Genomic DNA, 242,869 nt, shown 5'->3' with positions numbered 1-242,869 from the left:
CAGTGCCACAGGTATAATATTGCGTTGCTTACGTTAACGGGCCGTTTTAGTGTGTTTTTGGCCGAATGCCACTATTCCCTAGCGCAAGTCTACTCAACTATTATTAGCAAAGGTCCTGTTGCTAAAGATTAAAACTTGCTTAGGCCCGTTATAACTCTCATGAAATTTTCTTTTGTCGTACAGAGACAGTAGATACATTCATACCTAACACCAACCGTAAAAAGCTGACGAGCATGCACCCTAACCAACAACCAGTCACGAACATATATACGAAACAATTTTCTATTCTGTAAAAAAAAACGCAACTCTCACGAAGCAACGAAAAAAAGCAACTCGCATATCAAAAACACAACAGAGTACAGTACCGACATCACGTTATATTATAAGTACGAAGAGTAGAGGTGTGATCATGGCTATAAAAATAAATAACAGACTTCGCCTTATACACGGCATTGCGCGATGGTCGGACTTTGAAGTGTAGCGCGAACACGGGGAATGAAATGAAGAGCTGCGATGATGGTACCAGACTAGACAATTAGAAATTTTTAGCTTTTCAAAATCAGATTAAAATTAGAACTACAGCTACACAGTTTGCTCCAAATTTGACTAGAATTATAGCTACACAGTAATTTTTGCAAATATGACTAGAATTACTGAATTCGCGAAAACTAGGACACTGAATGAAGTTCGGTTCGTATCAAATTCTAATATGCACGAGAATGGGAAATGTCTGTACAGCGAGCTTGGCTCGTTTCCCACTGTACTGCACTGTACTAGAGGTCTTCAAAAATGACCTTTTTTCTCAAATCGTACTGGCTGCTTCATAAAATTGTTAGGTTACCTAATTTAAGCCTACACACCAAATTTGGTTCAATTCCAACCAGGAGCCGCATTGCTACAGGAGAAGAAAGTGTCTATTTATTTTATAAAAATAAATAACTAAAACATTTAAAAATTTTCTGTTCACCCCATGAAAGTGTTAGGTTGTCTATAAAAATGATGCTCACCAAATTTGGCTCAATTCCAACCAGTGGAAGCGGAGTTATGGCCGTCGAAAAATTTGGATTTGAATAAAATAGTATCTACGGTGAGCACAATTGAAATAAATAAACGAAGAATCGGTCACCGTAAATACTATTTTATTCAAATTCCAAATTTTTCGACGGCAATAACTCCGCTTCCACTGGTTGGAATTGAACCAAATTTGGTGAGCATCGTTTCTATAAACAGCCTAACACTTTCATAGGGTGAACAGAAAATTTTAAATTTTTTTATTATTTATTTTCAATTGAATAGTATCTTCATATAGAAATGAACCCGAATATTTTCGGCTGACACTCGTCAGGGGTAATCGTCAGCAACTAGTAGAGAATTCAAAAGAACAGCGTATATCAACAATCGTAACACAAAATATGACGTCACCAGCACGGAATGTCGAATACGAGAGCGTTTAATGTACTATTTTTAGATGATACACGAACTCTTTTTGTTGACACAGCCTTGGCTGGTGTATTTTAATAAAAACTCGTATTCGACATTCCTTGCTGGTGACGTCATATTTTGTGTTACGATTGTTGATATACGCTGTTCTTTTGAATTCTCTACTACTTGCTGACGATTACCCCTGACGAGTGTCAGCCGAAAATATTCGGGTTCATTTCAATACGAATATACTATTCAATTGTATATTGAAGTTCTGTACCTCCAAGAAGCTGTTCAAATATTTATTTTTATATAATAAATAGAAACTTTCTTCTCATGTAGCAAAGCGGTTACTGGCTGGAATTGAATCAAATTTTGTGTGTAGGCTTAAATCAGGTAACCTAACAATTTTATCAAGTAGCCAGTACGATTTGAGAAAAAAAAGTCATTTTTGAAGAGCCCTACTGCACAGTGAACACTGTACAGTTTTCAAGTAGCGTTTACAGGAAAACCAGTCGCATCGCAGAATACGAAACATGTATAGTACAAAGCCACGTGTGCTGTCGTAAATTACATATCTGTGTAGTCGTGACCAAAGTGCAACGAAACAGGCATGGCTGAAATAATACAGAATTATCTTTATTGTGACGTAGAACGGGCACTATATCCTTTGTGGTAGCAAGAACATTTCACTTGCGACAAATCGAACAGTGCGAAACGGTTTATCCGTCGTAACATAACGACACACAGAAATAGAATCCGAATTCAAAACAGATAACCGCGCTGTACGTGCTCTGAGCAGAGGCAAGTTACCGTGGTCGGACTCGGACAACTAGAAATCAAAATGAAAGCATAGAAACATTTCACGAATTATATTAGAAATAGATGACCCGCATTACGTTGTAATCAGTCTAATTTGACAGCTACAATTATCTAATCGTCCAAGTCTATCTGTGGTACTCAGTTTTGAGCGTATTCCCTCCGCGTTATAACTCACAACGCGATACGATTAGCCGTTGGACTATACGTAATATAACCGCCAGCCCCGCGTTTTTAGATTTGCTAACACAGTGGTGGACCGCGAATAGGGAATATACGGCGACGTCACGGAATGTCAAAGATTGAGATCCGTTATATAAATTTATATATAGATTTGCACAAATAGACTGCGATTCATCATCACGGCTCAATATCATCGTATTCACGATCGTCTCCAACCAAGATTCGCGCACTTTAGATATGAAACCAATCACCAATCTAAGCTCGACACCTAGAACATATTAGAATCATAGCTACAAAGTCGTTTGCAAAGTGTATTGGAATCAGAACTACTAAATTCGCAAAAACTGGATTCCGAATCGGAAAGAAGTACAACAACATCAAGTCCGGTCCATATCAAGTCAGAGATCATCCTCATAACAGAAGTGAAAATGTAGACCACATTAATCAGATTACTAGAATTATCCCTCGCAAGTGAACAAGGTTTGATGACACGGACGAAATGATATAGAAAAAAGTCTTCAACGGTACACAGGTAACGAGTAAAAGCCTCAAACGAGATATATTATGAACTTGACTGAACAGTGGCTACAGAATAGTTTCTCGTGAAGTATAGCGGTGGCAACAGCGCGTATCAGAGCAATAGTGACTGACGACGCACTTGCTCTACAGAATAAAAAGTAACAAAACTTCAAAGTCAAACCGGGGGGGCGGTCGTTCCTTTCTGTAGTGCATAGTTGGTGTAGTAAAATTGTCCTAAAACGCGATCACAAGTTCCACGGCATCCGCACGATGCACTGGTTGAAGAACCACAGGTTTCGGGAGCGATCTATAAAATCTTGCATTCTCTGAGACGGCTTGCCGACGTCCACGGTGATGTTGATGTATAGGGGATTGGATTTGAAAGAAAGGACTTTATACCTGAAGAGAAGATTACATGCGTTTTCTCTTTGAGGGACTGGTCATAGTTTAGAACGGCGCTCTCTAACGTGGGGTACACCAGTACGAAAAGGTGGCCTGTACACGGGTGCATCGCGAACCTGCCGCACTAAAGCATTGATTATAACGTGGGCGTCGAGTTTGACCATTTTCTGGGGGGCTTCGAAGGTGCGGACTTATTTGTCGGAAAGGAAAGGACGTGACGTATTTTTGTCCTTGATGGTTTTCCGGCATATACACCGACTCATGATTAGGGCGATTTTTTTTTGACTTGCCAAAAAAGTCAAAATTGTTTACAAAGTCAAATTTTTTTTGCAACCTGCATTTCGTTTGTATCGTAAATGTTTGCACTGTCGGGAACTTATCATTTGACATTTTACAGCTTTTAGCCTACATTATACGACTACCGTTCCAGACGGCCCATTCTCTGCTCATTGTTAATCATAAACATGCAAACGAAACAAATAGGTTGACTTGGTGTTTTGCTCAACGTAGCTAGCGCAATATCCTAAGTGAAGCAAGACTGCGTGGGCATTGCATGGTTCTTATATCAAGAAGCGCATGCTGAAAAATAGTGATGTAGACACCATTGTCACAATGGGGCAACACGGTGTGTCACCAGCAGTGTACGCAGAGCAACTTCAGTGTTGTCAGCCAACAAATGCTGCTGTTGTACATTCTTCCCGAGAATGTAGGAAGTATCTTTCGTTGTACTACAGCAAATTTTAATTATTTCTACCATAATACGTGATACAACTACTGGAATTCTTCATTGGGTCAGATTTCGTTAAAATATAGCTTTTTTATGTAAAAATTTGGCAGTTTTTGAGTCAAAAAAGTTTTTCAAGCCAAACTACTTCGAAAGGACAGACAGTTCCAACCAGAAAGGAAAATAAGTAGTACAATTCTAAAATTATGTGGGAAAACACCTAATTTGCATACGTTAAGTCAAAGTTCGGTCAAAATTAAGTTTTTTAGGTCAAAAACTTCCGTGTTTAGATCTAAAAAAATCGCTCCGATCTGTTCATAAGCAGGTGCATGATGTGCATATGCCGCTGGACAAGGAAGCTACAGATATAGCCGTATAAGGCTTTAAGTCTTGCACCACCAATCCATTAATTCAAGGGCGGGCAACATACGGCCCGCGAAGGGATTTTGTCCGGCCCGTGGACTGTGTTCCGTCTTACATGATAATGTGGCCCGCCGGCCCCAGTCTGCCGAGATTCCCCACAACTTGCTTTCTAGGTCCAATTTTAGTGACTGTATGTTATTATATACGTGTATGCGCAGCGTGCGAGAGTGGAGCTTACGCGGAAGTTCGTCGAAGCGAGAAGACTTTCATTATCGGCATTTACGATGTACCCAACCCTAATGTCGTTTGTGGTAATCATGGTGTTAGTAGACTACAATGGTTATTTACACCAGGCTGATATTTCTTATTTTTGATTCCGTAACTGCCGACATGTAGCACGGCACACTTCCAGGCTTTTGTGAGACACCGCTTATGCCACTGGTTGCCAACTCGAAAGTGGTCGCGGGCCACCATTAAAATTTCGTAGAAGACGCAGGCCGCATACATTCAATTACGCCACACAGTGGAACATTTCAGTATGAAGATTAGGGCCCTATTAGGGCATTTTTGAAGAGCCCTAATATTCATACTGAAATGAACCAGAATATTTTAGGCTGACACTTGTCAGGGGTAATCGTCAGCAACTAGTAGAGAATGGAAAAGAACATTTCGAATACGTTTCGTTTGTGTGCCTTCGAGTCGACTTTTATCAAAATACACCAGCCAAGGATGTGCCAACAAAAAGAGTTCATGTACCATCTAAAATAGTACGTTGAACGCTCTCGTATTCGACATTTCATGCTGGTGACGTCATATTTTGTGATATGATTGTTGGTGTACGATGTTCTTTCCATTCTCGACTAGTTGTTGGCGATTAGCCCTGACGAGTGTCAGCCGAAAATATTCGGGTTCATTTCAATATGAATATGCTATTCAACTACCAATATATTATTCGTGGTTGCATAAAACGTGCATATATTTTCACTTTCGACATCCGCATTGTTGTGGCGTCATAATTAGACAACTGGAATTATATCATTGTACACTAGGTCTGACTGTTTAACTGGTGCATGACTCGAACCAAGTCATGTGTCTCGAGACCAGGACGGCCAAGACCAACATTTCATTGTAACTTCGAAGGATAGTAAAGTCACCACGATATTGGTATTTCGTCAATCAGTCCTGATACTTGGAAAATCGGGCCAGAAACTGTTAGGACTGAGGAAAATCACGATATCATGAATGCGAGCCATTCTATATCAGTCGGGCAGAGTTCAAAACGTGGGTTGAACCGAATCGAACTCAAAACTGAACAGTGAACATAACGGCTTGGACTCAAGTCACAACACCATGACTCGAACTCGAGCCCTTACTCACTGATTTGACTCGGACTTGACTCAGTGGTGAATTGAAAATGATTCGACTTGACTCGAGTCAAAACTATGAAAGTGAGATTGACTTGTGACTCGGAACCTTGTGACTTGGACACAACCCTGGGTTTCAGCGAAGGAGCTGACAATTTTTTAAAGAAATTGTTACTGATAGGGTTATCAATTATACACATGTTCTTTCGTGAGTGAACAACTGAACATATTACTGTTTTGGAAACGTTGATTGCATGCTTTAGGGTGCACCAGTTGGTCATAAAAAAACTTTATAAGGTCACCCATGGCCTACTAGTAGGCCACGGGTCACCACACCAAAAAAGGTTGAACAGCAGTGTTTTAACAGACAGTCGTAGCTTAGAATTTGAATGCGTTATGCCAGCGGCTCAGTTTAATATCTTGACACCAGCACGCTGTATAATAATTAGTCGTCCGCCTCCTTTGTGCAAAGCGCTAAGCAATATAGCTGACAAGTGTTTTGGTTCCAAATCAACCGTGATTGGATGAAAGCCGCGCCGTTTGAAAGGGTGCATTCCAACCGGTTTCTAGTGTGAAGTGCCTCCTTGCGCGCAGACGTGTTCCAAACACGCCACGTGTATATAATAACCTCTAACATTTCGAAACCACAACACTTCATCAACACAGCGAACACGAATCTGTCGTTACATGCTTTGAATGGGGCTGTCAATGAGTTAGAATTACCGAAGTATGGCGGGTTGCGCATAAGCTCTGTACACGGGTCGCCTATCATGCTGTAGTTTGTTAAAATTGAAATATATATCCAGTATTTTACAGTGGCGCCTCGCGCTGGAAAATTACTTAAACATCACGCGGTACTGCACTTAAAAATTCAAGTACTCATGATCATACTATCGGACCAGGCCAACCAAAGCGAGGTTTAGATTTGAGATTGGAAAGCATGAAAAGGCATTGACAATGGACTAAATAATCACGATACCGCGGCGACTAACGTAGTTGTCAACGTACGACGATATCAATATTTTGAGCCTGATATATTTTTGCCAATAAAGTTGATATTCTATGCATCAACATGTGACATATTTCAACTGCAACTTGTAATTGGTGGCGAAAACTTGAAAAAATACACCCATACAGAATTTCCAGTGCGACAGACGTATATAGCAGGACGGCATCTCAGATTTGCACCACGGAACTGTTATGGGCCTAGTAAATCAATTCAACAGTACCGATGATCCTGTGGATTTGAATCGGCCCAGCTAGAGCCACTGCCAAGGATATATTTCAATTTGAGTCTCAATCGCAAAATGCAAGAGATTGAAGCCTTCTCCTAGAGAAATGAAACATCAAATTCAGAAACATATCCCGCGTCATAATGTTACAAAAACCTGTTTAAAAGTAGCGCACAGCCCGTTCCAGACCAGTAACATACGGAAGTCAGGAAGACTTTTTAAACCAAATTCGACAGAACCGATGCGGGCAGTACAATTCGCTAATTACATGCCAGGCTAGGCGAGAACAAAAGCTGAACAAGCAAGGGTTCTTAAAGAAACAGCGTCACGCTCGGTTGGTGGCACGTGACACGAACACGCCCGCGGTTCAGCAGAGATCAGAGGCAGCGTCGCGGCCTGGATCGTGTTGCGGACATGAAAGATCTAAAACAGTGGTTCCCAACGATTTTTGGTGGCGGGGCCGAAGTTCAAGAATCAGAGTATGTACAACACTCACACTCAAATAATGATAACCAATGCAACCAATGACGGCCAACAAATACTATGTATGAGCTGAGTGTGTGTCTAACCTCTAGGGAACTCGTGATACTAGCTCAGGAAACTCACAATGGTTAACAACCACGGTTCTATAGATTCTATTTCGGTTATTTTAGCATTGATAGACGCGGATTGTCGAGTGTTATTCATTGAAACAAACTACAACTGTCTATTATATTTTTGCGGGCTTTTCAATGTCAATAAGAGTCGCAAGGGAGCTGATGTTAAGTATTTCACAGGGCTCGCAACGGTTCTTGACCGCAGAAACGGTCGCGTATCGACTATTGAAAGATTTCACTGAAGATTGGAGACCGCCAGCCGTTGACTTCATTCATTTATTGATATTTCCATCGATTCAACAACATAGCGAGATCGCGATACAATGAAAATGCTTACAATTAAACAGTATATTCATATTGAAATATACCCGAATATTTTCGGCTGACGCTCGTCAAGGGTGATCGTCAGCAGCTAGGCGAGGATTGAGAAGAACTTCTGAATGGTATATTCATATTGAAGTAGACCCGAAAAAATATTATATTACTAAATAAAACCTCTGAGTTACACTTCAGCAAGCAAGCTTTTGGCTCTCGGGCGGGCTTGACTCATCATGAAGCATTAGTAGGGTTACCATATTTCGAGAACAGGAAAAGAGGAAAGTTTTACAACTCACAAAATTTATAGTATCGGACGAGAAAACGGGTAATTTTAAAATCTATACAGGAAATATTTGAAGAGCTTCTTGGAGGTACAGAACTTCAATATACAATTGAATAGTACATATATATTGAAATGATCCCGAATATTCTCAGCTGGCACTCGAAAGGGGTGATCGTCAGCTTCTAGTGAAGAATTGGAAAGAACATTGTTTACCAACAATCGTATCACAAACTATGACGTCACCAGCATGAAATGAGATCTCAGTTAAGAGAGCGCTTGAATGTACTATTTTAAGATGGTACACGAACTCCTTTCATAGACAAGGCTTGGGCTGCTTACCGTTTAAAGGCCATAAATTCTGCCATTGGCAAACATCTGTTGGATAATCCCGCTTGAGAGAAAAATTATCAAGACGACAGATTTCGCGTCACCGGGAGGGGCCGCTCACAATTTCACCTGTTTGCCTTACGAGTCGACCTTTCAAGGGTTCGCCAGGTTAATAAAGGTTAAGAGCCACTGCGCTGGACAGTGGACACACAGCGCATTTGCAACGCAGTGACATTTTCTTCCTAATTGATCAATCCCACGCGTCTCAAGCGCCGCTGTATGCGCTGACATTTACAGTAAATACGGCCGTCCATGACTCATAAACGCCGCCGAATAGCTTGCACGCCTCGCTGACTTGCGATGATTTAAAATCAGCGAATTCTCACGCCAAGCGAACGAACGGACACGCCACGGCTCATCCGCATGAGGTTGGATAACTAGGAAATTTTCAGGGTTTCCGAATTCGATTAGAATTAGAATTATAGCTACAGTTTCTCCAAAGTCGATTAGACTTAGAATTATAGCTACACAGTTTTCTCCACATTAGATTAGACTTAGAATTATAGCTACACAGTTTTTCCAAATTAGATTGGACTTGGAATTTTAGTATACATTTCTTCCAAATTTGATTAGAATTATAGCTACACAGTTATTCCAAATTAGATTAGAATTAGAATTATAGATACACAGTTTTCTCCACATTAGATTAGAATTATAGACACACAGTTTTTACCCAATTTGATTAGAATTATAGCTACACAGTTTTTCCAAATTAGATTGCAATTATAGCTACACAGTTTTTCCAAATTAGATTAGACTTAGAATTTTAGCTATACATTTCTTCCAAATTTGATTAGAATTATGGCTACACAGTTATTCCAAATTAGATTAGAATTAGAATTATAGCTACACAGTTTTCTCCACATTAGATTAGAATTATAGACACACAGTTTTTACCCAATTTGATTAGAATTATAGCTACACAGTTTTTCCAAATTAGATTGCAATTATAGCTACACAGTTTTTCCAAATTAGATTAGACTTAGAATTTTAGCTATACATTTCTTCCAAATTTGATTAGAATTATAGCTACACAGTTATTCCAAATTAGATTAGAATTAGAATTATAGCTACACAGTTTTCTCCACATTAGATTAGAATTATAGACACACAGTTTTTACCCAATTTGATTAGAATTATAGCTACCCAGTTTTATTCCAAATTTAGATTAGGATTACTGAATTCGCCAGAACATGAAAATTGAATCGAGTTCGGTTCGCATCGAATCACAGGTCATTCATAACGGCAAATGTCTGTACATCACGCTTGGGTCGTTTCGCACTGCACAGTTCTGCTGCAGCATTTTCAGGAAAACCAGGAACTAGAGTAGAATTAAAATTAGAGCATAAACATTTCACAAATTAGATTGCAATTAGATTACCGGCATTTCTCTCTGATTAGACAACTAGAATTAGGTAATTGTCCAAGTCTGCACTGGCGTAACTCGACATGCATTCTACGATAATTATAGACGTGATACAAAGGCTTGATGGAGATCGTACTTGGTGGTTGTTTAATCAGGTGGGCTAACATAGGGCGTGATTGAATTGAAACAATTATGACACAATGATTCCAGCATCAATCGTAACGATCAGAGTCGAGCAGTAAGCGCCGATCTTATTGAGAAACGAATGTACAGGATCTTGGCGGCAAAGCTTTTGTCAGCGAGAAACCTAGCTTCGACAAGTTCATTCCGACGTGGCAGCCTTGAAGACTCGATTGACCGTATCATAGCTATAGGCCTGGTTCTGAATAGAGTATCAAGCATCCGGGTCGAGTGTTCTAGTAGCGTTCATTATGAAGTCAATAGAGCATGAATGATAAGCGAAGCTAAAATATGTACCTTTAAACGACCACTAACAAATTCATTCCAGTACTAACATCACATCGAATGTAATCATTAGGGCGATTTTTTTTGACATGTCAAAAAAAGTCAAAATTAGGTCAAAATTGTAGCGTTAGGTCAAAAAATGTCAAAATTGTTTAAAAAGTTGAAACTTTTTTGCAACCTACATTTCGTTTGTATCGTAGATTTTGCACTGTCGGTGAACTTATTATTTGACATTTTACAGCTTGTAGCCTATTTTATAGGCCTACCGTTGTAGACGGCCCATTGTCTGCTCATTGTGAATCATAAACATTCAAATGAAACAAATAGGCTGATGTGGTGTTTGGTCAATGTGCCTCAATATCCTAACTGAAGCAAGACTGCGTGGGCATTGCATGGTTCTTATATCAAGAAGCGCATAACGAAAATTTGTGATGTAGATAACATTTTCAAAATGAAGCAACACGGTGTGTCACCAGAAGTGTACGCACAACTTCAATGCTGTCAGCCAAAAAGGCAACAACTGCTGCTGTTGAACGTTCTTTCTCCATTCTTGGCAAGCTATACTTAGTACGGACAGACACTTTCTACCCGTGAATGTAGGAAAGTATCTTTCGTTGTACTACAACAAATTTTAATTATTTCTACCATAATTCGTGATGTAACTACTGGAATTCTTCATAGGGCCAGATTTCGTAGAAATACTAGTTTTTTTCATGTAAAAATTTGTCAGTTTTCAAGCCAAAAAAGTGTTTTCAGGCCAAAATACTTCATAAGGACAGACAGTTCCAACCAGAAATGAAGATAAGTAGTACAATTTTCACATTAGGTGCGAAAACGCCTAATTTGCATACGTGAGGTCAAGATTTGGTCAAAATTCAGTTTTTTTAGGTCAAAAAAAGTCAAAATTTTGATTTGTTAGGTCAAAATCTTCCGTTTTTTAGGTAAAAAAAAATCGCCCTAGTAATCATAATTTGGTATATTTTCGACCGATTTCATTGCACTTTTTACATTCGCGACCCCAAATTTTGATTTGAAAATGTTTCGCGACCCCACTTCTCAATCTGGCGTGCCGATGACTAACGGTCGCCCGACACAGGAGCATGCCGCACAATGAAAAACGACTAATCAACACGTGACACTTCAGCATGCGTCATGTGGTTTCACAACGCCAAAACTTGACCTAACCCTCTCATATATACATCCTAACCCTAAACCTAACCCCAACCTACTCCCCGATCCCAACCGTATTGTATCAGCTCAACTGTCGCATGATATATGTCCAGTGTCCACGGACCGATCACTACGTGATTATTACGTGTGTCCCGTGTATGTTTTACATTGTTAACGCACAGCACTGCCGGTCGCTTGTAATTTTCCTGGAAGGAAATATAACCGTCCTATTGGTTTCTATGCTACCGAAACTTTGTTTGTTTGTTTGAGGCATTCGTGGTGTTTGTCGACTGCTATGGACATTTACGACATGCCGATTTTCTTGAGAATGAGTGAGATGGCGAGGAGAGGCCTAGTTAAACCTGCGACACTTCTCCATACTAATGACCAGACACCAATCTTGCGTTACAGTAGGTGGCGCTTTAAATGACGCTTTGACCGATCTGATGTCTTGTTTGCCGGGTTCGCATTAGTTTTTACTTCTATTTTGAAAATTTTAAATTTTCGTCTCCGCGACCTCAGGGAATAGGCAAACGACCCCTAGTTTGGGAACCCCTGTACCACATGTTTCGTATACATGCTGTGATCAATGTTCCCTCTAAGCTACGCGCGTGCGCAATCGAGCTGGTCTGACACGGTCTCTGCGCACAGAAAATTTAAGCTGCGCGCAAAAAATCCGAAGTATGCCTTTTTTTTAAGTCGTTACGCACTGTTCTCCAAGGGACCGCGCGGCAGGTTGGTGAGTACGCGCAGACTCGTGAGAAATGAGAGGGGACATTGGCTGTGATACCACCGATTTAGGTTTCAAGGCTTTCACGGTGCGAAATACTATCTAATCATTAAAACTGATGCGGGGATTCCGATTCATGTACTTTAATCATTGCGCCAAGCCTTAGATATCTATAACGATGGCGGCACCGAAAATCTTTTGCACGGTATATTTGCACGATAGCAACTCTTTTAGACTTTTAGAGATGAGGAATTAAGAAGGCTACACTTTGTGACTGCGCAAACACCTGAGGATAAACAAACATTTGGTTGTATCAAGTATTTGGTTGTATTAAGGTGCCGGTCATAAACAAACATCTATGTTGACCTTAGTGTATTAAAGATATGAAAGGATGAATAGCATCTGAAGAGAGACTAACACGGTTTTCTAATGGGAACTGTTCAGTTTACAGTACGAGCTATAACTCTAACATTTCCGCAGGCTTGTGTGTGCGGGCGTACTAAGTAATCGCACGTTATTTGCGTCGATACAATATTATGACACACGTTAAAAGCCAGACTTATCACTAACCTGACGTTGCTTAAACCGTCCTTGTCTTGACGAGATTTAGAATGGTACACCAACGATTCTTTCGCTCTGGTCGGAGCGTTCGTCTTCTCGTGAGGATGTTGCAACAGTGTGTAAGAGCAATGGCGACTGTAAGGGTTCACCGGTTCGTACCCTGGATACATGTAAAAATGGATCTGCGTGAATATAGGCAACAATCTTGTGGTCGAGCATTATTCGTTATGAAGTATTCGTATGATGCGGGATGTTGAATAATGTGCCTTGTACACGATCGCACAGGAAAACTGATGCCCGTTCCACACCACATACACAAGATGATTTAGCGTTTCTTCGATCAAACCTATTTTCGGCACTTCAATGGCGTGCCAAAATACGCCAACCTAGTTTGTGCCACAAAAAGAGTTCGTGTACCACCTTTGAATACTGAATAGGACGTTGAGCTCAAGCGATCTCTTCGTCCGGCTTCTTGATCGGTAGATCGTGGATTCAATCCCCCATACCAAAGACCTGATTACTCTAGGGCAGTGGTTCCCAAACGGTGGGGAATTCCCCACTGGTGGGGAATTCAATGGTTTCTGGTGGGGAATAGACGTATTTGTTCAAAATTATATAGAGGTCAGTCTACATATTCACAGAGACTTTTGCGCAATTACCGTTACCAGTTAACTGCTCTGGAATACATGTATCGAAAATTATATTGCGTGTTGTTCACAAAACCTCATTTTTAACGCTGGATGGCCAATCATGGCGTCACAAACGCGTCCGGAACGACTATAGTTTGACGTGAAATAACGCTTTCGCAAAATTTTGAGCGTTACTGGTATCGGTTAACAATACGTTTTATTTTGCAGTTATTCGCGATTGTCTTGCGTGCTGGCATGGCTGTGTGTCTTGTGTAGTTAAACCAGCAAATAGCTGCTCTGTGATGACAAAAGTGCTGGGTAGTGGGGAACAGGACCGTAACTGCCGCACCCCCCCCCCCGCTATTTGTTATTGCCGAATATCTGATTATTGGGTACATTTCCCCACGAAAATACGTATAATTTATAGAAATGGCGACTTCGCCGTCGGCCATTACTGCACCACGACGCGCCAAGGCATATGAAGTTATACGCCATGTAACATGCAACTCCGAGAAGTGTGCCGAAACGATCAGCAGCGAGAAGACCGAGGCCGAGAAGGAATGCCCTTGTGGTGACCCAAAACTTCGATGTATATGCAATATACATATAGGTTTTAATTGGCTAAATTGCTGACGCCAAATGTTCCTGTCCTGGCGACCTGAACCCCACACGACAAATGCCATCCCGCAGGGAAAAATTTACCAGTAAAGCGATACCAATTTGAAATCGTGTATGCCTTTTGGTTTTGGCGATTTCCACATCTTTTGACATAGCATATATAGGAGATCACGAAATAGCACACTGTAACGAAGTCAATGTACCAAACCAACGGGTCTTCCCGAAGATGTTCAATTGTTATTTAGGGTCCTACTTTTTCCAACACACCTCACTCAACTCTTCCGGCAAATCTGATTACGTGAGCAGAGCGGGGATAAAAAATTGAGACCAAAATAAATGCAATTCCCGATCATATTGGCTGATTCAAACACGAATTATATAAATTTTTCGCGCTTCGCGCGTTCAGTCGAAATATGGTGACGCACTAAACAGTAGACCCCATGTAGCTGATAAGTTGCAGGAAAAAGCGTACAGGCTCAGCGGGGCTGAGGTGGTTCTGGGGGCCCAAGACCAACGTTTTTTGGTGGGGATGACAAAGTGCTGTTATGGTCCTGGTGGGGAATGAAGGCTCGGAATAAATCTGAAGTGGGGAATGAAGACAAAAAGGTTGGGAACCACTGCTCTAGGGCAAGTTTTTGCAACTTTTGCAACTTTTTGTACAGCTTCCGACAGCTTCCTAAATACTCGGAAATTATGTAGTATGGTGTTTTAAGCTGTTTGAAGGAATCCTATAGTGCAACTTTTCTACATTTTTTCAGACTGTTTTTTTTTCAACTTTATCGATATTTCATGCAACTTTTTCCGATTTTTCATGTAAATTTTTGCCTGATTTTTTTTGATTTTTCATGCATATGACTTTTTACTGGATATATTTGACACTACATGTAAATAGATCGCTTGATTATTTCACTGTCGCTTAAATTTGAGGTCCTTTCCGATTTGACGTATATTCCGGCTAGACCGCCGAAAATTATATTTCGGGGTCATTAGCTGGGTCAATCTTTTCAGGCTATCGATTTTGTTGAAGTCGCAAACACTGAGTTTTGCTACAGTGCCTTGGATACGGATAGATTTCATGTATCTCATACCCTCATATTATCCAGGAACTTGTCCATAAATGCAACTTTGTAGTGTAACTTTTGTGAAAAACAAATGCAACTTTCGTTGGATTTGACTACAACAAAAACTTGGCCTACTGATTAGTAATATTGGTATTCATGACTTCCCCGCTTTAAAAGCTATATCTGCAGCTTCCTGGTCCAGCGGCATGCGCACATCATACACTCATATGCATATGCACAGATCGTGTGTACGTTTGTCATGAGTCGGTGTGCATGCCGTAAAAATACGTAATGTTCTTTCCGCCTATTATTCGAAATTTGGAGACGTGATATTTGGCGGCACGATTGTTGATGTACAATTTCCTTTCCAATTCTCTACTAGTCCCTGACGAACGTCGGCCGAACATATCCCGGTTTATTTCAATATGAATATAACATTCAATTGTATATTGAAGGTCTGTACCTCCACGAAGCTTCTCAAAAGCAGTATTACTACTACATGGGTTACCATAATTTGGGATCCGAAAAGAGGACACATATTACAAATCACAAAACTGATAAAATCAGACAAGCATACAAAATTTGGCCAAATTACACTCGGTAGGAGCTAAGTTATTGATGTTGAAAATTTTGGATTTGAAATAATAATATTTACGGTGGGTAGTTCTATAATAAAAAGTTTTGTGACCGTGATTTTCAAATCCATAATTTAGTGTTCCCATAACTTCGCTTCTACTGGTTGGAATTGAGCCAAATTTGTTGACAATCGTATTTTTAGACAACTCAACAAGTTCATGGGGTCGGAAGTGAAATTTGAGAAAAGAAATCATTTTTTAGTCATGTGGCTTCGCTGTTACAAGTTGGAATTGAGCAGATTTTTGGTATGCAGCGCGTTTTGTAGTTAACCTAACAATTTTACCGAGTTAAGTTTCAGCAACCATACTGATACTGAATGTAGCACACTAGAACTCACCTTTATTTCTTAATCTGTTATACATATCGTCGTCTTCGCCGCCCCAGCCCCAATAATAATTTGAAAAGCCGTTCACCCTTCGAAACTGTTCTTCGGTAAACATAGTCACCCCGCCGAACAGCTTGATCTGGCTGAAGAGTTCTGGCAATGATGCAGTGCAAATATTGACTATCTCGAAGAGCCGAGCGGTTATACAGCTGAATAGGGAACGCAAACGTCGTGCTGACTAGGCTGGCGCACTTGGGTAGGATCATACAGATTCGGGCAACTGTATAATTACCTGATTATAGGGAAATGCATGCAATCTTATTCTTATCTTATTTGTGAAATGTTGCTTTGCTCCAATTCTAATTCTAATCTAATACGTGAAAAATTTCTATGCTAAAAATTTCAATTCCAACCTAATTTGTGGTTTTCCGGAAAATGCTACAGGAAAACTGTATAGTGCGAAACTAGCAAGATTTAACTCAGATTTGATACGAACCGAACTCGATTTCCGTTATTTCTTTTGCGAATTCAGTAAATCCAGTTAAGATCCAAAAAACCGTGTGGCTATAATTCTAATGGTAACGTATAACGCGGAAAAAACTTTGTTGCTAAAATTTCTGGTCATTACTGAAAACGCCACAGGAGCGCTGTATGTATATAGCGCGGAGCGAGCCAAGCTTTGGGTACATTCGCAATTCTATTTTATATTCTAATATGATATGAATTGAACTTGATTTTTGTTGAATTTCTGGCTAATTCGAATCTAATTTGAAAAAATGTGTAGTTACAATACTAATTTGGAAAATCAGCAATATTTGCCCAACTCTGTCTGACATCAATTTCGCACACGTACAGATGTTACTTCATTTTTATCGCTTGTCTGTTACTTCTAATTCAATGAATTAGACGCGTCTATATACGTGGCCAAGGTGGGTGTTTCATTGAAATATTGCTTCAACTGTCATTTCATTCATCGGAATCTTACGATAAACCGATTTGAGCTCGTACATTGGAAGCCAGCTCACCTCCCGGGCGCCGGCACGCAGAAAAATACCAAACTTCACGATAATTGAAGACATCCGCGTACGCGCACAAATGCCGCGGGTTCTGTTGATCGCACCAGTACAAACAACGGTCGTCCTCGAGCAGAGCGTCCACGTCGTGAAATACGAAGCAGTCATACCGACCGTCTGCAATAGGGAATATGATCAAGCCCGTGTAATTGGATGACGGTGGTATTAAGCAGGAAGCAATCATTTAATAACGAGACAGTCTGAAAACAAAGGGTACTCAACTACTTTTAACAAAGGTCAAGTTACAAAAGTTTAAAATCTGCGTAGGACCGTTATAACTCTCATTACAGCCGTACAAATGTAATAACTATAAACCAATTCGGGTAAAGCGGTATTATCCATTAAGCGAAATGTATTTATCGTTCTAAAGAGCTCTCGGAGGTGCAGGACTTCAATATACAATTGAATAATAAATTCATAATGAAATAAGCCCGAATATTTTCGGCTGACACTCGTCAGGGGTAATCGTCATGAACCCAGTAGAGAATTGGAAAGAACACTGTGTACGAATATTGATACACAATGTCCTTTCAAATCCCGAGTTACGGACGAGTGTCTGCCGAAAATATTCCGGTTTATTTCAATATGAATATATTATTCAATTTATTGTTCTGTTAGTTGGATACTTAGCTAGTGCGTGAATTGACATTTTGATGGTTATTTCCGTCTTGGTTCTAAGAAGGTGTTGCGAGCGAGTCGGTGGGAGTGGCGAATGTTCTCACTTGTCGTACAGACGCGAAATCTATTCTCTCCAAAGTTCGTGAATCGAAAACGCTGACTCGCAGCTGTAAGCAGGCCATTCTTTTAGCACATCAACGATATTAGATTTGGTTACATTAAAAAAAACTCAGCATATGCTAAGACGGATAAGGTCCGGATTCTGCGTTGGAAATATTCGCATTTGTACCGCGGTCGAACGCTGAGTAGCCTTGGTTTAACTTAACTCCTGTACTGTGGACAGGGACGCATTACGAAAAGAATGAATACCTTTCAAAAATCATCGACGGAGACAAGAGAGAGGTCACTTTCCATGTTTGCCGATAGTGCGTCAGCATCATTAATAATACAACCGACGAAACATGTGAACGGCCGCCAGTCTGTTACAACTAGAATTCAACTTCTCTAATTAAAGCAAAATTGCCCGCGACCAAGATCGAATCTAATTTGTGAAATTTTTCTATGCTTCAATTTTACTTCTAATCGAATTTATGGTTTTCCGCCAACCGTACGGCGCGAAACGTCCAAGTTTTTTGCGAATTCAACAAGTCTAATTCTAGTCAAATTTGGAAAAAAGCTGTGCAGCTATAACACTAATTATAATCTAATCTTGAAAAGCTGGAAATTTTTCAGTTGTTGAATCTGCTTTTGGGAATGAGCTCTGTTTGTTGTATTTATTTTCGACTAGGAATTTAATTGAATTCCCAAGTTTTGCGAATTCGATATTTGGATTATTAAGAATATTTTGGACAATACTGTGTAGCTATAAATCTAAATGATACAATTTGGAACAGCTGAGAACTTTCGGTCGTCCACAGCATGACACAATCACGCGCTGTGTGACGTAATAGACACCGGTATAGCGATCTGTCGTCGATGACTGTACCAATACAGAATAACGTAGTTTCGTACACGATCTAGCTTCTTTGAAACCGGCGTTCATCAGCTTTGCTTTATTGAAAGTACGCGTTCCCGCTTGGGTGATCGTGAACACAGTGTAGCTCAGCTCTTGCCGCTGCCAAATCGGGTGCATATGAGCCAGCATATGACGGAGGTTTTTTTCACGCCCGCGTATAGGCACTATAATAGCCACGCGACAGCGCGATTTACAGTCTCCGGGCTCGTAAGAACCGTCCGTCACTTCATTATTAACAAGCTCGGTTATTCTCATATCAGGCGGGTCTTTAGCGTGAGACACTTTCCCGACCAGTCGCTTGGGCACATCGGCGCAAGTCTCGGGGTTTAGCGACTCGAGCAGTCGCTTTCTAGAGGCGCCGTGCGCAATTCCATCGCGTCCCTCGGTAGGGCTATCCAGTATGAAATCTTGCGCGCTGTGTATATTGTTCAGGTAAGACAAGACCTCGTCAAATATTCCGGACGACAGCAGAAACTTACAAACTAACGCAACGCAAGCTAGACGCTTTAGAGCGATGCGCACTTTTCTTCTAAGCATGCCTGAATCGAAATAATTGAGGTAGACGTGTCATGAAATGTTTGATGTCCAAATTTTCGTTTCAGTAATTCTAATTCTAATCTAATTTTTACAAAACTGAGCAGCTATAACTCTAATTCTAGTCTAATTTCGAAAAAAATACCTGTGAAGCAATAATTCAAAGTCTAATTCAACTACCGCTCGACTTATCTAAGAGAGAACTTTCTGCATGTCTTACAAATCTACCTTGACGCCGACATATTTCACACTAAGTGCTGACGCTTTTACGAGGTCGACGTTAAATTCAACATGCTAACATCTATACCCGGTCGGCGCATTTCAATCACGCCTTGAACCTCGATATCACGAGCCGAGCCTTGCAGACTACACAAGAATCCATCTTGCTCGCCGATGTATTGTGTACCGAACACTCTGCCTTCAACGAAAGCTCTTCAAATCTTGAGATACCTATTGTTACTCATTCACTCCACTACACCAAGGCACAATGGCCGGCGATTGGTGATGCCAACGGTCGCTATTTGTTCCCAGCGTAACAAATCCATTCCAAATTAACATATTCACAAAGCATCGAAATCCGATCGAAGCCGGCTGAGCATCACGTCTCGCAGTTCGCTTCCGACTGTGCACACTGCACAGTCTCAATACGGCATAACTACGTAGACCTGAACGGATGCGCTGTTTTTAAAAGATCAACGAAAACACAAGGTATTGCTGAAGAGCGCCGTCTCGACGTAGTCACCAGCACGCCTATTCGAAGGCTTGAAGACTGGCCGTACCTTCGAATACCCAGCGCCCGGAAATATGCTCAATTGATTCCGCGACACTTACTACTCGACACGCTATGTATAATCATAGTGTCATAGCTGTTTAGGACGCAGTCTTTATGCGTAAATCGCTGCACAAATCAGAAGCATATCCCAAGCGCTCGTGTACCCAATATCGCAGCTGTTGTCGAAATATCATGTTTCATAACCCTGGGGATGTTTCCTGTTGGGAAAACCATTATGATTCCTATCACGGCATATGCTCATTGAGTAAGTTCCGATATATGGAAGGGTCGATGCAGTTTCCACAGCGAGGAAACGCGTCTACAGAGTCGTGCCGCCACTCCATTAGTGCTACAACCGTAGTACACTGTAGACTTGGAGAGCTAGATCATGCCTAATTGCTGGTAATGTTTCTATAGTCTAATTTCAATTCTAATCTGATTTGCGGTTTCTCTCAAAATGCTACAGGGAACTGTGTACTGCGAAACGAGCCAAGCTTGGTGTACAGACTTTTGCCTTTCTAGTGCTTACGAGAACGAACTTTTCTTTATAATAACCAAGGTAATTACGTTGGAAAGACATGTACGCAGGTCGCCGAATACAACGACAAAGCAGCTGGCAAAAGTTATTTGACCCTTGTACGTCGTAAGCCGCTCCCGGTGGGGTAGCAGTCGGTGTTCTCAGCGTGCGGAAATTTTGGCTTTGATAGAATTTTAAACTGGACGCGGGCGACATCGCGCGGTGACTTGAACAGACTTGACAACTAGACGATGATTCCAGATACTTTTTGTTGTGATATCGAAGACCAATGAGAAAGAAATGCCGGTAATCTGTTGCGAATCTAATATGCGAATTGTTTCTATGCTCCAATTTTAATTTCAATCGAATTTGAGGTTTACCCGAATATGCTATGGCAGAACTGTGTACAATACGTACGACGTAGGGCTGTTCAAAAAATAAATTTTTCTTCATATTTCACTGGCTATGTGATAAAATTGTTAGGTTGGTGAAACAACGCTGCACGCCAATTTGGCGCAATTCCAACCAGTAGAAGCGGGATTATTGCAGTAGAAAGTTTTGAATTTATCATTAAAAATAAAAAATAAAATTTCAAAATTTTTCTGTCTACCCCATAAAATTGTTAGGCTGTCAGTAGAGATGATGCATACCAAATTTGGTTCAATTCCAACCACTAGAAGCGAAGTTATTGCAGTAGAAAAATTTCTAATTCCATGATTTTATAATAAATAATTAAATAGTTAGTCCCCGTGAATACTATTTTCTTCAAATCCAAATTTTTCCACCGCAATAACTTCGCTTCTAGTGGTTGGAATTGAGCAAAATTTGGCGCGCATCATCTCTACTGACAGCCTAACAATTTTACGGGGTTGACAGAAAAATTTGGAAATTTTTTATTTTCATTTTTTAATAATAAAGTCAAAATTTTCTACTGCAAGAATCTCGCTTCTACATGTTGGAATTGAGCCAGAGATCGTGCGCAGCGATTGTTTTAACCAACCTAACAATTTTATCACACAGCCAGAGAAATATGAAGAAAAAGCTATCTTTTTGAACAGCCCTATTGTACAGGTACACCGAACTTGGCTCGTTTTGCACTGCACAGTTTTGCCATAGCATTTTCAGGTAAACCAGAAATGCGATTGAAATTAAAATTATAGCATACAACTGTCTGCGTTTGCCCTTCTCGTGCTCGTCAGAATAACCTTTGATTTGAGATGAAATGAACTTGATTTTTGTAGTATTTCAGTTTAATTTGGATTTTAATAAAATTTCGAAGTTGTTGTTAGGACAATATAGCTAAAACGGGGCCTACGATATGAAAATTAAAGTGAATGAAAATTATAATAATAATCGAATTTGGATAAGGTGAACTATACCCAGGACCGTTAACCGTAATCACGTTATGCAACCAGCACGATGTTATCGAAACATCGTGTATCGCCATGGAAAATGTCGCACAGCAAACGCGTCGAACACAACTTAAAAATCTACTCACACTTCGACGCTTCCTTAAACCCAGCGTTCATGATCTTTGCTTTGTTAAACTGTCCACCGAAGATTTGTGTCGTCACAAAAACGGTATACTCGATACCTTGCCTCTGCCAGATTGGGTGCATATGTGCGAGTAACTTTCGGAGGTTTGCCTCCCGACCCCGCAGCGGAACGATTACGGCCACGCTATAACGCGGTTTACATCCAGGCGGGCTGTAAGTGCCGCTGATTAAGTTCGTACCGGCTGAGTTGCGGGTATCTGGCGGTATTTTCACAGTGTCATACGTCGGCACGCATTCCTTAGTGTGCTTTGTTGAACTTTTGTTGTCGCGTATCACTAACTTGGGCGGGGGCGTTTTAAAATCAGGCTCCGCTGTTCGAGCGTCCATCTCGTCGAGATCAAAGTCTTGGAAGCAAAATTTTGCGTTATTCCGCCTCGCCAGAGTGTTCGTCGGCTCCTCGAACAGCTTCAATACCAATAGAGCAAGTGTAGCCAATAGCAAACACTTGCGTATGTTGGATCTAAGTATCGTGGTTGTCCATATCTTTTTAAATATAGAGCATAATTTATAACTCATCTGAAAAATAACGAGAATACTTTATTCATATTGTTCAGCAGCACTGATGTCGTGATCGAAGCCAGGGTTCTTGTAACCAAGTCACAAGGCTCCGAGTCACAAGTCAATCTCACTTTTTTAGATTTGACTCGAGTCAAGTCGAGTCAATTTCAATTCACCACCGAGTCAAGCCCGAGTCCAAGTTTGCGAGCAGAGGGTCGAGTCCGAGTCATGGTATTATGACTCGAGTCCGAGTCAAAGTCATTGCGTTGACTGCTCAGTTTCCAGTCAAAGTATTGTTTAACCCAGTTTTTGTAAATGTTTGGTGATATCGAAAAGTTCGCATTTATAATATACTAATTTTTCTCACTTTTAACAGTTTCTGGTAGCATTTTCAAGTGACGCTACGAATAGATGAAATAGCAATGTGTGGTTACTTTACTATTCTTCGAAATTGTAGTGAAATGTCTGTCTTGGCGGAGTCTCGAGTCATGCGCAATGACTCGAGTCCAAGTCGAGTCATTATCATTACATAGATTGACTCGAGTCAAGTCATTTCTGTATTTTGAGAAAATGACTAGAGTCAAGTCGAATCAAAGAAAATCGCGACTCAAGTCGACTCATGACTCGACTCATTACAACCCTGATCGAAGCCTAGCCCTGTTTTCCAGACTTCCATTATCGTCGAAAATATATTCAAGAACCGAATCAACTTAACGAGACCAATTATTTTGTCATTAATTGTAGCTTTCCGACCATTCTCGCGATCTCTAACTGTAAAAGGCATCGTAAGCCCCGCGTCACCCATTCCGGTTCAATTCTTATTCGGTACCAAGTTGGAACGATATGATCACCGTGGTATGGTTACTGGCTAAATATAAAATGCAGAGGTGCCCCCGTGGCTGTGATGATCGCGTAACTGGGACTTAATATAACACAAAATATTCTGGCTTTGAAATCCACCTGCGTAGCGGTAATAAATCTGCGATAGCCGTACGATAATCTGCACGCCTTCGGGGATCCTGCTGAGCCGCAAAAAATTTATCGCATTACAAATCTAAATTTCATGAAAGTAATACATTAGGCTACTATAGATTACTGGTGTGCAAAATTAACTGAGCAGCAACAGAGTGTTAAAATAACAGACCATCAAAGTAAGGTTGTTACGCACAACGAAAATATTATGATGATCTTCATTACAAATCAGCGTGGCTTCTACCGTTTCCCGGTTCGTAAATGGCAAGCCTCGTCTGAGAAACAGTCATCCTTTTCTGCGGTCGAAACACAACTGCGTGATACCAATAACTTGATTGCAAATGGCTTGGTAAATATTGCAGAAAGAATCGGCATTTCAGAATGACGGGGTCTCCTACATACGCCACTGCACAGGGCGTGCCACCATACAACGACCACAATTCGGTACCGATCAGGCCTAATTACATCTAATGATGGTCAAGACGGGCGTGTTATCGCGAATCGTATGTGTGATTCGAGAGTGTGCTGACCTTCAGCGGAAACTCCCGACACTGACTCAGTGAATCACTGGGGATCCCGGGAACACCGGTTAAAAATCACTACTATACATTAGGGCTCTTCAAAAATGACTTTTTTTTTCAAATCGTACTGGCTACTTGATAAAATTGTTAGGTTACCTAATTTAAGCCTACACACAAAATTTGGTTCAATTCTAGCCAGTAACCGCTTTGCTACAGGAGAAGAAAGTTTCTATTTATTATATAAAAATAAATAATAAAAAATTTGAAAATTTTCTGTTCACCCCATGAAAGTGTTAGGCTGTCTATAGAAACGATGCTCACCAAATTTGGTTCAATTCCAACCAGTAGAAGCGGAGTTATTGCCGTCGAAAAATTTGGATTTGAATAAAATATTATTTACGGTGACCGATTCTTTGTTTATTTATTATAGTTGTGCTCACCGTAAATACTATTTTATCCAAATCCAAATTTTTCGACGGCAATAACTCCGCTTCCACTGGTTGGAATTGAACCAAATTTGGTGAGCATCGTTTCTATAGACAGCCTAACACTTTCATGGCGTGAACAGAAAACTTTCAAATTTTTTATCATTTATTTTTATATAATAAATAGAAACTTTCTTCTCCTGTAGCAAAGCGGTTACTGGCTGGAATTGAACCAAATTTTGTGTGTAGGCTTAAATTAGGTAACCTAACGATTTTATCAAGCAGCCAGTACGATTTAAGAGAAAAAAGTCATTTTTGAAGAGCCCTAATGTCCATTGTCCAACTGGTAACCGATGCAGAGTTCAAGAAATTCAAGAAATCAAAAGCCCCCGCCCCAAGGACGAAATCTTCACTTTGGGAATTACTTTTCTAGCTTTAGACAATATTTGATAATGATCTCGCTAGGATCACGTAGTTTGGAACTCATTTTGGGTACCGACGCGTCGTTTTTTCAAATTTACTGCGATAGTTGAATATTTGATGAAGGATTATGCGAATTTGGTCTGTACCAGATAGCACTGGCTTGCCAAATATAATAATCTAAATCCAACCCGGCCAGCAAGACGTCTGTGATTCGGAACGAAATCTCGTTGTCCCCATTTTATTACATCCGTGGAATTTCAGAAATACACGGATCCCTGCCATTAATACGTTGGAACCGTAAAACTAGTCGCTAGGGCAAGTTTTTGCCACTGTTTTTGCAGCTTCCTAAATACTAGAAAGTTATATGTGGTATGGTGTTTTAACCTGATTGGAGGAATCTTATACTGCAACTTTTCTCCATTTTTTCATGCAACTTTTTGCAAATTTCTCGATTTATCATGCAACCTTTTGCAAGTTTTTTCGATTTTTATGCAACTTTTTACTGGAAATATTCGGCACCATACCTAAATAGATCGTTTGATTATTTCACTGTCGTACAAATTTGAGGTCCTTTCTCATTCGACGTACATTCAGGCTAGACCGCCGAAAATTATATTTTCACTGGGTCGACTATTTCCAGAGCCCTATTGATTTTGTTGAAGTCACCAACACTGAGTTTTGCTACAGTGCGTTGGATACTGATCGATTCGAGTATCTCATGCCCTAATAATTTCAAGGAACTTGTCCATAAATGCAACTTTTGTGAAAAATAAATGCAACTTTCCACGGATTTGACTGCAACAAAAACATGCCCTACTTATCACTATCACTATTGCAGAGTAGTCCAGGGCAGGCACAAAACCGGACTTTAAAGCGAATCCCCTGTGCACATTAAAACGGTTAGCATATTTCAAAGGTATCGTTTCAATTCCAATAGAAAGGGCACAAAGCGAACATAATAACTCGACTAGAATGCAATAAGCTATATATCTACGTATTAATACATCATAAGCTAGTCATAGGCTTAGCTGCCTAAGATCCTTCCAATACTGCATGACGTATTGCCTAGATTCTTACGAAATACCGTTATGAACACTGATATCCCGTGAGATTGATGATAGTATCCATACTCCGATATGACTCGACCCAAAGACTGACTACTAAGCAGAAATGTTGCCTGTTGCATCTACGGAAAACCAAATTATGCTTTTACGAAAGTGAGTGAAGCACAGGAATGGCATTGTTTGATTACAGGGGTTTGTTAAATGCTCCATAGTCTGGCCAATCTCAGTCATGAATGGGACAATGGAATTATGAGTTCGGCGAAACGCCGATGGTAAACAAGCCTCTGACAGCTCGCTTTTCTACAGTACTGCCAATAACTCAATAATGTGTAACTTTTATATTTTTGTCCTTGATGTTTTACGGCATACAAACCGACTCATGATATACACACGCACACCGTAGGCGTACACAATCATGTCGCAGGACAAGGAAAGTGCAGAAATAGCCATAAGGCTTTCTAAACGTTGTACCATCCTCCGTGCTATCCCGTAATGCTAAACTGCAGGAGGGGGTAGCCACGGATACCAGTTTTTCTGATCACGTCTTTGGCCTGTCCCGGTCACGAAGCCGGGGGCTCCTCCATATTGTCGCTATCTTCCTCTTGACTATAAAGATTCGCCACAAAGCCACGTAAAATGTAGCTCACTTGCTGGAATCCTAGACTGCCTTTCCTCAAATTCTCTGCATCGAAACTTTTGACTGCTGACTTGATAGCCTCGACCGCATGAAGAGGATCATTGCTAGGCGAAAATGAATCCATTGCTGAGTAGTGAGTACCTTATCGCCCGGTAACATGATATAGCCCAGAGGCAATTGTTTTTGGAGAAATATAATTACAGTTCGGATTGGTTAATGGCGCATGGCTTACGTATTTCAAATACCCCATAATGTTAACGTAGTTTACCATGTCAAAGATACGCTGAGAGGCTCTTCAAGAATCGAATCACTAGGGATGGTGCTAACCCCAGAAACGTACAGGTTCGTGTGAACGCGAACCTTGTGACGTAATGTGACGTCATTTTGCTATTCCCAACCCTACATTCCAGTGAAGCGATATATTAATGTACATTGTACAGTTGTACACGATACCTATGGCGACGACTCAGGCCACATTATGCCACAATGTTGAAGTACATGCTGACTTATTAAACGTTACAAAATGTATCAACTGAAGCAATCGAATGCTATAATAATCTCATAAAATCAATATTTTCCGTCGCTTTGGCAACAATGTCGACGAGGACTTGCAAGGGAATATAAGTTTACGCCTTAACAGTCGAGGTCAGACCGGAAAATGTATTTGGTTTTTGACTATTGCTACATTTATATTGAACAGAGGGTAAAACGGGTTTCTATAATTGCTACCGTTATTACCCCATAAACAAATTATACAGTAGCCAACACCCCATTCGTACAGATTTGGTTTTTCTGATACAAAAAACATATCAAATCAAGATGGATCCCGTGCGCCAATTGAATTTTTTACATTAGACGAAGTATTCTTTATATCAATTTTAATGATTGGTTGAATAAGCATCATTCGCTGACTATTACCTACAGTATGTAATGTTCCCTTTAAGCTGCGCTGCGCAAATGCGCAGTGCTGACACGGCCTCTGCGTACAGAAAATCTAAGTTGCGCACAAAAAATCCTAAGTGATTACTTTTTTTTAGTCGTTACGCACTGTTCTCCAAGGGTTTGCGCAGCGAGTTGATGAGTGTGCACAGACTCGTCAAAAATTAGAGGGAACATAGCCTACATGTAGTATATTTCGTTCTTGATGTTGTGTGATTGCGGGTCAAGCTTCACGAACGGAAATCTGAATATTTCGAGCAAACCTTTGTAACAAAGAGAGATTGGCAAGGTGTCTCCTCGTTTAGTGTTGATTTTTTTATTCTACCAACGCCTTGCATAGAGTAGTCCGAAGCTGAGATGCAAAGAATTTAAACCGAAGATGTTATAATGACGTGAAAAATTGTAATACGTGTAGGAGGTTCACAGTGAAGAACCTACGAAGGTTCGTTTGTGAACGTGAACCTCTAAATTTCGGAGGTTCGCACAGAACGCGAACGTGAACTCCGCGTTCACGCCATCCCTACTAATCAGCATACTCGAAGCAGGGATCTATGGACCTCTATATATCCGTGACTCGAAGCTACGATCACGATCATAACAACCAGCAGTGTCGCAACTCCATAGAAAAATTACAATACCGACATGGCTAAAAGCGCTAGATGTCGCTAAATCATCAAAAAATCAAAAACTGTTGCCACATCTGGTTCATTTGGACTTTGAAGGATGCCAAATTTGACAAGAACGTCCGAACGTTTTCGTCAGGTATATTCTCCTCACTAGTGTCCGAGCTGAATGAACAAATTTCTTGTCTACGCAAGAATCATCACCAAGCTGGGCGTAGCGTGTCAACTCAACAGAGCACTCTGCGTGATCCAGGCATCCACTATACCAGGGTTGGCCGAACTGCGGCCCTTTCACATACACAATTGCACAGCCCATGCATTCTGTAATCTACCGATAAGTGTAATCTGATTATAGAACATTGCATTCTATCCGGTACTAACAATATGCATATTGTATTCGCGTTGATTCTAGCATTATAGGATTGGAAAATTTGAGGGCGAAAGTTGCGTCTATTTGAAGGGTTAAACGTCAGATTTCTTCTCTATTTCCCTATCCATTCCACTGAAACATTACTGCTACAGTAGTACATTGGTTCGTCTACTCACTATACTACATGTTACTGCTCTCAACTCAGCAAGGCTATGGCTAACTTAACCAGTAGGTGCTATCCATCTGCATTGCTGCCCTTGCATCGATCGATGTGTCTCGTCAACAAAATCAATGCATCCTGTCACGAAATATTATGATTTGCGATAGGCGGAAACAGAGGCGTGCTGTGAGGCACACTTGGGCAACTATATAATTCTAGTTGTCTAATATCACTGAATTTGAGCGAAATACTAGTAATTTCATTGTAATCAAATTTGTGAAACGTTTCTATGCTCTATAATTCGAATCTAATTTGTGAAATGTTCCTATGCTCTAAATTTAATTCCAATCTAATTTAATGTTTTCCTGTAAATGATTATTTGTCCGCGCGGGGCCTATATGAATATCGTAGGCCCCGGCCCGCGGCGTTTTGCAGCGAGTTAACAAGAATATCCCTCTCGCGCAGGGAAATACAGTGCCAAGCCGCCATCGCATTACTTACCTTACACCGTAAGTCATAGTAGGAGTAGTTATTGTGCGACGAATGTTAGCCATGCTGACATAGTAGCTTAAAGCCAGCGAACAACATTATAGTTTCGATCAGTAACAAAACAGCAGCTAAGAAAAAGTGATAGTTATCAGAGGCTTGTTCAGTTGTTCACTTTCATGCCCTCAACTACACCGAGAAAAAGAGGAATATTGCTTCAGATCTAACCAAAGAAAATATATTAGAGGATGATGCGGAAAGATATTTCGCAGCAGAGAGTGAGAGAATGGACTGTGATGTTTTGAGTAACTGGAAAAGAGAAAATCGTTTTCCTCATCTCAAGGCTGCTGCTGCTCGAGAACTCGTAGACACGACTGCAACATCAGCGCCACCGGAAAGAGTGTTTAGCCATGCAGGAGAACTGTATAGTGCAGGGGTCGCCAACACCAAAACGGGTCGCGGGTCACTATTCAAAATTCGCCGCAAGAATGCAATATCGAGACAAAATAGGCCACACAGTTTGAACAACCACTTTTTGAAATTTTTCGCTAGTGCAACGCCGCGCTCACTAACATGGGCGATGGCCTTGGTTACCACAAAAGAAGATATATTTTATTAAATTAGGACAAATCCAAAATAAATATCATGATCATATACTTCATTTTATTCTGAACTATGATCTGCGCATGATACCTGACAACGCTTTTGAGCGACTAATGAATCGATATTGGGGCTAGCCAGACATGTTACCAGGGGCGTAACAGCACCTCGTCAGGCCCCTCCCAAAACTTTGGTCTTGGGCCCCCCATAGGGTTATAGACCGAACTTCTGGGGGGCTTCGCCCCCAGACACCCCTCCGGCGATACCCTGTTTGCCGCTATTTATCATATTGGTTGGGAGTTTGTTTAGTGAATCAACCATTGTCGCCAATGCGCGCGAAGCGCGGGAAATTTCTAGAATTCATGATTGGATCGGGCAGTATGATCGGGAATTGCATATATATTGTTATCAATTTTTATCTTCTCTCTGCTCGCGTAATCAGATTTGCCGGTAGAGCTGAGTGAGGTGTGTTTGAAAAGGTAGGACCACTCAATAATAATTAAACATCTTCGGGCGTATACCCGTTGGCAGGAACGAAACAGCACCTCGTCAGGCCCCCAAAAACGTGGGTCTTGGGCTCCCATAGGGTGATGAAGCCACCCCTCCATCACGTTGTTCGCGTTTGTCACGAAATCAACTGTACTGTACTGTGAGCCAGCGCGAAGCGCGAAAATTTTCGATAATTTATGATAAAATCGGTCAATCAGATCGGCGATTGCATATATATTATGCCATCAATTTATTGTTCTCTCTACTCATGTAATTAGATTTACGGGTAGAGCTGAGTGAAGTGTCTTGAAAACGGGAGGGGCCCGTAAAAAATAATTAAACATCTTCGGGCGTTGATATGACTTCGTTACATGATGTTATTTCGTGACTTCCAGTCTGCTATAGCAAAAAACATAGAATCGCCCAGACGTAGGCTTCTAAACTAAGAGACCCACACGATTTCAAATTGGTATTTCTTCACTGGCATAAAATTTTTCCCAGCGGGATGGTATTTGCCTTGTGAGGTTCAGATTGCAACGACAGGAACATTAGGCGCCAGTCATTTAGGCGCCTATGGACAATTAAACCTATATGTATTTTGTATATATAACGAAGTCTTCGGTCAGCATAAGGGCATAGACCTTTTCGGCCAAGGTTTTCTCGCTGCCGATCGTTCTGGCACACTTCTTGGAGTCGCATGTTATATTGCCTAAAACTTGATTGTATGTCTTGGTGGGTCGTGGCGTGGTAATTGCCCAATACCCAATAATAAAGATAAATGGCTACTTGAATGATTTATGCTAATTCACGAAATAATTTTGGGCCCCCTTCGAGCTCGCCCCCCCCCAATGGGGGTTTGGGGTACGGCAGTTACGGTGCTGCATGTTACTAGCTGAAAGATTGATCTTGTGGGGACACCCTCTGGGGCCTACGCCATTTTCTAAGTGTCTCGGTCTTGGCAGGGACTTGGTGATTTCACGTCAGCGCAATATGATTATTCATATCAGCTGACTCTCCATCCCTGGAATGCTGTTGCCATCGCCGAAGCCGTTACAGCTAGTGAGGAATAGTGTCGTTGGGCACATGCGCATAGCTTTATTTAAATTTTAAAACAACAACAATAATTTGAAACTGAAATGCTTTATTTCGCGTTCTTCCAAAATCACAAATCCGATCGCCGGCCGCAAAACATGACCTCGCGGGCCGCGTGTTGATGACCCCTGGTATAGTGGAAACGAGCGAAGATTGGTGTATAGACGTTGATCATTCTCATTGTTACGGAAATGCACCGTGATTTGATATGAACTGAACTTTTTGCTGCGTTTATTCCCCATTCACAAATTCATTTAATTTCCAAGTTTTTGCGAATCCAGTAATTCAAATTCTAGTCTAGTTTGGAAAAAAAATGTGTAGCTCTAATTCTAATTCGGAAAAAGCTGTCTAGCTCTAATTCTCAAGTGGTCGTTAAATAGAGTGTGAAAGATACCAAGTCTTACGTTTACATACATCGTCTGCTATTGGCGCAACAAAGCATTCTAATTCTAATCTAATTCGGAAAAGCTCAAAATTTCCTAGCTGTCGAAGTCTGTTGTGAGGATCATGGTTGGTGAGGCGCCGACTGTCTAGAGCAGGGGTCGCCAACTCAAAACGGATCGCGGACAATTTTTCAAATTTCGTCTCGCCAGCCCCAATATTGATTCCTTGGTGCTCGGTCCATGAAAAGCGTTGCCGGGTACGTGCGCAGCTCATAGTTCAAAATAAAACGAAAGTGGTTATCATGATGAGCTACGCACGTACCCGGCAACGCTTTTCATGGACCGAGCACTAAGGACTCAATATTGGGGCTGGCGAGACACGTTACTATGGCTGAAATACTGTCTCATCCTAAAGCTTGATTTTGTGGGACTGCCCTAATCCGTTTTCTAAGCGTCTTGGTCTTAGCAGTGTCTGGGTCATTGACGTCCACGGCAATATCGGTGAATAGCTTATTTTGAAACAGCAACAACAACATTTTGAAACTGACATAGATTTCAGCATCTCTAAATAGTTCACTTCTCGTTCTTCCAAAATCTCAAATCGGAGCGCGTGCCCCGTGTTGGTGACCCCTGATTTAGAGTCATATTCCGAATATACAAACCACAAATGGTAGCTGATTCAGTTGGCGACTTGTTTCTTATAATATTAGCACTCTTCCCACTCTGACTATGTAAGAAGCTACTATATAAAATTATACATACATAATCCACAATTGAAGGTACGTGTGGATCGACAGACATAGATAACAGCTATATCTATATAAAGAAATGTAATTAAGCTGTACTACATGTTGGCCGTCGCAACTACACGATTCATGCTATACCGCCGGTTTGCGAAGTCGATCGAGCATTGTTTCACTACGCTGCTATACTGTGGTATTGTTACCCAGCAATGAGTGACGCAAATGAACTGTGCTACACCTATAGTGTTTGTTGCTCTGCACTGTCATTGTATACGTAACGAGGCCGCTTTTCACGTTCATTGGCGATTTTGAGAAGGTTCTTGTGCTCTGACATTATATATATTTAGATTTTCGGAATCCGTGCGACAATAGAATTCGATAAATAACAGTCATTAAAAATTTGGAGCTGTTTATGATGAATTGCGCTATCGCGGGTCAGGCTTGGCTGGCCCGTCTGCGCCTCACTTCACCCTTCGTGTAATATTTTTGAACAATAAATATCCAAATTCCATGATATTCGGTGTAAAAATGGTTACCTATAATATAATATATAATACCTATAATTATTGGAATGGCCGAGTTCCTCGGGAAATGTCATAGTTTCCCTTGACGAAATTCACAAGTATGATTACACAGTCCACACTGTCGCGTACTGTTGCTGACCCAACGCGTTAACGTTATAATTACACGTTAATGCTAAATAAACAAGGTCGAGACACATTGCGCACAAGTTTGAATGTGTCACTACGGCACTATACCGACCTCTCTCCTATACCAGTGCCGCGTATGACGACGCAAACTATACATGATATATAATATACATTGTGCTGTTAATTTTATGATAGAAGTCGGTGATCATATTCTGTCCGCCTTTTTGTAGTCTGCTATTGTTCCACCGGCCTTTTCGTCGCTCAGCCACGAGCCTCGTCATGATCTGCAAAACTTCATGTTCCGAATTGAACTATTTGCTACTGTGACAGGCTGCTATGCAAATCATGTGTACAAATCTGACCACTCTGGTCTAACTACCGAATTAAGTATCCCGCCTCGACTTTCATCACTCGGTACCATACTTGAGCGACTAGAAAATATTCAGCTTTTCGAAACAGGACTAGTGTTAGAATTATAGCTGCACAATTTTCACCAAATTAGATCACAACTAGAGTTGCCGAATTCGCGAAACTTGGACATTGAAACAAGTTCAGTTGATATTAAATCATAAATAGTTCTACCTCACAAACAATGGAATAGCAAAAGTCTGTAGCAAGCTTGGCTTCCTTCGCAAGATGCAGTTCTCGTAACATTTCCAGGAAGACCAGAAATTAGACTAGAATTAGATTACCGGAATTTCGCTCTAATTAGATAACTAACTATCTAGTTGTCCAAGCCTACGCGATACACCGTTCCATACATAAGCATCATAAACTATACCATACAAAGGCCTCGAAAACTCGATTGTACATCGAACTGTGGTGTTACAGATCTCGTGATATAGCTGCTGCATACTGAGATAGCCGGACAATGGACACTGGCGCTACCTTCTCATCTTTCCAGTATATATAAACCCTGCGTACAGTTCAATACCTGGCAGGATTTTCCGTTAGTAGTCTCTTCCGCAGCGAGGGCTGAATCAGAGTCACACCATGGCGCACTGAGAAGGTTAACCGGAGTCCCATTTCCTCAACTGCGGCGAAAAGTCATGCATTAAGGCGCACGCCGACAAGTTTTAATTGTGATTGGTACTGACATGACCCTCGTACTCTTAGAAAAGTCAGCATAGTTAAAATCTAAGATTGTCTTACTATTCGCTGTAATAAATGCCGGGCTGGCATTATATTCGATATGGTCGCGTTAAAGGTACATATTTAAACTTCCCACGCACAGCCGCATTTATATGATATTTACTATACACTGTTTACATTTTCAAAGTACAAAATTTGCTGACGAGTGTCAGCCGAAAATATTCGGGTTTATTTCAACATGAATATATTATTGAATTTTTTGCGATGATGAATAAATTCTCTCTCTCTCTCTTTCTCTAAGTCTGACTCCCATCCATTTTAGAATGCATCATTCCTCGAATCTAAATTGTCTGCAGCCTGTAGTATGACACGCGCGGATGAATATAGTCGTATAGCGCAACTATGATATAACACAGCGGTTCTCAACCGGGGGTCCGCGAAGCAATTTCAGGGGGTCCACGAGACCTCTAAATTTTTAAAATGGTTGATAACCTAATTTTTATTTTATTTTTTAATTTGTGAAAGCATGAGGCAGTTTCGCACCACAACTGCTAAAACCTCATGACTCATATCATAATAATAATCGTCTGACATGGACTATCGTAGTGTGGAAACTCATTTTCATGGCCAATTTTCCAATAACCTGCTGATACAAACAAATTTCTGTTTAGAGACGTTTTGTTGGGGTTTGTGGAAAAAAATAAAAATATGGAGACAGTAACGTCAATCAGTGTGACTTCGTAATGCCTGAAAAACCTTCTTGATTTGAAGTTGTCAGTCTCATCAAATAAGTGAACAGTCGTTTGAAAATAAAAATTTCCGAAGTATTTCCATAATTTTTCTCAATGCAAGGAACAGCTTCTTGGAGGTACAGAACTTTAATATACAATTTAACAGTCTATTTTCGGCTGACCCTCGTCATAAATCGGACAATGATATACCTGCTCTTAAAGCTCGGCTATCAGATTTGGCGCATTCTTATGGAGGATGCCCTATCGACAAGGCTGATTTTTTTTATGAACAAAGAGTGTTTCGTTGCTAACAAAGCATTACGCTCCAATCCTGAAATTCATTTCACCAGTTACATTGGTATGCAGCCTCGTCTTGTTAATGTTCAATTGTCATGGTCGAAAATGTTTGCTCGTAAATATATATGTAAACCTGAACAGAACAAGTCGTTTCATGACAGTCTTTCTGTGGTTGGAAAACGTGGATCCATTCTTTGGAGCATAAAATTTGTCTATACTTTTAGATTAGGATTTCACTTTGACGGTATAGAAACTCTTTGCAGGCCGAAGCCGGTCCGCGGTCCGTAAGTTTCCCATCCCTGCGCTAGATGCTGGATGTGATATGTTCATAAAATATGTGTTTCTTCATTTTGGTGCCATAAATGTTGCGTTCACACCGAAAGTATCGTCGGGAGCGTTATGCGTTATCATTGCATTAGCCTCCATCTATCTTTGCGGAAATGGTTTTCGGGACTCCTAGTTCATATCAAAATGAAGACGCGGATTTTCAAGACACGACCACTTACTTCAAGAAATACAGCAGAAAAAGTAGCTTTGAAATAATAGAAGTCCACCAATTTCTACATAAATAGTGTGATGTTATCTTCAGGAAAAATCAATATTCTGCTGTTTATCACCAGTCTACTGTTCATATTTGCACAAGACAGATGAAGGTTGCACCATAATAGAGCTAAAATTGAACTAAAACTTGAGGGGGTCCGCGAGTGTCCGTGACGGTCAAAAGGGGTCCGCGAAGCCAAAAAGGTTGAGAACCACTGCGAACAGGATACTGAAATTATACTGTGAGTTCTCAAACAATGGACCACGTAATTGCATAGCTGGCAGTGAATGGGCAGTACAAGTGCGAGGAACTATTATCGGACTCACATCCTATCGGGGAAGCTCTCTTCATTGTAAAATTGGTCTGATCCATATTGAGATACTTGGACGAGATGTTCGCGTTCGCGGTGCTGCGTTTCGAGTCGCCGCCTTCCTCTGGCGCGCGCGGTTTCTTCGGCTTTTTCCGCTGTTCGGCGATGGCTGGCGTCATTTTATAGCCGTAAATTTTCTGGTGCTTTTTCGACAAGGTCGGTATGTAGGCGTAGTGCTCGGCGCAAAATCTGCCGGAAAAGTGAGCGCCCGTGATACGCGGCCGCTAGGAAATTCGCCGGCACGGCGGTCGTCACAAGGTGTCACTGTGCCGTACACTCAAAGGGATCAGACCAACCAGACTTGGACAAATTTAAATTTTTTAGCTTTTCCAAATTCTATACCTAGACAGATTTTTTCCAAATTGGACTAGAATCAGAATTATTGATACAACAAAAATTGGACACTTCATTTAACGCTGCCATTTGATATTAGACTATACGTGGTTTCTAGTGAAGTCTCTGCAAGGCGACGTAGGCTACCGTAAAAAAGCAGCAACGCGATTTTATACGCTTTTCCTGTTTGCTATACTGTGACATACTTCCGAATATCGCTAAATTGAACTGCCAAAATTAAACTACTGCTTTAAAAGTCTTAACTGTCACATTGGTCTTGAGCAAGTTATAGGCTATACTTTTTACCAGTTTCGTACAACACCTGCTCAGTCCACAATACAGACCATGAACTCTATATTACGACACGGTACATTAAAATATATTCCACATTTCTAAATCAATTTCCACTTTAACGTTTCATGCGTCTAATTAATGAACAAGACTCTAACTACATGCATTTTGGAATTGAGCTATCAAGTCAAAAACATCTGTCTTAGTGTCTTACTGGCAGTATAGTTATTGACACTGGCCGGCGGTTGACAGCCACTGATCTAATAGATATTCATACACAAACAGACTTAGTTTACCTTCCTACTCGCCTTTATTTCTTTACCTTTCATGTTCACGATTTGCGCAGGAAACAAATATAACTTTCGATAAAATGGATCATCTAAACTAGGTATCGTTCACGCATCATATACAAGTACTGCAACCTTCGGACAAAGGAAATATTTGATTACTTTGCTAACAAGCAACGTTGCACTGACAAGTGGCTCCTATAAATTATGACGACACAGAGATAAGATGTAAGAAACCGTTGCACACGGCGCGCTGCTGCTACAGTCAACAAAGTGAAGTGCGCACCTTCGCCAGAAATCGAGTAGCATGGGGAAAATCGTGATCGTTGCCTTGTGGAAAAGGCCGTACTCGATGTTATCGTTTCGCAAAGCGTCCGAGGATATCCTGGCCACCTCGTGCGGGATGTTGATCTGTAAAATCCTCACTAAGCGATCAAAAGACATAAAACTAGAAATAAAACTTTTCGCTTTTCAAAACTCTCAGCTAGAACTACAACTACCCAGCTTTAAAAACTCTCACTAGAACTAGAACTAGAACTAACGTCTTTATTCGCAACTAGAACTAGAAGTAGAACTACTCATTTTTCAAGATCAACCACTAGCGCTAAAATTATAGTACTACTGAAAAACTCGTATTCAGTTGACCGTCAATTAACTAGATCGGTAATTTGTGCAAGACTGAACCACGTTGTGAATTGAGCTATGTCTAGACTGCACCAAATGACACATTACTCGATAGTATAGTTATAGCGATGATAACTGAGTCAATGCATAAAATAAACTCGCATTCAGACGGATGGCCGCCCTCTGCAATAACATCTCTCGCATACTGAACAGTAGTAGAGAATGCAGTTCGTCTCTTGAACAAATGTTTGTTCATTTATACAGGGCTGTTAAGAATTTGCTTGCTAGCAGACATAGCATTGCTGCAGACTCCCGTACTCTATAGAGAGTCTATAGCGCATAAAAGCAAACGAAAAAGGAAATTTCCATACTTTCACCACGGCGGTGTGCGGCTATCTCGTCAGGGCCACTTTCTGGTACAAAATACTGCTTTTACGTCTGTAGCAGTTGGGTAGACGTGTTAAGTACGCCAATACATATAATGACATAAGTATGGGACGAGATGGTTATTTCTTTTACATGTACAGTACATGTGCACCTTTGGGCTACACATCTACTGAACCCCCTCGTGATAGTATAATTTCCATAAGGATTGGCGCGTATTTCACTAGTTTAAACTCATTGAAATGGGTATGCATTGTGCTAGTGCTTGTGCATGACGTGCAAGCATAATTCAGTCCCGTTTATAACCTGATTTGCACCGTACTCTCTTTTCGAAACCTGGTCAATACACTCTCCAGTCTCCACCCACGTATTTACATTGTACAGTATGTTCCCTGTCGCGTACTCACTCGAACTTTCGGTAGCACGTCCGATTCAAGGTAGCAAGAAACAATCAATCTGGCTTTGTTCACAAGCAGAGTGTTTTCGCGAATGGCGTCTGGCGACACGTCCAGCTCATTGCTGAACTCGTGAACCAGCTTCCTATAACTGATAAAGTCCGCGCGTAAAATCATCTCTTACAATGTTCGAAGGTGATTGACAACAGACTTGGGACAATTAGACCATAGTGTCCTATTTGGTGTGGACACAAGCAAATCTCACGGCTCAGTGAAATAAGTGTACGTCACACTTTCCATTTGGTCAAAGGCAACTTTACGGACATTTTTGACCGACTTTCCGAGCGTTAAATTCGATAAATGGGTATCAATGGATAGCTGCTGCTGTACTGATTACGAAAAGATAAATTTTATTCTGCTCACGGTCCTGGAACTCCCCAAAACTAGCCTCGAATTTTGCATTGTGATCGAGTTTTGAATTGTGACGCAACAATGCTGTCTGGCTCTTTCTTCATAGCTTTTCTCTCGTTTTGCCAGACAGAATTGTTGCGTCACAATGTCAAAACTCGATCACAGAGCAATTTCCGAGGCTGATTTTGGGGGGTTCCAGGACCATGAGCAGAATAAAATTTATAGTTTCGCAATCGGTACAGAAGCAGCTTTCCATTGATACCCATTTTATCGAATTTAGCGCTCGGCAAGCCGGTCAAAATGGGCCGTAAAGTTGCCTTTGACCAAATGGAAAGTGTGACGTATACCAATTTCACTGAGCCGTGAGATTTGCTTGTGTCCACACCATATAGGACACTATGATTAGACTAATTAGAGCCAAGTACTTTTAATCTAACTCTAAGCTAATTTGTGAAATGTTTCTGTGCTCTAATTTCAATTATAGTCGAAATTCTGGTTTTCCTGTAAATGCTACGGGAGAACTGTATGGTGCGAAACGGGCCAAGCTTGGCGTACAGATATTTGCCATTCTCGTTCTTATGGGAATGACGTTTGATTTGATACGAAATGAACTTGATTTTCGTTCTATTTCTAATCCGGAATGTAATTCGATTTCCAAGTCTTACGAATTCAGTAATGCTAATTCGATCTAATTTAAAAAATAAATTGTGTAGCTACAATTCTAATTCTAATCTAACTTGGACGAAGTGAAAATTTTCTAGTTGTCGAACGTCCCACTACGATTAACGAGGCAGCACGATCACGAAAACATTGCTTGATACGATTGTTGATACACAATGTTCAGTCCAATTCTCTACCAGTTGCTGACGACCCCTTACGAGTGTCAGCTGAAAATATTCAATTCATGCTCATGTCAATACGAATATACTATCGCTATTCAATTGTATATTGAAGTTCTGTACCTCCAAGAAGCTCTTCAAATAGCCACTGCTAACTCCCTGTCTGTCTGAATTTGAGACGGAAGAAATACACCTCGCACAATTGATTTCGACAAGATTTCGTCGCTCTACTCATATCGGTATTATTCTTACCTAAGATTACTTATCGTAATGTACCTAGCGCGATCGCAAACACTTTTCTTCGCTATGTCAATACGCTAACAAATGAGATGAATTCTAGAGCTTCTTGGAGGTACAGAAGTTCGATATACAATTGAATCGTATATTCGTATTGAAATAAACCCAAATATCTTCGGCTGTCAGGAGTAATCGTCAGCTGTGACGGCCCACCCATTTAGGGGTGTATGTGTACTGATTGTTAGTTGCTATTGTGACGGTACTGTTATTTCTGGGGCCGCCAAGTGTAGGACGCTTGGTGGACACATGACAATGCATGCTTCCTTCTTGTCTGACTTTAAACTGGCTGCCGTGAGGACGCAGAAATAAAGCTGTCTAAACACTATTGTGCATCTCTTTACATCGATCCTATTAGAAGGTCTTCCACGTGAATATATATGAATATATCATCAACTGTACACTGAGGTGACTTCTAGCAATTGATTGTTTCCTATACAGCAGCTTGTGAAATCAAATCTGAGCTAGGTAGTTATTGGAGCTTTACTTCAATGATATTCCATGTAGTCATGCCCAGTGAGGTAACGATACTCTGATAAGGGAAAGCTATCTCATGCTAACCTAGTTGGCGCGCGTATCTCAAAAACATAAACAAACACCCGAACAATATAGCAACGCCTCTCGCGTTTCATTATTATGTTTCAAACTGCCACTGGTGCTATCCCGTTGCTCCTATTGTCCTACACTTGAAAGAGGCGATAAAACCATGGAGAGCAGTTCGCCTATTGTGGACTGTACAACGGCCTTTCACGCTGGCTTACCACTCCACATCGCGCCAAAAGTGTAAATCGTTGACGAGGAAGTTGTAGGTGATCAGGCGGCCGTTTACAATGCGTTGCTTGACGCGCGCGTCCCAGTCCCGACGCAGGTACAATACGGGCGACAGGGTGCTATCGCTTCTGTTGTCGAAAACGTCTGGAACAAACAAGATCGCGTTGTCGTGACTTGTGTCCAGTGAAAACGCCGCAAAATCGATTACAAATGCATATCTCAATTTAAAAATGCATAGACTCGGACGTTTTTCCATTAATTAGAGGAATGAAATATCAAATTTTACATTGATGTAAAACTTTGTAACGTATACTTTTCCGCATGATGCCGTACAATTAGGGTGGCATTTAAAACAAATGTTGTCCAAAATCATTTTGTTCAAAACATGTTTTAAACAGTGTTTAAAAAATGCCTTTAAAAACAGATTGCGTTTTGTTTTCAAACGTTGTATAGTATAACTATGCCATAATTGTGTAAATAATTTCGAAAAAACATGTAGTACGTAGCAAAGATGAGCGGATTTGGAATTTCGATGTCCTAATCCAGTTCAAATCCGAAGTTTCAAATTCAAATCCTAATTCTATTCCAGAAATTCTGTACATTCCAATCCTAATCCCAATCCTAATTCGATTCAAAATTAGAATTCCACCTATAGAGCCTACATCTTATGCCTATAATTCTGTAACAATGAACGAAACGCTTAATTAGTGCCAAACTATATGAAGCAACTTCAGTGGGACAAAGAACTTTGTCGCCATTCGCACATCAATATCCCCGAAAATCGATCAATCCTAATCCTAATCCGTTTAAAAACAATCTCTAATCCTAATCCAATCCTAATCCGGCAAAATTCGCCTGCATTTTCAATTGCCAATGTCCACCTACTATGACGTCATGTTCATGGGAAATAGTTATTGGTTTCATTATAGGACACTATGGTTTAATGGCAGAGTTGAGCGGATTTGAAATTTCCATGTCCTAATCCAATCCAAATCCGAATCTTGAAATCCTAATCCTAGTCCTAATCCAGAAATTTTGTATATACCAATCCTAGTCCTATAATCCTAATCCGATATAAACTGAGAATTCCTCTAACAAAGCGCACATCTTACGCCTTTAATTCTGTAAAAAGAAATACAACGCATAATGAGTGACTAAGTGCATCAATATACTTTGACAGAACGAAAAACTTCGTCGCCGTGCGCCACAGGACATCAATTTCCATTGAATCCATTGAAAAAAGTCTGCAGTCCTAATCCAAACATAATCCGACAAAATTTCGCAAATCCGGTTTTCCCAAACCTGAATCCTAATCCACGCTCATCTCTGTTTCATGGGGAACACCGGTTCGATATGGGGCGTGTATCGAAGAAGCGCCCGAATTCTACTCACCGATCGGCATTTCGCTCTTGGAAGCGGGAGTTTCTCCCTCCGTCTCCCTTTGCAGGAATTTTTCGAACTTTTCGAACATCCGGGGGTTCTTCATGTTCCGCATGAACGATCCCGCGCGCTTTATGAAGACTCTCAGCACCGAACAGATCCCTCTCTGAAATTTACGAACCCAACTACACGCAAGCACAGAAGTAAATGATAAATCCTGGCAACAGTCCGCGTTATACTACAACAAATTGCAATTATTTCTACCATAATGCCTGATGGAACATAGGTGCAGATTTCGTTAAAATGTGTGGCGAGATAGCGCAGTGGTATAATCCGCGGCTGCGACACCAATGGGTACGGGCTCGCGTCCGACCGAGATCGACTTCAGAATTCCGATACCTAAGCCGTAAGCGGTGTTTTACAAAAAGCCTAGAGGTGGGCATCTATAATGAACAATATCGGCCTGGTGCAAATGACCATAGTAGTCGACATACACCATGAATACAACAAACAAACAAACAATTTCGATAAAATCATGTAAAAATTTGTCAGATTGTAAATCAAAAAAGTTTTTTTTTTCAGGTCAAACTACTTCGTAAGTTTCAACCAGAAATGAAGACAAGTAGTACAATTCTAAAACATTATGTGCGAAAACACATGAGGGCAAAATTTTACCAAATTTATTTTTTAAAGTAAAAAAAATGCCAAAATTTTGATTTTGTAGATCAAACTGTTACGTTCTGTAGGCTGAAAAAAAGCGACCCAGTTATCATTAATGCATATCTGAACTTTACATATCTTTCATACTGTTGTGACGCCATAATGAGTTAATACTTGCTTCTGAATGGAATCGCGCGACCTTTCCAAGCGATAAGCAAACGTTGTCGTTGTGACACTAATACTATCATCTTGCCGAGCAAGTAAATCATATTCCTAAACACGTGGGTGTTTTTTGTAATGAGCATATACTGCTACTGTCGTGACATATGTCGAACGGTTTCCCGGTCACACAATAGCGATCGATGCGAATATATTCAACGTGTTAACCCAACATGTCTTATTTGTTATTGATGCATAAATCAACCAGCGGTATAACATTACTATGTAACGCAATTTTCAGGAGGGCACTTGAGCTGTATAAGACGCGGTCTCGAAATTCGCGCTCGTATAAAAACGCGTTCAACGATGTCAGTATAGCAGTCACTAGATGAAAGGCGCATTTGTTTCGTTATATTGGTCAAAGCGATTGTTCAAATAATATGTGCGTAACGTTTACAGCTTCCACTATAGGGATGTGTAAATAGGCTCCATACGAAACATGAAGTACAAACCTACGCTTACGCACGTTAGTAGAAACGGCGTATCGGTCAAGTCGCGATCAAGCCATAGCATTATCACAGAGTGCAATGAAATATAGGTTATGGTCGAAAAATACTAAACCATATTTAATGCGATGTAAAACTGTCATTATTTTGTTTGTGTTCGCGTTAAAGATACATTTGAACTTTCTACATCATTCATATTCTTATGACGTGATAATGAATGATACTGGATTACTCGACACGATTCAGAAACGAATCACTGAGGTACTCGATTCCGTTCAGCCTTTATATCAGTGATTCCCAACCGCGGCCCTGAGGGCCGCATGCGGCCCCCACAAAAATATTGAGAAATCGATTCATGAAAAATATATATATTTATAAAATACTCTTGCTTGGCTTGGAGTCTGGAGTTTTCCATTAGGATTGCAGGAAAGTTGTGAGTAGACCGCTAAGATTACATCACTGCAGTTTCAATGCAATGTGCCCTAACTTTCCAGTTGGACGGGCAGTATACCTATAGATATAGGTATAGATACAGGTATTGACAGGGCCGTAACTGCCGCACCCCAAGCCCCCCAATTCGGGGGAGCGAAATAGAAGGGCCCCCAAAATTATTTAGTGAATTAGCATAAATTATAGAGTATTTTATGAAATTTTATGCAATTTTTCAAAGATTTTTCGCGCTTCGCGCGATTTCAAGTTTCCAAGTACCTTAATTATTGGGCACTCTTTGACCAAGATAAAATACGCAAGATTTATAGAAGTGGGCATATCGGCGTTGGCCATTACCGCGCCGCGACGCGCTAAGACATATAAAGTTTCAGGCCATGTAACCTGCGACTCCAAGAAGTGTGCCAGAACGATCGGCAGCGAGAAAACCTTGGCCGAAATGGACTGCCCTTACGCTGACCGAAAACTTCGTTATGTAGGCCTATATTCAAAATAGATATAGGTATAATTGACCATAGGCAATGACTGGCGCCGAATGTTCCTGTCTTGGCAATCTGAACGTCACGAGACAAATAGGCTACCATCCCGCAGGGAAGAATTATATGCCAGTGAAGAACTACCAATGTGAAATCATGTGCAACTTTTAGTTTAGTATTTTTGGGCGATTCTATATTTCTTGATATAGCAGACTGGAGGTCGCGAAATAACAAATAACACCATGTAACGAAGTCGTACCAACGAGTCCACCCGTCCGAATATGCTTAATTATTATTTACGGGCCCTACAGTGTCCAAGACACCTCACTCAGCTCTACCGGTTAATCTGATTACGTGAGCAGAGAGGACAAGTAATTGATAGCAATATTTATGCAATTCCCGATCTTATTGACCTATTTTATTTTGAATTATCGAAAATTTTCGCGCTCCACGCTGGCTCACTAAACTGGGATCCTGATTTCGTGGCAGAAGCGAACAACGGCACGGGGGGTCGGTTTATCACCCTATGGGAGCTCAAGACCTAAGTGTTTTGGGGGGCCTGATGAAGTGCTATTTCGTTCTTGCCAACGGGTATACGCCCGAAGATGTTTAATTGAGTGGTCCTACCTTATCAAACACAACTCACTCGGCCCAACCGGTCAATCTGATTACGTGAGCAGAGAGAGGATAAAAATTGATACCAATAGATATGCAATACCCGATTATATTGACCGATTCAATCATGAATTATAGAACATTTTCGCGCGATTAGTCGAGAGAAGCTGCCTGAAACGGACACCCGATTTAGATGATAAATAGCGGTAAACAGCCATCTAGCCTGAAGGGGATCTGGGGGCTTCGAAGTTCTGTTTATCACCCTATGGGGGGCCAAGAGAAACGTGTTTTTTTTGGGGGGGGGGTTGACGAAGTGCTGTTACGGCCCTGGGTATTGATAACTAATTTACGGCTAGATGTTCAACAAGTGATTCACGATTGAATACGCCGAGATGCGTGCTGCTTAGCCGGCAAAAAGCAGCATAATTGATAGTCCTATAGCTCGCGACCCAAGCGTCCGAATAATTTGATATGTCGATTTTCATCGAAAGCAAGTGTCGCACTGATTCCAAAGATACGAATCGGCAATAAAACTACTCTGAAATAGCCAGCAAAGGTTGATTGTTCTCAACAACGGGAGTGCGGCAACACAATGGCCAATGGCGTCATGCGAATTATCGGAACAATGCCAATTTTCATATTTGGTGACTATTTTGGGTTCCTTACATTGCCTTGGTAGTCGTGCGGCCCCGGCCGTACTCTGAAATTCTAAATTTGGCCCTGCCACCGAAAAAGGTTGGGAACCACTGCTTTATATTATGGCTATAAAAGTATGGCTATTAAATTTCGCATTTAGGATTTCGATACGCATAACGTTGCCTAACTAGACTGATCAAAATGAAATTCAGGTAATCTAATTCTAATCTAGTACGCAAAAAGTTTCTTTGCTCTAATTGTAATTGTAATCGAATTTCTGGTTTCACAGGAAATTGTGCCGGAGAACTGTATAGCGCGAAACTAACCGAGCTTGCTGTGCAGACATTTGCCATTCTCGTGTTTAAGAGATTGAACTCTGAGTTGATATGAACTGAGCTTGGTTCAATGCCCACGTTCCAGCGAATTCAGTATTTCTAATTCCCATCTAATTTGAAAACAAATATGAGTAGGTATAATTCGAATTTGAATCTAATTTGGAAAAAAACTGTGTAGCTATAATTTTAACTTTACCGAAATTTTGAAAAGGCTGTATAGCTATAATTCTAATTCTAACCAAATGTGGAAGAAAATGTGTAGGTATAATTCTAATTTTAATATAGTTTGGAAAAAAAATGTGTACCTATAATTTGGATAAGGCTGGTAGTCATAGAAATAATTCTAACCCTAACGTAATGTGGATGAAAAAGGAAAAAACTACGCAGGAATAATTCTAATTCTATAATTCTAGTCTAACTCAGAAAAAACTGTGCAGCAATAATTCTTATTCTAGCCTAACTTGAAAGAAAATGTGTTGGTATAATCCTAATTATAATATATTTTGAAAAAAAAAACTGCGCAGCAATAATTCTAACTCCAGTCTGATTTGGAAGAAAATGTGTAGGTATAATTCTAATTCTAATCTAATTTGGAAGAAAATATGTAGGTACAATTCTAATTGTAATATGTTTTGAAAAAAAAACTGAGGAGCAATAATTCTAACTCCAGTCTAATTTGGAAGAAAATGTATAGGTTTAATTCCAATTCTAATATAATGTGGAAAAAAACTACGCAGCAATAATTCTAATTCTAGTCTAATTTGGAAGAAAATATGTAGGTATAATTCGAATTCTAACCTAATTTGGAAGAAAATATGTAGGTACAATCCTAATTATAATATATTTTGAAAAAAACTGAGCAGCAATAATTCTACCCCCAGTCTAATTTGGAAGAAAATGTATATGTTTAATTCCAATTCTAATATAATATGGAAAAAAACTACGCAGCAATAATTCTAATTCTAGTCTAATTTGGAAGAAAATGTATAGGTTTAATTCCAATTCTAATATAATATGGAAAAAACTACGCAGCAATAATTCTAATTCTAGTCTAATTTGGAAGAAAATGTGTAGGTATAATTCTAATTCTAATCTAATTTGGAAGAAAATGTGTAGATTCAATTCCAATTCTAGTATAACATGAAAAAAACTACGCAGCAATAATTCTAATTCTAATCTAATTTGGAAGAAAATGTGTAGGTTCAATTCCAATTCTAGTATAACATGAAAAAAAACTACGCAGCAATAATTCTAATTCTAATCTAATTCGGAAAAATTTGTGCAGCAATAATTTAAATTCTATAGTTTAATTTGAAAAAAATGTGTAGGTATAATTCTAATATAATTAGGAGAAAACTGTGCAGCAATAATTGGAATTCTAGTCTAATTTGAAGTAAAATGTGTAGGTATCATTCTAATTATAATCTAACGTGGAAGAAAATGTGTAGGTAAAATTTTAATTATAATTTGGAAATGTTGAATATTTTCTCATTGTACGTACATCTCACAAGATGCTAAAAAACGCTGGTTTACAGGGAAATTAATGTCGAAAGTTGAAGTGTTCGCGCGCGCGATACAGCACGCATGGAAATACAGACTGTAAGTACCAGCTTTCTGTTTCGCTGCAGTATGGTGTCGTCGTTGACCTCGGCGACTACGTCGTGCTTCGAATTGTAGGACGGTAACTCCAAGAAGGTGGCCGCGTATTTCTCGAACCACTTCTCCTCCAGGTCGTGCTCGACCGCGGTCTGGGCGACGTACAGCCGATTGGTCGGCACGCATTCCTTTTTCGAGATTTCTCTGAAAGACGACGCGGCGAATGCGACTCGGACAAGTACACTCCATATTCAATTAGACGCCGCATTTCCACATACTTTATGCGTTCGCCAATATTGTGTTTCTTGAAGCATAACATGGTGTCTAATTACCGTTCATTTAGATACCACATTGTGCATTTGTACACGCAATATCAGCTACGACATAAAATATGTTTAAATGTGGTGTCTAATTGCACGCCTTGAATTTAGATTGTACACAATTCTGGCTATTCGATTAAGTTTAGGGAAATTCCGGTTACATGATTCTAAGGTAATTTGTGAAATGTCTGTATGCTCCAATTCTAGTTATAATTCTAATCTGATTTCTGGTATTCCTGAAAATGTTACAAGGGAACTGTGTGGTGCGAAACGAGTCAAGCTTGGTGTACAGCAGGGTTGAATCAATTACATTAATTACATTAATTACTTTTACAATTACTCCCTATCATGCTTCAATTACATGACCATTACAATTATTCCATGCTAAAAATATCAAATTACAATTACTATTACTGTTAAACATGTAATCGATTAATCGTAAATTCTACTTCTGCACAGGCATGCCCTTTGATAATCGCATAGCGACGTAATTCGCAACAATCATAAGCTATTCGTGTTTCATTCGTTATACGTAGAATACCCTTTAATTAAAAAAAAAGTCGAACGTTTTCGAACTATTCTTAATCACAAGTACTCAAAAATAGAAACACGGAATTTTTTTAAGCGACTGTTAACAGCCAAAAGTTTGAGCGACTGACAACGACTAACAACGAATAGGCTACAAGACAGGCAAATGAAATGTAATCAAACGAATACACAAAGCTGAGTGAGGCAAATGAAAGATAATTGGTAAGGCGTCAGCAATAAGGGTTATTGCTTTTTGAGTAGCATCATATGAAGCAAATCGCTGGGAAGGAGTAACCCTAATATCCTGCACCCACTACACCGATGCCAAAGCGAAAAACAACTTATTTTACCGTTTATAAATTTTGAGACGTTCACAAGAAACAGGTATTGGTGTCGCGGTGAACACTGGACGGTTGTTGATCGCAAAACGAAGAAGGGCCAATTATTTTATGTTGTGATTGTCAGTTCTCAATAACAATGTAGCCTAATGTAATTGAGATTGCAATTAAACAAAAAATTACCAATTACAATCACACAAAATAAAAATGCTTCAATTACAATTACAATAACATGAAAAAATGTAGGTAAATACATTTGGCTCAATTATACAATGATACAAATCTGGCGTACAGACATTTGCCATTCTCGCGTTTACAAGATCTTTACTCTGATTTGATATATGAACTTGATATGTTTGATGTATTTCTTTCGGAATTTAACCGATTTCCAAGTCAAATCAAGTCATTTTTGCGAAGCGACTCGAGCCAGGACAAGTCACGCGACAAAATTGACTCGAGACATCCCAACGCCGCTATAAATACAAACCGTCGCTGATCTTGATGAATTCGGTAATTCTAATTTTAATTTAATTTGTAAAAAAACTATGTTGATATAATTTTAATTCTAATACACTGAAAATATTCTTGTGTTCCAACTCTTTAAAAGCAGGTAGATCTAGGTCCAGTTCTAGTTCTAGTTGAGCATTTTGAAAATTCAGTAGTTTGAATCAGATGTCATAATTGTCATATTGATTCCTTTCCCGCAAATGCAGACTTTTTATAACTTGAAAAATACGTTTCTTAAAATCGACGCGATGGCCTTACCAGGTATGAAGCGCCGGCTCGTCAACATCAAATTAAAGCCGCATACCTGATCACGTCAGCACCGCACTGTAGCAGCTGGGTGGCTGGCGTTTTCGGACTGTGGAAATACTTGTTGATGATCCGGCGCGCTTGAATCTGGCGCAGTCTCAGTTTCTCGGTTCTGCTCAGTCTCTCGACCGCGTTCCAAAACCTCAGAGGCACGTCGGCTCTGTGTGACTTCAGGAAGCGGTTGAAGAAATGCAAGTGAGCGTGATCTTCCAGTATGTCTTGGAAGTTTCTGGAAGCGGGCGATTTGTAAGGAATACATGGATATAAGCATATATCACAGATGAATAGCATATTCAAATTGAAATGAAACCCGGATATTTTCGGCTGACACTCGTCAGGGGTAATTGTCAGCAGCTAGTATAGAGAATTGGAAACGTTGTATATTAACAATCTTATCACCAAACACGACATGTAATGACGAAGAGATCGCTTGAACGCTATGTATCATGTTTAGATGGCACACGAACTCCTTCCGTAGGCACACAAAGGCAGATAAAATGTCGAGACGGAAGATTTCGTGTTGTCGGGAGAGGCCGTTCACATTTTCATTTGGGTGCCTTGTAGTCGACTTTTATCAAAATACGCCAACCAAAGCTGTGCCTACAGAAGCAGCTCGTGTATCACCTAAAAATAGTGCATTGAGCTTAAGCGCTCTACTCGCCCCGATTATTCGAAATGTGATCAAGTGGCCAGTGAAATTTGAAAGAAAAAATATATTTTTGACAAGCCCTAATACACATGACTGGGGCGAATTTTCTGACCTAAAAAACGGAAGATTTTGACCTAAAAAATCACAATTTTGACATTTTTCGACCGTAAAAAATTTGGCCCAAATTTTAACCTAACGCAGTGGTTCCCAACCTTTTTCGGTGTCAAGGCCAAATTTAGAATTTTAGAGTACGGTCGGGGCCGCACGAATACCAGGGCAATGAAACGGACCCAAAATAGTCGTCAAAATATGAAAATTGGCATTGTTCCGACGGGGCCTACGATACTTACGGCCTGATATGGCACATTACACTTGCAGGATATAAGAGGCCGACACTCCCAAACAGACATCACGATTGACTCAGCGATTGTTTTACTTTGCTGGTCGACAATACTAAATGCCTCCCATCTTGAAGCAAAATGCACTCATTTCACTCTGCGAGATCTAGCTAGACGGTTGCATCTGTTTATATGCTGCTGTATTGACCGTCTTATACTTATAATACAAGGTAGGCTACTGTGAAGTTGCGATTGCGCTATTCACATTTGGAGGCAAGGTTTTCGAGCTATAGTCGCTAAGTTAGAATTATTATTTAATGATGTCACGATTAGCTATTACCGTAGTAACAACTCTGTACGATTGCAGTGAAGGTATGTTTAGGAGCCGTTTTGACCATCCGGTAGCATCTAGGTAGGTAATTATGTAGCTGGAAATAATACTTCATGTTGCACTAGTTGCAGTATTAAACAAACTAATATCGGCTAGAATTCATGGTGGTATTTTATGCGGCATTTATGACAGTGAATTTTGACATATTATATGTATGCTTGACGATGCAGGCTTGGCTTAATGTATAATTGAACGTTAATGGTCAACAAATGTTGTGTTTATGGCTGTAAATCTGGATATTTAACTACTGAACAAAAAGTTTTGTCGTTTCACTTTCCATTTGACGATGCGGAGTTACAAAACAAACGGATATCTTTTGTGAATGGGCGCGATTGGAAACCAACTCTCAATTCTGTAATCTGTGAATTGCACTTTGAATCAAAGTACATCACCGACTCATGCTTGCGAAAACGACTACGTTTGGAGGAAAAACCAGTCCTAGTGAAGGCACTGCCAGAGACCGAAATTACAGGAACTTGGTTAGCAGAGGAATTGCTGGATTGCATTGCTACTCTCAATCGGCATGGATTTGCCGTTCGAGGACTTGTGACGGATAATCATTCTTCCAATGTAAAAGCATTTGGATTAATGAGACAAAAATACTCTGGAAATGATGAGTTCTCTTTTCATCATTCATCCTACGCCAAGAAAACATATATATTTTTCGATACTGTACAGTGTAAAGAGCATATGAAAACATTTACTCCGAGCCAAGAAATTCATTTTTCCTCGATTCTCATTCATCATCGCCTGGTGGATTCGTTGCATGGGGCGATCTTCACAAGATCAGGGAATATGATGATAAGCTGGATTCGAATTTGTGTAAAGCGCAAAATTGACATTTTTGCCTCATTGCATCCAAGCAATATCAAACAGAATGTCAACTTAGCTCTTGCTCCATTCCATGAGTCAACTATTGCAGCTTGCAAAAGTTGCTTGCCTCACAGGGAAGATATGTCTTCATTTTTGAGTCTTACTAATGCTTGGTGGACACTGGACAGTGGACAATCACCAATTTCTGTCCCATATTTTCGGCAAACCCCTAGGCCAAAGCAGTGGTCTCACAAGATGCAAAAATGGATTCTTTACAAGACTTTGCTAATTGGCTTGTAAAATGGAATGGATATAACCCCCAGAACTATTGTCTATCTACTGTCAAAGCAAACCTTGAAAGCTCCGATTGAAACCCTGCATAGCTCAGTCACTACTTATGAATGATCCGTTTGAAAGAAGGTTCTCGCGCTATAGGCAAATGAGTGGGGGAGATTTCTGATGGGTTTAACAGAAGTTACCAATTTTGAAAAGATAATTCTGCTTCGTTTCATCCCAAAAATTGAGGTAAACTACTGGGAGCATGATATTGGTGTTTCAGGTTTAACTCATTTTGATCATTTCAAACAAGTAATTGCAGATGTGGCGATTGAAATTACCGAATCAATTCTATCTCCTGACAACGAGGAGGTGTCGTATGTTGTGGCTGGGTACATTGGTAAGAAGGTCCTCGAAAAATTGTTTTGTCAAATATGTTATGAGTCCTTTTTTGATGAGTTCTGTGGCGCAAGTTCACGTTATTTCGACTTGCTCGGTCGTGGGGGGCTGCTTGCTCCCTCAGAACCACTCGCCAAGTTTGTTGCATCCAGTTTTTCAATCCTAGATGGTCTGATAAAATCATCTGCTCTCACCCCCAAGTCGCCGCGAGAGAAGCTGGTCAATATGTTTTGCATCGTTTGGGGGGGGGGGGGGTACCTCAAGTTTTGAATGCTGTGATCATCGAGATCGAGCTTTAAAATTGGCGGGCAAAATCATTGTTAACGTATATTATAATAACAAGCAGAAGCTGGTAAGTGCCTCCGTGAGAAAAGATGCTGTGGAGGACTTTAAATAGCGGCAGTTGAGCAAGACGTAGTTTACTTACTGCAGTAATTCATTTCACTTGCAGAACTTCTATGGCTAAGCTTCACGTATGTGTTTCAGAGTAGTTCCAAATGATTGAATTTCATTTTCACGTGCTTGAATTCGTTTTACCATGCTGTAAAATACTTTTACATGCCCAAGTTGGGGATTCTCGTTACATTGTCTTCTTGTGTGTTGGTGGATAAATACATTGCGACGCTGTTACTTGGCTCTTAATTGAGTTGTTTCATCTGAAAGTACTAATTTTGCCTGTTATAAGACTTTATTAGACTTGTACGGCGAGGCGTCTGGTATCGAGAAGTGAAATCGCAAGCAATCATTGAGTCAGTCATGATGTCTGTTTGGGAGTATCGGCCTCTTATATCCTGCAAGTGTAATGTGCCATATTAGGCCGTAAGTATCGTAGGCCCCGGTTCCGACCAATCGCTTGACGCCATTGGCCATTGTTATGGTCATTGTGTTGCTGCGCTCCCAAGCCAAGCAAGTGTATTTTATAGATATAAATTTTATTTTTTGTCATAACTCGATTTCATATTATTTTTGGGGGCCGCAAGAAGGCTAGCTGGGGGCCGCATACGGCCCTCGGGGCCGCGGTTGGGAATCACTGCTAACGTATGCAAACTAGGTGTTTTCCCACAAATTTTATTACTCATCTCCATTTCTGGTTGGAACTGTCTGTCTTTATGAAGTAGTTTGGCCTGAAAAAAACCTTTTTTGACTCAAAAACTGACATATTTTTACATGGAAAAACTTTATTTTAACGAAATCTGGCCCTATGAAGAGTTCCAGTAGTTACATCACGTATTGTGGTAGAAATAATTGAAATTTGTTGTAGTACAACGATAGACACATTCCTACATTGTCGGGTAAAAAGTGTTTGTCCTTACTAAGTAACTTGCCAAGAATGGGGAAAGAACGTTCAACAGCAGCAGTTATTGGCTGACAACACTAGAGTTGTGCGTACACCGCGTGTTGCTTCATTCTTTCAATGGCGTCTACATCACAATTTTCACCATGCACTTCTTGATATAAGAACCATGCAATGCCCTCGCAGTCTTGCCTCAGTTAGGATATTGCGGTACGTTGAGCATAACACCATATGTCAACCTATTTGTTTCATTTGAATGTTTATGATTTACAATGAGCAGACAATGGGTCGTCTGCAACGTTAGGCCTATAAAGAAGGCTACAAGTTGTAAAATGTGAAATGATAAGTTAACCGACAGTGCAATATCTACGATTGGAACGGCGTGCAGGTTGCAAAAAATGTTTGACTTTATAAACAATTTTGACATTTTTTGACCTAACGCTACAATTTTGACAAAATTTTGACTTCTTTTTGACATGTCAAAAAAATCGCCATGCACATGACATGTTTCTCACTTGGGACGGTACACAGGCCGTTCTATAGCCGGCCGCACTTTCTTCGGAGTTTCGTGAGGCACCGCTTGCGGTTGGCGTTTCGATTTCTTAACGGGCATGATGTACGTCGCCAGGTTGCTCTTCTGTCCCGGATACTGTCTGGCGGACTGAGACGCCAGCTCTTTGTAATCGGTAGGGCGCTCTGAGTGAACAAAACAGCGGCCTTCAATGCATTTATCATCTCAACAATTGATGATGCAGAATGGGCCGAATGAATTCCATACGTACCTTTTTACTGTCTTATTTAGAGTAATTGGAATCTATAATAGGCAACGTGAAAAAATTTCACCGAAAAATTTTGCCACAAGAACTTTTGCCAGACTTTCTTTCAAAAATCACGGAAAAACGGAAAATGTCAAAAAATAGTGGGCCATTTCACACCAAATTTTAACCAACGTAAGAATATCTACTGAAGCACATTGTATGCAAATTTCAGAGATATTGCTTACCTAGTATTAAAGATATAGGTGTATAACTGATTTTCCAATTCGAAGGGTATTAGCTTAGCCCCTTTAAGGCACGTTTACGCGATGTGCAAACGCAATTCAACTTGCTCCATCATACCGCGATTTCAATTAGTAGGCCTACATAAAATACGAAGGACGTTGCGGTACTGTGGACTTGAGATGTTAGATTAAGGGGAACATCATCTCAACTTTTCTTTCATTATTCGGAGAAGTGTTGATGGTGGCCATATTTGCAATAATAATGCGCTTATATATTAGGGGTGTTCAAAAATGACTTTTTTCACAAATTCTACTGGCTACTTGATAAAATTGGTAGGTTACCTAATAGAAGCCTGCACACCAAATTTGGTTCAATTCCAACCAGTAGCCGCATTGCTACAGGAGAAGAAAGTTTTTTATTTATTATAAAAATGAATTTCAAAATTTTCTGTTCACTCCATGAAATTGTTCGGTTGTCTATAGAAACGATGTTCACCAAATTTGGCTTAATTCCAACCAGTGGCAGCGGTGTTATTGCCTTCGAAAGATTTTGGATTTGAATAAAATAGTATTCACGGTGACCAATTCTTTAATTATTTATTTTAATTGTGCCCAGCGTAAATACTATTTTACTCAAATCCAAATTTTTAACATCAATAGCTCGGCTTCAGCTGGTTGGAATTGAGCTTTCTTTATTCTTTTTTATACAATGAATTAAAAAATTTCCTCTCCTGTAGCAATGCGGCTACTGGTTGGAATTGAACCAAATTTGGTGCGCAGGCTTCGCTTAGGCAACCTAACAATTTTATCAAGTAGCCAGTAGAATTTGAGAAAAAAGTCATTTTTTAACACCCCTATTATATATATGTTTTCGCGCGTATATGCAACATGCATTGGCTTAAAATGCGGAGAGTTTTTGTGATTAGGCTAACACTAAGGTCAGCCCTCTATCATTATAACCCTAACCCCAACCCGATGGCTGTTGCCACAACCATAGTGACCTTAACCGCCAACCCTAATGGCACTATAACCCTAATCTGTGGACTGACATTACTGGAACATAACGACTGTCCTCATTGTGTGAAAATACTAATCTCATTGTGAACATAATCGCACCAAACCTGTAGCGTGAAATGGGAGGATAACATATCTCGTAATAACGCCTCTCACCCACGATATCAACCGGAGTACTGGGTACTTCGACATTTCCGTCGTTGTCACTTTCGATTTCGCTACGAATGGTACACACTGACTCTCTACCATCTGAAAACAGCCAAACAAACACATTATGATCACTTTTATCACCGATATCGTCATAAAACCGCATGAAATAACCGCTACATGACAGAAAGTGAATAAATATTCTAAAATTGCACCTATTTGTACATCCATCTGTCGTTTCGCATTAGTCAGACGTAGACAGACATTTTTCAAACGATCTCAGAATAAACCACGACAGATTTGACCCATTATGAACTCCTTAAATCAAGTGCTCGTCATAATATTTAATTTGTATTTAATTTATATTTTATTGAATTTTGGCACGTGGAGGCATATGGTTCCATATCTCCAAAACTAGAGCCAATCCACGAATTTCAAGTTGTTATTCGTGATCCCAAATTAGTCAATATTGACTTAATTCGTTTTAGAAGCAAATTGGAGAAGCTTCCATTTGTAGTAGTTGTGATATATCTTAGAAATCGGTACTTCTAATCCTAATTCCGTAGAGATTTGCGGCGTTTCTTCTACTTCTACAGCAGTACCAACGCTGTATGCCGGGTTCACTGGCAGCCAGTGATTCCAAAGCATATATATACTCGCATACTGCGTAGCGTATCACCTGGAAGGCTGCTCTCAATCACATATTCAAGAGCCCTGGTCATTCGCGCGCACAATTGCTTGGAGACTCTGTCCAGTCCCGGATCGGGATCGTGTCTGGTGATACGGACGCGTGAATCGTCGCCTACCAATGACGGAAATAGTGCGGTCCCTCTCGGTTTACGGCGCGGCCTCTCTTTTCTCCTGATGGCCTAACGGAAACAGATCAAAGATATCAGGGCATATCAGGCTTTGTGTAAGCGTTAGGTTGTATATTCATATTCTATGTAGGCTATAAGCATTGGTTCTTAACATTCTCTGACCTGGCGAACCCTTACGCTAATCTGTAAGCCTTCGGCGACTGTCGCAAAGCCTTTTCGCTGGTTTACGAGAAGCTGACAGATACTCTCCACTTACCGCAGCTGTAACAAACGACATAAATTCCTGCTCCCTGAAGTCCTGATAAACGGTTTTCAATTCTTCCATCGCCTCCTTTTGGAGCTCTCTCATTTGCCAGGGCATCTCCCTGAATTCCGGAGCAGCGCAGCACATTATGGCTTGCTCACGCAGTCGCTCCGGCGTGTCGATGTGATTGGGCGAGGACGGGACGAGGTAGATCAACACGATTTCGTGCATCTGAATTTCGAGCGTTGTTGTTTGTGGTATTCATGGTGATTGTCGACTACAACGGTCATTTATACCAGACCGATATTCCATATTTTTGATTCCATAACTGCCGACTTATAGCACAGCCTACTTCTAGGCTTTTTTTAGGACACCGCTTACGCGGATGAGATGGTGAGGATGAGCCTGGAACTTCCAGCGCGATCGAATGTTAGGGATCTACAAGAACAGTGTCGACCTTATTTGGATAACTGGAAAATTGTCAGATTTTCCTAAATTAGATTAGTACCGTATTAGAATTAGTTCTATATGCAGGTTTTTTCCATATCAGAGTAGATTTAGAATTATACTACACAGCTTTTTTCCAAGTCAGATTAAAATTAGAATTATAGCTACAATTTTTTCTTCAGATTAGATTAAAATCAGAATTGTCACTTTACATTTTCCCGAATTGGATTAAATTAGAATTATAACTACACATTTTCTCAAATTAGATTAAATTAAAATTATAGCTGCACAATTTCCCACATTAGATTAAATTAGAATTATAGCTGCACAATGTTTTTATTTAGATCAAAATTAGAATTATAGCTACAGTTTTTTTTCAGATTAGATTAAATCAGAATTGTCACTTTACATTTTCCCGAATTGGATGAATTAGAATTATAACTACGCATTTTCCCAAATTAGATTAAATTAAAATTATAGCTGCACAATTTCCCACATTAGAGTTATAGCTGCACAATGTTTTTAATTAGATCAAAATCAGAATTATAGCAACACAGCCTTTTTTCCAAATTAGTTTAAAATTAGAATTATAAGCTAAATAGTTTTTTCCAAATAAGACTAAAATAATAATTATAATTAAAAGTTTTTTTTCAAGATAAAGTTAAAATTAGAATTACTGAATCGGAAAATTAGGAAGAAATATTACAAAAAATCAAGTTTGGTACGTATCAAATCAGAACGAGAATGGCCAATGTCTGTGGAGGACGTATGGTAACCCTAGGTTAGAATACACGTCTGCAATCCCGCCCCGACACTCACGCATTGTAGAAAGCTGTCGAAGCTCATCATCCCGTACTGAAAGTCGTGTCTGCACTTCTCCACGTCCAGCCAGAAGTTGAGGTACGACACGACGTCGCCGTTATCGCTCGAGAACAGATACGTCCGGAACGGCTCGGAGGCGCACTTGTCCGACTGTAGAGCCAGAATCATACGGGCGTGTTCGGAGCTTTGTCGGTACGCGTTGTCTTTTTCGACGGTGTATTCCTCTAAGGCCACCAATGACTTGTGTCTGTGTTGAAACTGACGCCTTAATTCCCCGTTCAATCACGTCTTAACACTAGGGCCGGACACGGGGTTTGGCAACTAGAAAATTCTCAGCTTTTCGTACACTCTAAATTCAAGGGGTGCAGTTAGTCACCACATTTCAACATATTTCTGTGTTCTTCAATATTATGTTTCCAATGCATAATGTGGTGTTCAATTCTGAATTATATGTGTTGAGGTAGATACCACATTGTTCATTTATACACACAATATTTGACAACACATAAAATATGTTGAAATGTGATGTCTACCAACACGCCTTGAATTTAGTGTGTAATCGGACTGGAATTAGAAATACAAAGTTTTTCATAATTAGACTAGAATTAGAATTATAGATACGCAGTTTTTCTTTCAAATTTGACCAGAGTTTGAATTGTATAGTTAGTTTTTTTTCCATATTAGATTAGAATTGGCATCATAGATAGACAATTTTTTTCAAATTCGACTAAAATTAGCACTATGGATGCGCACTGAGCAGCTGTTTTCAAATTTGATTAGAATTAGAATTACAGATACACGGCAGTTTCTAAATTTGATTAGAAATAGAATTATAGACACAAATTTCTTTCCAAATTAGATTGGAATTAGTATTATCGATACACATTTTCCCACAAATTAGACGAGGATTTGCATCATAGCTACTTAGTTTTTTTGCCAATCGGATTAGAACTAGCATTATAGATACACAATTATTTTCAGATGATATTAAAATCACCATTACGGATTCACAGCTGTTTCCAAATTTGATTAAAATTAGAATTACATATACGCAGCAGTTTCTAAATTTGATTAGAATCAGAATAATAGACACACATTTTTCCAAATTAGATTAGAATTTGTATTATCGATACACATTTTCCCCAAAATTAGACCAGGATTTGCATCACAGCTACACAGTTTTTTTTCCAAATCGGATTAGAATTAGCATTACAGATACACAATTATTTTCAGATCAGATTAAAATCAGCATTATGGATTCACAGCTGTTTCCAAATTTGATCAAAATTAGAATTACAGATACCCAGCAGTTTACAAATTTGATAAGAATCAGAATAATAGACACACATTTTTCCAATTAGATTAGGATTAGAATTATAGACACAATTCTTTTTCCAAATCAGACAACAATTTTCATCATAGCTACACAGGTTTTTCCCAACTTAGATTAGAATTAGCATTATAGATACACAATTATTTTCAAATGAGATTAAAATCAAATTTGATAAGAACTAGCATTATAGATACAATTTTTTTCCAAATTAAGATTAGAATTAGAATTATAGATACATATTTTTTCCAAGTCAAATTAGAATTATAGATTACCACTTTTTCTTTCAAATTACATTAGAGTCAGAATGATTGCAACACAGGTTTCTCACATTAGAATATAATTATAATTACTGAATTCGCGTAAACATGGAAATTTAATCAAATTCAGTTCAGTTCACATCAAACCAGAGATCATTTTCATAAGCATGAAGATGGGAAATGTCTGTACAGCACGCTTGGCTCGTTTCGCACTATACGGCTCTTATGTAGCATTTACAGGAAGACCAGAAATTACATTAAGATTAATGAGATCACAGAAACATTTCATAAATTAGATTATAATTATAATTATAATTTGAACAGAGAAACCTTTCACAAATTAGATCATAATCAGATCATCGGCCTAACCCCCCTTTCTCGCTCGTAGTTAGAACTACATTCTAGAAACTACAGCTAGACGAAAACGTACTCACTGCGTAATATCCGGCAGAGTCGTCTTGTTCTCCGAACGGTGATGCGTACGTTTTTTCGTCTTTTCGGCACGAGCGTGTCTCCTTTCTCGCGCAGAATCGGAGCCCCTCGCAGGCTTGATGGGCGGCGGTGCGGCGGAAGGCGCTCCCGCGAGACTGAAGGTCACTTTTGTCGCCTTGATTATAAAGTCAAACGACAGACAACAGTTATACGCAACGTGGCTCTGCGAAACATGTCTGACGCACACAATTTAGGATCAGGGTGCATTATTTTCCAGGGTTGTAATGACTCAAGTCCGACTCGAGTCACGATCATTTTCTCAAAATAAGGAAATGACTCGACTCGAGTCAATCTGTGCATTGACACCACTTGGACTCGAGTCATTGCGCATGACTCGAACCAAGTCATATGACTCCAGACTCAGACGACTAAGACCGACATTTCATTGTGATTTCGAAGAATAGTAGAGTAACCAAGCTATTGGGATTTCGTCTATTGGTACTGATACTTGAAAACGCGACCGAAAACTGCTGGAAGTGAGGAAAATTAGTATATTATAAATGCGAACCATTCGATATAAAAAGTGGGTTAAACAATACTTTACCTGGAAACTGAGTGGTCAGCACGATGACATGGACTCGGTCTCGAGACATAATACCATGACTCGGACTCGACCCTCTGCTCGCTGACTTGGACTCGGACTTGACTCGGAGGTGAATTGAAAACGACTCGACTTGACTCGAGTCAAAACTCCAACTTGATTGACTTGTGACTCGGAGCCTTGTGACTTGGTTACAACCAATATTTTCCTCTGGGGTCGCGTTTGTGATACTGTATGCTCAGATTGCAACGATGGGACTATTCGGTGCCGACCATCTCGGTGACCGGACATATATCAATATGCGAAGCGCGTGGAAACTTTTTCGTTGCAATAACTTCAACAGATATTACATACGTATAATATATCGCTCTGGTGCATTCGAGACCCAAATTTACACCCTTCGCGACTCATGTTCATACTTTGGGAATTCCTGTCATATAGTTCCACATCTAGTAGTTGGAACTGAGCTATATTTGTCGTGCAACGTTTTTTAGCCAACCTAACATTGATATCAAATAGCTGCAAAAATTTGAAAAATATTTTTTAAACATAAGAATTGGTGTATTCGACTCATTTACCCCGTTTGAATGGGCGTGAAAGCAAAACTTGGCACCTGAAAGTGCCGTTCATCTGATTGACACCCCACGCTAAAGTGGAAATCCAATATTTCCACCTATTTTCCACCCATGGATTTACAGTGTAAGGCTAGTTATCTAGCGTGCGTTGATATTCACCACTGCCGCTGCGCTGTGCTTCTTCGGTTTCACTTTCGGACTCGACTTGCGTCGTTTCATGTTTGGCGACGCGCTGAGCTCTTCCACGCGTGACGGACCGGCCCCTCCCCGCTGCGCTTTCCTGGATTTCGACAATAAATTCCTTCAGAGATCGTGATTTCAGCAGAACGTAGGTTGTGGGGGTAATGAAGGCGAGAGTTGGCGTAAGCAGTCATCGTCGATACTCAAGTAGGAGTTGGAGTATTGCGCCTTAACTTTATACTCAAGTAGAAGTACGTCTTGGTACATAACTTCAATATACAATTGAATAGTATATTCTTTCCAAATCTCTACTATAGTTGCTGACGATTTATCCTGACGAGTGTCAGCCGAAAATATTCGGGTTCATATCAATATGAATACACTCTTCAAATGTGTATTTTGCATCGCCACATTTTCCCACATTGCGTATTTTGATTGATCTTCCGATTCCCTGGCCATGTTATGTCGACAGTATCAACGTAAAAGCATTTTCGTTTCTTTATTAGTTTGATCATGATAGGGTTACCATATTTTGGAATCGGGAAAGGAAGACACTTTTTCAAAATTTTCAGACTGAGAATTGCGGAGTAAAATTCGGAAAAAAGGGTCGATTTTTCCCGACTTTGCGGTTGGTTGACTAGAAAAGGTCAACTTTCCGGCTCAACTCCCGAAATACAGTTTCTCGTTCACACTTTACGTTGGTTGACTAAAAAAAGGTCGTCACTTTCGTTCGAACCACGAATTTCCTATTTAGCGTCATTTATGCCCATTTTCACTCGGATCTGTTCACTATCTTACCTCTAAAAGCCGTAGGAGGACATTTTCAAAAAACGGAAAATGGAGAACACATCCTTCTAAAGGAGGACGTATGGTAACCCTAGATCATGATATCCGGGCGATTGCTCCTGATTTGGCGGTCAGTTATGACCGGTACATCCCACAAGATTTTACTCGGTCGTTTTCCGTCACTGGTGCTGGACTGTAATCGTACCAATTTTTTGTCGAAGGGTTGATATTATTATTATTAGTAAGATCGAGACAGTGGCCCTTTACACATCACAGGTTTGGTGCACCATTTCTATAAACAGAGAATTTGTATCATACAAATATGCACAAACCTCGCTCATTCTCAGCGGTACAATACATACATGGCGCGCAATTCTTATTATAACCTAATTTGGAAGAAAAACTGCGTAGCTATAATCCTAATACTTATTCAAGTAGTAAAAGCTGAAAATCTTATAGTTGTCAAAGTATTTTCATACCGGCTTAGTCTCATACTTTCGACGGACGACGACAAATCCAAATGCTTTTCTGATAATCTGCGCGTGAAATCCTCTTCCGACTGGTCCCACGTGTTTCCGCTGTTTCAATAGAGTACAGTTGATATATTCTGCGTGTATGTTGCGTATCGTGTCAATACATACCGATAAAAGAGGTCGTGCGGCGTGTCGGCGCTGTCATGAATTGAATTTCGATGTTGTGTCACAGCTGCGCTGGCCGAGTGTCCCGTGTGTTTCAAGGCGAATTTCACGAGATTCGGCCCAGCCGGAGTGCCCGGAATCTTATCGCCCCCGTCAACGTAATAAGTCCTAGGTCGTGAACGCGTGGATGTCAGTTTCTCGTCGTATGCTCCGAAAAGATGCTGAATTGTAAAAACTTTGTCTATCACTCCTTGCGTCACACACAGAAGGACAAATAACCCCCGACCCATAGCAGCAATTTCTGTTTCGGGGTGTAAACCAGGAAAACTTGCCTGTGTTTATTGGTTTTTCTGATGCAAACGAATGATAGGTGTTTGTACAACCCGCTGTCGCATGCATTCACCGAGCTCCATAAACAGGCCTATATCATTTCATCCCACACATTCACCATTACAATGCTTTCAGATAGCACCATCCGAAAATTTCATATATCTAGACATGTCATTCGCCTTATTGTAGCTTGATTTTCTTGGTGGATTCATCGGACAGATTTAATCTGACTATGAGAACCACAAAATAAAATTTTGCAATCCGTATATGAAGAAGATAGCGTAATGTGACATGTGAACCCTGAACAGTCCCGCATATATTATACAGACTATTTTACTCATCCCTTACCTGTCGACGGTCGTCAATATCTTTGTACAGCCGCTCCAGTTTTTCCATCGGCGTGGTCGGCTTTTGGAGCTGGTCTGACTCGGAGAAGAGATTTTCGTAGTTCAATTTGCGCCTGTTCAACGCTCTAGATCGGCGATCGTCTGTTCGCTTCAACTTGACCGCGCTAAAAATTTAGTTGTCGCGTGTTATAAAATGGCTGTAAATCATAAGGAAACTGGCTGAAGGAGCGTTCACACTTGATGGCATTGCAAAAAAATGTGTTGCTAATGTCTTCAAATAGACTACTGAGTTTGTCAGTTAAGGGGTCGCCGCGCTCTGAATATTATTATATTCTTTATTCACAGTAAAATTGCAATTACAATTGAATAGTATATTAATATTGAAATAAACCCGAATATTTTCGGCTGACACTCGTCAGGGGTGATCGTCAGCGACTAGTAAAGGATTGGAAAGAACGTTGTACATCAACAATCGATACACAATGCTCGGCTGATATGGGCTGAAAACTACCGAAAATTGCTGCTCCGCGGGACTGCCGCGATAACTTGCAACAGTGAAGTAATGTGAGCCGGAAATTTCGCAACGGGTTAATAACAAGCAGTGAAGGGCAGACTTTGACATACAGAAAATTTTCAGCTATTGCACATTAATTTATGATTACCCTTATAGCAACACCGTTTTTCAAAATACATATATAATTTGAATTATAGCTACACGGTTTATTCCAAATTTTTTGCGGTAATGGGACCAATTAGACAACAAGAATCATAAAGTCGTCCAAGTCTGATAAAGGCTGATGACGATTGACTCTGAAACCACAGAGACATAGTCGAATGGTAAAACTCATGATATCCTTTAGCTGGAGTTATAATACGGTGGCCGTCTGTAGAAAATGTCTGCTGTCAATCATTTATTCACACTTTACACTGAGACAGCGTCATATTCAGAGGGCAATGCGACTTCAAACACTTTGAGTCACAATCGGATATGGAAGTATAACCAGCATGATTTCGACACCCACGCATATAAAACAGCGCCTTGCTGAATATGCTTTTACATTACACATATACAATATATTATGCCTATGCCTTGAGACGCGACACGCCAAGAAAGATGCACTCCGGTTCTGTAGATCTGTAAACAATCCCGTATCCATAGCTAACGCCGTAACACAAAGCCTAACAGAATTTTAACCATACTTTTGCAATGACAACCAGAGTTGGATCAATTGTAGTTTGTAATTGAGCTGAATGTAATTCATTACATTTTTCAATGTAATTGTAATGTAATTGTAATTGAAGCATTTTTATTTTGTGTAATTGTAATTGTAATTGTAATTTGACAAAAATTTTGCTCAATTACAATTTCAATTACATTAAATTGCTATTGAGACCTGACAAGCACAACATAAAATAATTGACTTTATAATGCATTCTCTTTAAATGTCGACAAGGAATTTGGTGGATCCATTCGCGGAAGCCCTTGACTGCGCCCTTGCGGGCGAAGTTTTTTATTTTTACCGCTATGCTGGCCTCGGCTGCCATTGTATACAATTTTTAGATTACTAACGAACGGATGGATTCGCAACACATGACTCACGATTGAATACGCCGAGAAGCGAACTGCTGAGCCGGCTAAAAGCAGCAGAATTGATAGTCCCATAGCTGGCGATCCAAGCGTCGAAATTTGATATGTATGGTCCTAATCGAAAGCTAGTGTCGCACTGATTCCGCAATAAAAGTATATTTCCAGGCAATGGTACCATCCCAAAATAGTCGTGAAAGTCTGGGAATCGGCATTGTTCCGAACAATCGCTGGGCGTAATTGGTCATTGTTGTGGTCATGCTGCTGCGGCGCTCTCACTTTTCAGAACAGCCGGCCTTAAACGGCTATTTTGGAGCAGTTACATTGCCCTGACGAGATTTTAATTTGTATTTTCGGAATTAGTGCATCAATAGCTTACGATAAAGACCAGATGCATCAAATTTGGATGCTTGGATCGCCAGCTCTAGGACTACAAAGTTTGCTGCTTTTAGCCGGCTCTGCAGTACGTTTGTCGGTGTATTCATCCGTGACTCACATCTTGCGCATCTATCCGTGGGTTGGCAATCTACAATACGATTTCAGATCACGATGCTGCATCGTTACTTCGTCTGGCTAACTAACCAGACCACTGGATATTATACAACGTCTTATCTCTGTTTTTACTCCTCATCCTAATTCCTACGTCCCTCGATAAAAATAATATTATTTCGTTAATTATATACTATATACGCAAATCCAACACGTGCATATATTATAATACTTTTTTCAACGACATACTGCACCCTATCCTTAATCCTAATCCATAGGAAATTAGGTAAATAACATTTTACATTTCCAATTACGTGAGTCATAATTACCGAGCATACAAAACACGCTTATATTACGTCACAATGACATCTTACATAGCATACTATTGAATAGTATATTCATATTGAAATGAACCCGAATATTTTCGGCTGACACTCGTCAGGGGTAATCGTCAGCAACTAGTAGAGAATTCGAAAGAACAGCGTATATCAACAATCGTAACACAAAATATGACGTCACCAGCACGAAATGTCGAATGCGGAAAGTAACGCATTTCAATGCAGAAAAGTCAACAGAGCCCACCGAACGAACAACCAAAGATGTTTACATCCATCTACCTTGGATAGGGCCTATTTCCACCCGCTTTGAAAAGCAATTGATTTCAGCGGTCAATAAGTGTTACGACACAGTGAAGACCAACGTGATTTTCACGACAACGCAACTGCTCCCTGCAACACGTAAAGAAGTGCTACACCAGCCAAGGCTGTGTCAACAAAAAGAGTTCGTGTACCATCTAAAAATAGTACATTGAACGCTCTCGTATTCGACATTTCGTGCTGGCTATTTTGTGTTACGATTGTTGGTATACGCTGTTCTTTCGAATTCTCTACTAGTTGCTAAACGATTACCCCTGACGAGTGTCAGCCGAAAATATTCGGGTTCATTTCAATATGAATATACTATTCAATTGTATATTGAAGTTCTGTACCTCAAAGAAGCTGTTCAAATAGCATACTATGTACGCACATAAACGCATTTATTACTACACAATCTGAACTAGACTTGAATTGTTGTTAAATACGACGCTACGGTTGTCAAGGAGCACGGTTGAATTTATGATTAACCAATTACATGTTCAACAGCAGCAATTGTAATTGTAATTGTAATGTAATTGAAGCATGCAAGGAGTAATTGTAATTGTAATTGTAATTTGATATTTTTAGCATGGAGTAATTGTAATTGTAATGTAATTGAAACATGCATGAAAGTAATTATAATTGTAATTGTAATTGAACTGAAATAATGTAATTGATCCAACTCTGATGACAACTAAAGTGTGCATACTGTGCAATCACAATACGATGTAAGTTATAGTTGGCTTGACACATAGCGCGAATAGGCAGAACCATGAGATGAGTATGGCGGAATGTAGATGGAAACTGGAACACGAATGGCATTGGCATAATCGCTTAAATTCTCTATAGAGTATTAGCGCTTTTAACCACTTAGCAGAAACTTGAGATTAGACACACCCGTGTATACCAGAGATGAGCATGGATTAGGATTAGGTTTTGAAAAAACAGGATTTGTGAAATTTTGTCGGATTTGGATTGGATTTGGATTAGACATTTTTTTCAGGACGGATTAGGATTTGGATTGAATTTACCTTATTTTCTGGGAGATTGAAATGTCGTGTGGCGAATGGCGACAAACATTATTCAGATCAGTTATTAATGTACTTATGGTTACTAAGTTATCTTGAATCAAGTGAATCGTTGGTTGTGAAAGAAAATTTTCGAATCCCTCCATTGCATAAATTAGTATTTTTTCTGAATTTCCAGTTGGAATCAGATTAGGATTGGACATGGACTTGAATACGAAAAAGTTATGGATTAGGAATTGGATTTGGATTTGAAGGTTCGGATTTGGATTGTATTAGGACATAGAAATTTCAAATCCGCTCATCTCTGGTGTATACCACCCGTGATACACGAATACCCGTGTACACGAAACCATACAGAACCTGCATCATACTTGCACCACGGTATCAATTAAACTAGGGTTGGATTTAAAACTAACGGTGTTTTAAAACAGTGGTTCTCATCCGCCGGTCCGGAGACCGGTGCCGGTCCGCGACGACATTCCTGCCGGTCCGCCCGGTATATTACAATTTTATACCTTAATTTCAAGATGCAATGTTGAAGACGACAAGTACAGAACAGATACGAGCTGACTCAGCGGTGCGCGATCATTCGTTTTCGAGTCATTCATTTTGTACAGGACCGTAACTGGGGCACCCCAAACCACCCAATTGGAGAGTGGCCGAGCTTGAAAAGGGCCCAGAATTATTTGGCAAATGAACATAAATCATGGCGTAATGTTTGAAATATTTTCCAACATTTTTCAATTTCTTTACGCGCTTTGCGCGATTTAGTGTCACTAAATGTCTTGTTTTTAGGTGCCTTTTTCCGAGAAATACGCATGATTTACATGAATAGGCATTTCGACGTCAGCCATTACCGCGCCACGACGTACCAACACATAATGAAGTTCAGGCTAACATGGGATTCCGAAAGTTGTGCCAAATATTCGGCAGCGAGAATATCGATTCAGTCATGAATGATCGAAAATTTTCGCTATTGGCGCGATTAAGCTACATAAATTCTCTGCTTACACTGAGAAGAATGAATGTGCTCACAAGTACAGGTGAAAATATCTACCCAACTGTAGGGTCCGGGGGCGAAGTCCCCGGATGTTTGGCTTATCGCTCTGTGGGGGCCCAAGATCAGCGTTTTTTTGGGTGCGCTGACGAAGTAATTTTTCGGCCCGGGTTTGCGCATGGCCGGTATAGCTGTTATACTTATAAGGTATTGTCTTGCGGCACTCATTGTATTTGTATAGTTGCCAGAGTAGCCTGCGTCTGGTGGCAGTGGCCAATGAGCAAGGTAGCACGACAAGGTGCTTGGTTCTACTCCTAAACGCTTCTTCTCTCGATATTGTCAAAGAGAAGAATATTATTCGTGTTGGCGTGGTCGGTTAAACCCACGGCCTTCGGCGCGAAAGACTGTAAACGACTCTCGGCGGTAGCACGTTCATCTAGACAAGGCAATTTTACCTCGACTCAGCAGACTCACTACCATAAGATCACATGGATGCCCTCATGAAGATGATTAATTGCGATCAAAACCCTCTAAATGTCACACTCTAGCACCATATAATTGCAAAAAACGGTTGCATACTTTACATTTTGGCTTCATTTCAATTTTGAAAGTTCACCGGTCCGGCGGACATTTTTTGAAATTTTACCGGTCCTCGAGGTGAAAAAAGTTAAGAACCACTGTTTTAAAACACTTTGTTTAAAAAATGTTTTAAACAGTGTTTTTAAACAAAGGCCTTTTTAAAAAAACAAAATTGCCTCCGTGCCTCCGTGTCAGTATAGGATTCTAATTCTATTCCGATATCTGCTTTTACTGAAAATGCTACAGAAGAACTGTATACTGCAGTGGTTCGTCAAGTGGGATTTTCAGGGACTGTTGACTGTGACACCGTTCAAGTAGTAGTGGTAGTATACATTAAGGTTGCTCAAAATAACTTTTTTTTTTCAAATTTTTGCGGCTATCAGCTAAATTTGTTGTAGGTTGGCCAAAAATAGAAGGTGCTCACCAAATTTGGCTCAATTCCAACGAGATGAAGGGTAGCTATTTGATTTGGAAAATTTTGAATTTATTCTAAACAGAATTTTTTTTTCAAATTTTACCCGCCAATCCACGAAACTGTTAACCTGTCGACGAAAACTATGCGAAACAAATTTGACTCGATTACAGCCCGTAGAAGTGAAGTTATTCGAGTATCTCTGGGATTATCAACAGGCAATACTAATTTTTAAAATTCAAGATTTTCAGCTCCAATAGCTTCGCTTCTACCAGTTGGAATTGGTTGGACAACTTGTCAATTCCACGGGATAGGCGGTAAAATTTGAGGAAATAAATGAATTATATTACATTCAAAATTTTTAAAATTTGGTACGAACCTTTTTTTTTTCACCAACGTAACAATTTTATCGAATAGCCGCAAAAATTTGGAAAAAAGTTATTTTTGAGCAACCCCAGTGTGCATACAAAAGTACTTGCGTGAGTGAATACAATCTACTTGAATAATTCGGTAAATTAGAAGAATAACAAACTATGGCAGGGACATTGTACTATCACATTGGCTTCTGTAATAAGCAAATCACCGCATATATGCCGTGGTGGCAACTTTAATTGAAACCCACTTCCAAGCAGACAGACAGACAGACATACGCAACTGAGGTACAAACAGAATCACCAGGGCGAGGTTAAATGATTACAGTAATCAGCGCATAGAGTCTTGAGAAATCACCACAACAACAATAACATCTGAAGAGCTTCTTCGAGGTACAGAACTTCAATATACAATTGATTAGTATTTTCACATTGAAATGAACCTGAATATTTTCGTCTCTCGTCAGGGGTAATCGTCAGCAACTAGTAGAGAATTGCAAAGAACATTGTATATCAACAATCGTATCATGAAATATGACGTCACCAGCATGAAATTTCGAATGAGAGATCATTCAATGTACTATTTGTAGGGCTGGGCACAATGATTCGAGTACTCGAATCTGAATCGAGTATTAATTTTAATGATTCGAGTCGAGTAGTAAAAGTCGATTTTTCCGAGTACTGAAATTATACGTTCCTCGCCACTGAAAGGTAATTTGTCAACGAGAATTATAATTCCGATACTAATTTCCACTTTGGTTGCCTTGAAACCTTGATTGGACGTATCGCAGCATACGAAACATATAGTACAAGCTACTAACGTTACAGAAAATAACACATTTACAAAATTATGATCATCCCCCAACATTGTCACAAAGGGCAAAGAAGTCCATATGGTTGAAAAATACCGGAGTATCTGTAATGTGACGGAATACAGGCATCATATTCTTTGTGGTAGCATAAAAAGTGCTCAGTTGATCTTTGACATATGACATTCTGCTATGACGTCATAATGACTGATACTCGAATACTCGACTCGACTCGAAGCATATTGCGTGATTCAGAATCGAATCACTCAGGTACTCGATTTCGCCCAGCCCTAACTATTTGTGGATGGTACACGAACTCCTTTTGTTGACACAGCCTTGACTGGTGAATTTTGATAAAGTCGACCCCAAGGTACACAAATGGAAGTGTGAACGGCCTCTCCCAACGATACGTATTGAATATACTATTCAATTCTCAACCTCATATCCAGCCTCGTGCATAGAGCGTTGATGATATGTTCAGGTAATAAACTGAACTTAGAACTTGACAACATCGACAAAATCTTACTTGATAACGGTTACCCTGAACATGTCATCAACCACGACATAGAGAGGAAATAAACGCAATTTAACGCAAAAAAAAGTCAACAGAGCCTACCGAACGAACAACCAAAGATCTTTACACCTTGGATTGGCCCTATTTCCACCCGCTTTGAAAAGCAATTGCTTTCAGCGGTCAATGAGTGTTACGACACAGTGAAGACCAACGTGATTTTCACGACAACGCAACTGCTCCCTGCAACTATAGATAACTAACCTACGTAGGTTAGTTATCTATACTGCAACACGTAAAGACGTGCTTCCTGCACTTCAACAGAGCAACGTAGTTTCCGAATTTAAGTGTCACTGTGATTGTGGCTACGTGGGAAGAACGTCAAAGCGCTTGCAGGAACGCATAAATCAGCATGTCCCTAGATATATTAGAACACGCGCATCACGCTCGGTGAAAAGCTCACCGTCGACTCATCCTATCAAGATTAATGCGGAATAATCAGAGGCCATAAATTCTGCAATTGGCAAAGACTTGTTGGATGATCCCGCCTGTGGGAAAAATTATCGAGACGACGGATTTCGCGTACTCGGAAAGGGTCGTTCACGCTTTCATTTGTGTGCCTTGGAGTCGACTTTTATCAAAATACACCAGCCAAGGCTGTGTCAACAAAAAGAGTTCGTGTATCATCTAAAAATAGTACATTGAACGCTCTAGTATTCGACATTTCATGCTGGTGACGTCATAGTTTGTGCTACGTGCTACGATTGTTGATATACGACAGTGGTCGGGAACCTTTTTCGTCTGAAGAGCCATATTAGACGTATATTTTCCATTTTAACTCCCGAAGAGCCATACATGTCAATCAATTGTTACGTCACAATTGAAAATTCGTGACGTCATGGTAGAATAAATTCGAACTCACTACATGGGATTAGTCGTGGGGGCCATATTTTATCTGTAAAAACTGGTAGGCTACTAAATCATGCTGTGATAGCGCAATTCATCGTAAATAGCTCAGAATTTATATTAATTGATATTACGCTAATACAACTGTGGCACTGATTCCGAAAATCTAAATATTGATCGACTTCTCAATTCGGCGGTAACATAAACGTTGCACTACGCCTACATTTTACGGCAGTACTAGAAACCTACTTATAAATGAAGAGCGTGCATAGCGAAGCGTTGTTTGTATTTCGGATTTGTAATTGGGGTGTCATTTCCAAGGCAGTTCATTTCTCGGCGTAGATCAAGAAGACGATGTGTATTTGAAAACTAGATTGTCATATAGCCGTCCCCATGTCTGCTATTCTCTTTGATCAACCAATGTATGGTGTAATCCAAGCTTACGCAGCGCGCGATTCGAATTCGCGAGGGATGTTGGTCGCTGGCGCAACAGTAACTTTATTCTGGCCGTTAAGAAAATTTACCAACAAGTTACTGCAATATCGCTAAAATTAAGTACAAAATTGAAAATACGTCAAAGAGCCATATGTTATTCCCAAAAGAGCCATATATGGCTCGCGAGCCATAGGTTCCCGACCACTGATATACGATGTTCTCTGCAATTCTCTACTAGTTGTTGACGATTGTCAGCCGAAAACATTCGGGTTCATTTCAATATGAATAAACCATTCAATTGTGTAACAATAACACGGAAGGATACCTGCTGTTTGGCAGACGCGTATCAGTACGTCCATCGACTGCATCGGAATCAGCGTCGTACTCCGAATCCGACCCATACTTGCGCCTGGATTGACTCGAAGATCGCTGCTGGTTCCTTCGCGCTTTGCGATTACGAGAGCTCTCTTTCATTGACCTTATCCTTCGCCGGCACGTCTCTTCGTCGTCGCTTGACGAGTCGCTGTCTACCGGATCAGATCTGTTTCTGCCGTTGTTTTTCGCGGAACTTTTTACGTGTTGATCTTTGATGAACAGTTTGTGGGTGCGCTTCTGTTTCTGTACCAGTAACCGTAAGTCCCTCGACTAATTTCTTCACCAGACTTGGACAACTCGGTAATTATAGTTGCCGAATTATACTAATTGGGGCGGAATGCGGGTAATCTAATTCTAACCTAATTCGTGAAATGTTTCTATGCTGATTTTAATTCTAATCTAATTCCTGGTTTTCATGAAAATGCTACAGGATCACTGGATAGTGCGAAACGAGCCAACCTTGCTGCGCAGATTAAGTAATTCTAACTCTAATCTACTTTGGACAACACTGCGTGTCTAAAATTCCAATTCCAGTCTAATATGGAAAAACTTGTGTAGGCATAATTCTAATTCTAATCTGATTTGTAAAAATGTGTAGCTATAATTGTATTTGAAAATGCTAAAAATGTTCTAGCTGTCCAAGTCTGCAATGCACTAACAAGTCTAACATGCTTTGCGCATATAATCTATACCTCGCGACATAGCCCACGTCTATACTCCGCGAGTTCTTTGCTGTGAGCTTTATATTCCCAACGCGAAGGCCCACACCGCGAAAAGCGTTTGGCTACCAATTCCTTTTAATAATGAATGAGCTAACTGATCGAAATACATGCATCCTGCGTGTCGCCAATGAGAAACCGCGAAGACACAAATTCACTGTAAGGTATCTCTATCATAGTTTGCGTGATCTCGAACTAAGCAAGTAAGACCGCTGTTGCTAAGGCCAATGCTTATGCTCATGAAGTTAGGCTATCGGTACTGTCTAACAGTTCGGCTATAATATTCTAACATCTTACCGGTAATTGTAATTTCCTTGCAACGTAATATTCGTTGTCATCTGACGACGATTCCTTTCGTTTGTTTGTATCTGTCAATAAATACCGGTATATTATAAGCAGTAAATGTAAGATTATGTATCAAACAATATACGTTCTCTCCGGTCTTGAGACGCACACGTTGAAGTAGCCTATGTATGCATTGCATAGGCCTACCTTTATTACTTGCGTTGCCACGTAAGTTGAGATCTTCCGCACAATCATTGCTGTTCTTGCTATTCGATCCTAGTGGTAAAACTTGATCGACAGCTGCTTGTTGTTGCGCATCCAAATTGATGATGCCTCGTAAGTATTTCAATGCCGTTTTGAGCATGCCGCGTTCTTCATTTTCTACTGCGATCCCTCTTTGTTCCAGGAGATATCTCGGCAACCAATAGCGTTGCATCCGAGTTATACATATCTTAAATTAAACGATATAAATGCCAGTCGCCGATAGGTGCAATGAATCGAGTATTAATTCTAATGACGAGCGCTGAAATTATACCCTCCTGGCCAATGAAAGTGAATTTATCAAGGTACATCATAAAAGGGTTAGTATTTACCGCCGTGGGAGCATTGAAACTTCAATTGGTCGAATCCCAGCATAGTTCTGAGCTATGTACTGTACGCTAGTTACGGTTATTGTCAATTCGTCCTCCTTTACAGCTTTGACAGCTAGTCAAATGGACAGGGTCAACTGAAAATCGGCATAAATGACGTGAAATAGGTAATGAGGACGTTCGAGTCAGAGTGATGACCTTTTTTCAGTCAGCACCACAGATGTATCGCAATAAGTGGGTGATTCGGGAGTCGAGGCATAGTGAGGACCTTTTTGTTTTTAGTCAACACAACAAGATTTCCCGTAAACATTTCAAAATCGGGTTTTTCAATTTCGGTAAACCAACTTTTATGATTTGTTAAAAGTGTCCTCCTCTCTCGATTCGAACAGCTTCTTTGAGGTACAGAACTTCAATATACAATTGAATAATATATTCATATTAAAATGAACCCGAATATTTTCGGCTGACACTCGTCAGGGGTAATCGTCAGCAACTAGTAGAGAATTCGAAAGAACAGCGTATATCAACAATCGATTCCAAAATTACGTAACCCTAACGTTGGTGGAAATGACATGTTTGTGAAGTCGTGATCAAAACCGACGGCATACTCGGCATATGGGGAGGACCTCCTGGTATAGTAGATGTAAAGAGATTCAACAGTCGTTTTCATAGAGCTTTGCTATACGTCCTCACGACACAACTTTGACAAGAAGGAGGCAGGAATTCATGTGTCCACTAGAGGTCGACCGATTATCGGCGCCGATATTTGGAACTTTCTCGAATATCGGTATCGGCCAATCTAGGCCGATATCGCGACCGATATTTTATATCTAACTACAATCTACCTTTTCTGAACTGATCTGCAATTCTGTATCATGTTTTGATTTTCGGGTTATCCCAAATTTCAACGAATGTTCACAATTAAGCAATAAGTCTTTTCGATTCCAGTTTTCTCGTTTGTTGTTCACCTTTCTGTGGCATGAACAAGTGCCACCTTGCCTAATATATAATATTTTTGGCGAAATAGTTCTCTGCTCCTTCCATATTAATATCGGCCTATGATATCGGTTATCGGCCTTGTGAGCGTCGAAATATCGGTATCGGTATCGGCCTGTAAATATCAATATCGGTCGACCTCTAGTGTCCACCAGGTGTCCATTCTACCTAGTCGGAACCAGACACTTGGCGGCCCCAGCAACAACAACTACACTACACTACCACAATAATAATATACAATTATAACAAATACACCCCTAATGGGTGGGCTGCAACAGTATGAAGTCGAAAAAATAACAAATTATTTTAGAATGATGTAGAACTGACATTATATTCTTGTGGTTGCATAAAATGTATACATATTTGAACCTGCCACAGATTTCATACTCGATAACCGGGGGAGATAGCGTCGGCGCCATCCAAGCAGGCGGACCGGGTCAATTTCCGCCTCCGGAGGCTATTCTGCATGGGCTCATCGTCCCCCGTGTCGTTGTTCTTACGGCGACAAAAAAAGCCCAGAGAGAAAAAAGACCCGATAAATAAAGAAAAAGAGCAAGAAGTAGCTTCTAAAAGGAACTGACGAAGAAGGAATAACATCGATGAAGACTGTGACATCGGGCACGAGGTCGAGGTGGCTGCCAGTTCAAGAGACCCCAACTGTTTGGTCATTCGGCATCCCTCTATCTTTTCATTACATCGCATTGTGTGTCCTGTATATCGCATTGTACATTGTGTGTGTGTCTTGGGCAGATGAAAATATAATCCGTCCATTGATTGATTGATTCAGAATCAAGTCACACAGGCACCCGATTTTATCCAGCTATTGCCATTGCCATTGTCATTGCTGTTCATAGGCAATGCAGTCGTCATTCCGAGCGATAAAAATGCTTGAAACACCCTTACAGTTCATCGATTAGAATATCAATAGAAGATCAGATCATTCGTACCTTTTGTAAACACATGGCAAAAGTTACATCGTAGCAAACAGCGTCTGACACTATCCCTCGGTTGTAGTGGTACGGTGGTAGACTGTCGAATGCCTCTTCTAACAAATGCTGTGGCATTCTTCTTCTACCTTCTCCAATGAAGTACTTGCCCTTTATTGATTTGAAGACATCTATTGCAGCGCGTGAGCGTAATTTAATGTGGAAATACCTATGATTTAAAGAAGCTTTAATGGGTCATTTATAAGATTCGTATTGCAGGTTTGCAACATACCAGTAAAAGGGCAAGAAATTAACAACGCATGGTATACCTACTGCCGATTTCTGGCTATTGCGTATATAGGCCACCCGCATTAATTAACAGATGCTACTGCATAACCTTACTCCCACACATAATAAATGTTTCGCGTGTTCGCTGAAGTAAAAAAAATCTGGACCGTAAATAAAACAAAAACCGTTTCTGAGAGTTCCATACAGTCTTTCGGCTTCAAGCCAGTAAATATACAGTTTCAGTCCGTCCTCCGTGTTGCGTAGAAATTTGCGGAATTTCCGTAGCTTGGATACTCTGCCAAGAGCTCGCTTCTGCAGCCATTTCAGCGAGTCTTTGATGTATTTTGTAGCTGAACACGAGGTTTAATGTAATGGCGTAAGGCTCGGGGAACTATGATAATGCGGATACGAATTATTCATGGCAATACGACGTACTTTCTGTTTCGTAGTATTCTCCTCTTCTCACCAGCGAATAGTTTAGCAAGATGTTGCAAAGGCGATACTCTCTGAAGAGTTTGCTTTTGACGAAGAAAGTTAGCCTTTTCCTCCACAGCCATTCTACTAATCCTTTACTATTTATAATCTAAAATGTATCAAATTGTTGTGATCTATATCCACGCACGTAGATAATAACGAGCCAACTCACGTAAGCATTGGGCAACGGGGGATGAAGCAAAAACCCGCATTCTTTTTTGGTTATTTGAACCAGCTGAGGAAAAGCCTTAACACAAATGAGAAAGTTTTAATGATCGCTAGACTACCTTTTCGTTTATCCCGAAAAATCTCACCGGAAGACACGTGAATTTGTTGAAAAAATCCACGAACTGTTCGTCGCTGAGAAGTTGCTGAAAATCGCTTAATGTCAGAATATCTTCTAGTATTTTTGTTCCTGCGAAATTTAATACTTTGTTATGTTAAAAATCTGCAGAAAAATATCGATCTATATTACCTGGTGAAGTCATTTCTCGTCTTCCATTATAGGTTGCTATTTCCTCCTGTTGCTATTTTTACAGTTTAGAAAATTGCTTACTCTAAAACTGCATTGTGTCGTCACACATTCATTAAATATAATAATAATTATATCAACTCGATACTGCCACCTATATATAAAGCTGTCGCCAAGGCAACCAACCTGTTGCTTTATTTTCATTGCAGCAATTCTCCTGTTACTGTGCCTCTTATCGCACTGTCGTGGATAAAGGTCTGTTCGAGCTCACTTGGTCACATTGCATCATCTGAAACTAATAAAGATGAACGCGAACACTGGCCAGATGTGGTTCTACCACGCTCCGTCCAAGCGAGTCGATAAACCACAACAGTTGGTTCCACCAGCATCACAGGTCCCAGGCTTAGCGGCGTTGGATCCTCTCGACGAAGAAGCATGGAGAAGGGAGATAGGTGTTAGGCAAGTCGTTAAAGCCACCTACCATCTTGACACACGTTATTATTAAATCAATTGACGTATTACAGGCCGAATAAACGCCCGAAAGAATCAGATTCAAAGTACATCAGACTAGCTAAGCAGGGAGGAAGGAAAAATCTGCTAGTATTCAATTACGAGGTAAGACGAAATGAGTTTAGTAATTCATGGTAAAATGCGAACTTGACGAACTGTTACTGTAGTTTTGCTGGTACTGGGCAAAAGATGTGGAGTGTTCAAATATGTACTTTTTATGTTACTACATATAAAGAATATAATGCAAGTTATACATCAGATTGAAGACAATTTCGTCTTTTTTCGACCATGCCTATTTCAATGCACTTTGTGGCAATACTTCGGGTTGATCAAAACTTCACACAGATATGTCGTGTCCACTAATTTGTATGACATGTTTCGTACCGTATGCTGAGATATGACGAATCGAGGCTTCAACAGTTGAGAATACTAACGAAACTGTAACTTTTGTTGATTAATTAACTCTTACTGGTATGGAGCACATAATTTCAGTGCTCCAGAGTATCATTTTTTTGCTACTCGACTCAGATTAGGGTACTCGAAATCAATGTGCCTTACTAAGATGTGGTCCTAGACCAGTTGCAATGTTTGACACATCTCTCATATCAACACTATCTGAATTTTATGCCTACGACATCATATTTGCTGATACGATTGTTGATATACAGCGTTCTTTTTAAGTCTCTACTCTGATACTTCCCCTGACGAATGCCAGTAAATTCGGCACTCAGCGAATTTTGTATTAATAGTATTACCAACTATTAATGTGAATTAATTACATAATAATATTATTGCATGCGTAGATCACGCAGTCACTGCGTGATTAGCAGTGTTGGGATGGCTCGAGTCATGACTTGACTTGAGTAAGACTCGAGTCACCTTTTTCGTATGACTTGACTTGACTCGAGTCACTTTGCTAAAATGACTTGACTTGGCGTATCAGAAATGGGGATTGACTCGTGACTCGGAGCAAAATTAACCCTTCCCTAATCCCCTTCTAACCGTAATATCCATCAACCCCAACTCTAATCTTGGGATACTGCAACAGTAGAGGGACTTGGCGGCATTCCTGTAGTAAACCCTACCCCAACATGGACCCTAATCCACCTCCAACCCTAATGTCCCCCATAACCACCCACGGCACGTAAAACTTCCCTATCTGAAAATAATAATTCGTAATAAATGCATTTATAATGCAAAATAGATCAAGGGCCGAATTTACAGAGACCGAATTGGCCGAGGGCCTAATGTACTGGTTACCCCCGTGACGAGTTTGAGCCGGAAATATTCGAGTTCATCTCAACATGAATATTTTATTCAATTCTATATTGAAGTTCTGAACCTACAAGAGTCTCTGTGAATAAGTCATTCAATAATATCAATAATTTCTTATGAAGTATTTGCTGAAATATCGCATGTTCCCCTGCTAACAAACGTATAAAAATGATGCGCGCTGCAGAAAAAGGAATCAAGCGGCCCGAAGAGTTATCCGAGAGTGGACTGGTTCGATCATCAGACATGCGATCCAGAAAAGGATGAAAAAATGTAAATATATAACACAATACAGTAGGGTTGCGGCCCATGCAAAATTGGTAATCCTATATTGATTTCTTCAGTTTGTCTCAGTCATCCTGGCAGCCGCCAGAATATATGGTACACGAGTACGAACCATCCGAGACGCCTGAGAATGTCCCCAGAGGAAAGAAACGGATTCCGTTTTACACAGACCATAAATCCGTCTGGACGAGAGACCAGGAAGAGTCCAAGGAAAAGGTTTGTGTTTTTTATAGGGTTGTAATAACTTGAGTCGCAATTTTACATGACTCGACTTCAAGTGAGTACTTTACTTAAAAATTGAAAATAATTCAATTCGAGTCATTGCGTGTAACTCTACCAAGTCATATGACTCGAGACATTCAATATGACATAAAAATCAGATATCTATTGGACTCTATTATTGATGAGTATTACCGTGCTAAACATAGGCTACAAAACTGCAGCAAGACATTTGCCTGAATCGTAAACTGCACAATATCAATCATGCAGTTCACAGTAGCGCCGAGTCAATTCTTCAACTAGCTGTAAATTCAACGCGTGGCTTATCATGGTATAAAAACGCTTGTGTAGTTCATTGCTCCAATAAAAATTGGAAACACTTGATCTGATGGTAAATATTCAGCCGTAAAATATTGCTGTGAATGCACCTTTTCACATCATTATTTTATTTGACAGAAAACCATGAGACGGCGACGAAAGAATGACAAACTTCCAGAAATATCACAGAGGTAAACGCAGTTACATATACATGCTGAAACTTCCTGCATGGTACAAATCGTACGATTGTCAGACTTGCTAATAGTTGGTATAGCTGACTTATTGATGCATTTTTCTGACTCGACTCCAGAAACACTTTTATTGAATTCTCTTGTTGGTTGACTAAAAGAAAGGTCAACATTCTGGCTCAACTCCCGAAAGACCCGCCGGAACGTTACTTCAGTACTCATTTCCTATATCTCAGTTGAATTTTAACATACCGGTACCTTTAACCAAAATTTCCAAAAAGAGGATATTTGGGCGTCCTCCGAGGACAATTTCAAAAATGTCAAAAAAGAGGACATTTGGGCGTCCTACGAGGACACTTTTAAAAATACGGACAAATCCTCTTAAAAGAGGAGGTATTGTGACCCTAGCGAAATAGAGATTATCATCGAAAAAGGACTATGGTAACGGGCACTAGGTCAAGGCCAGTTTCAGAGACCACATTGTGTCTTATCGCATTGCACATAGTGTGTGTCTTGATCCGATGAATATATAATCTGACGATTATTGATTATTATTACTATTGATTCATATTGACATGCCAAATAACACTCTAATTTCATTGCTCTTCCTCTTGTTCATGTTATCTTCCATTACTTCCAATTCAGTGTACAATTGTACATGTCTCTTATATATATATACACATTCTACTTCTAGGCCAAGGCCGGTGTTTGGTTGAAAGACTACTTCAAGTTGTTTTCACTCTTTTATCTCAATCTTACGGTGTTTTGAGGTACCGTAATGCAGTTATTAATAAACTAAACTTGACGTGACGGCGTAAATATATTCACCACCCGGGCTGGAAAAAATCAAGTCCCAGAGGTGATTCTATTCTGTTTAAAGTATTAGTATTCAAATACTGATCATTATGACACCACAACAGTATGAATATGTACCTTTTATGCGACCACTAAGATATAATGCCAGTCCGGCGTCACATAAAGATTGTTTCATATTTTTTCGACTTTACCTATTTCATTGCGCTTTGTGACAGTGCTGTGAGTATTGATCACGACTTCACAGGTATATACTATATAACTAGCGAGCGTGTAAACCGAGCTGAACCTTATTTAACCAAAATCAACCAAATTACCATCGTTCAGAGCGCCAAAATCTGACCCTGTCGCGATGTCAAAGTTGATTGGTGGCGGGTACGGAAACGAATGGCACCATAAACAATCAGGCCGAGGACCAGTTCAAACAAAATTGAGCGAGGTTCGAAGAGACAAGGGTAGGTGTTTGTAATTTTGGGAAACTTCTAGAATTTGATCACAATAAATATATCAATTCCGCAGGTTATCTCAACATGACAGAATATCAACAAAGCATCTGCAAAAAGGCTATCCCGCCGAAAAAACTTAAACCCATCACGCTCAATCACAGTCAGCGATTGCAGCGACAATCTAACGGAGCTAATAAAGAACTATTCAAACTCAAAAAGTAAGTGCAACTGCAATTGCAGTACTCAATCATTGTACTAATTCGTACCACTCTTTGCAGATTTAATAAAGTCGAGTCAAAATTAAGCACTGCTGGAAAGGCGGTGGCCACTTGAGTCGCTCGCAGCCCGTTTCTTGCTATTTTTCCGGCCAATTATTTCTGCTCTTTCTCCACTATGTCAAATTGTAGCTTGCAAAGCTTGCGTGGGACATTTTTCGACGGATTTGCGCTCAACAGCTGTTCAAGCTCGCTCTCGAGATCAGGACTTTCCGGTTATCACAAAATTACGGTCGTTTCTAATGTTAAGCGACTCGCGCTGTGTTAAAAGCATTCGGCTGCTGGAACAACAAGTCTTCCCCTGCTATGTTACATCGTGATGGTGTTATGCAGAATGTATTGTATTTTCAATCACTTTGTTATATTGATACAATAAATTTTACAACATGCATGTACAATATACATCTCTTTCAAGAGCTTACAAAACAAACTCTGCAGAGACCGTAGCCTCTCAGTTTTGATTTTGAGTCGCGATTCAAGCCCACAAGTACAGTGTAACCGGAATCCGACGTCACAGCGTCATTTTGACGCTTCAAATCTAGGGCAAATTCTTTCGAATTCGATTTCAACTTCCAATAGTTGTTGGATAGCAAGATTTCTAGTGTGGAGTTTGGTGATATTCCCTCTTCAGACAAAACTGGTGCTGTCCCATTGAAGCTAATGGAATAAAAATTACTGTAAGATGAAGAAAACATTATGTTTCTAGCATCTCGGGGTCAAGGTGTGTTATTTCCCAGAACGCTAAAATCTATAGGCCTACTTGGTGTGGTTACGTGGCATGATCACTATAGTAAAGGGGAAATCAATATTATTTCTCATTTTATAATATATTCATATTGAAATAAATCTGAATATTTGCGGCTGACGCTGGTCAGGGAGACTGATCAGCAACTAGTAGAGAATTGGAAGGAACATATATCAAATATTTGGGTTTATTGCAATATGAATATATTATTCAATTGTATGTTGAAATTCTGTACATTCAAGAAGCTCTTCAAATAATTATTTATGTTAGCATAGCGTGGTGATTGGAAAATATGTTCAGTGCGGTATGTTCACATCTCTTCACTTGCAACACTTATGATCAACTTACCCCTTGAAAATAACGCTCCATCCAACAAATTCGATTGAAAAAGCATCAGTATCTTTGGTGTCTGAATTGTCCAATTGCTTGTTCAGGAGCAATGAGAAATATTTACCAGACACAGACCCACCGATTCGCAGTATCATTGAGATCTTAACACGCCAAAAATTAATGAAATCATTGGACAAAATAGCGTTTGATTCTTACGTTTCTTTTTTCCGTTACATTTACGGAGATGACTGCGGCCGCGTTGCAGGAGGGTGTACCGGTCCATTTTGAGTCTGCAGTTGCATCAGTGCTGACAGTAGTAAAGAAACGTGATCTTTTCGGTATCTGTTCCAGCTCGAGGTCAATTGCAGTTTCACATTCTTCCAAATAGCATTTATCGTCTGAAATTCATGTACATGTCACACAGTTAGCAACAAGATTAATTTTTCCGCTTTACAATGACAGTAATTTTCCATCTTGAAGAAGATAAAATAGTGATGTAACCAGATTGCAGTTAAATGATGTAAGTATTGAGTTAATTGCAGGTTGTGTGTATATAACAGTAAATAATGATAACTAGGAATAAAAAAGATTGTATGAAATCATGTTTCACATAATGCATCAAATCACTGATGGAATAATGACAATGTTATAAAAACGTGTATGATAAATATAGGTATTAAAGCAGAAATATATATATCGATAGACCATACGATATTTGAATAAATGAATACACTTTGTAACAAGTAGTGGAGGAATGAAGAGTGTACATGTACAGTAGGGCTGTTCAAAAATAACCTTTTTTCCTTAAGCGGAGTTATTCCAGTTTTTCGATGAAAATTCTTGGATTATCCCCCGATCAAGGATAATCCCAGAATTATCAAAGAAAAACTGGAATAACTCCGCTTCTACGGCTTGGAATTGAGTAAAATTTGTTTTGCATAGTCTTTGAAGACAGCCCAACAATTTCATGGGGTTGGCAGAAAAATTTGAAAAAAAAATTGTTTGCGTTTCTGGGCAAATTCAAAATTTACCGCGAATATTGGTTGGAATGAATTCAAATTTGGTGTGCGTCGTTTTTTAAGGCAACCTAATGATTTAATCAAGTAGCCCGCAAGATTAAGGAAAAAAAGTCATTTTTGAACAGCCCTAATGTACAGTGTACAGTGGGAGTGGCCAACTCGTTGTAATTTGGTGATTTTCGTAATTTGTTATATTATAAAAAATAAATTTATTTTGAACTTGCAAGGCCAACCAAAAAGTTGATTAGCCTGACCGCAAAATTTGGGATGTTAACGACTAAAATAAAATTCCCGACGCATTGGCGTAGCCAGAGTCAACCACAAATTTTGTGGATCTTTGTACGTCACACCATAAAGTCGAATTTTTCGCCACAGATTTATTTAACTTGGGAAATTTTTCTTCGCGCCTTGCGCGATTGAATAACGCTTGATTTCTTGCTTTTAACATTGGTAGCAAATTCTGAAAATTAAAATTACGCCCGATTTACAAAATTGAGCGAACTATATTCGCAATTATGAGAGAACGTGTCGTCTAACATGCGACTTCACTGGTGCGCTCACAGAAAGATCATCGGCGATGAAATGGTGGCACTGACTGATACACGCATGTTGGCCGAAACTTTCTACGTTGATATGTCCGGTAGCCTAATAGTCCTGTCCTTGCGAACTGAACCCAGTGGTTTACAGAGGCGACCCAAAAATATATGCAAGTACCAATATTATTGACCGAATTCATTCATTAACTTTGAAAAATATTCGCGCTTCGCCCTGCTAGGACATAAAATGTTTTCATGAAATAAATGTTATCATGTCCGGTAGTCTAATAGTCCTGTCCTTGCGAACTGAACCCAGTGGTTTACAGAGGCGACCCAAAAATATATGCAAGTACTAATATTATTGACCGAATTCATTCATTAACTTTGAAAAATATTCGCGCTTCGCCCTGCTAGGACATAAAAAGTTTTCATGAAATAAATGTTATCAACATTGATGCGTAGAAAGATCAGTCTCATTTTCACTGTTGCCTAATCCGGCTTGCTACTATTGGACTACTAAAAATGGTCATCAACATTCAAGTGGCCCGTCCACTGGTTCGAAAATTCCATGCGGCCCTTTGGCCGAAAAGGTTGGCCACCCCTGGTGTACAATGAACACAATCAGAAAAAAACTTGCTGTTACATTTTCTGAGAAATAAATCACATGAAATCAAATGCTTACCTCCCGACTTATGCCACGACAAAGAGCCATTGCGCTTCTCGCATGTTATTTTTCCTGGAGATCGTTTTTCTGGAATGTATCCGCTCTTGCACAAAAGCCCGCATTCCGTTCCGGCTTCATGCCCACCGGTGCAGGTATATTCTCCGTTTTGAATCGCCGGAATATCTTCGTGTCGGCAATGCATGGAATTGGTGACATTCCCCTTTTTCAAGCACTGTGTCGGTCCACTTGACCACGATCCATCAGGCAGACATTTCCTTAAAATCATTCAATAATTAAACAATATGGTGCAAATCAACGATCAGTACAGTTCAAACCTTGTGGATTTGCGTTGGGATGAGTAACTCTCATGACATAGCAGCGTGCATATGGATCCTACATGATAACCATCGGAACATTTGATTACGTGAGCTGCGCTTTGAAGGTTTTTCGCAGAGTCCTGCATTGAAAGGAACTGAATTTTAGCGAAAGACTGTTCCAGTGTTCAAGTCACATATGGATTAAATATAATCCACTGTTTATTCTCAATGGTTATGACATGAATAATGAATTTTGTGGTTCAATGCAGGGTTGTAATGACTCGACTTGACTCGAGTCATTTTCTTGAATACGGAATATGACTTGATTAGACTTCAGGCAATTTATGCATCGACTAGACTTCTACTCGAGTCATCGAGCATTACACAATCAAGTCATATGACTCGAGACTCGGATGGCCATTTCATTCCAACTTCGAAGAATAGTAAAGTTAATACTATATTAGTATTTCGTCTATCAGTACTGGTACAGATCCAAAAACTGTTAAGAGAAAGCAAAATTACTATATTAAGAATGTGAGGCATTCGATACCACCCAAGCAGATCTGTAAAAAATGGGTCGAACATGACTTGAACCCGAAACTGAGCATAATGACTCGAACTCCGACTCGAATCTCAACACTATGACTCAGGCCTTGACCCTGTGTACCCCAACTTGGACTCGGTGGTGAATTGGAAATTACTCGATTTGACTCGAGTCACAACTATAATACAAATTATAATAACTAAATGAATTGATAGCAAGATATCACTTTATTCTAGTGATCAACCAAGACCTAAAATTGGAAAAAGAAATACCTAGTACCTAGTTCATGACATTAGTTCTGACATTAGATTGGTATATCTTAGAAAACACAGTTTACAGATATTTTAGTTACTATATTCAACTCTACACCGTACCAGTACATATGGTAAGTCTGAGGAAGACCTGAGCCTTTGTAGGGTAGCACAGCTTCTTGCGTCACACTGCCATGAATTGCTCATCTTGCGACATCTCCCTGTATCACAATAGTAATTTTGTGTGGTTTCATTTATTACCCATTTCACACAGTGCGGTGCTTACTTTTTTTGATGCCACAGTTTAAACCCATGTAATCAGGCTGGCAGCTGCATCTATAAAATATAAGTACACCAACTATTTGCATTAATACATCAAATACTACTATAGCAGGGGTTACCAAAACTTTTTATGGTCGCAACCCCAAATTTTATTTGAAAATGTTTCGCAACCCCACCTCTGGTGTGCTGATTACTAAAAACTGGTCAGTACCTTCACTCAATCCTACTCACAGTCTATGTGGGAAGGCAGTTATGAAATTATCAACTCGTCCACCTCCGTCTTTGGATTGAGAAACTCAATCAATACTATAGCAACGTATTTAGTTCATTTAGAACGATTTTTATCTATATCCAATTAGAGTAGTCAAGAAGTGCTACCGTGAAATTCTGCATCACACAAAATACAGATAACAAACTATAACTTAATTCGGTGTGTGTGCCCTGTCCTGTGTATCCATTATACTGTTCCCGTCCTATTGGTTTCTATGCTCTCAACACTTTGATATTCATACTTATGAGACAGCCAGACAGGCTTATCGTAGGCCCCGGGGAGCGCTTTAAAATGACGCTTCAACTGATCTGATACCTTGTTTGCCGGGTTCACATAGCGGTCGTTTTTACTTCTATTTAGAAAAATGAACTAAAATATTGAGAAATGAACCGCTGATAGCATCTGCGTAATTGACATTCTCGTAATGGTCATTGGTATTTAATTTTTGTCTCCGCGACCCCAGAGAATAGGCAAACAACCCCTAGTTTGGGAACCCCTGTACTATAGGGTCGAAAATACTAAAGCATAAATTTGTCAAATAATCTGATGAACAGGTGGCAATAAACTGACAGACAGTAATACAATCAAGGCTGCAATATTACACAAACAAACAGGTGATTGATTAATTAGGAGATGGTGGAAATTCGCCTATACAAAATTCAGATATGCAAATTTACAAATCTCTTTACCCATGGCAATTTAAGTATTACCGGTATTATCCTGAATAGATCTCCAACATATGTACAGGCCTACGCCTCTTGAAGCCCCCTCATACAACAAAATCGAGAGTACATCCCAAATCAATATCCTTTCACCTGTAACCATTGAGTTGGTTCTCTCTGCAAATCCCATGAACACAAGGATTTGAAGCACACACATTGATTTTGATATTGCAAAATTTGCCGGTAAAACCTGGATGGCAGATGCATTCATAAGTTCCGTTACCATCCACACATCCTGCGGGAAAAACAAACAGATCTATAACTAAGCCAAACTGGCTTACCTTGTCATCACCACAATTGATATAAATCTCAAGATGCTAACCGAACCTTATCTTTGTTATTTCAAAAACAAAGTGATAAGCATACTGTCACGATTTGTATATCCACACAGGTTCGGAATATGAAAGCTTACAGGCTCAGCTTACAAATTTTCAATGTCTTATTACACATTTGAATACTGTCTCTCCAATTTATGGATCTGGTGACAACCATGACTTCATACTGACCAGCAATATCAAAATATCACAATAAGTTTACTTACGACCAGCATTGCACTTAGAAAATTCGCATTCATCAATATTAATGGAACAGTCACTTCCGGTAAAACCTTCCTGGCACATGCATGAGTATGATCCAATACCATTTTTGCATTGTCCTCCATTTTGACAAGACTTGGGATTCTCACAGTAGTCAATCAAGTGCTGACATAAATTGCCTCTAAATACATTTATACTATCATTGTTGGGGTCAGCGCCTCCCAGCAGTGTTCGGGAGGCTCGAGTCGGAGTCAACTTTTTCAAATGACTTGACTTGACTCGAGTCACTTTGCAAAAATTATTCGTCTCGACTCAGCTTCTCAAAAATGTGGATTGACTCATGACTCGCAGCAAAATCTTACGAGTCAATTTCAAGTCATTAAGTAAAAGCTGTCAACTAAGTTGCTGTATCTGTACGTACATGATCTCGACACGATGATATGATCTTGGTGAGCGACCAGTCATTCATCAATAGCGTGGACTCATTTTACTCAGACTCCATCGCTGAGTCGCAAATATATTGACTGCCAACACAGTGATTAGAGCTTACTTTGTCATATACTAGAAGTGTCTTCTTGCTCAGTGCTAGTCATAACGTACTTCCTGTATAATTTAAATCGGATTGATATATTAGTTTATACAACTTATTTTAATCATCAACAATTGGTATTGTTGAAGGTTTAAAATGTATTGTATGAAAGTGTAGGTGGATTGTGTAATGTGTATTGCATCATATCAATTTGTTTCAACTTTCTTAAGTTTCCTATTTTTTCATCTGTTTGGCGTTACCGACGGGGCCTAGTATATGATAGTCATACAACGCCCCGTTGTACACTGTAATTAACTCGATATTCGTTACTCGATTCACCAATAATAGTAAATCCATCTGCACTTCAATCAACTTCACTCCACTTGACATGTGACTTGACTCGAGTCAACTCCGTACATCGAGCGACTTGACTTAACTCAAAATGTGCAATGACTCGAATTGACTTGTCACTCAAAGATAGTGACTTGATCCCAATACTGCCGCCCAGTATGATCTCTAAACGGTATCAGAAAAACATCATTCCACGCACAAAATATTTCAGCATGGAATACAATTCTCATTTTAATGTACTGTAGTGTCACAGTGATGTCACTTGCTACATTTTACACATGAAGTAGTTCAAACAAATTTTTTAAAACCTGTATCCCTTCTCGCACTTGCAGCTGAAAGATCCTCTAAAATTGATACACCTTCCTTGTGCACATGGATTTTCAATGCATTCATTAACATCCTGATGACATTCAGAACCAATCCAACCATTTTTGCAAACGCAATCGTAACTGAAATAGACAATGACAGCGCCGGTAATGACATCTCATAGCTGAAAATCTGTCAATTTATATCATTGTGTACTAGCATTATGTAGCATGGTCTTGCGAACCCTACTGATTACTCATGTGACTGACCGATTGAGTGTAAAGTAAGGAAATATACACAATGGTGCAATTAGAACCAGTATATTTGAAAATTTATTTATGGTATTTTCAGGATTGAATTGAGATGTAACATTCCACTATCTTAGTAACATTTTGTTCCAAATTAGGAATAACTTACCCATTCAGTTTATCGACGCATTTCTGGGTGTTCGCACGGTTGCACCTGATGATTCCTTTGCAATCATCGACGTCAGTCTGACAATTTCTTCCTGTGTATCCAGACTGACAATCACATTTGTAGGATGCCAAGCCGTCTCTAAAAAAAGTAGCAAGCGCTGTAGCCACTATGTGATTTGCTATGTACTATCAAGTAAAAGATTGTTGGAGTCATAATCGCCATGACTACAATTGGAGTGACAAGTCAAGATAAACGAACTGCAACAAACCGTACAGCACAACACTTATTTGTTTGTCACTAAAATGATTTCGAATAAACACGTGTGAAAGGAAAGGAAGTAGTTTATTTTTGTCACCTAAATTAGGGTTACCATATTTTGAGAGCCTAACAAGAGGACACTTTTTACAAGTTATAAAAACAGGCGAAAAAATGTCATTTTCCCGACTCAACTTCCGGAATACCCGTTGCAGTTGCCAACCTACGTATCCCTACTTAAATGGAGAGCTCCACTTTTGAATGTGTCACCCAAGGCAATTGTAACTCGCTGGAGATACAAAACATTAGAAGCGTGGTCAATAATATAACCTCACCGACATCTCGCACCATTCTGACATGGATTTGATTCACATTCGTTAATCTGCCGTTCGCAATTAGTCCCACTGTATCCTGGTAGACACCTGCATTGGTATCCATCGATCTGTAGCAAATTGGAAAACGTAAATCCATCTCAATCCAAAATTTCAAGCTGTTAGCATCGGTTTACCTCATCTGAACATACAGCTTTATTTTTACATGGATTAGAAAAACACTCGTTGATATTTTCTTCACATAGACTTCCTCTAAAACCCTTGTCACAGATGCACTGGAACGCTGGACAACACAACAAATAACGCCATTTTTAAACTATTACAGTAATAGCAACGTAACAGGTAATCTCTCACTTTCAATACCATCCCTACACCACCCATTATTGCAATCCACTCCTTGGCAGTGATCAATATCTATTTCACAAAGTTCACCGGTAAAACCTGGGCTGCAGTGACAAAGGAATCGTCCATGAGCCTTCGTACATCTTCCATTGATACAGGATGAATCTCTACATCCGAGAGTTTCTGTGATGGCAATCACGAAGATAGCTTGAGTCCCACAATGACAATATGTTTACATGTAAGGTACTTGAGCATGTTATCGGTGGTGAGCTCCATTTCGGGTCACTATTTCTCACTCTTTCGCACGAGCTCGAGCAAGATATTATAGTGCCTGCCGTTCTCTTGAATACAAAATTAGGTGATCACAATTGCACAGATAAAAATAATGCAATCCAATTCTAAAATTCTACTGGCCACAGTGTTGTAATGACTCCAGTCATTTTATTATTAACGCATAATGACTTGACTCAACTTTATGTATAGAGTCGACTCGTAGGCCTACTCGAGTCATTGCGCATGATTCAACCAAGTCGTATGACTCAAGACTCATACAGACAAGACTGGCATTTCATTGTAATTTCGAAGAATAGTTAAGTTACCACATTTTCAATATTTGGTCTATCCGTGCTGGTATTTGAAAAATATGGCCAGAAACTGTTAAGAGAGAGGAAATTTACTATATAATGTATAGAATATGGGGCATTTGATATCACCCGAGCAGAGTTGAAAAAGTGAGTTGAACTCGAAACTGAACACAATGACCTGAACTCGACCCTCTGTTCTTAGACTTGGACTCGGACTTGACTCGGTGGTAAATTGAAAATGATTAGTAAGACTTGTGACTCAGAATCTTATGACTTAGTTACAACCCTGTTTGTACCTAATTCAAATATGAGTAATTGCGGAAGCAGGAGGCATTTCAAAAATTGAAGCGCTCTAGGAAATAGCAGAATACCTATTCAGTAGGTCTATTCAGAAAAAAGTAAAATCAATATGCTAACGTCGAACTGTGACGCTTATTTTCAACATTGAATATTTGAACAGCTTCTTGGAGGTACAGAGCAATAGTTTACCGCAATATCAGATCACAGCTCGAAAAATTCCTGTTATCCGAACTGGAAGTTTTCCTCACATATGACATACAGTTCTATCATAACAAAATGTAATAAGGTAAGATGGACAGTCCTTTTCAAAATGCAATATCTCAGAAGAGGTCAATCACGTCATACGATACCTCACAATGTGAGTCGTCTTCAGGAGTGGCTATTTCATATCCAGGTTTACAACGAAGGAGACAAATTCGATTGATGTCCGGCTTGTTACAAGTTAGAACCACTCCTTCAGTGAGTTTCAATGGATCGCAGTCCTTCTCTGGTGAAAGATTGTGAGAATAAATTATTATCGGAGGGAATGGGACAAATGAAATTCTTACCAACACATTTCCAATTTTTTCGATACCATACTCCACCATAGGTACAAAGAGCGCTGGACTTGCCAGGATTCTGATACCCAGCAGGACAAGGCATCTGGCAAACCGTACCTGGCGATTTATACCTTTCATTCACTCCATTATCATTGCTGCAAGTGATATTAGATTCAAGCTTTTGGACATCGCATGAGACTGTAGACATCCGTTTTGCAACATTACAAAAGCTTTCTACCAATGTTCTGAAAGGAAATACACATTATATTATTGAAAAATTCATATTATCATTCATATTCATATATCTATAGATTTCGCAACCATAGAATCTGATTTTAAGGGCAGACTTATAGGATCACTCACATAGCTAGGGTTATAAACCGCATTACCCCCTTTACTGTGAACGGGTAGCCTTGTGCAGTTTTGGGATCACAATTCACTACCTTCGAGTCGCAAGTTGCTTGCAAATTTTGACTCCAGCCAAGACAAGTCTTTTCAAAATTTGTCAAGTCATACAAATTTTCAAAGTGACTCGAGTCAAGTCAAGTAATCCCTAATTATCTAATTTTGGGTCAATTCCGTGACCTGACATTTCAAGACTACAAGAAGATATGAGCTCTAAAAGTTGTATGATTCAAAACTGAAGACATATTTTTGGAGAGAGAGAGAGAGAGATCAGATTTATTTTCGCCGGCACCATCGAGATGCTTTGACGATGGAGATCCGATACGACCTTTAAGTAAGGTCATCTAGTCTGCACTCTGCACCACCGTATTTTTCTCCTCCGCGCTATCGATGGATGCTGAGCGCCTAGCTGGATAGCCGCGGATACCAGTTTTATAGTCTTTGGTCTGACCCGTCCGGGGATTGAACCCACGACCTACCGATCGAGAAGCTGGACGCATAACCATTACACTATCTCGCACTGGATTCATTAGATTCATCTCATGTTTTATCAGTGAGTTATTACCTGACCAACGATACATTGAGAAGGCTCTCATAGTCCGAAAAAATGGTACTCAAGCCAGGCAAAATAGGTTGCGAAGATATAGTTTCCATATCACTAATATTCGCACGCCTCACACCAATGCTGTAGACATGGGAAATCATTCTCAATTCCCTAGAAGGACCTGAAAAACAAGTGACATATAGTTCTACATTCGAAACAATGTTGAAGATAATCTTGTGTCACCTGTGGTATCATCTTGAGATTTTCCATCAGTTATAAGCAATGTGATATGTGGATATTTTCTTCTGCGACCTCTACGCGCGGAAAACTGATTCTTCACTGCATAACGCAGAGCATTACCAGTTCGAGTGCCTTTTCCACAATACCTCATTGTTGTTATCGCCTGCATGCAATTGCAATATTATTATATTGCGGGAATAATTACCACAATGTTGATATTAAATGTGGGATTTGATAAAATGTGTTCAGAATTAAATATTAGTAAACAATGGCTTAACACATCGATACAGTGTCTTGCCATTTTTAAAAGAGTATGCAATAACAGGTATTGCAAGTTTTACTTGCAAAAGAGACGCTTCAGTTTGATGTGAATTGTAATTGAATTCATCATGAACGAAAGTATAGTATCTCATCAGTGCAACCTGCAAATAACACAAAGTAAGAACATATATAATGCACTTCTCAAACTGTCACTTTATTGCGTTTACCATTGCGAAATCATTTCCAACATGCATTGCATCTATTAGTGCAGCTAGAAATTTTTTGACAGTGAAGAAACCTCGACATTTTACACTGGATGAAGAGTCAAGAATGATCAGCAAGTCAAATTTGTCCTGGCACACTGCAAAGAGAAAAGTTGGAACATTGTCTGAGCCTTCATTTGGTTACAGACAGATATCTTTCAATAATATCTTCCGAATTGACATCACTCAGACTATCACATAAATAATAGGGTCTTTACTCGCTTTCAAGCATAAATGGTAATGGCTTACCAGGGTTGTAACCAATGTTCCCTCTAATTTTTGACCAGTCTGCGCACACTCACCAACTCACTGCGCAGACCCGTGGACAACAGTGCGTAGCGACTAAAAATAGGTCATCATTTCGGATTTTTTGTGCGCAACTTAGATTTTCTGTGCGCGGAGACCGTCTCAGCACTGCGCATTTGCGCACGTGCGCAGCTTAGAGGGAACATTGGTTGTAACCAAGTCACAAAGTTTTGAGTCAAAAGTCAATATTACTTTTATAGTTTGGACTGGAGTCAAGTCGAGTCATTTTTAACTCACCACCAAATCAATTTCGAGTCCAAGTCAGGCAGCAAAGGGTCCAAATTATGGTATTCACTCTTCATGGTCGAGTTCAAAGTCAGGTTCAAGACATTGTTTTAAAACTCTTGGGTGTTAATAAGGTCTCGCCTTCATAATATACTCATGTTTCTCACTTTTGACACGTTTACTCAATCAGATAGAAGACAGTTTCTGGGCCTGTCTTTCAAGTATCGATCTTGATACACGGGTCTTGTATCAAGTTATATAGAATGTCTTGAGTCATATGACTTGGTCGACTCGGGTACAAGTCCGGTCAATACACAAATTGACTCAAGTCAAGTCGAGTCATTTAAAATGTGATTCGAGTCAACGAAAAACTGTGACTCGAGTCATTACAACTCTGTTTACTATATTAGAAATTGTTACTATACCAACTAATGTGGTTGAAATTTGGATTATTACATATGCATAATTTCGCCTGTGCATTAGGCTTTAACAAAGTGTCACCAGATTTGAGATCTTGAAAACTACGACCATCATACTTTGATGCATAATTTCGCCTGTGCATTAGGCTTTAACAAAATGTCACCAGATTTGAGATCTTGAAAACTACGACCATCATACTTTGATGCATAATTAACAGCACCCTAAACCGAATTCATGTTCAAGTTCAACCATCACCTCCACAAGTCCCCAAGTTTTGATTCCACTCAAAAGCCCCATTTCGTTGATGACAAGATGTATTCTGTGATCCAAGAACCGAAAATCCGTCATAGCCGCATTTCGCGGAGCATTGAGATCCAATAGCATTTGCTTCGGAGCATTCCACGAAGCCATGAGTGGAGGGTGAGATTGGTGGGCAGACTGTCAATATAATGGAGGAGTTTATCTCCTTTGTAGCTTTCCAGCTGATCGACAATGAGACAACCATCTATTTCGATACGATATTGTAAGTGACTATTACATGTCAAAACATCTCATGCTGGGAATAAATTCTAATTGGTCCATTGCCAGAGGCGGTCAGTAACGAATTACTTCCACATTTTAGGATTAGGCTGCTTGAGTATGTTTTGCCTACTTGTAATACCCATTCAAGTGGTTATGTTTAAGACTTCTTCCACTACTGCCAGATTTCAGTTTTTAGACAAAACTAGCCCCATAATACTTACATCTTACTGATAGAAAATCGTTACTTCTGCTTGAATAGAAATTTCTGACGTAACTTCTACTTCTACTTGAGTACTACTTTGACCACCTCTGACCATTCAGTATTTGTTTATTAATAATTGTATCGTTTTAAAACTTTTCGAAAAGACTTGGAGTAGGCCTGTCTTTGAAATCAGACACCCATCATTGCATGGCTATTGGTTCTATACCTAAATATGTGTTTGGCGTGTCATATTGGTGTTTGTCGACCGCAATGATCATTCACACCAGGTAGGGTTACCATATTTTGAGATCCGAAAAAAGGATATTTTTCAAAAAATATGAACGCTCCAGAACCGGAAAAGAAACTTTTCGACAGATAGTACTCTGTTGACTAAATCAAAAGAGGTCATCACTTTGACTCGACTCCCGTTTTACCCGATTTTTTTACGAAACTCTGACGTTCGCTGCGTCGGGTCGAGTTTTTGATCGCATCAAATACATTTTCTAGATAAAGAAGACAGATCCCACAAAAAGGGACATTTATGCGTAATCCGTGGACATATACACTTTCAATTTATTGAAAAAAAGACGACAAGTCCTCTTAAAAGAGGACGGACGGTAACCCTACATCAGGTCGATATTCCCTATTTTGATTCCGTAGCTGCCGACTTCTAGCCAGGACCATTTCTAGGCTATTTAAGACACCGCTTATGCGGATGAGACGGGGAGAAGGAGCCTAGATAAACCTTCAACACTTAGGTAGAAATTCTGGCGTCGACCTCGGTCCGACTCGAACCCACAACCTATTGGTGCTGCAGCAGTGGATTATACCGCTACTATATCTCGCCACTGGTATGCCATATAAATTACTACCCCTGCGTAACTTGAGCAAAATCTACGGCATTACTTGTGTGAGTATCACATTTTGGTGCATTAATCACTTCTGCCTATCCGCCACTAAATAACATGCCTAACCTTACCCCGCCGTACGTAAAGATATCGTATCTCGTTCAATAGACTTTCGGTTATCAAGTCCAACTCGTCGGTATCCCACAAATAATAAATACGTCTGCTGTCCGTCAGGTTTCCAGTCGCGATGTCTTGTAATTCGGCGAAGTCGACGTCAGTAGATATACCAATTGCAAAAACGCTTATACCCTATAAAGAGGAGTAGGATTAGGCAAGAATGCGTACGATAATACTTATACCATAATATAATTAGTATCTCACCATGGATCTTGCGTTGTTTGCTGACTCAAGCACGTTGTCGTGAGAGTTACTGCTTGTAATAACAATCATCACTTTCGTCGCTACGTGATAACTACGAGATGCAGGGAAGTCCTCTTGAACGGTTTTGTTGATGGCATATCCAGTGAAAGTTGTGTGACCCTGTTCTACAAAACCTTTAGCGTATAGTCGATAAAAGTAGGGATAGTTGAAGCCAAATGAATACTACCTAACCTCTCATCGTATGATTATTCATTAATGATCTATATGCACCTTGTGATAGGATGCCCATTGCCCATACTCACAGAACTTACTTGTTTGGGAGTTAGGACTGTCGGAGTTGTGCATAAATCTCTGTACCATCGAGGATTTGAGTGAGGTAGGCTGCTTGAACGACGGAGATGAGAATGAGCCACTAGGTTATCGAGTCATTATACCAATTGGGGCGTTAAGGTCAGAACAGAAACGCGGCGTGATTTTTGCTACGAAAGGATAGTAACCTGGTCGTACACTGCATTACCCTAAAGGCCGACTCCATTCAATAAATCAGGTGTGTCTCAAGTGTGTGTTAGAGACCAAAAGACTATCTTGACTCACGATTATACGTGTTTCCTCGAATATTTCTCCCAGGCATGTGAAATTCTTACACGAGCCCAGCTCAATTTCCGTTCTCATTTCGTCCTGATTTGACAGCGTTTTCCACCGATACCAATGCGAATACTGAACTAGTCCAACTTGAAGTTTGCCTATACCGAACAGCAATGTCGCAAAAAGTTATCTTCTCAATACCTATCTCGGGCTAATCAAAGCGATCGAACAGCAAACCTGTTGATATGTCAAAATTTCGTACGAAATCTAGAAGCCACTGTAGCACTCTTCTAAATTTCCCTTCGCTCATTGATGATGAACCGTCGACTACAAACATTATATCCACGAGCTGATCAGCCTCTGGGAAGAAAATGTAAAATATTAGCTTAGCTGGGTACGGATGATACATCGTTATTATGCGTTAAAACGCGTTACCTTTAAGCTTTCGCGTTTAGTACTGTCAAAAGCATACAATCTCATATAATTAATTAATTATATAATGTGTATTCACTCACACCGTCTTTCTTTTCTAGCCACTTCGGCTCTGTCCATGCTTTCGCGCCCGGATAAGGACTCTCCTCTGTGTTGATTTTGTGAAGGTTTAGCTGCTCGCAATCTTCCGAAATATCACACCTCGACTTCTGGCAGCTCACTGTCACTGTCAATGCTAGAAGCACACCCGCCGCGTTTGAAATGATAGCCGACCGATTCATTGTCAATTCTTAGCTGAAGTCGACGCTGGTGACGGTCCGTGTTTTTGTGAAAACTCAGCTCAGATGGCCATAGATTGTTCGTGACTATCATAGTAGCAAGAGTTACCTTGCCGTTGGCGATAGGAAATCGAAAATCCGTGACAGTTATTATCGAGAAACATTGCAAATAAGAAAAGAAATGGTTTTCGATGAAACAGTCAACAGATTTAAAATTCGTTTATATATTAGGTCTACATGCATGCAACCGCACCTATAGCTCATCTGCCAAGTTAGTAATGCCGCGTTAGGTTAGCCAACTTAGCTTACCTTACCTACCATCAAGTCTACCGGCCCTTGCCATCTGATTTCGAGCTACGGTCTCACCAGCTGGTCACATGCGTCAGTGTGATTAGTTGGTACAGGAACAACTCCAATCGAAGAAAATATGTAGGTCTATGAACTGAACAGTGAACACGCCTTTAAATTGAGCACGTTAACAGGGTCAGATGTCGCAAATTCCGTTCCGATTACATCCGAAAAAGCGCAAATGGTAATTCATTCGAAATATTGCATATACATAAATACGAATTACGCATTGGTGTATAGCCACGCGGGGGGAAAGAGGTACAAAAATCCTCAATTGTTGTGTTGAGCATTGCTACGTCACATTACACTATTAATAAACAGTGTGTCTTTAACATCAGTTCTTTATTACCAACTTTTTGCCACCTTCAAAATACAGTATAATTCCAGCTGCGTACCTGTGTACGTGTACTCTAAATTGAAGTGGAAGCTTGTCCCATATGGCAACTGGGTCACCTATAGTTCCTGACTATAACAATATTACCACAAAGATATTATTCAAGGACCAAGACCAACGAAATTGAGGCGAAAATATCGGTATTTTCTGTGTTTCCACCTGTAAACACCTAGCCGAGGCATACATATTCTTTCCCAGTTTATCGGTTATCAGCTTTACTTTGATCTATTTAGTCCCAAAGCCGCCCAATGAGCAACGATTTAATTACTCGGTAAAATGAGTGAGCACATAGGGCCCAGTGGTTCTCAACCGGTGTGTTGCGGCACAATATAGTGGGCCGATTGCATTGCTAGGGGGGGGGGGGGTGTGCCGCGAGAAAGGGCCTAGATAATCTTCCGACACTTAGGAAGGGATTCTGGTGTTGACCTGCGACCCATTTGTGTTGCAGTTGAATTATATTTAAATGAACCCTAATATTTTCGGCTGACACTAATCACGGGTAATCGTCAGCAGCAGGTGGAGAATGGGAAAGCAGGCTACATTTTATAGTTGTCTACAATACCTACGAATTGTTCTACAACAATCTTAACTCTACGTAAACGTGTTGCATTATATTCACTAACTCTAGTTTTGATTTCACGGATTGATGTATTTCAGCTATCGAATGCTCAGCTATGTCAGAAGCATCCATCCATTCTATAGCGTGGTACGCCAATGACCACATATTGTAGGCTTACCATACGTCCTCTTTTAAGAGGATTTGTCCTCTTTTTTGACTTTTTTGAAAGTGTCCTCGGAGGACGCCCTTTTGTCCTCTTTTTTGAGATTTTGTCCTCTTTTTTAGGATTTAGAGCAGATTTAGAGCAAATTGCGAGTGATATGCCACATATTAGCACAGACGTGAAGCTCCAACGGGTGAAAAACGGTGATTTTAGCTCTAAGCGAAAAGATGACCTTTTTTTTTTTTTTTTATTTTTTAGTCATCCACCTGGCAATGTGGGGAGAAAAACGGTATTTTGAGTTCTGAGCGGAAGAGATGACCTTTTTTTTTTTTTTTTTTGATTTTTTTAGTCAACCGATCACAAAGTGGGAAAAATTAACCGATTTTTGAGAATTTCACTCCGGATCTACAAGTTGCAAATTTCTGAAAAAGTGTCCTCTTTTTTGATTTCCAAAATATGGTAAGCCTAACATATTGTCCATTCTGTAATTGATCTCAAACATCGTGAAATTCCAAATCTATGCATCGGTACGTGTTAGCTCGTATACGGTACCCTATTTTTTCTCTTACAGTGAGTACAACGCAAATATTTGGACGTGAAGGACAAAGGGGGATCGTAAGGGGCTGAACTCACATTTTCACCAGGAGCAGTGTGAGAGGGGAGAACCATAGCCGGAACGAACGAAAAGTATTTATATTTAGATTTATAGTGCTCATATAATACGCTGTATGTGTATATGTTGGTGTAGTCAAAGCGGAATTGAATACTCACATCTCGCTCATATCACAATGTTACAAACCAACAACCGATGTAAAATTGTGTCATAATATGACAGTATTTGCTCTAAAACTCCCAAAAGGCCGTCGCTGCATATGGCAACAAAAGGCATCCGCAAATACTGTTCAACAGTCCACAGAAGCCTTCATTCCATATCGTGAATTACCATTATGTAAAAGGCTCGTGAAGTATAAACGGATTATTTGAAAAATTAAAATCTGTGAGCCAGTCAGGTTGTCCGCTATGGACTGCCGTAGTTATAATGTTAAACTACATTGAGTGGAGTGTGGATTTAACTGAGGTTAATGTGGAGCGATGAGGGCTTTATCTGTAGGCAGACCTGGACAGCTAGATTATCCTAAATGTCTAATTAGATTAATTAGAGAGATTTGCCGGTAGTCTAATTCCAATCTAATTTGTAAAAAAAGTGAAGCTCTATTTTAATTGTAACCTAATTTTTGGTCTTCCTGAAAATGCTACAGTAGGAATGTATAGTGCGAAACGGGCCACGCTTGCTCTATATACGCTTGCCATTCCCATACATTTAATAATGAACTCTGATTTGATATAAACCGCATGACATCGATTCAGTTTCCAAGCTTTCGAGAATTCAGCAATTCCAATTATAATCTAATTTGGAATAGTTAAGCCTATAGTTGTCCAACTCTGGCATTAGGTGTACGCTTGGTATCATTTTCCAGATGATTGACTCTGAACCAGGGGAACTCAAGCCACCTAGAAGCGAGACAGCCGTTCATCAAGGATGATCAAAAATGACTTTTTCTTCAAATTGTACTGGCTGCTTGATAAAAATGTTAGGTTACCTAAAAAACGCTGCACGCCAATTTTCGTGCAATTCTGGCCTATAGAGGCATTGCTATAACAGAAAAAATTGGAATTATTCAATAAAAATAAATATAAAGTTTGGTCGAATTTTACTGGCTACCCCACGAAATTGTTAGATTGTCTGATAAACGATGCTCAACTAATTTGATTCAATTCGAACCAGTAGAAACGACGTTATTGATGTTCAAAATTTGAAATTTCGAATCATGGTATTTACGGTGGGTGGATCGATAATACATAATAATTGAAGAATTTCCAAATCCATGATTTTGTACTCGAATAACTTCGCTTCTACGGGTTGGAATTTAGCCAAATTTGTTGTTCATCGTTTTTTCGGGCAATCCAACAATTTCGTGAGATAGCCAGTAAAATTTGATAACAATTAATGTTTATTTTTATTAAATAAATCCAAAACTTTTCTCTCTTGTAACAATGCCTCTATAGGTCGGAAATGCGCCCAAATTGGTGTGCAGCGTTTTTAGGTGACGTAACAATTTCATCAAGTAGCCAGTGCAATTTGAAAAAAAAATCATTCTTGAACATCTCTGCTGTACATCCTGGACGCGAGCAGGTGGAATCATTATGTTTTAATATGAAACGAGATGACACGGCTAGATAGTTTGGCGTAGGCTCATTTAATCGCACCGTTTGATCTGTCAGGTGCGGCTTTTGCTGCATTTAGGATATCAATATAGGTATAATGAAAAAGAGACACGTTTGACCAATTTAAAAGCTGGTCGCTAATGGACATTCAAAGAAAAGAAAATAGATTCGCTTTTCACGATTTAGTGTATAGCCAGGTGCTAAAGGTGGTCATGCCCCCTCATGATTTTGGACTCGACTTGGCGAAGTCATATTTCTGGCTTACGTCACAATCGATTGAATCCCAGATTTGTTGGGATTTCTCGGCTACCGTATAATTTTCTCTCCCATCTTGCATACGTCCGTGCAAATCACGACAACATACTTTTCAGTCCACACGTGCAGTAGGGGTATAAAAGCTGTTAAAAAGGCAATACCAAGCGGCACCAACAAGGAAAAGGGCTGAAACTCCCTGTTCTAGCCAGACCGTGGTAATGGATGATATTGCAACGACTCAAGACCCCAGTTCACTTCCAAGCGCCAACCTCGAAGTATGGGACTTTGTGGTTATCGCAGTGTATTTTGCGTTCATTTTGGCTGTTGGGATATGGGTGAGTAATCTTGATCGCTTTACAAGAGTCTATTTCTGATTTGTAAAAATTATTCTATGTTAGGCGATGTGCCGTACTAACAGAGGCAGCGTCGACGGATTTTTTCTTGCCGGAAGAGATATAACGTGGTTCCCAGTAGGGGCCTCGCTCTTCAGCAGTAATATCGGAAGCGGGCACTTTGTAGGGTTAGCAGGCACCGGAGCAGCGGCTGGACTCGCTGTCGGAGGATTTGAGTGGAATGTAAGTTGAATATGGTATCGTAACACTTTTTATCTCATATTTCGTGTTGTATTAAGGCGATGCTGACATTATTTTTGCTTGGCTGGATATTTGCACCAATCTACATCGCTGCTGGCATCGTCACGATGCCGGAATATCTGAAAGCCAGATTCGGCGGGGAAAGAATACAAATTTATCTATCGATTCTATCACTTCTGCTGTACATATTCACCAAAATCTCGGTGGTTTTACCATAATTTTCAATCAAAATAAGCATACATTTCACACCAACGATTGTGTCTGCAGGCAGATCTGTTTGCGGGAGCGATCTTCATACAGGAAGCACTTGGTTGGAATCTTTACCTTGCCATGGTTCTTCTGCTGGCAATCACAGCTCTGTACACGGTAACTGGCGGACTAGCGGCCGTGATATACACCGATACGGCACAGACCTTTATTATGACCGCTGGAGCGATTGTGATGATGGCGTTATGTATGATTCCATACTCGTGTATTTGACTGATCAACAAATTATAGCAATGTTCTTGGTTATACAGCTTTTTCGAGGATAGGAGGATACGACCAACTTGAGCCAAAATATATGAATGCCATCCCATCTGTACAACCTGAGAATCATTCTGAATGTGGCGTTCCTCGTGCCGATTCTTTTAACGTTTTAAGAGACCCTGTAGAAGGTGATTTGCCCTGGCCGGGACTTATTTTTGGGTTGACTGTCATCTCGACATGGTACTGGTGCACGGATCAGGTCAGTTTCCGGTAGTAAATAAATGATTGCTGCGAGATCGTTTGGACGGTTGCTTTTAGGTAATTGTCCAACGGACGCTAGCTGCGAAAAACTTGTCGCACGCGAAAGGAGGCTGCGTGATGGCTGGGTTATTGAAAATCTTACCGATGTACATGATGGTGATGGTGGGAATGATGAGTCGTATCGTGTTTACTGGTAATAAATAGGCCTAAGTATAGTGCTTAATCCGTGTCTTGATAGTGATATTGATATTGTAAAGCTTATACTGCTCCTTATTGAAGTGTATCTTTCCTTTCGTTTTCTACTTACGCACTTGAAGTAGATTTTGACGTGACTTGACAATTTCTACTTTTACTTATTTTTGAGTAGAAATTCGTGACGGTATTTTTACTTCTACTCGAGAGTAGCCACGGTGACTATTTTGACCACATCTGGCGAATTGGTGATATAGGCAGTAGGCACACGTTTCTCGCATCCACTTCACTGACCTCAAAATAATGCAGGTTACAAGTTTCGTCTTGATTTTACCCAGAGCAACACAACTCTTAAAATATTTTGTTCGAAAGGCAATTATTTCCGTCCCATATTGATACCAGACCTGAGATCGCGTGTATACCTCCATGGCTCTGTGGGAACCGTGGTATAGCACTAGGGCTGAATTTAAAACAAATGGTTGTTTAAAACACTTTGTTTAAATCATGAAACATAATTGTGTTTTTTAAGTTGTATAATTATGCCATAAATGTGTAAATACTTTCCAAAAAACACGTTGTATGAGCCTATACGGACGATTACCACCCGCTACAGCCGACGTATACGATATGGGGTGGTTGGAACCCTCAAAATAGTCGGTTCAACAGCTTTAGTACGTAGATACTTCGTCAAAGGAGCTATATTTACCCTATATTTTCAATTGTTCATCTCAGACCACTATGACGTCACAATTTGATATTCGTGACGTCATGGATTTAAAAACAAGCAAACAAAAAACAATGAAAAAACGTGGTTTAAACAAGGACCTTGTTTTAATCATGTTTGTTTTAAATGCAGCCCTATAGGTGGGACGTTATCCTGGACCCTAAATTAGGCTTACCATATTTTGGAAATCTAAAAAGAGGACACTTTTTCATAAATTTCCAACTTTCAAAACCGGAGTAGAATTCTCAAAAACCGGTTAATTTTTCCCACTTTGTGACTGGTTAACTAAAAAAAAAAAAAAAAAAAAAAAAAAAAAGGTCATCTCTTCCGCTCAGAACTCAAAATACCGTTTTTCTCCCCACATTGCTAGGTGGATGACTAAAAAAAAAAGGTCATCTCTTCCGCTCAGAGCTCAAAATACCGCTTTTCTCCCCACATTGCTAGGTGGATGACTAAAAAAAAAAATAAAAAATAAAAATAGGTCATCTCTTCCGCTCAGAACTCAAAATACCGTTTTTCTCCCCACATTGCTAGGTGGATGACTAAAAAAAAAAAAAAAAAGGTCATCTTTTCGCTCAGAGCTAAATTCACCGTTTTTCACCCGTCGGAGCTTCACGTCTGTGCTAATATATGGCATATCACTCGCAATTTGCTCTAAATCTGCTTTAAATCCTAAAAAAGAGGACAAAATCTCAAAAAAGAGGACAAAAGGGCGTCCTCCGAGGACACTTTCAAAAAAGTCAAAAAAGAGGACAAATCCTCTTAAAAGACGACGTATGGTAAGCCTACCCTAAATGGGCCATTATCCTTTCTTGGACTGACTTGGTAGAACCTTACGTATCCTGGCAAACGTTATCCATTTATATTTCTCACTGTGTAGCATAATGAAAGTCTTCTGCTACCTTGGGCCTTAGGGCACTCGTAGTTCCAATGCGTTCCCATCTGTTGATTTTATACAATATAGTCTACATGCGCATTGCACATGTTCTACAGCAGTATTCGCAATCAATTCAGCTTGTACTTCGTATCAGCGCGAACACTGTAACCGGTAGCCGTCGTGCTGCCAGCGCCACCGAATCGACTAGGGCCAACTACATTATATATTCCCCACTATCGCAAAATGAGAACAAATGCTATTAATGTTGCCGTTACGGTCATCATATTTCCGTCTTTACAGACGCTGTTGGATGTGCAGTCCCGGAACTCTGTGAACAATATTGCGGAACATCAGTTGGATGCACCAATGTGGCTTATCCGAAGCTGGTGCTGGAAATAATGCCAACAGGACTAAGAGGTACGGGGGGACGTTAGCAATTTTAATGTCTCCCCCTTATCTGACAAAAATAAAAACAGGGCTGATGCTTGCGGTGATGATGGCCGCCCTTATGTCGTCACTGACATCCGTCTTCAACAGTAGCTCGACTTTGTTCACGTGTGACATTTGGACTAAAATTCGCAAAAATGCTTCGCAGCGAGAGCTGATGGTGGTCGGCCGGTACGGGAGAATCATTTTTCGTTTTCTAGAAAAGTCAGTCGATTGTAAGTTTATGAATAATAATTTCAGAGTCTTCATATTGTGCATGGTCGGTGTAAGCATCGCATGGGTGCCTATAGTGCAGGTTGCTGCAAGCGGACAGCTTTTCGACTACATTCAGTCGGTTTCAAGCTTCCTGGCTCCGCCTATTGCCGTAATATTCGTCATGGCGATGTTTTGGCCGAGATTGAACGAAACGGTGCTCATAATGAATTACAGCACCCTGAAATTAAGGGTGTCAGTGATGTGCGATCCTGTTCATTTCAGGGAGCGTTTTGGTCGTTAACCATCGGGTTGGTCATTGGGATCATACGAATGATTTTAGATTTTGTTTACGCCGCGCCACTATGCGGAGAGGAAGACACAAGACCAGCAGTGGTCGCAAAAGTTAGTATCTTTGACATATGCAGCCTAGTATATGAAAGTCTTCTATAATATTTCTAAATATGTTGGATGACTCTTCAACGTACCAAGTAATTCAAAACCTATATAAGGTGTCGGCAACTCTTTCAATCTTGTGCTGAGGCTCCATAGCTTTATAACGTGTCAGTAAATACCACTAGTCAACACCAGAAAAGTAGATGAGGTATCAGAAACAACAAGAATCATGTAAATTGTAAATGTTAGCTGAATAACGGTTGCGGTGCCCCAATTAGTTTTATTTGATGCGAATGCGAAGTGGACCAAAATCGCTTGTTGTAAGTTGCAGAGATGAGCATGGATTAGGATTAGGTTTTGAAAAAACAGGATTTGTGAAATTTTGTCGGATTTGGATTGGATTTGGATTAGAGATTTTTTTTCGAAACGGATTAGGATTTGGATTGGATTTACCTATTTTCTGGGAGATTGAAATGTCTTTTGGCGAATGGCGACAAACTTTATTCAGATCAGTTATTAATGTACTCATGGTTAGCAAGTTATCTTGAATCAAGTGAATCGTTGGTTGAGAAAGAAAATTTTCGAATCCCTCCATTGCATAAATTAGTATTTTTTCTGAATTTCCAGTTGGAATCGGATTAGGATTGGATATGGACATGAATATGAAAAAGTTATGGATTAGGATTTGGATTTGGATTTGAAGGTTCGGATTTGGATTGGATTAGGACATAGAAATTTCAAATCCGCTCATCTCTGGTAAGTTGGTAGTCCGATAGTATGCCGACCCGTGGCGTAGATTCGTACGGATATTCCGTTTATTTACATTATTGACCACAATGAAAATAGTGATGATTTTTTTTACTTTCAGGTTCATTACTTATACTTCGCATTGATACTTGGAGCTGTGACTGTGATCATCGCGGTTGTTATAAGTTTGTTCACACCTCCCATAGACGAAAAACATGTGAGAAGTCAACGCACTTATCGGTTAGCAGGTTGACGCCTCTGATAACAATCTGTATATCTGTTAGTTGTACCGGCTGACATGGTGGACTAGGCTCAGCAAAAAGAAGCGAATTCCGATCGAGTCGCATCGGAAATCCGCGACGCATCCAGGCCACGATAACAGAGCGTTGGAACACGACGAGGGGATCAGTGAGAAAAACAAAGAGCAAAACCATAGTGAAGATGCCTATTTTCATCACGCTGAAGGTGGGGATATGTCATAGTACCACCATGCGTGTACTCGAAGGTAGTGGCGGATGGTGCTGGACTTATGAGCTTTGGTAAAGATAACAGTAATATCAAGCAATCCAGCAGTCACACACGCTATCATTCTACATCTATTTGGAATAATAATATCTATTATATCAATGACAGACAACCGACTAACATAGGCTACTAATTCTCAAGTCAAATGACTGCTGCAGATAGATTATAGATAACTAACCTGCGGTAGGTTAGTTATCTATAGATAGATCGACAATAACAAATCGACCAAATTCATTCAAGCGTGACTGACGTCATATTTCGCACATTTAGGTACACCACACGCAGGTTGCTGGTGCCGCTGCATGGCTGCAATCCTTTACGGTTGCTGTTCCGTATCGTCATAACCAAAAGCTGTACTGGATTTATATCGTAATCAGTAATCAATGGCTGAAAAGTAAAAGGGTTGCTAATTTATACAGAAGGCACTGGTATTTTTTGGAGATAACCAATTAACCATACTGTACGATGTACTGTACAGTAGGGCTCTTCAAAAATGACTTTTTTTCTCAAATCGTACTGGCTACTCGATAAAATTGTTAGGTTACCTAATTTAAGCCTACACACAAAATTTGGTTCAATTCCAGCCAGTAACCGCTTTGCTACACGACAAGAAAGTTTCTATTTCTTATATAAAAATAAATAATAAAAAATTTGAACATTTTCTGTTCACCCCATGAAAGTGTTAGGCTGTCTATAGAAACGATGCTCACCAAATTTGGTTCAATTCCAACCAGTGGAAGCGGAGTTATTGCCGCCGAAAAATTTGGATTTAAATAAAATAGTATTTACGGTGAGCACAACTATAATAAATAAACAAAGAATCGGTCACCGTAAATACTATTTTATTCAAATCAAAATTTTTCGACGGCAATAACTCCGCTTCCTCTGGTTGGAATTGAACCAAATTTGGTGAGCATCGTTTCTATAGACAGCCTAACACTTTCATGAGGTGAACAGAAAATTTTGAAATTTTTTGTTATTTATTTTTATATAATAAATAGAAACTTTATTCTCGTGTAGCAAAGCGGTTACTGGCTGGAATTGAATCCAATTTTGTGTGTAGGCTTAAATTAGGTAACCTAACAATTTTATCAAGTAGCCAGTACGATTTGAGAAAAAAAGTCATTTTTGAAGAGCCCTACTGTACAGTGTACGCACTACAGTTATAGTAAATCAACACTTCGTTAAATGCCAAGCCAACATACACCTTTATAGACCCGATATGATCAAGTCGAGTGTGTAAAAATATAACTATAATTATTGTCCATGTGTAGTGGATTGAGATACTTCATTTAGATTAGGATATAACGAATACTGAACAGTGTCAGGTAAGGATGAAACTGAATGAAAGTAAAGATTATGAGGACCCCGTAAATCAGTGGTTCCCAACCTTTTCGTCTTCATTCCCCACTTCAGATTTATTCCGAGCCTTCATTCCCACCAGGGCCGTAACAACACTTTGTCAGCCCGGCCAAAAAAACGTTGGTTTTGGGCCCCCAGAATCCCCTCAGCCCCGCTGAGCTTGTACCCTATCCCCTGCAACTTATCAGCTACATTAGGTCTACTGTTTAGTTCGTAGCCTTATTTCAACTAAACGCGCGAAGCGCGAAATTTTTATATAATCCGTGTTTGAATCGGCCAATATGATCGGGCATTGTGTATATTTTGCTGTCAATATTTATCCCCTCTCTGCTCACGTAATCAGATTTACCGGTAGATCTGAGTGAAGTGTGTTGGAAAAGGTAGGACCCCTAAATAAGAATTGAACATCTTCGGGCGGACCCGTTGGTATATTGACTTCGTTACATTATGCTATTTCGTGACCTCCTATTTCTGCTATGTCAAAAGATATCGATATCGACAAACTAAAAGGAACACACGATTTCAAATTGGTATTGCTTTACTGGCAAATAATTTTCCCCTTCGGGATGGCATTTGTCCTGTGGTGTTCATATCGCCAGGACAGGAACATTCGGTGCCAGCTATTTAGCCAATTGAACATATAAGTATATTGTATATATATATAAGTTTTGGGTCACCACAAGGGCATTCCTTCTCGGCCAAGGTCTTCTCGCTGCTGATGGTTCTGGCACACTTCTCGGGGTTGCATGTTACATGGCCTATAACTTCATATGCATCGGTGCGTCATGGCGCAGCAATGGCCGACGCCGAAGTCTCCATTTCTATTAATTCTACGCATTTTCGTGGGGGCAGGGCACCCAATAATCAGATATTCGGCAATATTAAATCGTGCACCAAGCACGAAAATTTTTTGAAAAAGTGGCATAAATTTTCAAAAATACTTCAATTTATGTTAATTCACGAAATTATTTTGAGCCCCTTCGAGCTCACCCCCCCCCCACCAATTAGGTGGTTTGAGGTGAGGCAGTTACGGTCCTGTTCCCCACTACCCAGCACTTTTGTCATCACGTGGCAGCTATTTGCTGGTTTGACTACACAAGACACACAACCGCGCCAGTACGCAAGACAATCGCCTATAACTACAACATGAAACGTATTGTGAACCGATACCAGTAACGCTCAAAATTTTCCGAAAGCGTTATTTCACGTCACACTAGTCGTGCTGGATGCGTTTGTGACGCCATGATTGGCCATCAGAGTTAAAAATGAGGTTTTGTGAACCACACGCAACATAATTTTCGTTACATACATTCCAGAGCAGTTAACTGGTAACGGTAATTGTGCATGTGTCTCCGTGAATATGTAGACTGTCCTCTATATAATTTTAAACAAATTCGTCTATTCCCCACCAGAAACCATTGAATTCCCCACAAGTGGGGAATTCCCCACCGTTTGGGGACCACTGCCGTAAATGAAGTAATTCCTTCTGGCGCGCATGTCAGGATTAACTTCTTCACTTCGACTTGACAATATGAATGAGTGAATGAATGAATGAATGAATGAATGAATGAATGAATGAATGAATGAAGGAAGGAAGGTAAGAAGTTATTGGTCTTGGAGGAATGAATGTGTTTAAACCATAATGTCACGATATATTTTACCCGGTAATTTCCATGAATTGCTCATCTTCAAAGTCTAAGCTGAGTTCGTTGTGCGCTGTCAACACGACATGCATTGCATAGGTTCCAGATCTATGCTACAACTGTTGTGAATTATTCTGCTGTTACCGATAAATACCACACCGCTCGACCTATTTGTTCAGGAAGTGCGATTTGTAAAACAACAATCTTTTCATTTTAGAAAAATCGCTCTGTAGAAAAGTCATCGATTTGTTCTGCGGATTAGACGAAGTGAAGCCACAGGAGGGCCCGCCACCTGCGATGATTACAGATATCACAGAGGAAAGGTGGCCCGCTACCATCGTGAATCTAGCTTGTCTGGTTATGTTATGCGCAGGAGTCTTTTTATTTGCATTTTACGCGTAGGTCGCATTGTACATTGCTTACGCGTATGGTTGCGATAAAAATATGAATGGTATAGGCGGTTCTATGCGAATCAAGATTCCAAAAGCATTAGTAATATTAGACGTTTCATGACGCCACGTAAGCTTATTACGTATTAGCTCATCGTTTCATGGAATAATATATGGATTCTTGTAAATCTTGGCCGCATATGGTCTGTAATTCCGTAGCCAATAGCTATTTCAATGGAGCGGGAGTGATTTATCAATAAATTCTATTGCCATGACTTATTGACTAGTATGATCTTCACTTTGTATCTTGCTTGTGGCATAAAACGTATTAGTATTCAATATATGCACTGTACATATTTGCAACTCTATATAACTGAACATAGTATGTTCGTTTCAATACGAATATACTATTCAATAGCCTCCAAGAAGCTCTTCAAATCTATAACTGCAACCAAGTGAACGTTTTAAAAAACATGGCTTGACAGGATAGGTTTTCGAGACAAGTCGGCGAAAACACAGCGGCATAAAATTTCCAAGACACGTACATTCTGTTTCTCGTGAACAAAGCGCATACAGATGACAAGGGTTCTTCAAAACACCATCTTCTGACTACAAACTGAGTAATCGAAATTCGTTGAGCGTATTCAAATAAGTTTTGGGTTGATAGTGGTTACGTGCTATGCGCCAGAAAGCTACTTGTTATCAAACTGCGTAAGGTATCGCATCCAACGTTATAGACAGCCTTGGTTGACGAATAGATGCACCTTGAACAGGATATCTAAATTCGTAAATCCAAGGAAGTATTATCCAGGTAATAAATCATATCGCGATCTCAGTTGTCATAGTTCCTTTTTGATATGTAATGTTTATGAGATATCTTTTGGCTTCGGAAAGTTTGAAAGCTCACGCCCAGACGAGCCTCATGTCATCATGTAAGCGTGCCAAAGGACACAGCAAATCGTTAACCTCGGAATGCAAATATTCAATGCAAGCTGCATTTGTAATGTAGTCGTATCCACTTAGCACGTTAGATGTGAGGGATGATAACAAGACAATGGACGAGTTGGTAAGCAGCATTATTACAACATAAATATAATTGGAAACAGTTGAAGATTTTATAATAGTAAGGTTCCGCCAAGTAAGTGCGTCTTCAATAAGGTTCAGTTTATAAATATTTAAACCAATTTAAAACGCCACAAGATGGTGACCCAATCAAAAGATACGAATGAGCCGAAACGATTTGGAAAAATATTACAATCAAATATTCATCTTGGAGTACGATACTACCTGCACCGCATGCAGAGGCGCGGCCAGAAGAAATACCAGATACATGATAAATTAAGCTGGAAGAACATTTCGTTTTAATCATGAAATCGTCCGGGCGTGGGTACAATTAAAAACTGAAACGTCTGCTGACCGATTTGGCATTCACGATTACCTTTCGAGCAGGCAGGCATTGTAACATCTGTATCCTTGTGCGATCAACCGTACCACTTCAGCAATATATGTAAGAGGAATGTCCTTCCGTGCTGCGTTTTTATCCCAGAAAATTGAAGGAGAGAGTGTCTGACTCACCTTGCAAATAATTAGCGCGAAAAACTTGCTCTGGGCGAAACAGTTTGTTACCCGACACCTTTTCGGTAGCAATTCCGCAGGCTGAGTTGTGAGCACTCACTATTTTCAGCCGTATAGTTATAACACTGTAGATCTAGGCCGACAGTCACAATGTCAACTACTGCCGGCACTACTACGGTACCGAGCCAGGCGGAATTGGAAGGAGGCGACATTGCAGTGATCGTTGTATATTTCATTTTCATAATAGCAGTCGGACTATGGGTAAGGTTTTTGAATGCACATTATTAGTATAAGACTAGAGTCAGGTAACAGGTTTGGATATATTCAGACCATGTTTCGTACGAATCGAGGCAGCGTGAATGGGTTCTTTCTAGCTGGGCGAAATATGCATTGGCTACCGGTGGGCGCGTCTCTGTTCTCGAGCAATATCGGAAGCGGGCATTTCGTGGGTTTGGCCGGGACTGGTGCAGCCGCGGGTATCGCAGTTGGCGCTTTCGAATGGAACGTAAGCTTGAAATAGATAGTTAAACTTGGAGAACTACAGATAATTCTAATTGTATAATTGGACTATTAGAGCCAACTGCCGGTGATACAATTGTAGTCTAATTTGCGAAAGGTTAATGCTCTAATTTTAATTCTAATCTAATTATTCTGGTTTACCTGAAAATGTTACAAGAGAGCTGTATAGTGCGAAACGAGACAAGTTTTGCTGTACAGATATTTGCCATTATCTTACTTTTGAGAATGAACCATGATTCGTTATGAATTGGACTTGATGTAATATCCAATTTTCCACAAATTCAGCGATTCTATTGCTAATCTAATTCGAAAAAAACTACATATCTATAATTCTAATTCTAATATATTTTGGAAAAACTGAAAATCTTCTAGCTGTCCCTGTCCAATTCCGTGCCCAGCCTGAGCTCTGATTTGATATGAACTGAACTTGGGACAATCTCCAAGTTTTCGTAAATTTAGTAACACCAATTCTAATCTAATCCGAAAAAGAAACTGCCTATCCATAAGTATAATCTAATAATTAATAATGATCTAATAATTATAATATAATCTAATCGAAAGAATGTGTAGCTTTAATTATAATTCTAGTCTAATTTTCAAAAAATGTGTATCTATAATCCCAAATGTAATCTAGTTTGTAAAAAAAGCTGTGTGGCTATAATTCTAATTCTAATCTAATTTGAAAAAAATGTGTATCGATAATCCTAATTCTAATCTAATTTGAAAAAAATGTGTGTCTACAATTATGATTATAGTCTACTTTTAAAAAAATGTGTAGCTGCAATTCTGATTCTAGTCTAATTTGGAAAAAATGTGTCTATATTAATAAATATAATCTTATTGAAAAAATGTGTATCTATAATTCCAAATGTAATCAAATTGGGATAAAAAACTGTGTGTCTATAATTTCAATTGTCATCTAATTTGGAAAAAAGATGCAGCTATAATTCCAATTATAATCTAACTAAGAAAGGCTGAAAATGTTCTATTCGTTCAATTCTGGAAGAAACACACTGTTTCGCTCGTTCGTTTACAGGCTATGATCACTCTGACGTTACTTGGATGGATATTTGCCCCAATCTACATAGCGGCAGGCGTGGTGACGATGCCTGAATATTTACGTGAGAGATTCGGAGGTCAAAGAATACGGATGTACTTGTCCGTGCTGTCTCTCTTGTTGTCTATTTTCACGAAAGTGTCTGTGAGTAACTGACATTCATCGATATTTTGTGTGGAATTGACTTTTCTCCTGACTTTCGTGCGTTCTCTTGCGGCTCAATTATTAATCTTGTTAAAGCAGATAGTTCCGGGCTATGCCAAGTTTAATTTACACACATAAGTATCGAAGTAGAAGACCTGGGGTTAAGTTACCATTTTGGAAAATTTATTCATAAATCCTGGACACAAAATTTTAACACCGAATCGCGTTATAAAATCGAGCTATTAACCTAACGTAATCCCTCTGATTTGCAGGCAGATCTATTCGCCGGGGCCGTGTTTATAAACCAAGCTTTGCACTGGAACATCTATTTCGCCATGATTTTACTCCTCGCTATCACGGCGCTGTACACTGTCACCGGCGGTCTTGCGGCTGTGATATACACAGACACAGCGCAGACGTTGATCATGCTCATCGGCGGATTTGCTATGATGATATTGGGTTAGTATATACGCGCGACAAATTTGACAGAGCATCGTTTGGCTTGATTTGCAAAGCAGGGGTTCCAAGCCTTCTTATGGTCACGGCACCATATTTCGATTTGAGAATGTTCCGCGATCCACCTTTGAATTTGGCGTTCTGATTACTCTAAGATGGTCAGCACCTTCCACCAAACCCACCACCTATGTGGGAAGCTATAGCAACTATGTGTGTAGTAATAGCAATTATGCAATTATGAACTCGTCAATCTCCGTCTGTCAAGACCACAGCAACGTATATAAGTCTTTTTGACCGATATATATCTCTAACACATCGAAGTACTGAAGCACGTGAAATCCTGCGCCACGCAAACACAGATAACGATCTATAAGTTATTCAGTACTATAATAGTGATGGAAAGACACCATTCTTACTATACTCAAATGTCGTTTTTTTAAAAACTATTTTGACTAAAATTATCTGAAATAAGCCGCTGATAGCTCCCGGTATAGTGGCATTCCCGTGATAGTCATCGGCATTTAATTTTCCTCTACGCGACCCCAAGGCCAACAACCCTTATGTCGGAAACCCCTAATTTAGAGGAATACAATTCCAGCTTTCATCGATGTTGGCGGATACGATGAGTTACAGAAAAAATACATGAACGCAACACCGTCGATCGTAGTCCAAAACCAGTCGTGCGGTACGCCGCGAGCTGACTCCTTCAGCGTGTTTCGAGATGCCGCTACCGGAGACTTACCGTGGCCTGGACTGACTTTTGGTCTTACGATACTTGCCACGTGGTACTGGTGCACGGACCAAGTAGGTGGAATAGAATTGCAGGCTTTGAATGTGTTACGACTGAATACTTTCAGTACTAGCAAAATTAATCTCCTACTATTCTATACTCGAATCGTTAGAATTATAACTCGAATCAGATTTTTCAGGCCTGCAATTATCTTCATCCACTTGAAGTACAGTTTTGAGATGTCTTACAAATTGCTACTGCGACGACGACGACTGATTTTCCTACCTCTGATGATATTATGTTCGTTAACAGGTGATCGTGCAGCGTACCTTGGCTGCGCGTAGCTTGACTCACGCGAAGGGAGGCTGCGTGTTCGCTGGTTTGCTGAAAATCTTGCCAATGTACATGATGGTGATGGTGGGGATGATTAGCCGTGTGGTTTTCACAGGTTGTTGAAGCGAACATAATGAGTTTATTGTAGCCAGATTTTAACAACTACATAATTCTAATTGTCTATTAATTAGACTAATTCGTGAGAAATGCCGGTAATTTAATTCTAATCTAATTTGAGAAATATTTTTATGCTCTAATTTTTGGTTTTCCTGAAAATGCTACAGGAGAACAGTATAGCTAGAAACGAGCCAAGCTTGCTGTACAGACATTTGCCAGCAGCCTCATGCTTACGGGAATGAACTCTAAATTTGATATGAACTGAACTTATTCAATGTCCAGTCCAAGCTTTCGCGAATTCAGTAATTCTAATTTTGATGAGGATAAATGATTGAATTAATGAGAACGAACTTTAGGAACTGAACGCGATTCAATTTCTAAGTCTTCGCGAATTCAGAATTATAATCCGAATCTAATTTGGAAAAACCTGTGTAGCTCTCACTCTAATTCTAATCTTATTTGAAAGAAAAACTATGTAGTTATAATTATATTTCTAGTCTAATTTGGAAAAAATAGTATAGCTATGATTCTAACACTAATAAAATTTAGAAAAGCTAGAAATTTTCTAATCCAGGTCGGTTATGGCTAGTCAATTTTCGCGACTCCAAGGCACTCTCCCATTATAGTTCAAAACCTGAAAATCATTGACAAATGGCACCTCAATATTATCATCTTTAGAGTCACTACACCTGCATAAATGCAGCCTGAATCAGTATCATATTAAATTTTTATGCATATGGCAGTTACGGTAATACCTTTTAGGGGCTTAAATTGTATGAGAGCTTAATAATAGCCTTACTTTTTATGCGCGAAATTTCATTTCGTTGTATATTTACAGATGCCGTTGCTTGCGCCGATCCCGATGAGTGTATGAAGTATTGTGGAACGAAAGTCGGATGTAGCAACATCGCCTACCCTAAATTATTGCTCAAAATTTTACCTACAGGATTGAAAGGTATTTTAATAGTGTTTCTCTGCAAGCGCGCTCGCCTCTGGTTGTTCGGCAACTCTTTAAACTGGTTATTTACCGCTATTTTGCGTTCGTCGCTTCTTAGCCTTAACCATCCTGCGGACGCTTTACTGGCGGCGATTATGACCTCGTATCGCTGAGTTCAAATAGTTTTACCATTCGTAATACAGCATGTTTCTCAGCGAAGCGATGCCCGGCAAGGTAAAAACAAGATAAAGACTGCATTTAACTTGAAATACTCGCTAAATATTTTCGTACGGAAATAACATTACGCCTACCATAATATGACCTCTTTTAGGAGTTCTCTTATTTGCCGAAGAAATGTGAATGGTCCTCCGTGGACGCTAAAAAAATCCCCTGGTTTTCCTTATTCCTAGTTAGTTGCTCGTACTTTTGACAAGACTTTTAGACGAGAATTTGTGTTTGAATCCGTACAATTACCGTAGCCCCGAAACATACTGAGTGATGGGGTTAAAAAGGTTTTCCAACAAATTGATCTAACCTTCTGAAAAATTACCGTAGCCATGAAACATACTGAATTGTTGGTTTAAAAAAGGTTTTCTAACAAATTGATTGTTATTGCAAACATTGTTCGACGTTGTCCGTAACATCTGGGCCATTTCACACGCGAGGATGTGGCGCAATTCTTCTTCGATGCAGCCACAATGGTGCAAACAAAGAGGCAGCCTATTAATTGGATCAGTTTCGAGCATCTTGAAGGCTGGATATAATCTCAATGATATTTCGTGTAAGCAAATACACGATATCGTTAAAAAACGATCATTCCTTACTGGCTAAGCTAAGGGAACCGCAAAGTCTGGGCTGATGCAGAATGCTAAACCTGATTTTTTGTTTTTGTAACGTTCGCCTGAACCAACCAAAGAATTGTATAACATCATCAAACTCAAACGTACCAATTCAATTTCCGTTTTACTAGCTGGCAAAAATGTTTTTATTTTGGGTGCTGAACATTATGGCAGGCCGAAATGACTCAGATTTTTTGAGTTAACAGCGACCTTTTGGCAATATTTATTCAAGAAGTTATTTTCAGGTCTCATGCTGGCGGTGATGATGGCTGCCCTCATGTCGTCTTTGACATCCGTATTCAACAGCGCCTCCACGCTATTCACCTGCGACATTTGGACTAAGATTCGGAAAAACGCGTCCCAGAGGGAGCTCATGATTGTTGGAAGGCGAGTAATGAGTATTTAGGCTACAGCTTCAAGTGCAGAATGGTCAAAGTAGCCAGTGTTGCTACTCAAGTAGAAGTAAATCTAACAGTAAATTTCTGCTCTATTACAAGTAGAAGTAGAAGTATGGAGACATAGACACTTCAGGACGCAGTACCCATAGTAGTACTAAGTAGGCTAGGGTTACCATATTTCTGTGACCCGAATTCCGGACACTCTTTAGCGCCCACTGGTGGATTTCAAAATGAGTTATGGCGTCACACTAGCAAAGCTTTGCTCATAGACCAGAGGTGGCCACGATCCGGTTCAGGAGTATGTGGATGTGTGTTGTTTAACCCTAGGGTTACCATACGTCCTCTTTTAAGCGGAATTGTCCTCTTCTTTGACTTTTTTGAAAGTGTCCTCGGAGGACACCTTTTCGTCCTCTTTTTTGAGATTTTGTCCTCTTTTTTGAGAATATAGGTCAGATTTATAGCAAAATACGACTGATATGCCGTAAATCAGCGCCGAAGTGACGGTCCGGCGGGTATTTCGAGAGCTGGGCGGATAGTTCACCTTTTTTTTTAGTCAGCCGACCAAAAAGTGGGAAAAATTTACCGTTTTGTAAGAATTCCTCTCCGGTTTCGCAAGTCTGAAATGTCTGAAAAATTGTCCACTTTTCAGATTTCCAAAATATGGTAACCCTATGTAACCGGGACCGAAACCACATTTTTCAGCCCCGATGCAACTTCTGGGTGTAGGGGGTGCTTGCTATATGAAACTGGTTTCTATATGCATCTGGTCGTTAAATCGTTTGACTGACTTCTGTTAATAAGATTGGTTGTTCCATACATTGCTATATAGTTACTACTCTCCGCCCACATGATGAGTAGTTAGCGGTCGAGCTGGTGGAGGATGATGAGTTCGAAAATGCAGGGAGCGTAATTGTACATCATTAAGTCATGTTCATGTCCCATCATCATCATCATTGGTTTATTAGCAATTTTATCAGTTCAATACACCACAAAAATTGCGATACAATGAAAAGAAAGGAAGATATCGAAGCGACTAGGAGTTGTCTATGGAATCAGACACCCACCTTGGCCTAGGCGATGTAAAGAGGAAGCATGCACACTGAATGAAAGTAAGAGAGATAGTATAGAAAAAGGAAGCGACAAGAAATAGGGCGGCATGTCATGAGAAGCGAGATCGATAAGATTGTTTATCAGCCTTATGCAGGTGCGCACCACGGAGCTTTATAAACACCCCACATCCAGTGGTTTCCAACCTTTTATGGCCGCGACTCCATCTCCAATTTGAAAATGTTCCGTGACCCAGATCAAAATTTGACGAGCTGATTACTAAAAGAAGTCAGCACATTTGCCCAGGCTTACTCATGGGCTATTTTGGAAGCTGATTACGTTCAACATATTCGCAAACCCCAGAATAAGGGCAAATGACCCCCACGTTTGGAGCCACTATCTTTGAATAAAGCATATAAACGGCCTTAACGATCTCTGGGAATATACCGTTCTCCTATAATTACGATTACAATTAGGCTTATCCCACTAAATGAAGGTTGTTTTTATTTATATTTTATTGGAGTTTTTGCGAGGGTGGTAGTCCTCCTATTAAAATCAATAAATATGATAGTAAATCGCGCGCAGCGCGAAGAAAAATATCATGCATCAGCATAAATATTTCCAAAAATAATGTTTTTATGTTGATTTACGAAAATATTATGAGCCTACGTCAAGTCTTCAAATTTCCGGACATTTGGCATATTTTAAAAATTCCTCCTGGACGCTAGTTTGAACAGTGAAATTCCGGACGTATGGCAACCCTAAAGTAGGCCAGGTCCCCGTATGCAAAATCGACTTCAGTGCTCATAAATACATACTTCGTCACTGACCAAATCTGGCCATGGGTGAAGTTTATTGGTAAATGCTCAAATATAAATGACGAAAATCTACCTTACAGAGTCTTTATACTGGTGATGGTGGGAATCAGCATCGCCTGGGTTCCAATCGTGCAAGTATCCGCCGGCGGACAGCTTTTCGACTACATCCAGTCCATCACGAGTTATCTGGGTCCTCCCATCGCTGTCATTTTTGTTCTCGCCATTTTCTGGCCGCGACTCAACGAGCCCGTGAGTAATTAATGACGTTTATCTGGTATATTAACGCGCGTGGTGTCTATTAATGGTATTTTAGGGAGCGTTTTGGGCGCTAATGATAGGACTTGTCATTGGATTGATCCGCATGATCATGGATTTTGCGTACGGAGCACCGCTATGCGGAGAGGAAGAATTTCGACCAGCTGTTCTCTATAAGGTAAGACCTATTCATGAACTCTTAGCGAAAAGAGTGTGAATTCAGTAATGGGTGGGGATTGAACCGATCCACTAGCAATCAAGAAGCCGGACGCTCAGCCTCGTTACGGTATCTTTTCGGTATATGGTACCCATGCCCATAGTGTCTAATATTGCCGTCTACAAAGTGATAGTATAACCTCCGCCGATGTCTTCAACAGAAAACCAACTTTCCAGCTTTAATAAGTCAGTATTATAGTATCGTACAACCGCTGTTGAACCTTCATTTGGCAGTCGCGCAATGTCAGATGCAAATAATCCGTATTAAATCAATTACATTACATGTAAACAAGGAATTCGTGCCGTCGCGAACAGGTCTGCAACTCTGCATGATATTTCACACCTGTTACATCGTGACTGCATATGCGACGCGGCATTTCTTACAAAACTGATCACTGCATCGATCAATCATTCCCAGAAAGTGTCAATTCAACTTCGTATGCTTGCAGCTGCAGTATTCATGAAATTTGCATTATTCCCGAGCCTGCGTGATACATGTTACCTATACTTCTACCGCGAAAGGTATTATTCAGCGATGCCGCCATACCCCTAAATCAGTTTCTTCATTTCTAGGTTCACTATCTGCATTTCGCGCTCATTTTGGCCGGCTGCACTCTCGTCATCGCCGTAGTGGTTTCATATTTAACTCCCGCGATCCCGGCAGAACACGTAAGTAGCCGTTTAAAAGATGGACTGCATTAAACGACTGAATCCGACGCCTGCATCACAGCTGTACCGGTTGACATGGTATACGAGATACAGTAAAGCCGAAAGGAAACCAATTTATAAGGAAACTGCCAAGGGGGCTGAAGTAAGGCATTGCATTAATATCAGACTTGGTCAACCAGATAATTCTAGCTGTCTAATTTGACTAATTAGAGCGAAATGTCGGTGATCTAATTCATATCTAATTTGTGAAATGTTTCTATGCTCTAATTTTAATTCTAATGTAATTTCCGATTTTCCTGAAAATGCTACTGTATAGCGCGAAACGAGTCAAACTTGCTGTACACACATTTGCCCTTCAAATGCTTATTAGATTGAAATCTGATTTGATATGAGCCTAACTACATTCATTGTCCAACTCTTCGCGAATTCAATCATTACAATTCGAATGTACTTTGGCTCAGAATGTAATTCTAATTTACTTGATAATAGCTGTGAATTCTAGTTATTATGGCCGCAAGTATCATTTTATATCCGATTGGATTTATTCAGGGTCCGTCTCAATACATTTTATTAATCCAAAAACTATCTCACCCTGTGCTTGGGTATAATGAAAAAAGATAACATATGATGCAGTTTTGAATTTAATCACTCTGGCAATATATCCATCGTTGATTTTACGGTTCAAGGCAGTTTTTCTCAGCCTTTTTGACCTCGCGGACTGCGGTAAAACTGCAAAGCACATGTTGCGGGCGATGAGCCTTCAAAAATCAATATTAACCCTAAATTTAATTGCGACAAATGTATGCAACTCAAATGTTGTATTGGAAAGCTCATTTAATTCTGCCTGTTTGACACTAGATATTTATGCATGATTCTAGTGAAGTCTCTGCACGACGAAGCTCGTGAACTCCTGAGACCACTAACTTGATTGTGGTTGTTATGGATCCCTGACAGAAATGCGACTTGGCTGTTTGCTATAACCTCTAGTATACGGCCAATTGTCGCTTAATTGCACGGTCGGATTTAACGAAGTCTGTTTAACAGTCTCCGTATCTTTCACATATAACTCGTCCAAAAAGATTTGTAGGCTACTTTTAAACAATTTCGAATGACATTGTGATTTCACCCCAGTAGACTATACTCTCTATTACAACACCATGCGGAAAAATACTGTCCAAACTTCCATAAATCAATTTGAAATGTGATGTTTTATTTTTCAAATGAAAGAAAAAGCGTCCAGCTTCTTGCATTTTGGAATTGGGAGATAACATTAGAATATATTTGGTGGCGGGCAGGGAACTTGCCACGGACCGGTTGGTTGAGAACCACTGATTTAAGGGGTTTATGTAGATGTGATAAATTGTTCCTTCTAGGCATTTCAGCTTCTTGTATCGGTATATAGCGTGATTCGCACCCCGTAAAAAGGCGTTAATATACAATATAACATGCATGATGTTCGCTGTGGACTGTGTTTTTGGTAAGGTTTTCCTCTCGTGATGTTCTTTGGTGACATCTAGCCGAGCTACAAGCAGCTTCCTTGTCCAAGTCCATCGGTATATGCCCCATGCTCATAGTATGCATAATTGCATATGCACAGACCGTGTATTGTATATGTATTATGAGTCGGTGTATATGCCGTGGAAACAGAACGAAAAGATACTGCGTCCTATTATATTGATGTGCCGCATCCGCTGAAATACGATTTACTTTAACGTGCTAAACAGGTGGAAATGTCTGGCGTGGTAAACCCAGCACTTTCAAGCGACGAAGAACAAAATACCACAGACCTTCCTGGGAACAGTGAGAGGGTAAAACCCGTCCCGGCAGAACAGGGTAACGTCTCGCAATTTCCTTCCCGCGATCATTGTCCAATGTCGATACCAAAATATATTTCATCCAGAAGTCGACAAGCCATGTTACAAAAAGGGTATCGACCTTTTCTGCGGTTTGAAGGACACAACCGCAGTTGGAAGCGTACCTGCGCCCGTCATAACAGATATCACGGAAAAGAAAGTGCCTTCTATCATCGTCAACGTGTTCTGCGTGTTAATGCTAATAGCGATGGTCGTACTGTTCGTGTACTATCGATGAAGTGGCAACCATCAGCGCCTTATAGCTGATGTTACTGCGGAGAACATAGCGAACATAACTGTTTTCAGAAGTGTTCACTAACAAATAACTTCCACTTTGTTTTAAGTACCTACTTGGCAATTTAGCCTATTACTTGCACTACGATATAAAACGAAATTACTTTGCAGAGCTTCTTGGAGGTACAGAACTTCAATATATACAACTGAATACTATATTCATATCGAAATAAACCCGATTATTTTCGGCTGACACTCGTCAGTAGTAATCGTCAACAACAGTACAGAAATGGAAAGAACGTTGCATATCAACAATCGTATCATATTTTCTTTGGATTTTAGTTTTTGGATAAGTTGGAAAAGGCATACAAAACCCGTTTAAAAGATATCTGGGTAACGGCTGAATATTTTTTTTTCGAAGATTGTAGCGGCATTAGTGATTGTTTGATAGACGCATCTTGCAGTTTAAAGTAGCCGCCACCGATTATATTATAATCGTTATAACGGTCAAAAGTAAGTAAACCTTCCACCAAATTTACTTTACCAAACTATTTACATGAATACTTTTCACGTGATGTCATAGTCACGGATGAGATATAGTACCGACAATGCAATGTAGAGCAGACACGACCTAACCCTCCTTCCGCTCTGACGCCTGAAAGCATTTGATGGTATACTTGTGAGCAGCTTCGCAGTTTGCGGTCTTGGTTATCAAGGTTGTTGTCAAAAGCAGGGTTGATATTTCATCAATGAATATCACTTTGAGAAACTTGATTGGGGTCAACTATAAGTAGGTTTGCATTTGAAACAAATGGTTGTTTAAATGTTTTAAACAAAGATATATTAAAAGGACAGTTGTTTTTTGTTTCAAGTTGTATAATTATGCCATAGTTGTGTAAATGCTTTTCAAAAACATGTTGTATGAGCCTATACAGATGCCCATTACCACCCCATATAGCCGACGTATAAGATATGGCTTTGTTGGAACCCTCGAAATAGTTGGTTCACCAGCTATAGTACGTAGATATATATCATTGGTACGGAATGAATGTTCTGATGATGATGACCGCCGACCTTTAAAATGCTGCATGACGATGTAGTCCTGGTTAAAGATATTTTTGGTCCGTATGCGACAGGGGTTGGAAGCCTATTTCGCCAAAGGAGCTATAATTACCCTAAATTTTCAATTGTGAATATCAATACACTATGACGTCGCAATTGAATATGCGTGACGTATTGACTTAGAAATGAACAAAACAAAAAACAATAAAAAACATGTTTTAAACAAGTGCCTTGTTTTAAACAGGTTTGTTTTATATTGTTTTTTGTTTTAAACACAACCCTAACTATATCCATGTATGTTGTACTATCATTAAGGTTTCACCGATGTTCACTGGTTATCTGCACCCTTTGAGACATAATATACACAATATGGTCCCAAATACAATAGCATTCCCTTTGCATTTAATCACGAAGTAGGGATAAATACGCGGTGATTGAATTTATTGCTTAACATTCCAGCGTCTTGCTCATCTGTAGCCTAAAACGGCATTCTCACTTGAACTCGATCTGGTAATCTTATCTGGCATCGCGTGAATCGCCTCCATGTTTTGCACACCTGCTATAATTTCGCATTGAACTCGAGACACCTGCATTTGTTATATGCTTTACTACGGGATTTATATCGGTATAGTTAAATATTCGTGGCGTTGTAATAAAATAGACCGTGCAGCTGGTAGTCGGCTATTAATTAGCAGGTTTAACCGATGATATATCGTCGTCTTTTCCCGCCCACGATCCCGGATTCGGATACCGTCCCGGAGTCAAGGTATAGCAACTGCCTTCGAATTCAGCTCCGTCAAACACCAACCATCTTAACGCGAGGAAAAACTTTTAGTACATACATGCCTTCTCTATTAACACCGTACAGGATGCACATTACTCACGTGCCGGATTTCACTACAACTGATGAAGTAATGTCGTTAAAGGCATCTAAGCGTGACGTAGCTGCCGATAGCTCTAAGGACTTTCCACCAAAGTCTTCGTCTTCGTACAAAACGATCTGATGGAGATAATTACGCATTTAAAGGCTCAATGCGATCGACTTAACTGGGGTACAAATTACATCGAAGAGAACATATTTTGAGCAATGCCAACCCACGGCAATCCCGGGAAAATGTTTGCCAGCGAGACTACGAGCCGGAACGTCGGAGATGTATTCTCCTTCAATACTCACAGTAAGGAAATCTAATACAAGTTTACGGGTTTATCCTGGCTCATTCAATTGGTACATACCTTCGATTCAGAAGTCATATTAGACGAGATTTTGTTAGGTATTGATAATCTAAAAAAGATCTGCTGAGTTACAAAAAGCATTTAAATAGTTTGATTCGACTCCTTGAATTCCTCTACAGCCGACTATACACATACATCATACACACGTATTGCCACGGCAAATACCCTTCTATATAATATGACATATGACATTCGCATGCTGAAAGAGTCCATTATAGTTAGACTAATTAAATAGCATTTTCATACCCAAATCCCCCATATTCATTTCAGCAATATTAACTAATTAATATAGATCCGTTTGCATTGGGTTATTGTTTAGTCGGAAGTCAAAAGTTAAATAAGGTGGCCGTTGGGAAGGTTCTGTTCACATGTGTGTGAGCACACTTGGATAAATTTACAGGCCCGCGTTGTTTCGAAAGACCAGGATTGTACAGAAACAGTAACAGTTTTGACCACCATTCTTTGATTTCAACTGCCCATTATTTGTTGCCGCAAGATGACAACGAGAACGGAAATTCAATAAGATAAATCTTGATTGGTGCAAAATAGCTCAAGGGACCGAAGGTTTTCCGAGCGGCCTGATGATACGGCCATTGCTGACCGGAAATCCGCCCCAGATACATCATAATTTGATCTACAAAATGTTAAAACATCGCGATAGGACAGTTGGCTCCGAGCTTGCACTGAATAACGATAATACCTCGACAACAGAATGCGGCGAAGACACGAAAGGGAAATTCGATTTGTCAAGCCAAAACTCCAACTAAGATAATATGCATGATGCCTATTGCCTGTCCAAGGGAACCTCGGGGAACCTGCTGTTGTCGGAAAGGGTCACTTCACCCGATTGCGCGCCTTGTGGCACCGCTGCTCTGTCGCCAAATTCCTCCTTAATACTGTGAAATTACTAACACGCTGGGAACCTCTGTGGTTAGAAGCATTCCCATAACGGGATTGTACTCTCTTAATCTTTATACGAAATCCAAAATTACTGTCGAGCATGTGTTCCATCGTTTATATACTGCATGAGCATTGAGCATAATGATTTATCACCAAACTAGCATCGTTACAGGCAGTCCAACGTTGAATATTCGGCAATAATATATCAGAACTCCAACGGTATATACGTTGCCCAACGAAATGACACGAAGTCAAGACAAATTTGTATCCCGCGTACTATCGACGAGAGTTATAGAGACCTTGCTAATTTGCATGCTCAAAATTAATTACTTAACCTACGTAAACGCTGCTATTCAAAACGCTGTCACTCTTTCCCGGATGGCTCGTTGGAATGGATTTCTTTCCGCGAATCAGCACCTTATATCAGTTGTTTGTGTAATAACATGCGGAGCCATCGATAGCCGAAATCAATCCGTCGCTTCGCCTTTCTTCGCCAAATACTTACTGATCAATCAATCGATTATTATTAAACGAAGTTATCATAAGAGAAGTAAAATCCATCGCCGCCGAGTTTGATTAATATGCATTAACCTCTGATTGATATTGATACACTAAGAGTCATTCTTTTTCATTACGAGTTAAGATTTTGTTGGCCACAGTGAGTGAATGGGACGTGCGGTTGCATGGTGCTCTGCCATTGTTTTCACGAAAGCGTTTCGATTCACCCTCTAATGAACATATCAATATCCGATATCCTGTCTGCATTCTCATCGATATTAAACTTTGCGGTCGTTTAATTTTCCCGTAGGATAAATGGTGCGTTATCAAAACAACATCTCAGTTACCAAACACGGGTCAAGAATTTTTTGACCGAGACGATTCCACCATGGCTTAATTATACGTGCACATACAAATTACCATGGCTTAAAACCCAGACATTATTTTCAGGAAAATATACTGCCCACGAGCGACACTGGTACACCGATATGTTAACTTGAATTTGTGAAAAATGTAAAAAATGTACGTGGTACGAATAGGGTTGCATTAAAACAAAAATGTTAAATGTTTAAAACATGACCCCTGTGTAAAACGTGTTTTTGATTTTTTTAGCCACAATGAAACGAAGTGTGACGTGCCAAAGGATGATCAGTAAAATTGAAAATATAGGGTAAATATATGGCTTCTTCGACGAAAAAAGATCCGACCACTGTCATTAACAGACCAAAAATATCTTTACCCAGAACTACATTGTTATGCAGCATTTTTACGGTCGGCGATCATCATCATCAGAACATCCATTCCGTACTAATGATCTCTACGTTCTATAACTGTTGAAACGACGACGATTTCGAGGGTGTATGTGGTACGCATTGTATCCTTCCGAATTGATTAAATAATTTTTCAGGAAAAGCTCCTTATACCTTTCAGACCAGTGGTTCCCAATCTTTTTGTCTTCATTCCTCACTTGCAGGTTTATTCCGAGTCTTCATTCCCCACTACCCAAAACCAGGACCATAACTGCCGCACCCCAAACCCCCCAATTGGAGGGGGGGCGAGATCGAAGAAGGCCCAAATTTATTTCGTGAATTGGCATAAGTTATAGAGTAAATTAGCGCGATTCCAGGTTTACAAATATCTTCAATATTGGGTACTCTGTCACCAAGATAAATACACAAGATTTATAGTAGTGGGCATATCGGCGTTGGCCATTACCGCGCCACGACGCATGAAGACATATAAAGTTTTAGGCCATGTAACATGCGACTTGCGACTCCAAGAAGTGTGCCAGAACGATCGGCAACGAGAAAACCGAGGCCGAATAGGACTGCCCTTACGCTGACCGAAAACTTCGTTATGTATACAAAATACATATAGGTATAATTGACCATATGCGCCTATAAATGACTGACGCCGAATGTTCCTGTCTTGACAATCTGAACCTCACGAGACAAATACCATCCCGCAGGGAAGAATTATATGCCAGTGAAGAAATACCAATTTGAAATCGTGTGCGTCTTTTAGTTTAGTACGTTTGGGCGATTCTATATTTTTTGATATAGCATACTGGAGGTCACGAAATAGCATCATGTAACGTAATCATACCAACGGGTCCGCCAGTCCGAAGATGTTGAATTATTATTTACGGGCCCTACAGTTTCCAAGACACCTCACTCAGCTCTACCGGTAAATTTGATTACGTGAGCAGAGAGGACAAGAAATTGATAGCAATATATATGCAATACCCGATCTTATTGACATATTTTATTTTGAATTATCGAAAAGTTTCGCGCTTCGCGCTGGCTCACTAAACAGTACAACTAATTTCGTGGCAGAAGCGAACAACGTGGTGGGGGGTCGGTTTATCACCGTACGGGAGCCCAAGACCCAATTGTTTTGGGGGGCCTGACGAAGTGCTGTTTCGTTCCTGCGAACGGGAGGATGTTCAATTATTATTGAGTGGTCCTACCTTTTCAAACACTGCACACTCGGCCTAGTCTGATTACGTGAGCAGAGAGAGGATAAAAATTGATAGCAATATATATGCAATTCCCGATTATACTGACCGATTGAATCATGAATTATAGAAATTTTTCGCGCTTCGCTTGATTAGTCGAGAAAGTTGACTAAATGGACACTCGATGTAGATGATAAATAGCAGTAAACAGCGTCTAGCCTGAGGGAGTTCATTTTATCACCCTATGGGGGGCTCAAGACCAACGTTTTTTTTTTGGGGGGGGGGGGCTGACGAAGTGCTGTTACGGCCCTGCCCAAAACTCCTACATATCCTTTAAAATAGGGTTACAATATTTTGAAATCCTAAACAGAGGATAATCTTGGTAAATTCTGGAAGCTACAAGAAAACTGATGATTTTGAAAAATTTTCGGCAATAGTATTGTGTTGACTAAAAAATAGGTCGTCATTTTGACTCGGTTCCTGATTTTTTACGAAACTCTGACGTTCGATGCGCCGGAGTCGCATTTTTTGTGGCATTTAAATCCTTTTCAGAGAAAAAGAGGACAAATTACCAAAAAAGAGGACATTTGGGCGTCCTCCGAGGACACTTTCAATTTATAATTTTCGATACATACCTTCCTAATCCTGAGCTGTTAACTGGTAACGGTAATCGCGCATGTATCTCCGTAAATATGTTGACTATCCTATATATAATGTTTAACAATTGCGTCTATTCCCACAAGAAACCATGAATTCCCCACGAGTGCGGAATTCCCCACCGGTTGGGAACCCCTATTTTAGACTTTTATGAGTGAAATCACCATATGAACCGCGCGAAATATCCATCGCACTAACTGCGAAGATTTTACTTATTTCTAGCGCAGCGGTTCTCAACCTTTTTTGACACACGCCCCCCTTGGCAATGGTCAAAAAAATCGCGTCCCCCCTGACCCCCCTCACATTTATCGTCATGTCAAAAAGAGCACATCATCTAATACAGAGGTGGGCAACCTTCTTGCTAATCATGGCCGCATTTCGATTACTTATGTAGCCTAAGGCCGCATTCCCGGGCATAGCCGCAATGAACGATCTGGATGCAAAATACCTATGGTAAACTGTCCAATGTCCATATCCATTCCCGGTTAACTCCGGACTACTCTACTTTTCACAACGGCCTATTGTACGCACCGAAATCGCGAGTGGCAATGTTATGAATAGTTGCTGGGAGTGCACATTGTCCTGCTCCAAGTAAGGAGGGCGCTACTGCATTAAAATCGAAAAATGAAGTCTTGTTGAATTGCGCGGAGCGCGAAGAAAATTTCAAGATTAAATAAAATCTCTCGAAAATTCGGGAGTGAATTCGTAATTGCAATTTGCATGTTTACGGTCGCCAACACATACAATGAATTAGGCGTCGACGGCCGCACAGATCCCCTTCTACGGCCACATGCGGCCGTACGGGCTGCCCACCCCTAATCTAATAGTATACATGTAGTATATCTTACGCCAATTTTGGTTCCGCATTCCAGTTGTTTAGTCTTTTACATTGCTGTCAAACTTTCCCAAACTTGTTTGAAAATAACAAAGAAACATTGAAAAGGACATCAATTAATTTCAAGGTATATTGCACAGAGACTAATCCTGATGCTATAGTAGTGACTACAGTGAGCACGGCGTCGTTTTGTCCTACCATGCTAAATTTGATCAGTTTTGGAAATGAATTAAATTGTGTTGATTTATAGCCAAATTGAGGGCGAAACCGGGCAACCTATATTGCATCTAAGTCTGTCTTAGGCAGTGCAGTTAGCCAGCTATCAACAACAGCCACCTAGCGCACAGAGATTTAGGCTACTGCCGAAGCTATTAAGTAATTAATGACTTGCACGTAGGAATTTCTCTAAATCTTCAAAGAATATCAGAAATTTGCTCAAATGAAGTTGAAGTCAGCCTATACTCCGTTGAGCGCGACTGCTGGAGTTTGAGTTTGGCAAGCTTTCTAGAATACGAATTAAGTTCAATCTTCAATAATCGTCTCTTCAGAATGCTTGTGAAATACATATTTAGTCACAATTTATACATACATATACAAAAATTTCTCCCGCCCCCCCGAGAGCCTCCCGCGCCCCCCAGGTTGAGAACCCCTGATCTAGCGTCATTCGTCATTTAGCATTAGTATAGCGAAGATCCATCTCGCTATCTCGACAGTACGCGCAGCTAATTAGCTGCCAAAAGTATGCGAACCCGCAACCAAATCTAACAACTACTCACCTGGGAACTTATTGAACCTTACATTTCCTACTTCAACTCACAGTAGTTTAGAGGACAAAACTACTTCTCACTTGTAATATGGCCGGGTGGCAATACTGACTACTTTTACCACCTCTCGATGCCGCTAATGCTTTTTCATGGTCCCTGATGTGCCGACGAAGTTTTAAGCTTTTTTAAGACGGCACCTCCGCGGATCATATGGTAAGGAGCTTAGATATACTTCCAACACTTTGGCAGGAGTTCTGGAGTCGGCGGGACCCGAACTAGCAAACTATACTGTTGCAGCCAGCGTACCACTACGGACTACACTATCTCACTCTATAGACATAGCCACCAATCCTACATCCGGATCATTATCCGTCAAATGATTGCCAGAAGTCAGTGGTAACAGATTGTATTCATACGCACACACCACCCCTAACTTGCCAGCATCAAACAGATGCCTGCCCCTACCTTAGACCCACCCATACGAAACTGCCCAAGCCTTCTCAGTCGTACAGTATATTCAGAAACATAGTATCCTCGCTTCTCAATTCAACGGAACAGAAACTTTGATCGATCGCAAAGATATAGGAAATCTCGGGGCGAATAGACAAATCGGATGGAAGGAAAACGAGAATAGATTGAAACACGAACAAAAACGGAAATGCATATCGTTCAAAAAGGACCAAAAACACACACGAGAGATAAAACGCAGGAACGCTCCGCGTCGTATGAACGCCGTAAGAACATAACACTCCGAAAATCGTATTGTCGCAATACCGTCGAAAATGCAGGCAATTGCTAAACACAAGTCCATCCTCTGTATAGGATGAAAGTGGCTTTGTGAAATATTTCAATGGGAAGTTGGGTGTCTATTTTAGTCAGTGAGATGTAACAAAACACCACCGCGAACTATATAGAGTCACCCGCGTAGCCCGACCCCGTACCTACTGTTGTGATGGATAGAGCCCGATCCATGTCGTATTTTAAGCTGATACCGATACAACCCATAACAAGCATTTGGGGAAGGTGTACAGAAATATTATGTTATGAACTATGCGACAGTTTTGAAACATCAACTTGATATTCACACAAAACATCGCCAATGGATTTGAAGAGCTAGTCGGAGATACAAAACTTGAATGGTATAGCTCCAATGCAGTTATCGAATACTTAGTCAAACTTGAAAATAAAAATTGGAGCAAAAATTCAAGGTTCACAAAACCAGTTTGACCATTCCATATAAACATGGCTTCATGTTCCAGACCAACACTTTAAAACAACATGGTTGACACTAAACAGCAGAACACGCAAATCTGTTGACGGGGCGTAAAAAGTTATCGTAGCGACGCGCGTTTACATCATCCCACAAGCGGCTTCCGTCGAACAAGCGAGTGTCGGACGCCGAAAACACGCTGCGTTGCTACACGGCGCTAAAATACGTAATATACCGGGAATGTCACAAAAAGACACGTTGAAGAATTATCCGAAAAAGACACCGTGTGTGTCTGTACGCGGCGAGGTGCAAACGGTAGGATTTACTGCGGTGTCGCCACATCACGCGTCTTCGCACACAGTCTTATTGCGCCCGAAACACGACCATATTGAAGAATGCTGGGAGGGCGACGCCATCAGCATGGGTACCTGGTTCTTGTGGTTGATCTCGATCTGAAATAGAGAGAAGGCGGTTTATTTCAGTCTTCGCACCATACATGTACATTGTACATGTACAAACTACCAATTTAGTTAGTTCACATTCAGCCAGGGTTGTAATGACTCGAGTCATGACTCGACTCGAGTCCGATTGAGTCACGATTTCCTGATGACCCGACTTGACTCGAGTCATTTTAAAAAAATACTGAAATGACTCGACTCGACTCGAGTCAATCTGTCTATTGACTCGACTTGGACTCGAGTCATTGCGCATGACTCGAACCAAGTCATTGACTCGAGACTGAGACGGCTAAGACCGACATTTCATCGTAATTTCGAAGAATTGTGAAGTAACCACCCCACTTTGATTTCGCCCGATTAGTACTGGTACTTGAAAATGCGACCAGAAACTGCTAAAAGTGAGGAAAATTATAATAATATACATGCGACCCTCAGCTCAATGACTTGGACTCGGACTTGACTCGAGGGTGAATTGAAAATGACTCGATTTGACTCGAGTCAAAACAATAAAAGTGATATTGACTTGTGACTCGGAACCTTGTGACTTGGTTACAACCCTGCATTCAGCTAACTATCGGTTTATTAGTATAGTTCTAGTTGCGGATTTTCAAAAGTTTTAGTTCAGGTACTAGTTGCGCAGTTTATAAGTGAGTAGTTCTAGTTTCAGTTACGACTTTTTAAAAGTGGGTAGTTCTAGTTGCTACTTTTGAAAACCGAGTAGTTCTAGTTCTAGTTCTGGTAACAACATTTGAAAAGTTAGTAGTTCTAGTTCTAGTTGCAGATTTTCAAAAGCGAGTAGTTTTAGTTCCATAGTTCCGACTTTTGAAAAGGGAGTAGTACTAGTTGTAGCTGCAACTTTTGAGCAGTGAGGAGTTAAAGTTGCACATTGTAAAATGTGCGAGAAGTTCACAGCTCTAGTTGTAGTTGCGAATTTTAAAAGTCCAGCAGTTTACATTACACAAGTCCGGTTCGCACGCAAGGTCATCAAAAATTATGAAACTCCGACAACCAGTACACAATTACTGGAAGTCAATGCGACCGGGTTTGGTCATATCTAAGGTATGCGCCTTATCAAACTCATCAAGGAAGATGAGTGCGCTTTCAACGGGGATTAACGCCCCTGCGCCTCAAGAGACGGAGCAGGTGGCGAGATTTTGTAGCTGGTTTTCCTTATTTAGTTCGCCATCGATTTGAGCAGCCGTTTCAATCGCCTTGGTTGGCTTACGCGCAAAAGTATAAATCCGATAGAGTCGGATATTTATTAAATATTTATCAGGCCACGCATCGGCCGTTGCGTTATAAAGAACTTTGAAGAGCTTTTCGGAGGTACAGAACTTCAACATACAATGGAATGGTATATTCATTTTGAGATAAGTCTGAATATTATCGGCCGACGCTCGTCAGCAACTAGTAAAGAATAGGAAAGAACATTGTATATCAACAATCGCATCACCAAATATGCAAAACAATCACCTTGCAAGGAACTTGCATCCACGGCTCGCCGTCGACTTGCATCGGAAACAGCTTCGTCGTACTGCAGAATAACAAACCAATCAGAATACTATCGCGGCTGACCAGGAAAAGAGGCAATCAGATGTAAATACAAGTTGGTAAGTAAGTAGAGGTCTCCATTTACTAGAAATTGAAGTTCCCCTGATTTAGGCTACACCTTACGCTATATCGTGAAATACACATTTATATAACGGTAGCTTGTACTGTGTGTGATTAGACTATTCCACAGAGATAAACGAAACCTACCTGATTTCGATGACCTGTCCCTGCGCGAGTCGGTTGCCGGCTCTCAGACCGGCCATAATCTGGCCCACCTCCATGGCGCCAACCACTCCGACCACTTCCAAAAACTTATCGCCCATGCCTGGAAAACAACGGTCGATTATAATATAAACACGGATTGACGATTACGCATATTATTAAAATGTCAATACTGTATATTAGCATTGTTCACAAATATCTTATTTCTTTAAAGTTATCCGGGTATTTGACAGAATTGTTAGGTTGGCTAAAAAGCGCTGCACACCAAATTTGGCTCAATTCCAGCGTCTAGAAGCTAGGCTATACTCGGGTAGAACCGAAGTTAATGGCGTTCAAAATTTTGGATTTTAAATAATAGTATTTACGGTGGGTAGTTGCCAATTGAGAATTTTAGACTTTCACACCTTGAATACTATTCTTTTGGAATTGAACCGAATTTGGCACGCAGGAGCTTTTTAACCAAACTATCAATATTATCGAATAGCCGGTCGAGTTCGCGAAGAAAACGTTACGGGTATGGAAAGCGCTGTACTTGCGTTGGATTTACACGAATCAACTCGCGAGACGTCGTATGGGTTATGTTCACAATAACCGGATGTCGAATAAACAACGCTGCTGGTGGTAAATGGAAATTCTGTTGCAGCAGCACACGTCACAGGCGATATAAATAGCGTCGGGCGGTGTTTATTCAAATACAAATACAAATGAAACCGAGCCGACACCCACGAGGTATTTGATAATCATTCTTCTGCAACCAATAACGAAATGAATGTTTCGCCGAATAGCCATCACGCCAGACTCAGACAACTTTAGATAATTTTAGTTGAATAATTAGACTAATTAAATCTAAACGATGGTAATCTAATTCTAATCTAATTTGTGAAATATTTCTATACTCTAGTCTCATTTCCAATCTAATTCTCGTTTTCCTGAAAATGATACAGGAGAATTGTATAGTGCCAAACGAGCCAAGCTTGCTGTACAGACATTCGGCATTCTCGTGCTTACGACAATTAACTGTTGGTTATTGATTTACACCAATCGAAATGGGTGTGAAATTACGATTTTCGCTTATAGCGCATTTAAAATTCCAAGTCGCGATGCAGATTTACATAACCCCGTCCAAGTGTCTCAACAAACCTAACAACAACAAACCTAACGTATTATCCCTGTCTGGAAATGTATATTGAATGCAACCGAAGACATCACCATACCTTGCCCGGCGTACTTGATATCAAACTCTTCTTTGTTTGAACCCGAGGCGGGAAGGGCAAGCTTCTTCTTACGCTTCTTGGTCGTGCCCCAGAGATTCGTGCCGCCGTACACGCTCGGAATGTTGAGCACCGCGATGCCCTGAAATCTCTGCCCGTTTTGGAGGTCGATTTCTTTCCCGTCGACCTGAAATAGTTTCGTAATTAGTTGTCGAGCGACAATAATTTGACCTCTGTCGATGAATTATAAGAATCGCGAAACCATTACCTTGATCTTGAGGCTTTCGTGAAGCTTTTTGCAGGAGGCGGCGAACGTCTCGGACGTGCCGAACTCGAAATACCAGAGCTTGTTCTTCATTCGGCTGTTGAACTTTTCAGGGTGCTTTTCCCGCATAACGTGAAATTTCCGGCAGATCATCGCGTCCTTAATGAAAACAGGCGGTCAGCGCGAAGAAAAACATACATTTTAACAAGATATTCACTGCGTAATGTTCATTATGTACATTTAAGTTCGTGCCCCCGACATTTGTATACACAATTGAATAACATATTCATATTGAAATACACCCGAATATTGTCATCTGACACTCGCCAGGGATTTTCTATCGTCAGCTACCATAGTAGAGAATGGGAAAGAACGTTGTATATCAACAAGTCTCTATTAGCCGCTGAAAACTGTCAGACAAAAATATTGTGTTTAGTGATACGATTGTTGATATACAATGTTCTTTCCAATTCTGCACCAGTTGCTGGCGATTATCCCTGATGAGCGCCAGCCGAAAATATCAGAGTTTATTTCAGTATGAATATATTCTTCAATTGTATATTGAATTCTGTACCTCCAAGAAGCTCTCAAATATTTTCTTGGAAGAAAAATCGATGACTAACGCGTCATCAACTGTCCCGAACATCGTTTAGATTTTCACGGCTTGTATATTTAATTTAAAAACGATACGTTCAAAAATGGCCGCAACAACATCCTGTTTTAATACGACGCTAAGCATCCACTCGATAAGCATTAGCGCCGTGACTAACATCAAACGCGTCACCGGGCACTCAATATCCGCGGCGTGAAACGAAATTACTCTCGAAATCAAATTTTAATCACCGCCCGTCTAAAAATACCCTCCGCAAATCAAATATTTTCTCGGGAACGCCGACCGCGGCGGAACTAACGCGAACGTAAACCCTCGGCGATCAGCGAGCGTAAAATCAATGCCGCGAAATACAAATAAAATTTACGTTTATAACCTTTTGAACTTCTTGGCTTGGGGTGGCACGCGAATACAGAACCCACTCTCACCATGTGATGTATCTCAATAAGAGTTGGTGCGTATCGAGCCCATTTCACCACGACTTCGACAATTGAACAATTCTCGTTGGCTAGTTACATCAGTTAAGAGCGAAATGCCGATGATGTAATTCTAATCTAATTTGCGAAATTTTTCAATGCTCTAATTTTAATTCTAATCTAATTTCTCGTTTTCCTGAAAATGCTACAAGATAGCTGTATAGAGCTAAACCAGCCGAGCTTTGTGTACAGCGAATACGCACCACGCCGATGGAGAAGTAATTGTTCATGATGTTCAACGGAACCGGATCTCCCTTCTCCTCCGTGTCCGGAGTCGGATCGACCCGGAGATTCCACCGGTCCATCATCACGGTCTGGCTGGCCTCGATCTGCTGCAGGCATTTCATCACGCTGCCGCCCTCGTAACCTGCAGGCCATATCAGCGAGATTAGATTCAGACTTTTTCGAAATTGTATTAGAATTAAAACTGCTGTAGATAAAGATTTTTTTCCCAAATTCCATTAAAATTAGAATTATAGCTCCACAGCTCTTTCCAAATTTGACAAGGATTAGAGTTTCTGGATTCCCGATAACTTGGACATCGGCTAATCGGCTTATCAAACAATAGTTCATTCTCACTAACATGAGAATAGCAAGTGTCTGTACACAGCAAGCCTGGCTCGTTTCGCATTATACAGTTCCAGAACCAGAAAGCAGAATGAGCATAGAAATATTTCACACAAATTAGATTAGAATTAGGCCCAGATTCGTACCTCCTCCCCACTGAAGACATCTGGCGAGGTCGTTTCCGGTTCCGAGTGGTAATATCGCGACAGGAGGTCGGTTCGTGATGCCGCTTTTGTCTGCATACACGCAATTCAGGTTTTATGAGCAATAAATCAACCGCGCCAAGTTGAAATCTATAAAACGAATTCGCGTGCAATCGCGGCGGCCGCGCCTAGCTTATCGCGTCACTACGGATACTCTATGCAAATTCGCAGAACTTTACACTTTCAACACAAAAATCCAGGGGACAGCTGTCACAAAATCAACACCGAAAACGGGAATCGTGTACCTCGACCATTTCCGCCAATAGCGCAGGCCGCGATTATGCTAAAGGCAATTGGTGATACACAATTTTGCGTTTACACCCATTTCAACGGGTGCAAGTATCAAATAAATTAGAATTATAGCTTCGGTCTTGACAAGTACCCGTCATGCGGCGCCCACGTTTCGACTCCCGCACTTTACCCACCGATTGAGTCCAGGACCCATCCCACGGTTCCGTCGCCGCCGCAGCATAGAACGCGAAAGTTTTTCAGCTCCCGGAAGAAGTTGAGGCCGGGCGTGGGCCCGCCTTTCGTCAAGTCGTAGACCTGGCGCGGATTGAGGAGGTGCTGCATTTTCCGCAGTAATCTGATAGCGGAAGATACATAGTTATAGTAGAGCTAACGCGAGAGTGTATATCTCGCATGCGCAAACTCAAGAGGCGGTGAAAGTAGTCGGCGTTGTGACTCAAGTAAACGCAGAACATATCTACTCAATTACATGTAGAAATAGTATTTACGGGACATGTTGAAACTACTTCTCAGTAAAAGTCGAAAATGATGATACGAAAAGTAGTTTCAGAGATACTCCTCCGTTAGGTTGATCAGATAATCGTAGGTTGCCTCTTCCGAAGATGCTGGGTGCGTTTTAGCGCCAAAGAAATGATGATCAAAATCAAATATGTGCAATTTACGAAACTACATACAGACACGGCGGTACCGGGGCTCTATCGCCCAGCAGGCAGGACAGTTTCACTCATAATACAGACAAGGGATTATCGCAAAACCACTTACTACTTCATAAAATCCAAAGTAAAAAAGTCTGAAGATCTGTTAATAAGATATAGTATAAAACATAACCACTTCAGTAGAGCAAGTTGGGAAAAACTTATAGTACTTCGGTACCGACATCTCCTAGTAAACCACTATTGTCAAACGAGACGCAATCAGTGTTCGTTCTATAATAATCTATACCGTGGTTCAAAACGGGCAAAAAATTCAATCATACAATGAGGGGGCACTGCCGTTCGACCATGTACGACGCTCCGAACCGTTGTGTCGAGCTCGCAACACGACCTCACCCACCTCACGCCTTGTTTCCCTCCGCTTTTGGGGTTGATAAACACGAGCAGGGGCTGCGTGCCCGCGAGAGGGCTGATAATGAGACCTTGCCCGTCCAGGCTCATCGAGTTCATTCTCTTCATGTTGACCTTTGCGCCTGCGCGAAAAAGTAATTAAGAAATTGATCAGACTGTTCAAGTTGCAGATAGAGCTTCAGTATGTTATTTGATAGTGTGTTCGTATTGAAATACGGCCGACACTCGTCAGGGGCAATCGTCAGCAACTAGTAGAGAATCGGAAAGAACATCGTATATTCAATTCTGTACAGATTACTGACGATTACCCCCGACGAGTGTCAGCCGAAAATATCCGTGTTTATTTCGATGTATACATCATTCAATTTCAAAACACGTGCAACAAGCAAGCGGCTGCTCACGTAAACGCGGTCGGCTAACAGTGCGGTATACAGCGGTAATAAAACTAGGCGCGCGGGACTCGTAAAACCACGCGGTTTTGAGAGGCGCAATTAGGAAGCGGTGACGTATGGACAGTGGACAATCTGACGCATTTACGGTCATGACGAATCGAGATCATCCAGTGCACCAAAGTATCAAATCGCGGAGCGTGCATTTGCGTGGAACGTATTTGTGTATGTTGTCGCAATACAGAGCTCGATTGGGCGTCCTTCCCAAGTCGCAATGGTGCAAGTGTGCCAACAAATTGTATGAAAGTAGCCAGCAACTCGTTTCGGAATAGTTATACGCGAATGCTACGGGGACATTTGAACAAACTTCGTTAAATTCGGACCGTGCAATTAAGCTGCACTTGGCTGCGTCACATTTCTGCCAAAGGACACCGAACAATGGCAATCAGGTTAGCGGTCTTTAACGGGACTTCGCGAGCTTCGCCTAGCAGAAAATCCAAGCGAAACCACGTATTAATATCTAGTATCAAGAATACATCATGATCCGCAGTTTTCAATATCACATTTCAGCTGCACGCATTTGTCGGAAATAAAATTTGGGTGAATTTCGGTTCTTGAAGGTTCGCCGGTCCGAAACATATATTTTGAAGTTTGAGAATCAATTGCATAGTGCATTATACTATTAAAGGTCATATCCTGCTGTCCCCGACGCGCGCAATCGTTTCAAAACCAACTGCCCATCTCTCGTCCCATTATAATTACTTGATTACCTTCCGCGTGCTATATATGCTAGCGCTTCCGTTTTTCTCATAGACACAAACACAAAGCAACAAGTCAGTCCTATTTTCGCCCGGTTCAAATTTCCACGCCGCATTGTCGCGGTATCGCTACGAAACGCCGAGAGACGCTATGAATTACAAACTTACGCAGGTTTGTAATACAGACGATGACAACGCTGACTATGACGTCACGTCACGGTCGATAGCGCTAACAAATCAAGAGAAAAGCAAGACCGCGGTTTTATTCACGCATTTGCGTATGCGGTGCATATACGTGTCGCAGTGTCGTGTATATACGTGTGCGCAGATTGGAATACGGCGCCGGTGTGCTTCTAATCGCAATAAAAGGCCGTGTATTCTGTGCTATTTCGGTATGTTCCGCGTAATCAACCCACCTGATTCGTCCACGGCTTCGCTGGAACTGTCCTCGCGAGACCGGTGTCGCTCCTGAGAAGTAGAACAAGCCATTTAATAGCGCACTCGCCACGCTACTCCCTATATGTATTGCACTGTATAATCGTACAGTCACGTACACTCTTACTCCTAGCCATAAAAAGGTGTGCATTCGCACCCTTGCACAGACCGTTATACACGGGTACAAATGTGACCCTCACGGGTATGACCCTCGCAGCACATTTTACTAGAAGATACCCTAAAATAGAGTTCCACTTGTTAACGCGACTGATGTGACGAAATGCGGTTGCGTTGTTGACAAACATTTCCGCATTTCGTCGTCAATCCAAGTCTCTCCTTCAAAACTGAGAAGCCACGTTCACATTGTCATGATGACGATGCAGTTAGAAATATAATACGAATTACTTTAGGATTTAGAAGTAGAAAACAGTCAAATTCAATGTTATTTAGATTCTAAAGTTCAGAAAACGGATCGTGTTGTAAATCAATGCCTTGTTTCAATTATTTTCACACTAGCAGGTCGGGTATAATTAAACCGACACCTTCGAAGGAAAGGCAACGTTTTACGAACAAAAGTTCCGAGCAGTGACATAAATACAGCAATTGCGTGTCGGATTTAAGTCTATGTAACGTAAATACTAAATAATATCCAGGATTAGAAGTTTGACGCGTGAAAAAGCGTAGTTACGGCAACATGGCCTCGCCTCCATATACCAAGCGCATCATCAACTCAAATATCAACGAATTTTCAGCACAATACATTCTATTGACAGGCCTCGCTGGTATTTACCCGTGCTATAAACGGTATCACAATGCCATCTGGATTAATACGTCTCCATTACGGAGTTATTTTTAACAGTAATTCGCGAAGAAAATGATTTTGCCGAGTCGTTCCAGTGTCTCAGAGCACACAGGAGGTCTAGATTCTAGAATGATATAAGGCCAAGCTTTGCACAACTAAGTGCATAAAATCCATGAAGTCTGGTGTTCAAATTCATCACCACAAACGCCAATAAACAGCCACGCCGCTGACATTGTAACCAGCATGTTAACAAGCTCCCAGCCGGCGTCATCAGATAATATACAAGCCATCAAGTTATAAATATGGCGGCCGAATCAGCAAAACAGCAAGCGACGACTATAAAAAGTCTACCTACCAGCACTCTCGGATATATACAAGTCGGCGGTAGCGTGTGCGGTCTCATCTTTCCGAGATCGCATTCTGGCGGAATGTGTGACGCACATTTGTTGTGATACTGCAACGGAAATCGGAAGTAAATCACTTCGTGATATCCTACGAACTGACCGTACTATACATGTACATTGCACAAGCGGTAACACAATATGCGGATAGCCAGACTACGATTGTTCGGTAATAAATGTATGTTGTTGTAAACCAAGCCGATCAAAAGCGTCATGCAATGAAAAGATATCCGAAATACCACTACTTTTATACAGTGCAGTAAACGAAAATCGTGTATTTCTCCGATTTCCACCGTACTATAGAGTGCAAATCAGGTGAACTGCACTTTCTGGCCCAAAATCTAGCTTTCACGCTCGTTACAATGCGTGAAGACGAGCCTTATACACCAGTTCTTATGTAGATTTATCAATGTAGATTTATTACAGGGTCAGAGTGGTTTCTGTTTTCGATTATCACCACAAGACGACGCAAATAGAACCCAGCTCACCCTGTGATATGTCTCCGCTATGATGAATTTGATGCATTTATACGCATTCAACTCATTTGAACCCATCGGAAATGGTGTGAAAGCAGAATTTGGAACCAGAAAGTGTCGACAGTCCGTTTTATGCCATGCTCCATTGTGAAAATTTTGAAACTACACTGCTGGTGACGCGATTGTTGATATACAATGTTTTTTTCCTACTAGTGGCTGACGATTACCCATGAGGCCATGACTAGTGTCAGCCGAAAATATTCGGGTTTATTTCAATATGAATATATTATTCGATTGTGTATTGAAGTTCTGTACCTCAGAGAAGCTCTAGAAACCGCGCCTACTTTCTACCCATGTATTTACAATGTAAGCCTTATAATGATTTTGCAACTGCATAGTAAAGATTTGCTACACACGCGTTGGCTTTGATGTCAATCTGGCTATTGTATAACATCCATACTCTAATAAACGCCGACCCCTTTCTTGTTCTACATTGAATGCAGGCCGTCTTGCGAAAACACGCATCGAGGACAGAACAAGAATCCTAGGCATTGACAAAGTTCACGCATTGTCAGAAAGAGTTCGGTAGGATATTGCAACAGAACGAACACACTCGCGCGCGTCACAGCGCGAATTGTGCGCTCATAGTTAGAGGCTCGGCGAAATTGTATCGACAAGGATAAGAACAAACAAAAAAGGTCATGTGAATGCAGGGAAACTGTGACGTCAAACAACATCTTGCTCTAACAGAGGCGGGCAAAGTTCGTTGTTACTGGTAGAAATAGATATAGTTAAAACCAAAACCACTCGAGAAAGGAGCACAGGCAGACAAAATCTACTTGAATACCCCTAAAAGTAGAAGTACTTCTTTACTGATCAGTAATCACCTCTGTGCGCTGACCATTTATCTAAAGATTTATTTGGCAAAATTGCACCAGGGCCTGATTGCACACAGATCTGAATTGACGCAGAAGATTAACAGTTAATCCGTATTAGGTGCGATATAATTGTAATGGTGCTGATATCCGGATTGGAAAGCTGACAAACAAAATATGGAGAATAGTTGTCAATGGCGGAAATATTAAGAAAACTCGCATCGAGATACACACAAATCATTCAGATTTTAGCACATACTAACCGTGGCTTGACACCATTTACAGTGAGTTCCAGTTAAACCTTGATAACATTTAATAGGCTTCTTGCATTTGTCGCAAGGCCCCGCGTTGTTGCCCTCCACCCAAAAGTGGTTCAATTTCTGAAAAAAGGCAATAAAAAAAAATTAACCCACTACCGAGAAAACACTGCAGCCTATTCCTACCGTGGCTTCGCGCGTCGATTTAACGTAAGTGTTGATACACGTCGAAGGAACTTGGTTGACGCATCTCTCGTGGGCCGCATATTTACAGACTGAAACACAACGCAAGAGATACATGATAATCGGATAATATACGCTGGCTGAATCAGCCGTTTCGCCGAAAACCGGGTATGATATATCCGTTAACTTATTCCGATCGTCGCACTAGTAGCTAGTAAAATATGAAAGCATGACACGAGGAAGGCTGTTTCTGATACCATAGCCAGAATTGTATGCAAGTGCGAGCTTACGTGACTGAAATCCAGCATGATATAACGAGTTCAACTACTTACAGCACTTCAACTCTGCATTAAAAGACTGTATCATTCATGATTCTATATTTTAAGAACATATCGACCCGTCTAAGTAGATTGGCATTCTAAAATCGGATGGATCATGAACTAATAAGATGGATTACATTACTAAGACAGCATGCTATTGATCTCCATATCGGGATACTTTGAGGGATGGAATTATAGTGCTAAAACGGTGCACAAACCTGCGTTAGAATACCGAATCCAGCGGATTTACGACACTTGAAAGCAAAATAACGAAATCTCGAGACTGCATGTTGGAATAACCTTATTAGTCACCCGCGGTCAGGTATTTCAAGGCAAAATCAATAATTCATGGGGTGTAGTTGTTATCAGAATAATCCGACTGTAAAATCCCTGTTTACGCTGTTGCGGGTTGTGACGTCACAAGACTCGATAACAACACGTTCAAGAAGTAGCATCACATGGGCCACAGTAGTGTGAACAAGACTTGGACAACTAGATAACCCTAGAGCGAAATGCGGGTAATCTAATTCTAATGTAACTTGTGAAGTGTTTCTTTGCTATAATACTAATCTAATTTGTGAAATGCTTCCACGCTCTAATTTTAATTCTAATTTAATTTCTGTTTTTTTCTGAAAACGCTAGAGGAGAACTGTATAGTGCAAAACGAGACAAGCTTGCTGTACGTGTAGAGATATTCGCCACGCTCATGCATATGGGAATGAGCTCTGGTTTGATATGAACTTGATTCAATTCCCACGTTTTCGCGAATTAATTAATTATAATTTTAATCTCATTAGAAAAACCTGGGTATAATTCAAATTCTAGTATAATTTAGAAAAAGATGTATAGCTATAATTATAATCTAATTTAAGAAAGGTTAAAATTTTCTAGGGGTCCACAACTCTGGTGGGAGCACTGAACAGCCTACCCTAATTTAAACACGCATTACTCGCATCCGATGCGAGACTACTTACAAGTGCAACACAGGCCTTGTTTCCCGACGCCCACGAGCATGTTGAGACAGTAGTTGCAATAGGCGGGCGAAGTGAAGTGTTTCATTCGCCAAGAATGTGTTCCGTCGTCTTTTATATTCTGGAAAACATGACACGAATAAAAAAGGGCCCCGGTAAGTTGCATCGCATCGTAATTATATAACGCGGTGAATTTTGGACATGGACCGTGCAACCTTCAAAAGAGAGATGCGCTTCATACGATACCAAGACAAAAACAGTACGTGGAATCTTTGTCTGGTGCATAATCGACCCTTGGGTTTACACACAAGGAGAAGAATGATAACACCTCGCGTAAAATAACAAAGAACGTCTAAAAATACTCCTGATGTGTGACAGCCGGCTGATTTTGACCAGTTAGTTGCGCTACGCGCCAGCAACAATATAACCATCGCCATTCCGATTTTAAAAACATACCCGAAAGTGTTTTCGAAGGCGAAGACCATGGGTGGAAATAGCATGCAAATTTTACGTTATTCGTAAAGCAAATGTGACATTGTCGGCTAGCTGCGTACTGATTTCGCTTGCTACCAAGCAGTAACCGGCTTTGATTGAAACCAATTCAGACGACAGAGTATCGCTGCTATCTAGCCCATTGACATAAAGGAAAAACGTCAGCGTGACGTTAACACAGCGATACAGTTTAAAAATACACACGCGTATCCGTTACACTTTACAATTTACATCATAGCGGGAAGTATATACAGTATCTGAAATGCTGTGCTTCTACAATTTATGTCACAGCGGGAAGTATATACATTATCTGAAATGCAGTGCTGTGTTGATCTGATATAAGTTGCTTTATGTGATGGATGGTGACGAATTTATCAATGACGATTTCCAACAGCCCGTGCACCAGACGTTGAATAATTGTGTGCAAACGTAAAATCAACACGGCCGTATCATTAAAACAGCGAGTTCATTGTTTTATGGTAGAAATCAGCTGGCAACCGATCATTACCTCAACTCTAAAGACGCGTAATAACCCAATTTCGCACTTACGGTACGCCGCGGCCAATCTTCGACCGCTTAGAGGAGAATCAGTTGCGTTTATTTCCTTTTAGAAAAACCAAATCTAGACACTGTCTACAATTTTCGGCGAGGGAATTTTCGGTGATGAAATTTGAATATACAATGCCGACTCCAAGATATTGTACCAAAACGGAGTTCATTCTCCCACACAGAGGTCAATAAATATTACTCTGAATGTTGAAGACAGATTTAACCATACGAGTTTGGACTTCGGACAGCAGATGATGTACCCATAGACTTCACATTGTTCCGGCGATAAAGGTTAGGCCTGGCCTATGATAACTCGGAAACAATAGCTTAAGGTTAAGACAACGGCGAAACGAATGAATACCGCGTTTCGTAATATTTGAACACTCGTTTAGCGTACAATACTAATCGCCGCCTACAAATTCAAAATCATCTCAGGAGAAAGTATTATTTCGATCAAACCCCCACAATATACGAAATCCGAAGATATAGCGTGTCGCATCGTAATCTCCTTTGCCTATAGATATCGTTTGACGCATGCGTGAGTATACTGTGGATGTGAGAAAAGCAGTATCGCAACATCACAACAAAATAACTCATGTACTTACAGCGGTAGTAACAATACATCATACCCTGTATAGACTACATAGTGCAGGCAGCGAACTATCTGGTTCTTCTAACATGTGCATTACGTACAAGAAATACTAAAATATTTGGTGATACGATTGTTGACATACAATGTTCTTTTTAATTATCTACGAGTTGCTAACGAGTATCAGTTTTATTTCAATATGAATATACTACCAAATTGTATGCTGTGAAGTTCTATAACTCCAAAGATTCTCTCCGCATACAAAAATACTTCAACGGGCCTAAGAGAGAGTGACCTAGTTATTTAAAAAGCCTAAGCCGACATCTAACGATAACGTTGCAATGTTATACGAGTCTAAACAATACACATTGTATAGTGTCAACATAATCGCATACAAGACGCTGGCTATAATGTATGCCGCTAAAAAGAATTTATCGCCTTCCGTCGTTCACTGAAGAAGTAATTTTACATGCAGTACACCTTTAGCACAGCATCAAGATTGACTTATTCGCAGAGTCATTAACTTGCTAATTGATTTGCGCGACTCGTAAATGAGTACAGCCTCTACGCTTATGCTCACCTTGCATCCGCACGTTTGAACCATATTCTCCAATCTTTTGTATTTTGGTCTCGCTAACTTCATAAATAGTTTTTCTACAGTAACTTTCAATAAATAGGCAAATAAATAAGAGTAACCGAAGCTTCCAAAGGTTAGCTCCGCACAAGCGAAGACGCTACACACAGTGATCTGGGCAACGCAGATACCGACTTCTAATGAATGAACTGATTCTCTCAGATCGAGACACGCTTCAGTGATCTGAATGAAGTCATTCAATATGCCGGTCTCTCGTTTTCTGGTTAGTTACTCGTGGCGCGGCATACTATGCATTTGATTTGTTCGCGGCATACCCGCCAGGCTATAACCTTATCGCAGTACTATAAACAACGCAAAAAACTACTAAAACCAACCAATGCTACTATAAATATTCGAATAATCCCTACTGAATTTGTCACGCGCTTGCAACAGTCTAAATAAGAGTCAAAATACGAAACTTCATGTGCAGTACGTATTGAGATCTATATGTGACGCATCAGATAGAAATGCATCCCTAAAAAGAATGCAACCTCATGACCACACTTATGCAATAATGAATTTTAGAAATCAATGGCGTCGTGAATAAGTGAAACCCAATCGGACCAAAATTAAGATTTTTAAGAACTTCATTATCGAACTAGGGACTACACCAGTTCTCGCTAGCCAAAACATGCGCGAATTCTAGCGACTTCGCCGGATGTAAAAATTAGTAACATGTACTACATTTGGTGAAAGCTATTTTAGGTGTATATCCTATGAAGTCAGTGTTTCCTACCTATCAATAGACGCATAGCCTTATTTTCATCAGTGATGTGTGACTAAAACGCAGAATTTCAGGTCATAATCTCCAACATGTATGTGACTTGATCATAATGTAGCTATATCATACGATTCATGCGATCGTATGGAATTAGACCAAAGGCCACATGCGCCACAAATTGCGCCATCGCACCCTGACATGACATAATAGACGCTATACCGAAAGAGGTACGGAGCATTGTTAGAAATATTTGATATAACATTCTTCGGTATACATCTGACTCTAATTTTGGTCGAAATGAAAGCTAAATATAGTCGCGGCGGACTATAAATGGAAAGTCTATTTATAGCGCTGTAATTCTGATAAAGGACAGAAAATGGGAATAATGAACAAATCGCCCGACTTCGAGACGCTAATCAGACTAGAGACAATCATCTGCATTATAATCAAATCTCTAATTGCCTCTTACAATAGCTGGAAACTTAAACAAAACACATACCGTCGACCCCACTTAATTTGGACACCGGATAACTCGGACAACCGCTTTATTCGGCTGAAACGTCCAGTAACGGATAAAAAAAAATTGCACCTAAATCAATTATCCGCTTAATTCGGACACATGGTCGCAATTCCTATCGTTAGGATGTGTCACAATAAACAGTACTTCATTCATTTTAAGACTAGGTGAAAGATTACAGTGAAACAATGACGATCTATGCAGTAACATCAACAATGACCTTATACACGGCCGTGACGGCATCATAGTCGCTTTTAATTGGTACAATTGCGTGCACCATGTGATACAGAGTGGTATAGGGAAGTTTAGCAGAAAAAGTGAAATTATGCTCACTAAAGTAAAGAAACAGTAAAGACGCATCCTTGACAGTTCGGCAGTTAGTTACGTTGGTTGGATATCGAAAAGTACTATTTCACCCGTATATGCTGCGTGTATTTCACAGTACTACAGCACACAGTTTTTGCTGAATGATTTTGTATTGAAAATACTGTACAATGAGACTAACCAGAAGGTAAACTAATGTGCGTGTTATGCTATCTGTGTCAACTACTGTAATATTGCGCAGTTACAATTGATTTATTACGCAACAGTACCGTATTTTGAATGCGTTGTGCCCAAATTAAGCGCACAGCCGACTGCATATTTAAGACATATTTCCGACTGCACATTTAAGACATATTTCTGACACAGTTATACGCGACTGAAAACTAGATTCTAGGCAACGTGTGGCCACTGCTTGAGTCTTACAAGTAAATCAATGCATCAGCGACTTATACACCGTACGTCGCCTCAAAACCGAAATGTGTCACCGAAAAAACACAATCTCTTTTAAAGTTATCACCGTCCAATGTCGTTTCCACTAAGGATGTTTCTATTCACTGGACTTATCAAATTTTAGTTGCGACATGGGCCTTTTCAGAAATTAACCTACTTGAAAACGGGTGTTGAAAAATAAAACAATGTTGGTCACGATGAGCTGTCTTACATTTCCATTTCTCCTATAGTTTCACATATATTTCCGCTACATATTTTCGCAAGGTGCACGACAGTTCTTAGGTTTGTAGTCTGACAAAAATTATAATGTAAAAAGAAAATTCTTAATTCAATATTTGTCGAAGTATGACATTCGCGCATGAAATACGAGAATCTCTTGGACGATAGCAGAATTTACTTACACCATAAATTTCAGAATTTTGGGTCATCACCTGTCTCCTATGGTTTATATCAACTGCATAGTGCGGGGAAGTCTCAATGACTCACAGCAGTTCCCTCGAGAGTTGGAAATGGGTGAAACGCAAGGAAAATTAACTAGCTATAATACCACGCTCAATTGATCGGCGAAATGCATTCTGTTGTCAGCATTTTGATACAAGGAGTCGGGAGATTGAATGACAGGGTGCTTTTTTAGAGGGTCATCGTGGCTTACGGCAGCAGTATCGGCGCTTTCTCTTTTAGTTCAGTTAGTTACGTAATTGCGTTGTTACTAGCTACCTGTCAACATCTAGATTCTAGAACGAAATAATTCGTAGTAGCCGACCGCAGATATTTCTGAATTGAAATATATGCTCGCGGTCGTCATTCTTCATGACTAGAATTTGTTTGGAATGGAGTATAATAGCCAAGCGTATATAATCGGTGTTGCTCATTGAGCACGATAGCGTCTTATCGTTTCCAGCACCTGGGAATGGAGCCAGATGCATCTCAAGCAGTGTCAAAGAGAGCCATTCTCCCATTCTCCTATCAATGTGACGTCATCCAATACGTAAAGTCAACCTACATCAGGACACAGAAATATAGAGTTTGTCTGCCTAGTGACGGGAAAGCTGTAACCAAACATTATATCTTCTTGATACAGGACGAGTAACGACTCTAACGAGGCACGCCATTTCTGAAAACAGAAACCAGCAGTGTACGTGTGAGACCGACACATTTTGGATCGAATTTATGTAGAGTTGAGTTTGAAATCTGCAACTGGGCGATCGCTAGATTACACAATCCTCCGATTTTGATTACAACAATTTTGAGATAGAATACGATATCCATAGCAGTCCACGGCCGTGGACCATTACAGCGGAATTTAAGGATAATCTAGCCTTCACGGGGTGAAAACTTGCGCTTCGCAGCGGCTGTTACAACCCACAGGCAGTTCAAGTTGCAACTCACGCTGAATTTTGTGTAAATCCCCGAGACTCGAATAAATCATTTCTCCTCGACACTGGAGCGGCATATCGCGCGATTACCATTGTGAGTTAATAACGTACGCCATTGTCATCCAGTCATTAACCAGCCCTCGAGTATCGATGAGGTGTCATTTTTTTTCAGAACTCCGCAGGCTCAAGCGCGATCTCAACAGCGAATTATTCGCGGCAGCGGGTGAATCAGTGCGCCGTGATATTTATTTGGAGAAGTCCGAAATTGTTATGATTGCCCATTGAGTGAAGGTTCTATTTTGGGAATGAACAACCGCAACGAACACAAGGCGCTCGACGTCATAAAGGTCACAAAGGTGACAATGGCCTAGCGATGAAGAGATGAGGGTTTTCGAATGCGGTTATTCGGTGCATTCCTGTGGTCGGGATATGAGATTCTAACAATCGCAACGCCTATTCCAAGAATTTGAAGTGGCGTTACATATGCTCAGCTGCAAACACCTGTATGTATGCGTTTGCGTTGTGTTATACTGTACAACCAGCGATTTAAGTATAGGTAGAAGTCCGCTATGTGCCGGTACGCATGCACGCGATGAAGGAGGGTCCAGTATCCAGTAAGCATGGCCTACACCTTATGCAAACAAAACGGTTGAAGATTTATGTTCGATTGAGGCCCGAAAACTCATGTATGTTATAAGGGTCCGTCTATCGCTAAAATTGTGCCATGATAAAGATATGATGGAATTCGTAAAGCACTAAGCACTTCCCTTTTAAATACACCAAAGCAATAATTGTGCAGTGTGATCCCTATACAAAGAATATCAAATATAAGAAAGAAAAAAAAACAGGTGCGAAACCGGAAGAAAATGAGTTGGTATTGGTATGGTATTTGTGGGGTGGTATTTATGTTCGATATAGAGGCACAAAAGAGGTCAGTCATTTGGCAGAATAGAGCCACGATACGGGGGTCCGCAATTTAGTTTGAGGGGACCTGTTGAAATTACAGCTATACAAAACTTCATTGTCCTTGTTTCTTGTCTTATGTCCTTTCTTTCCAATGCTCGCCGCGGGTCACAATAGCCTCACCGACGATATCAGCACTAGGGCTCTTTAAAAATGACTTTTTTCTCAAATCGTACTGGCTACTTGATAAAATTGTTAGGTTACCTAATTTAAGCCTACATACCAAATTTGGTTCAATTTCAACCAGTGGAAGCGGAGTTATTGCCGTCGAAAAATTTAGATTATGAATAAAATAGTATTTACGGTGACCAATTCTTTAATTATTTATTATAGTGGAGCCCACCGTAAATACTAATTTATTCAAATCCAAATTTTTCGACGGCAATAACTCCGCTTCCACTGTTTGGAATTGAACCAAATTTGGTGATCATCGTTTCTATAGACAACCTAACACTTTCATGGGGTGAACAGAAAATTTTCAAATTTTTTGTTATTTATTTTTATATAATAAATAGAAACTTTTTTCTCCTGTAGCAATGCGGCTACTGGTTGGAATTGAGCCAAATTTGGTGTGTAGGCTTAAATTAGGTAACCTAACAATTGTATCAAGTAGCCAGTGCGATTTGAGAAAAAAAGTCATTTTTGAAGAGCCCTAATCAACACTAGTAATTACACTCCATCTGGTGATCAGGCTGTGACGAGGTCTGGGTGAAAGGCATGACAATTTCTTCAGTCTTTAGCTTCTCAAATTTTGCGGTTAGAGAATCCACGCAACCACCCAAAAGAACTTTAGGGATCCGCGCTAGCAAAGGGGTTAAGAGCCACCGCTTTATAAGACACCAAAACGATGACCATGATTGTGAAACCAAAAGTCTCATGTACGAAAACAGATGTGAAACCGGAAGAAAATGGGGGTAGGGGTGATTTTAAATCGCGAGCATAAATGCAGTTATTTGAAAGTGATGCGATTGGATCGAGTATATACGAGTAAATCACCCGTGCCACCGCTGATGAGCCCAAAAAGGCTGCGGAATCTGTCTGGGTACAGCTCAAATTTGGGACATCACAATAATGTCACAATTATTTCCAATATTACTCCTGACGTTGCTTTACAAAATGTTCGTGTCGCACGACATGATTGACGCATATGCGCTTGGAAGTTTCCCGAAAAATGCAGGCTTCGCCTGTGATTGCTAGTAATTAAATTCTGAATATTTTACTATTGTCGGTGACAAATTGATCAGCAAGCAAACACTGATTTGAGACTTCATGCGATTCCTGATTTCTGATGACCGAGGCACACTCGAATTAGATCGATTGCTGAATTATTATGCACAATGTATTCTACGCTTGCACGCAGCAAATTTCGTTACAAAATAGCTAAAATTACGCAGCATGCCCTCGGCAATTTATCGTTCGCGCATGATAAGAATAAACAACCACGCACGGTTAGCTGGGAATGATGAAATTAGTAACAAATGTCTACAATTCGCTATGTGCACAGCACACGATAAGTCGTCAACCTCGAATTAAGGCTATATTCACAGCACCCGGTCACCTTGCCGTTATCCATTTGTTTCCCCGTGGATTCAGTACCACCAAATACCTCACGCGTGCCCTTGAAAATCAAAACGAATTCTGATTTATTGCACGAGTCACGATGATGCGCGCTGAAGCGATGTCACAATGACACCAAGAATATAAACTATAGCGGACGGATATCCTGGAATCTATAAATAATTTGACTCGGTCAAATACTCACTTGGTTTGCATAGCGATAGCATCGTGTGATTTCGTGACTAACACGCCAGGCGCGAGTCGTCGGACCAGACAAAGAATTAGGCGGTTATGTTCATAATTACAATAACCAGTATGAAGGACAGTTGATAAATTCCTGCTGTGTTTGATTCCGTCAGCATATAGCAGGACAATATCATATCCCAGTTCGAGCGAATGCTTCCTGGTTCGCACAGAGATGGCAGCCGCTTGGAAAAGACGGATGGATCCACTTAAAGGCGTGAGGATCTTACAACCAATTTAGTATCTTTGAACAGTGCTCCATCGTGACTGAGAAATCACATTTAACCGCACAGTTTATCAAAACTTATTTTCTTACCTAGCTAATTTTATTTGGTATCGACCCGAATCAGAATTTTCCTTAATCCAGGTCCAACGATAACAATGTTGTTTGGGGAAACAGCTTACAAGTTGTATCCGCAAACGCATGCCATTTTAACGATTAACGGTCTGGTTCGAAAGGTCAATCACGCAGGCATAATATAAAATTGATCACGGACTAGTGATGTATTTGCATTTGAAATGATTTCCGAATCATTGTAAATTCGTCTCTGTTTCTATAGTATAGCCCACCAACTTGATTTATGTCTTTATGTCACAGAGTTACTGAACAGTGGCGATAGCATTAATCCTTATTCTCGTGTCTCAAGATAGATACTAAACTACTTCTAATTTATCATAGGTTAGTTACCTATCCTATAGTTGCAAGCTTCTTGACACTGTAAAGCCCTGGTAAGCACATTGTTTCATCATTGACCTGATCCTGGCTGGTGTTACCGGGATTGTTCGCGCCCTCCACCGTTCAAAGGCGGAGTTTGTTTTCCGAGGTCTACTACTTGGCTGTTATTCGGAATCATCTACCGCGTCTATGGTCTGGACTTGCTGGTTGTAATCACGAAGGGACGCAATTTTTCTGAACCGGGAATACGGCGCAGTTCCAGTTAAGCCTAGGTTAGCTATATCAGGGACGTTGCACTATAAGTATTAGCCTACCGTATGTGTCGTTTAGGGCCAGGGATATCTAGACTAGATATCCCTGTTTACGGCCTGCAATTACGGGGCGCGAGGTGACGGCTAGGTCCTATTACGGCGATGCGCAAAGAATTTGAATCAACGGCCGTTAATATAGAATTACAGGATTTCACAACATTGAAGCAAACTCTAAATATAGACCTCGAGGTAGATTCAACCCGCATCAACGGACATCGTAATATGAGTGATCTAATTACAAGGACGCACTTCACTACAGGCTTGACCTGTCAACTCAAGACGAAAAGTCGATACGTTTCAAAGCCTACATCTGATTCAAGAACGGTACTTGCAGCCTAGAATAACATACAGTCCTCACGATAATCCGGCGAACGCTAATATAAAGGTAGTGTACACTGAACACCCTCATTCAACCTATACCTGTCACAGGTAAACACTAACATTAGAAGTAGTCATAATAATATGCAATCTAAATGACCCACCACAGCACGGCGTTTGTCGCGAGGCGTCGCAAGCCGGAGGTAACAAAATCGACCGATTCAAGATGCGGAAATGATATTATTTTATTAATAAACTGAACCCGTTACAAGCTGCATATAGGTCAAGTCACGGCTAAATCGAGCTTCCGCAAGCATCGGAATTTGGATAACCACGCCATTGCTATAGAAAGGGAAGAAACTATGCACAAAATCGCAGTTATAAGCCTGTCGGGACTTGTCGGGGTATCGCTTAGTAACATATTATAAGTCACGATTCGATATTACGCTGCGCAATCAACAAAAGTAATCTCATAATATATATACGCAACATTGGCATATACTACATAACATACCCAGATATATGTCAAATTTATGTCCACGAATCCAAGAAATCGATTGAACCAAGCTCTAACGCGACATTGTACAATGTGTGTTAGTAATAGGGGTTAGGGTCATGGGTAGGGTCATCTGAGTCTCGTAACCCACATTTTTGGATACGGGTTCTTTTGATGTCAATTGCAGTTACGCTACGCCGCATATATATCCTCCATGCGTTTTTGCACATTTCGTTGCATCTTGCATCCAAAATGGGTCGCATGTCGAAAAAGTGACTGGCGATTTCATGTAATAGCACTGATTAATATTGGCACTTGTGATTATTATAATACCTCCCACAGCTAATGTACGATCTTAGCGTTAGAAATCTAAATCACGCGCCACGGAACTACACCGATATCCTTCATTATCGTCCTAGCAGATAAGTTAACAAATAGCACTTGAAAATGTTGAAATGTGCGTCATTGCGGCAAAGTGCTCGATAAGCGAGACAAATGTCAACATTTACTCTTCAGATAGCGCACCCCTGAGACCTCTATGACGTCACAAGCTCGCGAAAGTTGCGGCCGAGTGAGCTTTTCCGGGCTGATTCTTGAAAATTACGCTGACACTGTGCTACCGTTTAACTTTAAAATCTCAAGGCAGACATTATAAAAATGGGCCAGTACGAACTGTTGGCGACAGGTCAGCAGAATATCGGTAGCAATAGTTGGGTGAAACTCCAAATTATAGTCGATTCCATCGTGCAAACAATAAGTCATTCTGTGACTTGTTTGTTGTTTTAGGTATCATTTTTAATAATTCGAGTCGATTTTTCCAGTACCCAATATGTACGCTTTGACACTATGAGTAATGTTTTATCAACGAAAATACTTTATTTCCAACGTTTTTGCCTCGAAACCTCAATTGATCGTATTTCAGCAACGAAAAACGTGTTACACAAGGCTAAGAATATTCATGGAACTTTATTCTGTCAAGTAGTGATCGACCAGTGATGGTCACGGAGTGCTACGAAATAATCATGGTCCAGAATTACAAAATGTTGTGAATGTTCATGTGGCAGTCATCATTTTCCTTGTAGCCGCAAAAATGATACGAATTTGACTTTTCAAGTCATTACTGTTATGATGTCGTGAGCCTGGCAGACATCGGATTTTTGAGCCAGCACCGATACCTTGTGGGGCCAGGGCGGAGCAGAGACCGGAGCCGGATTGGATATCCGGCGGGATTTTCTCATTTTTGCCAGAGCCGGATCAATACTTTTTACTAAAAATATGACAACCTTACCCTCTTCCACCCTCGAATAAATAGTTAAAGTGAAACGTTCATGGAAATAAACCACATGCTAAGTCCAAGTTGGCATAATTACTTCAGATAAGGGTTGGGTTTGATCGTCAAGTTTTTAATGTCCTGTTTGCATTATTTCAATCATTAGTCAATATACAATTGAATAGTATATTCATATTGAAATGGACCCGAATATTTTCGGCTGACACTCGTCAGGGGTAATCGTCAGCAACTAGTAGAGAATTGGAAAGAACATTGTACATCAACAATCGTATCACAAAATATGACGTCACCAGCATGAAATTTCGAATGGTAGGAGCGTTCAATGTACTATTTTTAGGTGGTACACGAACTCCTTGTGTTGGCAGAGTTTAGGTTGGTGTATTTTGATAAAAGTCGACTCAACGCTGGTGACGTAGGGATAGAGAATTTGTCGACCCGCTCCACACTACCTTACACACGTTTAGTAAATCGCATTGGGGCGTAGACGAGTGGGCGTTCGAGTCACTCAAATCGGCAATACGTTTGCTTGCGCATTTTTGTCGCTATAATCCTCGATCTACGAGATCGGGTGTATTTTAGATAGATTCCTATCAGTCAATTAATCCGTCATCGACGGTATTGTAGTCCTTTTAAATAAAATCTTTGGCACGCACTCGGTTTAGCGAGAAAGGGGCGTAGGACTCGTTTTGCTCCTTTGACTTCGCTGTTCATTTCAAAATGTATCATGCTAGTACATTGTTTGACAATTCACCGGTAAAGGACGAAAAAGAAACTTCCGTTTCAAAGTGTCTGGTCCTGCACCAAAATAATCTCAATGAAATCGTGAAATCTACATTTTATTTTGTCGCCGGTATCGCTATATTATTCAATCGTTTCCTATCTACAATCTAATCTCCGTTCCATCTCGTCAAAACTTGTTTCTGTATGGAGCTTAACGTATTAACGGTTGCAAACTGATATGGAAGAATAGCACACTGAAGTTTATATAAAAAATCTTTGGTGAGATAAAGCAGTCAGATAACGTGATAAACGCAATTTTCCGAGGAGTTTCTGGTGTTATGCCGATCGTTATCAGAATTGAATGCACTCGCAAGTTGTTTGTTAATTGATTACCGAGATCGTTATTAATTCTGTCGTATAAAAACGCCTTCTCTGTAATACTTCAGTTCTCTATTTTTATACTGTTAATCCCGCTAAAGTGTTCTGTGATTGTTATTTGAATCGGATGCGTCTATATTTATCTTGAGTTACAAGACGTGGTATCCTAGCGAACTCATCTGGTCAGCTCATAATAACATACCTCATAATTATAATACCAGAATACGGCGCGCCATATTGAGAAATGTTCACTGCGATGTTAACTTATAGTTGATCGCTCTTTTCTTTGCACCCAGGACGCGTAGTTATGGCGTAACCAACGGCTCTGATAACGAAAGAGTTGCATTTTCGTCCGTAATGTAACATTCATACTTCATTTCGATACACCGCGATTGAAATATTTTCGGGAATTTATCATTTCAAATAGAGTTGGAAAACTCATTATATATAATAATATAATCTGAACTAGATGTTATACGAAGCTTGTGGACGGACGGGTTAAACTCCAGCCTTTTCCGCTAAATCTTCTTAATATCGGATATGCAGTAAAGCAGGAGTCCTCAACACCTTTTACACCTTGGCCACCCTTTAAAAAATTTGTAAAATCAAATCCCCCATATTTTTTCAACCCTTTGAAAAATTAGGGTTATTTATAATATAATAATGGTTTGTACAGTAACTGGTAGTTAGAACGATAAAATGACATAAATACAGCACACAATAGATATGATCATTAGATATTCAGTTAATGTGATGGTTGAGCTTGGTCTTGCTAAGATAGTGTCTTAATTGTTGATTTGGTGGTAGAGGGAAAATCTAAACTCATATTATTGCTTATTGCTGTACTAGTATTTTTAGTATATTTTAATTGAATTCTTTTGTTATAGCGGGGTAGATATAGAGTTGATAATTTTTTGAAAATTTCTTCATGGGCTCGCTGAAAAATGCCTCCAGGTTGGAAATCCCTGTCAAGTATTTATGCCTATCGTCGTCACAAATCACATTTCCAAAGCTACTTGAGTACTTGACACTCGTTTTATCTTAATCAGAAGTGAACTTGCTTCACCTTGTCCTGATAGTGATAATAACTTCTCTTTGTATTGATCGGTTGCGTACACTGCGGACAGCTACGGGTTACACCAAGGTACTTGCGACAGTAGCGCCATCTAGCGATACAGACAGGTGTTGTAGAAACATGATCAATAACAATTACCGAATCTGTGGATTCTGCGAATCCGAAATATATTTGAGATCAGGTCGTGATGTTTCGAATGATCACTAACATTTTAGATATATCTTAATATACGTAACTTCTATCAGGTATTACTAGGTTTAGACATTGATTTGTACATTTTCTAAATTTAGTAATCCGCAAACACTCACAAGCACACGCCTCTACAAAGAGGTGGTCAGTAACTAAGTAGTCAGTACGTCTGATTTTTCGGTGTGCCCAAGTAGGTTCTTCTTACTTGCACTGAGCTAACTCCACTAATTATGGTTTCAGATGATACTTCCACGCGGTTTTTATGACAATTTGACTCATAAAATAGGTAGAAGCAAAATTATCACGGAACTACTCTCTACTTTAAAAACAATTCAGAATAGATAGAGTAGTAGTTTCGTCTAGAAACTGCCAGGAAGTAGTGAAAGTAGTCTAAAACATAACAACTTGAGTAAGTACTGGTAGTGCAAGAGTAGGCAAAATTAACTTGAGTATACAGCGCAAAAGTATGAGTTCTTCGTTACTGACCACAACCACATCTGCAATTCGAGTACGTCGTATATTCGTGAACATAATGGTCACAAAACCACCCAGTCGTTGCCAAAAATCTTCCTGGATGAGATCGGTCGCCGGGTGAAAAAGAAGATCGCTGTGTTCCCTCAAACGGGACCGCAACAGCTAATTTGTCAACGCAATAGCCTTGCGCGGATGACACCGGCCAGACAGCGCTCAGATTCCTGCGATGGGAACGGCTCTTTCCCGCGCTACAAAAATAGCGCGCGGAATCAAAATCCGGTTTCTTATCGGCGATCGCTGGTCGGTTCAAGGAGTGTTGCTATGCAACGCTACGGAGCTCGCTGACGTAAACCGATTACGTCACTCGCTCATAACAAGGTGACCGATCCAGCATGATCTGGAAGGTCGCGTCTGAGTATTCTTTCGCTGGACTTTCGCCCTGCTATAGAGTCAGGGCTATGGCCGGGGCGTAGTAGTTATTTTAGTGGTCATAGTGTTGTGACGATCTGGGTCATTTTATCTTCCACCTGGATTCCTAAGTTGCTGACTTTTAGCACGGCCCACTTTTACGCTGAGCGGTCGGCGATATGGCGCCTACAGATACACCTCCAACACTTAGGTAGGAATTCTGTAGTCTAACGGATGCGGAAAAGTTCTGCTTTCGTAGACCACCACGAAGGCGCAAGAATGAGGTCCACGTAAAATAGTACCCACTAAACCTCTGGTCTCCATAAGGATTGGTGTTTTTCACACGTTTTACCTCATTCGAATAGCAGTGAAAACAGAAATCGGTACCAGAAAGTACATATGGGTTGATTAGAACTTTACACTAGGGCAGAGATCAGGTAAATACAGCTATTTCCCATCCATATCTACAGTGCTGATTGTTTATCAATAGGGCGATGTTTTTATCATGTCAAAATAAGACGAAATTGTACCGTTAGGTCAAAAAATTGTCAAAATTGTTTACAAAGTCAAACATTTTTTCCCAACCTGTATTTCATTTGTATCGTAGATTTTGCACTGTCTGTGAACTTATCATTTGAAATTTTACAGCTTGTAGCCTAGTTTATAGGCCCACCGTTGTAGACGGAGCGTTGTCTGCTCATTGTGACTCATAAACGGTCAAATGAAACAAATATGTTGATATGGTGTTATGCTCAACGTACCGCAATAGCCAAACTGAAGCAAGACTGCGTGGGCATTGCATGGTTTTTATATCAAGAAGAACATGATGAAAAATTGTGATGTAGGCAACATTGTCCGAATGAAGCAACACGGTGTGTCACCAGCAGTGTACGCGCAACTTCAGTGTTGCCAGCCAACAACTGCTGCTGTTAACGTTCTTTCTCCATTCTTGGCAAGCTACTTAGTAAGGACTGACACATTCTACCCGAGAATGTAGGACAGTATCTGTCGTTGTACTACAACAACAACAAATTTTTCAATTATTTCTACCATAATACGTGATGTCACTACTGGAATTCTTCATAGGGCCAGCTTTCGTTAAAATAAAGTTTTTTCATGTAAAAACTTGTCACTTTTTCAGTCAAAAAAGTTTTTCCAGGCCAAGCTACTTCGTAAGGACAGACAGTTCCAACCAGAAATGAAGATAAGTAGTAAAATTCTAACATTACGTACGAAAACACCTAATTTACACACGAGAGGTCAAAATTTGGTCAAAATTTTGATTTTATAGGTCAAAATCTTCCGTTTTTTAGGTAAAAAACATCGCCTTAGTTATCAGTAAGTTTCACGTCGAACCATAGCCATTCCGGAAAATGTGAGTCCGTGCGTTCTAAATAGTGATTAGCTGATTACCCTTTAAATTTGCAGCATTTTATCCACATAGTTTGATTACAATATCGATATTGAAGTGTTCTGGCATTTGTAAATGTACAATCGACCGCCAGGGCACAAATACGACACGAAGCCGCATCTTCAAGGTGTGTTCAAGGCGGGGAACAATGCTGACAGCCATTACGAACGTCTCATTTTGAACTGCATGTCTTAGGTGACGTTTGTGAAGTCATTGCAAGCTCCTGACGTCATGCCATTGCCAGAAACTTCCTGTCGTGATTACTGCTTCATATGAAGAATAAAGTGGATTGAAGAGATCAATCTCAGGCAAAGTCATTATCTCCAATATAGACGACCTTCAATTTATCAGAAAATGCGTGTTTCGGATTTTAACTTACGCAGATGCTACTTGAGATGGCTTCAACAAAACAGGCAACAAACGCAGAAATTGTGCTATAGGTCAGAGCCGTGCCATACAAGCCTTGAGTTAAAATCTATATCTGGCGAGTGAGTCAGTAGACTAGAGTCCGTTACGGAAGTTGAAATCGAATCGGCAGTAGTTTCAACAAAGAATACAACGTTTCAAGTACTAGGAAATGTTAAATAATTACAAATAGTTGATGTGTATATTTAAATATTCGAGCAACCGCCGAGTACGACCTTTTGAAGCAACGTGTAAACAGCGGCCGAGCTCAAAATGTCACCGATTGTTCGCCTTGATCGAGAAGCATCCAAAGCCAATACGAGAGTGTATTTAAGGTAAGGTTCGGCGAAAGCCTTGTTGAAAGGTCACAGCGAATCGCTAGTTAGTTAGCCACGCACGAACGGGCATCGTGACGCAATCGAATTCGGCGGATCAAAGCGAGTTTGCTCAGAATTCAGATTTCAAAAAAGCGCGGATTTTTTGCACGCATTAGCACACATTACTGGACTCTACTGGCTGAACCGGATTTATACTGCCAGACTGTAGCTTTACCCAGTGGTCACTGTGGTTGTTGAAAAATAACTTGTTTGTCCGGATTCCAGGGATTCACTGACTAAACTGTTAGGTTACCTATAAAAACGATGCACACCAAATTTGGCTCGATTCCATCGGGTAGATGTGAACACACCGGAGTTTGAAAATTTTGAATTTAATATAAAAAAAATTAAAGATTTTTTTCTTCTTCAAATTTTACTGTCAACCCAAATCCACGTGTTGAAATGTCGGTCCTATTCTGATCGCGAAAGAGAAAATGATTTCGGGTGCGAGTTTCGTAGCGATTTATACTTGAAAATCAAATTTTAGCGAAAACTGGTTCCAGAAGCTGCCGAAGGCCCGATTCAGCAACCGAGCTATGGTGGAAATCCTGAAAATACACCTATTTTCCACCAATCTATGTATCTACAGTAAAGACCGCGCCTGAAAAAAGGATCCAAATTCCAATTATGCTGTGCACGCTTTTCCTAATGCCTCGAATCGCATACTTGGGTATGATATGTTTACCCCACCCTTCCATGCGTTGTGGATTATCGTAAATTTATGATTATTAGCGGTTGGGGTAGTGCTAAATGTGTGATAATGCGGAGTATACGTGCGGTAAACGCGTCATCCCGAACTTTAATTACTAAATGCTCCCCAGCATGGGCGTATGGTATGCTACCGCGAAAAAGTGATCACCATCAAGAAGAAGCGAAATAGCCGTAGACTTCCTAAATTTGATAGGTTGCAAAAATTGACAACTTAGTCTTAACCCAAACGTCGTAGAACCATTAGGGTCGAGCACAACGGTTCGACTACTCCGAATCGAATATCAATCGTAATGCTTCGAGTGGAGTAGGGAGAGTCGATGTTCTTCGAGTACCGGAAATAGACGCCTTCACATCAAGAGTCATATGTAATACTCGACTCGGAAGCAACCGGGTGGTCTGTGTTCTTGCAGCACTAATCAGCAAGTTTCAAATGCCATTGAATGGTAAACGCCATCCTAGTGCAACATTCCCTATGTAAATTTCCTGTCAGGGACATCGAAATGTACTGTGAGTAGTTGCGCATAATCCTTGCAATTTTTGTTCCTATTCCCAGTTTCTGCCTATCCCTGGATTGTGCTACGCCTAAGCCTACCAAGTGCTATGCTTTGCGTTTCGATCGATTAAATTTTCTAAACAATCAAAACTATGCGACTCTTCGGCGCCACCTCACGATAATAATCAAATCTAGCCACCAAATTTCCGCGAGAGCGAATCTTAGCCTTATGCCAAGCCACGGTAATCTTACCAGAGGTGGTCGAAGTAATCATCGTAGGGCGCAATGCAGTTGGCGGTGGATATATTTGATTGATTATAAGTTATCTGAAATGGATCCAATCTCGTAGACCGCATCTAATAGTGGGAAAAAAGTCGGTGTAAGTAGTTTTACCTAAAATACAGTTAATTTAGGTAGAGGCACTTCGTCACTGACCACATCTGGATGTAAGACTAAAATACGCTCTATCGCAGCCAAAACTGCGTTTCTCCTGATTTCCTCCCAATTCCCATGCATAAGAAAGCGTACTACCCCTGCCCTTACCGTTTCCAGACCTAGCAGGACAAGGAGCGGGATCGTGGTCAAGCCGCCGTGTATCCACTCTTCGAGAGTTACGACTCCATCTCCGTCGTAGTCGATATCATGCAGCATATCTTGAAGGATCTGCCGAAACATTATGGAGATTATTGACGGCACAGAACTTCAAAATAAAATTGAATAGTACATTTATGTTGATATAAACCAGAATACAGTCGGCGGACACACGTTAGGGGTAATCGTCCGCAACTGGTACAGAATCGGAAAGAACATTGTACAGTATATCAACATTTTCAACTGACCCTCGTCGGCAGTGGCCGTCAGTATGATACGGAGATTGCAATTCGAAATATAAAGATGAAATAGGTAGTGTGGCGTAAGAATGGTATAACAACAACAACGTCACACTACCTATTTCATCTTTATATTTCGAATTGCAATCTCCGTATTATACTGACGGCCACTGCCGACGAGGATCAGTAGAAAAGCTTCTAGTGAATAAATTGCGAATATGAGTTTATCAACAGTCGCATATATATAAGGTTGCATAAAAAAAATCAATTTAAAAACAAACATGCTCAAAACAAGACCCTCGTATACAACTTGTTTTTATTGTTATTGTTTTTAAAGCCATGACGTCACGAACATTCGATTGTGACGTCATAGTGGATTGACATTGACAATCGAAAATACAGGGTAATTATTAGAGCCCAACCGATATTTGATTTTCGGGCCGATACCGATAAAACCAATATCTAACAACGTCACCGATAACACCGATATATTCCGATAATCAAATGAGGTGGAATTTATTTCAAAAGACGCATTTTCAAAACTTCAGGAACATTTATTTCAACAGCTTTACAGCCATTGTCATACTATATATAATATATATAATATACTAGAAATGTCGCATCAGGACACTATGAAAGTGTAAGGTATATGAAATATAGCAATACTTCCACTTCGTATCTTCACGTTGTCACGTCACTAAAATTGTCCAATGTCCGATAATTGTTTCAAAGTGTAATATCGACTCGATATTATCGGCGAACCGATATAATTAATCGGTCGGGCTCTAGTAATTATGGCTCCTTTGACGAAAAATATACGCACTATAGCTGTTGAACCGACTATTTTGAGGGTTAAAACCATCCCATATCGTATACGTCGGCTATATCGGGTGGTAATCGTCCGTAGGCTCATACAACATGTTTTTTGGAAAGTATTTAAACCATTATGGTATGATTATTCAACTTGACAACAAAGCTCCTTTAAAAAGGCCTTTGTTTAAAACACTGTTTAAACAAAGTGTTTTAAACAACCATTTGTTTTAAATGCAACCCTACATATTTAAAGAGCTTCTTGGAAGTACAGAACTTCATTGAACGCTCTCTTATTCGAAATTTCATGCTAGTGACGTCATATTTTGTGATACGATTGTTGATACACCATGTTCTTTCCAATTCTCTACTAGCTGCTGACGATTACCCCTGACGAGTGTCAGCTGAAAATATTCGGGCTTATTTCAATATGAATATCGCCAAGTTTATGTATCAGCTCCACTGCGGTCATTGCCCCGAATATTTCAATGACTTTTTTACCTCGGAATCAAAAGCGCACAAGTACAACACACGCGCGTCCACGTCATTCAAAAATCATATGATCGACCGAAAAGATCATCGCTCTATCAAATATGCCGGACGTGACGTGTGGAACATTATCCCGCCGGCCATCCAACAGTCGACGAGCATATCCATGTCTAGTCCACATTCAAGTCGAAATACAAGCAATTACTACTAAATAAATACTGGTCCATCCTCAAGATTACCGAACCACGACCTGACCTATCGATCTCGCCTTCCATGACATGCCACCCCATTTTTTGTCGATTGATTTTTTTCGATCCTTTCTTCTTAAATTTTCATTCAGTGTGCATGCCTCTCTACCTCGCCTAGGCCAAGGTGGGTGTCCGATTCCAAAGACTACTTTAAGTCGCGTTATACTATTCAATTATGTACTAGTTGCTGACGCTTATCCCTGACGGGTTTATTTCAATAGGAAAATATTGACGCCCGCTAGCCGGTGATGGCGAGCAAGTTCCAGACAGAAGCGAGGCAGCGAAATTATCAATGGGGTCGCAGTTACAGCGTCTGTAGTTCGGTTACTCACGAAACGCACGCATCACGGACAAAGCAACTTGTAAGCTTTCATGCTTACTACAACTTTGCCGATATATCATTGTTGCCGATACAGAAATGACCATTGATTGCGAAGTAGAACGACTTCTATAAATGCAATGTCTCTTACAACAGGAAGCGCGGCAAACGCAGCTTGCGTAAGCCACGCATAAAATAGATTGAAACGCACGCAACTCTATCCTCTCTATTGTTAGCAGAACAAGACGGCATATAACCAACGCATCTGTGACGCAAAATAACGCATTACAAGATGCAGTTGCGTACGAAACCCGTTTCAACATCAATGCGTGCAGTGTAGTGTACGTTTGCGCGGGCTATTTTCGGTGACCGATGCTATTTGTGGCGTGTATCATTGTATCTCTATGAAAATGCGCTGCGGACGACATATCGAAACGCATTGAGACGTCACAATGAAACAACTATTGCTAACGCCTTAGTCGCAGTCATCAATCTTGAAGACAAGCGAGATATCGTTGCTATTAATAACAAGACAGTCTATATTTGCGGATTGCGAATGTAAGTTACTGAAAATGCCAAACTGTCTCGCTGTGTAGTGGTGTGTACATATCTATAAACACGCGGCTTAGAATCTCAATATTATAAAGATTAAGTACACTGGCAAACAGCGCTATGACGTCAATTCAAATATTTGCCCAGATTGCGGACATTCTGATTTAGACATATTCTCACGCGCGGAATCTCAACGATACACAGAGACACATGTCTGAACGTTTTCATGCCTCTGATCAATTCTTTGCGCGTTGTAGAGTGTGCTGCGGGCCTACAGCGTGGCATGCATAGCGATCGCAATAAACACGGACGACTTTTGAACACGCCTGTTCTTGCAAATACACGCCCTGCTTTGGACCAGAGACGGACAACCGTAGGAAACTTTCAGCTTTTAAAAATTAAATTAGAATTATAATTATAATTCATTTTTTTTCAAAATTAGATTCGAATGAATTGAATTATGAATTAGATTTGAATTAATGAATTCGCAAAACTTGGAAATTAAATCTAATTCAAAATTAGAAAGAAATACCACACAAATCAAGTTCAAATCAGAGTTTATTGTCATGAGCACGAGAATCGCAAATATCTCTGCACCAAGTATGGGTCGTTTCACACTATGTAGTATTTTCAGGAAATCATAAATTAGATTAGAATTAAAACTAGAGGTAACAACATTTCACAAATTAGATTAGAATTAGTTCTATACTATGTTACTTACTGGGCGCAGTTCCGTGACATCCCATCCGAGATACTCTGCCACACGCATCATTTGGTTCACAATCCTATCCATTTCCTGTAACGACACAATGGAATAAGATTTGGAAACGACGGAACAACGCATCACAGCCCTATTACATTACACTGATACTGATACATGACAGCAATTCAATATTATTATAAAATAGCATTGGAGGTAGAGAACTTCAATATGCATAAGGTGCTGAACACAACCTCGAGGTATTGTGAAGTACGATAGGTTAATATAATCGAATAGTATATTCATTATTCATATTGAAATGAACCCGAATATTTCCTACTGACACTCGTCAGATGTAATCGTCGGCAAGAAGTATAGAGAATTCGAATGTGACGTTCTTTCCAATTCTCTACTAGTTGCTGACGATTACTCATGACGAGTGTGAACCGAAAACATTAGGGTTGATTTCAATATGAATTATATACTCTATTCAATTGAATCTTATTATCTCATCATCTATAGTCCGATAGCACAAATAGTTGATTCCCACCCAGAGTTTAGAAGTTAAAAAGACTCCCTGGTATAAATTCGGTCAAACAGAATTACGCTAAGCGGCGAACACAGCATCTGCTCAAAATCCAGCCTCTTAACAACGAAAGATGGGCTAATCCCCATGTCGCAGGATATAATCGAATATTCATGGAGTATAATCGATTCCGATTAGCCCAAAATGCTTTGATTGGGGCGACCGGTTAGGAAAACCCCCACGCCTGACGCAGAGACGAGACAAGCGTCTCCAAAGAATACGCTATACGGTGGATACAAATCGATTCAGACGTAAATCATAAATTCCGTCTAACAAGGAATTGTTGTTATTGGTGGTATTCATGGCGTTTATTGACCACAATGGTCATTTGCACTAAGCCGATATTCTTTATTATGATTCTGTAGCTGCAGACCTAAAGCACGATTCACTTTATAGGCTTTTAAAGACACCGCTATCGCGGATCAGATGGCGAGGGAGGACCTAGTCTAGGAACGGATGCCAGAAACCTTCGAATCGACACGGGTTACTTGATTCGGGTCGCATGGAATACGGATCTTTAACGCGACGCGCAGGAAAGATATAATAGACCCGCCTAACGATTCTACAGCGAACGTTCTCGGCTGTTTTGGGAAAAGGGCACGCAACCACGCTAGAATTCACTAAATTACACGGCGTCCATAAATCAATGAATACTGGATTATTTTCGGAGATCGTCTCCGGGCGCTTTATCGATCGGACACAAGGGGAACGAAAGTCCAGCACGAATTACGTCGGTATGTATTTTCCGACAGTATGAGATAGTTATGCTGTAGTCATTACATTGAGACTCATTGCATGGATAACTCATCGAATTGTGGCGACAGTGGCAAAACTTCAGAATCGTTGCATTCACAAACCTGGACAACCAGAGTTGTCCAACGAGACTGCCTATATAGCGAAATGACGGTAATCTAATTCTAATCGAATTTTCAAATGTCTCTCTGCTCCAGTCCAGTGAATGGTTTTCCTTACTTTGCTACAGTAGAACTGTACTTAGCCTACAGCCAAACTTGGTGTAGTTGTACAGACATTTGCCGTTCTCGTGCTTATAAGAATGAACTTCGATGTTCGATTTGATATGAACCGGGCTTAATTTTCGTAGTAGTTTTTTCCAATTCAGAATTTTATTCAATTTCAAGGTTTCAGTAATTCCAATTATGATCTAATTTAATCAAGAACTATTCCAACTCAGTTGATATGTTATTCCCGCAAAAACACTGGCAAAATATAGATACTATAGCCGCGCCTCCTAAACGCCCTGCCAACACCACCAAACGGTTCTCACGGACAACGTTGGATTTGTGACATCACATAGCGCAGACATAGTGATTTGTTGTCAGCTTCAAATGCTTCAAATTTCGCCAATATTGCGATATTACTGCGCTATGCGCTGATCTTTTGAGACCTGTTGTAAAGCTAATGCCGTAAATAATTAGGGATGTTTTAAAAACGCTAGAGCTTCGCATAAGCCAATCTGGTGCGACCGAGCTCTTTACCTAAGTATGCATGTGCTTGTGCAGACGCTGACAGGAAATAATATCGGGGCATCCGTGGAAAAGCACTGGCTTGTCGTTTCAAAGTGAAGCAATTACTCGCGTCGACGCAGGGCGGTTTAGTTCTTTTGTGGGCGGATGTAGTACGAACAACATTGTCGTTAGGCAATGGTAATCAGGTTTTGCAGCATCGAGGTTTTTCTACACCAATTTGTCAGCACGTTACGCGAATGCACAGACAGAATGCCTGCGTGCTGTATTTTGTAGCAGTGTTTCCAACCTATTTTGCGACACTGAACACTGTATGCATTAAGACAAGCTCGCGAATGCGGCTGGGCACAGGGGTTCTGTGAAATCATTTATGGAAAGAAAACTATTCAAATCCATTATCTTCGTCCGAATCCGTTGAACGGGTTTAAAACATATATTTCGACACAAAATATTAGATTTCCGTTCAATTTGGAACATGCCCTTTCATTCCTGCCCTATACCTTTCTGTTTTCCCAATGGAACTCGATCCTTCAATGTGAAGATTTAACGATTAGTACATAGCACTACTATATGTACGTGTACACATTGAACAAATGTACAGTCAAGTTCAGACGATCATCACATGTCAATTGATTTTCCACTCCAAGGATATAAGCGATCGGGCGGCTATTGCGTCACAAAAATAACAAGTGGCTGAATACGTGGAAAACCAAAAGTTGAGTGGAGTGCATAAAGTGCATATTCTAAAACCCAAATCCTCAATTTGGGAATACATGTCCAAATCCATGCTAACATGCGTTATCATCCAACTTCACCAGTGATTTAAAAAAACGTCCAAATCTCGAGGCTTACATGGAATTCTTGGTTAAAATTTGGAATGTCCAACCTGTATGATCGTCAAAATGCATCATCGACTGTGCGGGTGCGCTACATCAGTGTTTCCCGACCAGTGGGCAGCAAATCACTCCGTAATAGTATTCTATTCAATATGATCATAGAGGCTGCAATCTTCTAATTAACATGATAACAATTTTATAGGTTTAAATAAAAGAAATTTTGGAATACTGAAGATTTTACATGTCGCGATTGGTCGAAAACAGGTGTGCCTCAATGTTATGTATTTCTGGAGATATAACGAGCAGGCAAATCAAGCCAATAAAGCTTAGACTTGATCTGATGAAATCTATTCTATAATATGCAAGCTCAACTTTCGCGTTGATAGTAGTTTGTATGCGTTGTGGCTTCGAGGTTTCTTTTCTCATTAATTTGTTCTTCCTTAGTTTGGTCGCATCTCTTTGTGGGTCGCGCAACAAAACTGAGTAGCGAACTGAGAAAGGTTGGGAAGCACTGGGCTAGATGACACGCCGGGAACACCAACATTGCTTGCGCATAAATTAGCGTCAAATATCTCGGCCCGTACGCACTCGGATCGCGAGTGCAGCATCGAATTACGAGTATATGTATAATTGATCGGATATGTGGCGAAACTGCTGCAAAATTCTCGTTCATGCTTGATTATTTTACGACAGAGATCAATTTTTCATGCCGATTCCCGGAGGGTTTGAATGTCGCGGCGCAGTGGGAGTATCCGCGACCAGCGTTTTGTGCGAATCTCGCCGCGAAAACTCTGGCGACCGGAAACGCATTAAGTAACAAGCCTAAACAAGCACGAAGTACGCGTTTACTTGGAACTACAATATATCGGGGGTTCTTAACCGGGGTTCACACGAATGCGAGGTTCACACGAAGTTTAAAACCGATAAGTTTATCTTGATACCTTGAACATAAACCAATGTATAGAAAACATCTGAACCATCTAAAATAGTGCATTGAGCTTAAGCGCTCTCTCCGTCCCGATTATTCAACATTTCATACCGATGACGTTATGGTTTGTGATACGATTGTTGATGCACAATGTTATTTCCAAATCTCTACTAGTTGCTGACGATTACCATTAATGAGTGTCAGATATTCGAATATCGTAGGCCCCGGTTACAGTACTATGCGCGTACCGTTTCTCATGGCGTTCTATTGTATTAAAATGAACCCAAGACCGTGTCAAACTGTGTTTTACCGACCGCGTACCGGCCATTCTCACCGTCTTTTACTAGGCGCGGATTCCCACATTGTTTCAAAATGGATCGAGTTGTATCTCGGCGCGATAATTCGATTTCTAATGCGATAATAGAATTACCTCTAGTCGTCCGCTGTCGCATCAATGAAATAACGCGAATTAGCGGAGCGTAATTGGTTGAATCGCCACAATGGTCAACAGGTGAAATCGTGAGAACAACATACCGGTGTCGTAACCTAATAATGTTGGCTAAAAATATGTCGCCGGTTTTGTAATTTAGCAACCGCTCACACGTGAACGCACTGAAAAATCTCAGAACTCAATCGAAACGTAGTGCAGCACATGCATTGGTCAGATTTGGACTACTAGATCTTTCTAGTTGCCATGAGCGCAATGCCGACAATCTAATTCTTATCTAATTCGTGAAGTGTTTCTTTGTTATAGTTTTATCTCTAACGTAATTTCTGGTTCTCCAGAGAATGCTATACATGATAACGGTGCAGTGCAGTGATTTTCAAACTGCCCCCCCCCCCCCCGTTGGGATGTGGAAGCATCTGAGGGGAGACGCAAGGCCGCCTGAGAGAGATGATGTCTCTTGAACTCGGAATGACTTTACTTTGTGCTGCAACTGGTGAATGCATGTAGCTGTGTCACTTGTATTCGTTAGCTCACGGTCCGGTATGTTTGAGAAAACACAAGTGGTTCAATAAAAGGGCATAGGCACCAAAATCGCTAAAAACATATATGCTAATTGCTACCATTGCACATGATTATGTTAAACAAAATATTCAACTTTATATTATTTTGCGCTCCGCGCGATACACTTCCAGCTCGTAATTTTTGCGCTATGTATAGTTCGAATTCGATATTTGAGAAGCGTCTCGACAGCCATAACACTTTCCATGCCACCAAACAATGTGCTGGTATTGCCAACATTCTGGTTGCCCTTTGTAATATCTTTTGATATGACGGTAAGGGGCGCGAAATTTTTTACTATCATCGAGGGGGACGTGTCTTAAAAAAAACTTTGACGACCAACGGTTTAGTGCGAGACGAACCAGGCATGCTGTACAGACATTTACCACTCTCAAGAGAATGAATTATGACTTAATTAATATGATCAGAACTTGATCGAATTTCCAAGTTTTCGCGAATGCAGTAATTCCAAGTTGTTGCATGTATGTATAATAGACGATTTCCAGCGCTCTGGCGCCAGTAGTGTATGACTGGCCAAGATTAGAACCAGTCACATTTTGCTCCCCTGACGAGGTTATTCGCCGACGTTTCTGAATACCGCGCCATTGGAATGTAAGGAAGCCGCGTATATATAAGGTGATTTAATATTAGTTTATGCTAATATCTTGTAAGAAGTTCAGCTTGGAACTGTAAAGAACGTAGTTCTTGGCTTCTTGTTGTCGCGAACAGATGCATGGCTACCGGTGTAGCCTATGCATATTCAACAGTTTTTACGTTTGTGGACATTGAAACGTTTGCACTGAAATTCACTTGATCTGGAAATAATAGATTATTAGCAATGTACCCTCGAAGTTTCGCACGTGCGCAGTGCTTACACGGTCTCTGCGCACAGAAAATTCGAGTTGCGCACAAAAAATCTGAAGTGATCAGGACCATTTTTTTAGTCGTTACGCACTGTTGTCCAAGGCTCTGCGCAGTAAGTTGGTGAGTGTGCGCAGACTCGTCAAAAATTAGAGGGGACATTGATTATTAAGCTACAAAATGTTTGTAGAAAACATGGATTTCAGTATTCTCATTTTCTCAGACACAGCACCGGTACATATTAATTTACTGTGTTCGTTTATTGGCATTAATGCTGCATGAAACTTATTTGGAGATGATTGCCTATCTTGATGTGGCATACCTAAACGGCATAACAATATTGACTCCTATATGCTCATTCAATCTTTAGTTTGCAAAGAATCCAAAGATGAAGACATACATGATTGCAGCCAAGTGCCTGACAGTCAGCATTCAATGAAGCTCCATCGCATCGCAAGGCATCTCATTTTAGTAGTGAAACTATCGAATGTAAACAGTCTCTCAAGACTCTCCCGTTACAATAACAGCTGAATCCATCGACAATGGCGAACTCGAACTGAAGGACGTACATTTCACGACATAATGATCTTACTGGTCTAATAATTGATTTTCGAGCGTAAAATTGACCTGACGAACACTCTGATGAACCCAGGGGATGCTCGAAAACCACAGATCTGGGTGAAAAAACCCAGGGGTGGCCTGTCTCACTAGCTGAAACAGCTTCGGTGATGGTAACAGCATTTAATCGAGACAGAATGGGTGGGGTATCTTGGTTTGACGTGCGATGGCGCAGATACTGCCAAGACTGAGAGTCTTAGAAAACCACTTGGGGATTCCCACAAGATTAAGAGATGTCTTTCAGATAGTACTGTTATGCAAACTGTTGTCAGGTATCGTACGCAGCTCATACTGTAGAATAAAATGAAATTCATGGTCCCGATATTCTTAGTTATATTTATATTCCTTCAATAAAATACTAGTTCTTTTGTGGTAACTATGTGTGACTTATTTGGTATCGATGTTGCCTTGAGACTGGGATTGAGTTGGCGAGCCCTGCTGTACGAACTGGTTGGATCTGTCTCTATGAGTAGGCTATATAGAAAAATATCCACGTCAACACGGTCTGTCATGCAGAGATTCTCTTCACTCGTTGTTGCTCGACTGAAATCTTTTGCCACGGAAATTTAGATGGGACAGAGCGATATCTCGTATTCTGCCAGGACAGAGCCATATCTCGTATTCTGTCTGCAGCAATGCGTTAGCCAGATGTTATCATCGCGAAATTGTCTTCCATATACTTTTGTATTCCGAGAGCTCTAGTAATGTAAATCACTGACTGAGACAAGCCTGATATCACTATCGTGGAAATGTCTTTCACAGACTCTTATATTCTCTGAGTGATCTAGAAATGTAAATCACAAACTACAGACATATTGACAATTTATTGCTTCGTCAAAAATAAACAAATTTGACTGGAAATCACGAAATCACATGTAAAGGTCTTATACTACTCGTCGCAACTATTGCAGTGGACTAATACAGTGTACTCATTTTTATAGAGGATATAGCTCAGTGGACGTAACAGAAGAAGAAACACAAATAGGAGTCGAGGCAATAATAATATGCAGATTGTCATAATAATATGATGTTTATGATAGAAGTATGTGGAAATAAATGTTATAAATAACAAGTTTCTCACAAATATGCCAATGTTACACAAACCTTAAATAAAATCCTTTCCACAGTAACCTCTCCTATGTTCCAACGTAATACAATCTTTCTTTATAGCTTCTTGTCCTTTGCGATTGAAGCTATACCGGTACCATTCACCACTCTCTCTTTACTGCATAATGCACATAAGGACGCAACAATGAGGGTGTGAGACACCACTCGGCTTCGTTTTTACATGCTATATGCAGGCACCGGCACATATAGATCTACAACTATAATGACCTACGTTACGCCCCTTCAAAAGTGATGGGGTATCAAAACCTCCGATCCGACATCTGGCCAGCCTTTCGTAACAATGGCGCCACCCATGCGCAGCCAGTGGAAATCGTCTATAGGTGTTATACGGAGCATTTACGTACGCGTCTCGAAGAGACGGACTCGGCGATACCGGTTTTATCCGGATCCGACAAGCGGTTGCCTGGCAACGAGCAAAAATAGGCCGAGACACTACCCAACGAAATTTTGTGCCAACTAAACTGATTAGTGCTTGGGTGATTTTCGGCTGCTGAATTCAAATATTCAATTGTTTTTTTTTCCTGCGATTTTTGCGGAATTGACAGATGAATAAAGTTATGCGTTACCAAAGTCATTTCAAGTACAGACGTAGTATGCAACATATTTGACAAGTACTCAGGTGACGTAATTTGGAGGCCCGATACTGAGCTTTTTAGAGGGGGCTGACATACAGTTACGACTTACGACCCTGACCAGAACCCTTAAGTCACACTCGCTGAATCGATTTAGCGTGACGCCACCTCCACTGCCTCACATGCAGATGATATTGGGAATGGTACGATATTACGGTACACACCAACACGTGAGAAATATGAGAAATGACTTTAATTGCTCGCTCTCTCGCTAATAATTTATGAGAAAATTTAGAGTGGTCCCAAACTACACTTTTATCTACTCTCCGATTATGTGTACACACGTGCTTCAGCCTCGTAGCTAAAAGCATATATTTGCGAGTGACGACCTTGGTATAAGTACGTTGAGACCGCATTAGCTGAACGATATAGCATCGTATAAAATGTGAAGTGTAGTGTGAGACCCAATGGCTTGAGCTCACACAGCTGCTGACGATATCGGTTTGAGTGGACATGAAATTCAAGAATAGATCAAAATTTAAATTTCAAATTCGCACACATCTTGGCAGCAAAAAAAGCGACATTCCTACAGTCATCTACATCGGACTATGCTAAATCGAGGTTTGGGCTCCCAGTGGGGTGTTTAAGTATCACTCGTTATGACGTTACGACAATGTGGGTGATGTGATAAGTTCAAATGTGCATAGCGTGCAAGCGTGAAAGCGTCTCATTGATATAAGAACACAAGATCCATAGTGAAAAGCGCCTCAGAATTTCAGTAATCGAAAGATTCGTCCATCACTAATAGACTTGAATGGTTGCAATTAATACTCAATTCAAATTAGCGTGCTAGAGTCATTTTACTCAGTTCTACTTATACAGCGATACAACAAGAACTTCATATACTCCTTTAGAACACTGGTTTGTTCCAAGCCATATATATATGTAGCTATACACATTGAAAGTCGTGCAGTGCCGTTGTTGCAATAGTCTGACTGCTGACATTTATACATGGCATAATGTATTCATATTGAAATATTCCCGAATATTTCCGGCTGACAGTCGTCAGGGGTAATCACCAGCAACTCGCGAAGAGCTGGAAAGAACATTGTATAGTAAATCTCTACTAGTTGCTGACGATTAACCCTGACGAGTGTCAGTCGAAGATATTCGGGTTTATTTCAATATGAATATATTGCTCAATTGCATATTGAAGTTCTGTATCTCCTATGCACGGCTTGAATCCAGAATGATTGGCACGTCGAAAACAACAACGCAAAAAGTCCCCGATGCGCATATGCGGTACACGGATTCGAGTTAGTGTGATGGCTCGCCCATAAAATAATTCCAAGAGCAATACTTATCTCCATCGCATTTACGAAATCAATACCGGGAGTCTATAAATAGCCGGCCGAGTCCCGTGTCGCCGGCAATCGACATGATTACCGTAACTGCGAAGCGAAAACGCCGCGCGTTAAGCGAGAAAATGGCGCGTCGGATAGCGAAAAATTGATATTTAATATCCGATAACGCGCGTGAATGCCTACTTAGCTGCGCCTCGTTATGTATTCCGATAACGTAAACACGTCACACTGACGCGCTTTACGTTCGGGCAGCGTTTGGAAGATGAAGTTTTGATTGCGAACTTGATATTGGCACCGTGTCAAAGTGCAACTTTATAATAGAAGAGCTTCTTAGAGACACAGAACTTCAACATACAATTGAATTGCATGGGCTTGAACGGACGCTCTTACGATGATATGAGTTGTCATATTTCTATGCACCCTTTGTTTTAGGAATACAAGAGCTGACCACAGTTATTTGAATTATATTTTCCTGTAACTATTATATTCTCCATGTAACCTGCATATAAAGGTTTGACATTAACGTTTTCGCTTCTGTGAATAACTAGTTTTGGGCACATTTTTACCTTCTCGAAATTGGGTGTCAACATGAAAGACTTGTTCCTGACGGTAATGATAGTGAAATCACAACACCGCTGTCGGATGGTTATGGCTTTTGAATAATGAACATACTATATTTGTATTCGAGAGGGATCATTCAGCGGAAGTGTTTCTTACTAAAAATCTCAACATTTGCAGTTACCAACATTCTCGAAAATACACGCATTTTCAATCTACTTAAAATTACTTGTCGGGCTGGATGCGGCTAGTCGCGGCTAGTCAGCCGTATGTTTGACACCCCCGGTTCATGTGAACCGTATTTTCAATATTTTCCGGGATATTTGGAGAGCTTCTTGGAGATAAAGAACTTCAATACACAATTGAATAATATAATCAATTGAAATCAGCCAGTATATTTTCGGGTTTATTTCAGTATATGAATATATTCATTCTTGGGACGAAAACATGACCCACTGCATCCCTGGGATATATGTCCGTAAGGATTGGTGAACCATTTTTACCCATTGGAAGAGTGCGGAAGCATGATTTAGTACTCAAAAGTGTCGTTTAATTGATTTTCACCATACGCTAAATTCTTAGCTAAAATAATGTGTATATTTCCTCCCGAGCACCACCTGTGATATATGGGTGTGAATTATACACCCATGGCTTACGAAACCACAAACTACACAGTCAGAAAGGCACAACTGGGCCCATGACAATAGGCGACATAACAGATATACATTTCTGTCAATAAATGTGGAATGGTATATGTGTGCTGTACGCTGTACCATATTTCCACGACGTTGCTCTAAAAATCATGTCAACCATGGCCTACTAAAGTTTAGTAGGTCATGTGTCAACGCACACCAACTCTCTGCAAAACTAAATCATTTTTACCGACACACATGCACATTGTAAAGTCTATCATTACAAAAACCTGTACCCTATTATGGGGTCACGGGGATCCGATAGTAGAGTGTACGAAAGGTGGGGTTGTACATCGTAAATTCCAACCCGCGTCACGGACTAGTCAACACGACACTCGCAGCATGACATCAATACCTTTGCGCAAGTTTCTGGACGTAGCCTATGCATGGTCCGTTAGGTAAACACAGAATATCATCGATATGATACTTCATCAGGCCATTGCGCACGAAACGCGGACCTTTAGAAATTGCGAGATTTGTTTTTATGAGCACCGTCTAATTTTACGAAAATTAGATCTGCAACGTCGAGAAGGGTGTGCCTAACATGCGCGACGCAGCATGCGTCGTTTGCGTCGGTATTTAAAGGCATACCGTTTGGTCAACTATACGCTGTGTATAAAATGCAAAGCTGCTGGCAAACGCAAATATACATCCTGGGAATTTGAGAATAGATACTAGATAATTCTAGTTGTACAATCGGACTAATCGTAGACAAATGTTGAAAATCTGAAAACTGATAAATCGCTACTCAAAACATTTGTTGTTCTAAACATAGAAGATATGACGAAGCTAGAAATTGCCAAGTTTTGTGGTGTTTTGAAATGATGAAAATATTAATAAACTGATACTGATACTGATCCAAGTCAAACCAACTTATAAATGATCTCTATGTTCTAAAATATAATTTCAATCTAATTTGGAAAAAAATTAATCTAAAATTCCAATTCTAATCCAGTTTGCAAATAAAGAAAATTTTCTCGTCCCAACTCTGCCGTGTCAAGTTATCTCGGTCAACCCAAATGTGCGAATTGTGATAAACCTCTCATCTCGTACATTATCAATGTACTGTAATGTCATCTGACATCAAATCATTGATGGTTATTGTCATAAGCTGCAAACCAGAAGGTTGCATCAACCCTAATCGCATTGCAACGGTGCTTATTTGTCACCGAGACTGTATCGTACAGTAACTTGGCACGCCAAACCTCTGTTGCGAGGGATACGTTTTCTGCGTCAGCGTACGCCATATCATAATCAGTCGGTACGAATTGGAAACATAAGAACACGACGTTCTCGTGATATTCAGTAGCTATAAATTCAATGCCTTAAATAATAATTTGTTCGCCGAATGAATACTTCATCATACTTTATAATTGCCGGAGATTGCTATCATACGGACTAAATCAACCTATACAATTGATTTCCAAACTTATAACTATAGGCTATATAGGCTAAACTAGGTCACCTATTTGCATAAAATACGAGTGTACACTCTACAGTTGTACAAGCCCGGGTGTGTAAATCACAAACTAATTATTATCAATGTTGAATGCCGATTGATAATAATAATCACAAGCGTAAATGATTGCAGTTCAAAGTAAGAAGGCGAGCACAACCTCAAGGTATTGTGTGGTGAGACATGCTAATATAATTTAATACTATGTCCAAAGCTAAACGTTTCCGGCTGACACTCGCCGGGGTAATCGTCAGCAACTATAGTAGAGAATTGAAAATAACATTTTTAATCAATAATCGTGTAAATATACGAGTGTCAGCCGAAAATATTCGGGATTGCGTCAATATTAATATATTTTTCAATAGTATACTGAAGACCTGTACCTCTAAGGGTGTTAATATTCTAATATGAAAACACGTTTCAGTGCAGATCAATGAAAGCCGAACGCTATAACTCACCCTGCTATCCAGGTTTCCGTTTTCGTCTGTGTCGTACAGCTTGAACACAACTGTAAAAGCGGTTCTATTTTAAGCACGGCTCACGTCTATATTTAGACGCGGAATACGCACATTGCAGTTTATCTTCGGGCCTGTTTCCTTCCAGCAACGATAAGTAACAAACGATGTCTTTGAGATGGACGAATTCTTCGTCCAAGGGTACTTGGTCTGGGTTGCTGGAACGCGCCGTGGTGTCGACGGGCCGCGCGACGGATATTGAAGTCGACCGCGAGGGCGATTGAACTGAAATTTTACATGTCTTATGTAGGGGCGGAAGCTGGAATAAGATGCGCAGTGCGCAATATAGGCACTGTTTCACAGGAGTGCTGAAAAACTAATGTCATAATACATTGCATAGACTCTTGGAGGTATAGTACTTCAACATACGATTGAAGAGTATATTCATATTGAAAACTATTTTCGTCAGTTGTAATCGTCAGCAACTATAATTGAAATTGGTGATGCGATTGGTGAATACCATGTTCTTTCCAATTCTCTACTAGTTGCAGACTATTCTGTTACCCCTGACCAGTGTCAGCCGAAAATATTTGGGTTCGTATCGATATCAATATACCATGCCATTCAAATGTATAATACACGTGAATAATACAGCCACACGCGTAGTTCTAGTGTCGGAAATTGACATTGGCCTGACATTTGATTCTTCCAGCCAGATATAACAATCGTTTTAACGAAGCTGACTAAATTCCAGTTAATCAACGTCATAATTTCTTTGAATAATTAGTAATGTCTTTACCCACACGCTATCACAGGATCGTGTCAAGGTGAAAACCAATTGACAATTCATCACTTTCCCTTCAGGCACGCGCCCGGAACAAGGTATTTGGTCGGGGCGAAGTGACGAAATCTGCCACCACTGTTATTTTATAAAATGGTTGAAATTTCGAATTGTAATAACTTTGCTTCTACTGGTTGGAAATGAGGCGAATCTGGCGTGCAGCGTTCTATAAGCGACCTGACATTTTAATAAGTAGAGAGTAGCACTGCCCTAATGCGCATACACTACACATATTGTCGATGATGTACAGGTTGTACAAATGTCGATTTCAGTTGACAGCAAATACTACGCGCACTGTGTCGGCCGTTAGATGATATCATCACAGGATTCGCCTTTGTACGGTTATCGGTTATGTATACGTAGACGTGTCGAAGTAGGTACAAAGCTTGCGATTACATCTCGCGTAGCCAAATATCACGAAATTTGGTTCGGTATTATGGTATCACTGCTTTCCGTGAGGGCTTGATTTATGAATGAATCGACCGACCGGTGTAGTCGGGATTGAAATAGGATTGCCACACATACCCTTTGTGTTCACGGCCTTGCGCGTAACATTCTATGTAATCCCAAGACGTAACCCAAATCCCGTTACAAACATAAACGGTTCTCGGCCGTCGAAATTATATAAATTGCAGTATACAGGTTCGAATTACGAATATTGAACGTTAGTCAGAGTGTTTAGTACTGACATGGATCGCATATACAGATAATATTATTACGGTAGATATCGGCTATTGCAATAATGACTGCTTACACTGCATATCAAGTTCGAAACATACAGTTGAAGAGACTATGTGCGGTACTGAACTTCAATATACTATTGAATAATATATTCATATTGAAATAAACCAGACAAACTAGTTGCTGACGGCTACCCCTGACGAGTGTCAGCCAAAAATGTCCGGGTTTATTTCAATGTGAATATATTCAAGGCCGTAAAATGTTGCATATGAACAACACAACAGATCCCTACATGTACTGTACCTCTGGCGCACGTACATTTCAACAGCTACAGACGACTGTGGGCGCACGATTTCCGACGAATTCGCATTAAACACGGCAGCTGGTAATTCGCATCATTAAATAACGACCGCGCGACCCTTTGATTTGCTTCAGCACATGAAGTAAGTTGTCATTATTCGAAGACCAACGGCGCTATACATTAATGCTAGCGAGCGCACTTTTGGCTAATCGAGCCCGTGGGAAAAGTCGAGAAATAGCACACACTTGAGATGACAGCAACGTGACGTCACTGCGATGCATATCTCGCTCGAAGAATGCGACCAGCGGAAGGTCAGCTACACGACTTTCACTGTAGTTGCATAGGGTTGATCATGGGCGATTATATTAGGATTCGTTACGTCACAGCGATGCAGTCCAGCCTTCCCATCACATGGCGTAGTAGAGTTATCACGACAAAATCAATGCACAAATGAATGAATGGACAATTGGACATATGTTTATACAGCGACATTGATGGCCTGGGGTATATAGTATGGTCTGTCGTGAATACACAGTGTTGGGGAAACCTATCAACGGAGATTGGGACTATTCCCGACTACAGCTGGGGCACCTAAGACAAACTGTGGGTATGGGAAGACCAAACAAATGTGTAGTTATAATTCTAATTGTCGGCTAGAACGCTGAAACTATGGCAACAAAAACGAGTCTTATATATGTGAACACTGAACACTGAACAGGGACGATATCGATAGGACATCGCAGCACATTCCGAGTTGCCATCGAGGTTCACTGAAGATTTCACTCTTGTGAATAATTCAAATCATCGACGCGTTGCGGAAGAACGGACTTTATCTTGTAACATCTTTGACATTTACAATATCAACCTACCGCTGACTATTATTTATGCTCAAAACATACCATATGCAGCAGTTTATATGAATACACCAATATGGATTCCGACGCCAGTATGTAGGGTTGCATTTGAAAAAAATATTAACATAATACAAATAAGGTCCTTGTTTGAAACATGTTTTTATTGTTTTAACCATGACGTCACGAATATTTAATTGCGAGGTCACAGTGGACCGGCATGAACAAATGAAATTATTATGTGAATGTGGATCCTAAGACGTAAAAGGCTTCCGACCCCTGCCACAAACGGACCAAAAATATCTTTAACCAGGACCACATCGTTTTGTAGGAGGTCATCATCATCACAAAATCCATTCCGTACCAATGATATATATCTACAAGCTATAACTGTCGAACCGATGGCGATGTCGACGGTTCAAACCATTCCATATCCAATACGTCAAACATACCGGGTGTAAATATACATGCTTTTTCGGAAGTATTTACACACAATTATGGCATAATTTATAGATCGTTTGAAAACAAATGCCTTGGCCGTGGTTATGCTTGTCATGTTGTATCAAAGTTAACCATGGCCGAGATAGGACCGAAAAGAAAAGGAAAACTTTACCTTTGCAAAAGATCTTCATCTCGCAAAATGTTTAAAATGGAGATAAGCTACTGTGATTCCGTACAGTAAGTAGAGATCTAGTATTTTTCAAAGAAGTCAAGAGTATATTGGCGTAACATCCCATGCGGCGATGCTGATGGTCACTGACCAACGTACAAACCTGATGGTACAGTCAGTGATAGATTTTTCGTTTCACTATTGTCGGCCGTCTTCTTGACAACGTTATCGTTCGAGTCCTCGATTGTGACGGACGGCTCATCCCCAGAAGCGGGCGGGCGGAGGGAGTTGGCTTTTCCGTCCACCTCTAGAAGTGAAGGGATGGTAAAAAGAAACTGTTTCGTTTCGCCTTATAGGCGACAACGACAAGAAATCATACCTATAGCGCGTCTCGCTGTATTAATAAATGATGGATTCTCGTTCAATTATCGATATCTATGACGTGAACGTGACAAACGCTTCACTATAGGATAAAGGTGGTTAAAGTGGTCATTTCGTTGGTAGTCAAGATTAAGTAACAAAATCTCTACTCACGGACAAGCAGAAATATATATTTCAAAGTAAGTAAAAAGTATGTATGCTGAGCCTAGTTTTTACCAAAAAAAACTGAGAAATGTGAAGTAGAAATGGTCTAACTAAATCATAACCATTAGAGTAAGTAGCGTAAGTCAACAAAGCCTATACTTGAGTACTCCCAATAATAAGGAGTTACTGACCAGATTACTAGAGCGCGCGCGCATATAGTTGGGCAGAGATCAAACTTTAGCTATATAATTCTAGATGTCTAATTAGATTATTGGGAGGGAAATGCCGGTAACCTAATTGTAATCTAATTTGTGAAATGTTTCTATACCCTAATTTAAAATCTTTATCTAATTTCTGGTTTTACTAAAAGTGTTACAGGATAACTGTATGGTGCGAAACGAGCCAGGCTTGGTGTACAGATATTAGTCATTCTCATACTTACGATAATGAACTCTGATTTGATATGAACTGAACTTGATTTTTGCTGTGTTTCTTTCTTATTTGGAAATTATTTCCATTTCCAATTTCTTTTTGCGAATTCAGTAATGGTAATTATAATTGAAATAGTTGAAAATTTCCAAGTCGCAAAACTATGGAGTACTTGCTTCTAGCAAGACAAAAATGCCAGATGTCATGTCTTCATACCGAGAGCAATAAATTATTGGAGAAGCGGCTGTGGGCAATGTAAGGTCAAAGTGAGGGGGGGCGACGTAGAATCGACAGGAAGAGGTTTCGAAATATCAAGGAAACTAAGTTTCGTGCGAGAACAGCATCGGAAATAAATTACTAAAGCCGACTTCTTGAAACCAAGCCAGAATATTGTGAGAATGTTTTAAATTATGCATCAGGGTCAGTAAGATGGTTAATCTCTGTATCTGCTAATACGTGGCGTGCCCGACAGCGCTTACCAGCACGATAGACACCACCGCCAATCCAAATCGCCATTCCCAATCTAACGGCGGCTTATTTGTAACAGTATATCTGTCGCCAGATGTATCGACGCAGCGCGCGGTAGTGAACACAACACATTCACAAGCAAATGAATTCATCAAAAACAACATGCACTATGACAGCGTTCGGTAAATACTCTATCATCAAGCCGCTGTCGTCATATCCGTATTGTCCTTGCAAAGGAGCATATTGTTTCTATCTGATGAGCGAGTGACGCTATGCAATTATATCCTCGAGAGATAGAGTTTCGTCACCTGCGACTTTCGACCGGACGTACTTCACGCTGTTTGTTGGTACAATCTCGCAAGGTTATTACGCGCTGATACCGGTGGCTAAGATCTGCTATTTCCCGGTTCGTCACGGTAGCGCCTCTCGACTGTTATTGCTACTAGGGCTAACAATGATTCGAGTGCGCGAACCTGAATCTAGTAATAATTCTAATAAGTCGGGTCGAATATTAAGAGACGGTTTATTTGAGTACTAAAATTTTACGCTGCTTGCCACTAGGACGAGAATTATAGTTCCGATACTATCATCCACCGTGGAAGGCAGCAAACCTCGATTGGTCGTATTGCAGCATATACGCAACATGTAGTGCTAAGCTACGCACGTTAGTGGAAACAACATATCTGTGGAGTTGTGATAAACCCGCAGTATTGACACAAAGTTCTGTGAAACCATCGAATGTTAACTTGGAATGGCAACGACCGATTTTGCAGCTTCGTTCCGCTATACGCTTGAAGCTGTAATCCGAATTGTTTTGCGGCGCAGCGACAGTAGGATTTCTAGCAATCCAAAAGTTATCTTCCATAGCGCAGAATTTACTGAATCTGGTCTTGATCCAAAGCTACTGTCGCACCGATTCCGAAAATATAAAGTTTGAGAACCCCTGCTCCAGTTGTCTTATTAGACGAATTTTCGGGAAATGCCTCTAATTTCATTCTGATCTAATTTGTGAAATATTCCTATGCTCCAATTGTAATTCTAATCTAATTACTGGTTTTCCTGAAAATGCTGCAGTTTCGCGCTGCAATGTAGCGCGAAACGAGTCAACCTCGGTGTGCAGACATTTGCCATTCTCGTGTTTGCGGGAATGAACTATGATTTGGTACGAACTCGATTTTTGTTGTATGTCTTTGTAATTCGGAATTTCAATCAATTTCCATGTTTTTGAGGTTTCAGTAATTCAGTAATTCAATAATTAGGATATAATTCGGAAAATATGTACAGCTTTATTTCTGCTTCAAGTCTAATTCGGAAAATACTGTGCAGCTGTAATTCTAATTCGCATCTAATTTGAAAAAATTTAAAGTTTCCTGGTTGTCAAGCTCTGCAATCAGTACACCAATCAGAGACGCACAGTCCCTGCGGTATAAATTCTATTTTTACAACCAAATATTCTTATCTGCGTCATCGCCCTTGAATAATGGATGTTACGGGTGATGTAGGGATATCTCCGCGAATTTAGCGCCGTGCGATACAGGCGACGAACACGGTAGGCGGAATGACAAACCCTGGATTACTCCATCGATATAGGATATAGATATAGGAGCACGCTGTGAATCCATATATGTGTACCGCCCTTTGGGTGTGAAAACACTCTACTCGCCAAAACTTGTAGTATACAGCTGGCGCGTGTCAACAATTTTTGAACGGAAGCTGGGTGCTTAACGACCGTATTGCGCGCGTAGAGAGACACAGTATTTGCGGAAGTTCGTTCCCAGTCTTTACTGTATGGTAGCGTATTGAGATTCCGAAGCTATGTGCGCTCTGGTGGCAAATTTATTTTCGGAAGCATTACCTGGTCGATGAACATTAAATGCTAACGAGGCTGGATGAAACGGCTAATCGTGTCTGTAACACGCAGTAATCCTACCGTGAAGGCGCAAGCGATTCGCCCATACCCACTGCATAAATGGGTGTAAAATAGGAGCTTTTATAAGAATTCCACCATACAGTACAGAGTGAGGTGAAATATATTGACATTGAGATGTATTCAATCTTGCTTTCACACCCATCCACAGAGTGAAACCGATTCAAATACACCAAACCTTATGGAAGTGTATGTTTGTTTGATGTTCATCGTGTTTCGGCTACATTGGTCATTTTACACCAGGCTAATATTCCTTATATTGATTCCGTATTTACCGACTTGTAGCACGGCCCACTTCTAGGCTTTTATAAAACACCGCTTGCGCGGATGACATGGCGTGGAGGAGCCTAGATAAACCTCCAACACTTGGGTATAAGAATTCTGGAGTCGACCTCGGTCGGACTAGAACCAGTAGCCCATTGGTGTTGAAGCGGTGAACCATATACCAACACGCTATCTCGCCACATCTAGGGGTGTAATGGATCCTGCGTACGGTACTGTACAAACGTTATGCGCTCTTTTGAGGTCGTGCAAGAAACCCCCACCCACCCCACCATGGAGATAGCTCTGTTAAAATTGGTGTTCCCGACTCCTTTTCATCCATTGGAATGAGCGTGAAAGCAAGGAATCATGCCACACTTTCATTTGTCTGTCTTACAGTCAACTTGTATCAAAATACCCCAACCTAGTTTGTCGCAACAGAAGGAGTTCTCGTACCAACTAAAAGCAGTAGGCTACATTGAGCGTAAGCCATCTCGACACGATTTTTGATAAACAATTTTCTTTCCAATTCTCTTCTAGTTGCTGACGATTACCCCTGACGAGTGTCAGCTGAAAATATTCGGGTTTATTTCAATATGAATATACAATTGTACCTATGCCTATGTGCCAGCGATGACCGATTTTAATATTTAAAACAGGGTTTGGAGTTTAACTTCATATCCAAAGCCAAATCTGAACTAATCCGAACCGCAGCTTCATATCCGGTGTTTACAAACGTATACTTGATCACTATAATCTTGTCTCAAGATACAAGACCCATATTTTATCGCGAACTGATACAATCTCAACACAAGGTCGGCACCCGCTTACCATATGACTTTGTTTCCTGCTTTTATTTCAACACCAAGCAGTTTTGTGCTCCAGGTAAGCCGCTTGTACTTCACCGAATACGATAATGTGTCAGGTACAATTACGCTATCAAGGTGTCAACACAATTACATTCCCACTCATAAATAGGGCTGGGCAAAATCGAGTACCTGAGTGATTCGATTCTGAATCAAGTATTACGCTTCGAGTCGAGTCGAGCATTCGAGTATCACTCATTACGACGTCACAACAGAATGTACCATGTCAAAGTTCAAATATGTGTACCTTTTACGCAACTACTAAGAACATATTGCCCGTTATCCGTCACAATAAAGATACTTTGGTATTTTTTCGACCATACCGATTTCATTGCATTTCTTGACATGTAGCCTTGTACTATGTCTCGTATGCTGCGACCCGGTCACTTCAAGGCTTCCACAGCGGAAAATAGCAGCAAAACTTTATCTCTCGTTAGTAAATTAATTTTCAGTTGCGAGGAGCGTATAATTCAGTGCTCGAAAAAATCAACTTTTAATACTTACTATTAATACTCGATTCAAATTCCAGTACTCGAATCATTGTGCCCAGCCCTATGATATCACGTGACTACAGTCAGACGGGGACAATAAGACTCTAATTAGACCAATTTGAATCTGTGAAATGTTTCAGTGCTCTAATTTTAATTCAAGTACGGTGTTCAGACATTTGTCATTCTCCTGCTTATCAGCACGAACTGTGATTAATTCAATTCGCAATTTTGCGAATTCCCTAATTCTAATTCCAATCTAATTTTGAAGAAACTACGCAGCCATAAATCTAATTCTGTTATAGCTTGGAAAAATGAGTAGCCATTATTACGAGAGCTATATCTAATTTGAAAGGGTGACAATTTTCTGGTGATCCAGCTACTCTGGCCTTAACAGACATCCAGCGTCCGTTAAAAAAAATTATTTCCTAGATTTGGAAGGAAATCGCCCCATTAAACCAACTTCCCCCATGGCGCATCAAAGATTTTTGAGTATACTTCCAATCTTTAAGACAGGAGCTTCTTGGAGGCACAGAACTTCAATATACGAACGGATAGTATATTCATATTAAAATGAGCCCGAATAATTTCGGCTGACACTCTTCGGGGGTAATCGTCAGCAACTAGTAGAGACTTGGGAAGAACATTGTAAATCAACAATCGTAACACCCCGTAAGAATCGTAACGTCACCGGCTTGAAAATGTTAACACAATTAACATTGTAATAACTCCTGCTTGATGTCGCAATAGTACCATGTTACCACAGTTTAACGGCTTTACGACACAGAAGCGACAGTGATACATTAATTCGATGATTTTCGACAGGCATGCTCATGCAAATCAGACTGCGCATATACAAAGTGCGTGCAAGCGTTCGTGCTGGTGTTACCGGCTTTTCTTTCTTCGTTATTTTGCTTCCCATCCTCGAACCGGCGTCTCAGCGCGATTGGCGTACCGACCATGCTGTTGACAATATTACCGGTCTGGTGTCCTGTTCCACAAAACAAGACTCATCGGACGGGCGGCACCAATTTCGCCGGCACTCTATCTTTCTGCCATCAATGGGGAACATTTGCATCGGCGCCGAAACATTTGAGCGTTCAAACGCCAGTCGACGATCGACGCAGTTCGGTTGTGGCCTGCGTTGGTCTAAGTCACGATTTTGTCTGATCGGCCGGTCATGGTATCCTAACACGGCACGCTGCAGACTGATTGTACACATCGGAATCTTCGGTCACAAATCATAAACTAATTCACCATCCAATCACGGTTTGTGGCGAAAAAAATCAGCAATATCCGAATGCTTATATAGAGCTGGGCAGAGTGTTTCGAGTATCCGAATCGAGCATGAACTTTATTGAATTGAGTCTAGTAGTAACAGACGATTTTTTCGGGCACTAAAATCACATTACCAACGAAAATTATAGTTTCAACGCTTTTTTCCCCACGTGGAAGTCTATTGACAACGGAATTAGTCGTATCAGAGTATCCAAAACATGAAACAATGCTACACTGTACACATGTCAGTGGAAATGAACCTTATGTGAAGTTATGATCAACACACAGTATTGACGCAAAATTACGGTTATACCATATTTTAGAATCGGGAAAAGGATGACACTTTCATGAAATCATAAAAGTGAGTTTACCGAAATAGAAATGGAAATCTTGTGTTGACTGAAGAAAAAGGTCATCACTCCTGCTCGACTTCCAAATCACCCAGTTTCTACCAATAGTTATGTGCTGTTGACTAAAAAGAGGTCATGTTTCAGATCTGACTAGAGAAATATCCGCTTTCAACTTGTATTGTCACTTTTTCAGTGTTGAAGTAGACTAAAAAAAGGCCATTTTCACATTTGACTCCAGAAATATCCGCTTTCACGGTATATTGTCAGTGTTGACTAAAAATAGGTCAATTTTCATATAAGAGTCCCACATGACATCATTTGTCATGACATCCTTTGTGGTCTTTTTGGTCATTTCAGGCCAGTGGCGGCCAACCCGTGGCCCGTGAGCAGGTTTTGTGTGGCCGGCGGTCGGTATCGAAGTAATTCTACATTTCGAAGTACTTTAAATCGGTTTATCCTGCTTGTAGTACTTCCTAAAGTTGTTACGATTTTAGCCACATCTTACCTCTACTTGAGTTTTTCTGATTTTTCGGCAAAATTGGGCCGAAATACTTACTTATATACTTGTAAATCGCTACTTCTGCTTGTGCTTGAGTAGAAATTTACGCTATTACTTTGATCACATCTGAGTAGATCTGACATTATTTTCTTTGCGGTGGCGCGAAAGGTAGGATTTTAACTTCCCACATCATCCACACTCCTACGAGGTCATAACGAATGATACAAGAATATTCGACCGGACTCGTATCCTAGAACTCGATTCGGATTCGAAACACACGGCTACTCGGCCTTGCCCAGCGCCTGTGTTTACATACGGGCTTCGGGAATCACGCGCAGCTGTTAGCTCCATATCCGATTGATCAAATAGAAACGCATCCATACCGCGATTACAAATGAGGAATCAACTCAATAGCACGTGTGATTCGATTAATGTGATGTCACGGCCTGCGGAATCACCCATGCACGTGTCAAAAAGGTATTCGGGTAAGTCTACCAACCTGTGACGGACGATAAGGCACACACGGTCGCCCCCGACAGCGTCATGTCTATCTTGTCTGATTTTGCGGTCAGTCATGACGAATCAGAGCAGCATGCAAATATGGAAAGAAATTGTCGGTGAAGACACGAAAAATTTGATGATCACAACACAACCGCAGTGCTAATTATAGATGCTTGAAAGTTTCTGCTAAAGGCAACACCGTCATTATCTGATATGGAGAGATTTAACGAAATTCGTTGTACGTGATCATGACCATGTGTGTAGCCTACTTATCAGACGACAACTAGATAATTCTAGTGATCTAATTAGACTAATTGTAGCGAAATGCCGGTATTCAAATTCCAATCTAGTTTAATTTTATTTAAATCTAACTTCTGGTGTTTCAAAGAAACGCAACAGGAGAACTCTATAGTGCGAAAAGAGCCGAGATTGCTGCAGATACATTTACCATTCACGTGCTTACGAGATTAGACTCTAATCTGATATGAACTGACCGTGATTCGATAAACAGGTTTTCGCGAATTCTGCGATTCCAATTTCTAATCTAATTTGAAAAAATCTGTGTAGCTATAATTCATAATTCTATCTAATCGGGAATAAACTGTGTAGCTATAATTATGATTTAATTTGAAAAAGCTGAAAATGTCCTAGTCTAGCGCATAGAAACGTATTCGACTATATAGGGATTCCCGGACCAATGATACGCCATAGTAGCAGTTGGTGCACAAATAACCGTAAAAACTCGCCGCACGTCACTTCACGGACTGCGGCATTCGCATTACTATTTTAAAGTCACACTGCAATCAAGCCTGGGGGGAAACAGTATGTTGGTAGCTATATTTTCGAGTGTATACTACAGACAACGTGTGGGACAATACGGCAATTTCACTGTAATGATGTCGAACGCGGTGTAGTAGTGATCGGAAAATTTTCAGACTACAAAGGTTACACATCGAAAATTTCTCATCTGATACCGCACGTTACTACCAAGATAACTAAACACTCAACACGGCCTGTTTACACGATCAATACATGAAGCAACGTGGTGATTATCTATCATCGACTCCGATCAGCATATTTGTAGTAAGTTGTGCTATAACTGGCTAAGTATGCACTGGTTACTCGTATGCCTTACTACAGAGAAAAAATTTTCCTTACAGAAGACTGTATGTTGCCACTATAGCATCAGTTATTGGTTTTCCTCGCACCGTTGCAGTGGGATGTGACTAGGTGATGTCCATTGCGAACATCTTGGGAAACCAAGTTTTTGTAAGATTTACTTTCTCTTTCGGTCATAACTTGACCACGGTTCTATTTGTCACATTGCGTCAAACATAACCAATAACCATAGCCGATAGAAAATGAAAATCTTACAAAAACCTGATCTTACCAAGACGTAAAAATAGACATAAGCTACTCTGAGTCCATCGCGACGATATACATATTTTGTCACGGCGGCCGAACCGCAGGGTTCATGCATTCAAATAGTAGTCCTCCACAAAAAATGTTTTGATATTGATGTATCTGCCGCTGATACGCATTAAGACTAGATTAATACCCATCTGCGCACATTTGAGAATGTATCATTCGCCAGAAAGGTGTAGATGGGATAGGAATAGGCCGTTATATATTTTTGTCCGTGATAGCTTTTGCGGCATATACGCCATGTCAAAATATACATACGATCTGCGCATAAGCATACCATGAGTCTATGATATGCATGCCGCTTTACAAGGAAAATGAGATACAGCCGTGTACGGCTTTTTAAGTCTTGCACCACCCTCCATGCTATCTCGGAAATGCTGAGCGCCAAGTGGGTAAGCCACGGATACCACTTTTACTGCAAGTCTTTGGTCTGGGGAACGAACCCACAACCTACACCGATCAAGAAGTCGGACCGCTATCTTGACGGAAGGATCATTATTCGTGATTAGTGATACCGCAAGACAGCAAAATGATCTAGTTTAATCTATTTTGTAATCAACAATGGCGATCTGAAGACAATAGAAATGATATTAGACCACGGAATAATCCCGTAATGCAATCATCTTAAACCTGATAGCACGGTAAAGGATTACCGCAATATTTTCCGCGGAAATTAGATTCGATAGTTAAACATTTAAATGTGTCCATGGGAGGCTGAGGAGTCTTCCCAATCCCACTATCGGCCTGTTAGAATACAAGGATTTAACAGGGAGTTGTACAACTAGAAAATTTTGGGCTGTTCCAAATTAGACCAGAATTAGAATTATAGCTACATAGTCTTTTCCACATTAGCTTAGACTTGCACAATGCACAAGAATGGAAAATATCTGTACGTGTACACTGTACAGTGTACAGCAAGCTTGACTCGTTTCGCGCTGTACAGTTCTCCTGAGGCATTTTCAGGAAAACCAGAAATGAGACTATAGTGACTATAGTGCAGGGGCGGGCGACTCTTCCAATCGGCGGGCCGGATTCCTGAACCGATACATTATTTGAGTATTTATCCAACTATACAAGGAATAAATCGTACCGAATGTAAACTTTAAGTTTAAAGCATATAGACCAAAACAGTATTCAATGAATTTATTAACGTGATGTTCTTCAATAGCCGTTGATGTCAATGAGACATCTGTGGACTCTGGCTGGATGAAGATACCCTTTGTAAAGGCTGCACGTAAACATCAGTTAGATTGGGACGCAGCTTTTGTCTTGTTAATGTTCATGATCGAAAATAGTTGCTCGCGAACGCATGCAGATGTAGAACCGAACAGAACAAGGCCATTTTTATCAGGTTGGCAAATTTGGATTCATTCAGTGACGCAAAAAGTTTCCATTTTTCAAGTTGGGATTTCTCTTTCACGGTAGAATCTGTCTGTGGGCCGCTCAAAATCCCGTCGCGGGCCGTAAGTTGCCCGCCCCTGCTATAGTGATTACCGTGCAACGAAACAAGTTTCGGTTATGTTAGTTATTGTGTAAAAGGGTGAAAAATCACTCGTGCAATTGACACACACAGTCTCTCTTCAGTTCGGGAGTGACGATCTTGACACTTGTTTATAATCAAATAAATAGTCCCTGCGTAAGTGCGTAGCCATCTCAGAGCCTGGAATTCCTGCTTATCAGGTGCCGGGCGTATTTGTGACACGGAAAGAGAATATCGCGAACATGGATTTACAACGCAAGTCTGCTAAATGCATTGAATTATTTACGAGTGGGACAGCGAAATCCAGGCAAACCACCTTCCGATTGAGACTGTATCTGTAGGTATCGATCACAATCTGCATTACAGTATTATCGACAGTAGTTGCGGATAAACGACTGTGTATTCCCAAGGACCTTATCCTTCCGAAAGTACATTTGACACTGATAGATCCGATTTTGTAAATAAATAAATAAATCTGCCCCGTTTTGGACATACAACACTCCAATAACTGAGTAACAAAAGGGTGAATAAATCGGGGGAGTCTATATGTACTTGTACATTGTGCATCAGCACAGAGAAGATGCAAATCCGCAAATGCCTTGAACGTATTTTAGGAAACGTGTACTTCCACGTCGTTCAGATGATGACATAAAAAGTATATGTTCTTAATCGCCCTCTCCGAAAAACTACAGAATAGAGGTAATGAACATTGAATATTTGAACAATTAAAGAAGTGCTAGACAGCGGTGTATGTGGGGTTGCATATAAAACAAGGGGTGTTTTAAAACATTCTGAACAAAAGCCATTAGAAAAAATATTTCTGAAGTTTACAATTACGTTAAAATTCTGTAAATACATTAGAAAAAACATGCTGCATGATGATTTAGTCCAGGTCAAGGATATTTTTCGGTCCGTTTCAGCCGTGTACGAAAGCGTTTTCGTCAAAGGAGCCACCTTGATTGTATATTTTTAATTCACATTCAACATATACCATAGAACAATGCCATTTCCATGCGATGACACAATTGAACATTCGTGACGTCACGGCGAAAAATAACAACAAACAAGGAACAACCGGGGCCTACGATAACTTATCGTAGGCCCCGGAACATCTTTTAAATAGGATTATTTTACATTGATTTTTGTTTTAAATGCAACCTACAGGTGTATGAACGAGTACATTTCTGCAAGTTATTGTACGATGAAACATCGAAATTATGACAGTGCCCCACGAATAAGAGCTTGGTCAACTCAACACTATACTGATCAACATTGAAGTCATTTAGTAATAGGGAATATAATAACTATAATATAATAACTATAGCGGGACTCACCGATTCCTTTCTCAGTATTTGCTTTTTGGAATGATCTGAACATGTGAATGCACAGCAGGTCGGGCAGTTCCGCCTCCAAGTAAGCGACCATAAACTTCTTGAAGCCGTTGTAATCGATGGGCTAGAAATAATATTCATGAATTACGAGTCTAACCGTAGTCGACCGGGACTGCATATTCCGCGCGAGATTTGAATATTGTAACTGGTACTTCAGCAGAATGATACGGAGTAAACAGTTTGAATGTTGCATTCGGTGTACTGGATATACACAATTACACATGCAGGATAACTTGATACGAATACTAGGTATAGGCTTGCATATGGATTGAAATAAATCTACTGGACTGGAGTAATGGAATTTAATTCGGGACAAAAATCGCGATTTAGATTTGATTTATCGAGACTGTCGCAAGGTATTTGCGACTGAGCAGACATTGGCATTCTACAATGGAAGCTAACGGATAAGAAATAAGTCAAAACATCGTCATAATTACATTTAAAGTCGAGGGATTCAAGATGCATGATTTAATCAACGGACGTGTACTCTTAACTCAAATGTGTCTTGATCCATGAAAGGTGGTTCGCGAACTACATGCACCATATATGTAGGAATATCAACCCAGGAATTCGCCTTCATGGTAAACGTAATTTCCACCCTTATTCGCACAATTGACACCTTATACAAAACCTGCAGGTTATGCATGGATATCATCCCGTCACTTATTTTATAACCGAATGGTTTATTCATATTGAAATTAACCCGAATATGTCCGGCTGACACTCGTCAGTGGTAAACCTCAGCAACTAGTACATGATTGGAAGAACATCGTATATCACAGAACATTGTAAAACTTGTTTTTGGCAAGACCCGGGTGCGGGATTTACTCGGAGCGGTCATCATATTCCTAATCGCCAGGCGTTTAATATATCGATTTCTCCCATCTTGTCTGTTTAAAGCCCGCGTCGTTCGCAAAGACGCGCAATTGAAAATGAAATATTCATAGCAATAGCCTCTCGGCGTTGCCGGATCATTGGATTTGCACCAGCCGATCAAAATCAAGCGTAGGACCACAACAAACTCGAAAATTGCACCGACTTCAAGCATCATTGGTCATTTTGCATTGCACCATGCAATTTCGGAAGTGGCAACCTCCGATTGACTGCAAAACTATGCGACCCATCGACCGAATAGACTTTTGACACGCTTACTTGACTCTTTTTCATATCTTCATTTTCTACTTCGACAGGAAGTAGTTTTGAAATGTCATGTAAACTGTTAAATGCTTGTAATTGAGCAGGAAACCTAACTACTATGACCATCACGATATATCACAGATCGTTAGCGGCGAAACCAAAACGAAATTAAATATTTAAATGACATCTTTACGATCCCTTGAATATCCTACGACACCCGAAGTTTTCCCGTTGTCGTTGAACGAGAGTACTAGATACTAAGGTAAAGACCCTCATATATAGATTGTATTTGCCAACTGGAAATGGATATTTTAGACTGCAGTGTATACCGTTCGATGATACAGAGACCGCTATGGATCTGACTTTCGTGAAATGTTCCTAAACGACTGAGATTAGCGCGGATATTTTTGCAGCCCGTGTCACCAATACTTAGACCTACGTGTAACAGATGGTTAATCAACACTGACCCACGCGCATTTTGTGGCATTGACGTGGTTCGCTTCGTATCCATCATAACCGGACCGCTCATTAGATCCACAAATCTGCCTAATAAGCTAACACTGTGCGCCCACAATGCATCTAAAGGACCGTCAATGAACGCTGTTCCATGTACATTTTGTGTAGATTGACGTGGTTCGCCACGCATCAATCATCACAGTACACCTTATCCGATCCACACGCCTAACAAGCCAACAGTGCAAATGTATTATTGATAGGGAATCGTGATAGATTTATTCGAGGAATACACACGAAGTGCGCCAGTGAGGCTGCGAATCGTACATCAGCGGCTTACACTTGGATTTGATTCGTATCTGCTGTACATCTGGATTGATAAATGGCATAAGATAGCGGGCCGATTGTACGCGGGAAAAGCTGGAAGCTCTTTACTTTCAAACATATTACGTAGACCAGTGGTTTATAACCTTTTCTCGCAGTTCCCGTTTTCGAAAATTACCTATGTCTGGCCCCCCCCCAATCATATTTTATTTATTTATTTATTATCGAATTCAGTAGTGGAAATAGCGTGAATCGCGCGTGAGTACCACTCGACTAATTAACGCTTCGATAATTGTACGCTTTATGTTCGGGATCAAATCAAGGTTGTTATAACAACCATCGGGTACAGGCTTATACCATCTAGGTTCGAGCCCGGTGTACGCATGCAGAATTCACCTCTGCGACTGGCAATATGGGGACGTTAATTGAATTGAGTTTTGTTTTATTGCCTTCTGTGACTATTACATCATCGCAGATTGTGATTTTTGCTCACATCGAGTTTAGTACTGCAGCCAGTTATTATCTTTAGCATTAAAGAATTCCAAACAAAGCAACGCATATTATATAACGTTCATGTGATGTTGCGGGTCACAACACTAAACAATAGTATCATCCTCTATGATACGATGAAGAAATATTCCGAAAATTCAATTTTGTAACTCTCAAATACAAATATGTTTAGTTATTCATTTTGACCAAAAAGCTTCAAGGCATCTCCAATGTACAAAGTTTTACAAAAGTGTTACACAGTTACAGTGCCTCGACACGCTGTGCGCTGCTGGATATAATACCTAGTTTGAAACATTCTGTGGAAAATAACCCGAGCCGGCGTGACGGGAGTATTTTAACGGGAAGTTGGCGATACAAAAGCACGAACAATTTATTTTACATGAATTATAATAAACCACTGCAATCATGGAAACATGTTGCAAACACTGCCGGCACATATTTCGCGCAGAGCGCGACGAAAAATTTTGAAATTTGACTGATTTTGTAGAGTGTTAATTTGCAATGAGAACTCAGGGATATATAGAACTGTTGTTGCTCTACTATGTAATCAATAATCATATGTCCCTACTGCACCCTCTACTGCGACACCATTTTTCTTCGGCACCCCCCATATCGCCCTCTGAGCGTTACCGCCCCCTTCAAAATCCAAATCGCCCCCTGGCGGACGCCGACGACAAGATTAAGAAACACTGATGTAGACGATGGCCATGACATGTGTAGACTCAACGAGGGAGTTGCCATAAAGCCAGGATTTTACCACGGGGTTGTCAGGAGTAGTGAACACTTGGCATAAAACAGTCTAAGCGACAGCTTTTCAAGACAGGTAAATAGTCAATCATCGTTTTTGCGACATCTACAACGTAACTAATAATAATGCATCAACGCATATTGGTATATTCCTAGTAAGTATAGTTATATTCGTTTGAGCAGCACTATAGATCAGTTTCTCTAAAGCGTAGGCCTAAAACAAGATACACTTATGGATGAGACGTACACGAACGGCAAGCATCAATAACACACGTATTGCCAATCGTGCAGAATGCCACTTCAACGCAAAACAGCATGTCTAACGATACATTCGGCATTGACGAAATGCTGGTTAAAGGCTTTTACGCAAGACTGAATACAATAGCCCGAAGAATGAAGCATGATGACGGTGACATTTCGGCAGTATCCAGCGTGCATCGGAATATCACGGAATATGATTTTACCGTGATCCTAATTCTTCAAGCGTGAACAATTGAACATAACAGTGCATGGTCTGCTATACGCAAAAACGGACCATAGCGCACACACGTACGTCGTATGTAAGACCTGGTTACATTGCTTATAGAAATAGTTTGGACATTAGTTGGATACCATGCCGCATGCCAGACATGTATTTCAAATCCATACGGGTGTGTGTAGAATTGTACCACATTTAATCAACGTTCGTGTTACAGAACACCAAGGTCTTCAGCGAGCAAGATCGCCGTACACTACACGACTATGCACAGCACCGTAACTGCCGCACCCCAAACCCCCCAATTGGGGGATGCCCGAGCTGGAAGGGGCCCAAAATTATTTCGTGAACTAGCATAAAACATAGAGTATTTTTTGAAAATTTATGCAATTTTTTCAAAAAGTTTTCGCGCCGCGCGCGAATTCAAGTAGCTATTTATCTATATTATTGGGTATTGGGCCATTACCGCGCCACGACCCACCAAGACATACAATCAAGTTTTAGGCAATATAACATGCGACTCCAAGAAGTGTGTCAGAACGATGGACAGCGAGAAAAGCTTGGCCGAAAAGGTCTATGCCCTTATGCAGACCGAAGACTTCGTTATATCGGCTATACAAAATACATATAGGTTTAATTGTCCATAGGCGCCTAAATGACTGGCGCCCAATGTTCCTGTCTTTGCAATTTGAACCTCACAAGACAAATACCATCTCGCTGGAAAAAATTTTATGCCAGTGAAGAAACACCAATTTGAAATCGTGTGCGTCTCTTACTTTAGAAGCCTACGTTTGGGCGATTATATATTTTTTGATATAGCAGACTGGAAGTCACGAAATAACATCATGTAACGAAGTCATATCAACGGGTCCGCCCGCCCGAAGATGTTTAATTATTATTTACGGGCCCTCCCGTTTTCAAGACACTTCACTCAGCTCTACCGGTAAATCTAATTACGTGAGTAGAGAGGACAATAAATTGATAGCATAATATACATGCAATTGCCGATCTGATTGACCGATTTTATCATAAATTATCGAAAATTTTCGCGCTTCGCGCTGGCTCACAATACAGTACAGATAATTTCGTGACAAACGCGAACAACGTGACGGGGGGTCGTTTTATCACCCTATGGGAGCCCAAGAACCACGTTTTTGGGGGCCTGACGAGGTGCTGTTTCGTTCCTGCCAACGGGTATACGCCCGAAGATGTTTAATTATTATTGAGTGGTTCGGCCTATAACCCTATGGGGGGCCCAAGACCAAAGTTTTTTGGGGGGCCTGACGAAGTGCAGTTACGGCCCTGACTACGCGTCATTAGATTTATCAATATCTAGCAGTGCTTTTCAATTACAATATTCAGTAAGTGAATATGATATATATACAGATATAGATATAAATCCAATACAAGCCCGAAATAGCACCGTTAGAATATCGCGAAAATAAATACGCAGCATTGCGTACTACTGCATGGAGTACCTGATGTCCGAAAAACGATCGGCGACTAGACCATACTGACCGAACCATGAACTCACAACATTCACATACAACGACATCTATAATAGGCAATCATTCTTACGATTGATTTGATATGTTCCTCCTTATCGACCCGGAGAGCAAGTAGCAAGAGATAAAGCAAAATATGGGTGATGCGATGGCTAAGTACATGCGTGTTAAAGGCGGTATTTATCAGGACAAGCGGATAGTTTTTATATCGTAACATGACTTCAAACGCGGAATACCTTGGTACGCTGATGAGCATGAGCAGGTCTTGACCGGGGTTGACACTAACCCAGGGGGTCGCGGGAGGTCCGGACACACAAGCCACGATTACATCAGAAGTCTCATTCATTTACAGGATATATTTATAGTGATCTTTTTGCAACAACAGCGGTAAAAGAACAAGTCATTTTTGAACACCGCTATTGTATAAGTTCAAATCCTCAGCTTTGGACCGACGATCAACGCGTATACTGTATGCGGGCATGTGCCAAGATTTCGCTTACGCCGCAAAGGCATTGATACCTATACAGTATACATCGTATGCATTAACCCTTTCTAATCGGCCGGCCTACTGACCAAAATTTACTGCATCCACAAAAAATACGATAATATGTCATCCATATGGCTTAAATCGACGCCCAATATATTGCTGTAAACCTGAATTAGCCGCCTAGCGGTCTGAGATACTCTTACGGATCAGACGCCAGAGGGATTAGCGGTGTGCGAGAAAATGTTCTCAATTTCTTGAAAATATAATACAATTTCGTTCTTCTATATCTCCTGACGTCATACTTAGGCCTTCTCTTGGTATATGACCAACTGATTGCGTTCCGCTTGAATCTCTACGTTCCAAGGAGACATTACACGCTACTATAGCGCTTCATAGCCCAGCGCTACGATCTTGGAAAGGTAGACATGATAAGCACGCATCACGCGGCCGCCGCCGATGAGTAATCGATTACGTAATCGCGTAATCTCGCGGAAGGCAATTCACTTCCAAGTCTACATAACATAGTAACTATTTTATATATCTCCATGCTATTGAAGTGGTATCAACTCCAGTGGCTTGTTATGTAACTTGCAACTGCATAACGGATTCGTAAGTATACACATATTGGCTTATTCGACACTGCCCAGTGCCCATATACGCTCGAGAAGTCATTTCATGTGATACATCATTGCTTTATTTCACATCAATTTGAACTGTATTCTACATGGCTAATGTTCCATGAATGATAAACAGTAGTCATAGACGCCAACAGTAACTTCGTGTGCCATCTAAACAGATGTATAACTGCCTCTATATGATGTTGCTATTACAGGGTCTGGTACCAAAATAGCCTAACTCTCACGCTTATTTGTGTAGTGTTAGGGCTGGTGTCGGCCTTGTTATACAATACTAAACCCCATGATAGGGATATTGATGAATATGCCAGGATAATGGCCAACCAACCAACCATATGTACAATTTGCAATTGCCTGAAGCAATTGTACATCTGTTTGAAGCCGCAACGAGTCGGATGAACTTACGCAGCCATGATTTTCACGTAATAAGGTATTGCTTTCTTTCACGTCGATTTGAAACTTCTCTAAGTGATAATCTTCGATATAGGGACTTTCATAGAATAGTATGATCAACAAAAAGTCATAGAAGATAACTGTAATTGGTTATATGACGTCTAGAACGGAAGATACAATGGTTTATATTCCAGGCGTTCATTCACGTGAACATCATTACAAATTCAATTTTGCGGGGAACGTTTTTGCGTGTTCAATCTGCATTTCAAGCAGATATACATTGATATAATAGGTTGTACATGGTCTTATGAATGCGTATTCATAATAGCTATCCATATAAATCGATTTTTACAGTTTAGAAAGTAATGCAGGTCGAGCTATCTTAGAATAAATAGCGACTCCTCCGTGTTAAACAATCGCGGACCAGTATACTGGTCCGCCGGTCGCAAAGGGTTATATCATATTATGAATAGGTAGGCATGTTTAGACAGTCATCTCAATGATAGATGTCACAACAAACGAAATCGGGATGACCGAATTGACTCTTTTGTCGTTTGTGTGAAAAGCACTCCCTATACGTAGAAGCACAATGTACAGTAGGGCTCTTCAAAAATGACTTTTTTTCTCAAATTGTACTGGCTACTTGATAAAATTGTTAAGGTACCTAATTTAAGCCTACACACAAAATTTGGTTCAATTGAACCAAATTTTGTGTGTAGGCGTAAATTAGGTAACCTAACAATTTTATGAAGTAGCCAGTACGATTTGAGAAAAAAGTCATTTTGGAAGAGCCCTAACGTACAGCACAATGTTTCTACACATGCCAACCACAACCAGTGCGCGTAATGTCGACGTCGCGCCACAATACGAATACACGACGGAACAGTCTCGAAGGATAGATTCATGGGATAGCTCATAGCTGTATATTTGACGAGTGACCTATTGCACGCAGCTATTTCAAAAATCGCGACCCTAATTATCAACTATATATAGATCGCGTATGCTGACACATAGCATCGGCGTTTTTGGCTACGGGTCCGCTTCTGAAGACGCGGATCTTAATCGATATAAAATCAGAGTGGCTGTGAGGTTATAAGATGAGCGTGACATTACCCGAATGCTGAGAAAGTATGTCAATCCAACTTAGTTCCTATCGAATCTCCCGTTTTCCTGAAAATGCTACAGGAGAACAGTATCGTGCGAAACGAGCCAAGCTTGGTATTACAGACATTTTCCATTCTCACATTTATGAGAATGTACTCTGTATTAATATCAACTGAACTTCATTCAGTGCCCCAAGTCGAATTCAATAATTCTAGTTCTAATTCGGAAGAAACTGTGTAGCTGTAATTATAATGTATTTGTTAGGAAATAACTTGTGTAGGTATAATTCTAAATCTGGTCTAATTTGTACAAACACTGTGTAGCAATAATCCTAATTCAAATCTAGTTCGGAAAAGTTGAAAATTTTCTATAGCCGTTCAGTGTCCAACCATAGTGTCCTATATGGTGTCGACACAAGCATATCTCACGGCTCAGTGAAATTGTATCACGTCACAATTTCCATTTGGCTACAGGCAATTTGACGGTCATTTTTGACCGGCTTGCCTAGCATTAAATCTGGTAAAACGGGTATCAATCGAAAGCTGACTCTGCACTGATTACGAAAATATAAATTTTATCCCGCTCGCGGTCCTGGAACCCCCACAATCAGCCTCGAATTTTTCATTGTTATGGAGATTGACATTGAGACGTAACAATCCTGCCCGCTCTTTTTCTCTTGAGCTACTCTATTTTCGCAAGACAGCATTGTTACGTCCTGAGCTACACTCTCGTTTCGACAGACAGCATTGTTGCGTCCCAATGCCAATCTCCATAACAATGAAAAATTCGAGGCTGATTGTGGGAGTTCCAGGGCCACGAGCGGAATAAAATTTATATTTTCGTAATCAGTGGAGAGTTAGCTTTCGATTGATACCCGTTTTACCAAATTTAATGCTCGGCAAGCCGGTCAAAAATGACCGTCAAATTGCCTGTAGCCAAATGGAAATTGTGACGTGATACAATTTCACTGAGCCGTGAGATTTGCTTGTGTCGACACCATATAGGACACTATGGTCCAACTCTGCATATTAGGTACAGATCAACGTCAACTATTTCATCGAAACTTGAAGCTGAACGCAAATTTACGGGACCTATATACTCGTAATAGTCGAATAGAACTACGAGGACGCGTCCTTGTTCGGGTCATTGCAACAAGGGTAACCGCCCTGTCAGCACAGGAGACAGTTGTACCGTTATAGTTACGATTAATGGACAGGTCACAGCTTTATCCAATTTCACGAGACATTGCCTCGGCATATGTGATTTCGGATAATCATATTTCATATGCTCATGCTCATACCACGATGGATGTGGTTTTAAACACATTCTCGCGACAGATATAACTGAGACACATCGGTCTGCGTATTTTTTGTATCGTGAAATGATAGCCAAAGCGGGATAGGAAGTCACACACGCATCACGACGACCCCACTCCATATGGTATCACGCTTTTGATAATTGACACTTGAATGCGGTTAAATTACCCGGTTTATTACAGTCTTGCAAATTGCAATCACTCACTATTCAACAGGATACCTACCCCATCCTTCTGGTAATCTGACAGCAATCCCCCGTAGTTGAACTCTTGCAGCACGTCTGAAAGTTTCTTCGTCGAGTCTATAAATAGAAATGGTCTATCACGGCCGCTGGCGATTGTATAGTTACCAGTGTGGTGTAGATTATGTTTCAAGATCCAGGCCAGCATTTCAACGCCATACTGTGTCGTGTTTCCCCTCCCTACCTAGCTCCGCCCACCTACCACTGATCGCCAAAATGGTATTTGTATGTTATCGAGGCTTTTACTACTATGCAGGGGTATCTAGATACCCCTGATTACTATAGCACAATGTAACACCAATACATACAGTATCGTAAACAAGTTCTTCAATGAGAATATACATACAACTTCCTTAGGAATTTTGATATACATTGTTCATTCCAATTCTCCACTGACGACTACCCCTGACGAGTGTCAGCCGAAAATATTCGGGTTCATTTCAATATGAATATTTTATTCAATTGTATATTGAAGTTATGTACCTTAAAAAGGCTCTTTAAAACCTTTTTAACTACAATCGCGCGTGCTACAACGTAATTTGAGGATGTAACCACAAATCATTGTCCATAACGCTCGTAATAAATCCGAACTTACGGCTAACATCGTGAATGCCTTGTTATGAGTCAATGATATGCTCGAATTTCGAGATAATTCAGAAGATTCTGATATTATATTGTATAAGTTATGGTAGTAAAATAAATTCCAACCCAATATACTCATCATCAGAACATCAAGATTCTAGAGTCCAGAATCTAGACGCTGCTTTGTCAACATTATAGAACTGCAAGCTCAATAGTAATAACAGACAATGCAATAGTTAGATCAAACTAGAACTGTATTTCTGTTTGTGCTGGAGGGTCAACCCCGTTCGGATTGTCATCAATGCCTGCCCGTTTTAAGACCCGCGAATTGATTAGTAATAACATCCCCTGAACGACGCACCAGGAACTACCTTGTGTCCATCAACCTTAACATAATAACACATATTTACACGTGAATTCAACCCGCGCGCCGGTTTGCACACTTGTACGAAACACACGAAACATTTCACCAAGTACTCACAATCGGTATACTTCTGTAGCGTCTCAAATTCAGCGGGTGTCAATGTAACAAATTGTCTATCGACCATTGTGATCTGTGACGAGCGCCGGCATATGTTTCAAAATACTGAATATGGTATGGTGTCTGCAGCAGAATAAAGCTGGCTTGTACTACTATAAATTCATAATCACGCCTGTAACGGAAAACGAACAGCACCTTGCTTAGATTACGCATACACACTCCGTAAAATGACTACGCACCATGTTCTTACATCCTGTCGCTCTACTACAGCAGTACAGCGGCATCAATTAATAAACGTAACTTCTAAATCCCGATTACACCTTCTTAGTCAGCTTTCCGTGCTGGTATGAAGTTAACTGTTAGACCTCTGAAAACATAGCTTCATAAAATGATATTTGCGAATATCTTATGTCAAGCAGTGAAATATCCCTGCTTCTGAAGTTAAATTCCAAACCTGTTCATTGCAGCCCTGCGTCTTACCACAGCTATCTAAATTACCGTGTTGACGGTATAGAATTCAGTATATTCATAACTCAATATTCCATATTCCAAAGCGCACCATTTGAATCCCCGCTATTGATTTGCGAAGCACTACACGCCATCCCCACTACGCCGCACTACATACGCAGCTAGGTATCGATGCTGCTTTTGACGCATACGCCTCTTCGGCAAAGCGTCTCTCTCGCTCTGACGTTAGGTTACGCGTCCCTCGAAGACAGCAAAGCCCTCTTCAAAGCGGAAACGACGCTCACTTGCGTAGGCCATTCAGTATTCTCTAACGCTACGCTATTCTTCCGCATTGTACTCGAGAAAGACTTGCCTGAGTGTCGCATGCTGACGGGACAGCTGCCTTTCGATTATAGTCGGTAAAATTGAACGTTGCCTCGAGCAAACGGCATTGAATTGCATAAAGTCAGTTATTTCAAAAGTGTCGTGCACGCTGCACAATGGACATTGCACACCACACACAGACAATTGCAGCTACAGACGGCAAAGCATTTGTTGATTCGATTAGTCTTTTTTCATGATTAAAGACCACTGATCCAAGCGAGCTACACGAATCAAGACTACTATTCCGATTCTCTCATTCGCGCAGCTTCTCTATACTCTGTCTGTATATCATGCGATGACCAATGACCATATTCGCGTCATGTTTGTTGAAACTTTGCACGTAAGGTTATTTATATCTGAGTTACCAAATATTTATTTATCAGACAAAGATGTGGTGGTGAGCCGACAGCGTCACCATGCGAGTTATTTTTCATGTCATCTGAATTATAACCTGCGCAACAACACGCACCCTTTGAGAAAATTCTAATTATTAATCAATCAATCACCGGCGCTAGTATATTGTACCCGTACTAGACTCACAATTTACAATGCAATGCAATAAGGAGGATGTAGATACGATTAAGTGCGGTGTCTCAATCTAACATATACCAGGGCCTACTGGTATTACTAGCACTGATGCCCCGACATAACAGTATTCGTCCGTGATCCAGTCTCCCGAACTGCAGTCTCCGTGCCAATGGTGGTGGATTAAACAATGCTATATAGCTATATATATACACATTACAATGATGGGTACCTGCCACGCCGCCAGGTGGAATCAGTTCGTTAAGAGTAGTGCGATTTTTTGACCTAAAACGGAAGACTTTGACCTAAAAAAAACAAAATTTTAACATTTTTTGACCATAAAAAAACTTCATTTTGACCTAACGTATGCAAATTAGGTGTTTTCCCACACAATGTTAGAATTGGACTACTGATCTTCATTTCTGGTTGGAACTGTCTGCCCATACGAAGTGGTTTGGCCTGAAAAACTTTTTTGACTCCAAAACTGACAACTTTTTACATGAAAAAACTTTATTTTAACGTAATCTGGCCTTATGAAGAATTCCAGTAGTTACATTACCTATTATGGTAGAAATAATTAAAATTTGTTTTAGTTCAACGAAAGATACTTCGTTACATTCTCGGGTAGAAAGTGTCTGTCCTTACCAAGTAGCTTGCCGAGAATGGAGAAAGAACGTTCAACAGCAGCAGTTGTTGGCTTGCAACACTGGAGTTGTGCGTACACTGCTGGTGACAAACCGTGTTGCTTGATTTTGACAATGTTGTGTACATCAGTGGCTCTCAGCCTTTTTCACTTCGCGGACCGGTAAAATTTCAAAAAATATTTGGCGGACTTTCAAAAATTGAAATCAACCTAAAATGTAAAGTATGAAACCGTTTTTTCCCTCGTGGTAGGCCTACTAGAGAACAGGTCACCAACACGTGGTCCGCCAGGTCATATTTTGCGGGCCTCCACCTGATTTGAGATTTCGGAAGAACGCCTATTAGCAAAACATTTTAAAAAGTGGAACTTGATTTCAGTTTAAAAGTATTGTTTTTGTCGTTCGATATGAGCTATTCTCCTGTACCCAACAGCACTAGTCCTTACTTGCTGATAAGTCTTCGGCAATGGTAATAAGAGTCCACAGAAGAATATTTAGCTGATACGAATGGGCCTATTGCTTTGACATGCAATGGCCAGTTTAGTGCCTAAACCAAGACGCTTAAAAAGTGACTTGAGGCTTTCTAACAAGATCAAGCTTTTCCAGAAGTACCGTGTCTAGCTAATCCCAATATCGATTCTTTATTCGCTGAAAAGAGTTGTCAATGTCGGGCATCGTGAGTTAATAGTTCAAAATAGAATGAAAATGATGATCGTGATAATTTTGTTGTATGCCTTTAGTAGAATATCTTCTTTTTTGTGATAATTATGCCCGTCACTCATGTTACAGAGCACAGCGTCGTACTGACTGAAGGTTTCAAAAACGTGGTTGTAAAACTGTGCGACCTATTTTATATCAATATTGAATTCTTGCGGCCCGCGACCTGTACGAAATTTGAAAAGTTGCCCGCGACCCGTTTTGAGTTGACCCCCTGTACTAGAAAGTGACATTTTAAGGGTTTCGTTCATGATAGTACTCATGTTATTTTACGGTCGTTAGTCTGCTGATTCAAGGTAAAATTATTTTGCCCAGATAAACCTGCTAGCGCCGAGAGTCGATTAAGTCTTTCGCGTTGAATACCGTACATTAACCGACTATACGCCAACTCGAATAATATTCTTCTGTTCGACAATATCTAGAGAAGAAGGGTTTGAAGTCCGACCAAGTCAGTATGTTGGAATGATTCAGATCAACTTTTTCAGATGCCTTGACTTGACTCGAGTAACCTTGGAAAAATGTCTTGACTTGACTTGACTCGGTGTCTAAAACATGTGGATTTACTCGCGACTCGAAGCAAAATTTTCGAGTCAATTTTTAGTCATCAAATAATCAGTGTCGACTAACTCGCTGTACCTGTACGTACATGCTCTCAATACGCTGATATGATAAGTGACCATAACCAGTCATTCAACGATTGCGCAGCTCAGTCTCCATCGGCAAGTCACAAATAAATTGACCGCAAACGTAGTGATTGAAGCTTACGTTGCATGTAGACCAGTAAAATTCTATCTGTAGCAGTGTCTTTCTGCTCAGTATTATCTTAACGAACCTCACGCATAATTAATTAAAATCGGACTGATATATTAGTTTATGCATTTATATTACTCGTCCACAATTGGTATAGAATTCAATTGCATCGTATAGATATATAGGTTGATTTTGTATTGGATCATATTAATTTGTTTCAACCTCTGAGATTTCATATTCTGTCATCTATTTGGCGGACAGTTACCTACGTGGCGTAGTAGTTCTGCGTATATGTGAGCCATACAATGCCCCGTTGAATGTAAAATTAACTTGATATTCGATACTCGATTGATGATTCATAGTGAACCAATCTGCACTTCAATCACCTCGCAAAATGAAATGGCTTGAATCATGCCCGGAACTTCGAAATATCGATATGACTTTGTGATTTCAAATACATACATATTACTCCCATTTTGTCAGTCGCTATATAATGTAATCAAAAAATAATGATGAATTTTGGCTTGGTATCTCAATTTTATATTGTGCGGCCCGCGAATGGATTCAAATGTTCAATGCGGCCCGCGAGCTAAAAAGTTTACCCACCCCTGACCTAGTTGGTCGATTTTGGTTGTTTTCAGGAGCATGGTGAGGTAGTGCTACATACTAGCGTTTGATAAAACTTTTGGCAATCCGCATTATTTTTGCGACAATGTCGTATATGTAATGGGCTAGGGTTGCGTTTAAACCAAAAATCAATTTAAACCAACATGTTTAAAACACTCCCCTTGTTTAAAACATTTTATTTTTATTTTTTCTAAGCCATGACGTCACGCATATTCAATTGTGACATCATAATGGATTGATATTCACAATTTAACATATAGGGTAAAATAGCTCCTTTGACGAAATAGGCTTCCAACCCCTGCCATACACGGATCAAAAATATCTTTAACGTGGACTACATCGTTTAGCAGCATTTTTACGGTCGGCTGTCATCATCATCAGAACATTCATTCCGTACCAATGATCTATATCAAACCTGGGCAAAGTGCGGCCCGTGGAGCTATTCTGTGCGGCCCAAGAAAGGTTGCTTGGAATTCAAAACATAAAACCTGCTTTTGAATGTTGATGCGTGGACAAAACCACAGGCTCCATCAATTGAACAGTAAGCTTGTTCATTAATATTCCACGATTACGCTGCCTACGTACCTCGCATTCGTAATTCAGATTGAAAATAAAGTCAATGTCGCAAAGTATGAGTAGCAATTAAAGTCACAAGAAATTCTCTTTCTATATAGTTTAGCTCAGACCTTCTTTGTTTCTATTGTCACGTTGCGCGCTATACGGTCTTTGTTTCAAATAGTTACGTGATACATTTCTAAATCCCTAATTCGCAAACAAGTCAAACAGTGCTCGCGATTACTATACGAGTCATCATATCTATCACCCATAATAAATGAACCGCCATGGCAAAAAAAAAGAATGCTGAAAGCTGAAATTCGAAGAAAATTTAGAGCACTAAATATTTGTATACTAGAGTCAGGGTTAAACCCGTCCTTTTAATAGTTTGTGCGGAGCAGGTCGCCGAGATTAATGATTTTAATCAAAGTGGGTCCTATGACAGTAACACGAATACATTCACTCTGTCAGGGTAGGAAGCATTTCAGAAAAACTGCAAGCCTCGCACAACCTCAAGGCTATTTCACCAAGCTGAACCATACGCGGAAGGCAGCGACAAAAACAATTAACTTTTTACAATCTCAAATACATTTTAGTGCATTGGCTCTCAAACTGGTGGGCGTAGAAGCATCGGCAGGGGGCGCAAAGCCGCAGTTAAATGAAGTTTTTTGTTCGCGCTCTACGCGATTTACTCCTTAGTTGTTGGTCTGTGTATTGTCCGACTGATATTTCGGAATTCTCTTCTCAACAACCATCACCTTCCATGCCTTCAAGCTATCCGTTGGGATTGCGAGCGTTCTGGTTGCTCTGTCTAAAATTTTATGTTATCACATGTTATGATACAAAGTTTTCACTATCATAACGGGGCGTGCCAAAAAAACGTTTGAGAACCGCTGTTTTAGTGTCTTAATAGAAGAACCTAGAGAGGGGTTTAAAAAGAGTTTAACATTGCTTCGAATCATTACAGCAATTAGATATTTTTGAATGATTTTTTAACCAACAGTCATTTTCTGAATACCCAACATCAACACGTTCACTGAGCAGCATTTATTAACAATGTTATTTAGAAATATTAAAATACGCTCGATAATATAGCTAAAATTTTTCACTCAGCCCGCCAACGTATTTTATACTTCTCCTTTGGCCTGCGTACGAAAATAATCGCCCATCACTGATCTATACCTACGTAGCTGTTGAACTTACTATTTCGCGGGTTCCAACTAGGTATGGGGTGAAAATCTGAAAGGTTTAGGTTCGTGTGAACGCGAACGTGAACCTCATGACGTCACGAGACGTCATATTGCTAATTCCAACCCTACACTTCAGGGAAGTGATAGCCTATATTCATGTACATCAGTGGGGGGCGATATGGGGGGCGCTGAAGAAAAATGGCTTCGCAGTAGATGATGATGTAGTAGTAGGACATATCCTTAATTAGTATTCAGAGCAAATTAGCATTCCACAAACATGTCAAATCTCGAAATTTTTGGTCGCGCTACGCTGCGACGTTTGCTACATATGTTTTCATAAATGTAGTGGGTTATTATACTTCATATAAAATGGATTCTGCGTACTTTTAGATCGCCAATTTCCCGTTAAAACACTACCGTCACGCTCACTAGGGTCATTTTCAAAATGTTTCGAACTAGCTATTATATCCTGCAGCGCACAGAGTGTGGATAGCGAAGGAGACACTGTATATCACCTTTGAGAGTGAGAGCCCCTTGTACATAAAATATGCTTTGAAGCTTTGTGCACGAAAGTAATAATTAAATATACTTGTATTTGAAAGCTACATAATTAAACCGTCAGAATATTTTTTCATCGTTTCATAAAGGATGATACTATCGAGTGTTGTGGTCCACAACCTTACATTAACGTTAAATAATGAGTTGCTTTGTTTGGAATACACTCATGCTAAAATTATTAACTGGATACAGTACTATAGATTCAATGTGGGCAGATATATGCATCCCATTCTCAGTTAACTTACTTCGTCACACAAAGCACTAAAACAAAATCCAATACCATTAATTTCCCCGTATTGCCATTCGCAGATGTGAATTCGGGATGCGTAGCCTACATCTGGTTCGAACCACAGGGTATGAGACCGTACCCGATTGTTGTGATAACAACCTAGATTTGACCCTGAATATACCACATACAATTATTATATGGTTTATTATTGTCGAGTTGTCCTCGAGCACGATTAAATCGCGAAATATTTCCAGTATTTAAGTCCCGAAAAGACCGACTGGATTTGACCCGGGAGGGGGGTGAGCTCGAAGGGTGCCCTAAATTATTTCGGCGAATGAACATAAATTACACATCATGTTTTGACGACTCCCCACGAAAAAAATACGCATAATTATAGAAAACAGAAATAGGCATGGCGGCGTCGGCCATTACCACGCCGCGATGCACGAAGACATATGAAGTTCCTGCCAATATGGGACTCCGAGAAGTGTGCCAAAAAGATTGTCAGCGAGCAAACCTTAGCCGAAGAGGATTGCCCTCATGTTGACCGTAAACTTCGATGTATATAAGTCTTGTCCATAGGTGCTTAAATCGCCCGTGCCGAATTATCATGTCGTCACAATCTGCACCCCACAGGACAAATAACATCCATCAGTGAAAAAATACGAATTATGAATCTTGTGTTTATTTAGGTTTACGTTTATGCGTTTATGCTTTTGACTATATAGCGGACCTGAGGTAACAAAATACCAACATGTCATGAAGTAGTTGTACCAACGGTCACGCCCGAATATGTTTAATTATCAATTACGTGGCCTTCATCTTCCAAGACAACAGCTCACTCAGCGCTACTGGTAAATCTCATTACGTGGGCTGAGAGGATAAGACAAAAATATGCAATTACCAATTATTCATTGATGCATTATAGAAAATTTTGGCGCCTAGGGCGATCAGGCCACACAAACTTTGCTGGCCATCGAAATGACGCGACGGGGTTGTTGGGGGCGAAGCCCCCAGAATTTAGGTTTATCATGCTGTGGGTGCCCAAGACAACCGTATTTAGGGGGACTGACGAATTGCTGTTACGCATGGTTACCATATTTTGGAATCGGGAAAGGCAGACACTTTTTCAAAATTTTCCGATTTACAACACGTGAGTAAAATCAGGACAAAATGGTACATTTACCACAAAATTGCGGTTGTTTGACTAAAAAAGGGTAAAATTTCAGGTTAAACTCCCGAAACACGGTTTTTCTTCTTGGTTTTCCGTTGGTTGACTAAAGAAAAGTCGTCGCTTACGTTCGAACCACGATTTCCTGTTTAGCATCATTTATGCCCATTTTCACTAGGAACTGTCCACCATCTTAGCTCTAAAGGCTGTCAAGGAGGGCTGAATTGCCATAAAGTAGGACATTTATGCGTCCTCGAAGGACATGTTCAAAAACGTGAAAAAGGAGGACAATATGGGGGTGGGGGGGGGGGCGCTAGGGCACGATAATTTTTGAAAGGGTGCGCTGGAGGAAAAAAGGTTAAGAACCACTGATGTACATTGTGCACGATACCTAGCGACGACTCGGGCCACATAATGCCACAGTGCTGAAGTACATATTGATGTTTTAATCGTCGCCAAATGTATCAAATGAGCAATCAAATGATTTAATGATCCCAGAAATATCTTCCGTCACCTTGCCAACAATTTCGACGAGGACTTGCAAGGGAATATAAGCTTACGCCTCGACGGTCTAGGCCAGGGATGGGCAAACTACGGCCTGCGGGACGCATATGGACCGCGACAACGTTTTGTGCGGCCCTCTAATGCATCGAGAAACGTGATGAAAATATTGATAGATATTTTATTGTTGGCGCAAATCAATGCAAAAAGCGAAACGTATTGTTGCTGCAATTTGAGGCACAATTTGATTCCGACCATCCTAATCACAGGCACAATTTATCGAACTATGAGGTGCAACCGCAAAATACATCAACCGAAATAACCAAATGTAAATCAACAGTAAATTATGTCGTGTATGTCGTCCTCACAAAAGTACGTGTAGAAGCAGGTTTAACACGGTAAGCCTTTTACGAAAACGTATTTAAAGGTGATATGCTGGTTATGTCGCTGTCAGCATTGTGCGTTCTGAAGTTGACCAAATGCATAATCAACATATATCTATGAGCCAATCGCTGCTCCCATATCCAAATTTCCATCCTTTCTTGAAGATCGGCACAACCTACTTTCGTCCCTAATTTTGACGAATTGATTGATGGTGGCCAGCATATATAATCTCGTTAAGGTTTCTGACACATGTGCGTTCATCAAATCAATGTTTAAATTGTTGGGGTATTCTTTCCATGTCTTCGGTTACTATAAGGCGAATATATAATCGGCTTAGAATTCCGATTATACTATAATGCGGCCCGCGAAGGGATTCAGATGTTGAATGCAGCCCGCGAGCTGAAAAGTTTTCCCACCCCTGGTCTAGGCTATATAACGGACAATGTGTTCGGCGTCTGAGTATTGCTACGTTGATATTGAGCAGAGTGTAAAACGGGTTTCTATACTTGCTACCAATGTCACCCCATTACAAGTTATACAGCAGTAGCCAACACCCCAATCGCACGGATTTGGTTTGTATGATAGAATGAACATTTGAGATAAAGATTGACCCCTTACGCCTGTTAGATTTTTTACGTCAGACAACGATATCAATTCCATTAATGGTTGAATAAGCATCATACGCTGACTACCTACATGCAGGGCCGTAACAGCACTTCGTCAGGCCCCCCCCAAAACGTTGGCCTTGGGCCCCCCACAGAGTGATAAAAATAACTTCTGGGGGGCTTCGCCCCCCAGACCCCCCTTCGGCTATCCGCTTTTTGACGCTATTAGACATGAGCATTGGGTGTCCGTTTTGTGGGTCAGCTTTTCCCGCCTAGACGCGCAAAGCGCGAAAAATTTCAGTAAATCATGATTGAATCGGCCAAATATGATCGGGAATTACATATATACTGCTATCAATTTTGATCCTCTCTCTACTCACGTAATCAGATTTACCGGTAGAGCTGAGCGAGGTCTGTTTTAAAACGTAGGACCGCCCAATAATAATTAGACATCTTCGGGCGTACCCGTTGGCACGAACGAAACAACACTTCGTCAGCCCGCCCCCCCACAAAAATTGGGTTTTGGGTTCTCATAGGGTGATAAACATCACAGTGTTCGCTTTTGCCACGAAATTAGCTGCACTGTTTAGTGAGCCAGCTCGAAGCGCGAAAATTTTCGATAATTCATTATATAATCGGTCAATAAGATCGGGAGTTGCATTAATATTGCTATCAATATCTTGTCCTCTCTGCTCACGTTATCAGATTTACCGGAAACTGTAGGGCCCGTAAATAATAATTAAACATCTTCGGGCGGGCGGACCCGTTGGTATGACTTCGTTACATGATTTTATTTCGTGACCTCCTGTCTGCTATATCAAAAATATAGAATCGCTCAAACGTACTAAACTAAAAGACGCACACGATTTCAAATTGCTATTTCTTCACTGGCATATATTTTTCCTGCTGGATGGTATTTGTCTTATGAGGTTCAGATTGCCAAGGCAGGAACATATGGCGCCAGTCATTTAGGCGCCTATGGACAATTAAACCTATTATTTTGTATATATAACGAAGTTTTCGGTCTGCGTAAGGGCAGTCCGTTTCGGCCAAGCTTTTCGCGCTGCCGATCGTTCTGGCTCACTTCTTGGAGTCGCATGGAATAAGCTCAAAATCGTTATACATCTTGGTGCGTAGTGGCGTGTTAATGGCCAACGCCGATATGTCCGTTTCTATAAATCTTGCGTGTTTTTTCTTGGGGGAAGAGTACCAAATAATCAAGATATTTGGCAACTTTAAATCGCGCGCGGCGCGAAAAATTTTGGAAAAAATTGCATAAATTTTCAAAAAATACTCTATAATTTATGCTAATTCACGAAATAATTTGGGGCCCCCTTCGAGCTCGGGCCCCCCCCAATTGGGGGGTTTGGGGTGCGGCAGTTACGGTGCTGCCTACATGTAGTGTATTTCGATCTTGATGTTCTGTGATTACGGGTCAAGTTCACAGCAGAGAGTGACTAAATATTCACAAACAGAAAGCTGGATATTTCGAGCAAACTTTTGTAGCAACGCAAGTAAAAATTTTGAGATTGTTATGGTGCATGCTCTTTTAGTGTAGATTTTTATTATGCTGCCAGCGCCATGCATAGAGTGACCCGCAGTTGCAATGCAATAAATGTCAACCAACGATGTTATAATGGAGTGAAAATTGTAATATGTGAAAAAGGTTCACAGTGCAGAACCTACCAAGGTTAGGTTCACATTCATATTCAGGTTAGGTTCACATTCACACACAGAACGCGAACGCGAACGTGAACCTCACGTTCCCACCATCCCATATGGCATATGGTATACGTCGGCTATGTTGGGTGTTAATAGTCGTCCGTATATCATTGGTAGGCTCATACAACATGTTTTGGGAAAGTATTTACACAATTATGGCATAATTATACAACTACCACTACAACACTTTTTTTTTAAAACCATTGTTTTAAACAATCATTTGTTTTAAATGCAATCCTATAACAGGCACTGTGCGCGTGCGTCAACATAGATGTTCATAACCTGCAATCATTTAAAGAAGATTTGAAGATTTGCGTGCATCATTCTACTCCATCTGATGAGCTATTGGAAGGTAAGTTATGATTGATATGCTTGTGTGAGTACTGAGTACTCACAGTGGCGGCTCGTGACAATATCGGGTGGTGGGGCAAGGGCTGCGAGCGACTTTTATCAACATGACGTCACAATGGCGTTTTCCAACGTAAAAAAGTAACTTTATGATGCTCACATGAATTTCCCGACAACAGTGATTTTAACGTAGGTGCCGCGAGAGGTTTGCCGGTGAGCCGTGACTTGAAGTGTGGTAACAAATGTTTTATTCATTTATTTTTTAACAAAGGATTATTTTACAAAATGTACGTGAACTAAGAATCGTCCCTATGCCACGAATCAAGTATCAGGTCATCCTTAGTAGCATGCGTTATGATTTCATGGTAGAGTTATAGATTACGCAAATCGATAGACCATAATTTTTCTAAGCCCGTCCGAAAGTGTTTCGTACACGATCCTGGTGTGTTACGACCACTGAGCTGGTGGTTACGACCAGAGATGGGCGGATTCCAAAATTTCGGGATCCGAATCTATCCGGATCCGGCTGGCAATTGGAAATTCATAGTCCAAAGAAATCCGGCTGGTGAATGTCCAGTTCGGAATCCGAAAAAATCCTGCCAGAACAATGCTAATTAATCATATCACAGCAAAAAAATCCGGCTAAAATCCGACCGTCATCCCAAATTCAAAATCCGGATCCAGTCCGGCCAGGTAAAAAAACATTGAAATCCTGCTCCGGCTCCTGAACCGGACTGTGGCCATCTCTGGTTACGACCAGGTGATAATAGGCAACCAAAACGTAGGCACCCGGCGTACGATTGGATCAATAGACTGGACAACTTCTAGACCTCTCATTTTCGCTCTAAAGACAACTGCGTAAACTACGTACGGAGCAAAGATTCAATACGATTCATGTTCGCACTTGACTTGACCTGACTCATTCCAATGACTAGAACTCGAGAGATTGCGTAAGCCTAACTGGAAAGGTCAACGAGTTCGGACACATACGCAATTGTTATCTCATAGATTGGGCCTGTCATATTGAATCCAGAACATCAATTTGAATGGTCTTTGAAGAACTAAGGACAGCAGCCTCGGAACTTCGGTCTCGGAACATCATAGGACATTTTGGCCTTGAAACTGGAGACTGTGACACAACACATACGGCTTACAGTCTATAAATCTGCTGCGAAATCGCCGTTGGAAAATATACTAATCAATAAATACATGAATAAAAGCCGTAACTTAGTATGCTGTTACAAGAAATCATCGAGAAGTAGCATACGCAATCTCATAACCCATTCCGGTATTGTACACTGTCAATATCAATACAAACAGACGAACACCGAACTTTGAGTAAAATAGATCGAGGAATAGGCTGATCGAATGATCAGCTGTTAGCCGACATCGAAAATGAAATAGCTATCGCATTTGACAGGGGATTGTAAGCAAATGGTTTGAAGGCCACAATTTCACAGTGAAATGGACATTGGCGAACATAAAATTATGTGAATATTTGAATGCAAACCGAGAATCTTGGTCAGCTGTTTCATGCGATCATCGAGATATACCATTGGAAATATCATCACCGATCTCGTTATGGAACGCAGACTATAGATTAGCACAGACCGACACCGGCTATTGCGTGAGATCCGCAATGACGTAGGTAGGCTAAGTATCAGATCAGCGCGCATCTCTACCATACTCGACCTCGAAAACGAAATAACTGCCTCAATCATTGAGTGTCAACTTTAAGACTTGGCACCGTGTTCGATACTAAAATCCAGACATACCGTGCGAAAGCTCATGACAGATCTAGGTATGGAACATCGTTGGAATCAATAGAGACCAATAACGGCTTTTGCGTAAATTTGTTGGCGATAAATGAAGAGTCAGCTCTTACTCGACTTTGGAAACGAAATTACCACCCACATAGTTCAGTGACAAGCTTAAAACTTGTTACAGCGGTCGATACTAACACTTATCGTGCCAAATGTCATGACCGATCTCGGTATAGAACATCGTCAAAATCAATGGAGACCAATACCGGCTTTTGAGTAAAATCTGTTTGCTTTACTATGTACATTAGGGCTGTTCAAAAATAACCTTTTTTCTTGAATCTTGCTGGTTACTTGATTAAATCGTTAGGTTGCCTTAAAAAATGACGCACACCAAATTTGAATTAATTCCAACCAATATTCGCGGATTTCGTAGAGTTTGAAAATTTTGAATTTGCCTAGAAATGCAAAAAAAAATTTTTTTCCAATTTTCCTTCCAACCCCATGAAATTGTTGCGCTGTCTTCAAAAACGATGGAAAACAAATTTGACTCAATTCCAAGCTGCAGAAGCGGAGTTATTCAAGTTTTTTGATGATAATTCTGGGATGATCCACCAATCAAGGATAATCCCAGAATTATCATCAAAAAACTTGAATAACTCCGCTTCTGCAGCTTGGAATTGAGTCAAATTTGTTTTCCATCGTTTTTGAAGACAGCGCAACAATTTCATGGGGTTGGAAGGAAAATTGGAAAAAAATTTTTTTTTGCATTTCTAGGCAAATTCAAAATTTTCAAACTCTACGAAATCCGCGAATATTGGTTGGAATGAATTCAAATTTGGTGTGCGTCATTTTTTAAGGCAACCTAACGATTTAATCAAGTAACCAGCAAGATTCAAGAAAAAAGGTTATTTTTGAACAGCCCTAATGTACATGATAGATCAGCACACACTGAACTTCGGAAATGGAATTACTACCATTATCTTTAAGTAGCAAGCCTGAAACTTGGAGCAGTGTTAAATACTACCTTCACGACATATCATACCAAGTTTCAAGAAATATCATGGTGCGAAACACCGTCAAAATCGACCTATTCCAGCAAAGGTCGACTCAACGCATATTACGGTAACCGAGTTCAGATATAGATACGATTGTTACATCACACCTTAGGGGCGAGCAAGCATATTTGCCCCGGTTGCTCGGCCATTTTACGAATAGGAGAGAGTAAATCACCGTTTCTTTATTGTGCGCGGCTTTGAGAGAATAGATAGTGAAAGCTTGTTATGAGCGCTACCGGGGCAAGCCCCGGCTAGGCATTCACAAAGCGAAAACACAGAAGAGAATTCGATTTTCGCAGAGACTTCGCTATGTATGGGCGTTTGCAAGCGAAAGCACAAGAAGAACGCGGGTTTCGCTGTGATCTCGGTATATATTGATTGCTGTGCGTCTATAAATGGTTAAATTGTTATTGAACAGAATTTTAGGTGGGGCAATGCCCCAGTTGCCCTATGGGACGAGCCGCCACTGAGTACTCATCTTATACTATGTTTAATAAAACGTTTAATAAAGCCTGTTTCAATCGAAAGATATAGTTGAACTGATTCCGAATACACAACACTTTTCTGGGTCAGGGTACTGGAACCTCCTCCCTCCCGAATCACCCTCAAAGATGAGAATCGGCATTGATCCGAACAATAGCGTATCAGCCATACCATACCATGACAACCAATTTCATCATATTCTACTTAAAAAAAACAATCGCATCACATCCATTTCATAAAATCATTTCCGCATGACAAGACTTGCAATCACTCTATGATTGCAATGACATGGTGAGTTACGCTTCACCGAGTCTTGTTACCCTCAGGCATTACGTCGATATGTTCAATTCGTGAGAGGCTGCACCGTAGTTGCCAGGACTCCACTGCTGCAAAACGCTGCGCTTGTCAGGTTGATCAGATCATGGAAGATGCGTAGGCTAAGATATTTCGCGGGAATTCTGGCTGTAACTTTCTCTATTGTGATACTCAACAGCTCTCCAATCATCATTTTAAGGTAAGAATTTACTTCGACGTGTGTGCGGTGAGTCTGAAGCCAATGCATCAATAGACATTGGTCCAGGGACGTGCGGTGAGGTTCATGGCTGGTAAGGCACGGACCCCCCTCCACGCACACACACACACACACACACACACACACACACACAAACATCACGCACATAAAGTAGCCTACTTGATAAAGAGATCCAAAATGTGAATAACAACAGCAGCGGGTATAGAGAGCATTTTCTTTGCACACTGATAGCCGTTGCAATTCCACATTGTACAATGCATGTAGGACTGGTCGCTATTGTGCTAAATGGGCAAGTTTAGACGGATAATAATTACTATCTCTTCAAGTACCGGTATAAATTATTCGGAGCATAAAGCAACGACGATGCAGCCTATGCAAGTAGCTATCACATACCACAATTTAACGGAAAATAAATAACAGCTACATAAGTATGGGAATGTATTTGTTCCGCATTACGTATTGGCCGTCGCTACTATATGATTCCTACAAGAGAGTCAAGACTTGTATTCCGAAATCGATAGCGCGTTTCACTGTGCTGCGATTGTCTAATTGTTAACGAATAGTGCATGAGGCAAATTCGTTTGTGCCTCACCTGGTCATTGTTTCGCTGCGATGGCATTGTTTGTAATAAGGCCGAATGTCACCTTCCTTGGCGATTTGAGGGGGTTCTGGTGGTCTGCCGCTGTTAATATTTGGGTTTTCGGAATCAGTGTGACGATAGGATTTGATTGATACCAGTTGTTATGAATTCCGAGCTATTTATGATGAATTGCATTGTCGCAGGTGAGGCACGACCCGCCCGTGCCTCACCTGTGCCGCAACTCTCCTTTCGCGCTGTATTTTTGAATAATAATTATGAAAATTGATGATGTTGTGTGAAAAAATGTTCAATTTTAATTATTTATGAACATCGATGTAAAATATCAATAATTATCGACTCATGGAGGGTTTTCACTATTTTCACTTATTCGCCCTGACGACAGGTGAGGTACTGCCTCACCTGCCTCATTGGACCGCACGTCACTGCATTGGTCCATCCGTGGTCTCGTAAGAGGATCAGACTGACCGTTATTGTGATCCAAATGTAGCTCATCTCCCTTGACTTGTATCGTGGATAAGGAATAACCATTCTAGGCTAAAACATATCTTCTAGATACCGTGTTATAAAAAAGCTACGCGGCATCTTATATTCTCGTCGATGCGTCTCTGCACTAATCAGACTTTCAAATTGATCTACAAGTATCCACACCACGGTCAGCCCAGAAGGCGTGCGTCATTGAATTTCACAGTGCTTGATTACGCATTTAGAATATATTCAGCCGAATCGTACTCAATATCGAACGAAAAGGGGTATGTAAAAGAATCGAAGGGCTCGCTTGGAATACCGAAAGATTTCGCCGAAAATCGAACCAACAAGACCGCGCATGATTTTCCGTAAGCCGCGTAATAATGTTGAGACAACATAATTTATCATCACTTTATGTTTCAGTTATTTACATAATCCAGTGCGTTTTTGTCAACGTGATTACAAACACGACAGACCGAGAAGAATAAAATATTTATTCGCAGTCGGAAGTTCTGTCACAGAGTTTTCGAGAAGAAAAATTATCCGTCGCACGTGGGCGTCCCTCAGCAAAGCCCACAATGCTGAAATTGGAGTGCTGTTTTTTCTGGGTATACCACATGTTAGACCAACGCTCCATCTCGAATATCTCCAATTATTATCGCATTTTCTAGGCGATGACGGTGTTCCTGGGACCAATTCCCGTTTGAGTTTAGAAGCCCAAAAGTACGGTGACATTGTCCAGGAAAGCTATCAGGATACATATCGCAATTTATCGCTGAAATCGCAAGGTCGACAGAAATATTTCGGAATCTTACAGAGACAGCGTGCTAAGCTCTCATGGTTGGAGTCTCACTATGATATTCTCATGCTTGGAATTTGGATTGACGTTTTTTTCGAAATTCAATGAGAATTGTATTTGAACCAAAAGTTTGTGAGTTAGCAGGGGCGGTCAAAATATATAGCCAGTGCTGCTACTCAAATTGACGTAACGCCGTGAATTTCTACTCAATTGCAAGTGGAGTAGAAATTAAAAAAGTATGACAATACTACAGTACGGAGTTTTAAAAAGTAGATTTGACGATGTTTAGCGTACTTTTGAGATTTATTCGATGGTAGCTAGTTTCGGTATTGAAAGATGCATCTCCATAACTAAAGCAAAATGACGAATGGCTAGGGTTACTATACGTCCTCCTTTAGGTAAATTTGTCCTCCTTTTGAAGAAATCTAAAATGTCCTCCGAGGACTCCTAAATATCCTCCTTTTTAGCAATCCCTCCTCCTTTACAACTTGGACGATTGTACAATGTACGTACAGGCACAACTAAAAAGGGCATCAATGACGCGTAAAAAACTATATTCCGAAGGCAGGGGCGACTGGAGTGCACAAAATCTGATGTTGGATCAGGTCTTTTGGGAGTCGATTTGGAAAAATGACCTTTTTTTAGTCAACACAACAATATTCCCAGTAAAAATTTTCAAATTACCCAATTCCTCGCGCGAATTGTAAGTTTTGCTATTTGTAAAAAAGTGTCTTCTGTTCCTGATCTCAAAATATGGTGACCCTCGACGCTACAAACGTGCAAAATCTTTCTATATTCGGCAGTTACTGCGTTGGCTATTTCGCGCGGTTATTATGGCTATTCGCACATAAGTGTGATGCAAACTTATCCCAACGTTACTTTCCAATTTTCCAAATCAAAACCGTCAAGAGTAAGTAGTTTCGCCTCAAAACGGCTCAAGTAGAATAGTAAATAGTGTATACAAGTAACTTGAGTAAGTACAGCAAGTAGGTACAACCTAATTGAGTACTATAAAAATGGGAGTGCTTAGTTGCTAGTCACTTTCGTGACATTTTATGCTATTCTATGCTATTTTATGTGAATTCACTCAGTTCTGTAATCCATGCATGATTTATTACCGGTTGAGTACGGTCAAATGTCAATAATCTTATAGATACATACCAGCGGTTACCAACCTTGTTCGACTGATCACCCCCTTAGCAAGCTCGACACAGATTTTCGCCCCCCTCACATTTACGAATCTAAAAAAGCGAACATGTAAACTGGAAATTTAGTCAATTAACTCTGATCGCTGGTGAATCGAGTAGTTGCCCGGAAAACCGGAATTCGCGTCTACTTTCCGTTGAGTTGACCTATCTTTCGTGTCATATGCAGATTAAGCCGTCTTCGCGTGCATTATTTGCCGTGTTAATTAAATGTATCTCACTGGACGTTCTAACATTTTCGCCCCCAGTCGCCCCCTTTGCTATTTTCATCCCTTCTTTCTCAAAATCTCCCAGTGGGGTTCGATATCGGCCACGTCGGGAACAACTGATACGAAGCTCATAGCTTCTTGCAGGTACAGAACCTCAATATACAATTGAATAGTATAGTCATAGTCATATTGAAATGTACCCGAATTTTTTTGGCTCGCACTGGTCGGCTCACGATTACCCTTGACGAGTGTCATCCGTAACGATTCGGATACATTTCAATATGACTATGACTATAGTATTCAATTGTATAGATATATACAGTGTACTGATATTCCCGATAACTACGAACTACTAATATCATGACTACCATCAGTGAGTATCTAATAATCATATTTCAAATACTTCTATGCGCAACACAGGCCAGTTGAAATGGATATCCACCTACTGCAAAGACGCCGATTTTTTGATACACGTGGACGATGACGTGTTCCCAGATGTCAACAACATTGTCGAAGAAATCGCGAACACCAAAAACGGGTCTGGAAGTGCTTTGCATTGGCGTAGTTCGAAATATCAGCAAGAAAGTGTATTTTACAGGATGAATTCTGACATCAGTTGCGCGAAGGTTTTCAGACCGATCGTTCGGAGAGATGGGAAGTGGAAAACTTCTTACGATGAATATTCTAATAGCCAGTGAGTCAACCTCATAATGCGAATTACGTCAAGGCGTGTAGATTAGCGTATATCATATCAATTCGATCCGCGCGATATGCAAATCATTGAACCGAGTAAGTCTGGTTTAGAAATGCTGTTTTCGTGTAAATTAGGGTTGCATTTAAAACAATAATCAATTTAATACAAACATGTTTGAAAAATGGCTCTTGTTTAAAAATGCTTTTATTGTGTTTGTTTATGCAATGACGCTACGAATCCGTAGTTGTAACGTTATATTGGATTAACATTGACAATAGGAAATATAGGATAAATATGGCTCCTTCGACGAAAAAGGCTTCCGACCACTGTCATAAACAGACCAAAAATATGTTTAACCGGGACTGCATCGTCATGCATCATTTTTACGGTCGGCTGTCACCATCATCAGATCACCAATTCCGTACCAATGATCTATATCAGGGGTTCTCAACTTCCCTCGTATAACGGGCCGCATTGTAACAACAAAAGACGCCGCGGGCCGCAGAACATTATCGCCATGTATTTTTGGGCTACTATTAGATTTAGGCTACTGTAGCCTATTTACCAGTCTTATACGGAAATTTAGTACATTTTAATGCATTCTAAAGCAATAATGGACAGCGTTCGTAAGTTTGCAGTTGCTGTTTCTTTTTTTTTGTGACAATATCCATCTTTCAGCCGCGCAAGTAAATACCTTCACGGGGCGTGTGCAGTGCATAGCATTCGATGCAAGTCGGTATATGCACCTTCAAACCTTTCCACCATAGAACTCACTGTTTCAATGCGTGAGCGAGCAAGTATAAAATTCCGTTCAGATTACGTTATTCGTTACAGAGGCCGTTATCACTTTGAGCTCTCAGTGATACGGAAGAAGTCTGGTGTGTGGGGTTATTTCTGAGCAAACCAATCAACCCATCTTATTTTTTCCATGACTGGCGCAACACCAATAGTTACAGTAGTCAGCTTTGTCAAGTTGATGTTTTTCACTGGTCCCCTTCGCACGTTTGCCCCGTCAGCATTTCCTCTGGAAATATGTCCATGTCCAATCTGATAAAACGCACCTGGATAATTAGCTATGCAATGTGTGTGAGTCGGTGGATTCGTCCAACGCTAGAGGCTGAAGTAGTCTACGTGGCAACGTGTTTCAGAACACGCGATTAAACTTCGACTTGTACTGCTGTTACTCTTCTGGTGACGGTTGAATCAGACAACTGTAGTTTCGAAATTTGTCAGGTGAGGTTGTGTTGGCCGTGCTGCTAAAAGTTGCAGAAACAGCGAATATTTGCACAGTACGTTGAAGTTTTATTGCAGTCACACCTTCTCTCGCAGATTCTTGGGTTTAGCGATATTCTAAGAATTTTGAACAATGCGTCGGTAACGTCGTCGGCAATTTTAACAATGCCTCGAAATATGGATTGCTAGGCTTGACATCTAGCTAGCAACTTTTTACCTCTAAGATCAGGCGATATGTATCACTCCAGAAGAGACTATCGTGGTATCATTTTAAGCTTCTACGCTTCGTTACAACAACTGTTCTTCGACAAATATGACACAGCGGTCTTCCATAACAATACTGTGCCAGACAAACATGATACATCGGTCTTCCATAACAATACTGTGCCAGTAGCAACTGCGTTCATAATGGAAGATGCCGCGGCCGCAAAATAATCGTCTGCGGGCCGCGGGTTGAGAACCCCTGATCTATATCTACTTGCTTACGTGGACTATATGGGGTGCAAATAGTCCGAAGGCTCACAATACACGTTTTGTCGAAACACAATTTGGAAATATAGGCATAATTATACAACGTATGAAGAAGTAATTTATGGCGTAATTATACGTTTAAATTTTTTTTCTTTTTTTTAAACACGGTTAAAAACATGTTTCAAAAAAAGTGTTTTATAACACAGAAAATTGCAGTGCGGATGACAAACGTGATGTGGATGAATAATTGTGTCAATGAAGTTAATATAGGATATTAAGTACAGTCATACAGTGACTCTGTAACAATTATTGTTGCGACACCTTTTATATAAACTTGTTCGACTTGCATCGCACCGCTTATCGTATAGCTTTTACAGATTTTTTTCACGCGCAAGCCGCAAGCTATTGGAGCTAGAAGTTGTGCGTAACTGGTCAGAAATATATCTAGAAATATTTTGCAGAACCGAGTCCTTGATAAACCTGCAGTCTATTTGTTTTGCATTTGAATAAAAAGGTTGGTTGCTTTGGGCAGAAAAAAATTTTCCAAAAATAAAAGTGCGTATAGTTCTTGAAAAGGTTGGGAAGTACTGGAAAGCATAACAAAGCGCGCGTCGGTAAAACTAAGCGATCAATATTGCGATGTCAAGATTAGGTAATAATATTATCGATCTGAAATATATTTAGTAGTAACTAGTCGTATTGGGTTTAGGTTTGACACGGTTTATGACTCTCCTCTAAGTGAATATCTGCAATCTCGGTAAATAATGCCTTACATGCTATTCGTCCTAATCCTGCTAAGTGCGGTATAAGAATTCTGTATCTGTGTGCGGAGGGTTTTAGAGTGAACAAGTCATAAAATTTGGCGCGTACGCAATCGATATCGGCGGAATATTCATGGGCCGTAATTTTGAGGAATAATTTCAAGGTATCCGTTATCGTGCGTTGGATGGTGCTTTGTGATCCCTTACGATTTGGCGAACCAACTTTACCGGATATCATTGGATACAAAAATGCTGCACCTGGAGGACGTGTGGGTGACTGGAATTTTGCGCTTAAAAGCTGATTCTGCGCAGGTAACCTCAGGCATCCGTATCGCACTCGCATGTCTACCCAGCTTTAATAGTTTGCTGCGTATGAGGGTTGCTATAGCTTATGAATGCTACGGTTCATTTACGATGATAAAAACCAGAGTTGGTCAACTATAGGAAATTTTACAGCTACAGCTACACGTTTTTCCAAATTAGATTGGAATTAGAATAACTGAATTCGAAAAAAACTTGGAAACTGAATAAAATCGTAGAAGTACAAAAAAATCAAGTTCAGCTCATAAGCGCGGACCGGTAAAACTTCAAAACAAATGTTGCGGACCGGCGAACCATCAAAATCAAAATTAACCCTAAATTTAATTGCTACATATTTGTATGCAACTTAATGTAATATTGGAAACCGCATTTAATGCTGTATTTTTTATATAAGATATTTGTGTGTGGTTCTATTGAAGTTTCTGCAAATCGAAGCTAGCGAAGTCCTGTTAAAGACGCTCACTAACTTGTTTTCGATTATTCGATATCGTTTGAAGGAAATGCGACCTTGCTGTTGGTCTAGGGTCGCGATACGTTCTCCTTTAGGAGGATTTGTCCCCCCGGGGCCTACGATATTCATGAATATCGTAGGCCCCGGTCCACCTTTTGAAGAAATGTCCTCCCTTCGCCAAAATGTCCCCATTTTGACGATTTGTCCTCAGTTTTAGCCTAAAATGCCCTAAAAGACCACGGAAAACGTCAAATTTTGGGCTAAAAGATAGACGAGTTACGCCTTACGCAGGAGTCAAAACCGAAAAATGACCTTATTTTAGTCAACGCAATAGAATTTCCAGTAAATATTTCAAAATCAGCTATTTTCAATTTCGGTAAACTAACTTTTGTGATTTGATAAAAGTGCCCCCCTTTCCCGATTCCAATATATGGTAACCCAACTATAGCCTCTATTACACTGTCCAGTGTCCCTTAATTGCACTGCCGGAATTTAAAGAGGTTCGTTTAAAAGTATTTCACATATAAACTGCCCGAAACGAGTTTCAGGCTATACTTTTGGACAGTTTCGTGCAGCACTTACACCAACGTGACGTACTCCCAAAGTAGACCCTCTCCATAACGAAGCCATGCAAAAAAACATGTTTAAAATTTCTTAATCAACTCACCAATTGATGTTACATTTCTCTAATTAATCGACAAGGATCCAACTTCTTACAGTTTGGAATTGAGATATAAAATTATAAATATATTTGGCGTACCGACAGGAAACTTTCTACGGACCGGCGGTTGAGAACCACCGCAGTCAAATTATAGACAACTAGAATTATATAGTTGAATAGCTTCTTGGAGGTACAGAACTTCAACATACAATTAAATATACTATTCAATTATGTAGTTTTTTAAGTATGGCATCAACGTACAAATAGTTGCGTAATGCTTCCGGCTGTTGTGCATTGCTGTTTTTATGTATAGTGTTCGAATAGGCGTCGAAATTACAGTATGCATGAACTGCACCAGGTCACGATCAGCCTTCATGCAGGTCGCATGCATGATTCAGTAGTTGCTCGCAAAGGATTTTTACCGATGTCTGCCTTCAATGATTATCTCACTTGATAGAGTTTGCTCTGGGCAATCCCGTCTAATTTTCTTACTGAGATCATGTTTTGTGTTCGATGCCGCTTGAATGGCCATAGTAGCGTGGTTCTAAACCTTTCCTATGACCTGGCAGACATACGCTAAAGTCCACGCTTGCGGCCTTCTTCGAATCCCATGTTTACGCCTAGTTACGCATTACACATTGCCTCAAAATACCGTTACACAATGAGCTGTACATCAACAACAGTGTTAAAAGAACAAAACCAATGAAACATGGTTTTCACACAAAACGAAAGGATTGTAGTGCATACTGCAAATTAGTGTGACTGTATGCAGCAACGTAACTGCCGCACCCCAAACCTCCCAATTGGGGGGGGAGGGGGGCGAGCTCGAAGGGGGCCCAAAATTATTTCGTGAATTAGCATAAATCATAGAGTATTTTTTGAAAATTCATGCAACTTTTCAAAATTTTTTCGAATTCGCGAATTCAACTATAGCCATTTATCTTTATTATCGGGTATTGGGCTCTTACCGCGCCACGACCCACCAAGACATACAATCTAGTTTTAGTCCATATAACATGCGGCTCCAAGAAGTGTACCAGAACGATCGGCAGCGAGAAAACCTTGGCCGAAAAGGTCTATGCCCTTATGCTGACCGAAGACCTCGTTATATATACAAAATACATCTAGGTTTAATTGTCCATAGGCGCCTAAATGACTGGCGCCGAATGTTCCTGTCTTTGCAATCTGAACCTCACAAGACAAATACCATCCCGCTGGGAAACATTTTATGCCAGTGAAGAAATATCAATTTGAAATCGTGTGCGTCTCTTAGTCTAGAAGCCTACGTTAGGGCGATTCTATATTTTTTGACTGCATGGAAGTCACGAAATAACATCATGTAACGAAGTCATATCAACGGGTCCGCCCGCCCGAAGATGTTTAATTATTATTCACGGGCCCTCCCGTTTTCCAGACACTTCACTCAGCTCTACCGGTAAATCTAATTACGTGAGTAGAGAGGACAATGAATTGATAGCATAATATATATGCAATCGCCGATCTGATTGACCGATTTTATCATAAATTATCGAAAATTTTCGCGCCTAGCGCTGGATCACAATACAGTACAGATGATTTCGTGACAAACGCGAACAACGCGTGATGGAGGGGTCGTTTCATCACCCTATGGGAGCCCAAGAGCCACGTTTTTGGGGCCTGACGAGGTGCTGTTTCGTTCCTGCCAACGGGTATACGCCCGAACATGTTTAATTATTATTGAGTGGTCCTATCTTTTCAAACACACGTCACTCAGCTCTACCGGCAAATCTGATTACGTGAGCAGAGAGAAGATAAAAATTGATAACAATATATATGCAATTCCCGATCATACTGACCGATTCAGTCATGAATTCTAGAAATTTCCAGCGCTTCGCGCGCTAGGTGACAAAAGCTGATTCACTAAACAAAATCCCAACGAATACGATAAATAGCGGAAAGCAGGGTATCACCGGAGGGGGGTCTGAGGGGCGAAGCCCCCCAGAAGTTCGGTCTATAACCCTATGGGGGGCCCAAGACCAACGTTTTTTTGGGGGGCCTGACGAAGTGCTGTTACGGCCCTGACTGTATGAGTCGCGTGTGTCTTGACCTCCGGCGAACCCCGGTTAAGAACGGCTGCAATAGTGAATATACTTTTGTGTGAAATTCTCAACCCAAGGGCGTAGCCAGAAAAAATATTTGGGGGGGGGGGGCGAAAAATTCGATGACGTAAAAGACCCCCCCCCTTGAAGATAAGAAAAAATAGGTGGAAAAACGATGGTCTTGGGCCCTTATTGGATGATTGCCACAACATCCGGGGCGATCGTTACACATATATTCCACTCACAGATATAAAGTGATGTTATAATAATATGATCATGGAAAACTCGGGCGCCAACACTTTCGCGCGAAGCGCGCAGATTTTTCGAGGTTACTGAATGAAATTGTTTCATTATATTGTTACTTGCTTATTGCAAATACGTTTTCATTATCAGATTTACCGGTAAGGCTGATAGAAATGGTGTCATCGAATATTCAGGGGCACTCAATTATGCAACTGGAACTGCATGTTCATTGTTCATGCTCATATAGGACCGTCAGCACTTCGTCAGCCACCCCCCCAACGTTGGTCTTGGACCCCCAGATGACGATAAGCCGAACTTCTGGGGGGCTTCGCCCCCCTCAGGCTATCCGCTGTTTACCGAAACTTGTCATCTAGATTGGGGGCCGTTCACTGAGGCAGCTTATCTCGCCTAGTCGCGCGAAGCGCGAAAAATTTCTATAATTCTTGATTGAATCGGTCAATATGATCGGGAATTGCATATATATTGCTATCAATTTTTATCCTCTCTCTGCTCACATAATCAGATTTACTGGTAGAACTGAGTGAGGTGTCTTGGAACTGTAGGGTCCATTGGTATGACTCCGTAACATGATGTTATTTCGTGACCTCCTGTCAGCTATATCAGAAAATATAGAATCGCCCAAACGTAGGCTACTAAACTAAAAGACGCACACGATTTCAAATTGTTATTTCTTCACTGCATATAATTTTTCCCTGCGCGATGGTATTTGTCTTGTGAGGTTGAGATTGCCAAGACAGGAACATTCGGCGCCAGTCATTTAGGCGCCTGTGAACAATTAAACCTATATGTATTTTGTATATATAACGAAGTTTTCGATCAGCATAAGGGCAGTACTTTTCGGCCAAGGTTTTCTCGCTGCTAATCGTTCTGGTACACTTCTTGGAGTCGCATGTTACATGGCCTAAAACTTTATATGTCTTGCTAAATCGTGGCGCTGGTATGGCCAACGCCGACATGCCCATTTCTATAAATGTTGCGTATTTTTTCTTGGGGGAAAAGTACCCAAAAATCAAGATATTTGGCAAGTTGAAATCGCGTATAGCGCGAAAATTTTTTGAAAAAGTCGCATAAATTTTCAAAAAAATACTCTATAATATATGTTAATTTACGAAAATAATTACCCCTTGGGCTCAAGCTCGCCCCCAATTGGGGGATTGGGGGTGCGGCAGTTGCGGTCCTGCACACGGCATGACCATTTATGAGTTGCTAGAAGGTATGCGCCGGGCGGGACAGTTTTCATTTATTGCTGTAGTTACTTCATGACTTGCGGAGAAAGCTGTCTCCACTCAAAAGATCGCCCACACTCAAGGTCGTAGCCAGAAAAACATTTTTTTTGTGGGGGAGAGGGGACACCTCATGGGATCGTATATCCTTCCATGGGCAATTTCATCACTACCCATTATACATGCGATTCTTAGACGCACAGACACACCCTATGAAAGCTTCCAGTTCCAAGTAGGCTATAGCTTGTATTAGGAGATCGATGGACGGACGAGCACAAATCGCTGACATTAGATGATGAAAAATCAGTGTGAATTTCGAGCCTAGTCGCGCGGAGCGCAAAATTGTTTTGAATAAATGAATGAATTTGATCAATAATATCGGTGCATGTATATGAGCAAGTGGTGTCCATTCTGAATAATTACTTAGTTGAAGCAGGGTTGCTTAGTAACCTCTGGTAAAGATTGACGCTACTTTAAAGATTGGAATCACTGATACATATCGGACCAAATTTAAAAAAATACTTGGATCAAACTCGTGCGATTTCAAATTGGCACTTTTTAACAACGGGAGGTAGCGATATTTTCCTGTGCCAGTCGTATTTATGTCTTCGTCTGTCCCGGAACGGAAATTGCCGGTACTAATAGTCCCCCCATACTTAGGCTTACCATACGTCCTCTTTTAAGAGGATTTGTCCTCTTTTTTGACTTTTTTGAAAGTGTCCTCGGAGGACGCCCTTTTGTCCTCTTTTTTGAGATTTTGTCCTCTATTTTGAAAATGTAGGTCAGATTTAGAGCAAATCGCGAGTGATATGCCGTAAATTAGCGCAGAAGTGAAGCTGCGGCGGGTATTTCGGAGGGAAAAGTGGTGATTTTTAAGCCCTGAGCGCGAAAAGAAGACCTTTTTTTTTTTAGTCATCCACCTGGCAATGTAGAGAGAAATACGTTATTTTGAGAAGTGATGACCTTTTTTATTTACCGGTTTTTGAGAATTCTTCTCCAGTTTTGCATGTCTGAAATTTCTGAAAAAGTGTCCTCTTTTTACATTTCCAAAATATGGTAAGCCTACCCATACGGAACTGAAACCCCTAGACTCAATCAACCCAACGACCTCGGGCTATTCAAGTGTATCTACTGGTACTGTTGTATTCTCATAATTGAAAATGCAGCTAAACTGAATTATGATTATTTTCGGATTTTTTTTTTCGGTAAACCGATAAAATCAAGACATCGATGGACTCCAAATCGCGCAAAGCGCGAAGAAAATTTTTAGGTTGCGTTCATCTGCCCCACAATACTGAAATATTTATTGATTTTACGAAAATTTTCCAAAAATTTTTTTTTGGGGGGCGATCGCCCCTTTCGCCCCTCCCTGGCTACGCCAATGCTGTGGTTTTGATCCCAGGTCAGAAAAATGCGTGGCGGAGAGGCACTCTGTCGTCATTTGGGATGGCCGAAAGATGGAACATCGGTTAACGAAAAGTTGATTAAAAGCTGGGCGGCTTATAGATTACGTCTTGCATAGTACACCGTCATCTTTCTGCAAAATAGCAATATTTCGTTCATGGGTAATGTCGGCATCACGGAGCAAGCTTGAAAAAGGAGCGCTTTGCATCTTGCAAAACGTTGCAGCAGTATGTGAACATCTTACTTGAGAAGAAAGTTTATGTATTACCGATAACGATAACGACGGAAAATGCATGCTCGCAGGTCAAGTTGCAGATGTATCTATACCTACACCTAAATTGTATGATCTATAAGCTATTGAGTTCTGAGTTGAACATGCTTCATAATTCAATTTTGCTTACACAGCTGTTGTATATTAAATACGTTTGGGATATGATATATGGAGTTTGTTCTGTAAGGTATCTTGTGGCAGTTTGGCGAGCTTTTAATAAACTGGTACATATTTGTATTGTACGTACATCCCTTGTTGTTGTTTGGAGATCAGGCGGAGGCTAAAGGTGTTACTGCAATTGAGATGTAATCCAATGTCAGTGGTCCAAAAAAAGGTATTGCTTTCTTTCAGAAGTCGATGAAAACGCATCGTGACGTTACAGCATTTGTCATCCGAAAATCGGCCAATAAGGCGATAAACACAGATGCTGAATATCCTTCCAATTCTCTATCTGGCAGCTTATATAAAAACTTGCAAATAGAAAACGCATAAATCAATACGATATAAAACAATACACCACTACGTGGATTCTAGCTTACGCATACAGGATTATTGTAAATAATGTAGTAGCGGCGTTTGAGGTTTTGCTGTAATGCCATCTCCATCACCCGAATGCAGCGTTCCCGTCCAGTCGCGACCTTCGAGAAGATCAGGGCCTTGATTGCCAATGGGGCATTCTTTGTTGGCGTGCACTTAGTTAAGCCCGATTCGTATATTTTCAATGACCCTTTTGTGCGCTGAATTAAAGAGATGAGATCTATATGTTATCATAGTGAGTGCTATCTTTCGGAACGAAGCAGATGAGGATCGAGCGTATGAGATTTCTTAATTGTAGTGGGCATTAAACGTGAAACTGTATCCGATAGAATACTGTGGCACGATGAGGCGTCCCTATTTACAACATAATCTGTAAGCATTCAAGTACGACACGTGAATCAATACGATTTGGAATGGGATCAGAGAAAATCGATTCGCAGAAAAATGCGGCATTATGATGCCAAATGGGTGAAGATCTTCGGCGCGCGGATATTCGAGATTTTGTCGCGCTGTGATGCAGACTTGGACAATTTGGAAACATCCAGATTTCGTAAATTAGATTAGAATTGAAGTTAAATTATAGCCACACATTTTTCAGAATTAGCATTACCGAATTCGCGAAAACTTGGACAATGAATCGAGTTCAATTCATATCATATCATATCATATCAGAGTTAATATCAAATGTCCGTACCGCAACCTGAGTTCATTGCGCACTATACAGGTCTTCTGTAGCATTTTCTGGAAACGAAGAGACTAGATTAGATTGAAGTTACAGCAATGAAACATTTAACAAATTAGATGGCATTTCCCTGTCATTAGTCTACTCTAAGTTGACAACTAGAATTATCTATAGGCTCGTTTAAGACGTGTTTGATAATAAAGAATACCAGTAACGACGCGTTTTGGCTTGAAAGCTAAGGATTGTGTTTTCATCGTTGACACCAAGATCGGAATTTCTATCAAGTATCACATGTTTCCGAGGGTAGGGCCTATATCTTTCAATATACAATTGAATATTGTATTCATATTGGAATGAGCCCGAATATTTTCGGCTGACACACGTCAGTGGTAATCATCCGTAACTATAGTAGAGAATCGAAAAGAACATTGTGTATATCAACAATCGTATCAGAAAATATGGCGTCACAGGTATGAAATTTCGAATAAACAGGACGAAGAGAGCGCTTGAGCTCAATGTACTATTTCTAGATGATACACGAACTCCTTCTGTAGGCCACGCCCAGCACGTCTGGTCATGCCAACCAAATACGCGACTACAGAAGGACTCGTGTGTAATATCTAAAAATCGTAACTTGAGCTTAATCGCTCTCTTCGCCCGGATGATTCGAAATTTCATGCCGGCGGCGTCATATTTTGTGATACGGTTGTGGATATACAATGTTCTTTCTAATTCTCTACTATAGTTACTAACAATTACCACTGATGAGTGTCAGTTGAAAATATTCGGGATTATTTCAGTATGAATACACTATTCAATTTTATATTGAAGTTCTGTACCTCCAAGAAGCTCTTGATATATATATTTCAATAGCTGGATTTATACCTACTATAGATATCCGCTGGGTAGACCTACATCAGTGCACACGAACTCGCAGCCTGCGGGCCGCGTGAAGTTCTCTCCAAGATTTCCCTACATCGTGTTCATTTCTTTCCATATGCATACATAATTTTATTAATATTTTATGATGTTTTGATCTTGATCTCGTCTTTTTGTCGTTTTTTCGCACACCCAGATTCGGCAACGTTATTTGTAACAGCTGTGTTACATTGTTTCAAGATGATCATCCCTCCATTGAACAGCTAAGAACTCAGCCAATGCCGACCATGTTTGAACATTGTGCGTGCAGTTTTCTACAATTTAAATCTAATCAGCTAGTGCTGTGTAGTATAGGGAGTCGCCTGAAGAGACTTTTGAAGGTAAAAGACTTCAATATACGATTGAATATTATAGGCTATATTCATATTGAAATAAACCTAAATGTTGTCGGCTGACACAGACACTCGTCAGGGCCTACTATTACCATGACAAACACCCCTAAAGAGTGACAGCCGAACATGTTCGGGTTTATTTCAATATGAGTATATATTATTCAATTGTATATTGAAGGCAGTTGTGTGATGCGATTCGTATAGTTGCATAAGCAATGCTGCCGAGGGAGCAACGTTTATAGCCGCTCGGCGATGTTGCCTTTATATTACAGTACCGCCAAAATTTATATTGCAACTATTGGTTATGTATTAACCCTGGGAAATACTAGAACGCTAACCAGATATTTCACATGGGCAATGACATCATCAGAAGCCTATCAACATAGCAGTCTAAGCAGTCTACTCATGTGAACTTGCATATATCCGAATCTCAAATCCTGTGATGTCCTCTCAATCATTGTGAAACTTTTAAATATTCTGTCTATAGTTAGGCATTTCCGACGCCCAACTGCCGGGTCGATTGCTATATTTCGCACATCAAAACGTTATATCGTAACGACCGCTCCCCGAACCCAGGATCGGGGCAATTGTGGAGTTACCTACCACCTTTGACTTTCAGGTTATGCCTATTGCCTATATACTCTCCCTATATAGCCCAGTGGTTCTCGACCTAAGAGAATTCTGCAATTTTTAGGTGCGAATCTTAAAGGAAGTTCACCTGGACGCATCAATTTTTTTATTTTTATGTGAGTTTTTTTTGGATGATTTCTAGCTAGAAATACATGTTAAAATGCTATTTGAAATATTTCATTTTCGTGCGCAAGTTCCCGTGATTTCTATAATGTAGCTCGAGTATGCTTAATGTGAGGTTAGTTTGTTGGAAACGCGTATTCCGCCCCTTAGTAACGGTTAATAACTACTGTTCCATGGTTTTGTAACACATCGCTCACGAAGATCAGTTGGCCAGGAGGAGCCTATAGATAAGCCTCCTACACTAATGTAGGACTTATGTAGTCGGACTCGAAAACTCTGCAACAACCCTCGCCCTATATCTCACTAAATACATACAGCGTGTAGGTCGTTCAATTTTGGGCGCGACAAGTATTAATCTTCTGTCTTAGGCCCGGTTAGTATATACTATTCAGTACGGCTCTTCGAAAGTGACTTTTCTTCTCAAATCGTACTGGCTACTTGATAAAATTGTTAGGCTACCAAATTTAAGCCTACACATCAAATTTGGTTCAATTCCAACCGCAGTAGCCGCATTGCTACAGGAGAAGAAAGTTTCTATTTATTATATATTAATAAATAACAAAAAATTTGAAAATTTACGGTAACCAATCCATTAATTATTTATTATAATGGTGCCCACCGTAAATATTATTTTGTTCAAATCCAAATTTTTCGACGGCAAAAACTTCGCTTCCATTGTTTGGAATTGAACCAAATTTGGTGAACATCGTTTCTATAGACAATCTAACACTTTCATGGGGTGAAGAGAAAATTTTCAAATTTTCTGTTATTTATTTTTGTATAGTAAATAGAAAATTTCTTCTCCTGTAGCAATGCGGCTGCTGGTTGGAATTGAACCATATTTGGTGTGTAGGCTTAAATTAGGTAGCCTAACAATTTTATCAAGTGGCCAGTACGGTTTGAGAAAAAAAGTCATTTTGGAAGAGCCCTACTATTCAGTTGTCGAGGTGACAGACTGTGTCACCAACTAATAATACTGGCCGTTTGCACTCCCATAAATCGATCATGTATGGACGAAGAACCTAAATAGATTACGTGACACGTCGGAAACCCTCTTCGTGTTTTCTCACGTTTCATGAACTTCGGGTTGCGCGAAATTCGGCAAGGAGCAATACTTGTAATGCATAATTTATTATGACTGCGTAAAGGTGAGAAAAACATCCGACTACACTACATTTACGAAAACATTTTTTGCCTAGGTCGGATTTCGAGATTTCGGTTTCGTTGGGCGGGATATCGGATAGATAGTATCACGAAATGACAACAGAAAGAATGTATGAAGTAAGGTGTGGTTTTAAATAGTCGAATGCACGCCGCTGGATGAATATTACATTCAGCACGCTGGTGACGGAAACCATGTCGTTTTCGCTGTTACCGAATGAAATATACGCGCAGGGAATTGGAATTATTCATGTGCAGCACAGCTGATGAAAGATAACGTTTAAACTTGAAACGTGAGGAACGCCACTTCTGATTTTTCTAACATTTTAGATCTTTCTGGTTTTCATTTGGCGGATCCACCTCTTTCGGCCGTGCAATCAATGCGTGTCTGATCTAGGTCCATTTTTAGCGCTTAAGTGGTATAAATTCGTCATTAGACAGGATCTACGCATCCATATATACATTTAAAGAGTGCAATATTTGTGATACGGATTTGCAAAGGATCAATCGGTGGATAATGAAGCCTGATTATTATTGATTACATCAGCAGTCGCCGCGCTTGCTAATGGTTGTGAGATATACGGCTGTCAGTGAACTGTCTAGTGAAGGAGGGGGAATGTACCGGTACATGTTAGCCTGGCATGAGTTTGCCCTACTAGAGATGGAAGTTGTTGCAAGAGTCGTATGTTTTGAGAGACTGGTCGAGTTGATTTCAGGATCAGATAAGTACAACTGTCTGTTAGAGTAGAACCAAGACATTCCGCCTTTGATCGCAGCGCATTTAGCGTAGATGAGCTGTAGTAACGATATATTGTATGCTCTTGCGAATTTGTCAATGCAACCCATTAAAATCATTCTTGTATTTGAATGAAATAAGTATTTTGTCAATAATTGGACGTTGAAATGATTGTAAAGAAGATACCAAGGAATTGAAGAAAGTCATACAGTAGATCAGTGATACTTCACCTGTGGGCTCGCGGGCCACTTGTAGTTGGTCATAGCAGTGTAGTCCAATGTAGTCCAATGGTTTCCAAAGTGGTCGGCAGCGCCCCAGGGAGAGTTTTTGACTTCGAAGGGGGTGCTAGTTACAAATTAGGCGTTGAGAAAAGAAGGGGGCGCTCAGAGTAAACGCGGGAATTATGAGCTATGGGTCACTGTTTGGGAAAATCCGTGAATTGATAGCTCTCTCTATTACGAAAGTAAGATTTATGAATATCGTCGCAGTGGAATCAAAGTGACTTATGCCCATTGCCTATTTTACTCATTTTAAGAAAATTGACTTTACGTCAAGTTTTCATCTTCTTTCAGCCATATATTGGCCCTGATTAACTTCGAATTAATGAAACAGACATAACCATGGCCAAGATACGGCCGAAAAAAATCTATTTTTTTTTCAAAAACTTGATTTTTTTCAAGTTTTGAAAATGGACCTTCAAAATTTGAAAACTGGACATGAGTCACTTTGATTCCACTGCGACGATATATGGTCACATCGTTCACGGTCGTACCAGGCGCATTCCATTGAAAGTAGGGTTATCATACGTCCTCTTTTAAGAGGATTTGTCCTCTTTTTTAATTTTTTGAAAGTGTCCTCGGAGGACGCCCTAATGTCCTCTTTTTTGAGGTTTTGTCCTCTTTTTTGGGAATTTTGGTTAAATATATGGCAAAATCGACTTATATACAGTAAATCAACACTTAAGTAACGCTCTGCCGGGTATTTCGGGAGCTGAGCCGGAAAGTTGACCTTTTTCTTTAGTCAACCACCTACCTAATAATGTGAAAGAAAAAAGTGTATTTTGCGCACTGAGCGAGAAAGTTGACCTTTTTTTCTTTAGTCAGGCTGAGTGTGAAAGTTGTCTTCTTTAGTCAACCGACCACGATGTGGGAAAAATGGTAGAAAAATGTACCATTTTTAAGGGTTTTCGTCCGATTTTGCAAGTCTGAAAATTTTGAATAAGTGTCCTCTTTTCAGATTTCCAGAATATGGTAATCACAATTGAAAGCCTTAATCAACGCCCTCTGCGGTGATACTTTTTGAGCGCTAGTTATGAGCACAAATTCAGACGAATGTACGTTGAGGATAAGGAAGTTTTGAGCTCATGTCGCATCGAAACGATGTACTATGATTTGGAAGTGAAGTTAGCTTGCACGATTGTTGTCACTGCTTGTGTACATAATAGCGGGCTGCGAATAAATTAGTTAGATCAACGCAATATACGACAATATAGCGCTATGAATCAAACAACTTTTCATCGGGAGATGGAGGTGAGGGGCGTTCGGCACCACTTTTGTGAGCCGTACGAGCGTCGTGAAAGAAAACAGTGGGAAACACTTATGGTATCGGTGAAAAATTTGGTTTCGTTTGTGCTTCTGTCCCGGTAATTATACATTCATATTCCCAAACAAACTAATCCAAAGGTCTAGTAGCATCGATACAACGACATTCAATCAACTTGAACACGTTCCACTTGGGAAGGAAATACAGGCTGGAAATACTCGGATGACAGAACCGTAACCGATATAAGCAAATGATTCTTTGTATAGTCTGGAATCTATAATCCGGTATCGAACAACCCCTAAGCGGGATGTCAATCAGTTTTAACAGTGAATTATATCGATTCAGTCGCCTCTCAGTTCCTCGCGACCACATTTCGCGGTTTCGATCTGATTAGACTACGCCCGTTTCAAATAATTTCACATTCGCGCGGTCAATAAACGCTATCGCTTATTCATCGGCGATCTATCAACAGAATGTGCGTGATTTGTCAGTAGACGCACTTTCAGTCAAATACACCGAGTCAAACACATGAATTCTCAGTGAGAAGGCTTCTGCTTTCGTGTAACACCATAAGAATGCGCGAAATTGAGGTGCACCTGCACCTGCATGCACGTATAATCATAATCCGCTACATCCCTGATAAATCTCAACAAGGATTGGTGTGCAAGTATGATTTGGTACAAGAATGAAGTCGATGACCTGATTGGCTGTTAACCGAGACTGCATGGAACAGTAAGGTTCCGTGAGCCAGTCTCAGGGATTCCCTGTAGGTTAAAAGACACACTCAATTCTATCTTTAATATGAATAAGCTCGTTTACAATTAAGCAATTGGTATCACGTTATTGTGTTTCAACTAAACAATACGATGACACCTTCAAAGCGGAAGTCTCCTGAAAGGAATCAGCAGAAGTCGCACTGATTGACAATAAATATTCATTATCATTTGGGCGATTTGACCTAAAAACGGAAGATTGTGAACTAAAAAATCAAAATTTTGGCATTTTTTGATCTAATAAACTTAACTTTGACCAAACTTTGACCTCACGTACGCAAATTACATGTTGTAGCACATAATGTCAAAATTGTACTACTTGTCTTCATTTCCGGTTGGAACTGTCTGTCCAGACGAAGTAGTTTGACTTGAAAAAACGTTTATGACTTAAAAACTGACAAACTTTTACACGAAAAATTTTTATTTTAGCGAAATCTGGCCATATGAAGAATTCCAGTTGTTACATCACGTATTATGGTAGAAATAATTAAAATTTGTTGTAGTACAACGAAAGATACTTTCCTAAATTATCGGGTAGCTTGCCAAGTATGGAGAAAGACCGTTCAACAGCAGCAGTTGTTGGCTGGCAACACTGAAGTTGTGCGTACCCTGCTGGTGAGTGGTGACACACCGTGTTGCTTCATTCTGACAATGTTGTCTGCATAACAATTTTTCAACATGCGCTTCTTGATATAAGAACCATGCAATGCCCAAGCAGTCTTGCTTCAGTTCGTATATTGCGGTACGTTGACCATAACACCATGTCAACCTATTTGTTGCATTTGACCGTTTATGATTCACAATGAGCAGACAATGGGCCGTCTACAACGGTAGGCCTATAAAGTAGGCTACAAGTTGTAAAATATCAAATGATAAGTTCACCGACAGTGCAAAATCTACGATACGAAGGAAATGCAGGGGTCAAAAATTTTTTGTAAACTTTGTAAACAATTCTGACAATTTTTTGACCTAACGCTTTAATTTTGACAAAATTTTGACTTATTTTGATACGTCAAAAAAATCGCTCTAATTATCATGTTTTAGTTCTGTGTAAAAACTATATTTTAATGAATTGTTCTTTTAACACTCTGTAGATGCACAGATCACTCTGTGCGCCAGTAATCTATATTCTATAGCAGGGGTTCTTAAACTTTTTGCACCGCGACACAAATCTGAATGTTATTTCATCCCGCGACCAAAACCTCACGCATCGTCATGATTGCATTTTAATGTCAGTGGGCTACGAATTTACTGGCATGCATGGGATATAGAAAGCGTAGACAACCAGTTGCAGCTACATGAAACATGTAAGACGCACGCGATTTCAAATCGGTGTGCAAAAGTTTCGTCGGTTGGTCACATTTGTACTGCCGGGCTGAGATTGCGAAGACGAGACGATATATTCGGTGCCAACCAATACGAAGATCAGACATATCAATATTGAAGGTTTTGGCCAACCAGCAACGGTCATTTTGGACCAAGGTTTTATCGCATATGTCTTCATGTGTCCCGGCGCGGGCGGAAAGGGAAGTCTCGAAATACCGTTGCGCACCCCTAAGTTTAAAGTAGCCCAACGGTCTGCGGCGGCGTTAAGCGATACTAGGAATATCCTGTTGTTTCACAATTGCGAGTAAAGTGGATTCATTTCTGTAATTTATGCGTATTCACAAAAACATAACGGCCGCGCGCTTCCCTCCCTCCCTCTACCCTGCGCGAGTATTATCTGCGAAAGTTAGACCTTTCCACTTTCCATAGAAACCATTGTCAGACAAATGTTATCATGACATCAATCCAATTTGGGTAATACAAAGGTCGGCACATTTTCACGATCACTCCATTGTAGTAACGACTATTTTGCGCGTGTCTCGCTTA

General features: G+C 40.4%; 9 protein-coding genes and 1 long non-coding RNA gene across 21 annotated transcripts; 4 read left to right on the top strand and 6 right to left on the bottom strand.

Annotated features, from left to right (window-relative positions):
* Window positions 1–266: 266 nt before the first annotated feature.
* LOC145433096 (beta-1,4-galactosyltransferase 4-like) lies at window positions 267–72,400 on the bottom strand. 4 transcript variants are annotated; one of them, XM_080310029.1, is made up of 6 exons: window positions 72,390–72,400; window positions 18,876–19,418; window positions 17,199–17,363; window positions 16,186–16,326; window positions 12,914–13,064; window positions 267–3,342 (listed from the first exon to the last, which is right to left on the bottom strand). In XM_080310029.1, exons 2-6 carry the CDS (start codon window positions 19,414–19,416, stop codon window positions 3,189–3,191), a joined length of 1,152 nt encoding a protein of 383 aa, XP_080166155.1. In that variant the 5' UTR covers window positions 19,417–19,418; window positions 72,390–72,400; the 3' UTR covers window positions 267–3,188. The 4 variants fall into 4 exon arrangements, with proteins under 4 accessions (XP_080166155.1, XP_080166153.1, XP_080166152.1 ...); XM_080310027.1 differs by lacking the exon at window positions 18,876–19,418 and adding an exon at window positions 22,201–22,774 and having other exon boundaries at window positions 72,390–72,394; XM_080310026.1 differs by lacking the exons at window positions 18,876–19,418; window positions 72,390–72,400 and adding an exon at window positions 22,201–24,340.
* Window positions 12,663–111,261, top strand: LOC145433094 (sodium/glucose cotransporter 1-like). The gene is made up of 14 exons (XM_080310023.1): window positions 12,663–12,678; window positions 102,287–102,505; window positions 102,569–102,745; window positions 102,802–102,966; window positions 103,031–103,217; window positions 103,282–103,490; window positions 103,550–103,685; window positions 105,586–105,702; window positions 105,762–105,903; window positions 105,973–106,141; window positions 106,210–106,329; window positions 107,189–107,284; window positions 107,352–107,532; window positions 110,815–111,261. The coding sequence occupies exons 2-14, from the start codon at window positions 102,389–102,391 to the stop codon at window positions 110,997–110,999; spliced, it is 2,001 nt and encodes a 666-aa protein (XP_080166149.1). The 5' UTR covers window positions 12,663–12,678; window positions 102,287–102,388; the 3' UTR covers window positions 111,000–111,261.
* On the bottom strand, window positions 33,479–77,915 carry LOC145433091 (uncharacterized). Of its 5 annotated transcripts, none has more exons than XM_080310014.1 (28): window positions 77,819–77,915; window positions 77,658–77,758; window positions 77,516–77,590; window positions 77,305–77,452; window positions 77,075–77,219; window positions 76,603–76,810; window positions 74,277–74,520; window positions 74,082–74,152; window positions 73,016–73,308; window positions 63,935–64,097; window positions 63,260–63,477; window positions 63,098–63,196; window positions 61,812–61,932; window positions 60,479–60,651; window positions 58,452–58,701; window positions 57,198–57,416; window positions 56,803–56,992; window positions 56,133–56,225; window positions 54,478–54,658; window positions 49,801–50,031; window positions 47,815–48,007; window positions 42,386–42,539; window positions 40,984–41,137; window positions 38,691–38,829; window positions 37,562–37,686; window positions 36,321–36,553; window positions 34,268–34,367; window positions 33,479–33,625 (listed from the first exon to the last, which is right to left on the bottom strand). In XM_080310014.1, the coding sequence occupies exons 1-28, from the start codon at window positions 77,829–77,831 to the stop codon at window positions 33,595–33,597; spliced, it is 4,365 nt and encodes a 1,454-aa protein (XP_080166140.1). In that variant the 5' UTR covers window positions 77,832–77,915; the 3' UTR covers window positions 33,479–33,594. The 5 variants fall into 5 exon arrangements, with proteins under 5 accessions (XP_080166140.1, XP_080166142.1, XP_080166141.1 ...); XM_080310016.1 differs by having other exon boundaries at window positions 33,479–33,617; XM_080310015.1 differs by having other exon boundaries at window positions 74,286–74,520.
* LOC145433100 (uncharacterized) lies at window positions 74,831–75,397 on the bottom strand. Its single transcript, XR_013913045.1, has 2 exons — window positions 75,206–75,397; window positions 74,831–75,051 (listed from the first exon to the last, which is right to left on the bottom strand). It is a non-coding gene; the product is annotated as an uncharacterized LOC145433100 (long non-coding RNA).
* LOC145433098 (uncharacterized protein C7orf57 homolog) lies at window positions 77,985–82,539 on the top strand. Its single transcript, XM_080310030.1, has 8 exons — window positions 77,985–78,274; window positions 78,340–78,430; window positions 79,785–79,870; window positions 79,942–80,098; window positions 80,558–80,610; window positions 81,748–81,875; window positions 81,940–82,084; window positions 82,145–82,539. Exons 1-8 carry the CDS (start codon window positions 78,120–78,122, stop codon window positions 82,197–82,199), a joined length of 870 nt encoding a protein of 289 aa, XP_080166156.1. The 5' UTR covers window positions 77,985–78,119; the 3' UTR covers window positions 82,200–82,539.
* LOC145433092 (uncharacterized) lies at window positions 82,462–98,368 on the bottom strand. 2 transcript variants are annotated; one of them, XM_080310020.1, is made up of 27 exons: window positions 98,033–98,368; window positions 97,753–97,875; window positions 97,525–97,673; window positions 96,931–97,089; window positions 96,681–96,858; window positions 95,233–95,415; window positions 93,991–94,124; window positions 93,844–93,924; window positions 93,506–93,665; window positions 93,284–93,443; window positions 92,323–92,558; window positions 92,125–92,261; window positions 91,138–91,231; window positions 90,903–91,073; window positions 90,725–90,831; window positions 90,552–90,658; window positions 89,962–90,099; window positions 89,547–89,687; window positions 88,364–88,539; window positions 87,916–88,057; window positions 86,834–86,883; window positions 86,671–86,768; window positions 85,771–85,892; window positions 85,454–85,710; window positions 83,433–83,614; window positions 83,235–83,377; window positions 82,462–82,798 (listed from the first exon to the last, which is right to left on the bottom strand). In XM_080310020.1, the coding sequence occupies exons 1-27, from the start codon at window positions 98,226–98,228 to the stop codon at window positions 82,552–82,554; spliced, it is 4,071 nt and encodes a 1,356-aa protein (XP_080166146.1). In that variant the 5' UTR covers window positions 98,229–98,368; the 3' UTR covers window positions 82,462–82,551. The 2 variants fall into 2 exon arrangements, with proteins under 2 accessions (XP_080166146.1, XP_080166147.1); XM_080310021.1 differs by lacking the exon at window positions 98,033–98,368 and having other exon boundaries at window positions 96,931–97,094.
* Window positions 111,262–111,497: 236 nt separating the features above from the next.
* LOC145433093 (sodium/glucose cotransporter 4-like) lies at window positions 111,498–123,441 on the top strand. The gene is made up of 14 exons (XM_080310022.1): window positions 111,498–112,822; window positions 112,890–113,066; window positions 114,117–114,281; window positions 114,554–114,740; window positions 115,336–115,541; window positions 115,780–115,915; window positions 116,756–116,872; window positions 117,939–118,080; window positions 120,037–120,205; window positions 120,270–120,389; window positions 121,001–121,096; window positions 121,158–121,238; window positions 122,821–122,929; window positions 122,997–123,441. The coding sequence occupies exons 1-14, from the start codon at window positions 112,712–112,714 to the stop codon at window positions 123,185–123,187; spliced, it is 2,007 nt and encodes a 668-aa protein (XP_080166148.1). The 5' UTR covers window positions 111,498–112,711; the 3' UTR covers window positions 123,188–123,441.
* A 1,396-nt stretch (window positions 123,442–124,837) lies between these two features.
* LOC145433099 (beta/gamma-crystallin-like) lies at window positions 124,838–125,611 on the bottom strand. Its single transcript, XM_080310032.1, has 3 exons — window positions 125,479–125,611; window positions 125,130–125,245; window positions 124,838–125,056 (listed from the first exon to the last, which is right to left on the bottom strand). Exons 1-3 carry the CDS (start codon window positions 125,557–125,559, stop codon window positions 124,930–124,932), a joined length of 324 nt encoding a protein of 107 aa, XP_080166158.1. The 5' UTR covers window positions 125,560–125,611; the 3' UTR covers window positions 124,838–124,929.
* A 5,975-nt stretch (window positions 125,612–131,586) lies between these two features.
* LOC145433086 (diacylglycerol kinase beta-like) lies at window positions 131,587–205,918 on the bottom strand. 4 transcript variants are annotated; one of them, XM_080310003.1, is made up of 25 exons: window positions 205,245–205,918; window positions 204,165–204,241; window positions 194,798–194,918; window positions 190,557–190,613; window positions 188,820–188,921; window positions 183,130–183,273; window positions 179,797–179,967; window positions 179,686–179,735; window positions 167,160–167,234; window positions 163,734–163,853; window positions 153,216–153,275; window positions 145,046–145,163; window positions 143,755–143,843; window positions 143,575–143,691; window positions 141,915–142,013; window positions 140,739–140,790; window positions 139,165–139,297; window positions 138,288–138,448; window positions 137,806–137,895; window positions 137,296–137,459; window positions 136,010–136,165; window positions 135,745–135,928; window positions 134,516–134,633; window positions 134,231–134,291; window positions 131,587–132,751 (listed from the first exon to the last, which is right to left on the bottom strand). In XM_080310003.1, the coding sequence occupies exons 1-25, from the start codon at window positions 205,309–205,311 to the stop codon at window positions 132,641–132,643; spliced, it is 2,697 nt and encodes an 898-aa protein (XP_080166129.1). In that variant the 5' UTR covers window positions 205,312–205,918; the 3' UTR covers window positions 131,587–132,640. The 4 variants fall into 4 exon arrangements, with proteins under 4 accessions (XP_080166129.1, XP_080166132.1, XP_080166130.1 ...); XM_080310006.1 differs by lacking the exon at window positions 188,820–188,921; XM_080310004.1 differs by lacking the exon at window positions 153,216–153,275 and having other exon boundaries at window positions 205,245–205,914.
* Window positions 205,919–220,240: 14,322 nt separating this feature from the next.
* On the top strand, window positions 220,241–233,788 carry LOC145433088 (beta-1,3-galactosyltransferase 1-like). The gene is made up of 8 exons (XM_080310009.1): window positions 220,241–220,413; window positions 221,740–221,865; window positions 221,921–222,105; window positions 222,169–222,285; window positions 224,131–224,248; window positions 224,309–224,404; window positions 227,034–227,181; window positions 233,270–233,788. Exons 1-8 carry the CDS (start codon window positions 220,328–220,330, stop codon window positions 233,387–233,389), a joined length of 996 nt encoding a protein of 331 aa, XP_080166135.1. The 5' UTR covers window positions 220,241–220,327; the 3' UTR covers window positions 233,390–233,788.
* Window positions 233,789–242,869: the final 9,081 nt, after the last annotated feature.

The sequence above is a fragment of the Botryllus schlosseri genome, chromosome 2 (genome assembly GCF_051294905.1).
Source record: "Botryllus schlosseri isolate E-star chromosome 2, Bs_hap1, whole genome shotgun sequence".
NCBI classification, from domain to species: Eukaryota; Metazoa; Chordata; class Ascidiacea; order Stolidobranchia; family Styelidae; genus Botryllus; species Botryllus schlosseri.
This window is presented reverse-complemented; position numbering and strand designations above follow the sequence as displayed.

Bases quoted from the DNA above. Each gene is read 5' to 3' on its own strand.
- LOC145433091 (XM_080310014.1), bottom strand. The intron at 77,453-77,515 runs GTGAGTTGGCTC...GATACATTTTAG, and splicing joins CCCCGTTGCCCAATGCTTAC to ATTATAAATAGTAAAGGATT. The intron at 77,220-77,304 runs GTACGTCGTATT...CCTCGTGTTCAG, and splicing joins AGAATACTACGAAACAGAAA to CTACAAAATACATCAAAGAC.
- LOC145433098 (XM_080310030.1), top strand. From the start codon at position 78,120: ATGAACGCGAACACTGGCCAGATGTGGTTCTACCACGCTCCGTCCAAG. The intron at 79,871-79,941 runs GTAAATATATAA...TGATTTCTTCAG, and splicing joins CCAGAAAAGGATGAAAAAAT to TTTGTCTCAGTCATCCTGGC. The intron at 80,611-81,747 runs GTAAACGCAGTT...ACCATCGTTCAG, and splicing joins CTTCCAGAAATATCACAGAG to AGCGCCAAAATCTGACCCTG.
- LOC145433096 (XM_080310027.1), bottom strand. From the start codon at position 22,774: ATGAGTTATAAATTATGCTCTATATTTAAAAAGATATGGACAACCACG. The intron at 17,364-22,200 runs GTGAGTAGATTT...TCCCTATTGCAG, and splicing joins GTTTAAGGAAGCGTCGAAGT to ACGGTCGGTATGACTGCTTC. The intron at 16,327-17,198 runs GTGAGCTGGCTT...CATCATTGCCAG, and splicing joins TGCGTGCCGGCGCCCGGGAG to AACTCTTCAGCCAGATCAAG.
- LOC145433088 (XM_080310009.1), top strand. From the start codon at position 220,328: ATGCGTAGGCTAAGATATTTCGCGGGAATTCTGGCTGTAACTTTCTCT. The intron at 224,249-224,308 runs GTCTGGAAGTGC...TGTATTTTACAG, and splicing joins ATCGCGAACACCAAAAACGG to GATGAATTCTGACATCAGTT. The intron at 224,405-227,033 runs GTGAGTCAACCT...AATAATTTCAAG, and splicing joins GATGAATATTCTAATAGCCA to GTATCCGTTATCGTGCGTTG.
- LOC145433094 (XM_080310023.1), top strand. From the start codon at position 102,389: ATGGATGATATTGCAACGACTCAAGACCCCAGTTCACTTCCAAGCGCC. The intron at 102,746-102,801 runs GTAAGTTGAATA...TGTTGTATTAAG, and splicing joins TCGGAGGATTTGAGTGGAAT to GCGATGCTGACATTATTTTT. The intron at 103,686-105,585 runs GTAATAAATAGG...CCGTCTTTACAG, and splicing joins GAGTCGTATCGTGTTTACTG to ACGCTGTTGGATGTGCAGTC.
- LOC145433092 (XM_080310020.1), bottom strand. From the start codon at position 98,228: ATGAATCGGTCGGCTATCATTTCAAACGCGGCGGGTGTGCTTCTAGCA. The intron at 92,559-93,283 runs GTAATAACTCAC...ATTTCCTTTCAG, and splicing joins CTCAATGTATCGTTGGTCAG to AACATTGGTAGAAAGCTTTT. The intron at 86,884-87,915 runs GTGAAAGGATAT...TATATTTTATAG, and splicing joins AACCAACTCAATGGTTACAG to ATGCAGCTGCCAGCCTGATT.
- LOC145433093 (XM_080310022.1), top strand. From the start codon at position 112,712: ATGTCAACTACTGCCGGCACTACTACGGTACCGAGCCAGGCGGAATTG. The intron at 114,741-115,335 runs GTTAGTATATAC...ATACAATTCCAG, and splicing joins ATTTGCTATGATGATATTGG to CTTTCATCGATGTTGGCGGA. The intron at 120,206-120,269 runs GTGAGTAATTAA...ATGGTATTTTAG, and splicing joins GGCCGCGACTCAACGAGCCC to GGAGCGTTTTGGGCGCTAAT.
- LOC145433099 (XM_080310032.1), bottom strand. From the start codon at position 125,559: ATGCTTTTTGTAACTCAGCAGATCTTTTTTAGATTATCAATACCTAAC. The intron at 125,246-125,478 runs GTATGTACCAAT...TATCTCCATCAG, and splicing joins ATATGACTTCTGAATCGAAG to ATCGTTTTGTACGAAGACGA. The intron at 125,057-125,129 runs GTGAGTAATGTG...CCTCGCGTTAAG, and splicing joins GTTGTAGTGAAATCCGGCAC to ATGGTTGGTGTTTGACGGAG.
- LOC145433086 (XM_080310003.1), bottom strand. From the start codon at position 205,311: ATGGTCGATAGACAATTTGTTACATTGACACCCGCTGAATTTGAGACG. The intron at 183,274-188,819 runs GTAACACCAGCA...CTTCACTTCTAG, and splicing joins TAACGAAGAAAGAAAAGCCG to AGGTGGACGGAAAAGCCAAC. The intron at 134,292-134,515 runs GTAGGTTTCGTT...GTTATTCTGCAG, and splicing joins GGACAGGTCATCGAAATCAG to TACGACGAAGCTGTTTCCGA.